This window comes from Aethalodelphis obliquidens, unplaced genomic scaffold (genome assembly GCF_003676395.1).
Source record: "Aethalodelphis obliquidens isolate GAN/ISIS:26980383/991018 unplaced genomic scaffold, ASM367639v1 scaffold35, whole genome shotgun sequence".
In the NCBI taxonomy this organism is placed as follows: domain Eukaryota; kingdom Metazoa; phylum Chordata; class Mammalia; order Artiodactyla; family Delphinidae; genus Aethalodelphis; species Aethalodelphis obliquidens.
Genome location: NW_020837979.1, coordinates 14,212,813 through 14,501,170, shown reverse-complemented (window position 1 = coordinate 14,501,170; position 288,358 = coordinate 14,212,813). Strand labels below are relative to the sequence as shown.

Sequence of the window (288,358 nt, the reverse complement as noted above, 5' to 3'; positions counted from 1 at the left end):
ATTGCCACACTAAGGTCAGTCTTTTCCTTTTTCCATACAGGTTATGGGATGGAAGGGGGGTTGGGGTAGTGCATCAAAAGTTTTAAGCAGAGAAAGGGCATGATGAAGAGTGGCATGTTTTAGGAAGAGTAGTGGGGTCCGTGTGCAGGGTAGGTTGGTGCCTGGGGCAGGGACCAGTTAGAGACTCTGGCGGAATGAGCTTGAAGTTAAAAGGACCTGAATTAGTCAGTGACAGTAGGAGCAAAAAGAAAAAATATGACTTGAGAGAAAGTCCTATTGCAAGAGAGGAAGGACTAAAGTATAATTTCAGGACAACCAGCCAGGGTGCTGGGAGGATAGCAGGTTCTTTTGGTAGTTAAGGAAGATAGGAAGGGACAGGTGGGGAAAAGATGGGGAAGAGAATAACTTTCAGCTTTTGACGTTCTGAATTTAAGGTGATGGTAGGCCATTAGGTAGAAATCAGGAGTTGAGAAATACTACACTGGGCCTCAGGAGAGAGAAATCTTGGTTAGAAAAAAGCCCCCTACATTGAAGTCTGGGGATTGGCTAGATTTCTAAGGAAGAAGGCATCTAGAGAAGGGAGGATCAGAGAGCAAAGGGAGAACCATGATTGTGATGTGACTTGGAAGCCACAGACCGTTCCTGACCACCCATCATCTGCAATAGCACTTGTCATGCAAGTATTGACTTACTCCTTTAGATACAGGCTGCTTTGAATGGGGTGAGAGGTAGAGTAGATGAGGAGGTGGGAAGGGGAGGAACTAATACTAACCAAACATTTGCTATAGTAATAGTAGTATTTATTGAGTGCTTACTATCCGAGGGGCACTGTGCTCAGCATTTCACATGTACCAACTCATTTAGTTCTCACAACTGTCCTGTGAGGTGTATATTTATTATCCCAGTGTAATGGATGAGGAAGTTGAAGCACTGAGTTCAGTACCTTGCCCAAGGTCACACAGTCTGCGATGAAGCTGGAATTCAAATCCAGGTCTGGGTTCTCAACATTAAGCTGTACTCTGTACCAGGCACTTTATAGACTGGTTCCTACAGCAGGGATCACAATTAAAAGGCTTAGTAAAATTTCAAAACAACCCAGCAGATATGTTATCCTGCTTTACAAATTAGGGATTTGAGTCTAAGTAAGAGAGGTTAGCTTATTTGTCCTAGGTCACCCAGGTAGTAAGTGGTAAAGCCAGGACTTGAACTCAGTTCTGTCAAAAACCAAAGCCCATGATCATTTTATTTCATTCAGGTCAGTAAACTTTGTGTACAGAGCTAGGTAGCAAGTACGGCTTTGCAGGCCGCGTGGTCTCGACTGCAGCTACTCTACTCTGCTGCGGTGGTATGAAAGCAGCCATAAGACTAAACATAAACAGATGAGCGTGGCTATAATCCAATAAATCTTTATTTGTGGATACTGAATTTGAATTTCATATAATTTTCAGGCATCACTGAATATTATTCTTTTTAAAATTTTCTAAACATTTTTAAATGTAAAAACTGTTCTTAGCTTGTCGGTTGGACAAAACAGGTGGTGAGCCAGATTTGGCCCATGGGCAATGGTTTGCTGACTCCTACTTTAATCCATTCATTTAATAAATATACATTGAATACTTTCTCTATGCGGAGACATTGTGTTGGGCACTGGGGATGAAAAGCAGAGGGAGTTCCAGTTCCAGCCTTCTAAGATGAGACAGGTAATTATAATACAATGTAGTATGAACTATAATAAATTTATACCTGCAAGGTATAGTGAAGGAATAGATATGGGAGGCTTCTCAGTTTTATGGATGAATTCATGAATGCATCCCAAAAGGAGTTATGTATTTGAGCTGTATCTGATGTTGGGGAAGAGTATCCCATGGAAAGAGACATGGGCAGAAAGAATTTTGCTCTGAGGGGAGGCCATAAGAAATTTAACATTATTGGAGCAGAAAGGGAGGGGCTGATGCCAGGAGATGAACCTTGTCAATAGGATAGGTTAATGGGAACGAGTTTTTAGGAAATTTTCAACCAGTATGACTTTTCTGTTCTAGAAAGAGATGCTCTGAAGGATGGATTTGCGGGGGGTGGGGCGGGGGGACGGACAGGTAAGTTACCACAAGATAAGATAATTGCTATAGTGGGTGCAAATGAGAGACCTATCTGGTGAATGGTTAGGCGTGGGGATTTTGGAATAATGAAGAGTCTAGGAAAACTCGGGGTTTGGGCTTCATTAGTTGGGCAGTGCTATTCATCAAGATGCATATCTAGGACAAAGAAGCATGCTTTAAGGGTGAAGGTGGGAAGTAGGGAAAAGAGAAGTGACTTCCATATTTAGCATGTTGGGTTTGAGGTACCTGTGGGACATCCGGGTAGAGATGACCAGGGACAGTTGAACATGTGGGTCTGGAATTCAGGAGGAATAGGTCTGGGCTAAGATAAATCCATAGTGGTAGAGTTGATTGCTCAGTGATGGTGAGAACATACAGATTAAGAAGATTGGTAGACCAATCATTCAGCCCTTGGGAAAAGTTCACGTTCAAGGAGCAGGAGGACTGGCTGAAGGGGATAGCCTGGAGAGCGGGAGAGCCAGGGGAGAGCATTGTCACTGAAACTTAGGAAGGTGACGTTCTGGAAGGAGGATATGGTTAGTATTGCCGCAGAAAGGTCAAGAAGATAAGGAGTGAAGTGTTCTTTGGCTGGGACTGTTGGAGTGAGGAAGGTTGTGGAACTTAATGAGCACCTTCAAAGGCATAGGCTGGAGCCCAGATTGCAGTGTATTCAATCCTGAAGGAACATGAGAAACTGGAAACACTTCTTAAAGATTAAGCTGTGAAGGAAAGGAGAGATGTCTGTAGCTAAAAGGTAGATACTACAGACTGATACTAAAGACTGGGAAAAGTCATTCACTCAACAAATACTGTGCCAGGTACTGGTGTTGAAACTGGGGATAGAGTAATGAAAGATAAGAGGAAGTTCTCAGCGTAGAGCTTATGTTTTAATGGGGAGGTTGGATACAGAAAAGGAACACATAATTTAATTTTGGTTACTGATACTCTGAAGAAGATAAAGCAGACTGGGGGATTAAGGATTGAATATGATGGGAGGTGAATGAGTGGTCTGTGTGTTTTTTAAAAAAAGATTGGTCAAGAAAGCCTTTCAGAGGAGGGTGACCCATCTCAAGCAGAGACTTCAAGTATACAAGCCCTGGAGTTAGAATGAAGTAGGCTATGCGAGGAACAGGGTGGCTGGAGCTGACTAGGTGAGGAGGTGGGGATAGCCTGGGCCAGATTACATGGGGCTTTACAGGTGATGGTGGGGCATTGGGGTTTAGTCCTTTTAATGTGGATCTAACAAGGACACAGGCAGGCCAGGTGGGTGAGAGGAGGGCCATTTACTGAGATGTGGAGGGGAGGAGCATTTGTGGAGGCTGGAGTCAGGAGTTCCGTTTCAGACATATTAGGTAAGAGATGTCTGTTAAATGTTCACGTGGAGACGTGTGCTGAATCAACTGGAGTTGGTTGAATGAGTGTGAACAGGTACAGGCTCAGCAATATCATTAGGTATCTTAAAGTCAAGACTTGGTGTGATTCTGCTGCCTTTCTTTCCAGTTTATTGTGGCTTGAGTCCCTGAACCTTTTAGTAGGTAAGTGTCTGTTTGGGGGGGCCTGTGAACCTGTTTTTTTCCCCCAAAGTAGCAAGAGAGAGGGAGCATAGAGGTCACAAGCCCAGTGTGTCTCCTGTGCCAGTGTTGCAGTGATATAGGTCCAGGCCAGGAGAGCTCAGTGTGGAACTTAGGCCAGTTTGGCAGCTGGATAATGAATTAGTTTATTTGAATCCTTTTCTCTCCAATAAAATCAAGAGAAGATAGAATAATAGACCTTTTGGTCCAGAAGGAAATCAACCTTTTTTTTCCCCAAATAAAATTGCAGTCTGGAAAGGCTGAGTCACACTACCTGAGATCACAGTGAGGGCTAGAATTCAGATCCTATGACTCTTATTCCAGGCTCACTTCGTACTATATATGCTGCTGGGATGAAGTTACCCAAAACTGTAGGCTCAGGGAGAGTTATTAGTTTGTAGATACTCTGAGGCTAGATTTCTTCAGTGGATAAAATTTTCTGTTCACTCAAGGTTTTTTTTTTCTGAGATGCTGACTAGTAAATTTATCCATGGGACTTTGGAGCCAGACCACCAGGGTTCAGACCCCAGCCTGGTCACTTCCTTTACAAACTGTGACCTTGGGTAAGTTGTTCACCTCTGTGTGTATCATTTCATGAGGTGGGCATAATGCTAGGGTGGTTATATTTGATGGTTATTATATATATAATGTTTAGAATAGTGCCTGGCATATGGTAAGCACTCATTGTCTGAGCCATCATCATCATTTTCATCTTGGACGTACGAAACAGTTGTCTACCATACTTCTCAGTTCTGTGCCTGTAATTTGAGTGTTAACGTTATGCAAAGTATATAAGAGAAGATATAGGAAGGTAGGGTAAGATAAGGTATATAAGGTAAGATATAGTCTCTACCTTTGAGGAATTTGCATTATAATGGAGGGAGAAGTTTTAAAAGGCTTACCTATTTGTTATAGGACAGTGAAAGCCATGAATAATCTCTTACTTTCCTAACATTCTGTGAATCTGAGTGTTCAGATGAAGGCAAAGGGACTAAGGAGAAAGAGGTTTGAGCAAGTTTTGTGGATAAGGGACTTGCCTGGGTAGAGGTGAAGCAGACATTCCAGACCAATGGGGTGGGCAGAAATGAGTATGTAATAAGAAGGCCAAGGTAGGAAAACACAATTTGTGAGAATTTGTGAACAGTGAAAAGAACAGTTTTGCTAGGGAAAAGGCCCATGAAAAATAGTAGTGATTAGGATATATTGAGGATATATCAAAACCAAGCATACCAGACTTATCTCTTTTGATTGGGCTTCTAAATTGGTATATCAAAGTATCGCCATAGACAATATCTTTCATTAAGGTGTATAAAAGACTGTCATTGTCCTCGTGGACAGGATATTAGCTCTATTAGATGATGATGTCAGAGGAGTGCATCACTGATTGAGTAGCTCAGAGTGTTGATCCGTAGATTAGTGGCAACCTAGAGTAAAGAGAGGACTAAGGAGGTGATTCTGTACCTCTTTTTTTCTGTTCTAAGATTTTTTTTTAATTGACTGAGATTAACACATTGGTAATATGTTCCCCTGTTCTATTAACCAGGTTCATCACATCAGCATTTTGCCATTTTTAAATCAATTTCCTACCCCCTTCCTTTTGGGGGGGTTTGAACATTTTTAAAGCAAATCCGAGACCTGTGTATTATTTTACCCACAAATATTTCAGTATTTATCCCGTTGATAGGGATGCACACACACGTGCACACACACGTGCCACAGTATCATTATCACACCTCACAAAATTAACAGCAATTCTCTAGTATTATATAATACCCAGTTCATCTTCAGTTTTCCCAGTAGTCTCAGAAACGTCTTTTTAAAGTTAGTTTGTTAAAATCAGGATCCAAAGAAGGTCCACATAATTACATTTGGTTGTTATGTCCTTTAAAATCTCTGTAACAGCCCCCCACCCTTAAAAATGCTATTTAGTTTTTGAAGAAACCAAATCATTTCTTTGGTATTTCTAACATTCTGGTTTGCATTTTTATGATGTCATTTTATCATATTCTTTCATTCTCTGTATTTCTTTTAAGCGGTAATCAGTTCTAGAGGGTTGATTCAGATGTTTGTTTCATAGAATATTTTATAGGTGCTGAATATTTCATAATACTTATTATATCACATTAAGAGGCCCATAATGACTGGTTGTCTTAGTGGATTCAAATGTCAGCTGTCCCTCCATTGGCAGTTACTGATGTAAGCTGCCTGGATCTGTTGTTTCATAGTGATTGCAAGATGTTGATTTTTCCATTTTTGTTTTCCCTATGTTTATTTTATTCATTGGAATTTTTCTATAAAGAACTCTGATTCACGTACTTTAAAGAAATCACTGTAATGCTCTCATAAAGGATAAATGAAATGAAATAGTGCCTTTCAGGATGTGAATGCTCAGGCATAATTAAATTAGAGGAAATAATGAAGAGGTTAGATACTTGTACCTATGTAAGACTCACTGTGAGTCAGATAGCTTCAAATGCAAATCCATACAGACATGTTGTGTTGGCAGTTCACCTTCAACAATGTTGCCATCAGTGCTGTTTCTGTTGAACAACTCTTGGTGTCAAGTTTTAAACGATTTACCCAAACAGTTACTGATGATTTCAGTGTGTGTTTAAATCTTACAAAAGATACTTAGTATCTATATGTAAAATTCAGTTAGCTTCCAAGTTCAAATAATTATAAACAGGTTTTTCTGTTTGGACCTTCGAAAGATATGTGAAAGGTAGAACAGCAGTTCTTCATTGTGTCATATTGTCCATCACATTGCAGGTTTCTTAAATCCCTGGCACTGACCTCCCAAATGCCAAGATGACACCCAAATTTCAAAATGCCCTTTCGGAAGTAATACCACACTCCTTAAAAACCACTAGTCAGGGCTTCCCTGGTGGCGCAGTGGTTGAGAGTCCGCCTGCCGATGCAGGGGACACGGGTTTGTGCCCCAGTCCGGGAAGATCCCCCATGCCGCAGAGTGGCTAGGCCCATGAGCCATGGCCGCTGAGCCTGCGCGTCCGGAGCCTGTGCTCCACAACGGGAGAGGCCACAACAGTGAGAGGCCCGCGTACTGCCAAAAAAAAAAAAAAAAAAAAAAAAACCACTAGTCAAGTGCAAATATTATTAAGACAGGAAATCAAATAACCACTATAAATAAACATTTGAAAATAGGAGGTAAAAACCACCTCTCTTGCTTCCCTGGTGGCGCAGTGGTTAAGAATCCGCCTGCCAGTGCAGGGGACACGGGTTCGAGCCCTGGTCCGAGAAGATCCCACATGCTGCGGAGCAGCTAAGCCCGTGCGCCAGAACTACTGAGCCTGTGCTGTAGAGCCCGTGAGCCACAACTGCTGTGCCCACGTGCCACAACTGCTGAAGCCCGCACGCCTAGAGCCCATGCTCCGCAACAAGAGAAGCCACCGTCATGAGGAGCCCGTGCACTGCAATGAAGAGTAGCCCCCGCTCACCACAACTAGAGAAAGCCCGCGTGTAGCAATGGAGACCCAACACAGCCAAAAATAAATAAATTTAAAACAAAACAAAAAAACCCAAACCACCTCTCTTTTTGCTAATATCACTTTATGCCTAGAAAACGTGAAACTCTTTTAAAATTATTACAATTATTGAGATAATTTAGTAAGCGGATTGGTGTATATACCTAGAGGTGAGAATTGCTAGGTCATAGGGTAAGTGAGCAACTTAATTTTCATTTAAAAATTGTTCTTGCGCTCACTTATTTTCCGCCTCGTAGAATTGCTTGTTTCTTCCTGATTGTTACCAGTCTTAAGGATATTAAACCTTTTTTATATTATAGGACTTTTTTCTGAATCGTATTTGCCTTGTATATGCTTTGGCTCCCCCAAAGACTTTTCACTTTTATTATAGACCTATCTCTGTCTTTTCTGTATGCCTTCTGGGTTTCATCCTGCCTTAAAAGGCTACTTTTTTGCCTTTTGCCATGCCCACAGTTTTTTTGTTTATTTATTTGTTTTTTAAGACAGAAAAGATAAAAAGAAATTGAGGGAGTGACTTGAAGGCATCCATATGGGGAGTAGGGAAGGTGAAAGCACCTGCTTTAGAGAGACAGGGAGGACCTGGAGGTGGGAAGTAGATCCCAGAGTAGACTGAGCGCCCAGGAGGTGAGGGACGTTTGTGAAGCAGGCAGCGAATGTGAGGGACCTTGTAGGACAATTGTTGGCCACCGATCTGTTCAGTAACTGGGGGACCACAAATTTATTTGACCTTGACTTCTAGCAAGAAATACATTTTTACAACATCCAGAAAAACACACACAATGGAAACAAAAGTTTCATGAAATGGTCCCCTGTTTGCAGTGTACTCTGATAATTTTCAGTTGTTTTCAAGAAATTCTGATTAAGATCCACTATATTAATGATTCTCAACCCAGTCAGACCTAGTGCCTCATTTATTCTTATAACAAATATTTTAAGGCTGTTGATTATCCTGAAATAAAGTTAGTAGATAGGTCATCAGGTACCTTAGATGTTACAGTGAAGTAGTCGACGGCCTGTACCTACTTACAGTAAATACCTTCGGATTCAATGTGAAATAGATAGCTAGTGGGAAGCAGCCGCATTGCACAGGGAGATCAGCTCCGTGCTTTGTGACCGCCTGGAGGGGTGGAATGGGGAGGGTGGGAGGGAGGGAGACGCAAGAGGGAAGAGATATGGGAACATATGTATATGTATAACTGATTCACTTTGTTATAAAGCAGAAACTAACACACCATTGTAAAGCAATTATACTCCAATAAAGATGTTAAAAAAAAAAAAGAAATAGGCTCAGAAGACATACCGTATAAAAATCATAGGAAAATGAAAGAGTTGAGATATATGTAGATACTAAAATAAAAACTGTTAGAATAAATAAAAACAATATATGATAAGAGGAAGAGGGAAATTTTTAAAAATGGAAAATATGATAAGAGAGGGAAGTAATTTTACTTGATGTGAGGATAACATAAGAAATTAGACTGTCAACATGGAGAAGTAAAAGTAGTATCACATACTCACCAGTGAGTTTGACCTTATTTATACCTGTGGTGTCAAAATAATTCCCTGTGAAATGACCTGGCATGAGACAAGGAAGTGATGAAGTCTCACAGAAAACCTGGAAGAAGCCATCATTAGCAACCTGCTTTCAGACTCTAGTACTTAACTACCCTGCAGGGCATATCCTTTGATGGGCAGTGGGGTGTAGAGGATGGATTAGAAAAAGAAACAGTTAACAGCCATGTGGTAAACTTGGAGAGACATTCTCAGAGTAAAAAAAGAAAGAGAAGCAGCCCCAAAATAAATAAGTTTAATAGTTACTTTTCACAACATAGATTTCTAATATCGGATAACATATAGGATGATCTTGATGTGAAATTTTTTTAATGTTAATAAAGTTTAGAAAGAACCCTCTGTTTCATAAATCCTTACTAACTTAGTGTTTAGAAATAAATCTATTCAGAGACGTCTCTGTTACATACTATTTGAAAGTTACGGCTATAAAAGCAGTCTGATAGAGGTATGCTGTACTGGAAACTCAGCTACTACAAACAGCTTGTCATCAGATTTTCTGAAATGCTAAACAGTCTTAGTCCTAAATGAAGCAAAACAGTCTTTTCTTAACTTATAGGATAGTGTCACACCTGGAAAATAAGTTAACTAAAGCGTCAGGAAATATTTTGTGTTTATGGGGAAGATGGAGTTTGGTAGTATGCTCAATTTTAAAGTTTTTTGTTTTAATTTCCTACTTGAATGTCTGGTGGGAGATTTGGAAAATCTTGTTGGGATACTGGGCAATTCTTTATTGCATTTCCAGACTCCTAGCATCTTTGGTGCCTTTCCCCCAATAAATGCCAGTAGGACCCCAATCATTGTGGTAACCAAAAAATAACCCCCATAGGCTCCCTGGGGATGGTACCTCCCAGGTGAAAGCTTCTGTGATTAAACTGATTTTACTGGGTCCTGAGCTACAGTTTGCAAAAACACTTAGGGAAGCCTCTGGGTCCTCCTGAAAACTAGTAGAAGAATGACTTGCAACATTATTGCAAATGTAAGATGGTTATTTCCCTAGTGTTGATAGGTCACTTCAGTTTGCTTTTGTTCTTTACATTCTGGCTTTCATACTCCAAGACAGATATTGATGGTCTTAATAAACTCATTTGACCTCCAATTTAGATGGCCTCATCCTCCAGTGAAACACTCAGAAGTTCTTTCAAAGGCATGTATCAGTTTGTCTAATCTCTAAACACAGCCCATGCATTGACAGAGCACTCACTACACTGTTTTGAGTGTCATTCATTGAACCATCTGCCTCCTTGTTTCTTGGTTTTTTCGGTTTTTTTTTTAATAAACTTTTTATTTTGTAGTAATTTTAGATTTACAGAAAAGTTGCAAAGATGGCAAATAGACTTCCCACGTACCCCTCACCCAGTTTCCGCAGATGTTAACATGTTAACTTGACAAGTTTGTCATAACTAAGAAACCAACATTGATGTATTGTTACTCACTAAACTATAGAGTTACTCAGATTTTTACCAGTTTTTCCCCTTATATCCCCTTCCTGTTGCAGGATGCAGTTCAAGATTCCATGTTGCATTTAGTGCTTCCTGGTTTGGACTTGAGTAGCTGCACGGAGAGCAGTGCGTTCTTTCTCTGTACTGGGTCTGTGTGGAGCCGGCACATTTTCTCCACACTGCGTGCTCTCTGTTCTTCTCATTTTGTCTCTTAGTAATTTCTCTTGACTGAGTTTCTAGATCTTTTGCCATTCTGTCAGTATGTTGTATTTGTTTCTCATTTTAAAACAAGACATCCAGAACTGAATGCAGTTCTTCACATATGGTCTGACGAGAGCAAAATGTTGTGGAAATATTACAGTTGTGTATCCCACATGACTGTTAATGTAGCCTAAGCTTGTTTGTTTATTTCCTGGCTTTTGTAAGCAACTGCATCCCATATTGGGCTAATACTGAAGCTGAATTTCTGCTTAGTTAATTCACCCAGAGTTTTTTTGTTTTGTTTGCTTGCTTGTTTTAATCACATGAATTGCTCTTTAATCCAACAGCAAGACATTATGTGAACCCCTTTAAAAGTTCATCTCGTTTGTTTTGGCACACCCATTTGCCTCTTTGAATTTCTATCCTGTCCTCCAGTGCTTTAACTGTTCCTTTTATGCAAAGCTTATAAGTATGCTTTCTGTCATTTTCTAAGACACTAATAAAAATATCGTACAGAACAGGGTCAAATACAGGACCTTACCATGGCACAAGATGGCAAGTGAAAAGAAGCTGTATAGCAAGTATGTAACTGTATGAGGAAGCTAAAAAATGTTGTCAGCATAGGCTGAAGGCCGTGATTCAGTCTTACTTATATGCTGACTGGGGTGGCGCCTAAACTAGAACTCTTGCAGAATGAGAGCAAATGAATTTTTTGGAGGACTGGTAGGTGGAGGGTCAGTTTTACCTAAGAATGGAGCCAGCTGTTATTCCTAAGACTGTCAGCTTATGCTTCATTTGACTGGATGTGCCTGAAACTTCTACTTTAAGAGTTCATGAGCCTTTCTTGAATTAGGCCTTTTTATGAATGGCATTGAAAATTTTGGAGGACTTTAGACACACTTTTTTTTTTTACTATCAAGGATTTTTTTTTTTAATATTTATTTATTTATTTTTGGCTGCATTGGGTCTTCGTTGCTACGCACGGACTTTCTCTAGTTGCAGCGAGTGGGGGCTACTCTTCATTATGGTGCGCGGGCTGCTCATTGCAGTGGCTTCTCTTGTTGCGGAGCATGGGCTCTAGGCACGCAGGCTTCAGTAGTTGTGGCACGTGGGCTTCAGTAGTTGTGGCTCGCAGGCTTTAGAACGCAGGCTCAGTAGTTGTGGCGCATGGACTTAGTTGCTCCATGGCATGTGGGATCTTCCCGGCCCAGGGCTCGAACCCGTGTCCCCTGCATTGGCAGGCGGAATCTTAACCACTGCGCCACCAGGGAAGTCCCTCAAGGATGTATTTGAATGATACTTCCTTTTCAGTAGTGCCTGTTCATGTATCATTTCCCATTTTTCTTTTTTGTTTTTCCTGTTGGTCTTTTCTTAATCTTTAAGAGCCCATTGTTTGTTGTATTTGTTGCAAATATTTCTCTCTATCTGTTGTAATTGACTTATTTTGTGGCTCTTTTGTCAATATTAAAGTTTTATACTTACCTATTATCAAATTTACATTGTGCTTCCTTGCCTCCTTTATGGTTTCAGGTTCCCTGTATTGCTTAGAAACTTCTCACACACTAAGAGGTAAAATAAAGAGATCCTCTTGTAGTTTCTTTTAAGAAGTTCATAGCTTTTTTAAAAAATCTAAACATACTTGCCATTTTTAAGATATATGCCAACCAGTCAGTCCTTTTCGTTGAGAATGGAATTTTTATGCATGTGTGAGAAATGTGTCATGCATTCAGAAATGTGCAAGATGTCTACATTCAGTAAAAAGATAATAAAACAAAGGACATTGTATCCATCTGTATTAAAACATAGGCTGTCTCCCAGACATGTCCATAACCACTATCTGGACCTTTGTCTTGATCATCCTCTTGCCTTTCTCTATAGTTTTATCCCCAGTAAATCTCTTCCTATCTAAGCAGCGTATTGTTTAGTTATGAATCGCTGAGTGACAAGCTCAGAGCTCTCTGTGTGAGGAAAGGGCAGTTTGCACCATTGGACACAAGCTCCTAGGAGAGGAGAAGCTGAACAAAGTCTGTCTTCAGCCTCCCTGGGAGTTTCCCAGAGACGCTTTGCAGAAGTCACTGGGTGAGGTCACGAGTGGACCTTGAAAGATCAGGGCCACCACAGAGCGGGGGATTTGGCTGGGCCTTCGTTTGGACCAGGGTGGATCTCCAGCCGAGATGCGGTCAGAGGACAGCCGCTCACATCCCCCGCTCTCAGGAGCAGGTCAGAGCAGAACACCTGTGGGGTGAAGCTGAACTCCCTCCTGGAGTGGAGAACAGGAACTTACTTCATCAGCCAAGTCCAGATGAGCAGCGGAGCCTGGGCCAGACGCCCTGAGCATCATTCTGTCCTCAGGTCAAAAGGAAAAAAGTATATAATTTTGTGTGTGTGTGTGTGTAGTTGATTCTTGTTGTTCTTGGTAGCTGTGTTCTATAAAGTTGCCGTGAACACTGAAGTAGCAAATACTCAACCAATGCTCCAGTAGAAATACAGGGCTACGTTCCTGTGAGCCTCTGGTCACACTTTCATCAACAGATCAATACATAACCTTGTTTTCTGTGTGTTTCTGTTGAAAGACACCTTACTTAATATACAGTTGATTCATAAACATAGAAGTCATAGCTAACAGCACTATAATTCATGACTGGACAGAGTTTATCTAACACATATTTTCTCAGCCTTGTGGTGCTTAGGAACACTAGACAGCACTTCAGCACTTCACTAGGGGCCACTTTAAACAGTGAGATCACCTACAAACAATACAGAAAGTTGAAAAACGTGACAGTACATAGACCATGAAAAGGATGCTTGTTTACAGGATGAACTGAAACAAGAAGGCAGAGCGGCCACTTGTTTGAGCTCAGCTAGGAATGTGCACATTGGTAACTCAGATGTGCATGAGTGACTTTGAAAGCACTGCAGGTATGCTATGTAAGTCTGTATGTGTATGTGTGTGTGTATATATACACACACACACACACATGTACACATACACACACACACGTACACACACAAAAAACAGGGAAAGTTAATCCAAGATGTTAGACGCCAGGATAGTAACTTGGGGTAGTTACTACCAGAAGGGGCGTAAGGGAGACTTTTGTTCTGTTAACTTGATCTGGGTGTTAGTTACGCAGGATGTGTTCACTTCCTGAAAACCAAGCTGCGTATTTATGATTTGTGTATTTTTCTAAATGGTGTTCCACTTCAGTAAATAGTGTAAAACAAACACTACTGTGGCCTCAGGATCTGGGCGGTGGCCACTCATTGTGCACGGCTTTTGAGTGTCACTGCTCTGTTGTGGACAAGTTGTTCTCAGCTACTGCATGGCTGTCATTCTGGGGGTTCCCACTTCACCATCTTCCTGCTGATTTTAGTTGCTTCTCTCTTATTTTGGATCTCCTGTTTCCTAGATTCGATCTCCCCATTATATCCTCTTCTCACTCTTCTGTAGTTTCTGGAGAAAGGGTGCACTGGGAATAATTTTGTAAGAACTTAACAAATATGAAAATATTGTTAATACTACCCTCATCCATGAATGATAACTTTGCAAAGTATATAATTTTAATTTGGAAGTTCTTTCCTTTAGAACTTTGATGACATTAGTGTATTACCTTTTGGAGTCCAGTGTTCCTGTTGAACATATCAAATTCTTGATCTTTGTGTGTGACCTCTATTTCCTTCCTCCCCTATTCCCTCTCCTGGAAGGTGGTAGAATCTCCCTTAAGCCTGCTCTTTTGAAATGTGGTTACTTGCTTTCCTTTTATCCATTTTGTTCGGTACTGTATGGGTCTTTTCAGTCTGTCAATTATATCCTCTTTTCTGGAAAGTTTTCTTGAATTATTCTGTTGATTATTTTCCTCTCCTCCATTTTCTCGCTTTCAGGGTAAAGTTTTAAGAACTCTTAGGATTTACGCTGTTAACAACTTTCATATATAACACACAGCAGTGTTAATTATCTTTGTCATGTTGTGCATTTCATCCCTAGTACTTATTTATCTTATAACTGGAAGTTTGTACCTTTTGACTGCCTCCATTCATTTCCCCTTTCCCCCACCCCCTGCCTCTGGTAACCACAAATCTGATCTCTTTTTTCTATGAGTTTGTTTGTTTTTGAAGTATAATTGACCTACAATACTGTGTTAGTTCCTGTTACACAACATAGTGACTCAATATTTCAGTACATTTCAAAATGATCACTACAGTAAGTCTAGGTACTATCTGTCACCATGCAAGGATATTACATAGCTATTCACTATATTCCCCACACTGTTTATTTCATACCTGTGACTTGTTTATTTTGCAACTGGAAGTTTGTACTTCCTGATCTCCCTCACCTATTTCTTTCCTTTCCCTACCCCCTCCCCTCTGGAAACCACCTATTTGTTCTCTGCATCCGTAGCTCTGTTTCTGTTTTGTTATGTTTGTTCATTTGTTTTTTAGATTCCACATATAAGTGAAATAATACAGTGTTTGTCTGACTTATTTCACTTAGCATAATACCCTCTAGGTCCATCCATTTGTCATACATGGCAAGATTTCGTTCTTTTTATGGCTGGGTAATATTCCATTTTATACATATGTATATATACGTATGTATGTATACATACACACACACCCCCCCCACATCTTCTTTACCTATTCATCCATTGATGAGCACTTAGGTTGCTTCCATATCCAGCCCACTGTAAATAATGCTATAGTGAACAACATAGGGGTATATATATCTTTCCTAATTAGTGTTTTCATTTTGTTCAGATAAATACCCAGGAGTGGAATTGCTGAATTGTATGGTAGTTCTATTTTTAATTTTTTGAGGAGTCGCCATAATGTTTTCCATCTCCCTGATGATTAGTGATGATGGGTGTTTTCTTCATGTGCCTGTTGGCCATCTGTATATCTTCTTTGGGAAAATATCTATTCAGGTTTTAATAGGGTTTTTGTTTTGTTTTTAATGTTGAGCTGTGTGAGGTTTTGGTATGTTTTGGATATTAACCCTTTATCGGATATATTGTTTACAGATATCTTCTCCCATTCACTTGGCAGCTTTTTCGCTTTATTGATAGCTTCCTTTGTTGTGCAGAAGCTTTTTAGTTTGGTGTAGTCTCATTTGTTTATTTTTGCATTTGTTTTGCTTGCTTCAAGAGACATATTCAAAGAAATGCTATTAAGACCAATGTCAAAGAGCTTACTGTGTTTTTTTTTTTTTTTTTTTTTGGTTGCACTGGGTCTTAGTTGCGGCAGGTGGACTCCTTAGTTGCGACTCACGGGCTCTTAGTTGTGGCTCACCTGCTCCTAAGTTGCGTCATGTGCGCTCCTTAGTTGCAGCCAGTGTGCTCCTTAGTTGCGGCACGTGTCCTCCTTAGTTGCAGCCGGTGGGCTCCTTAGTTGTGGCTCACCGGCTCCTTAGTTGTGGCATGCGAACTCTTAGTTGTGGCATGCATGTGAGATGTAGTTCCCTGACCAGGGCTCGAACCCGCATCCCCTGCATTGGAAGGCAGATTCTTAACCACTGCACCAGATGGGAAGTCCCACATTTAAGTCTTTAATCCATTTTGAATTTATTTTTGTGTGTTGCTAGAGAGTAGTCAGTTTAATTCTTTTACATGTAACTATCCAATTTTCCCAACACCATTTATTGAAGAGGCTGTCTTTTCCCCATTGTATATTCTTGCCTTTGTCATAGATTAATTGCCCATATAAGTGTGGGTTCATTTCTGGGCTCCCTGTTCTGGTCCCTTGATCTATGTGTCTGTTTTTGTGCCAGTACCATACTGTTTTGATTACTTTGTAGTATAGTCTTGATGTCAGGGTGCATGATTCCTCTGGCCTTGTTCTTCTTTCTCAGATTGTTTTGGCTATGCAGGGTAGTTTGTGTTTCCATACAAATTTTAGAGTTATTTGCTTTAGGTCTGTGGAAAATGCCAATCGTATTTTGATAGGGAATTCATTGAATCTGTAGATTGCCTTAGGTAATGTGGTCATTTTAACAATATTAACTCTTCCAATCCATGAACGTAGTATACCTTTCCATCTGTTTGTGGTGTCTTGAATTTCTTCCATCAGTGTCTTACAGTTTTCTGAGTACAGGTCTTTAAGCTCTTTAGTTAGGCTGATTCCTAGGTATTTTATTCTTTTTGATAGGATTTTAAGTGGTATTGTTTTCTTAATTTCTCTTTCTGATAGTTGTTAGTGTATAGAATATACCACAGATTTCTGTATATTAAGTTTGTGTCCTGCAACTTTACAAATTCATTGATGAGTTCTGGTAGTTTTTTGGTGGTGTCTTTAGGATTTTTTTATGTATAGTATCATGTCATCTGCAAACACTGACAGTTTTACTTCTTCCTTTCCAATTTAGAATCCTTTTATTTCTTGTCTGATTGCTGTGGCTAGACTTCCAATGCTATATTGAATAAAAGTGGTGACAGTGGGCATCCTTCTCTTGTTCCTGATCTTAGAGGAAATGCTTTCAGCTTTTCACCATTGAGTATGATGCATATGTGACCTTTATTATGTTGATGTTTGTTCCTTATATACCCACTTTGCTGAGAGTTCTTTTTTTTTTATCATAAATGGATGGTGAGTTTTGTCAAAAGCTTTTTCTGTATCTGTTGAGATGATCATACGATTTTTATTTTTCAGTTTGTTAATGTGTATCACATTGATTGATTTGTGGATATTGAACCCTCCTTGCATCCGTGGGATAAGTCCCAGTTGATCATGGTGTATGATCCTTTTAATGTATTATTGAATTAGATTGCTAGTGTTTTGTTGAGGATTTTTATATCTGTGTTCATCAATGATATTGGTGATATTGGTCTATAATTTCCTTTTTTTGTGTGATATCTTTGTCTGGTTTTGGCATCAGGATGATGCTAGGCTTGTAGAATGAGTTTGGAAGTGTTTCTTCCTCTGCAATTTTTTTGAATAGTTTGAGAAGGATAGGTGTTAATGTTTGGTAGAATTCACCTATGAAGCTGTCTGGTCCTGGACTTTTGTTTGTTGAGAATTTTTTGATTACTGATTCAATTTCATTACTGGTAATTGGTCTGTTCATATTTTCTATTTCTTCCTGATTCAGTCTTTGCAGATTATACATTTCTAGGAATTTGTCCATTTATTCTAGCTTGTCCATTTTATTGGTATATAATTGTTTGTAGTAATTCCTTATGATCCTTTGTATTTCTGTGGTGTCAGTTGTAACTTCTCCTTTTTCATTTGTGATTTTATTGATTTAGGCCCTCTCTCTTTTTTCCTTGATGAGTCTGGCTAAAGGTTTATCAATTTTGTTTATCTTTTCAAAAAAGTAGCTCTTAGTTTCATTGATCTTTTCTATTGTATTTTTAGTCTCTATTTATTTCTGCTCTCATCTTTACGATATCTTTTCTTCTACTAATTTTGGGTTTTGTTTGTTCTTCTTTTTCTAGTTCCTTTATGTGTAAGGTCACTTTCAGGATATTGAAACGTCTAGATTTGGGTTCCAGTTTTCTTCTCTTTAACGTTCTATTCTCTCTCTTTCCCTCCTGCACCTTCTCCTTCTGGAAATAATTTAGTTAAGATTTAACTCAGACTCTTCTCTTTTCAGTAATACTTGCATATTATTCTGTTGTCAACAGTGCCTTGAGTTCCCTAGGTCAGAGGCCCTCTGTTTTACCCTCTTTAAGGAATAAACTTCCTATTTCCACTTGGAGTAGAATATGTTGGAAAGGCAACTTACAAATTTAACTGCTTCTGGAAGAGTTTTTACATCTTTCATCTTTAAATGATTTCCACTCTAATCCAAGTTCCAGCAATACCTGATGCTGCCAGTCCTAGACATTTTGTTGAATGTGTACTGTAAATTGGGTGGTTTTTTTGCTTTCCCCTTTACCCATACAAGGATTCAGCTTTCTCCAACCTCCTAACTCCATTACCACTCATCCATCTGCTTCCCAGCTTCCAAAATTTTGTTGCTATTATTTATTTGTGTTGTCCCTATTCTTATGAAATTGTCTTTTTTAAATTCCAATACTAGATTTTAAGATTTTCAGAAAAGAACAAAATTAGGTCTTACCTTATTATCTGTTCTAGACCTTATCATCACAGAATTATGGTTCAGTCTTAAATGCCACTGTCCAGTGCACTGTTGTCCAATGCAATAGCCACTAGCCATGTGAGCCCTTGAAATGCAGCTGTGCAATTCAGTGTGGAACTGAATTTTTAATTTTATTTGTTTTTGTTTGTTTGTTTGTTTGTTTCTGGCTGTGTTGTGCAGCTTGCAGGATCTTAGTTCCCCGACCAAGGATCGAATCCGTGCCCCCTGCAGTGGAAGTGTGGAACCCTAACCACTGGACCACCAGGGAATTCCCTTTATTTTATTTTAATAAATTACACTTAAATAATCACATGCGTCTAGTGGCTGCCATACTGGACAGTGCAGTTCCAGTGCTGGTGAACTAGGAGTTGGAATGTAAATTCTAGTCAGCATATCTACTACATGGACGTTTTTTTCCTGTTTCCTTCTCCTTAATTTATTTCTTCATTCATATCAGTGTGGACACGTGGATTTCTGTATTATTCAGTGGGCATTATTTTTTTATTATTGATTTTGATGCTCAAATTATCCCAGATTTGGACAGTGGAAACCCCATTCAGGTTTCTTCTGTGTCCTTTTGACATGTACCCTCTTTCTGGATCATTCATTCTAGACCTTAGACATTACAGGCTCCTCACGTACTCACCCTGTCCTAACCTCTGGAATCATCCATTTCTCCAAGGAGCTCTGGTTCCTCTTAGTGGAGGATAATGGAAACCAAGATCTGGTTGCTTGGTGGGCTCATTGCTGCTGGACCAGCACTGCTTCTAGGCTCTGTAAGCTGACAAGGGATTTTTAAAGACTGATGGCTTTGGACAGCACGGATAAAGAGATATTTCTATCATTGCAAAAAGGGGAAAGATGGGGTTACTAGAATTTAGGAGTTCAGAGACTCCTACTTCCCCAGGCCCATCTCTACACAGCTGGTGCTTGGCCTTTGAGTGGATTCAGCTGGTTGGTGATGAGAATGCCAGAAGAGCTTGGTGCTAGAACCCCTCTGCTGCTGGAGGGGTGCTTTCTCTCTCCCTCTTTAACCTCCCATTGGCAGAACGTGAACCAGAAGCCAGCTGCCAAGGGAGTATGAATAACTTGAGTTTGCAAACCCTAGACCATTGTTTCTCAGCCTCAGCACCACTGACATTTTGGGCCAGGTGGCCATCCTGTGCTTTGTAGGATGTTTAGTAACAACATCCCTGGCCTCTATGCACTTGATTCCAGTATCCACCCCACCCCCAAATGTTTCCATATATAGCCAGCTATCCCCTGGGGAGGCAAAATGACCCCATTGAGGACCACCTCCTGGACCATCATTGCAGAAAAGAATAGAGAAGGGTAGACTTGGAGCTGAGAAACAGTAGTACTAACCAGCACCCTACTTTACTTTACACAACCTTGAAGTGTGAAGGAAGGGAAGAGAAATTAACATTTACGTTCCTGTTACAGCCCTGCAATATAGAGAGATTAGTATATGCTTTTTTTTTTTTTCTTTAGTTGATGAGGAAAGCAAAGACCAGTTAAGTAATTTCTTCGCAGTCAGGCAGGGTTCAAATCCTTGCTGATAAAGTTATTCGTTTACATGCTCTTGAAGTTTGTGCTTGAATTTTTAGGTTGTAGTTATTGCCATAGTCTTTTTAAGTGGGGCAACTATTCTTTTGAGTGTTGCATTTTCAAGTCATTATGGATATATTGTCAACCTGGGTGCATTTTCTGGATGGTGCCCTACTGGAGCCATGCTTAGAATAATGGCTAAAAATGTTCACAAACAGAGGGAAGAAGAAACATGAATAATATTTGTTAGGCAATTCCCTGGTGGTTCAGTGGTTAGGACGCTGTGCTCTCACTGCTGAGGGCCCGGGTTCAGTCCCTGGTCAGGGAACTAAAATCCCGTAGGCTGTGCGATGTGGCCAAAAAAATAAATTATGTTAAAGCCAATGTCTTATTTTGTTTTTTAGTTTTGGATACTTATATTTAAGTACTAGTTAACTTGATTTCCTAGAGATTTGCTTCAGACTATACAAGCACTGCCTATTTTTCTCATTTTGCCTTTATGCCTAGTCCTTTACTTCTTTCTATTCCATACTGTTGTGTGTCACTCTCAGTGGTAGAAAGACATGTCCTCTCTCAAAGGAAATCTCCCAAAGATCAACCTAATACTTTACAGTACCTTGCACCTTGCATGACTCATGATCGCCTCAGACCTAACATCCAAAGTAGGCTAGTGTGCTTTCTAAGCCAGACATAAACCGCTTTTTCTCTTCCAGTGCTAGAGCATTCTCTGTACTTTGAGTTATTCCTAGTCCTCTCCAGAGTTTTATATCTGTTGTAGGTCTCTTTGCTTTAAAATCAGTGAAGGAACTAGAGCAGACACAAACATAACGTAACAGTTGAAGGTAGGATTTTTGAAGACCTGTTAGATTTAAAATCGGTTCGCCTAGAAAAGAGGAAGGGGACTTCCCTGGTGGCGCAGTGGTTAAGAATCCGCCTGCCAATGCAGGGGACAAAGGTTCAGTCCCTGGTCCGGGAAGATCCCACATGCCGCAGAGCCTCTAAGCCTTTACGCCACAAGTACAGAGCCTGTACAGACCCAACACAGCCAAAAAAAAAAAAGAAAAGAGGAAGAAGTGACTTGATTCTTTTTTTAAATAAATTTATTTATTTATATTTGTTTATTTTTGGCTGCACTGGGTCTTCGCTGCTGTGCGCGGGCTTTCTCTAGTTGTGGTGAGTGGGGGCTACTCTTCGTTGTGGTGCGCAGGCTTCTCATTGCAGTGGCTTCTCTTGCTGCGGAGCATGGGCTCTAGGCGCATGGGCTTCAGTAGTTACGGCACACGGGCTCAGTAGTTGTGGCTCGCGGGCTGTAGAGCACAGGCTCAGTAGTTGTGGTGCACGGGTTTAGTTGCTCCGTGGCATATGTGATCTTCGCAGACCGGTGATCAAACCTGTGTCCGCTACATTGGCAGGTGGATTCTTAACCACTGCACCACCAGGGAAGTCCCAGAAGCGACTTGATTCTTGTCTTAAGCTGTGTAGTGGCTTTCTGAGAGCAGATTTAGAGTAATTGCTTTATGTGGAGGAAACATGGAACAAAGGGACGTGAAGTTGTGTTTCAGTGTTTTGAAGAGAAGGTACCTCAGGGACTGCTTGATATGAAGCGTTGTGTCAGGGTGAGGCTAATTGTGGGGCTCTGTTGTACTCTCCCAACTAGAACAGGTCATCTTATATTGCTCTTATTTGTTGGATGTGTTCCCATAGTTCTCTGCCACTTACTCTTCATACTCTCTTTTAATTGCTTGTTTACTTATCTTTATTCCCTATTAAACTTTAAACACTAAGTGGGCCTATAGGTGCTCAGAAACTTGTGTTCATTGAAGTAATGTTGTTACAGTAATTTAATACAAAATTATCTCCTAATATCCGTGCAGGACAAATCCTTTACACTATAATAGAAAGGGCTGTCATGTGCAGACTGTGAATTTATCACAAATAAATGTGCAGACATTTCTAGCTCAAATAATTATTAAATAGTATGTTTTCTGGTCCCTCCCTATTCATCTTGTGGTTTTCTTCCCCTTTCCCTAAAACAGTTGCAGAAGATCAGTTTTAAAGTGTTTAAACCATAGGCAGGATGTTCTGGGGTGGGGGGGGTGGCAAATCCCATTAAGTATGTTTCACCCTTTAGTTGTTTAAAATGACATTCTTCTCTCTCACGAATATATGTAGTCTGTCTTTCCAGGAAAGGCAAGAGGTCCCCTACTGCTCTTTGTACTGCATTGGCCAACTATGCAATGGGAAGGCATTCTAAACAGCAACTTCAGCCTGTTGTCAGTGCCCACTAGTACGCTGTCCACGTTGTCTGTGCAGTGCCTAGCGTACCCAGATTATACACTGTGCTTGGGAGAAGTCATTCTGTGAACGCTTAGCTTGAAACTCAGTGACTAGTTGATACTTCAGCAAGAATTAACAAGTACGGGATATAGAATCCATCTCTGGGGCCAAAAAACATTAGATTTATTCTATAATTTCATTAGGTCAACTATTTTACCCATTTATACCTCAGTGTAAAACCAGCCATCCTGTCAACCTTTCATGCTACTGTACAAGTTGAGATGGGATTGGGGGAGTTTTGTCTGTGTTAGGTTTTCGTGGAGTTTTTAACGAAACATTTTAAACATGTAGAAAGAAAGATTTTGCAGATATGGACGAATTTCACTTTGTACCCTTTCTTGATTCCATTCTATTTCCTTCCTTTTTCTCCCTACTTCCCAGAGGCCATCACTTCTTGGAGCTGGTGTGTATCCTTTCCGTTCACATTTCAGCATGCTTTCCACATATGTATGTGTCCATAAACTCTAATTATATTGTGTATTTTAAAATTTACATAAATGCTTCCATGTGGTTTGTATCCTTTTACAACTTGTTTTTGTGGGGACTTATATGTGATAATAGCAGTTTGTTGGAGTACGATGTTCTAGAATTTCATTATGTGATTATGTCACGTATAATAGGTTGTTGATTCCCATGTCTGAAGATGTGTGTATGCCAGATTTCCTTATGTTTGAAAAGACCAAAAAAGAAAAATAAATTATATATTTGAGTCATATTGATATTCTGCTGTGATTTGAAAGAGTGAGGCCTGACATGTTTCTTGCTTACTGAAATTTTATTTTTTTTATTTTTTAAGGTTTTTTTTTTTTGTCTTTGTTTTATTTTGGTTTTGGCTGCGTTGGGTGTTCGTTGCTGCACACGGGCCTTCTCCAGTTGCAGTGAGTGGGGGCTACTCTTTGCTACGGTGTACGGACTTCTTATTTTGGTGGCTTCTCTTGTTGCAGAGCACAGGCTTCAGTAGTTATGGTGCGTGGGCTCAGTAGTTGTGGCTCATAGGCTCAGTAGTTGTGGCACATGGGGCTTGGTTCCTCCGCGGCATGTGGGATCTTTGCAGACCAGGGGTCGAATCCGTGTCCCCTGCACTGGTAGGTAGATTGTTAACCACTGTGCCACCAGGGAAGTCCCTGAAATTTTAAATAAAAGAGATGGTGATGTTTTTAAACATTTACCAATATAGGACATGGATTTTCAAAAAGTTAAGAGAACACTACTCTAGAATAAGAACTTAACAAAATAGTGACTTTAGGTAGAGCTGTGTTTGATCAATTATCAACCTCTGGAAATATATATATATGTATATGTAAAAACACCTGCCTTGAAAGTAATTCCTCAATCTCAGGGTTTCATTTTAGAGAAGCTATGTGGTAGGTAAAATTAAAGTCTCTCACAAAATAAAGAATTAAGGGAAGAATAATAAACATGACATTAAATGTATATCTCTATGCCATAGTAAATAAAAGTTCTAAAGACATCCATTTCTGAAACAAACAAAAAACAGATTAATTGTTGTCAGATGATCTGCTTTAGTAGGTAACCCATCATCGTCATCACCGTTGGTCACTTCATGATGGTGCGCCCTAGGAGCAAGCTGCATAGTGCTTGTGGGCCTCAGTTTATTCATCTGTAAAAGAAGAACAACAGTTCAGTGACCAAGCCCTTAGCAGGTGCCTGAGGCAGCAAGGTCAGTTAAACACTAATTGGTTAGTGGAGATGATCTGAGGGAGAGTCTCCTATGTCATTTTTTTTTAACATCTTTATTGGGTTATAATTGCTGTACAATGGTGTGTTAGTTTCTGCTTTATAACAAAGTGAATCAGTTATACATATACATATGTTCCCATATCTCTTCCCTCTTGCGTCTCCCTCCCTCCCACCCTCCAGGCAGTCACAGAGCACCGAGCCGATATCCCTGTGCCATGCGGCTGCTTCCCACTAGCTATCTACCTTACGTTTGTTAGTGTATATATGTCCATGACTCTCTCTCGCCTGTGTCATTTTATACCTGTTTTAAGGGCTTTAATTTTTCAGACGGGTCCCAATAGGTTTGAAACGTAATGTATTTTTTACTAGTGTTCTCCTTTACAAGGCTCTGCAAAATGCTCATGTAATCACTAGATATTTTAATAAAAATTACCACCTTCTTTAAGGGCACTTGTCTTTTTGGGAGGGCTAGAGCTTTCTGCCCTTGCCCTGTAGGCCTGCCTGGAGGGTCTTTAAAACAGGGCAGGGCTTCTCTGGTGGCACAGTGGTTGAGTCCGCCTGCCGACGCAGGGGACATGGGTTCGTGCCCCGGTCCGGGAAGATCCCACATGCCGCGGAGCGGCTGGGCCCATGAGCCATGGCCGCTGAGCCTGCGCGTCCGGAGCCTGTGCTCCGCAACGGGAGAGGCCGCAACAGTGAGAGGCCCGTGTACCAAAAAAAAAAAAAAAAAAAAACAGGGCAGTGTTTCTGATTAGTGTGCATTGTTTATAGCAACTAAATGGAGTTGCACACATATTTGGAAATACTGAGATTTTAGTTTTGGCTTTTATATATGAAATTGTTAACACAATCTGTGGCTGATAAAAAACCTGCTTCCCAAGAACAGACCCTTCGTTTATACAGCTGGCAGCCAAGCTCTTCTGGGCTAATGTTGCCGAATGGGGGCTGATGCCTAGAAGTATTCGGCACAGCATTTTTGCTGACTTAATTTTCCTTTCTCCTACGGGAAACAAGTACCTGTTGTTCAGTCCCTTCTTTTTCCCCCCTACTTTCATCATTCAGTCATTCTTACATCAAGAGGTCTATTATAGACACACATTAATCCTTGTTTCCCTTCTCTCTTTTGAGCTCTTATCTAAATACTCTAGGAAAATGTCCCTTTCTCTTTTCATCCACTTCATTCAGCAGATACCCACTGAATTCCCACTTTGTCCCAGGCATTCCTTACACACCTCTTCTTCCTTCGTTTTATGTGTGAGTCAGAAAATAGCTCTAATCATGGCTGAGTATAATAGTAGATTGAGTAATATAGAAGCTTCTCTATTTCCAGATGAGAGGTTCTGAAAGACTATTCCTAACTAAGCTTACTCATGAGCAAGTCCATTGTTACTAAGGTAGGTTTCTGTTCGCAGGCCAGGGATGCATTTCTACGAAATAAGAGCATAGAACAGTTCTTTAAAACCAAGGAAAACAGCCAGTTGTTCCAAAATGGACCAAATTTCACTACACTAAAAACTTTTAGAAATGAATTAAACTTCCCTCTGAAAAAATGCATAAGGAACTCCTTAAATATAATGTCCAACCCCTGCCTTTCTGTCCACTTTGTTGAACAGACATGAACTAGCTTGGAATCATCCACAGCCATGAAAGAAGTTTTATCGTATTTTCCAACTACCTCATGACTTTGTTGTGAGGATTAATAAAGTAATTATGAAAATGGGCACACAATAAATAGTGATGGAAGTTGCTGCTATTACCACTGGAGTATTATAGCTCTGTGTAGCAAAGACCTTTACTCACTGCTGTATCTTGGCGCAGAATAGATAGTAGTGGAAGGATAGGTGGCTGCTCCTCATTGTTACATGTCATCAAACTTGTAGAATTCCACCTGAAAACAATAAACCGGAAGTTAGAAAGCTGAGTCCCAGTACAGAAAAGGTTGTTTTAAATGGCCGGGTAAATGTATCACAGGTTCAAGCAAGTCTGCTAAGTGTGAAGAACACACATACTACAAGATCTATTTACCAGGCTGTTCCATGTTTTCCCATAAAATTCCTCGCCATCACCCTGCCCTTGTTCTTCTGAATCGTACCCTCCCCAGGTGTATACGCTCCTTCTGATTTCTCTTTTCTCTGCCCCTGGCGTCTCTTTAACTATAGGTCTTTTCTTTTTTTTTATTTTATTTATTTTTTTAAATTTTTCTATTTCTGGCTGCGTTGGGTCTTCATTGCTGCGCGCGGGCTTTCTCCAGTTGGGGCGAGCGGGGGCTACTCTTTGTTGTGGAGCACAGGCTCTAGGCGCACAGGCTCGGTAGTTGTGGCTCACGGGCTCCAGAGCGCGGGCTCAGTAGCTGGGGCTCACGGGCTTAGTTGCTCTGCGGCATGTGGGATCTTCCTGGACGAGGGATCGAACCCCTGTCCTCTGCATTGGCAGGCGGATTCTTAACCACGGAGCCACCAGGGAAGTCCTAAAGGTCTTTTCTTTTTTTTTTTTTTTTTGCTGTACGTGGGCCTCTCACTGTTGTGGCCTCTCACTGTTGTGGCCTCTCCCGTTGCAGAGCGCAGGCTCAGCGGCCATGGCTCACGGGCCCAGCCGCTCCGCTGCATGTGGGATCTTCCCGGACCGGGGCACGAACCCGTGTCCCCTGCATCGGCAGGCGGACTCTCAACCACTGTGCCACCAGGGAAACCCATCTCCTTTTGAGTCTCTCCCTTTATCATATGGCATAGATTTTTTTTTTAATAAACATGTATAGAATTACGTGTGTATTTAATTGGGGGGGTGCAGGATTCTGCTCCTAATTCTAAAAATAATTGAGTAGGGCTTTCTTTTTTCTTTAAAAAGAAACAAACTCCTAGAGTTACTTTACCTTTGCAAGGCATGATTGATTCTATTTCCCCCAATGTTTCTTTTTTTTTTTTTTTTGCGTTACGCGGGCCTCTCATTGCCGCGGCCTCTCCCCCTGCGGAGCACAGGCTCTGGACGTGCAGGCCCAGCGGCCATGGCTCACGGGCCCAGCCACTCCGCGGCACGTGGGATCCTCCCGGACCGGGGCACGAACCCACGACCCCTGCATCGGCAGGCGGACTCTCAACCACCGCGCCACCAGGGAAGCCCCCCAATGTTTCTTTAATAGAAGGGGGGAAGCTTTCTACTCCTGATCTAGGCTCCCAGCTTGTGAAGCATTATAAAATTTGTCTTAGGTTCCAGCAATTTTGCTTCTAGAAATATCCATTGATCATCTTCTTTAATTCTGGCTACTTCTGCTGTTCACTGAATTATAGTAGTTCATTTCTTTAACTGCTTGTGTTCATCTGAGATCCTCTTCAGAAGGTTGCATGATTCTTCAACCATCTAAATGCAAAGAGCCTCTTTGGGAATTGCCCTTATCGTTGTCAAGTTATTTTAGTGGCATAGTTCTCTGTGCAGATCTTAATATTAAAATTGTTCTATAGCATGTAACACACACACATTCTTTTTTTAAAAGTCACACTTATTTAGAGATGCATAGGGCCTGAAGAGAGAATTCACTGAAGTAAAAAGAGAGCCTTCTCTCCAAATTACATGGCATCTAGAAGTCAAAATAGATTGTCAGTGGCAAAGGCTGAATAATCCCAGGGCTTCAAATTCAGGTGGATGGAGTCTCTTCCTGTTGTGTTTCTTTTCACTGTGTATCTTGACAGATAGCTTTCCCTTTGTCGACCTTCCCTTCCCACCACCTCTCTGTTCCCTACCTAAAAATTCGTTCAAATCAAAAGAAAAAGCTGTATCAACCTTTGGGTTTTTCTTTTAAAAGATACATAAATGTATATTTAATGTACACGTAATATATATATAAGTAAATAAACCTTTGTTTATTTTAGAAAATTAAGAAAGAAAAAAGACTTTACATATTATTTCGGTGGATTTTTAAACATCTGTTCCCACTAGAGGGCATTCTTTCCTTTGATTTTAGTTCATAGCTTTTATGTATTTATTTTACAGAACTGCTAAATATAAAGGTAAGTGTTGAGGGTTTGAATGTGTTCAGATATACCTATTATAGATAGGGGTTGTCAGATATACACCATTCTTTTTATGTAAGTTTCACACATGGGCGTGTCAAAATTGAGGATAAGCTGTATTTCCTAGCACTTTTGTTTGTCTTGTTAGGTGAACTTGGTCAGATGGGGAATCACAAATATCCCACCATAACTTTAAGATGTAGCTTGTGTAGATGTAGATATGGTACATATATACAATGGAATATTAGCCATAAAGAAAGAATCAAATAATGCCATTTGCAGCAACATGGATAGACCTAGAGATAATCATACTAAGCGGAGTACGTCAGAAAGAGAAAGACAAATACCATATATCACTTATATGTGGAATCTAAAATACGACACAAACGAACTTATCTACAAAATGGAAGCAGACTCACTCACAGGTACAGAGAACAGACTTGTGGTTGCCAAGAGGGTGGGGGCGGGGATGAATCAGGAGTTTGGGGTTAGCAGATGCAAACTGTTATATATAGGATGGGTAAACAACAAGGTCCTACTTGTATAGCAACAAGGTCCTACTGTATAGCACTATGTTCAATATCCTGTGATAAACCATAATGGAAAAGAATATGAAAAAGACTGCATACCTGTATAACTGAATCACTTTTCTGTACAGCAGAAATTAACACAACCTTGTAAATCAACTATACTTCAATAAAATTTTAAAAAAAAAAGATGTAGCTTGTGCTAGTTGCCATGTTACAAAGTAGTGACTGTCCGAATTTGTTTATGACAATATGGCTAAAGCTAGATTATTCAAGGATGAGCTGCGTATTTTATTATTTGGTTAACTCAGTTTTTGCAGGGTGTATATAGTATAGAGTAACTGAAACCTAACATTTTTTAAATCCAGGAGATCTCAGTGCTAACACATAGTGGTTCTCCAGCCTTGCCTCTCAAGGCGATATTTTATTTGACAATATTTGAATTCTTGTTTCTATTATAAATGATATTTTTCTATAGGAACTTTTTTTTTAACATCTTTATTGGAGTATAATTGCTTTACGATGTTGTGTTTCTGCTGTATAACAAAGTTAATTAGCTATATGTATACATATATCCCCACACCCCCTCCCTCTTGCATAGGAACTTTAGTTCTTAGCATCTTAAATATATCTTATTGTTATCTCACCAGAAGGAACTTCATTCTTCCTATCAAGGAATTGATCGTTTTACATATGCCACGTATATGTTCTGTTTCAGATTTTCCTGAGTCTCCTGGTACCAGGTAGAACATTGTTACTAACCAAGCGACTGTGCATTGAAGAGCTGGCTTGTTTCCCTGATAGGAAAGCACCTGTAGTAGACACAAAGGGAGCACATTTTGTTAGTCTGCGTTATAGAGTGAATTCTGACAGGTATACTTGGAAGAGGTTCTGTTTTGAGTGAGAAATCTGGGGTTCTTTTCAAAGCTACATGAGATTTAGTAATTTCGAGTTGGGGCAGAGGGAGACCGGGTTACTGTTGAGAAACTGTGGCAAAGCCTATGCATGCTTCTGTGCTTCTATTCAGAGACTTCGAGCTACTGTCGAGAGGTGGTATGGAATCGTCTCTAAAGTGAGATATTGACTAAAGCTTATGATGACAGATTAGAAGTATTAAATTGGCAGAGCTGTTACAATGAGAAGGAGTAGCAGGTTGTCTGGAAAATTATATGTGATAAAATATTTTTACTTCCGACTTCTTATTCATAGTACACTCTTCACCAAAACAAATACTCTATAACATACTTGCTGCTATAGATTATTATTAAAGTTACTCTTACTTATGTTGTAAGAAACCCTGCTGAGAACTTACCTAATATAATGTTTAATGGTCAGACTGAAATATATATTTGTGTTTGAAATAATGACCTTGAATCACAAAAGTTGTTAAATGTCTTTTTTGGGTGGGGGGAGAGGCACATGACTTGCAGGATCTTAGTTCCCCAACCAGGGATTGAACCCGCGCCCACAGCAGTGAAAGCACGGAGTCCTAACCACTGGACCGCCAGGGAATTCCCCAAAAACATACATTTTAGAAATGATTCCATCAAAAATAGTTAATAGGGCTTCCCTGGTGGCGCAGTGGTTGAGAGTCCGGCCTGCTGATGCAGGGGACACGGGTTCGTGCCCCGGTCCGGCAAGATCCCACATGCCGCGGAGCCTGCGCGTCCGGAGCCTGTGCTCCGCAACGGGAGAGGCCGCGGCAGTGAGAGGCCTGGGTACCGCAAAAAAAAAAAAGTTAGTAATTTTTTAAAAGAACCTCAGTTTCTTAAAGGGCTAACAGTTACTGAACTCCAGCTGGATTGTAGGTGAAGCCTGACACCACTCGACATCCTCACCCCTTAGGAGAGCATTTAGATTTAGATAGCTTCGAATTTTATCAGCCGAGTAGAACAGGCAAGGGACAGGCATCATCAGCATGTCCCTACTGAAACTGATGCAGTGTTTGGCAATATCACCATCCCCAGTCGCCTTAAGCTTTGTTCATTTATACTTGTCGGTGGGCATCCCCACCACAGAAAGAAAAGTGGGGCCCGCAGAGTAATGGTGGATGGGACATGCCGAAAAGTTAGTGTTCAAAACTGAGCTTGCCTTTCAGGCACCTCTTTAGCTCAGTTCACACTACATTTTGTTTGACAAAGTTATTGTACCCTGTTACATTAAACTTTCATTTGTGAATCTGAATAGATACCCCTTTTCAGTACCTTCAGTGCTGTGCTAAAAGCATTGTCATGCTTGGAAGCTATTTTGAATAGGCAGATTTTGAAGTATTCCATCTTTTTGCCCACCATCTTTTCAGTGAAGCTTTCTTTGTCCACACTATTTATCCTGTTTTGCTTTATTTTTCTCCATGGCACCTATCTTCCAACTTGCTTTATAACTTAGTTTGGTTGTATGCCTGTCTTCACCCACTCTTTTAGGCTATCATTCATTCTTTTTTAATTCATTCTATAATGGACGGTTGATGGCCCTTTGGGTTGTTAACAGCCTTTTTTTTTTTTTCTTTCCAGTTGCCAAAACTGCTTTGAACATTCTTTTGCATTCTTCTGGTGCTCCTGGGCAAAAGTTTCCCCAGGGAATAGATTTAAGAGTGAAATTGCAGTCACAGTAATTGTACATGTTTAACTTGACTAGAATATGAACAAAATTTGCAAAGTAGTTGTGCAGATATGTGTTCCCACTAGCAGCGTCGAAGAGTTTCTGTTGCCCCTTGTCTTCTCTAGCACTTGATATCAACAGACTTCCAAGCTTTTGCCAGATTGGTAGATGTAAAATTATAGCTCATGATGGTTTTATTTGCACTTTTTTGATGACTAATGAGATGAGAGTCTTTTCATATATTTATTGGTCAGTTGTGTTTGTTGTTCTTTGTAGTGCCCATTGAGGTCTTTGCCCATTTTTCTGTTGGATGTTGGTCATTTTTTACTGATATGTGAGAGTTCCTTAATGTATTCCTTACTTCTGTCTGTCACGTATGTTGTATTTATCACCAGTTTCTGGGCCTTGTCTCTTCTGTCACTCTAGGGTATTAAAAGTGAAGGAAAAGTCTTAATTTTAACGTGGTTGAATATATCTTTTTATGGTTTGGGCGTGTGTGTGTGTGTGTGTGTGTGTGTGTGTGTGTGTGTAAGAAATTGTTTCCTACTCTGAGCTCATAAAAATATTCCCTACATTGTCTTCAGAGATTTTTTCACTTTCCTTTCACGTTTGTCTTTAAACCATTTGGAACTGGTTCTTGTGTGTAGGATCTGTGAAAGAGATCCAATTTTATTTTCCCCATATATGGGTGATCACCTGTCCTAGTACCATTTATTGTCTACTCTCTCCTTTCCCCACTGATCTCTAGTGACCTTACTGTCATGAAACAGATTTCAACATGTGTGCATCTGTTTGGGGGCTTTCTATACTGTTCCTTTGGTCAGTTTGTCTGTCTCTATGCCAATGCCATTCTATCTTTATCACTGTAGCTTTATAGTAGCTCTTGATATGTTAAGCAAATCCCTGCATCTTGTTATTCTTCAGGAATATCTTGGCTATTCTTGACCCTTTGCAAATTGTGTAAAAATTTGAGTCAGCTTATCATGTTCCACAAAAAATTCTTTTGTGATTTTTTTTATTAGAATTGTATTGAATCCACAGATCAATTTGGGGAGAATGATATTTTATTATGTTGAACCTTCTAGTCAGTGAACCTGGTATTTTTATTTTTTTAAAGCTCTTTGTCTTTGAACACATTTTTACTAATTTACTTCATAAAGGGCTGCATATCTTTGGTTGGCTTTTTTAAATTTATTTATTTTATTTTTATTATTTTTGGTTTCGTTGGGTCTCAGTTGCGGCATGCGGGATCTTCGTTGCAGCGTGCGGGCTTCTCTCCAGTTGCAGCACGCAGGCTTAGTTTCCCCATGGCGTGTGAGATCATAGTTCCCTGACCAGGGATTGCACCTGCGTCCCCTGCATTGGTAGGTGGATTCTTGACCACTGGACCACCAGGGAAGTCCCCTTTCGTTAGCTTTATTCATAGGCACTTTTCAGAAATGCTACTACAAATGACATAACGTTTTTATTGTGGTAAAATATGCACAGCATATCATTTTAACCCTTTTTGCAGGTACAATTCAGTGGCATTAGTACATTCCCATTGTTGTGCAACTATCACCACTGTCCATCTCTAGAATTTTTTTATCATCCCAAACTGAAACCCGTTAAACAATACTCCCCGTTCTCCCTTCCACCCAGCCTCTGGTAACTAACCACTGTTCTGCTTTGGTTTGTTGGGTTTTTTTGGGGGGGGGTTGTTTTTTCTGTGAATTTGACTAATCTGAGTACCTCATATAAGTGGAATCATATATATTTTAAAAATATACCAGTGTTTGTCTTTTTTGAGTGAAGAAATCAGTGTTTCATTAAATTGGTTTTTGTATTTAGCTAACTTGCTTAAAATAGTAATTTCAGTAATGTAGCTGGGTTTCTGTATAAACAAGCATATCACATGTGAATAAAAGGCTTTCCTACTATTAATTAAACCTGCCTATTGAGTTTTAAATTTTAATTAATTTTTTGTGTACCTAGATAGTTCATTTTCAAATCTGTTGGTTGCCTCTTCAAGCTCTTCTTTATTTCTTTTAAACTGTTAAGTGTTATTTGATATTCGATTCTGTTATAAACTGTTCACCATTCTGATTCTGCTGTTTCTGCTACTTTCTGATGGTGTTTTGTTTTTTGTTGGTATTTTGTGTATGAGCTGTCATTCCTTCAAATTTTATTTCTGCCAGCTGCCTGGTGGCAGTACTAATTTAGGACCACTTTAAATTAAATTCTTGACCTGAGAACCATTTGGGAGTCTGAATTTGGGCTCTCCACTTATAAGAAGTCTGGACTGGTTTGTAGTTATAACTTTTCAGGGTTTTGTTGTTGTTGTTGTTGTTTTGTGCCTGGGGAGAGGGGGATTTCACGGGTAAGTTTTGTAATCCCCTAGGGAGGGTTTCTAGCTCACCCATATACTGAGGGTATATTAGGGTCTCAGCTTTATGAGGAGTTGCCTGTTCAGACACCCCGCCGTGGCAGACCTTGGTCTTTGCTTCCTGTGTCTGTCCTGCAATGCTGTGAAAATTTAAGCTCAGATTTTTCCAAATAGATGCCCACTTCTTGAGTGATTCCATTTAACCATTCCTCTTTCACTTGGGTTTTACCCTCTTGCTAGTTCATCAAGGCATTTAAAACGTTTCTCTGCATTTTTTGAAACATTTTAAGTTATTTCCATTAGGAATGTAAATCAGGGGAACAAATCCACCATGTAGTTGGAAATTCCTATATCATTTTACTGTGTTGTTTTTAGTCATTTTGGAAAGGAAATCTGGGATTAAATGCATATTTTTTTATTTATAAAATTGAAATGGAGAGTGGCCTTTTATGGCTGCTGATTAATGATATTTCTTTTTTTTATAGGTGTCAGCTGTGATGCATGTTTAAAAGGAAATTTTCGAGGTCGCAGATATAAGTGTTTAATTTGCTACGATTACGATCTTTGTGCATCTTGTTATGAAAGTGGTGCAACAACAACAAGGCATACAACTGACCACCCAATGCAGTGCATATTAACAAGGGTAGATTTTGGTACGTATTTAATTAAAATTTTAATGAATTATCATTTAGAACTTTGTGTGTATGTGTATGAAGAAGTAAAGGCAAAATGTTCTAAAACTGTCCCCAGTAGCGTACATGAGGCTCCAAATTCATTAAAAATAACATGAGTCTTACTTTTATATTCTAAGTAATTTTTCCTCTTATAGTTTATTTATGAAAGCCATTCAGAAATAAATACAACCGGCAAGGTATGAAACGGAAGAGTGCCTCAGTAAAGAAGGAATAAAGTTTAAACTGACCGTTCTTGCTAACAATACACAAGTCTTCTTGCTCTGGTTATCAGGAAGCAGATTATTTCTACAGTTGATTAGAAGGCACTGTCAATTCATAAGAAAAGCTTTAAATGTTTCATGCTGTAATTTCTTACTAGTCAACACTTGTTATTATCTGATTATAGCCATCCTAGTGGGTGTGAAGGTGAAGTGGTGGTATCTCACGTGGTTTTGATTTGCATTTCTCTGATGGCCAGTGATGTTGACCATCTTTTCTAGTGCTGATTAGCCATTTGTGGATCTGCTTTGGAGAAATGTCTATTCAGATCCTTTGCCCATTTTTTAATTGGGTAATGTGTCCTTTATTATTGACTTTTAATAGTTCTTTGTGTATTCTATATACAAGTTCCTTACAGATAAATGACTTGCAGAAATTTTCTCCTATTCTGTGGGTTGTCTTTTCACTTTCTTGATGGTACGCTTTGAAGCACATAAGTTTTAATTTTGATGGTGTCTAGTTTATCTGTTTCTTTCCTTTGTTGTGCTTTTAGTGTCATATCTAGGAAACCATTGCCTAATCCAAGATCATAAAGACTTAAAATTATGTTTTCGTCAAAGGGTTTTATAATTTTAGTATTTACATTTAGATCTTTGATCCATTTTGAGTTAATTTTTGTGTGTGGAATGAGGTAGAGTTCCAACTTCATTCTTTGGCATGTGAATATCCGGTTGTCCCAGCGTCATTTGTTGAAAAGACTATTTTCTACCCAATGAATTGTCTTGGCATTACTGTTGCAAATCGGTTGACCAGAGGGAAAGGGGAAATTGGGGTGTGTTGGTCAAAGAGTACAAAGTTTTGTTATGCAAGATGAATAAGTTCCAGAGATCTAATGTATAGCATGGTGACCATACTTAACGATATTGTATTGTATACTGGAAATTTTCAAAGAGGAGATCTTAAATTAAATCTTCTCAACACACACACACACACACACACACACACACAAAATGGTAACTATGTAGAGGTAATAGAGATGTTAATTAGCTTGATTGTGGTGATCTTTTCACAGTGTATACATATGTGAAAACATATTTATACCATAAATATATACAATTTTTATATGTCAAAGATAGTAAAGCTGTTAAAAAAGAAAAATCAATTGACCATAAATGTCAGTTTTAATTTCTGGACTCTCAATCTGTTCCGTTGATTTATATGCCTATATACCAGTACCACAGTGTCTCAATTATGTAGTAAGCTTTGAAATCAAAAAGTATGCGTCTTCAAGCTTTGTTCTTTTTGAAAGTTGTTTTGGGTATTCTAGATCCCTTGAATTTCATGTGAATTTTAGGATCAACTTGTCAAGTTTCTGCGAAGGAGCCAACTGGGATTTTGGTAGGAATTGTTTTGTACCTGTAGATCAGTTTGGAGAGCAATGTTATTAAGTCTGCCAACCCATGAATGCGGGGTATCTTTCTGTTTATTTAGGCTATCTTTCTGTTTATTTAAGTCATCTTTCATTTCTTTCAGCAAAATTTTGTAGCTATCAGAGGATAAGTTTCACACTTCTTTCATTAAGTGTATTCCTAAATATTTTATTCTTTTTGCTTTTGTAAATGGAATTTTTTAAAATTTTTATTTTGGATTGTCCATTGCAAATTACAGAAAAAGAATAGGTTTTTATATATAGATCTTGTATCCTGTAATGCTACTGAACTTGTTTATGAGTTCTGATAGTTTTTTAGTGGATTCGTTAGGATTTTCTATATACAGCAGGGGTCCCCACAGCTACTGGAACCGGGCCTCACAGCAGGAGATGAGCGGCGGGTGAGCAAGCGAAGCTTCACCTGTATTTACAGACAGTCCCCATCGCTCACATTACTGCCTGTCAGATCAGCGGCAGCATTAGGTTCTCATAGGAGCGGGAACCCTACTGTGAACTGCACATGCAAGGTATCTAGGTTGCACGCTCCTTATGAGAATCTAACACATCATCATCTGAGGGGAGCTGAGGCGGTGATGCCAGTGCTGGGGAGCGGCTGCAAATACAGATTACCATTAGCAGAGAGGTTTCACTGCACAGAGATCATAATAAATCAATTGCTTGCAGACTCATATCAAAACCCTATCAGTGGGCTTCCCTGGTGGTGCGGTGGTTGAGAGTCCGCCTGCCGATGCAGGGGACACGGGTTCGTGCCCCGGTCCGGGAAGATGCCGCGGAGCGGCTGGGCCCGTGAGCCATGGCCGCTGAGCCTGCGCGTCCGGAGCCTGTGCTCCGCAACGGGAGGGGCCACAACAGTGAGAGGCCCGCGTACCGCAAAAAAAAAAAAACAAAAAAACCCTGTCAGTGAGTGGCAAGTGAAACAAGCTCAGAGCTCCCACTGATTCTGCATTATGATGAGTTGTATAATTATTTCAATATATGTTACAATGTAATAATAATAGAAATAAAGTGCATAATAAATGTAATGTGCTTGAATCATCCCAAAGCCATACCCCCACCCCACCCCGCCCGCATCCATGGAAACTGGTCCCTGGTGCCAAAAAGGTTGGGGTTTGCTGATATACAGGGTCACGTCATCTGCTAATAGAGATAGTTTTACTTCTTCCTTTCCATCTCGATGCCTTTCCTTTCATTTTCTTGCCTAATTACTCTGGTTAGATCCTCCAGTAAAATATTGAATAGAAATGGCAAGAGTGGACATTCTTGTCTTGTTCCTGGTCTTAGGCGGGAGGCATCCAGTCTTCCACCAGTAAGTATGATGTTAGCTCTGGGTTTTTTGTAGATGCCCTTTATCAGGTAAGAAAGTTCTCTTCTTTTTTTTTTTATGTTTGTCTCCACCTACCCCAAATTCACTTGGCAAGTCTTATGCATATAATAAATGGTCAATATATATGTAATGGGTAAATATTTTTAAGATAGTCTTAATTTCCCTAAAAATGAATGTGCACGAATCTACCATGTAGTAAACACTTTCTTTCATTTTCTCTTCTCACAAAAACGATCATATCCTCTTAAAGTAGGTATTTGTTTCATGTTAAATAATGAGATCTTTGTAATGAAGTGACATAACATACTAAGTGTACTTTCAATTGCATTTCCTTTTGTGCTCCTATTAGAGAAAAATAGACTTATTCCTTGGCATGTGTTAATCAGGCGAACAAATTATTCCCACAGACTCTCACTAATTGGTCAGTTCTTCAGTAACCAAGTTGGGCACAGTACGTTGTGGTAGTTCCCCATTCAAGTTAGCATTTATAATAACTGAATGCTTAGGGTCCTTCCTGCTATATGAATGGTATGTTCTGTAGATAAATAGCTGCATCTAGGAGTTAGCATATTGATCATTGTCATCTGTTCTTTCCCTCTGAGCACTTGTGTTCTTGTATATGATATATCCTGCTGATTCTTTGTATTGACATTGGTGTTGCCACAGTATATACAGAGATAAAGAAAAAAATAAATTACGATAAAATTAGAACCAGATGTGAAATTAGAGATGTTTCAAAATTAAATGAAGGGATATAAAGCTGTTTGCTTGCTTTTCTCTTAAGGCTGTAGTAGCAAGTAGAGAAGGAATTTGGGAAGAGTGACATAGAGTCCTTGGGAGAATAAGGATGTTACAGAGGTAAACAGAGAGGTACCTAAGCACTCCTTGACAAAGTGAGGCTGTTGGTGGAGATTTCAGGCACCCTGGTTTTTTTTACGTTATTGTACCACATGGTTACATTTTTATATATTTTTTAAAAAACGAATAATAATTATTTCTCAATGCAGTTCCACTCTGTTTTTCAGATTTGTACTATGGTGGGGAAGCTTTCTCTGTAGAGCAGCCACAGTCTTTTACTTGTCCCTATTGTGGAAAAATGGGCTATACGGAGACATCTCTTCAAGAACATGTTACTTCTGAACATGCAGAAACATCAACAGAAGTGGTAAGTGAAGCAGCCTTGTGTCTAAATGATATGGTAAAGTATATTATTTCTAACATAAATAAAGCCATGTCACTATCATCTACCTCCTGTTAAGTGTACTGTTACTGTTTGTGTGATAACTGTTAAATTATCTTCAAACAGCAAATTTTACGCATCCTAGGAGGGAGGCTGCACGTGTACAAGATGATGCCCCCTATTTGTCCACACTAGCCTTTCTTGCGGTGTTGCTGAAAGCACAACATGGAATCTTAACCAAATTCAGGAGCCTTCAGTAAACACGTGGTGAAAAGGTTTAAAGCACCCCGACCTGCAACACATCTCTTTGCATAGTATTCTAGCTGCCTGATTGATTTCCCTTTTATAAGGAAACCTTCACAAGGAAATTTTAAAATCTTTGGTCATATACTAAGTAGAAACCCATTGTCACATCTCATTGTGATAGATCACTGACCTTCCTTGGTTTTCATCAGATCATATTTCTTGCTTCATAGGTCAGAGCTTTGAGGTCCCTAGAAGTTCCTCCTACTCTGATCTTTGCCAGTGGCCAGGGACCCAGAATAATACCCAAAGAAAATCTTGGCTTGAAAGCTTTTTGGATATTTTACTTGACACCTGAGTCAGCATATATCCAACTTCAAGAAATGATGAGTGCACCCCAAAGAGTCCCCTTCCCCCCGTTTACCATTGGTAACAGTAGATAAAGTGAGCCATGAGAGCTGGAACTGTGGGTGTGGAACTCGGAGAGTTTGGGCCCAAGCATTTGCACATTGCTTCAACTCATAAGCCCCTGAATGTACTCAAAACAAATGAACTGAAACTCAGGAGAAGTAAAGTAATAGTGTATCCAAGGACTCACAGCTAGTAAGGGGCAGAGTCAGGTGTTTGAACTCAGCCAGAGTCCCTCTGGGTTGTAGAGTCCCTACTTAACCACTGTCTTATTCTGTCTCCACTACAGCCCTGCTGTTACAGCTGTGAGAGTACAGGTTCACTGTTATCTCCACTTACACTGCTAGTTGATGTTAAAGTTGTTATAAGATTCATAGTTCAAACAGTTGGTAAATTTACATTATGTAGTTCTCAAATCAAATTTTACCGTCTGACAACTCAAAAATGCTCTCATCTTGCACCTTGGGGAACCTCAGAACACTATTGTCACATTTTACTTGTGTTCTTAATTTGTTCTTTTTATTCTACAAAGGTGATTTCGCTTCCTTTTGGAACAGTCCCAGATGACAGTGTGAAGAATGAATGCTGATTTGATTGCATCTCTGTCCTGGTTGTTGTGGGAAAGTTGGAATAATTTCTCTTTGATTTAAATTCTGTTAAGTTTGAGAATTTATTTACCTAGATATAATAAGGAGGGGTTTCCCTATTGTAAACCTGGCATTCTTAAAATCATTATTATATTAGCCAGTAGGCCCTAGTGTTCCATCACCCTTTTGGGACAGGACAATGTGTCGGTTTTCCACATCTAAAACTGGGGAATCCAGTGGAAATTCAAGTCCTCTCCATGAATGAAAAGCTAATTATTCATTTTTAAAAATGAGAGTCAACTACCAGCAGCCTTGCCTTTATTTTTTTCCAGAAAGTAAATACAATTTATTTATACTCCTTTGTACCTGATACACAGTTTGAAAATTAAATACCATCTACAAATAGTTTTATGGTCTGTCTCTCATAAGTTGTGTTCAGTTATATGCCTTCGTTTAGTTCCCCAACTTTTGGAACATAGCTCAAGGCAGCGGCCATACCATTTTTTCATATTAGTATTTGTGTAATATTTTAAGGATTTCTCTCTCCTCATGGGCTCTTAGTCTGCATGAGCACCGCATCTACCTCGCTTCCCACTCATTAGCACACCCAGACATTTCAAAGTGAAAAATAGCAAGCAGGCAAGAATCTTTGATACAAAGGTGCTTGATTCTTTGAATCATGTAGGTCGTGTCCTAGATCCGGGGCTGACATCAGCAGGTGTACCACGTGTGGAATACTGGCCAGTGTCCATGCTCAATGATTGCTGCCTGTGCCTTGCCAGGTGTTAAGTATTTTGAATGCCTCTAGGTATATATGTGAAACACATTATCAGCTCTGATGTGTTACAGTTATACGTAAATGTCCATGTGATACTATTATGTGTGCCCTCTCAACACCCTCCCCCCTGTGTTTTGCCAAGTCATGGCAATTAAAACATTTTTGAATTCTGGAGTTCAGGAGTGACTCATGTCATTTTGGAAGGTAGGGAATTAGATTCACATAATAGCTGTATCTCTGTTTCTATTCCTGTTTATATTTTTCTTCCTAAATGCTCAATTTTCTATCCTTCTTTGCCCCTGCATTTCCTGCATATCTCTCCTCTGTACCACCAGCTTGTACCTTCCTCTAGGACTTAAGGATCTCACTCCTCTAACCAGCATCCCTTTGGAACATTTAGGAGTGAGAGGATATATCCCTGCAGATATTACTGTCACCACTAGTAAGCACTTACCGATACCTGACATAGCTAGTAAGAAAGTGTACGGAAGGTTAATTTTTAAAATAACTTTGTAGTCTTTGTGTGTATATATATATTTTGTTGTTGTTGTTGTTGTTTGTTTGTTTGTTTTGGGGTTTTTTTTTGCGATACACGGGCCTCTCACTGTTGTGGCCTCTCCCGTTGCGGAGCACAGGCTCCGGACGCGCAGGCTCAGCGGCCATGGCTCACGGGCCCAGCCGCTCTGCGGCATAGGGGATCCTCCCAGACCGGGGCACGAACCCGTGTCCCCTGCATCAGCAGGCGGACTCTTCAACCACTGCGCCACCAGGGAAGCCCCTTTGTCTATATTTTTGTCTCCTTTTTCAACTTGGGACTCTAAGGCCCCAACCTAAGATTTGCCTCCTTTCTTAAGATTAATTTAAGATTGCTCAAGAGGCTTTTGATTTTGAGGATATGGAGGATCCTTCAAACTAGATATTATTAAAAACATCTGACATAGAATGCATAGTGAAGATGATTAAAAATTTTACAAGCAGATTGGGTGTAGTCTCAGGGATCTTTTTATAAACACCAAATCTGATAAGCAGTGTGATTTTGAAGTTAAGCACAAGTTCTTAAAAACCCTCATAGTTATGAAATCTGGTTGATTGGGACTAGTTTTTGGTTGCAGGAAGAATTAAGAGGGGAAGTAGCACAGTATGTAATTATCAAAATCCATCAAGCTGGTAGTAGAAGTGAGCGCTAGAGGTCAAATGGGATTGCAAACATGAAGGATTTGTTGAGGACGTGGTAAGAATGTGGAAGAAATACGGTGGGAAAGCTTTGAACATAAAAACATTAAGCATGACTCCTGAAATTTTTCTTAAATCTTACATTTGAGGTGACTTGCACTGCAGCTAATTAGAAAGCCTTCAGGGATTTTTGTTGTTGTTTTTAAATGAAATGTAGCTTTACCTCTAATTAATGATATGTAATTAATCTTTCACTTCCTTGTTTAATAAATCTCTTGCAATTTATATTAAGAACATTATGCTTTAAAAAGTAAAAGTACTTTTGTTCACCAACATTTTCTTCTCACTTCTAGAAATCTGTATTGCAGTATACTACTCCGTTCATAATTGCATCAGTTCTCTAGCATTCCCTGCTGGAAGCTTTTTGCTTTCTATTTTTCATTTGGTTTTACTCTTTGGTTTCTTTCCTCTCCAAAAAGGGGAGGTTAGGGCAATCTCCAGCTTTTAGGTTTTCATACATGTAAGTGATACAGTCCCTCCTTTTTTTTTCTCTTTTAATTGTGTTAGTTTGTTCATTTTTATTTTCCTAGGGATACATCCGTATAAGTTTCTGAACTTGGCACAAGGTTATTCATAATATCATCTTATTATATTGTCGATGTCTACACTATCTGACTCTTTCTCATTTCTTTTTTGGTTTGTTTTTTTTTACCTTTTTTCTTTTTTTAATTAATTTTTATTGGAGTATAGTTGCTTTACAGTGTTGTGTTACTTTCTACTGTACAGCAAAGTGAATCATCTTGCACCTTGGGGAACCTCAGAACACTATTGTCACATCCCTCCCTTTTTAATGAAGACCTAGATATGTTTGTAACAAATTGAGTTTAATTTTGAAATAGCATGGTTGTATTGTGTTCTATTTATACTGATTTGATAAGAAGTAAAAACCAAGAAGAAAGAATTATTTTAGAAATTTTTCACAATCTGACTATATAATTTTATTCTTATGGAGAAACATGATGACATAAAAGGACTTTTAAATTTGTTTTTAATGAGTCAGAATAATCTGTTTTAGCTGATAATTTTTTTAATATTTAGACGGTTGTTTGTCAATTAAAAGGAGCCATAGAACACAGAATAGAAATTATCATCATTGTGGCGTTTTGTGTATAAACAGATGCATTTGATACCTAAATTCAACAAGCAGGAAAATATAAGATCTAATATACTGCAAACCAAAATAATGTGACAGGTATGGTTTATACATGAGGGCTATGAAAGGTTGCATATCTTTAAATTGTGTATAGGACTTTTAAATTTTGACCATCAAAATAGTATCTGTATTTCATTGAAAGACCATTTTAATATGTAGATATATAGAGCTAACTTCCCAACACAGGTATTTCCTTATTAGGAACAATAATAGTGGAGTGAACCACAATTTTTACAAATCTTCTAATCTAATCTTGTACATTTTCTTAAATATTATAATTACCTATTTACTCTTATAATCAGGTAATCAAGAAAAGTAAGCATTTAAAAGCCAAATACACATTTTTTTTTTTAAATAGGCTTTGATTGACTGTTACTACTTGCATTCTTCTTCTTCAAAGAATGCAGTTGGATGCTGTCTGCTTTTCTGTGAACTAACAATGGTATTTTATTTAATAATAGTGGAGGAATACATAAAACTACCGTTGCTACAGGCACCCATATAGCTACTACTCATTTGCGTTTAGCTAGAGAGATTATAGAAGACCAGGATTCGGTACTTTTACCATTTGTGCTTTTCATTACTTTTGACTCAGAACACTTGCTTTTTTATAAATCACTTTTTTACTATCTTTAGTATTTAGCTATCTTTGCACATTTTTAATAATAGTTATTTTGAGCATATTTACTTGTTTAAAATCGGATAGTAATACTTTTGATTTTAAGGGTGATACAGCCATTGGTTTCCCAGTAGATTCTTGAGTTGATAGCACAGAAGGAAATGATAGGAGACACGTTGGGCATTCCAGATTGTTCTAGGATAATTCAATTTATGTGTGTGTCCTGATATTTTAAAAGATATTTCTATAAGAGATCAGTTCCTTAAGGTGATATGAAAACCAGGAGGGGAATCATTTAGAATATTATGAAAATGAGGTAATAAAAGCTTTTCCAAGAAGGTGTTGTGCCTGGTATTTCAGAGTATAGTGTTATCCTGGGTAGGGTTTTCATTGCTCTGTACTTCCCTCTGTGTTGAAGTAAACTCCTGTAGGGGAAGGTGAGTAGGCAGTTTTCAGAATGGGAAGAACACCCAGTGTGAAGGGGAGTGCTGGGTAAGAGCAGCAGGTGTAGAGACATTCACTTTGAGTTCTTTTTTTCTTTGGCCACTGGTTTGGTTTCTTCTTTGTCCTGTGAAATACTGGCTTGTCTAGTTCAGTGTCTGGACAGCTAATTTCAAGTCAGTGCATAGAAGTGGGGCCTCTTCTTGCAGGGCTTGCAGAAAGATTTGTAGGGAAGGGGGTATAAATTAAAGATGGGACCTCTCTGGCAACTATTGGAAAATTATAAGGTAGCTCAGTAGTCCTTTAAACACTTTTCAGCCTTGTCTCTTCTCCTGGTATCCCTTTCTTCCCCATCGTGCCCCTCAGGTTAAAAAAAGAAAAACTGGTTAAGAAATTATTTGAAGACGCCAGTCTCGGTCTTCATAGCTGAGGTTATTTTTTCTAGGAAATCCGACCAAACTCAGCCTCACTTGACAAACTTGTAATGCTCTTGAGGAGAGAGCATACAAAGCTTCTGTCATTGCCAGACACTCAACTCATAAACAACATAAACCCACTAACTTACGTGGAGTCATTTGTGACTTTTCACTAAAACTGTTGCTGGCTTTGGGCTCCGCCTCCCTGTGCCTGTCTCCCTGCAGCTCGCAGGTGCTTACGGACACACTATGCAACAAGAGGTGCCCGTTTCCTTTTCTTTCTCTAGGTCTACAGGGGAAATAGATAGCTTACCCCAGGATAGGTGGAAACAGTGAAGCTTACACTGCAGTTCTTCTTCTCAGTACTCGTGGATATGAGTGCTCATATTCAGAGTGAACTGTGAACAGGATAAAGAAATGCGAGCGCCCTGACCCCTTTGGAGTTATTTTTCATTGTGGCTAAATTATGTTTTTTCAAGTGTTATGAATTTCCAGCACATCAGTATACACATGTAATTTAAATCTATATCCAAGAAACATGTTTAAAACCAAAACTTTATTTATTTAGTACTCTTAAATCATATATAAAAATGTAAGGAAAACTGAAATTTTTGTATTTAACAAAAACTCCCTAACATTCTAAATGCTGCTCTTGGGAAGCAGGTGACAGTTCCAACCTCAGCATTAAAATGGGGAGAATGGAACTGAGGAGAAAAATAAATTCAATATGATGTAGCTTATACTTAATTATAAGTTAATTTGAGTGTTCCACTGCAACAGCAGAAAATTAGATTATAATCGAGTTGAACATTGTGATCACTCGGGTCTTGAAAGAACCTGTATCTGTATTGACAAAACAGATGGCTAAGGTGCATGTAGCTACAATTTAGATGGTTCTAGAGAAGGCCCAAACTGAGTTTGTTGACCATGTAGCATAGATTTTCCACTAGTGCTTTTTGTATGTCCTCAAAGCAAAACTTCACTCTGGTCTTATTTTCATTATATCTGCAGATTTTATAAGATAAACTACTTTTAATTACTCAAGAGATCCAAAAATCTGGAGTTATCAGTTAGCCTTAGCAGTTGTTAATTCAGTAGAATGTCAACTCTCTTTTTTTAGTATGAGGATTAAAATATAATGCATGTGAGGGGTTTTGTATGTCATGGCTTTAAATTATAATAGCTCCTTTGGGTCACCACCTTTCAGTAAAAGAAACTTTGTTAAAAACACCCCCATTGAATTGCAGTTGATCAGAAAATCTGCCTTACAGAACAAGCCCGTGGTATTTCTAGAGCTGAATTTGAGTTCCTCAAAAGGAGAGACACAAATTGTGCCCCAGACATGAATTGTACCTAAGTATTTACTCAGTAAATACTTAATGAATTAGTTAATCCATAGTAACAAAATTATACAGTATGGCAAATTTAACCAGTCAGAACTTTAAGTTTACCAGCTTACCTGGACTTCACAGCATAAGTCCTTTAACTTACAGAAATTAGGACACAGTTGTAAAGAGCAGCACAAGAGAAGGTATGCTTGTCACACTTCCAGAAGTTGCCCTTATCTTAAACGACACTCACAAGGCTTTACTTAAATGTTTTTATTTGAATTTATTACATAGTCTACATAAATATCGTAAAAAAGGAAGACCCCAACTTTAAAAAGAGGCTATTTTTGTAAATGTCCTTTGGACACCTGGTTTGGAGCTCAGAGCACAGTTAAGCACATAAGTTGCCAGAACACATCATGTAGTGAACTTGGGTTTCAGAGCTAGCTTGGGAAAACCTAGGTAACCTTATACGAGAAAATTAGTATAGTATCAAACAACACAGGAAAATTATTTCGCTTGAAATTATGTTCTTGTGTTATTATTGGGGAAAAACAGCACATTCACATAAGGATGAAGAAATAATCAAGAGCTTTTCTGAAGACAGTAGAGCTATGGCAGTGGGCAGGTTCTTCACTGCATTTTAATTTTGCTTCAGAACTTATAACTCTTCAGATACAAGGCTGTTACTTTTAATCTTTTCAACCACGATTAACTTCATAACTTGACTCACAGCTGTAATAAAGGAATGAGGAATGGAAAAGGGGGAAGGAGTTTTGAAGTAATGACCGGACAAAAAACAGGGAAACAAAGGAGGATGGGGGCTGCAGAAGGGCTAGGGTGTGAGAGAAAGTGTGGGTGCCTGAGCAGAAATTAACTGAGGTGTTAGCTGTGATGGAGGAAATGGGTCAGGGTGGGGCACAACATTTACTTTGCCCTCAGACGGATGACGTCAGAAGAAAGGCTGTTCTGGGTCATGCCTGGGTCAGTTATTAAGGACAGCTTAGGGAAACATTTGCTGGTCTTTCTCAAGACTTCATGTATTCCTAACTTCTCAATGTGTCTCTCCAACTATTAACCAGGAGCGTTACATCTAATATGTCAAGTGTGAAGTAGTGCTTTCCGAAGTCATCAGATTCTTGGAGTAAAGCACGATGGCTGTCAGCATAATAAATTTAAAACATGGCCTCTACCCACACAGACTTTATAGCATGTCTAAAAACCAAACTAGCTCCTTTGACACAATTGGAGAAAAACGCAAGGAGTCAGGGCTTTGTGACTTGAGGTAGGCCTTGAAAAATGGGTGTTATTTCAAAAAGTGGACAGAATGGAAGGAATGGTATTACTCGAGGGAAGAGACATGAACCAAGATGCAGTGTTAGAAAGAACACAGGAGGTGGAGAGGATGGTAAGGCATTGATTGTTGTGTGAAGTAGTGGGAAAACTGAATCAGCCAAATGAAGCCAGATAGTAGAGAACCTTTAAAGCCAGAATATTTGTCCACTTGGTTTGGTGGACAATAAAGAGAAGTGTTGCCCCTGTACAGAGGAGAGACATTTTCTCTACCGTCATGGCACCTAGGCTCTCATTTGGGAAGGGAAGGATGGTAGGGTTTGAGTGATTCTGTAGTTCTTTTGAAACGGGATGAACTTAATCATAATGATTATGTGGATGAACATGGATCAAAAAAGGGTAGAGGGGCTTCCCTGGTGGCGCAGTGGTTGAGAGTCTGCCTGCCGATGCAGGGGACGTGGGTTCGTGCCCCGGTCCGGGAAGATCCCACATGCTGCGGAGCGGCTGGGCCCGTGAGCCATGGCCGCTGAGCCTGTGCGTCCTGAGCCTGTGCTCCGCAACGGGAGAGGCCACGACAGTGAGAGGCCCGTATACCGAAAAAAAAAAAAAAAAGGGTAGCAATTACAAAGAAGCTTTTGCTGCCTGTTAATAAGACCATGATCATCAGAGAAGTGATGCCTCAGACATTTGGTATCACCAGAAAGTAACAATAGAAGATGATGTAAGGAAATCACAGCTTTGGAACATGTATTCTCAAAAGGAAAATGTTTCTCATGGGTGTAAAATTAGATCGAAGAAATAAATGAGCTTATCAGGTTTGTGATCCAGAAACCTAGTCGAGAAATGCCGATTGCCAGGGCAGTTATTTCACTTAGGGTGTTTGCTGTGAGAAGAAGCGTGGTGTCCCAGAATCTGAGTTCAAGGGCAGTTTCAAGTGGTCTGAGAAGATGATGCATCGAAGTGGATCCTCCTCATGGTGAAGAGCCTACCTCACTCCCCAGCAGCTGCTGAACGAATTTGGTGAAAGACCAGTCTCTCTATAATGCTGCAGCCTAGCTTCAGTGAAGGCCAGGTTGTATGCTGGATCGGATAGGCAGTTTTTAAAATGCGTTTTTCTGTAGCAGTGAACAAAATGGGCAAGAAGTGTATTACGAAGCCTATCCAAAAAAAGGAGGGAGAGAGAGAGAGGTAAAGAACTCACCACATCATAGGAACTTAAATTCTCCTCTCTTGTTGTTTTAAAGCACTGTACAGTAGCCAGACAGAATGCCACCTGGAGAGGGTTTTCGAGCTCAAGAAAGAAGCTGGGGGAAATCCGAACTTGCTTTAGACTGGTTGATAATTATATGGGGCGCTTTGCTTTTAGATTTCTTTTTTAATGTACGTAGCCTGTCACAGGGAAAAAGGTTTTGTAAATTCAGTAGTGACTTAGCATTTACATGTTGAATAGTAACTTCAGAAGGTATGTTCTAGACATTGGTCACACAGGTGACCACCGGTGTTAAGAATCTGTACTGACTGGTTACTCACTGGCAATCATGCACTGGGAACATGTGGAAAAATGGAAACTCCATTATGTTTTTGGCCTGGGGTCTCACCCCAGTACATGGGTAACGGCTTCCAAAGGTGCTACAGGTAAAAAGCAGGACTGACGGTGACCCTCAGTGGCAGGATGACGCAGAAGGGGAAGACTCGAGCAATAGCAAAGATTGCTAAGACTGAGAATAGCAAGGACATTTGTGAATAAGCATGTGGGGGAGGGGTAGCTAATGACAACATTTGGTGTTTCATACAACAGGGTAAGTATTATTTTTCAGTACCTTTGTATATTCAAGCAGTATTTACCAAACTTTCTAATTATAAAGTAACTGGGACCCTTGTCAAAATACAGATTCTCAAACCTAGAATCACTTTCTAGGCAGGAGTCTAGGAAACTATTTTTTTATATATATTTTTTTTATTTTATTTTTTATACAGCAGGTTCTTATTAGTTATCTGTTTTATACATATTGGTGTATACATGTCAATCCCAATCTCCCAATTCATCCCACTGCTACCACTCCCCCCCGCCGCTTTCCCCCCTTGGTGTCCATACATTTGTAGGAAACTATATTTTTAACAAATGCTCCAGATGAATTATATCCTTAGCACATTTAGGAAGCACTGACTTAAGCCAATTCAGTAAGCCTTAACGTTGACAAATTGTTGTAATTTTTTTAATTTTTTATTTTATTGAAATATAGTTGATTTACAGTGTTGTGTTGTCATAATTTTAAGCTAATGTGTTAGCTTAAAATTAACGGAATTTTCTTGTTCAGGTGATAGATACTTCTATATCATGTGGCGGTAGAAGTATGATAAATATTAATGTTGACAGGCTCATAATTTTAGGGTTAATAGCTTATCCTTTGTGTGGAATTTGCCTGTCCTGTAAAAGGTATTAGGTACCATCTCGGGGAAGTAAAGACACACTCAGAGCTAAGCTGCATTTGTGCTTCTGGGTGCAGGGTGGCGTCTGTCTCTATTCCCACCTCTTTGTTTCTCCTGCCCCACTTTGCTCTTCTTTTTCTCCCTTCCTCTTGTTCTCTCAATTATCTCTCAGAAAGTACAACCTTGATTTACCAAAGTTTTTATTCTAAAACATGAGTTAGCTTGCTAAGTATAAAATGTAAAAACTTGTAAGGTGACCGGGCCTCCAGTTCCATCAGCACTTAGTTTTCCCTTCCAGGTCTTCATCTGAATTAGCTTCATGTGGCCCCAAGTGTCACAGCATCTTCCACTTGGTTCTAATCTAGCCTCTTGATTTTTGTGTGCCAGCTGCCAAACTAGGTGGTCCTCCTACCCCAGTAGTTCCTTATCCTTGGTAATTCTTTATCCCTAGTTACTAGAGAAGTGTTTGCTTTTGTTATTTCTCTCTAAGTGAAGCAGTCTGAATACCTTCATCCTGCCTTATCCCAATAGTGAAATATAAAAGATTTTGAATTACAGAACTGAAATTAATATACAATATTGAAGGATCCTGATTTTCCTTCTATTTTACATCAAAGGTGATTTTCTAGTTTGTAGGAGATTATCAGTCCTATTAGGACATTCTTAGTATGTTTGGTACCTGTACTTTCCCATTCTGTCTTTCTTCCAGGAATGCATGTTCTCAAGGAGACTTTCCTCATCTAAGTTCACTTACATGCATCCTCACAGTACTGCAACTTCTGTAGCTATCTTTGTGCAGTTCAAGTTATAAATAGATAACCACCTTTTGGTGGTTATTTTCTCTTTGGATAAAAATCTCATACATGCAACTGGAGGTTGTTTCTGCTTCTCCAAACATTGTCAGTCTTTTTCGTTTTAGCAAATCTGGTCACAGTTCCTAAACAAGAAAGAAATCACACTGTCCTGCATTTCTCAAAGAGTTTACAATCTAGCTAGACAAGACAGAAACATGTGAAAAGTAAAATAAGTATATCAGACTCTACCCCACAGTGTCACAGCACAGGAGTGGTACAGACAGTAAAACCCAAGTTCCTGGTAAGGAGAGAGTTGATAATCTGTACACTTGTAAACAGATCCAATTGCTTTTCTCTCTGGCACCAAAAAAAAGAAAAAAAAAGTTTCTAGCATCTTCTGAAAAAACACAGGCATAGCTATCTACTTCTTTCTCTCATTTGCCTCACAAGTATGTCCCATTGTGACCTCCCTAATTCTTTTGCACAGTCTTGCTTAAGTGTTATTTTTCTTGAGCAACTTTAGGTTTTCTTGAAGATATTTCTCAGAGTCCTGAGGCAGATAATCAGGACAGCTGACTGTTTGCACATTAAGGGGAACCTAGGATCACATCAGAGTCCAGGAGCTTCTGCTTTCTAGTCATTAGAGATAGGGATTTGTGTTCGCTTAGGCTCTAGGAATCAGAGTGATTTGTTTTCCCCTCCGTATCCCGGTATTGTCCTTCCAGGTCTCGCCTTTTTCCTGCTGCCTCATCTCCAGTGCCGCTCTCCTCTCCCACTTGCTGTGAGCCGGCAGTAAGGTCAACCAGATGCCCAGTTTTACTCCAGGTGAAAGAACTTAGGCACAGGACACATGGATTGGCAAGATGAATCCTACCCTCAGCTCTCCTGTCCCTGGAGGGGCACAAGCTGAGACCTTTCGTTGTCCGGGTCCTGTGGCTCCCTTTGGTTGTGTCCTTTGCTGATATCAGACCTTTCTTCTTGGTTCTGTTCTTTCAGGTTGAAGTTCTTCATACTTCAAGGCTTGGCTACCACTCTTAGGCCATCATCTGTCCAGTTGGATTTCTGGAAGAGTAAGGGGCTTTCCCCTGAAAGTTGTGCATTCTTCCTGTCCTTCCCTCTCCTGCCTCCTATTTCACCACTTCTGTTGAAACTGCTGTTTCAGAAACCACATTCCCAACCTGTCAAGCCTCCTCTGCCTGTGGACACGCTATTTTATTTCTTCTTTCTCCTCTGTCCCTTGCCCTCAGGCCCACAGCGAAGTTGTCTTCTACTCCTTGACCTGCTCTGATCACAAGCTTTTGTCCTACCTCCCATCCTTCTGGGAAGTAAAGTTCTAAAAATGGTCTCTCATACCCACTCGCCACCTTGGAAGTCCCATTCATGAATCGATAGAGCATATTTGCATATTATCAGTAGTCATTGTCTGTCTTACCATACCACATTCAAAGTATTTAAGTCCGTGCAGTTGTGTTTTTAGTGAGAGCTTTGCTGTCTTGTTTGGCTGTTGGCCCTCAAGTCTAGCTTACTTTAGGGAAGCTTATGTCTCAGCCTTTACCAGTAAGACCGGACTTAGACATGAATGTGCACTAAATAGCACACTAAAAAACTATTTTTATGGAAACTGTGTAACTAGACCATGCAGATGAATTGGCCAGGCTGTTGGAAGTCGTTGCCAGAGCTCAGATTTGACCTGTGTGTTTAGAATTATCTGTCTGAGCCTGACAGACGTCTGCTTCGGTGGAGTCACAGCACTGATGCCTGTGGTTCTTGTTCAGCCTCCGCAGCTGTTCACTAGTTCAGGATCTGCTTTGTTTTTGCCTGGTTAAAACCTGGTCAAGGTAAAATGTATAGTAAAGTATTCATCCGGAAACATGTCTGATCAGTGTTCATCTGTAAGTAAACCTGCTTTCTTTCCTTTCATTTCAGATTTGTCCAATATGTGCGGCATTGCCTGGAGGCGATCCTAATCATGTCACGGATGACTTTGCAGCTCATCTTACACTTGAACACAGAGCCCCTAGAGATTTAATATCCTTTCGAGAGGCAACAAGGGGAACAGTTGTTTGTAACATTTATCATTTCGATGAATTTTAAGGACGGCATCCCCAAAGAGGAAAACTAACCTCCAGACTATCTTAGTTGATTTAACCTTTTCCTAAGAGTGACTCAGTGTTAAGGTGCAATTTCTTATTTCTCTTTTTCTGTGCTATGACTGTTAGATTAATCATGCTCAGCAAGTGAAAGTTCCCTTGCTCGTCATCTTTAGTTCGTTACCATCAGATTTTTTTTAAGACAATTTGACCAGGTTATAAGTCTTCAGGAGAGTGTTTTCATACGAAAGAGGAAGATGCTAATCCAAAGTAAAATCTCGTTCATTAACTATACGGAGGATGTATTTGCTTGCCACCCCTGTCCTCTGTTGCCTCACCCTGTTACAGGCTGGATGGTGGGCAAGTGTGCGTCGTGGGGCTCCCTTCCCTTTTGGAGTTTCCTTCTCCAGAGAGAGCCATTTCCTGCCCAGTCTCTGAGTAGGATAGCATAAGGTCAGGTCCAGTTCTAAATTCCTTTCCCACTTTCATTTCTGCTTCCCCTCCCAAACCAATCTCATGACAGTTCCTGGCAGTATTCCCTAATAATCTCCAAGAGATTACTGGCCCCCCAGAGTAAGTTAATTTTGTAAACTTGGTGCTTCTGGTTTCAAGTTATGAATTGTTTTTCTGAAACTATCACCTATTAACGTAGGGTTCTGTTCTTATGTAAAGGTTTTAATGTTCGCTGCAATTTGAAGCAATTCAAGAGCTAATCACAACCTTTCTCCCTGCCAGACTTCATTCTGATTCCTTTGCTTGCCTCCTGGCAATCATAATTCAAGTTTAGACTTATTTGAGGAGGAAACTGGTCTGGTGGTTTTCTTGTCGTACAGGTCCCATCCCTTGCTCACAATTTCTAATTTTCTAATTAGAAATATGGCCCTTTAGAGTTAGGGGAAGATAAGTGGAAACTAATGGAAAGAAAAAGATATCGACCCATCCTGAGAAATTAGAATATCAGCCTGGACTGAGCCAGTCTAGGACAAGTACTGAAAGAGGAACCCACTTTTCCTCTCTCCTAAATGCAGGGGACACTAAAAGCAAAATGAAGAAAATGGTGCTTGCTTGTTTTTGTTTTTTGTTTTTTCCAAGAGAATATGAAAATCCAAATAGGCCAAGAATACTTTAGCCTTAGGGTCACTTCTCATTTTGTATAAAAGAATCCTATAACGATACCCAGAGTTATGCTTGATCCATGCTTCACTCCATCTTCGTGGAGAAGCTGGGCAAATAACTTAAAACCATGCTGTTATCCTGCACTTTTTCAGCAAGTTCAAGGGCCTCTAGTGAAATTAGTATCCATTCAGTAGAATGTCCCGTATCACCTACATGCATTTTTGTAAGATTTTTATGAGTCTTTCATTACCAAGAAAAGATTAACTTATGCAAAATATAAGAATAAGAGAAGTCATGTGTTGCATATTAGATTACTAACAAGTATTATCATTAAGTTCTAGAAAGCAAAATGTTGGCATAGCCGTTTTCCTGGAAGCATAACTGATTTCTCAGGTACTTCAGGTGCTGCTGTGGTAATTTTGTTTGACATGAGGGAGTGACTTGTTTCTAAGCCTCTTAAGCACCCAAACTTCTTTTTTTTTTTAACTACTTTGATGGAACTCCTCCTAAAGTGCACTTTTTACACTTTTTAAAAGCAGAGTGTGATGATCACAACATTGCTTTCTGCAGGACCCAAGCCACTGTCATACCACCATGAAACAGTGCATTATGGTGGCGCCTGAGGGCTTCCTGGAGCCGCCACCCACCCTGTCCCCACGTGACTCCTGAACCATCAGCTGAAAAAGCTGGGAAGTCAACACAAAAATTAATCTGTATTATATAGCTGTCTGTTGGCTGCTTTGTTTCTTTTTTTTTTTAATTTTTGTTAGAGTATGCTTGATTTAGAGTGTTGTGTTAGTTTCTGCTGTACAGCAAAGTGAATCAGCTACACATATACATACATCCACTCTTTTTTAGATTCTTTTCCCATATATTGGCTGCTTTGAAAGAAGATCTCCCCTGCTACAATAGCTAGTTCACCCAGTCGCCCTCCCCACCCTCTTTGCACACTCACACTCACCTGTGTGGAGGCAACACGGTGTTGTCTTCACGAGTTTCGGCAGCTTTTCGCTCCTCAGGACCTTCTTCAGTGTAACTCACACGCAGGTGCGTAAGATGGTCGAGGCTGCTGGAACTTTGACTTCTTGAGAAATGTGCTGTTACTCTCTCTGTGTCCACCTGTACAGGAAATTCAAATCTGGTTTTCTGCTTAGCAGCAGCATTGGAAGAAAAAAAAAAAACCTGACAGATTAAAACTAATAGCCAGAAGGAGTCTTTTACTCCTGAATTTGAATTATTTATACTGTTCGGTTCTCATTACAGATGGTCATTGAGGTTTGATTAGCCTGCATATTAGCACAGTTCTCACCAAATATAAAAAATTGCTGGTTATTATTTGTGGTTACTTCGGTATGAACGTATATGGAATTCAATACTGAGTTGAGGGTAAGAGAATGTCTCACCCTGGGTGTCTGACCAGGCAGTGCCTCTCACCTCGTTTGGCAGTGTTAGGAAGGAACTTCTTCCCACCTGGAGAAACTTTTTTTTCTCTTTGAAAACACACACACATGCACAACATATACACACAGTATACACATACTCACATGTTGCTTTATATTTGAGTGTCTTTTTTTAGAGTTAATAGCCCTCATAGATATAGTTGTACCATTTGTATTCTAAATGAAATGTGCTATTTTAAAATGCTTATAATTTGGGAAATCTGCATGTCTATCTTGCAAGGACTCGAGTGATTTTTTTTTTTCTTTCTATGAAATACTTCAGTTTTTTCCTTAACTTTGGAGTTATGATGAATCGAGTGGCGTTCGACATGTACGTAGAATGTTTCACCCTGGCCGGGGATTGGGAGGTCCTCGTGCACGTAGATCAAACATGCACTTTACTAGCAGTTCTACTGGTGGACTTTCTTCTTCTCAGAGTTCATATTCTCCAAGCAATAGGGAAGCCATGGATCCTATAGCTGGTAAGTTAGTTTCACATTAATAAAGAAAATGGCTGGGGATGGTGGAGCTCCCTTTAAAAATTTTTGGTAGGATTTGTATTCTTAGTCTCTTATCACACGCCACATGTTCCTTGACAAAATTCCTCTAAATTTTATAAGTATAAAATATGTTTAAAGTAGACCACATAAAGTAGTTCATATTATTTTGGCATTTCTTTAAGTACTTAGAGGTATAAGAGAATAAGGAACAGTCAGTGTTCTATTTGTGGCCTCCAGTGAAACCCAAGAAAGTCATAGAAGATGTCAGAGTTGAAAGACCTGCAGAATTTCATGGCTCAGCCTCCACAAGCACACAGATAAGAAAATTAATTGACAGGACTAAAGGATTAAGCTCTTCTCATGGAAGAAAGTCAAGTAGGAGTGTCTTGTCCTTGCCTTGATTTGAGAACTATATTATTGTGGAACATTCGTGTTTTAATAGCTTGGGAAAATCTTACTTTAAAAAACATTTGGGAGCTTCCATGGTGGCGCAGTGGTTAAGAATCCACCTGCCGATGCAGGGGACACGGGTTCATGCCCCGGTCCGGGAGGATCCCACATGCCACAGAGCGGCTGGCCATGGTCGCTAAGCCTGCGCATCCGGAGCCTGCGCTCCGCAACGGGAGAGGCCACAGCCGTGAGAGGCCCACGCCGCAAAAAAAAAAAAAAGAACAATCCACCTGCCAATGCAGGGGACACGGGTTCGAGCCCTGGTCTGGGAAGATCCCACATGCCGCAGAGAAACTAAGCCCGTGCGCCACAACTACTGAGCCTGCGCTCTAGAGCCCGTGAGCCACAACTACTGAGCCCACGTGCCACAACTACTGAAGCCCATGCGCCTAGAGCCCGTGCTCCACAACAAGAGAAGCCACCGCAGTAAGAAGCCCACACACCACAACGAAGAGTAGCCCCTGCTCGCCACAACCAGAGAAAACCCGTGTGCAGCAACGAAAAACCAACACAGCCAAAAATAAATAAATAAATTTGTTATTTAAAAAAAAAAAAAACATTTGGGGCTTCCCTGGTGGCGCAGGGGGACACAGGTTTGAGCCCTGGTCCGGGAAGATCCCACATGCCACGGAGCAACTAAGCCCGTGTGCCGCAACTACTGACCCACAAGCCACAACCACTGAAGCCCGTGTGCCTAGAGCCCGTGCTCCACAACAAGAGAAGCCACTGTAATGAGAAGCCCACGCACCGCAGTGAGGAGTAGCCCCAGCTTGACGCAACTAGAGAAAGCCCGCGCACAACAACAAACACCCAATGCAGCCATAAATAAATAAAGAGGAAAAACTTATTTAAAAGAAACAACAACAACATTTGAACATGTAGTTCATAGCCAAGTCACCGGTCTCATGCACGGCCAACCTGGGAAGCCAGCAGCAAAACACAAGGTTTGACAGTCAAAATGTCAGAAGTCACTGTAGGCTGAGACCCTGAAAGACACAGTAAGCACTGGCAGGCAGTAAGAGTCCAGGGAGCCTGTACAAGTCCGAAATGTGTACGTACAGTGGAACGCATACCTGAAATGCAGCTGAGTATACATCCGTCATCGAAAGTAGGAACAGTGTTATTCATAAAGTCTTCCTGAAAATGTGAGGTATTCAGTGTAAAATCGTTTTTTTTAACTTTTTTTTAAATAGATTTATTTATTTATTTTTGACTGCGTTGGGTCTTCGTTGCTGTGCACGGGCTTTCTCTAGTGCGGCGAGCAGGGGCTACTCTTCGTTGAGGTGCTTGTCACCTCAAGGCTTCTCCTTTCAGTGGCTTCTCTTGTTGTCAAGCATGGGCTCTAGGTGCGCGGGCTTCAGTAGTTGTGTCACGTTGGCTTCAGTAGTTGTGGCTCGCGGGCTCTAGAGCACAGGCTCAGTAGTTGTGGTGAACGGGCTTAGTTGCTCCGCAGCATGTGGGATCTTCCCAGACCAGGCCTCAAACCCGTGTCCCCTGCATTGGCAGGCGGATTCTTAACCACTGCGCCACCAGGGAAGCCAGTGTAAAATCTTAATTTCAAATGTGCTTTGGGCATTTGGATGTGCAGTAAGCCCCAAAAAACTGAGTTTTGGGAATTTTAAAAAATACTTCTTCATCTAAAAGGATATTTACCTGCTGTCTTTGGTAGCAGGCTCTAAAAGTTAATGTGATTTCTGGGGGCAAAATTCACAGTTGAGACACTTTCTCCATTCAGTTTTTTTCTGTCAGTGAAAATTAGTTTATGTTAGTGATGGACTATATGAAAGAATGGTGTTAAGAGCCCCTGGAATAAAACAACAGTGAGCAATAAGGCAGAAATGTGCCCTGGAAACGAATTTTAATGGTGAAGAGCTTTGCCAGCCTAGTAGTGTTGAAAGGGCAATCATCAGATCCATGTAAGCCAGATAGACCCTCCACGTGGAAGAAGGCAACTACTGCACCTCACTTAGATGACAAGGCAGGGACAGAGAGCCACCTGGCTTCTGATGAGCACAGCCTTGTCCAAACAAGAGCGTCTCAATAGGCTGTACAGTCAGGAGCTAATCAGCTTCACTGGGCATCACCGGTGGTCCTCACTGCAGTGGTGTTCTGGGGCTCTCAAACAGCAGTACCAGAAGGTTCCAGAGAAAGAAGGCAGAGGCAAGTGTACAACCGTCACAGTTAGAAATGATGCAGGTCTCTTGGATTTAATTCTGAGAGTCATTCAATCATTAAATAAATGTTTGAGTGCCTACTATGTGTCAGGTGCTGTTCTAAGAACCAGGCATATCGTAAACAGTAGACTTGATCCGTGCCTTCATGGGGCTCACGTTGAGAGGGTTTTTGTTGTGTTTGGACCAGCAGATGAGCCACCTTAGCCTACTAAGATACTAAGAGAAAGTGTAACTAAATCAGCCCATTATGCAGACAACTTGAAAAACAATTTGCTATGTTTTGCTTAAGAATAATTGTATGTGAGCTCATATTCATATGTATTTGCATTTCCCATACACAACACATACACAACTCTTGCCTCTAGGAGGCATCCTAAAAGGTATTAAGCTGCAAGCTGGAACTGTATGTTGCCACAGGTTACCTTCCCGTTGACGATCATTTTTAATGTTCCTCTGGTAAAAGAATGATCTGTAGCATTTTGTTTTCCTCATATTGAAGTAGACATTAATGTCTTCATTTCCATTGGCAGAGCTTTTATCCCAGTTATCAGGAGTGAGACGTTCTGCAGGAGGACAGCTTAATTCCTCTGGCCCTTCAGCTTCTCAGTTACAACAACTGCAGATGCAGCTGCAGCTAGAACGGCAGCACGCCCAGGCAGCACGGCAACAACTGGAGACTGCACGCAACGCAACCCGACGTACTAACACAAGCAGTGTCACCACTACAATCACACAATCCACAGCAACAACCAACACAGCTAACACAGAAAGCAGTCAGCAAACTATCCAGAATTCCCAGTTTCTTTTAACAAGGTAGTTCATTTATTAATGTAACTTTGAGAAGTAGTATTTTATTAGCACCGCGCAGCCTGAGATGACCTTTTCTCTTTTGTGCTTATATGTGTTCTTAAAGACTCGGCCTTTGATCAAACCATTAAAACTCACAGATCTCTAATCAAAACTGTATATTCAGTATTTCCTTAAAAATATGAAAAATAATAGTTTATTTTAGATAAACTAGGAATGCTGATGGTCTTGTTCTGACGGTGTGTCATCATCTGATATGAATTTCTTTTCCCATGTTGCCCATAAAATGTAAACATCATATCATTACATATATGGGACATACTAGGTACATTTATTGTCATAATTAACATTGCTTTTTATTGCCAGTTTCAGTCTGCTGTGAAATATCCAGAAGTACAAGAGAAGAGTTTATAATGTGGTGGTTTTCTCCTGAGACCTTCTAAAGAAGTGGAACTTAAATGTTTGTGGTTAGCGTACACAAAATAACCATTTAAAAAAAATGGTTCACCACAGTGTAAAAAATACTTAGTACACACAGTAAATGGCTCTGCTGGATGGAGTAGAGTTCTTATTTGCTTCTGAAAACTACCATTAGCAACCAAATATGTTCCTCTGCTGAGACCTCGTAGGCATTTTATGTGACTTTTAAAAATAAAAGAATTTTAGAAAGAGCAGTAATGAGTAGGCTCAGCAGATAAAGAACCTGGACTAATTTGGACTTTTAATGGAATAGAGAGGAATATAAAGTTAAAAACTGTGACACGAAGAAGAAAATTAGTGTAATATATCAGTTATCTCCAAAAAGTAATGTGTGTGACAACTAGATGTTAGAAGAAAACACTATTTCTGTGTATATTTCTTTTATCTCATACTTTTAAACATCTCTGTTAGTACAGTGGCACATGTGTATAGTTGTAAATAACATATTGTTGATGCAGAATAAAAACTGTTTGCACATCTCTGCAAATAGGACCCCTGTCAAGAGCCCCAGCTTTTACTAGTTTGGACCTTAGGCAAGTCACTTCACTTCTCCAAACCTCAGTTTTATAATATCCCATGAGTTTTGCCGCATTAGAATGAGGATTGTTTTGAGGATGAAATGGAGTACAGGTATGTGTATGGTCTGGCTCAGTATCTGGCATGTAATAAAAGCCCAGTTAATGGTACTTATTATCATTTGGTATGGATCTAAGGAGGAAGTTTCAAGTGGAAATTTTACCTTTGTATTATCTCTGCAAAGTGAGTAACTGTGCCTGATTATCACCAGAAAATGTGGCTTCAACGTAGAGAAAGCACAGAGCCACAGATCTAGGTACCTGCCTCAGAAAGGAGCCCTACCAGTGTGTGTGTCTGCTGAGGGTTCGCTGGCCTGGGGGGTGGAATGAATGTCTTGCCCCACTGCCCTTTGGAAAATACATCTTCCCACCTTTGTTCCACTCTGGTTTTTTGTTTTTGTTTTTTGAGCTCCAGACTCAGTGAGCTTGATCTGGGACTTTTCTCTATGTAGTTATTCTAGACCAGACAGCCAGCAACCAGGGCACAGTATGGGTGGCCTCGGAGTGCTTTCCTTGGATTCTGGTTGTAGCTTCTGGAAGGCCCCCTTTCTGTCATCTGATACTGTATGTTGCATAGTACCTTGCAATTTGTAGACCACTTTCTACATCTTTCATTGTGTCATTAGATCCTGACTCATATAGTTTACCTAAGGCAATATTTCCCAAAAAATATTCCCTGGAACTTTATATATTCTAAGAAATATAAATAGTTATTTATGTTCAAGTTTTTTTCCTGATGAATAAGTTTGGGCAAACCTAACTAACAAATAGTTTATTTACTCTTGGGCGTCTCAGAACTTCAAATACATTAACATGTGTGCTGAGAATCTTCAAGGCTGGGAGAGGGCCTGCGATGTTTCCAAGGGGAAATCCTTGTCCCTGGCCACACAGCTGTCATGTGATATGTGTGGGGCTCCAGCCTCGTCTTTGGTCTCTTTGACCAGGGGCAATTCCTGTTCCTGTTGCCTTGGAACTGATGGTGGGACACAGTTTCTTTGGGATCCAAAAATGGTTGACCTTTTAGAAAGCAGTTGTGTAAGTGCCTATGTCAGATTCCAGTCTCTTGGTAATGGAGCCAACTAGTTTGGCTAACTCCGGTTTGAAGCTCCTTACAAGCTTTGCAGTTACTTCTAGATCCCAAATGAAGTTTGGCCATCAAGACATCTAGTCCTAGTACCGATTTTATCTACCCCCCTCAGGAGTGAAACATTTTCTCAGTTATTTCCTAAAAATCAAAACAGTAATACCAGAATTACATGCTCTCCGAAGGTTTGGGGGCCTCAGCCTGTATGTTTCTAGTTTGCCTGCTTGCTGTGTAGGTAGTGTTCTATGCATCCTTTCTCTTTCTAATAGGTTTGACTTTAGTTTGTTTTTCTTTTTAAGGCCTTTTCCAAAACTAGGGACGTGGAATGTACTTCACTTCTTAGCACTTTCAGAGTTTTTGATTGAGAATATGTAGCCTATTGCTCAATCTCCTGTTTCATTAGATACTCTCTTATATTCTTAATTTGGTTTTAATCATAAATGTCATCAGTCATTTCCTTTCAATGTGGATTTAATGGCTTTTATGTAGTTACCTTCCAGACCCTTTTGTGTTCTTTCAGTTCTTAAATTTAGATCTTTTGTTTTCTAAGCCATGGATCTAATCATTGAGCGGCTTTGAACTTGATGGCTGTGAGATTTTTGAGCACGTCACTTAACCTCTTCTGTTTCTTCTGCCTATAAGTTGATAATAATGAGACCTAACTCGTAGGAGTTAAAAGAGATAATCCATACAAAAAGCACTTAAAGCAGAGCCCATGGTGAGTGCCCAGTATGCCTCCTCCATTGCTACTTTGGGATGCCCCATGCCTTCCAGCGTCGGTGGGACAGCAGGGAACAGGTGCGGGGTGTAGACGAGCGTGGGCTCCAAGTGCACCTGGCTTCTCCGGGAGGAGCACCTGTCACGCATGCCTACTGAACCTCCTTTCACTGTCACCATCTTCTCCCTGTTTGTCACTTTTCTTGATCCCAGTGCTCCAACCAGTTTCCCTTTCTTTCTTTGCCACTAAAAATGTAGAGAAATAAAATTAGCACTGAAACTAAGCAGAATTTTGCATAAGTCACTTAACAGGTTAATAATAAAAATTCAGGGCCTCCCTGGTGGCGCAGTGGTTGAGAGTCCACCTGCCGATGCAGGGGACACGGGTTCGAGCCCCCGTCCGGGAGGATCCCATGTGCCGCAGAGCGGCTGATCCCGTGAGCCATGGCCGCCGGGCCTGCGCGTCCGGAGCCTGTGCTCCGCAGCGGGAGAGGCCACAACAGTGAGAGGCCCGCGTACCGCAAAAAAAAAAAAAAAAATTCAGCTCTTGACAGCCGTCCAGTCTCTGTGCAAACGAACCAGGTTTCCCAACATGACACAGGTCTCATAAGTGCCTGTTGTCAGGTGAGCATACTGGGCCGTTAAACCTTGGGTCAGACCTGTTACACAGTCCTTGGTAGAAGCGTAGGTGCGCACATGCTCGTGCGTGCGTGTGTGTGAGTGTGTGTGTTTGCCCTCTCAGTCTTCTGGACATATCTTCATTTCAGGAAGAATTAGATGGAAATAATAGAGAAAAGCCAAGAGAACTTTTAGGATTTTTTTCGGTTGACTATTCTAATCACTGCAGATTTTGTTTTTGTGACCAGGGTTGCTACTTTTCCTCTTTTTACTACCCACTGGTAAAATTTTGGTTGGGGAAATCACTACTTCCCCAAGTATCTAATCTGGTAGAAATTTTGTTTTCCTTAGGAAATTTTTCACCACAGTTTTCTCTAAAGGGAGTATGAGAAGTGTAAATGTATTTTTTCTCACTGAATCTAATTAAAGCATAGACTTGCACCTCGGGGTAACAGTATTGCTGTTACAAGTGTGGGGAATTCGTCTCAACATAATTAACGAGGTAAATTAGAGCAAGGTGTTCCATTAATACGTCTCAGATTCTGAGTTTTGCCGCCTGTGAAGCTTGTACAGAGTAGGACATTGTAGAAGTTGACCACGACATTGTTCATTGACTCTTTACCAATAAGCTCTTTTCTTTTTAATTTACACAGGTTGAATGATCCTAAAATGTCTGAAACAGAGCGCCAGTCCATGGAAAGTGAGCGCGCAGACCGCAGCCTGTTTGTCCAAGAGCTCCTTCTGTCCACTTTAGTTCGTGAAGAGAGCTCGTCCTCAGACGAGGATGAACGGGGGGAGATGGCAGATTTTGGTGCTATGGGCTGTGTAGATATTATGCCTTTAGATGTTGCTTTAGAAAACCTAAATTTAAAAGAGAGTAATAAAGGAAATGAGCCTCCACCACCTCCTCTTTGATGACATCCCAATTCGCAGACAATGTCCTCTGTGCTGTATTTGCCAATGAAAGTGGACAACAGCTATCTTGGGTTTGTTTGGTGATTGTAATTTCAGGTCTGTCACTCTGTTACATTGTGTACATTCAACAGGAAGAGAGAAGATATATATGATAATCATTTCCACTTAACTAATTTTTACTTCTAGCAGGTAAATGTAGGTAGCAGTGCAGGGGTGATCTCTGCTTCCTGTACCTTGACATGCAAAAGGCTCTCCTAATACTCCACATTCAAACTGAAGAGGAAAATTGAAATCTCTAATGAAGCTGCTGTGTGTATTTATGAATATTAATGAATAAAAACTGCTTGGATGGTTTACCTTAACTACTGCATGAGGTTTTTTGCAGCGTGCATGAGTTTTAGTGACCTTGTTATTTAAAAAACTTAAATACAAGGAGTAAAACTTAAAAATAAAAGCCCAAAGCTTTCCCAAACATTATTCAATGGTTACGCAGCAAAAGGGTTACTTGACAAAGTAGCTTTTGAATAATGTCTGCCTGAATCACCTTTCTTTGTGTGCCTCTACGCACAAGCCAGCTCTGCAGTGGAACCTGGGGTCGTAGCCGGTGTCGCGCTCCGCCCTGTGTGACTGTCCTGTCGCCCTGTTAGTCATCTTACCGTGTGGAGCTCAGCCTGTCTAACTCATCCATAGAAGACACACCAGTACAGCTACTGTGGGAATCTGCTGCAGGCGTCTGTGTGCCCTGAAAACAAATCCTGTTCTACTTGTTTAAACTTTTTACTTTCTGTGGTTGTTTAAATTTTTTTTCAATTGTTAAATATGTTTTATTCAGGTGTAGATGAATTTCATTTATTCACTGTTCAACAAAGTTAACCTGAATTATGTTGTCTTTGTTTTTGAAAATCTCACATTCTCAATCATACTTTGCATTATTTATGTATTTGCTTCATAGTTTGCTGAGACAGATCAGTATCAGGGGAGCTTTGAGGATTTGCCTTCCCAGAATTTGTCAATATATTACAACCAAATTCTTAATGCTGACTTCAGCACCTTTTATTTATTGGGTTTTTTTCAGCATAAAAAGCAAAGCCTTTTAATTGAATCATGCCACCTATATGCCTATATTATTAATCCTATGCGTAAAAAAAAAAAATGTACAACTCTTTTGGGTTTGTTTTGGGGTTTGGAGGGGCCGGGATATTTTTTATTTTCTGTTTCAGTTTTTGTGCATAGACTTTTCACAATAGCTCCAAGGCAGGGACAGTGGGTTTGGGGTTGGGGGGCAGTTTTTGGAATGTAAATTTAGGACTTTTAAAAAAGGTGCGCACAGCTTCTGATAAATTTATAACTAGACTTAACCTAATCATGTCTTGTTCCAGTGCTCTCTCCTCTGAGCCCTTTCCTCCGTCTCCCCTCTTCCGCTGTAGTCCTTTCCTTCCCCGTCTGTGTTTCTCTGTTTCTTCAACACAAGCATACAGACTCAAGCACCCTCCGGTGTTTTCCCGAGAACTGTGAAGTCCATGCTCATCCAGATGTATCCAAAAAAGATGTCACCCCACATTTCTAAAAAACTGTTGCTTCTCCTTCTCTGAAACTTCAAACTCCAACGATTTCCAAGTATCCTAGCTTTGTTTTCTTTAGTTTCTGTGATGGAAAATGTTTTAAAGGAAAATTTTACACCAGGCTTCTGGTTATGCTAGAAGTCCAGTCCAGTAGGATTTTTTTTTTTTTTTTCAGTTGGTTGTTGAGACGTTTCAAAAACCAGTTTTCAAGCTGTGGTCTTTTCACACACATCTTCTGCACATACGTCACACATTTCAATAAAGCATTTTCAAGACTGTTGACCACTTGGATTTCTTTGGTGTTGGTGAATTAGCCTAACCATCATTCAGAGATTGTATATCTCTAATCTAGTCTTTTGGTTTGTCTGTGGTTTTGGGGGGGGGGGGGGGGGTTTTGTTTGTTTGTTTCATGCTAGACTTGAAGGTCCTGATTTTGTGTGAACGCATTACTTCGGATGTGAGAGATAGAAATTGCCAATTCTTTGCTTTCCCTTTACTGCACACGTTCTGGGAAAATGTAAGATCCTTCCTTTTTTAACGTGGTTTGAGGGAACAGCTGTAAGTCCAGTCAGGGCAGTTTTATTGAGATGATCAGTTTGACACTTCAGAAGACCTAAAGGTTTATAAGATTCCATCTCAGAATACTGTATATTAATCATTTTTTACCAGATATTTTACAAATACCTCACCTCATCCTGTATGTAATCAATAATAATGTATTAGGGTAGAAAGACACAGATTATCAATATAAAAAATATATTTAAGCCCTTCAAATTCTTGTGTCCTTTTTCTTTAGTTTCTGAATTAACATCATATTACTGGGATTATTGAATAAAAATAATTGCAAAGACGGTGATGTAGAGGAGGAGAATCACTATACCATTGTTTATTTTGGCTACAGCTTCACCTTTCTAAGGACCAGACCCTGAGTTTTGAGAGGTTTTTGTTTTGTTGAGTTTTGAGTGTCTAGGCTGTACGTTTGTAAGTGTTCTGCAGTGCTTCTCTTCACTTACTGCGTGGAAATAATTTAAATCTGCTCAAGGTGTTCTGGAAGAAGTTTAATGTCATGACTCACAGAGAAACCACCCCCCACCCCACCCAAAAAAAAAAAAAAGCTAGTGAAGGGGAAGACCTACAGGGAAAGTTTGAAACTGTATTTGTTTCTATTTCTGTATAATTTATGGACTAGAATATGCTGTGTCTTAAGAATCCCAAAGTATCAGTAATTCCTGCTAAACTGTAACTGTGTAGGGGTTTGTGGGCTTCCCACTCCTGGATAGTTAATCATGGAGAACAATGGAATTTTGGAATTTCAAATAGTAGAACCTACCGCATGACTTTCGCAGATTGTTTTTCGTTCCTTTAGTTTTCTAAAATACTTCCGCTCTTTTGAACAAATAGAAATGCCTGTGCTTTTATGGCCATTGTCATAAGATACAGTTTCTGTGATTGGCTACAGTGAAATATTTGGATTTGTATTTAGATTGTATTGGTCTTTGTTTTCTTTTTTAACCCACAGAGTTGGAGCTTAGGTTTGTTATGCAGTAGATTATTTCATTTATAGACTCAGGCAATAGAAGAGCAGGTCCTCCCCCTGTGACCCACAAAGAAATGTAGTTTAGGATAGCGGATTACGTCATTAGAATAACAGAAGCAACACAAAAATCCATCCATCCCATTCAATTTGAATTTCGATAACGTACAAAGAGATTTTATAATACTAAGCCTGTTGTATTTTTTCTGGTCTGTGGGCCACAGTTAAAAACAAAAAACAGGTAAGGAGTTTAAAGAGTTCTCTTGACGGCCCCTCACAGCAAGTATTCCATTTCCCTTGTGTATTTTACTCCATGGCTCTTGGGAGGAAAGGTGGTCAAGAGGAAAGATAGTGGAAGGAGGTGCTCGGTGAAGAGGGCTCTTCTGAATGAGGTCCCTGCCACTGAAGGTGTCTGGTAAAGAATAGGAAAGTCTCCTGTAACTGGAGTCTGATGATCAGTACAGCCCTGTGAAACAGCAGTGTGTAACAAACTATCCAAGTGGGTGCTAAAAGCTCTTTAACGCATGTATCAGTTTTGTAGCAAAGAGCCCCACATCAGTGTTCATATATGTGAGCCGTTTCTCCCTTATTTGCAGGCACAGTTTTGGAGGCACATGCAAAATTGATTTCATGTGCAGGAATAAGTAAAATGCCATGTATGAAATTTTCCCAGAACTATATGCTGAAGTTGTGATGTCTGGCACAAAGGTCTTGCTTTTCCATGCTTATGTTATCTATTTTGTGGGGGGGGGGGCCATGCTGCAGAGCTCATGGGATCTTAGTTCCCCAAATAGGGACTGAACCTGAGCCCTGGCAGTGAAAGTGCCAAGTCCTAACCACTGGACCGCCAGGGAATTTGCAGACTTTTCTGGTCATTTGTGACAATGTTGTGAAATTCTGTGGCTTTAAACATGGCCTTAATCTGAATAAGTTCATCACAGTATTACAAAGCCAAATTTAGGTTACTTTGTTTTTCAGAATAGTGTAGAAATGCAATTCCTATGCCATCAGCTTCAACCATGCTCAAGAAATGCTTTGTCTTTGTTTCTGACTAGTACTCTTGGTTCTAGTTTTCAACCCATCTCTGTCAAATAATTGTTCTGTAAATAAATACATGAGCTTGGGAAGTTCCTGATTTAAGGAACCCTGCAGCAAGCCTTGCTAACGTGGTTAGCAGGTTCAAGTATGAAAGATTATTCATCTCTCAGAGAGGCTGGCCCAGAACCTCAAATCCACATGACATTTTAGCCAGTTGCTATCAGGTGGGTAGTGCCTTGACTGGCCTCCTCAAATTACAAAGCGTGATGCTCCCCTCAAGTTCTCAGGTTTTACAAAGTCAGTTGAACTTTACAGCAACTAGTAAAAGAGATGGTTCAATCAAAAAGAAACCCTTCAGCATGACTCTGTGTCCCTGATAGCTGTCCTTGGTGTGCAGACTGTGCACGGATGGATGTGCGCATGTGACCTGAAACCCTGCGGGCCACACGTGCGCACACTGTCCTGAGGCTGCTCTCCTCAGACCTAGACCGATGAGTTTTAGAGTCTGAGGTCTTCACTGATACTTTAGGAACCACCAAGAACCTAGTCTGTACCTTGTTTCCTTTGTAGACAGTGGGTGTGGCCCCACTGTCTCCATAAACCACCATCACCCCTGATCTCTCATTCATGTATACTTTTTGAGCTCTCAGTAGGTACAGAGCTTTAGTCCAAGCCTAAGCATTGCTTACAGCTTGTGGTTTTCACAGACGTTCCCCCCATAAGAGAATTCATCAGAAATGACTCCTAGAAGAGCCTTTCACCCTCACCCAATTGGGAGTGTTTTCAAAGGTCACCAAGCCTGTTGCCTTTGGTAGATAGGGTGACCGGTCTGATCTGGTTGAGAGAGCTACTTCTTTAAATCTTGCTGTCAGACTGGAGTGCCCATGTTTAGCATCCTGCCTTACACATAAAACAGCAATCCGAATTTGATGTTTTAGCAAAGCCGGCACAAAAACAGTTGGGACATCCTATTCCGTAAGCTGCATGAGGTCCCAGTTCTCTCCTTTTAGATCTTCTGACCACACCCTGTATAAAAGGTTTAAACACTTGAGGTAGAAGTAACAATATTCTTAAGGTAAGATTTTGTAATACTCCTACATCAGCAAGTGCGCCAGACCAGCTAGGAAGCAGGCCTCGGCCACGGTCTCTACCGGCTGAAGATTTCATGGATTACATCCTGCATAAGGTGCTCTGCCTAGTCTGGAATGCCTTAATTCTGTCTGTGAGAGCCTCTCATGACAAGACACTGGTTTCACCAATTAAAAAAACCCATCTTTGCATATGCAGCGTCCTAATCAAAATCTGCTGCCTTGCAAAAGAGCTTGTCACTGGAGTGCAAGCAGATTGGATGGCAGCCACCTTGTTCACTGACCAGTCTGATTTAAAGCTTACCTTGAAAAATATCCCACCGACAGTACAGCAGTATTTTTAAGTGAATTACATCGTAACAGGCGCCCAGACTAATTGACACTGAATCCTTACCTGGATTATCTTTTATAACATCATCACTTAGCCACCCAGTTTATCTGTGTGGTCTGATTTGAATATATTTTGGGGTACATATATAAACAAACTGTGTTATACAAGTCACTGTCCATTTCATTCATGTGGGGCGTCAGTGGCTCTGTTGATTACCTCTTTAAGTAATGCTCAACAGACGCTGTGGTACCAGTGTCTTAGCTGTTCTACAGGGAATTTTCTATAGTTTTAAATGCCCCATGAATAGCTTCTTCCTCTTGTCCCTCTCTGCTTCCTCTATTTCCTCTGTCTTCCATCTGTGTGTGTGTTTCGTTAGTGCTTCTGGTGACATGTAGAAGTTTTAGCTCCGTTTGCCTACAGAATTTTCAGGACCCACCCAGGTTACCCTGAGACCCATTGCTGACGGCACTTGGGATGAACACGAAGACTGCTGAGCCGGAGAGGTGAAGGTGTGGCCTCTGCTCAGTCCAGACAAGGACTTCGGAATACTTACCCTACTCACAGCCTCACAGGACAAGCAAGACTACAGAGAGGGAATTGGGAAGGAGCCCCCGGAACTTCGTAAGCACAACATGAGTCCTACCCACCCCCAGGACCTGAGAGGGGACAAAGCTTGATCCTCATCAATTTTTTTTTTCCCTCTTCAGAGTCCCTGTTAGCTTTTTGTCATAAAATGTTTGGCATCTCCCTGAACAAGAGCCTTTCACTTTAGCCTAGGGCTCTAAGGGTTGAGATGAATGAGCCTGGAGTGGTCTCTAGGAGGGAAGATGGAGTGTATCTTTTTTTTTTTTTTTTTTGCGGTACGCGGGCCTCTCACTGTGTGGCGTCTCCCGTTGCGGAGCACAGGCTCCGGACGCGCAGGCTCAGCGGCCGCGGCTCACGGGCCCAGCCGCTCCATATGGGATCTTCCCAGACCGGGGCACGAACCCGTGTGCCCTGCATCGGCAGGCAGATTCCCAACCACTGCACCACCAGGGAAGCCCCGGAGTGTATCTTTTAAAAGTAATTTTAGTATATTTCAACAAGGCTTTCAATTCTTTGTAGTGTTTTTTTCCCCAGGTTCTCACCATTCTTTGGTTACAGAGCACCAAACAGGTCCATCTGATTAAACCAAAACCCACCATGTAGACTTTCAGGTGCTTGTCCAGTGGCCCTGGTGCCAGACATTTTAATCACACTGCCCTATTTCAAATTGTCTTCCAGGCAGCCAAGGATTGGCTAAGATTTCTTAAAGAAGGCAACAAAGGTTGCTTTTCACAATTTATTATGCTGTTATAAGTTAGATATGGTTACAGGGCATTTCACCTAGAATTTAGGGCAGTATTTGATGAAGAATTTGGAAAATGCTCAGCTTTTATATGTTTATGAATTCTGTAACTGCCATAACAGATGGTAGTCAGGAGAAAGAATGGAATAAGATTGGTGAGGAGAAGTGTTGGAAAGATTACAATGAATGGTAAGAATGGATATGAATGTTGAGCATTAGAAATTAGGGTTCAGCTTATCACCTGAAGGTTCCCTCTCCCACCTTAAAAGTACCCAAATATGCCTGGACTAGTAGACAAGTCCTCACGTCCCAGGCAATAGTTGGCCAAGAGTCTGAAACTTGCAGGATTCCCTGGATTACTGATTCGCTCACCCCCAGGGAGGGGGAGGGAAGATGATGGTGTTCCTTGATCAAAGGTTAGAATTTGAAGTTCACAGCACAGATTAAAAGATGCGTGCTTTCGAATGAAGAGCGGTGGATGGGGTTTGAAATCCAGTTGAGTTAAAGGTGAAATTTTGGGAAAAACCTGGAGAATGGATCTCCGGGATTAAAGTTCAGGGTTGGAAAGGTTCGATCGCCGTCTGAATGCAGGGGTTCCCCGGAAACACTCCTGACAGGTGAACATCCACCCAGAACAGGAAGAAGATAAAGTGCAGTGGGTACAAGCACAGACCTGGGTTTCAGTCCCGGATCTACCACTTACTAGATGTGTGATCTTGGTTGAGATAATTAACCTTAATTAAACAGTTTGCATATTTCCTCACTATTAAGTGAAACTAATAATAGTATTAAATAAAGTGCTCAATCAGTGCCTGGTACAAAGTAACCATTTCAACAAATGGTAGGTGGTAGATCAGATGGCAGAGAACAGCACAAGATTCGCCTGGGAGCAAACTCCAGACGGCGCAGGCTTCTACAAAGGCAGTGCATTGATTCAGTTAGCCTGCCCTCCTTCCAACACTTCTAAGAGAATCTGGCAACCATCTCCATGAGGCTCAGTGACCTACTAAACAACCACGAAAACTCAAGATTCTTTATCTGAAAAGATCAGGGGGAGGGACGTATCACCCCAGGTCAGGTGACCGCAGGTCTAAAGAATAGAGATGGACCGAGGCCCTACTGAGGACCCTGCCACCTTTCCATTCACTCAATTTGTTGAGCCCTCCTACGTGCCAGGCACTGTTCAGGCACTCGGGTTCTACAGGGAGCAAAGCAGAGCTTGTCCCCAGCACAGTGAATAACAGTCTGCTTTCTTTTCAGTTGCTTAGGGCAAAATCTGTTGGGGTCATTTCTACTCTTTTCCTTTCACTTCACATCCATTTAATCAGCAAACTCCGTTGGCTTTAATTCCACAACTTGTCCAGGAACGGACCCTTCCTCACCATCTCCACGGCTGCCCGGGCCCAGATCTCCGCCATCTCCCGCCAGGACCATCGCCGTGGTCTCCTGACCAGCGTCCCTGTCTCCTTGGGGTCTGTGCTCAACGCAGCAGCTGGGCCATCTTGTTAGAACCCAAGGAAGATGTGGTCATCACATGCCTCAAATCCTTCCAGTGACTCTCTTCTCTCTCAGGGTGAAGGCCAGACTTCTCATCTTGGCCCCAGGGCCCTGCAGGATGCAATTCTTGTGACTTTTCTGTGCTCATCCCCTGCTACTCTCTTTATTCCCCCACCCCAGCCCCGCTGGCCACCTCACTGTCCTCGGGCTCAGCACAGCTTCGGGACTGTTGCCTTCGCAGTTCCCTTTTCTTGGAAGGTCCACATTCCCTCACCTCCTCCTCCTTGTTAGTGAGGCCTTCCCTGACCTTTCAGTTAAAAACAGTGATCCACATATACACTACCAGACGTAAAGTAGATAGCTAGAGGGAAGCAGCCGCATAGCACAGGGAGATCAGATCGGTGCTCTGTGACCACCTAGAGCGGTAGGATAGGGAGGGAGGGAGGGAGGGAGACGCAAGAGGGAAGAGATATGGGAACATATGTATATGTATAACTGATTCACTTTGTTATAAAGCAGAAACTAACACACCATTGTAAAGCAATTATACTCCAATAAAGATGTTAAAAAAAAAAAAAAAAACAGTGATCCCACCCACCCAGACTTCCCCAGTCCCTTTCCCTGTTTCAGTGTTTCCCCAACACTCCTATCATCATCTGACTCCCCCTCACACACACATACATACACACACGTACACACACACATATTCATATAAACACACATGCAAACATACACACATTCATACACACAGACACATATTCATATAAACACATACATAAACACGTACATACACATATATAAACACATGCATACACATATGCACATACACATATGCACATACATAAACACACACACACATGAATCCCAACTTTCTATGATTCACCACTATTTTCCTATGTCTACAACCATGTTTTTGGCAATAGTAGGTGCTCCATGAATATTTATGGATGAAAGGATGACTATTGTGGGCCAGGTTCTGTTAAGAGTGGTTTTTATGATTTTAAAAGTACACACCAATATAAAATACTCAGCTGCTGTGGAAAAGAGCTTGGCAGTTCCCAAAAGAATTAAGCATAGAGTTACCATATGACCCAACAATGCCACTCCTAGGTATATACCCAAGAGAATTAAAAACATTTGTTCACATATACACTACCAAATGTAAAATAGATAGCTAGTGGGAAGCAGCCGCATAGCACAGGGAGATCAGCTCGGTGCTTTGTGACCACCTAGAGGGGTGGGATGGGGAGGGTGGGTGGGAGGTGCAGGAGGGAGGCGATATGGGGATGTATGTGTGTGTATAGCTGATTCACTTTGTTTTAGAGCAGAGACTAGCACACCACTGTAAAGCAATTATACTCCAATAAAGATGTTAAAAAATAAAAATAAAAGTAAAACTCAAAAATAAATAAATAAATACAACTCTAATTAACATAATTTTTTAAAAAAGATGTGTCACATATATACAATGAAATATTACTCAGCCATAAAAAGAGATGAAATTGAGTTATTTGCACACATTTTAAATCAACTATGCTCCAATAAAATTTTTTTTTAAAACCTGAAAAAAATAAAGCAGTAACATGTAGACAATAAAAAAATTGTGCCAATAAATTTCAAGTTTAAAAAATCAATTTTTAAAATGAGTTGGCATTATAATTATTTCAATAAAAAATCTGATCTTGAGTGTAAAATTGTAAATGTTAAAATGTTCTCTTAAAGCATATTTGCCATTTTCTAATATACTCTAACTTTACTTCTCTAAGCCTTATTATATTATCACATTAGTTCTTAGTTCTATAAAAAAATTTAAATGTTATAACCTTTCTTACTTAAAGCCAGAACCAAAAATAAAATTATTTTTAGAAAATCACAGAAAGTTTTATTGCCCAAAGATACTTTTGAGAAAGTTAAATGCAGTTCAAAGCAAGAATCTATAAATAAAATTACATCCTCTCTTGGCTAAAGTGTTCACAACTGTAGACATAGTATAGTTTTAACTTTTTGCATTCAATAGACATTATCCATTAATCCCAATGAAATATATTTTCCCTCTGGGTTTTGGTAGTTCCAAGCAGAATCTTTAAGAAAACAGAATTTAATCTGCTGTTTTGTGGTCTTATACTGTTTCAGCAGAGCTGGGCTTGAGGTCAATTGATGTGGCAGATATCAGAGGAACTAATTTTCTACTATCAGAAAAAAATATTCGTCTATTCTTATCCAGATTGTATCCTGATGTTCTCTTCAACCAGTATCTATTCTCTGGCTCCCAGTACATCCTATAGAACCATAGCTAAATCTGGGCTTCTGAACTCTTAACATTTTTAAGAACTAATTATGAGTAAGGGAAAAAATAAACTACATATCTGTGTATTAAAAAAAAATTTTGTTCACACAAAAATTCATACATGAGTGTTCATAGCAGCATTACTCATAATAGCAAAAAAGGGGAAACAACCCAAATGTCCTTCAAGTGATGAATGGGTAAACAAAATATAATACATCCATGCAGTGTAATATCATTTGGCCATAAAGAGGAATAAAGTTCTGACACACACGACAACTTGGATGGGCCTTGAAAACATTAAGGTAAATGAAAGAAGCCAGACACAAAAGGCCACATACTGTATGATTCCATTTAAATGAAATGACCGGAATAGGCAAATCCAAAGTGGCTTAGTGGTCACCAGGGGCTGGGGGGACGGGAGAGTGACAGCGAGTGGGTACAGGGTTTCTTTTTGAAGAAAATGTTCAAAATTAGATAGTGGTAATGGTTGCACAATTCTGTGAGTATACTAAAACACTGAATTGTATACTTGAAGATGGTACATTTTATGTGAACTTTACCTAAAAAATATATACCTGTGTTAGATATTTTTAATATCTAATTCACCATCTTACAGGTGATGAAACTAAGTTCAGGGCAGCGGCTCTGCCCTGGTGCCGGCAGCCGCAGTCCGACCTGGGTCTTGCTGGACGGCCCTGCAGTAACTCGGGGCAACAGCTGGTGAGCAGCCTAGGGAGCTGCTGCCCTGAGGCCCTTTCTTACCTGTCTCTCTGCCATTCAGAAGCCTGCTGCGAGGCCACGTCTGCTCCATGCCCTAGTTTCCACCTGTCTCCCTATCTTCCACAAGGATACCCCTGTGTCTGTCCATACAACTGCTTGGCTAGAGCACCCCACTGCCCCTGCCATCTGTCCCCCAGACTTCTGGCTCAGGGTCATCCTATAAGGATGCAAGTTGCTGACACCACGCTGATTTTGCTTTTGCTGCCTGTGTGTGTAACACCCGGTCTGAATCCACGTGGGCTCAATATCTCCTTGCAGCCCAACCTGTGGACGAGTGGCCGGCCAGCCTGGCAGCTGAAGCGGTGATCCTCACTGCCCTGTCGGCCACCACACTGCTGCTTTGGGAATGCTTAACACTAAGAGGCAGGGATGAAATAAATTTCCCCAGGTCCTACCACTGCTGGAGCCAAGATCCTGGCCAGGTGGTCTGAGTTGAATCAGACAAAGCAAACTTCATCTGGCATGATATCTGATGTGACAGTACATTTAAATAAGGACATTTCTAGAAAATATAAAGTGATTTGTTCTTTTGTTTTTAAATAGTGTAGATTTTTATTTTGTATTTAAAAAATTTTTTTAGGGCTTCCCTGGTGGCGCAGTGGTTAAGAATCCGCCTGCCGAGGCAGGGGACATGGGTTTGAGCCCTGGTCTGGGAAGGTCCCACATGCCACAGAGCAATGAAGCCCATGCGCCACAACTACTGAGCCTGTGCTCCAGAGCCCGCGAGCCACAACTACTGAGCCCATGTGCCACAACTACTGAAGCCCACGTTCCTAGAGACCATGCTCCACAACAAGAGAAGCCACTGCAAGGAGAAGCCCATGCACATCAACAAAGACCCAACACAGCCAATAATAAAAATTAATTAATTAATTAAAAAAAATTTTTTTAACAGAAGGAAAATCAAACACAAGTTTAATAATATGTATACATGGAAGGGGCCCAGGAAAACTGAGTAACTCGCCAAAATGGCCCCAAACCCCCCGCCTTGAATACCATCTTCTGCTAAAGACAAGAGAGGAGGTGGGGGTGTGATTCATTCTTCTCTGACCTCCTCGAAATTTCTTCCTTAATCTTTATCACAACAAATTAAGAGTCAACTCAGAAAAGTCTCTCTGGGACAGTTAGACAGTCATCCTTAGGAAAATTTGGGGTAGGACACTTAAAGCCACTTAATAACTTAGAAAAACACTGGCCTAGGAATACACATACATATCTTTCTCCAAATTAGAAATTAAAGTGGTAGCTTTCATGCTATATTTGAATATTGCCTCCAACATTGCCCCTGCAGTTTCCAAAGGCTGGAGGTCATCACCCATTAGGAACATTGAGGTCATGGCATGTCACCTAGGCCTTCAATTGCCACCCTGACCTTCCAGCTGCCTCTTCTGTCCTCGAGATGGACAAGGTTGGCTAATTCCTGTGAAGTAGAGGCAGCAGATCCTGAGAAGTTTCTGCTTGTTTGTGGTCGAAGGGATCACTTCAGCAGTGACGGAAGGGATGGAGGTGGTGGCAGGGTACCCATTCTTGATCTTCGAGGCTGGCGATCAGCGATCATGAACGGGCTCCATGTTGACAAGGAGGCAGGGAGGCCCGGGAAGTGCCAGATAGGGAATGAAGCCCAGCGTTGGGTGAGTTCCTTCCCTCCAAGCCTGACTCCCCTGCTCTGAGACCCGGACACTAATAGCTTCCTCCCAGACCAGCTGTGTCAATGAGCAGATGTCATGTCTGTGAAATCACCTGGCAGTCTTACACCGAGAAGACTCCAACCACGGGTCCAGGGAGGAGAGGCTGGGGACCAATCCATATTTCCATGACCCCAGCCATGGAGAAGCCTGTCCTTCCAGCTTTAAGAGCAGGAGGGCATTGCCTGGTGAGAGACCTCTGAACAGACTGTCTCAGTATCAGGGATCTGGGCCAAGCTGCCCATCATCTCAGCAACTTTTAACCTTTTATTCAACTGTGGTCCGAGTCAAGCCAGCAAGAACCAAGCTGAGCATTTTTCAAAGAGCCTTGAAAGGGGGGTGGCCTTGTATTGACTACGGATTCTGAACATTTGCAGGTGACTTGGACCTCACACGTTGCAGCAAAGATGCCTCCCTATTTAGAGAGAAAGGAACTAAGCTTGCTGGTACCGTAGCTAATGTTTATTGGACCCTTAGTTTGATCCAGGAATTTAGTTGTAGTATTTCACCCTTTCATTTAATTCACTATCATTACCCCATTTTAGAAAGGACCTAACCGAGACCCAGAAGTGTTAAGTAACCTGCCCGGGGTCACGCTGGCGGGCGGGGGTGTGCCTCCCAGCAGGGTGAGGTTGGAGGGTCTCCATGGCAGGGACAGAATCTGGAAAGCCTGCCAGCGTTCAAGAACAAACAAGGATGAAGTTCAGGATGTGGCCACCTGGGGGCAGTGCATCAACACCAAATGGAAAGGCAACCCCCCCTGCCCAACCCTCTTGGAGGCCTCCAAGGGGTCCCTTTTAACACTTATAGGTTTCCAGAGCAGTAGTGGGAATTGGGTAAAAGTGTAGTGTTTCCTCCTCTGCAAGGGCTCACTCAACAATGGGCCAGGCAAGACTACAAAGCAATAGAGAACAGGTAGCAGCACTTACCTACCTGAAGCCAGGGGCTTGCAATTATCACAGCAAGCAGCAAGGTTGAAGTGGCAGCCGACGACAGGTCAGAGCAGAAGGGAGTTATGGAGATGGTGATAGAAACATCTTGGCATAACCACAGGCAAAACAGTTGCTTAGCCAGCAAGAGAGCTACTCAAATTGAACCATCAAAAGAAATCAATGATGGGACTTCTCTGGCGGTCCTGTGGTTGAGGATCCGCACTTCCACTGCTTCGATCCCTAGTCAGGGAACAGAGATCCCGCATGCGCTGTGGTGTGGCCAAAAAGTGAGAAAAAAAAGAAATCAAGGATGATGATGATGATGATGATGAAGCCACACCCCCTTGCCTATTTCTACACTGAGCCAGTTTTCCAGCCCAGAATCCATTGACTAAAGAAGAGGCTGGCAGGAATTCCCTGGTGGTCCAGTGGTTAGGACTCGGCGCTTTCACTGCTGTGGCCCGGGTTCAATCCCTGGTGGGGGAACTAAGATCCTGAAAGCCGCTCAGCATGGCCAAAAGATAAAAGGAAAAAATAAATAAATAAATAAGAGGCTGGAACTCCAGGAGGAAGGACCCGGTGACACATGGCAATTGAACATGGTAATGATTCCGTCTGGCCTTCTCCCAAATGGGACCTATGGCTAATAACTTGGGTAATTGAGCCTCAGGAAATATGTAAACATTTGGAGGATATTTGCCCACAGACTCCCAGTTGACTTTGATAACCTGAGACCCAAAGAGTAATCATGGCCCCTTGTTAGGACAGGAGCATGTAGGGCAAGGGAGTAAATGGCATTAAATAGAGTTCTACCCAATGTTCAGTTTGCAGTAGGTCCACTGAGGTTTGTACTACCCCCGTGGTCATTTCCCTTGTCCCCAGTGTGTGTTAGAAATAGACATACTTGATACTTGACTTAATCTCTAGAGTTCCTTTTTTTTTTTTTTTGCGGTACACGGGCCTCTCACTGCTGTGGCCTCTCTTGTTGTGGAGCACAGGCTCCCGACGCGCAGGCTCAGCGGCCATAGATCACGGGCCCAGCCGCCCTGCGGCATGTGGGATCCTCCCAGACCGGGGCACGAACCCGTGTCCCCTGCATCGGCAGGCGGCCCCCCAACCACCGCACCACCAGGGAAGCCCTAGAGTTCTTTTAATTATAGTGATTTGAAGGCATATAATGGTATCTCAATGTGGTTTTCTTTTTTGTTTTGGAGGGGTTTTTTTGTTGGTTTTTGGGGGGTTTTTTGGCTGCATCAGGTCTTATTTGCAGCACGCGGAACCTTCGTTGTGGTGCACGGGGCTCTTCGTTGCGGCACGCGGGCTTCTCTCTAGTTGAGGCACACAAGCTCAGTAGTTGTGGCGCACGGGGTTAGTTGCCCCGAGGCATGTGGGATCTTAGTTCCCTGACCAGGGATCAAACCAGTGTCCCCTGCATTGCAAGGCGGATTCTTTACCACTGGACCACCAGGGAAGTCCCTCAATGTGTTTTTTTGTTTGTTTGATTTTTGGTTTTTTTTGCGGTACGCGGGCCTCTCACCGCTGTGGCCTCTCCCGTTGCGGAGCACGGGCTCCGGACGCGCAGGCTCAGCGGCCATGGCTCACGGGCCCAGCCGCTCCACGGCATGTGGGATCTTCCCGGACCGGGGCACGAACCCGTGTCCCCCGCCTCGGCAGGTGGACTCTCAACCACTGCGCCACCAGGGAAACCCCTCAATGTGGTTTTAATTTACTCTTCTAAGTTGACTAATGATACTCAGCGTCTTTCATTTGCATATTAGACATTCGTATATCTTCTTGGGTGAAATGTCTGTTTTGCCCATTTGGCTTGTTTTTCTTCTTACTGAGTTCAGTTCCTTATATATTCTGGAAACAAGTCCTTACCACATATATGCTGTGTAAATAATTTCTCCAAGTCTGTGGTTTATATTTTCATTTTCTTAGTAGTGTCTTTCACAGAGTGAAGGTTTTTATTTTGATGATGTATCATTTTTATTGATTTTTAAATTCACATAACATTAAAATTAACCATTTTAATTGTTTTCCACAGCAGCTGCACCATTTTACATTTGCAGCAACAATGCACAGGGTTCTAATTTCTCCACATTCTCACCAACACTTGTTATTTCCCATTAAAAAAATAGCCATCCTAATTAATGTGAAGTGGTATCTCGTTGTGGGTTTGGTTTACATTTCCCTAACGACTAGTAATATTGAATATCTTTTCATGTGCTTACTGGCCAGCTGTATATCTTTTTGGAGAGATGTCTGGTTAAGCCCTTTGCCCACTTTTAAACTGGGTTGATTTTTTTATTGTTGAATTGTAGGAGTTCTTTATATCTTTTGGATATTAATCCCCTATGAAGTGTATGATTTACAAATATTTTTCCTCATTCTGTGGGTTGTCTTGATAGTGTCCTTTGATACACAAAAGTTTTTAATGTTGTCTTTATAATCCGTTTGACTTGATTTAAAAAAATAAGGCATGAAGTTAAATGAAGTTCATTGTTTTTACATATGGATGTAGAATTATTTCAATATCATCTGTTGGAAATATTATCCTTCCTCCATTGAACAAATGTCAAAAATCAAATCTCCATTTTTCTGTGGACCAATATCTGGATTCTCTATCCTATTTCACTGATCTGTGTATCTAAATGTTCACCAATAGCACATTGTCTGGGTTACTTTAACTTTAAAATGGGTACTATAATTCCTTCCCTTTCATTCCTCTTTTTCAAGATTGTGCTAGCTATTTTTTGCCTTTATTTATTAACTTTAGAATATCTTGTCTAGGTCTATAAAAAAATTCTGCTGGGATTTTTTTGTTGGATTGAGTTTAATGAATTTAGGGAGAATTATTATCTTTATTATGTTAAGTCTGCCAATTCACGAACATGATATGCCTCTCTGTTTATTTAGTTCTTTGATGACTTTCATTAGAGTGTTGTAGTTTTCAGCATACAAATCCTGTACGTATATTAGGTTATACCTATTTTATGTTTTTAGTACTATAAATGTATTAATTTATAATACTAGTATTTAGTATTATAAATGACTGTTTTTTTAACTTGGGTTTCCACTTGTACATTTGCTAGCATATAGAAATATGGTTTCTTTTTGTGTGTTGGCCTTGTATCCTGTGACCTTGCTAAATTCACTTATTAGCTCAAGGATTTTCTTTTTTTTAATTTTTATTTATTTATTTATTTTTGGCTGTGTTGGGTCTTTGTTGCTGAGCGCAGGCTTTCTCTAGTTGTGTCTAGCGGGGGCTACTCTTCGTTGCGGTGCATGGGCTTCTCATTGCAGAGGCTTCTCTTGTTTCAGAGCACAGGCTCTAGGCACATGAACTTCAGTAGTTGTGGCACGTGGGCTCAGTAGTTGTGGCTCGTGGGCTCTAGAGCACAGGCTCAGTAGTTGTGGCGCACTGGCTTAGTTACTCCGCAGCATGTGGGATCTTCCCGGACCAGGGCTCGAACCCATGTCCCCTGTGTTGGCAGGCGGATTCTTAACCACTGTGCCACCAGGGAAGTCCCAGTTCAAGGATTTTCTTTTCTGGACACCTTGGGATTTTCTATATAGACAATCATGTCATCTGACAATAGAAACAGTTTTATTTCTCCTTTTTTCAATCTCTATGTCTTTTCTTTTTAAAGCTGTTTTTACTCATAAAACTTCTGACACCAAATGCGTGAGTTTTTCCCACATCAACAGTCAGCTCTGACACCAACTGGGTGTCCTACAATTCAAGTCAATTCTGACACTAACTACCCGAAGTTAGCACAGACTCCACAGGTTAAGGGCTCAGTCCCACAAGATTGTCCTCCTCCTCCATCCCAGCCACAGATGACAGTCACAAGTCCCAGCGTGCCACCTGTACTTCTCACAAACCAGCTATCAATCGGGGGTTTCCATGACCACCTTATGAGGTTCAGATTTTGCTAGAATGGCTCACAGGACTCAGGAAGACACTTCACTTATTGTTATCAATGTATTATAAAGGATACAACTCAGGAACAGCCAAATGGAAGAGCTGCATAGGGCAAGGAATGGTGGAAGGGTGTTAGAGCTCGCCTGCCTTCTCCGGGTATACCACCTTCCTAGCACCTCGATGTTCTCATCAACCTGGAAGCTCTCTGAACGCCTTCATTTTGGGGTTTTATGGCGATTTTGTGATGTAGGCACGATTGATTGAAACATTGGCTGTGGTGATTAACTCAATCTCCAGCCCCTTTTTCTTCCCCAGATACACTGGGGAGATAGAGCTGAAAGTTCCAACCCCCAATCATGCCTTTGTCTTTCTGTGACCAGCGCCTGCCCATCCCCCAACCCCAAAGCCATCTAGGGGCTGTTGAGAGTTGCCTCATGAGAACAAAAGATGTTGCTGTCTCTCCTACCAGGAAATTCCCTGGAATCTGGGAACTCTGTGTCAGGAACCAGGGACAAAGACCAAATACAGATTTCTCACTGTAACCTTTGTAACCTGACTTCCACCTTGCGGACGCCCTCTGGCTCTCTGACTTACAGGGAAAGGCAGCTGCCGTATTGTGAGCTGCACTGTGGAGAGGTCCCTGCGGCAAAGAACTACGGTAGGCCTCTAGCCAACAGCCAGTGGAAACCTGAGACCTTCAGGACAATAGCCTGGAAACAGCTATTTGAGAGAGTTTGGAAGCAGATCTTTCAGGCAGAGCCAAATATTGATGGAATCCTCAAGTTCAAGTTCATCTCCGTCTCCGTAGCAGCAGGGTGGGGCTGAGAGAGGATGATGACAGAGCTTAGCCCTCAGGAGGGAACCACAGGCTTCACTGGCAGGGAGGGGTGGTCTTCACACCCAGCAAGGTAGGGAGGCTGGGGGAGGCTGGGACCTGGTCCTAGACCATGCCCCCTGGTAAGGGGTCAGCACACTGGGTGGGCTAAAGACCTGGCGTGGTGCTGTTGGAGGACCAAGCAGTGGCAGTCAAGGTTTGGGACGACAGTCCCAAGGTGGCCCCCGAGGGACAGGGAGGGGATTCGGTGACCCTGGGAAGTCAGATGGGAGGGCAGCTAGGGGAGGATGGCCTGTCCACAGACCCTGATGGTCTGCAGGGTGGCGCTCACAGGCAAAGGATAGAGGTGGCCAAAGGCACACAGGACCTGTGGGGCCCAAGGGTTGGGCTGTGGCCTGAGCCAATAGCTTGGAGTAGTAACCGGAACTAGCACCAATTCGGACCCCTGGACCCTGGGGAGACGGGCCCCCAAGTGGGTCGGGAGAGCCAGGAGCAGGGGCTGAGGTGGGAGTCATTGGACCCTATGACTCGCCTGCCTTTCACTGGCAGCTGAGCTGAATTTTAAATTTTTATTTAACAAATATTTATTTAGGACATACTGTGCATCAGTAAGAACTTTTAAGTGTTTTTGTTTGTTTGTTTGTTTTTGCTGCGCTGCGCAGCCTGTGGGATCTTAGTTCCCTGACCAAGGATCGAACCCAGGTCCTCAGCAGTGAAAGTGTGGAGTCCTAACCACTGGACTGCCAGGGAGTTCCCAGGATTTTATACACATTAACTCATTTAATCTTCACCACAACCCTCTGAGGAAGGAATGATTATTAATTTCCACTTCATACATGAGAATTCTGAAGCACAAAGAGATAAAGTATTTTGCCCAAATTCACCCAGGAAAAGGATTCAAATACTGTCAGTCAGCCTCCAGAGTCCTTGCTCTTGATCACCAGGAGAGAAAATAATGATCTTCCTAATTGGAGGTGTCTGTTGTTCTTCCTGAGTTTGAAAGTAACAAAAGAAAAGAGACATAAAAATATTTGAACAGGGCTTCCCTGGTGGCGCAGTGGTTGAGAGTCCACCTGCCAATGCAGGGGGCACGGGTTCATGCCCCAGTCTGGGAGGATCCCACATGCCGCGGAGCGGCTGGGCCTGTGAGCCATGGCCGCTGAGCCTGCGCGTCCAGAGCCTGTGCTCCGCAACGGGAGAGGCCACAGCAGTGAGAGGCCTGCGTACTGCAAAAAAAAAAATTTGAACCATATAAAGGGTATAAACAGAAAAGGAAAATTAGCCCATGTTTGGACATAGTCATGTCTACAGCTAGTTTTTAACACTATGTATCAGATCTTTGGAGATGAAATTAGCAAATCAAAACGATGACAGCCAGGCTCAGGATGGCGCAAGACTGAGAAATTGGGGAAGGAGAGGATTTGGATGGGGAGGAAGAAGAGTTGGGAGTGGTACAGAGTAGCTTTTGGGGCCTCTAGGATGGAAGGCAGTGAAGGGCATGTGCCAGGGGGTCTGAGGAGACCCACAGGCCCCGGGATGGGAAGCTTTGGCACTTATGAATATTCCAGGCCAGCTGCTGGACCTTCAGGAGCACAGCCACCCTTGGCAGTGGACATAGGTGGGTCTTGAGCTGGCAGGATGCAGAAGACATCCAGCCCAGGAGGACTGACCCCTCTCTCCATACTCCGAGTCCATTGATGGGTCTGGGGTTGGCAGGGGAGAGCAAGGTCTCCTGGATCCCCCATCCAGCTTCCCTTAACAAGCCCCATAGGAGCTCTAGCTGTCAATCACCCCAGCCCCCAGCCCAACCTTCATCTTAGGGAAGAGGCTGACGAGCAGAGATGCCAGGCCTAGCAGCAGCAGGTCTGACCAGGAGGGTGGTGACGGAAGATTGGCAACGTTGCAGAAGGGCCAGTGACTCCCCCCAGTCCAGGGGATGAGGATCCTGGGCTCCACGGACAGTCAGGGCCCCTGAACAATCAGATTGTTTTCTTTTCGTGAGATTTCCAAGAAGGCCTAGACTTCTTTCCTCTTCAGGATCCCTGCTGAACGTAAAGCTTGCAGGCCTAGGACAGATCAGGTGGTGCTCTCACGAAATGAGCAAAGAGAACCTGGGAAGAGGCATGAAGCCGTCAGCTGAGTGGCTGGAGGAGAAGCAGAGCCGAGCAGGGTCTCCAGAGCCGCCTGGAGAGATGCGTGGTCTGCTCGGTCTTTGCCCTTCTCGGGGAACCTGCTGCTGTGGGGCCGTGCATTGAACCACGACATCCTGGTCCATAGTGGCTGGCTTCAGCGCTGTTGGTTTCAAGAAGACTTAAGGGGTCCAGCAGCCCACATTCAAGGAGAGAGGATTACATGAGACATGAATACTCAGAGGCAGGGAATATTGAGGTCCCTCTTAGAAGCGGCCAACCACAGCCCACCTTCTGGCCCTCAAGGATTCAGGTCCCTATCACACGCAAGATACCTTCTCTCATTCCCAAGGTCCCCCAAAGTCTCCTCCCATCACAGCATCAGCTCAAAGTCCAGAATTTCATTATCTAAATCAGGTCCAGCTGTGGATGAAGCGGCTCAGGTGCGGTTCACTGTCTTGAATATGGTTCCTCTCTGTGGATTTCTGAAACTGAAGAGGTGAGTTATTTGAAACCCTCCGCCGCTCCCCCGCCACGCAGTGGTGGGACAGACACGGGATAACTGCTGTAGACATTCTTGTTCAAAAATGAGAAAAGGAAATTGTTGGTCCACAAAAATTCTGAAATCCAACTAGCTAGAGCTTGCAAGTTTGTTGATTAGTTTTCAAGGCCTGGGAATAATTCTCTATGACTTTTGGCTGTTCTCTGTAGGCTCCTGTTTCTGCCTCTGAGCCCACCCTTCCTCTATTGTGATGGGTAGTGCATGTTTGCACCTGAATAGTTTACTGAGTCTGCTTCCTTTTAGCAAAAACTTTGGAGGTCCTGCAGCCTTTTATCATTTTGTACATCCCTGTCTCTTTCAGCCCCAAGTCAGTAGTCCTTCTGCTTACATAGTTTTCTTAAAAACTTTGTGGGTCTTCTTTGCATCTCACTGGGGTTCATTCCATTCAATAAAAATTATTCCCAGAGGTCTGTTTAAGATTAGTCCTTCTCTACCTTGGGCTCGTGCTGGGAGACAGTGCTCTTAAATGTCCTAGAGATTCTATTGTTTGATTAGAGAGTATCTGAGAGGGACACACTTAACCTCTTGAAAAGGCTTTTTTTTTGTTTGTTTGTTTTTTGCGGTATGCGGGACTCTCACTGTTGTGGCCTCTCCCATTGCAGAGCACAGGCTCCGGACATGCAGGCCCAGCGGCCATGGCTCACGGGCCCAGCCGCTCCATGGCATGTGGGATCTTCCCGGACTGGGGCACGAACCCGCATCCCCTGCATCGGCAGGCGGACTCCCAACCACTGCGCCACCAGGGAAGCCCTTGAAAAGGCTTTTTATGTGACTGAATAATACTCTGATTCTTTAAATCTTTCTGAGGTCTGCACAACAGGTTGCATAGTCATACCCTTGCCTTTACTGCCAGACCATGTGTTTCTGGGAGTGCTCAGAAGTCATTTCTCAACTTCAGCGTAGTTTGCCATTAGAGAGACTGAGAACTTTCAAAACCATCAAGTCCTGGCTCTTTTTTTTTTTTTTTTTTTTTTTTGCTTTTCTTTTTTTTTGGCTACGCCATGAGGCATGCGGGATCTTAGTTCCCTGACCAGGAATCAGGGATCAGGGATCAAACCCGTGCAGTGGAAGCGTGGAATCTTAACCACTGGACCACCAGGGAAGTCCCTTCATTTTTCTAAAATTGAAGTATAGCTGATTTACAATATTTTGTTAGTTTCAGGTATACAGCAAAGTGATTCAGTTTTACATATATGTATATATTTTTTTCAGATTCTTTTCCATTATAGGTTATTACAGGATATTGACTGTAGTTCCCTGTGCTATACAGTAGGTCCTTGTTGTTTATCTATTTTACATATAGTAGCGTGTATCTGGCTCCTTTTTGTTTAAAGTCCTTCGTTTGATTTATCCTTCTTCTCTTGCGTTCTACTAGAGCAGCAAGAAGAAACCGGGAGGCGCCTTCTGCATCTTGCTTGGACAGCTCCTCAGCCAGATCACCAAGCTCATTAGGCACACGTTCCACCTTCCACATAATTGCAGATGACAGTATCACAAAGCTTTCTGCCATTATGTAACAACTCCTGGCCTCTCTTTTTCTCTAGTTTCTAATAATATTTTCCTCATTTCCTTTTGAACCTTCACTGGCAGCCTCCTCGAACTCCAGATTTCTATTCACAGTCTGTTCAAGGCAATTTAGGCTTTTTCTAACACACTCCGCAAAATCTTTCCAGCCTTTGCTCACCACTAGTTTCCAAAGCCGCCCACATACATTTAGGTATTTGTGATGGCAGCCCCCCCTTTCCAGATACCAAAATCTGCGTTAGTTATCTGTTGCTACGTAACAAATCACCCCAAAGCTTGGTGGCTTAAAACCAACATTTATTACTGCATAGTTTTGGTGGGTCAGGAACCTAAGCGTTGCTTAGCTGAGTTCCCTGGATCAGGGTCCATCGCGGGGTCCAATCAAAATGTTAGTAGGGTTATGGTCTCATCTGAAGGCTTGACTAAAGGAAGATCCCGTTCCAATCTTACCCACATAGCTGTTGATAGGATTCAGTTCCTCAGAACATCAGTTCATCTCTGGCTGTTGACTGACAGTCAGCCTCAGTTCCATGTCAAGTGGGCCCCTCCACAGGACAATTCAAGCAAGACGGAAGCCACATTCTTTTATAGTCTAAGCTGGGAAGAGACCTTCCATCACATTTGCCACGTCCTTTGTCAGAATCAGGTGACTGTGTCTCATCTACGTTCAATGGGAGGTTATTATACAAAGATATAAATACCGGGAGGTGAGTATCACCGGGGGCTATTTCAGAAGCTGCCTACTAAATAAGCATTCTTAAAATTCTCTTCTTCCATGGATTTGTAAACTCCCCTCTGCAGCCTTCAGAGATGTTGGTGGACCTCAGCTGTCTGCTTTTCTCACACCACACCTTCTCCCTCACTGAACTCAATCGCATTACTACTGGTGACTCTGGGGTTCGCTCCATTAGAAGGACTCAGAGGTACCAATATGGCTCGATGACAAGGCAAGACTGATAAAAAGATACAAAGAATAATAGGGTGAATAGACATGTATTCATCACGCAGTTTAAGAAATAAAACAATACTAGTTCAGTTGGAGCTCTTGGTTCCCCTCCCCATTTATGGCCCTACCCTTCTTTTTAGAAGCGACTGCTGTTCTGCGTTTGGTGTTGATCGCTATTCTGTATTTCTTCATATTCTTGCTATGTACGTATGCATTACATAAGTCATGTTTACTGTTGTTTTGCATGTTTTAGCCTTTATGCAAACATAATCATATTATGTGTATTTTTCTGCAACTTGCTTTTTTGCTCATATTATGTTTGGAAGATTTATTCATATTAATACATGTAGCTCTGGTTTGTTCCTTTTCATTGCTTCATAGTATTCCAGTGCATAAATAGACCATAATGTATGCTCTTAAATGAACATTGTTTCCAATGAGTTCTCTTATAAACAGTGCATGATAGATGTTGTTATACTTGTATATTAGGACATGTGTGGAAGAGTTTCTCTAGAGTATATACCAGGAGTAGAATGTAGGAAATGTGCAACTTATGTTTTTCTAGATAATAACAACTAGCTCTCCAAAATGGTTGTCCCAATTTATGCTTCAACCACTAATGCATAAGGGTTTAATTTGCCCAAGTCCTCAACACTTGAAGTGTCAGGTATTAAAGCATTTGTCATTCTGATAGATGTGAAATGGAATCTAATTCTGCTGCCAGCCCTGTGGTGGGCTAGAAATTCTTAGATGACCTCCCACAAAAACCAAAAACCATTGTTTGTACTGTTTTCCTGGGTTTGCAAGAAATAGAGAGAAACCTTCAAAGGGGAAAATTCCTGAAAGGCAGAGTTGCCTGGACAGTAAATGCTGACAGAAGCCCTGCAGACAGGAGATTGAGCCTTGGACCAGCAGCAAAAGAGGTGTGTGGGGAGCTGGGCCTGAAATTTTAATGGGAGTAGAATTGCTGGGTATGAAACTCTATGTTGAAATTTTTATTGAACTATAATTACAATATTATATTAGTTTCAGGTGTACAGCATAGTGATTCAGTATTTTTACAGATTATACTCCATTAAAAGTTATTACGAGATAATAGCTATAATTCCCTGTGCTGTACAATATATCCTTGTTTCTTATTCTATGTTGAAATTTTTGATGAACAGCCAGACTGCTTTCCAAAATAACTACATTATTTTACATCCCACCAACAATATGTAAGGGTTTTGGTTACTCCACATCCTTGCTGACACTTGTTCTTGTCCATCTATTTGATTATTGCCGTCCTAGTGGATGTGAAGTGGTCTGTCATTGTGGGTTTTTTGTTTGTTTGTTTGTTTTTGTTTTTGTTTGTTTTTTTGCGGTACGCTGTCCTCTCACTGTTGTGGCCTCTCCCGTTGCCGAGCACAGGCTCCGGACGCGCAGGCCCAGCGGCCATGGCTCACGGGCGCAGCCGCTCGGCGGAATGTGGGATCTTCCCGGACCGGGGCACGAACTCGTGTCCCCTGCATCGGCAGGCGGACTCTCAACCACTGTGCCACCAGGGAAGCCCTGTCATTGTGGTTTTAATTTTCATTTCCCTCGTGATTAATGATGCTGAACATCATTTCATGTGCTTATTTGAAATGATCTCTTTGAAGTGCTAAGAGGAAAATAGATGTCAATCTGAAACTGTGTACCTTGCAAAGCTACCTCTCACGACTAAGGAAGAAATGGACAGTTTCAGGAAAACAAAAAAGGGGAGAGTTGTATATCATGGACCTATACAAAAGGAACTTCTGTAAGATGCTGTCTTAGATCAGAAACCCTTAGAACAGAGCCTGTGATGGGGTCCTTGTACAAATGATTCATTGAGGTAGCGCTCTCAGGAGAAGTCTATAAGGAAGTGAGAGAGCAAGTTAGGGCAGGAGAGGCAGAGAGAGTTTCAGCTGAATCTAGCATCCGACTAATCCCACGGGAAGCTCTGGAGTACAGGTAGTCCTTCAGAGTTCTCCCACTTTGATATTTGGTTGATGTCCCCCAACCCCCAGAAATTGGCAGTTCGTCATTGACTGTGCCTCCTCAGGGGGGAATAATTCTCCAGGCCCCTCCAGGTAAGGTTGCTCCTCTTGGCTAAAGGTAATTCTCCAGGGCAAGACGCAGCTGTGGGCTTTTGGCAACCAACACTCACAGCAGCCAGGGGAGGTTGCACCAACCCAGGGAGATCTGAGTGGGGCGCTGACAGTGTTCACGGCTATACTTCATGAAGGAAAATGACCTGAGATGCAAAAAGAACTGGAGAGCTAAGAAACTTATAAATATATAGGAAATCTGAACAAGTACTCTCTATTACAATTAATCATCATCATCATCATGCCTAATTTCTAGGGTTAAAAACCACAAAACTACAATCCTGGACAAATAAACAAGATCCTTAGATGATTTCAGAAGGAATGTTAAGATAGTAACTTTAGGCTTTCTTTTGTAACATTTTTTTTATTGAAGTATAGTTGATTTACAATGTTATGTTAGTTTCAGGTGTACAACAAAGTGATTCAGATATATATATAGATAGATATAGATATAGATTCTTTTTCAGATTCTTTTCCATTATAGGTTATTATAAGATATTGAGTATAGCTCCCTGTGCTACTTTAGGCTTTAAGTGTGCCTGTTAAACTTTCACGTGTAGCTACTAAAAGAATTTTTAAAGTGTATATAACTTCTCTACTAGCAGAAGGACAAACTAGAATAAGAAAACAAAAAAATTTAAAAGTCATTGTTCTAAAGAGACAAAAAAGGGAAAAAAATGAAACAGTATCTTATTGTGCTTTTAATTTCGATCTCCCTGAATTTTAATGAGAAATGTTTCATATATTTGTGAGCCATTCACAGATTCCTGCTTCTATTTTCTTGCCCATTATTCTTTTGGATTCAAGTTCCACCCCACCCCACCCCCCCCACCCCACCCCCGCCATCTTATGTATCTGTAGGAGTTCTTTATATAGTTACCCTACAAACCTTTTCATGCGTATATGTGCTGTGAATATCTTCTTCCCTTCTGAAATTCAAGCAAGCAATAATGCTATTGGGTCAGACATTTTTGGAATTACCTTTGGAGGTTATGGGAGTTTTTTTTTAAAAATCAAAGTAATATACATACATAGTTTTAAAAGTCAAACAATGGCTAAAAGTCTGCACTAAAATCACTAGCCTGGGCTTCCCTGGTGGCGCAGTGGTTGAGAGTCCGCCTGCCGATGCAGGGGACGTGGGTTCGTGCCCCGGTCCGGGAAGATCCCACATGCCGCAGAGCGGCTGGGCCCGTGAGCCATGGCCGCTGAGCCTGCGCATCCGGAGCCTGTGCTCCGCAACGGGAGAGGCCACAACAGTGAGAGGCCCGCGTACCACAATAAAAAAAAAAAAAAAAAAAAAAAAAAACACACAAAAAAATCACTAGCCTGCTGGTTCCCCCCTTCTCTCCCTTTTTTCCCCTCTCCAACTCCCTAGAAGCAATCACTTTCAATTGTTTTCATTTTTTGTTAGCATGTACCTCTATAGTTTTAAATAACATGCATGCTCTGTCATCTCTTAATAATCAGTCTTATTCATTACTCATTCACTATTCACTGACATCCCATTGTGGCAGAAAGGGACTTTAGCTCTCTCAAACCCACCCTCCCCTGAATTCCTCTACCCTTTTAATATATCACCATTTTTTGGTGAAATCGATAATCAGGTTTTCCATTATTATGCCTCTGAAATACTGTTCACAGCTAAGCCAGGTAGAGTATTAAGATTACATTTCCTTTCTAACATAACAGTTTGTGTTTGCCTTCTCTGAATCTCTGGCCACGTCTTCCCCTGCATTCCTACAGCTCTATACAATGCCTCTTAGCACAATTTTCCACAGGGTCGAATGTATCCCGTCCATTGTTTTCACAGAGACCTCTATCCCAGAGATCTCTGTTCTCTGTCCTCCAGTCTGAACTGGCTGGTTTCTAGGTGTGATGCACCGTAGCTTTCTGAGAAGGGACACATTCTTTTGTGTGATTATTTGCTGGCTGGTCCATTTTTTACTGTGAACATCTGAAAAATGTCTTCGTTTCATGGACACTTCATTGATAGTTGGGCTAGGCATGGGATGAGTTCTTGGGTTAAAAACTTTGCCGCTCAGAATTTTGTAGGTGTAACTCCATCGCCTTGGAGTTGCACTTGGAGTCCATCTTTCAGTGTTGTCACTCCTTGATAAAATGAAAGACTGTCGTATTCTAACTTAATGAATGTAATATCTTATCTTTCTAAGGCTATTAATTACAATTTCTTTGAGATGTTCTTCTGCTCTGCCATCTTGAACTCAGAAGTCTTCTGTCCCACAATTAAAATTAAATTGTAAATAGGTGTATAGGTTGTTATTCAGCCTCAGGTCACCACCGTGGAGGAGCTTGAAATGATCCTCAAACTTTCGTGTCCATCACAATCCCCTGAGGAGTTTCTTAAAACTGCAGTCACTCCCTCCCACACCCAGATGTGCTGATACAGTGGGTCTGGGGCAGGGCTCAGGAATGCAGGCCCTCAAGGCGTTTGCATCTGAGAGACTCCCCTTGGAAGGGGTCCTGCCTCCAGGTGTCATGGGAATGAAGTCAAATTATAGTTCTGGCTCCATCTTAGACCTGCAATTCACTTCACCTTTGTGGGCCTCAGTGTCCTGGTCCTCAAAGCACAGATAACGTCTGCCTGCCTTCCTCATCCTGTGTTATGTGGACCAATAGAGATGATGTCTCAGAAAATCGTTGTAAACCACCTGGCCCTCTCAAGATGTAAGGGAGGGCTGTGACGATTCGTGCTGCATGACCAGCTGCGGAGTGTGTTCAAGTCTTACCACGGGCCATGTGATATCACGAGGCCCAGCATCTCAGATGATAAGATGTAGAGTTTGGACTCAGCGGTTCTCAACCTCGTCTGACCATCAGACTCACCTGCTGATGACAGGGGCCACCTCCGGAGATTCTGATCTAATAGGCCTGGAGTGGGGCCCGAGCATCCGTGTGTTTTAAGACGCTTCCTTCCTGATTCCTATGTGCAGCCTAGGCTGAACCACAGGCTAGGTGATCTGGAAGGCCTCTGTCAATTCTAAAAATAATCCAGGGCCTGCTGGGGCTTGCCAGGCCAGAGATGCAGATGGTGGTACCGGATGGGCTGGGGCTACCACAGCAGTTCTTGGCTCTCCCATCTCTGCTCAACTCCAGCAGGACCCTCTCCCCTACCAGCCAGGCCCTCAATTTGCCGTGGCCAGAGCAGCTCAAGCTGTAAGGGGTCACAGCTGTGCACCTGGCAGGCGGCCCTGAGACACAGTTCCACGCAGCTTTTGAGCCGAGAGGCAGGCAGCTGCGGGGTCACGGGATGGGGATGTCAGCTGTCTGGGGGGCCAGCTTGGTGCTGAAGTGTTTGCAGACCTTGGGGAGTGAGGGGTTACAGCTGGGGGGTGCTGCATTTTTACAAAAGGTTTTAGAAAGTCTTTTCACTTCATTAACGTGACACATGATCATTATTTCAAAAACGTCAAAAATGCATAACAAGGTAAGAGAAAAAGGAAAACCAAAAATCACAGATAAAAGTCACACATAATACTACCATCCAACAATAATCTCTGTTAACATTTTGGAATATTTCCAGGGTCACGTTCATGTCATGACCCTGACAGAGATGCGTTTATTCCACAGCCGTCAAAAGCTGAGCCTCGCAGGGATTACCTCGTGAGATCGTCACAGGACTCGGCAGGTAAGTACTCCTGTGACTCCTGTTCTTACAGGTAATGAAATGAGCAAGACACCTACCCAGGGTGCCCCAATCGGTCTGGCTCCAACACCCTACTACTCACTCCCGACCACCGATAAAGCAGACGCAGGGCACGTTAAAGGTATCCTTCAAAAGAGAAAGTTCTGTGTCCTCTTTTCCCTTAATATCTCCTGGCATTTTACCCCAAATCATTGAAATGCTTCTTTAGTTTACGGGTAATCAGAGAAAAGCAAATCAAAGGAAAATACCATTTTTCACATAGCGCATTGACAACACTTTAACATACTACACACATGCGTATGTTCAAATACCTTGATTCAGTAATCCCGTTTCTAGGAACCTCTCTTAGGGAAATAGAGAAACAGTGGAAGGTTTTGTTACGAAAGCATTCATTGCAACATTATCTAGAGCTGTAAAAAATGCTGTGGAAAATCACTTAAATGTATACCGTGCAGGCTATTACTTCAGAAAATTATGCCAGCACTAAAAATCACATTAGAAAGTGTATTTACTGGCACGTGAAAATATTTCCAGCATATGTAAAGCAAAAAAAGTATGATCCCAATTTGTAAAGTTTGCAAATATGAATTAAACAAAAGTCCAGTTCCCCCTAAAATTAAAAGGGGGCCACAGAGCCTCTCCAGACATGCAGGGTATGTTTAGGGTGGGCTGAATTCAGGTACCGGTTTATGGCATACTCAAAATTCCCTTTGTGGGTGTGAGGGTCTGACAGACAGTGCAGTGATAGGCAGCTAGACAAGTTCAAGGAGAGACCTGTGTGAGGGCCAGAAGGAACCTGCCCAAGTAAAATCCTGAGTCAGGGCAAAAAAAACCCTGGTTTCAGACATGTGCCCCAAAGCCACAGTGCCAAGGACAGAGCCTCGGGGTTGCAAGTGCCACTTTGCAAACAAGTTGCTCCTCCCACGGGTAACCGTGAGGTGCGGCTCCCTGGTGACTGGCAAAAGGCTGTATTTGTGCAGTTATGGTTAATGACACCCCTGAGCAATGCTGGACAGGCCAGGGTTTGCAAATATGCTCTCGGAACAGCCAAGAAGAATGGATCAATGTTACCAATTGTATTTCCGAGTGGGGGGATTGACCAATAATTTTATATTTTTGATATCTCTGTATTTTCTACATTTTTAAAATATTGAACACATATTAGTCTTATAAAATTCTGCTTAAGAAAAATTTCAAATATACCAAAAGTAAAGAGATGACTAAAATGAATCTTCATGTGTCCATCGCTCAGCTTCAACTATTCTCAATATTCTGCCAATCTTATTTCATCTACGCATACCCCAACTTTGTTTTTTTTGGAGTACTTTGTTTTATTTTATTTCATGTTTTGGCCACGCCTCGTGGCTTGTGGGATCTTAGATCCTCAGTTGAACCCGGGCCACAGTAGTGAAAGCACCGAGTCTTAACCACTGGACTGTCATGGAATTCCCTTTCTGGAGTATTTTACAGCAAATTCCATTGTTCCATCTCAGGCCAGTGGAAGCCCCTTCTGGTTGTCTCCTGTGCCCTTTTGAAATGGCTCCATTAGTCTTTGACAGTTTCTGTGCTTTCTGACACAATAAGATGTCCCTGCTTATGACAGACTTTTAAAGATGGTCATAAGTTCCTCCCATCCCTGTATGCATGCCCTTTTGTATACGACTTTGCAGCTTCTCCCATCAAGAGGTGGAATCCATTCTCCTCCCTTTGGAGATGGGCTTGCATCTGACTTGCTTTGTCACTGGGACATTATTGAAAGTGCACAGAGTACCGAGTTCATTTGACTGAGTCCATCCTCAGTTTTGACAGAAAATAAGGGAGACCCCTAACAAAGCATGAACTCTGTATTATATGGCGCGGAGGATGGTAAGCTAACATGTCAGCCCCAATCTGTATTTGTTATCTACTGCTGCATACAAATTGCTCCAGAATTTACAGCCGACATTTATCATGGCACAGTTCTGTGGGTCAAGAATTTGGGAGAAGCTTAGGTAAGTGGTTCTGGCTCAGGATCTCCCATGAGGTTGCATTCAAGATGTCAGCTGGGGTTTCAGTCATCTAAAGGCTTGACAGGGGCTGGAAGATCCACCTCCACGATGGTTCCCTCGCGTGACTATTGCCAGAAGACCTTGATTCTTCATCATGTGGGACTCTTCACAGGGCTGCTTGAGTGTCCTAACAACACGGCTGCTAGCTTCTCCCAGAGTGTATGATCCAAAGGAGAGAGCGAGGAGGAAGCCACAATGCCTTGTGGGTCCAAATCTTGAACGTCACACACTGTCACTTCTGCCACATGATATTCATTAAGTGAATCACTAAAAATAACTCATACTTAAGGAGAAGGCAAGGAGGCTTCACCTTTTGAAGGGAAAAGTATCAAAAAATGTGTGGATGTCTTATAAGACACAATATTCTCCCACTCAAATTTCCTTCCCCAACTACTCCTTACATACTGCTCTCTTACTCGTAGGGCAAATAAGCCTTACCAGTTTAACAGAATACAAAAGGGAAGATTTCATTCTGAAAAAGGAATTGTTAGTGCTGCAACTTAGCTGTCCACCCCTGTCATTTTGCAGTTGTTGTAAATATTGCAAAATGTGTATTGTGTGTGTTAAAAGTGATGTATGTTGTGATGCACTCAGTATTTTTTCAGTTTTTTTGTGTAGGTATTTAATATGTCCCTCCAGTTATATTACATATTGTGTTAGCACTAGCATTTGTGGTTTACAAACATGTCTGACAGTCTCTAAATGGTAATGTTTGAAGATGCAGTGTGAAAAAGAAAAGGAGGATTCTGGCCTAGGTTTAAAACAGTTTTGATTAAGTTAATGGTGAAGGTTTTCAGTCTTCCAAGTTATTTCAATGTACTAAAGGACAATAGATATAAAAAGCTCATCTTTATAATGAAATATATTTATGAATGGGTTTTACATGGGCCAGTAATTTGAGGTGTTCTGTTCCTTTGTGCACTGTCTGCAGTGAACAACTTACACATTCAGCAAAGGCTCTCTCTTAGTCCATCTGGGCAGCTGTAACAGACTGTCATAAACCAGGTGGCTTACAAACAGCAGAAATTCACTTCTTACCATTCTGGAGGCTGGGAAGTTCAAGATCAAGGCACTAGCAGATTCAGTGAGACCCATTTCCTGGTTCGTAGAGCTGTCTTTTCACTGTGTGGAAGTGAAGGGGCACGGGAAGGGTCTCTTTTATAAGAGCACTAATCTCATGCATGAGGGCCCTACCTTCATGATCTAATCACCTCCCAAAGGCCCCACATCCAAATACCATCACATTGGGTGTTATGTTAGGATTTAACATACGAATTGTGAGGGGACACAAAATATTAGTCTATAGCAGGTTCCAAAATTGAAAGGCACTTTACAAATAACAGCTATTTGACAAGTAAAGGGGCTAATTATTGTAAATGGCTACTGGAATCTCTAAACAGAGTCAAGTTTTCATTAAAAAAAAATTATAAACAAGTGAAAAAGCTCCAAAAGCAGGAGCTTGTTGCCTAGGAATAAAAAGGTCATACGGTTGGTGAGAATCTAATAATACCAGATGTAAGATGGGAGTTGACTGAGCTCTAAAGCAAGGTACAGTGTGAGAAGATGGAAAAATTCTGTTCCCCCAAAATACAATAAGGCAGTGTGCTGATGACAGTCACATGATGCCAAAGACGTTTTATGTAACACACTAAAATCAACAACATCTCTATCCAGGCTGGTGAGTCAACAGACTTCACCAGTAAATATCACCCCTTAACATTTGTGATATTTGTAAATAATGGAATAATGGAATAATGGAATTCAAGACAACTTTTTCTGCTGCAAAGAGCTGCTACGTAATTCGTTAACAGGATATAACAACTATAAACACATATATGGCTAACAAAGAGCTCCAAAATATGTGAAGCAAAAAATGACAGAATTGAAAAGAGATATAGATGATTCTAAAGTAATAGTTGGATATTTCAGTACTCAATTTTCAATAATGGTTAGAACAAGTAGACAGAAGATCAACAAAGAAATAGAGGATTTGAATAGCACTATAAACCAGTTGGACTTAGCAGACATCTACAGAACACTCCACCCAATAACAAATGAATAGAACTTCTCCAATGCACATGGAACATTCTCAAGATAGACTATACGCTAGCCCATAAAACAAACCTCAATAAATGTAAAAGTGTGGAAATACAAAGTCTGTTCTCCAACCACAATGAAATTAGAAATCAAAAACAGAAAGAAATTTGGGACCCTCACAAATATGTGAAAATTGAACAACACAGTCCTAAATAACAATTGGGTCAAGGATAAAATGAAGAGGAAAATCAGAAAATATTTTTAAATGAATGAAAACAAAGCCACAGCAAACTAAGACTTGTGAGATACAGTGAAAGCTGTGCATAGAGAGAAATTTATAGCTATAAATGCCTATATTAAAAAGTAGAAAGATCTCAAATGAATAACTTAATCTTCCACCTTACACACTAGTAAGAGAAGTGCATACTAAATCCAAAGCAAATTAAGGAAGAAATTAGCAAATATAAGAATGGAGATAAATGAAATACAGAATTAAAAAAATAAAGAAAATCAACACAAAGTTATTTTTTTGAAAAGATCAACAAAATTGACAAACATTTAGCTAGATGACCAAGAAAAAAAAAGAGAAGACTCAAATTACCAAGATCAGGAATGAAAGAGGGGACATTACTAACAATCTTACAGAAATAAAAAGAATTAGAAAAGTACAGGTAATTATATTCCGACAAACTGTAAACCAAGATGAAATGAACAAATTCCTGGATAGACACAAACTGCCAAAATGAACTCAAAAGAAATAGAAAATCTGAATAAACATATAACAAGTGAAGAGGTTGAATCAGTAACTTAAAAATTTCCAACACAGAAACGCCCAGAATCAAATGGTTTCACTATTGAATTCTACCAAGTGTTTGAAGAATTAACACTGACCTTTCTCAAACTCATCCCAAAAAATAGAAGAGAAGGAATACTTCCTAACTCATTCTACAAGGCCAAAATTACCCTGATACCAAAGCTAGAAAAAGACATCACAAGAAAAGAAAACTTCAGACCAATATCCCCCTATGAATATAGACACAAGGATCCATAATAAAACACTAGCAAACCAAATACAGCAATATAAAAAGGTTTATACACATCGACCAGTGGGATTTATCCCAGGAGTGCAAGGTTGGTTCAACAAATGAAAATCAGCTAATATAATACACCATATCAATAAAATAAAGGACAAAGGCCATATGATCATCTGAATAGATTCAGGAAAAGCATCTGACAAAACCCAACACACTTTCATGATGAAAACACTTTAAAAACTAGGAATAGACAGGAATCTTCTCAACCTGATAAAGGCCATCTATAAAAACCCCACAGTTAATATCATACTTAATGGTGAAAAACTAGATGCTTTCCCCCTAAAATCAGGAACAACACAAGAATGTTCACTCTCAACAACTGCATTCAACATTGTACTCGAGGTTCTAACCAGGGCAGTTAGGCAAGAAAATGCAATAAAAGGCAACCAGATGAAAAGAAAGATATAAACTTTCTTGATTAGAAGATCTTGCATATAAAAAATCCTAAGGAATTCACTTTAAAAACTATGAAAACTAATAAAAAGTTTAGTAAGGTTGCAGGATACAAGATTGACATGTAAAAATCAATGCATTTCTATATATTTGTGATGAACAATCTGAAAATAAAATTAAGAAACCATTCCATTTTCAATAGTATCAAAAAGAATGAAGTCCTGGGAATACAGTTAACAAAAGCGTAGAGTTCATACTCTGAAAACTACAAAACATTGTTGAAAGAAACTAAAGAGAGCTAAATAAAGGGAAAGACATCTCCGTGATCATGGATCAGAAGACTTAATATTATTAAGATGACAATATTCCCCCAATTGATCTACAGATGAAATGCAATCCCTATCAAAATCCCAGCTGACTTTTTTGTAGAAACTGACAAGCTGATTCTAAAGTTCATTTGGAATTGACAGAGACCCAAAATAGTAACAACAATCTTGAAAAAGGAGAACAAAGTTGGAAGACCTATACTTCCTGATTTCAAAATTTACTACAAAGCAAAAGTCATCAAGACAGAGTAGTACTGGCATAAGGATAGACATATTGATCAATGGAATAGAATTGAGAGTTCAGAAATAAAACCATTTGTCTACAGTCAACTGATTTTTGACAAAGGCACCAAGATCATTCAATGGAGAAAGAATTGTTTTGTCAACAAATGATGCTGGGACAACTGGATAACTACACGAAAAGAAAAATGAAGTTGATATCTTACCTCACACCATATACAAAAATTAACTCAAAAGGATCAAAAAGCTCTCTAATATGAGAGCTAAAACTATTAAAGTCTTAGAAGGAAACATAGGGGTAGATATTTATTACCTTGGGTTTGGCAATGTGTTCTTAGATATGGTACTAAAAGCACAAGCAACAAAAGAAAAAATAGATTAATCTCCATCCAAATTTAAAATTTTTGTTCTTCAAAAAACACTACCCAGGGCTTCCCTGGTGGCACAGTGGTTGAGAGTCTGCCTGCCGATGCAGGGGACACGGGTTCGTGCCCCGTTCGGGGAAGATCCCACATGCCGCAGAGCGGCTGGGCCCGTGAGCCATGGCCGCTGAGCCTGCGCGTCCAGAGCCTGTGCTCCGCAGCGGGAGAGGCCACAGCAGGGAGAGGCCCGCGTACCGCAAAAAAAAAAAAAAAAAACACTATCCAGAGAATGAAAAGACAACCCACAGAATGGAGAAAATATCTGCAAATCATATATCTAATAAGGGATTTGGGGGACTTCCCTGGTGGTCCAATGGTTAAGACTCTGCGTTCCCAATGCACGGGGTGTGGGTTCGATCCGTGGTCGGGGAACTAAGATCCCACATGCCACACAGCATGGCCATAAAAAAAATATATATATATATATATATATTAAGGGATTTTTATCTAGAACAAATAAAGAATTCTTACAACTCAACTCAATAATAAAATACAAATAATCCAATTTAAAAATGGGCAAAGAACAACAATGTGAAAGTATTTAACACTACTGAACTGTACACTTAAAACTGTTACAATGTTAAGTTTTACGTGTATTATACAACAATTAAAAAACATTTTAAATAGGCAAAGTTTCTGAATAGATATTTCTCCAAGGAAGATATAGAAATGGCCAATAAGCACATGAAAAGATGCTACACATCATTAGTCATCAGGGAAATGCAAATAAAAACTACAGTGAGGGCTTCCCTGGTGGCACAGTGGTTGGGAGTCCGCCTGCCGATGCAGGCGACACAGGTTCATGCCCCGGTCCGCGAAGATCCCACGTGGCGCGGAGCGGCTGGGCCTGTGAGCCATGGCCACTGAGCCTGTGCATCCGGAGCCTGTGCTCTGCAACGGGAGAGGCCACAACAGTGAGAGGCCCGCGTACCGCAAAAAAAAAAACAAAACAAAAAACTACAGTGAGATACCCTTTCACACCCACTAATATGGCTGTAATCAAGAAGACAGATAATAAGTGTTGGTGAGGATGTGGAGAAATTGTAACCCTCATATACTTCTGGGGGTGATATAAAATGGTACAGCCACTATGGAAAACAGACTGGCACTCCCTCAAATGACTAAACATAAAGTTAACGTATGTAAACTTAAAGTGGAAACGTATGTAAACTTAACAAAAGTTAATTCCACTCCTAGGTGGAAGAGAATTAAAATCATATGTCCACATAAAAACTTGTACATGGTAATTCCCTGGCGGTCCAGTGGTTAGTACTCCGCGATTTCACTGTCGAGGGCCCTGTTCAATCCCTGGTCAGGGAACTAAGATCCTGCAAGCCACGTGGCCAAAAAACAAAACAAAACAATAATGACAACAACAAAAAAACTTGTACATGAATGTTTATAGCATCATTACTCATAATAGGAAAAAGTAGAAAAATCCAAATGTCTATCAACTCACAAATCTATAAACAAAATGTGGTATATCTATATTATGCAATATTATTAAGCCATCAGATGGAATGAAGTACTGACATACGCTACAATGTGAATGAACTAAGTGAAAGAAGCCAGTCACAAAAGGCCACACAGTAAATAACTCCATTTAAGAGGTTAGTGGTTGCATTGGGCTGGAGTGGATGGGAGACTGAGGGTCACAGCTAAAGGGTATGGGATTTCTTTCTGAGTTGATGAAAATATTCTAAAATTGACTGTGGTGATAGTTACTCATATCTGTGACTATACTAAAGACCACTGAATTGTACACTTGCAATGGGTGAATTGCATGGTATGTGAATCACATCTCAATAAAACTGTTTACAATTTTGTGAAAAGGAAAGAAATCAATTAATTTCCAAAAAGTTAAGCTTAGCTTACTTATTTTTTTTTTCAAGAGAGTTTGGCTACAAAGTCATTTTTTTATTTTAGTGGGGAAAAAACACACACATAACACATACCATACCTCATTATCATCTTGTATAGTTGAAATTTGAAGTAAGACTTTAGATCTTTTTGAATAATGTAAAATAGTCATGTTGGACTTTTTAATTTAATGATTTTTTGGCTGTGCTGTGCAGCTCACGGGATCTTAGTTCCCCAGCCAGGGATTGAACCGAGGCCTTCAGCAGTGAAAGCGAGGTGTCCTAACCACTGGACCACCAGGAAATGAAGGCTGAAATTTCCTTTACCTACACTAGTGACTTGCATTGGAGTTGAGATCCTTTGTGACTGGAGAAACCACAAAAAAAGAGTGTGCTAATAAGTTGAGCAAAATGCACACTCCACAGGGGGAAAAAAATTCTCTACTCGAAAGGGCACTGTCAATTATTATTGGATGATTATATCTACATTTTACAAATCATGCTAATGTATCATGAGCTGTAGGTACAATTTTTATGTAAGGTTCCCTGGAACCCAAAAATAATTTTAAGAGTTCCTTTGGAGTAAAAAGATTGGGAGAGACTGCTCTATAGGTAACCATTTATGCTTTCATTTTTTTCTTTATGAAACTATCAGCAGATACATTTACGTATTCATATTTCCACAGCTTTCTTACCCAAAGGACAGCATACTGTGCACTATTATGTACCTTGTTTTTTCTCATTTAGCAATATATCCTGGAATCACTGCATAGAGGTAGGTAGTATCTTAAGCAGCTTGGGCTGCCATAACAAAATACTATAGACTGGGTGGCTTATACAACAGAAATTAATTTTCTCACAGTTCTGGAGGCTGGGAGTTTAAGATCAAGATGCCAGCATGGTGAGTTTCTGGTGAGAGTTCACTTCCTGGCTTGTAGATGGCTGCCTGATCACTGTCTCCTCACAAGGCAGGGAGAGTAAGCCCTTCTGTATCTCTTCTTAGAAGGGCACTAATCCCATCAAGAGGGCCACACCCTCATGACCTCTTGTAAACCTAATTAACAAAAGGCTCCATCTCCAAATATCATCACGTTGTGGGTTATGGCTTCAACATAAGAAGGTTGAGGGAACACAATTCAGACTATAGCAACGGGGATTCTTATCATTGCTTTTTACACCTGTATAGTATTCCATTGCACAGATATAATATTCAACCAGTCCTTATTGATAGTCCTTAAGATACACTCTTTTTTTTTTTTTAAAGGATCTTTTTTTTTTTAGACGTTGGGGGTAGGAGTTTATTTATTTATTTATTTATTTTTGCTGTGTTGGGTATTCATTTCTGTGCGAGGGCTTTCTCTAGTTGTGGCGAGCGGGGGCCACTCTTCATCGCGGTGCGTGGGCCTCTCACTATCACAGCCTCTCTTGTTGCGGAGCACAGGCTCCAGACGTGCAGGTTCAGTAGTTGTGGCTCGTGGGCCTAGTTGCTCTGCGGCATGTGGAATTTTCCCAGACCAGGGCTCGAACCCATGTCCCCTGCATTAGCAGGCAGATTCTCAACCACTGCGCCACCAGGGAAGCCCCAGATACACTCCTTTTTATCACAAATAGTGCTGCAATGAACTCCTTGTTTGTATGTCATTCATAGTTTTACCTGTGACTCTTTGTGATAAATTCCTAGAAGTAGGATTGCTAAATCAAAGGGTAAATGCATATTTAATTTTGCTAGATATTGCCAGGTTGCCTTCCATAAAGATTGTATCACTTTGCATTCCGTGAGTAATGTACGAGAGAGCCTAACTCCCTACATCTCACCATCACAGTATGCTGTCAACTTTTGGATTTTGCCAATCTTAGGGGAGAAATATTATCTCAGGAAAAGGGAGAAATATTATCTCAGGGTAATTTTAATAAACACTTCCCTTATTATGAAAAAGATTGTACATCTTTGCCATTTGCATTTCTTTGTCTACTTTTTTTGTATATTTTTCTCATTTTAAAAATCGGGGGGTGGGCTTCCCTGGTGGCGTAGTGGTTGAGAGTCCGCCTGCTGTGGCAGGGGACACGGGTTCGTGCCCCAGTCCGGGAAGATCCCACATGCCGCGGAGCGGCTGGTCCCGCGAGCCGTGGCCGCTGAGCCTGCGCGTCCGGAGCCTGTGCTCCGCAATGGGAGAGGCCACAACAGTGAGAGGCCCGCGTACCGCAAAAAAAAAAAAACAAAACAGGAGGACTTCCCTGCTGGTGCAGTGGTTAAGAATCCACCTGCCAATGCAGGGGATGGGTTCCAGCCCTGGTCTAGGAAGATCTCACGTGCCACAGAGCAACTAAGCCCATGCGCCACAACTACTGAGCCTGCACTCTAGAGCCCGTGCTCTGCAACAAAAGAAGCCACCACAATGAGAAGCCTGCGCACCACAACGAAAAGTAGCCCCCTGCCTAGAGCAACTAGAGAAAAGCCCCTGCACAAAAACAAAGACCCAACACAGCCAAAAAGAAATTAATTTTTTAAAAATTAAATAAAAAATCAGGAGCACTTCATACATTAGGAGTATTAGCCTTTTGTGATACAAGCTGTAATATCTTTTCTCCATTTGTCAGTTTGTCTTTTGAAAATTTATGGTATCCTCTTTCTCTCTGTCTCTTAATTTATCTTCCACAAAGCATATTTATATCTTTATGGTTAAAGTTATCAATCTTTTCTTCTATTTCTTCTGATTTGTGAAATTATTAATGTTTTCCCCATTCCCAGGCTATAAAGAAATGCACTCAGGTTTTCTTCTAGTATTTATGTATTTTCATTTTTCACATTTAGATCTTTTACTCATTCATCATTTATTTTGGTATATTAAAAGCATGAATCTCATGTTACCTTTTTCTATATGGTCTCAACATCATTTGTTAAAAGTTTGTCTTTTCCCCACTGATTTGAGATACAACCTTTTCTTGTATGCCAAATTTCCTTTTGCACCTAGGTCCATTTCTGGATTTCTATTCAATTCCATTGGTCTATCTGTTCATGTGTCACTTCTATGCTGTTTTAGTTATAAAAACTCCATAAGGTTTTAATGTCTTTGAGGGCTAGACTCTCCACTTTTCCCTTAAGGAATTTTACTAGCAAATCTTGCTTGTTTATTCTTCCTTTTTGGAAGAATAGACTTTTTATAAAAATTTTGTTCAACCCTACAAAACAAACAATCAAAATCTGATGATAATTTCCATTGACAGCATGACTAATATATCACTAAACTTAGGGAGAATTGACGTCTTTACAGCACTGAGTCTTCCAATCCAAGAACATGATACATCTCTCTATTTGTTCCAGTTCATTTTTGTGTCTTTCATGCATGTTTCATAGTTTTTACTCACAGAGGTTTTGCACATTTCTTTTAGATCTACAACAGATATTTTATTCTATTTTTGCTATTTTATTGTTTTGTTTGTTTTTTGTCTGCACCAGGCAGCATGCGGAAACTTAGTTCCCCGACCAGGAATGGAACCCGTGCCCCCTGCATTGGGACCACAGAGTCTTAACCACTGGACCACCAGGGAAGTCCCTATTTTTGCTATTTTAAATGTATATTCTCATTATATCTTCTAGTTGCTTAGTGTCTGTATATATGAAGGCTATTGATTTCTACATGTTAATTTTATATCATGATACTTTACTAAATTTTTTTTACCATTTGTGATAGTTTTTCCTTCAACCCTTTTGGGTGTTCCAACTAAACAATTATCTGCAAAGAGAGATAGGGTTGTTGTTTGTTTGCTTGTTGCTGCAAAACATTATTGTTTCCATTTGGTCTAAGGCTTGAGAGAATGTTCCAGGGTGGTTAAAAAGCTGCCTAGTGGCTACAGAGACAGGCTCAGGCTGAAGCTCTGACATCAGGTGGGGAGCAGAGGGATCCCTCAGAGGCTGCTGGGCTCTGGTGGCTCCTGGTCCTGCTTCAGGGTGAGCCTTTCCAAGAGATACTCTCCCAGCTCAGACTAGGGGCTGGACAGCCTGCAGAACTTAGTCAGGTGGTGGTCCAACTTCTTGATGAGTTTCACTTGTTTATCTAGGAAGTGGCTCTCCAGGAGGTCACAGAGATGGGGGTGGGGATTGTACAGGCAGAGCTCAGGGCATGCAGATCCCAAAAAGCCTCCAGGGCCACAGAGGCTTCCATGGTGTCCAGGGTTTTACACCGCTCATCCCGAGACAGCTTCTGCAGGTCCTGGGAGAAGGTGCGGCCACTGTGCTGGTTTTCCATCTTCAAGAGACATGAGGAACGCTGGCACTTCTCCTGGGCCTCCTTCCCTCAGAGCCACATCCTCATGGTCAGAATAGAAGCCCAGAAAGAAGTGGGTGTAGGAGGCCAGCAGATGCAGGTTGACCAGGCAGTTGACAATGGCCTCCGTCTAAGTGCAATAATCCTGATGAATCTTGGGGCTCCTTGTTGGTGGGCAATAAGGAGCTAACCTCTGCGTTGGCTGGTCCCAGAGTCAGGGGATGGCCAAGAAGATGGTCCTGGAGGTTGTGGCTGGAGAGGAGGTTGGAGGGTGGTCAGAGGTTGGAGTCCTAGGTCTCTTCCCTCCAAACACTTGAAACAAGGGACAGATCCACAGGTCCACTGGGCATGCTGCTAAACAGAGGTCATTTTTATCTCTTCCTTTTCAATTATATTTCTTATCTAATATGCTTTCCCTTGTAAAATATGTGTTGGCTAACACTGCCAAAATGATGTTAAACCATAATGGAGATAGTAACACTATTCCTAACTTCAATATTTCTACATTAAGTAAGATACAATGCTAACTATTGGGTAGTATATAAAATCAGGTTTGAATTGTGTCAGGTGCCTTTTTACATTATCTTGTGGGTTCCCCTGAAAACAAACAAAAGATTTTGTACAAATAGTTTTGGGGAAAGACAATCCCAGGGAATAAGAGGGAGTGAAACAGAGAAACAGGGAAAGCCAGTACACGGATGCATTAACAAATTGGCCACCATTATAGGTAACTAGTGCTTGATTCTGTGGGACCATCTGAGAAGCCATATGATATATTCTGAAGCGTTTACCGGGTCATGAAAGAGAGAAGCTTTTATCCATTGGCTTTTATCCCCCATTGACCAAGATACCTCACACTTCAGGGTTGCACATGCATGAATGCTGAGGTTTCTGCAGGCATCCCATGGTACCATGTCACAAAAGCCCTGGAGCAGACAATAATATTTATCTCACAGTTTCTATGGGTCAGGGATGCAGGAGTAACTTAGCTGGGTGGTTCTGACTCAGGATCTCTCACATGGTTGCAGTCAGGATATCCACAGATCCTGCAATCATATGAAGTCTTAATTAGGGTTGGAAGATTCACTTTCAAGATGACTCATTCATGGCTGTTGGCAGGAAGCCTCAGTTCCTTATCACATGTGCCTTTCCGTTAGTTGCTTGCATGTCTGCTCACAACATGACCACTAACTTCCCTGAGAACAAGTGATCCACAAGGAAAGAGAAACTAAGCTCCACCTCTTGAAGTAAAAAATATGAAAGAATTTGTGGACATATTTTTATTTATTTACTTATTTATTTATTTGGCTGCACCGCACGGCATGTGGGATCTTGGTTCCCCAACCAGGGATCAAACCCCTGCATTGGGAACACAAAGTCTTAAACACTGGACCACCAGGGAAGTCCCTCTAGACATATTTTAAAGTCAGCACACCATCATAATATAGTCCAAATAGATCAGGACTATCTGAACATCCTGAAGAATGTCACATTGGTCCATTATGTCAATAACATCATGTTTATTGGAGCACATTAGCAAGAAGTGGGAAGTATGTTGGTGCCTTTATAAAATACATGCTCTGCAGAGAACGGGAGATAAATCCTAGGAAGAATTTGGGGCCCACCACATCAATTAAGTGTTTAAGGATCTGTCGAGAAAGAAGCACAATACTTGGTAGCTTCTTTGCGTTCTGGAGATAGTATGTTTCATCCTGGGGAAACCTGCTCTGACCTATTTATTGGATCACAGGGAGGGCTGACAACTTTTAGTGGGGCCCAGAGCAAGAAAAGCCTCTGCAACTGGTTCACGTAACATTACAAGCAACCCTGCCACGTGGGCCATGCGATAGAGGAGATTGTGACAGTAGGGGTTTCTATAGTGAAAAAAAAAGACATGTAAGGAGTATATGGCAAACCCAAGACAACTATATGCCACTGGATAAACAGCTCCTGGTGTGCTCCTGGGCCACGATAGAGATGGAACATGCGGCTATGGGACATCAGGTGACCACAGAGCCGGAACTGCCTATCATGAGCTGGTTTCTGTGAGACCTACCAAGTTACAAGACTGAGTGAGCCCAGCAACAATCCGTTATAAATTGCAGTATTACATAGCAGGTAGGGCCAGAGGCCAAAGCAAGCTACACAAGCAAGTGGCCTAGACCACTAGGTCATCCTCCACTGTCGTACTGATGCGTCTTCCTAGAACTACTCGCTCATGGAAGAGGCAAAATTCCAAGGTTGATTCCTGGGTGAACTGCCTTGATATCTGGTGTAAAAGCCAAAAGTGGGCCGCTGATACGGAACAGTCTCACTCAGCAGTGACCCAGGAAGAGTGCTGAGGGGACATCCTCCCAATGGTCAGAGTTTTGGGTGGCACATCCGGTCATCTACTTTGTGTAGAAAGAGAAGTGGCCCAGGGTAAAAATACATACAGACTTAACAGCAATGGCAACTAGATCAAGGACCTGAAAGGAAAAAGACTGGAAGACTGTAGACAGGAGGTACTGGAGGTAGGTAGATGAAGAGTCTGCAAACATTTTCTGTAAAGGGTCAGAACAAGTATCTTAAACTTACTGACCGTATGGTTACCAATGCCACTCTTCCACTGTGCTGTTGTGGAAAAGCAGCCATAGATGACATGGAAATAAATGAGCATGGTTTTGTTCCCATAAACCTTTACTTATTTATTTTTATTTATTTTTTTAACATCTTTATTGGAGTATAATTGCTTTACCTTGTTGTCTTAGTTTCTGCTTTATAACAAAGCGAATCAGCTATACATATACATATGTCCCCGTATCTCCTCCCTCTTGCATCTCCCTCCCATCCTCCCTATCCCACCCCTCTAGGTGGACACAAAGCACCGAGCTGATCTTCCTGTGCTATGCGGCTGCTTCCCACTAGCTATCTATTTTACATTTGGTAGTGTATATAGGTCCATGCCACTCTCTCACTTCGTCTCAGCTTACCCTTCCCCCTCCCCACGTCCTCAAGTCCATTCTCTACATCTGCGTCTTTATTCCTGTCCTGCCCCTAGGTTCTTCACAACCTTTTTTTTTTTTTTTTAGATTCCATATATATGTGTTAGCATATGGTATTTCTTTTTCTCTTTCTGACTTACTTCACTCTGTATGACAGACTCTAGGTCCATCCACCTCACTACAAATAACTCAATTTCATTTCTTTTTATGGCTGAGTAATATTCCATTGTATATATGTGCCACATCTTTAAACCTTTATTTATAAAACTGGCAGTGGGTGGATTTAGTTTGCCAACTCCTGGTACTGATGGACCTAAGGAAGTAGGCAAAAGTGTGACTGTCTTTGTACTACATTTCAATGACCACATGAGAACATCTATGCACAGAAGAGCCATCAGACAGAACAACTCAGTCAGGTGATGTCAGCCAGCCTCTGTTTTCACCCATCCAAGTGCTGGCACAATCATCTCAGGAATGGAATAGGCATTGTGGAAGGATTGGTGGCTATTAATTAGCCCAAAAGCATGAGCTCCCACCCACCATAGCATTACTGCTATGCAATACCCAATCTGCCAGCAGAGGCCAATACTGGGTCCCCAATATAGCGCCGTTCTTCAAGGAGACCAACCAGCCACTTGGAGCCAAGCTGACTATTGCACCCCTCTGGGAGGAGCATTGCTTCATCTTGACTGGAATTAACATATGTTCTAGATATAGTCTTGCTTTTCTGCCTGCAGTGGCTTCGGAAGCACCCTATCTGATGACTTAAGAGTGATCTACCAGTAAGGAATTCTGCATAACATCACCTCTGATCAAGAAACCTAACTTACAGCAAGGGAGGTGTGGCAATCACCATATGACAATGGGATCCACTGATCTCATGCCACACATACCACAGCACTCAGAAGTTTCTGGACTACTAAAGTGATGGACTAGCTTTTGGAAGGAATAGCTGAGGTACTAGCTTAGAGATGATACTCAACAATAATGGGACATCATCTTCCAGGATGTAGTATATACCCTAAATCAGTGTTCATTATATAGTCTTGTATCCACAATAGACAGACTACATGAGTTTGGAAACCAAGAAATGTAAGTGGGAGTGGCCTTACCTACTGTCACTCTCATTGGCCCACCTGGGGGATTTGAGCTTCCCATCCCTTCAATTTTAAGTTCCAGAGATCCAGGTTCCCAGAGGGGATTGCTTCCACCGGAGGACATAGTAAGTGTTCCCTACGCTACTGCCCATCATCTTGGGCTCCTTGTGCCAAGAAATCAGCAAAAAAGGAAAGGAATAACCATACTGTCAGGAGTAATTAAATGTTTGTGATCATCAGAAGGAGATGGGGTTGTTGTTACTCAGTGGAGGTGGGGAGGAATGCATTTTGCACCCAAGTGATTGATTCACTGAGAAATCTCTTGGTATTCCCTGCTCAATATTTATGATAAATGGACAGGGAAGCAGCCAAAGTCCAAGAAAAGTATGGTGACAATGGGCTCAAACTACCCAGTAATGAGGGTCTAGGCCACCCATCAGATAAGCCATCTAGATTGAAGATGAAAGAAATCTTGAATTGGAGACTAGAAGGTGGCTAGACTAGAGATCGTGGCTTGAGACCAGCTGAAACAGTGAGGGCTATAGATTGTCCCACTAACCTTTCTCCCAAAAGTCTTCCCAGGAAAGAAGATTATTCAGAACCCTGGAGCTGTTCCCAGATAGAGCGAACTGACTATACAAAGATAGCAGATCCAAGTGGTGCAAGGGATAGACTGTAGTGAATGCTGTGGTGTGCCACACAAAGTTCCCTCTTTAGGACTGAGAGACTCATTTCCTCAGCTGCCAGGAGTATCGGCTGCCAATGGCTCACAGCTGAATCTTTCTTAGAAATTGCTCTGGGCTAAAGAGAGCTGTCTTGCCCTACTCTGGTGGCAGCCCATATTCAATGACTACTCAATGTTTAAGAGTGCAAAGTCTGCCCCTTGCCTCATTTGGGGGCAAGTCTAAAGGAACATTCTAGCTCTAGGGCTCCAGATCTAGGCATCCGCTGAGTCCTCTGTTGCAACTACTTGGCAGTTCAACTTTTCCATCTAATTCAACCCTGCCTCCCTCCCTAACGTACCGACGTTGCTCCTAAGATCATTCCCTAACACACCTGCACATAAATCTTCTCAGAATCCGTTTCCTGAGAGCCTAACCTAAGACTGCTCTTGTTGCTCTCACTCTCCCAGTCTCCCTTGCAGTTGTGATACAGGATATACAACCCAGGCTTTGACAGACAGACATGTTCACTTTGGAACTGAAATGAAGTTGAAGGCAAAGTAAAGGCAACTACAGAAAACCAAAAACTTTGAGAATTTATTGCCAGCAGACCTCCTCTGGGAGAAACAAAGGGAATTTCTTTTTCGTTTTTTAAACTAATATTTATTGAATGCTTACTGTATAACTGGTATGGTGCTAAGCTTTATTAAATGTTTATGTCATTTAATCATTACCATGACTTTATTCTGTGGGAACTTTTTTTTGGCCGCACTGCCCAGCTTGTGGGATCTTAGTTCCCCGACCAGGGATTGAACCTGGCCCCAGGAGTGAAAGCACTGAGTACTAACCACTGGACCACTAGGGAATTCCCCAAAGGGAGATTCTTCAGGCAGAAGAAGAATGATCCCAAGTAAGAGCACGATAAAATAGGAAGTAATGAAAGGCATCAGCATAGGTAAGTATATGGGTAAATAAGTAGAAATGACTACTGATGTTTGAAACAATAACCTAATATTTGGTGTGGTTTAAAATATATGTAGAGGGCTTCCCTGGTGGCGCAGTGGTTGAGAGTCCTCCTGCCGATGCAGGGGACACGGGTTCGTGCCCCGGTCCGGGAGGATCCCACATGCCGCGGAGCGGCTAAGCCCGTGAGCCATGGCCGCTGAGTCTGCGCGTCCGGAGCCTGTGCTCCACAACGGGAGAGGCCACAGCGGTGAGAGGCCCGTGTACCACAAAAAAAATTAAAAAATAAAAATTAAAAATAAAATATATGTAGAATTAAAATACATGACTGCAATAGCACAAAAAGCAGACAGAAGATAATGGAATTAAGCTGTACTAGGGTTAGCTGAGACATGGTAAAAGTACTAATTTAAGGTATACTCTAGTAATTCAGGGATGTGTGTTGTCATCTCTAGGATGACATTCACAGAATCATTAAAGCATGTATTACTAACAAAGTAATGAACCATAAAGGAGAAAAATATTAAAGAACAAAGAGAAAACAAATGCTTTAAGATGATAGATCAAAATCAAATGTATTCGTACTTTTATTAAATGTATATTATCTAAATACTCCAAATTTAGAGAATTCCCTGGTGGTCCAGTGGTTAGGACTCTGCACTTTCACTACTGAGGGTTTGGATTCAATCCCTGGTTGGGGAACTAAGATCCCACAAGCCACTCGGTGTGGCCAAAAACAAAAACAAATTTAAAGATAAAATTCTTAGATTGTATTTTTAAAAAGTAACTATAGGGACTTCCCTGGTGGCACAGTGGTTGGGAATCCGCCTACCAATGAAGGGGACACGGGTTCCAGCCCTGGTCCGGGCAGATCCCATGTGCCACGGAGCAACTAAGCCCGTGCGCCACAACTACTGAGCCTGTGCACCACAACTACTGAAGCCCAAGCCCTAGAGCCCATGCTCCACAACAAGAGAAGCCACCGCAATGAGAAGCCCACGCACCAAAATGAAGAGTAGCCCCTGTTCACCACAACTAGAGAAAGCGTGAGCGCAGCAACGGAGACCTAAAACAGCCAAAAATAAATTAATTAAATATTTTTTTTAAAAAAGTAACTCTATGCTTCTTACAAAAGCTACACCTGTAACATGAGGATACAGTGTGTTGAAAGTAGAAGGATAAAAGAAGGTAAAGGTGAAAACACTGACCTAAAGAAAGCTGCTTCATCTATAGTAATATTAGACAAAGCAAACTTTAAAAAATAATATTACTAGAAATATGAGAGACATTTCATAATTAAAAAGAGAAAGATATAATAATTCAAATTTGTATTTGCCTGATAACATAGCTTCAGAATCTATGCAGGAAAAAAACATAACTAAAAGGAGAAATTGACAAAAACTACAAACATAGCTGGCAATTTTAACATATCTCTTCCTCTAAGTGATAGAACAAGGCACACAAAATCAACAAGGATACAAAAGACTTGAACAATGCAATTCACAAACTTGACATACATAGAATATTGCACCAACAACTGCAGAATCTCTGTGCTTTTAAGTGCACATGCAAATTTCAAAGAACTGTCATGCAGAGTATGTTCTTTGACCACAGCAGATATAAGTTAAAAAACAACTTAAAAAAGGAAAAAGAAAATTTGAAAATCTCCAAATGTTTGGAAATTAGGTGATTTTTAAAAAATATTTATTTATTTAGGCTGTGCCAGGTCTTAGTTGCTGCACGCGGGATCTTTAGTTGCAGCATGCGGACTTCTTAGTTGGGGCATGCGAACTTCTCAGTTGCAGCATTCGAACTCTTAGTTGCAGCATCTAGTTCCTCAACCGGGGATCAAACGCGGTCCCCCTACATTGGGATCACGGAGTCTTACCCACTGGGCCACCAGGTAAGTCCCCTAGATAGGGGTCCCCAACCCCTGGGCTGTGGACTGTTAGCGGTCCGCAGCCTGTGCGGCACTGGTCTGCACAGCAGGAGGTGAGCGGTGGGCGAGTGAGCGAAGCTTCATCTGCCGCTCCCCATCGCCTGAACAATTCCGCACCCCCCACCCTCCACCCCCACCCCGTGGAAAAACTGTCTTCCATGAAACCAGTCCCTGGTGCCAAAAAGGTTGGGGACCACTGCCCTAGGTGATATACTTTTCAAGAGAGAAGGTATATCATAGTAGTGAAAGGGGAACATCAGATATTAAACATATTGACATTTAAAAAGTAAGAGGATATTTTGAAGAACTCTGCCAATAAGTTTGAAAATTTAGATGAATGGACAGATTCCTTGAAAAACTATGAAAACTGACATAATAAGAGCTGAAAAATCTGAATAGTTTATTTATTTATATTTATTTTTTGACCACACTGCATGGCTTGTGGGATCTTAGTTTCCCGACTAGGGATCAAACCCAGGCCCACAGGCAGTGAAAGCGCCGAGTCCTAACCTCTGGGCTGCCAGGGAAGTCCCTGAATAGTTCTATTATTATTAAAGGAGTAGAACCCATAATTTCAAAATTTCCCACAATACAAACTCCAAGCCCATGTGGCTTCACTGATCAGTTCTTTCAGACTTTTAAGGAAAAAATAATACAATTTGGGGGATTGTGTTCCCCCAAAAAGATCTGTTGTTGTTCTAACCCCTCGTATCCCAAAGTGTGACTTCGTTTGGAAATAGGGTCATTGCAGATGTAATTAGTTATAGATGAGATCACATTGGAGTAGGATGAGCCCCTAATCCAGTATGACTTGAGTCTTTATAAGAAGACAGCCATGTGAAGACACAGAGAATGCCATGTGAAGATGAGGGCAGAGATTAGATTGGTGTGTCTACAAGATAAGGAACAACAAGGATTGCTGGCCATCACCAGAAGCTAGGGGAGAAATGTATATTAGTTAGGGTTCTCCAAAGAAACAGAATCAATAGGAATACAAATAGATATAGACATAGATAAATTGTTAGATCAATCGATCTATCTCTAGATAAATAGATACAGAGAGAGAGAAAAAGAGAGATGTATTATGAGGAATTGGTTCTAGTGATTATCGAGGCTAAGACCCACCCTCTACCATCTATAAGCTAGAGACCCAGGAAAGCTAGTGGTATAATTCCAATCCAAGTCTGAAGGCCTGAGGACCAGGGGAGCTGATGGTATAAACACCAGTCCAAGGGCCGGAGAACGCCAATATTCTAGCTGAACAGGCAGGCTGGATGGGACCGAATCCTCCTGTCCCCTGATTTTTGATCTATTCAGACCCTCAATGGATTGGATGATGCCCACCCACATTAGGAAGTGAAATCTGCTTTACTGAGTCCACCAATTCAAATGCAAATCTCATCCAGAAGTACCCTCACGGACACACCCAGAAATAATATTTTATCTGGGCACCCTGTGGTCCAGTCACGCTGACACAAAATTCACCATCAGACCCAGAGAACAGACTCTCTCTCAGAGCCCTTAGAAGGAGCTAACTCTGCTGACACCTTAATTTTGGACTTCCAGCCTCCAGACCTGTGAAAGAATACATTTCTGTTGTTTTAATCCACCCAGTTTGTGGCACTTTGTTAGGGCAGCCCTAGGATACTAATATACAATCTTATATAAACTATTCCATTGAATAGAGAAAGCAGGAATAATTACCAACTCATTTTATAACACAAGCTCAATATAACACAAGCTTAATATAACAAAAATCAATTGTATTTCTACATACCAGCAATAAATAATGAGAAAATGAAATAAAAGATACAATTTAGATAGTATTAAAATATAGAAAATACCTAGCAATAAGTTGAACAAAAGATATGCACGTTTCTACATAGAAAACTAAAAATTATCACCCACAGAAATTAAAGAAAACCTCAATTAATATGAAAAAGTAAAAATTTTCTGGTTTCATCAATGGGAAGACTTAATATTATAGGATATTAATTCTTTCCAAATTGATCAACAGATTCAGTATACAAAGCCAATAAAAAAATTCCAGCAGATCTTTTTTGTGGAAATTAACATGCTGATTCTAAAATTTATATGTGTATTAATCATGTTTTTTATTTTCTATATTTCATGCCGTTTTCATATCTCGGGGGCCTCGCTAATCCAGGAGAGACTGCCCTCCCAAGGCAAGCTAATTCCTAGAGATAGCAAATGACCCTCCTACGAATGAGCCTTTCATGTCCAAATCAAACAATGCAACACCCATACCCCCACAGCCACCATCTTTACTAGGCTCTCACCGGGCTCTTCTACTCTAGGCCAATACTTCCTTGCCCTAATGATCCCAGAGCCAGGTACCAGGTAACTCAAGACAGAGTCTATACACCAAAGCTTGCTGAAATTATTCAAGCAAGCCAGTCCCAAACCTGCTTAGCCTGCTTACCCTGCCTCTCCTCTTCTTTCCCATGAAAACCACAAAAAAGATTCTTGCCCATGCTTTCTCCCTGTTCCTTCTGCCTCCTAATGAACCCTGGTGTTTCTCCATGTGGCCCTGGGTAGGCTGGCATGTCCCACCCTCTTGGGACTGTGAGTAACAAACTATCTTTTCAAAGGAAGCCATCTCCTGATCTGTTGGCCTCACTATACATCAGTAATAATAATAAAACCTACATTATAAAACAATATGGCATTTAAAAGGCCAAAAATAGCATAGATGATCTTGAAGAACAGTCAAAGGACTTTCACTAACAGATTTCAATACTTGTTACACATCTATAATGTGTCATGGGTGCCAGTTTAGGCAGATAGACTAAGGGAAAAATCTAGAGACAGACCCACACTTACACTTATGATAAAGGTGCCACTGCAATGAAAGGGGAAAGGATGGCATTGGCAACCATACATATGGAGGGGAGGACCATGACCTCTAATTCAAGCCATACACAAAGATATATTTCAGATTGATTATAGATCTGAACTTAATGTAAAACAATATAGTTTCTAGGACATAACAGAGAATATATTCATGACTTCGGTGTGAGCAAAGATTTCTTAAACAGGACCCAAAAGCACTAAGATAAAGGGAAAGAATGATAAAGCGGACTATATTACACTTAAGATTTCTATTCCTCACATGACATCATTAGCAGAGTAAAAAGGCAAGCCACAGGCTAGAAGAAAATATTTGTATTAGACATGTCTGACAAGATCCTCATATCCAGAATATATAAAGAACTCATACAAATCCATAAGAAAAAAACAGGCAACCCAAGAGAAAGATAGGCAAAAGTCTTGAACAGTTACTTCATAAAAGAAAATATCCAAATAACTGAGAAGCATATGAAAAGGTAGTCAACAAAATTAGTCTTTGGGGAAATATAAATTAAAATCATAATGAGTTACTAATATACACCAACCAGAATGGCTAAAGCTATTAAAATATATACTGACAAGACCAGGTATGGACAAGAATGTGGAGGAATGGAACTATTGTATACTATTAGTGGAAGTGTAAATTGGTGTATGACCATTTTGGAAAATTCATTGGCAAAATCTAACAAAGCTGAACAAATGCCTATCCCAAGATAAAGCAATTACACTCCTAGGACTCAATGGAAGTGAGTATCCAACAATGTAGAGAACAATGCTCATAGCAGCATCATTTGGCCAAAAAATGTGAAAATACTCAAACATCCATCAACAAAACAATGGGTACAGAAATTGTGGTGTGTTTATATGACATAATCTATACAGCAACTCAAAAAAGAAAAGAAAAACTACGGCTACGTGCAATAACACGGATGAATCTCACAGAAATAAGGTTATGCAAAAGAAGATAAAAATACTGTATGATTCCTCTTATATGAAGTTCAAAAACAGGCAAAACTAGTCTATGGTGATATGTATCAGAATCGGGACTACTTTTAGGGAAAGGTAAAGACTGAGAAGAGCATGAAGATTGTTCTTAACGTTCTAAATCTTCTTCTTGGTGGGGGTTACACAGACGTGTTCCATTTGTGAAAATTCATTCAGCTGTGCACTTACTTTTTTGCAGTTTTGTGCATGTATGTTTAACTTCAATAAAAATTTACTTAATAAAAATCTTCCCTCCTTACCAATAACCCCAAAGCCCCTCCTGGTTTTCTTTAAGTCGGTGACGTATAGTTCTCTCAGTCATCCTTGGCTTAGAACCCGAGTCACCCTAGAAGATCCCCCTTTCCTCAGTATGCAAGACCTTTTTTTTTTTGCGGTACGCGGGCCTCTCGCTGTTGTGGCCTCTCCCGTTGCGGAGCACAGGCTCCGGACGCGCAGGCTCAGCGGCCACGGCTCACGGGCCCAGCCGCTCCGTGGCGTGTGGGATCTTCCCGGACCGGGGCACGAACTCGTGTCCCCTGCATCGGCAGGCGGACTCTCAACCACTGCGCCACCAGGGAAGCCCAATATGCAAGTTCTTTTGACCTTTCCTTATAAATTTTCTTAGAGCCCCAGATCCCTCCCCTCAATCCATTCTCACTGGCCCACCCTAGTTCAGATCAAGCCGAAACAATTACATTAACCCCTTAACTAGTCCCCTCTCTCTACTCACCCCTGGCCAATCTATTGTGCAATGTCCACTCAGTATAAGAGTTGGCTCTAGAGGCGGCACACACATACATGAAAATATGATTCACAGTTCAATATATATCAGTAAATGCCAAATTAGTGATAACAGACAAAGGGACAAGAGTTGAGAGAAACCATAGTAGATGTTGAATAAATTCTCCCCCACTACAACATAAGTTCCATGAGGACAGCGGTGTTTGGTTTTGTTTGCTTGTTTGTTTTTTTAATTGTAGTATAGTTGATTTACAATGTCGTGTTATTTCAGGTGTACAGCACAGTGATTCAGATATAGATATAGATTCTTTTTCAGATTCTTTTCCCTTATAGGTTATTACAAAATATTGAGTATAGTTCCTTGTGCTATACAGTAGGTCCTTGTTGGTTATCTATTTTATATATAGTAGGGTGTACATGTTAATTCCAACTTCCTAATTTATCCCTCCTCCCAAGTATTTGGTTTTGCTTTATTTTGTCCATTGCTGTTTCCAGTGCCTCCTAGCACAATACCCGACACATAGTAGGTGAACAATAATTTGTTGCATTCAAACTAACGTATAAATTAGTGACTGAATAATGGCCATTACTATTATTTCCACCATTCTATAACACCTCAGGACTTCCTCTAAGATGTGAGTTCATTTATACGTTTGCTCATTAATTCAACGTCTATTGATGGAGTGCTACATACGCACAGGATATGATTTATGCCCCAGGGAATTTGTAACCTATCAAGTAGGTAAAACAAGGACAGCTGTGACTACTGTGGTAGTGCCCAGGCACAGCATCAGCTGACTCTCATTCTTTTTTTTAAATTATTGACTTCTAGTTGATTTACAATGTTAGTTTCAGGTGTAGAGCAAAGTGATTCATACGGGCATATGTGTGTGTATATATATATATATATATATATATATATATATTCTTTTTCAGATTCTTTTTCATTGTTATTATAAGATATTGAATATAGTTCCCTGTGCTATACAGTAGGCCCTTGTTGTTTATCTATTTTATATATAGTAGTGTGTATACGTTAATCCCAAACTCCTAATTTATCCCTCCCCCCTCTTCCCTCTTTGGTAATCATAAGTTTGTTTTCTGTGAGCTGACCTTCATTCTTATCTTCCTCTGCCCCATCTAGTTCAACTGCAGATCCCAGGGAGACCTGCTGGCCTTCACGCCATGTTAAATAAAATATATAAAAATCATGTTAAATAAAATGATTTTTTTTTAATTATTATTTTTTTGGCTGTGTTGGGTCTTCGTTGCTGCACGCAGCCTTTCTCTAGTTGCGGTGAGCGGGGGCTGCTCTTTGTTGCTGTGGGCGGGCTTCCCATTGCAGCGGCTTCTCTTGTTGCAGAGCACAGGCTCTAGGCATGTGGGCTTCAGTAGTTGTGGCACGCGGGCTCAGTAGTTGTGGTTCACGGGCTCTCGAGCGCAGGCTGAGTAGTTGTGGCACATGGGCATCGTTGCCCCGCAGCACGTGGGATCTTCCCGGACCAGGGATCAAACCCGTGTCCCCTGCATTGGCAGGCGGATTCTTAACCACTGTGCCACCAGGGAAGTCCCAAATAAAATGATTTTATTTAACATTTCCCTATTTGGGGACCTTGAGGTTATTTCTAGCTTTTCACTGTGATAACGACACTTCTACAGGCTTCCTAGTGTACCTTGTTATTTCCTTAGTATAAAATCCTAGAAGCACAGAGGTGAGTCAAAGGGTTTACACTTTTTAAAAATTTTCATAGGTATTGCCAAACTTCCCTTCAGAAATGTTACACAAGAGTATGCCCAGCAGCTGTATGTTTCTCAGCACAAGGGCCAAAGCTGGGTGTTGCTATTCTTTTCTACCTTTGCCAATCTGATAGATGAAAAATGGTATCTCTGTGCTGTTTCAATTTGTATTTCTTCGAGGTTGATGGGTATGGTAGGTTGATAATGGCTCACTCCCAAAGATCAGTGTACTAATCACTGGAACCTGTGAATATTACCTTATAAGGAAATGGGGTCTTTGCAGGTGTGATTATAAGGAAATGGGGTCTTTGCAGGTGTGATTAAGTTAATGATCTTGATGGGGAGATTATCCAGGATGATCTGGGTGGGCCCTAAATGACATCACAGCGTCCTTCCTTGTAAGAAGGAGGCAGAGAGATTTGACAAAGACAAACGAGAAGGCCATGTGACCACAGAGGCAGAAACGAGTGATGAGATCGCAAGAATGCCGGCAGCTACCAGAAGCTGGAAGAGGCAAGAAGTATATTCTCCCTGGAGCCTCAGAGGGAACATGGCCCTGCCAACACCTTGATTTTGATTTAGTGAAACTCATTTCGGACTTCCGGCCTCGAGAACAGTGAGAGAATACATTCCTGGTGTTTTAAGGCACAGTTTGCAGTGATGTGTTACAGCAAAACCATGGGAGGCTAATACGATAGGTTTTTCACATGTTTATGGACCACATGAAAAAATCCTTCTGACTTTCAAAAACTTGTAAAAATGAAATATCATGCAATAACATGAACAGTATAATTCTATTTTCGTGAAAGTAAACCTGAATATTTGTATATGTGTTTACAGGTGTACACAACTGCCTAAGATGTCTGGGAGGATGTACATCAAACTAGTAACAGTGATTAACTGGAGGGAGGTGTGGGAAGGAGGTGGGGGGAAGAGAAACTTTTAGTTTTTTCTCAAGATGCATCTCTGTTGTTTGAAGTTTTATGAAACTATATTCATGTACTAATTGTGTGAAAATATAGATAAGTCACATCTGCTTGCTGTAAACAATAAAATATGTAGAAAGTAGAAAACAAAACTGTCCCTCTCCTCTCAATTATCCCCCTTCCCAGAAATATTTGATAATAATTTGGCGTGCGTCTTCTCAGGCTTTCTTTCCATGAAAAAGTAAACACAGGTATGTCATTTTTAGAGAACAAAAAAGAAGAGTGAGTACCATATACATTTTCACTTAAGGGTGTTTCTCCAAAATCATTTTAGGATCCTTACGTGCAGGGGCCTCATTCTCCTGGGCTAGTTGTTGCACAGACTCTCACCGTAAGAAAGTCCCAGAACTCTTTTTTTCACCAACCTCCCTGCTGCTTTGAACTTTCTTGTATCTGTGAATTTGACCATACGTATACACATCGCTGGTAAAACTCCTCTGCAAGTCGCGTTTAAAATAGTTTTAAGTACTCCCATTCTGCCTTCCAGTCTGGTTTTAAAACGGACGCTCCCACCAGTAGTTCCCCACTATGGAGGACACAAGATCCACTTTTTCAAACTTTCCTGAACTGGGTGGAGAGATGATATTTTAACGTTATCACAGGAGGCATTTCTTTAAGCATGAGGCTGGTCGGGCATTTTTCATACGTTCATTGGCTCTCGAGGCAGCTTCGTGAACGCTTCAAAGGTCACTGGGCAGACAATCTTCCTTCTCAACGAACCAAATCCGAATTCTTTCTGAAACCAAGACCGTGAGTTATTCGATTAAGGACCTAGTCCGGAGCTATGGGGAGAAGGTGATCTTTGGGATTTCAGCTTGGGTGACTCTGGACACCTGAACAAAGTCGAAAACCTGAACTGGGGCGGGGGGCGCGTTGGAACCCCACAGGAAAGAGGAGCGGGAGGCCGCCCGGCATATTCCGGGGTGCCATATATTTCCCCAATCCTGTGCCCTACGCAGCCGGCGAGGGCGACCAGGCAGGGAGGGACCCAGCGCTGCGAGGTCTCCAGGCACCGAGAGTGTCCCCGGCCGGTCTGTGGGTCCGAAGCTTTCCCGCAGGGGGCAGTGCCGCCCGCCGGCGCGCGGATCCGGTGGGAGGGTGTGGAGCCGGTGCGGAGTTCTGGGGGCTCTCGGGAAGAAAGTTAGGGGATGCCTAGGGGTGGGGGCGGGACCCGAGCGGTCGGCCGGAGGGTGGGGACAGGGCCGCGGGGGTGCAGGGTAGGGCGCGGGGAGGGGGTCTGGGCGAGTCTGGGCGCGAGGGCGGTGCAAGCTGCGGGGAGGCGCAGCCCCGGAAGGTGTGAGCGAGCGGCAGGCGAGTGTGAATGCGAGTGTGTGCGCGCCGGAGCTCTCCGGGTTCTGCGAGGCGCGCGGGTGTCAGCTTGCAGCAGGGCTCCTCCCTCCGGCCCCCCTGGCCCGCGCGCCGGTCCCTCCTCCCTTTCCCCGCTCGCCCCTCCCCGGCGGGCCAGGCGCTGGGACACCCCGGCGGAGCAGGCGGCGGCGGCAGCGAGTTGGGGAGCCCCGGGCTCCGCGCTGCCGGTGGGGCCCGAGCCGAGCCGCCCCCGCCCCGGCCCGGCCGCGCCGGCCCAGCTTGCCTCCGGGCCACGCCCTGTCAAACTTTGTTGCTGCGGCCGCCGCGGCGGCGAGCGGAGCGGGCCGGCCAGCGGGAGGGAGGGAGGGGCGGGCGCCGGGCCGGGCGCGGGCGGCGAGGGGCTCCGAGAGCGGCGGCCCCGGCCCGCGGCCCCACCATGCCCCAGCTCGGCGGCGGCGGCGGCGGCGGGGGAGGCGCCGGCGGCGGCGGCTCGGGCGCCGGGGCGGCCGGCGGAGGGGATGACCTCGGGGCCAACGACGAGCTGATCCCCTTCCAGGACGAGGGGGGCGAGGAGCAGGAGCCGAGCAGCGACAGCGCCTCGGCGCAGCGGGACCTGGACGAAGTCAAGTCGTCCCTGGTTAACGAGTCGGAGAACCAGAGCAGCAGCTCGGACTCGGAGGTGAGGAGGCTTCCGCGGCCGCCCCGGGGGACCCCAGCCCCGCGCTCGCTCACCCGCCTTCGCCTTTGTGTCTCCTCCGTAGGCGGAGAGGCGTCCGCAGCCCGCCCGGGACGCTTTCCAGAAGCCGCGGGACTATTTTGCCGAAGGTAAGTGCCGGCCCCGGCAGCCCCCACTCCCGGCCCCGCGGCGCTCGGGGCTTCATCTCCGGCCGATCTCGGTACCCCTTACCCCCGTGGCCGTGCCCCTGCCCCTGCTCTCCGCCCCTGTCGGCCTCAGCAGTCCTGGGGCGCGCGTGGGGGGCGCTCTGGTCTCCGGTCCCCACTCCGGGTCCCCAGCCGCGGCGCTGTCCCGGGGACCCCGACCTTACCCCCTCCTTGGTCTTGCCCGCAGTGAGAAGGCCCCAGGACGGCGCGTTCTTTAAGGGTCCCCCCTACCCTGGGTACCCGTTCCTGATGATACCGGACCTGAGCAGCCCGTACCTCCCCAACGGACCCCTGTCTCCGGGAGGAGCGCGCACGGTGAGTGCCCGTCCCGCTGCGCCGGGGCGGGTGGGCGGCCGGGGCCCGCGAGATGCGCCCCCGGGCTCGGCGACAGGGTGGGGGATGGGGGATGGGGCCGTCCCGTGAGGATCCTGGGCAGAACTTGCTTACGGGGTTGAACTACTCTGGCGGTCGAGGGTTAGGCTGCTCTAGGCAGTGCCTGCATGAAAGGAAAGTGCCTTTACATGCTCCCCTTTTGCTGGGGAGCGGCTTTGGGGTCCACTTCTGGGGTCCTCCTTGGTCTCCAGAATTCTTTGCCCGCACTAAAGGGAAACTTGGATTTGTGCCGGTTGGGCGGGTGTGTGTGTGTGTGTGTGTGTGGGGTCTCGCTTCCTTCCTGGAAATCGGTCAGCTTTCCCTGGCAGTTGGGCAGTGGGGCCGGGGGAGCAGGGTTGGCGACGCTGCCCCACGACTCCAGTTTCGCTGGGCGGCTGTGAGTTCGTTCCTAAGAAACCCAGTATTCGTGGCGGGTTATTCACACACACTCCTCCCCACCCCCAGCCCTCGCGCGGGGGCCTCAACTTTTCTGTAGAGCTCGGGATTTTAAACTCGCCGAGATGATTTCGAGGGCGAATCGAGGCATTCTTCAAGTTGAGGAACTTGGCTTTTTCGCCCTTTGTTGCCGGCTTTTCTCATTTAAAGCGAGCGCTGCGACACTTTAAACCTGTTAATGGGCGCGCATTGTGTGCTGCGCGCTGGCATTTAGAGCCGTGATTAAGCAAATTGACCGGGCCCCAGACGACGTGCAAATGAGGGCGGATTCCTTCGCCCCCTCCCTGGCTCTAACTCCCGCCCCCCGCGTCGCGAGGGGCACAGCCCGGGGCTGGCCAGGCTTTTTTGTCCCCTGAGTTGCCACCCCACCCGAGGGCCCGCTGCCCAGGTGCTAGGTCCGATGGCAGATCTTGAGTGAACACCTGCCTACTATGCGCCAGGCTCTTGCGCGCTGCTGCTTGGGCGCCTGCACGCCGTAGTGGTTCACTTTGCTCCCTGCCCGGTTTCCCAGTGCCCGCCAGTTCGTGCTGTTGTTGATTCGGGGTGGAAGGTGTTTGGCGCCTTAAGAGCTGACCCGACAAACTCACTTTATGCTCAAGTTGTCCTTAAATAATAATCATAGTTAAAGGGCTGCCTGAGAAACGCTGGTGCTGAATGGACCATCCCTGCCGTCATGGTACAGTGGTCGGTGGAGAGTGGAGACATCTGCCGCCGGTTCAGTGGGGCCGCTCTGCCGGCCGGTTGGGGTGTGGGAGTGGAGGTTGGGGACTCTGGCCAACCGAGAGCAGAGTGGAGCCGCACAGCCCTCTCCTTTCAAGCAGGGAAGACCCTGCACCTTTGGCCCTGCCTTGTTGCATCCTGGGAACTCCCGAATGTAAGTCCTGAATATGAGCTGGATGCGGGCATCTGGCTGTTGCTTTTTCTCATTCATGTTAAAAGAAAAATGTGTGAGTAAAAGTTGAGCAAAACAAACTGCAGTAACGTCGTTCAGGTTTTCACAGATTCTCTTCCGTGTCCGCAGATGTGGCTCAGTTCTGAAAGTTTTAGTAGGGTTTCTGTACGTGTGTGTGTGAAAAGGTAGGTCACTACACTATCAGAGTCCCTTTTCTCCATTTTACCTTTAGTTGTCTGGGAAAAGGAGTTTGGCATTTCTGTGAGTCAGCACCGATCCATGTCCTGGTGCAGGTAAAGTCGCCAGAAATGTTCCAAATATGACTAATTCTTTCACTCAAGCTAGCTATTCCTTTCCCCTTTCTCACCAGGGCATTTTGATTCTTCCTCTTTGAATGGTGACGACTGCCAGTCTTCATATGCTGCTCTTCCCCTCCCCCTCAGGAGCCCAAATGGGACAGATTTTGTTTGTGTCAGTCCCCTACTTTCTTTTACCATCTTCTACCACCCTTCCTTCTTTCTACCATCTTACATGTACTTTTGACTAAGAGCTTCCAAAGGCTGCTTCTTTTTGGTACTGGCTATTCCTGATTACTGCATCCAGGCCTGCATGGGATTTTTGGAGCCCTCCTTGAGGAAGCCAGCCTTTCCCCTCTGCATGCTTTTGACTGTCCCTGCTCATTCCTGCAGTTGTTCCCTGCCTGAGCCCATGTCACTGTCCTCCTTTTTGAGCCTCCAAGAACACTCACCCTCTCCCTGTTGATCCTTCATACGGGACCTAGTATGTCCTGCCTCACTCTCCTGTTTCCATCTTGCCTCCCTGATGAATTGCCCTTGCAGAAAAGTAAGTTCAATGCCCCCATTGTTTCTGTGCCCCTTATGTGTCTGTCATGGTATTTTGACCTGCCTGGTTACAAAGTTTACTGAAGTTTCCTGCCGTTAGATCAGCTCAGTAGAACCTGCTAATTTGACTCTATCCTTGGGCGTCAATGACTGTTAGGAAAGCAAGGGAGGAAACACTTAAGCACTTGATTGTCTGGACTGTAGGACTGAGATGATGCTTTTCCTTTGGATGATTATATTAATGTGATTAATGATTATATTAATGTGATACTGTAGGCAAACTATAGGTGCAGACAGTGGGCCTCTGTAGGGGTCCCTGCCTGGTAAAAGGAATGTATTGATAGAGAGATATGGGGGGGGAGAAGGGGGAGGAAGGTGGCTGAAGGGTGAGGGGGGTGGTGGATTCTATGATCTGGTCTCTCTTTTAGCAGCCTAAGTCTTTTTTGGTTTCGCATCTAAGTTTCACAACCTTAGTCCTTGCTGCTCTAAGGCCTATAAGTGGTATAAAATTGGGTGACCTTAGTTCTCTTACACCCTAACACTTTCTGGAAATACCAGGCCAGAGGCAAACGTGAGGTTTGGCTGGAGCGTTCTCAGGGTATTAATTGACCCTAGGAATAGTATTAATTGACTCTAGGAATAGCAGCAGGGCTCCAGCACCCTCACCCACTGGCAAAATTCCTTCTGGGACAACTGGGGGCCGGCCAGTCCTCCAGTCTGGCCATCTCCTCCCTGTTCATTACCTTTGCCCTCCACTCTGCTTTGGCTGGGAGGCTGGGAAGGGGCCTCTTCCTGAGGCTCTTTAGAGAAGAGGTCCCCTTAACCCGGGGTGTGTGCCAAGCCTCTGAGCCGTGATTCATTCTCATCTGGAGCTCTGGGGACCCTGTGGCCTGTGAGGAGAGGAATAACGGCCACAAGTCACTTTTCACTCCTTCCAGTGGTCACACGAAATTATACATTCATTCATGAAAAGGCTTCACCAGTTCACTAAACCACCTTGGTGCTGTTGACTAGAATTTGGTTAGGAAAATGTAAGTCAGCACAGAAGAAAGCAGATGTCAAAAATAGTTGGACTAATCAGAGCCACAAAGAAAATGCAGCTTGTGGTTCAGCGAGTGAGCAGCAAAGTGACAGGCGTTCGACCGTGACCACAGTGTGCGTGCTAATGACATTTTGGAAAAGAGCACTTCCAGGTAGGGTTGCTGAGGAAATCTATAGTTTGGGGTCCAGTGTATACATTTTAGAGCTGCCTTTGTGCAGCTCAAGCACCAAGTTATTCATAGATTTCTCAGACCATCACAACTCAGATTTCTGTAGGAAATTACTCTGTCCTCCAAACAAGTCCTTCGCATCCCACTGCTTCCCATGGGCAGTCCTGCTGATATCCTGGGTGCTCCTGTTTCCTTCCTGACACAAAGGAGTCCAAGCAGAAATCTTTGTGTACGTATAGAGACGTCTTCTGGTTTTTAGGAGTTGTATGTAAAAGCCAAGTATTGATAAAACCTCTTCTTTTGGAAGATCGGTATAAACATGCTGCTTTTGGGAAAGTTCTTTTAAGCCATTTCATCTAAATATAACTTCTGTTCTATTTTTCTCTAAATATAACTCAGGGTTTAATGAGGGCTTTTCACATGGAATGAGCATTTACGAGGGCCTTGCCTGCGTTGCTGAAGTTTTGGCACTTAGATTTCTGGGGTGACAATTGATGACAAACTCTGTGGAGGGACTCAAACCCTGTCAGTCCTTTTTCTTTGGGTGGGTGGATCTGACAGAGAATACCTGCTTGCTCTTGTTACAATTTTGGAGAGGTTTAGGTTGGTCTCATTCTTTAGTGATCTTACTTCTGGGGAATCTTGAAAAAGTAGGCCAGCACATGTACACACACACACACACACGCACACACACACACACACACAACCTTCAATACAGAGTGTTCCAGCCTTTACAGTGATGTGTAAAGTTACCCCAAAAAATTGTGGCATAAAAAGGAATTTAAATGATTAACTCATTGGAAAATGCATAATGTAAAGATCCTATATTTCAACTTAAGAGTCCATTTTTACTTGCTAAAACTGGGGAAATTCAGATTGGCATCCTTAAGATAAAAGTCATAACGCGGGCTTCCCTGGTGGTGCAGTGGTTGAGAGTCCGCCTGCCGATGCAGGGGACGCGGTTTCGTGCCCCGGTCCGGGAGGATCCCACGTGCCGCGGAGCGGCTGGGCCCGTGAGCCATGGCCGCTGAGCCTGCGCGTCCAGAGCCTGTGCTCCGCAACGGGAGAGGCCACAGCAGTGGGAGGCCCGCGTACCGCAAAAAAAAAAAAAAAAAGTCATAACGCCTTGACTTCCTCTGATATTTATTGTAGGCCTATCATGGGCAATGACTAAGGGACTGTGGGAGTTAGGCTGAATTAGACCCAGCTTTGCCCTGAAGGACCTAAAAATCGAGTTAGGAAGAAGTGATGTTAGTACCAACCACTATAACAGGAAGTCCACGTTAAGAGTCAATAAAATTCAGAGAAGAATTTTCAGAATAAAAAGAAAAATTGTCTTGGGCTGGCATGGTCAAGGAGGGCAGGTAAAGGAAGTTGTTTTAGACTAGTCCCTGAAACTCATCACTCTTTAATTCAAAGTAATTTTTGTTAACTATAAAAAAATTTGAACAGTACAAAGGTATTTAGAGTGAAAAGCGGAAGTCCTGCACGTACATCTGAAGGTAGAAGCCAGCACAGGGAGAGCAAAGGCATGGAGTGGGGTAGAAGTTCAGGGCCATTTGGGATAATGCAAGTTTTTCCATTTGCCTGGAAGGGTAAGGGGCCAGACCTTGAATGCCAGTGAAGGAATCTGGCCTTATTCAAGAAGTAGCAGAGTGCCATCCAAAGTTCTGCTGGGAAATAATGTGACTCGTACTTGTGCTTAAAAGGATAATAGTGATTGTGGGGAGAGGACCTGGGAGGAGCTAGAATGCTTGGGAGACTCGCAGGAGGCCAGGGGCGAGGTGAAAGGGGCTTAAGAGTATCTGAATGGAAAGGAAGGGTAGCATGAGGGAGACTGGCAGGGTTGCTTGAGTTTGCATGGGAAGAGGTGGTGGATTGGATGGAAGGGAGGGAGGGAGGGAGAAAGGGGCTGATGTCGCAGTCAACTCCTGGTGTCTGAGCCTGGGAGACGGGGTGTGACTTCTGGCAAGTGGGGCCCTGGCCCTCCATCTTTGCCTCCCCAGTGCTGGACAGATGCTTATGAACTGTTGTAGCAATAACAGCCCACGCGGTCTGTCAGAGGGTCTCACTTAGAGGAACTGCTCCGTCTCGTTGGAGAGGCACTGGGTTTGAGGGGATATTGAGGGAATAGTTGAAGCTTCAGCAACAGGATGATGCAAGGGAGCAGGAGAAGAAAGGAAGGGGTGCTCAGAGCAGAGAAGTCACTGAGGGAGGATGGAAAGGGGTCTCTGCCGAGGTGGGAGGAGAGCTTAGGGACTGCGACTGCACGGAAGCTGGAGGGGAGGGAAGGGGGCGGGTGCTCCTTAATGTCAGATGCCACAGAGAGAGGGGAGAAGAGGACTGAGGACTCAAAAGGAGCTTTGGGAATTCACTAATCAGGAAGTAATTGGTGCCTGCAGAGAGCAGTATTCCAGGCAAGTGATGATGAGAACGGTAGGTAGGCAGAGATGCTAGCCTCAGGCTTCTTCGTCGGGTGTCGAGGTGCTGTAACCAGGACTGGTCCTGCCGTGTGGCCCGTCCCTCACTCCTCAGCCAGAACCCACACCAGACTCCCACACATGCGAGCAGCCTCCTGCCTTACACATTTCACTTTCTATCTCCCGTAACCTGGAAGGTGCTGGAAAACCAGACTCTGGGCAACCCATTTAAGAAGATGGGCTGTGGCAAAGAGAGGGATGGGAAGGGCTGCAGGCTCCGGAGACAGTCCATGTAGGATGCTGGAGTGGGAGCTTGTTTGTACTAGCGGTAGGGTAGGGTGGAGGGTAAATGGGGAGGAAGAGGAGGAAGAGATGAGATTGAGAGCTTCCAGACGAAGGCAGTGTTCTTCCCTAATAGATGGAGATGCTCCGTGGCTCCACCCACCAACAGTAGGTATTGTTCTCTCGGCTCTGCGGGTGAGCCCAAGCGGGTGAGCCCAAGCGTTGAAGAAGGGGATGTAGAAAAAAAACGCAGAGGTGGAGTTGCAGAAATCGAGGGGGAGTGCATTGGTTGTCTAGATGACTTTGGGATTATCAGTGAAAACCAAGAGCAAGTTGGCTGGGGTTTTGTTGGCAGTAGGGAGACCACAGGCCCTTCCTCTGTACCCAGTTACAAAGCCAAACTTGTTGGGAACCTTTTAGCTACATGTGAATAATGAGATGTTTGTGCATTGATTGAAAGATATGACACACTTGGGAAATTTTTCCTCTTTTTATTGTCTAGAGCTGGCTGACTTTGAAGGGGGATAGAGGTGAGGATCAAAACACAGCTCATTTTCAGTCAGGGACAGATGTTGGCATGTGTTAAGTTATTGGGGATGGGAAAGGACTGGGAAAAAAAAGCATGTAGAGAATTGCCCCATATTGGCTAATCTAATAATGTATTTTTAGAGGAGGTTTTTATAAGTCCCATGTGTTACTGTTCTCTCCCAAACTGGATTGGATTTAGGGAGCAGTGAAATAATTGCAGTTTCCAAAACCTTGGCATTTGGGAATGAAGGGACATGGGGGGAGTGAAGGGGGCTTGCCTTTTCCTCTATACTGTGTGTGCCGCCCAGGGAACAACTCTGGGGCACTGGGCAGCTCCTTTCTGAGATGCTGAGTTATCCCTCGATCGCCAGGTAGCTTTAAGGTTCTAAAGGTTTTAGGTTCAGAATCCTAAGTCTTTCCTTTTCATTATGTGTACAGCCTACAGATTTTCATGGGAAAATGACCTTTTAGTTTACAAATACATTTCAAAGTTTGAAAATTAAATCATAAGGATGTTTTCCTGAACATGACCCTTTTCATGAGATTTTGTGGAAGTAGTAAGGGACGATAACTCCAGTCACCTGGAGCTCTCAGGACAGGCAATGAAGTCACACATACACTTTCAAACTGTTACAGCAGTTTAGAAATCTGTTCCATTCAAGAGGAGGAACAAGACTGCAAGTGTTCACCCCAATTGTGGAAAATAAGTGTAAACAAAAAATTCACAAAAGAAACTACGAACGCCTACTACTTATGTGAAACTATGTTCAGCCTCCCAGGTAGTCAGAAATGTTCATAAAGATAAGCACTATTTTTTGGCCACCAAATTAACAAAGGTTTTGTCTTACTGAGACTGTTCAGTGCTGGCAAATGTACGGTGAACTGGGTGCTCTTAGTTGCTGTTCCTGAAGGGTGTTGACAGCCCACTGCATTGGGAAAGCACTTGGCAATGCTTGCTAAAACCTTAACATTTGTCATTGCTTCTGACCTAAGGAAGTAGATACTTGCTATTCCCATTTTGCTGCTGGGCAGACCGACTGGTAGAGGTCAAGTATCTTGTTCAGGGTCACGCAACTAGTCATCGACAGCACAGAGATTTTAACTTGGTTGTCAGTGCCAAGGCTGGGTCTTCCCATTTCACCCTTGTGGCTTTCCACGCATGCCTGATGTCACTAGCTCCTCCCCCTCTTGGGAGAAGGGCAGCTGACCTTTGTCTCCCAGTTCAGAAATCCTGACGTGAGTTACCAGTCAGGGTGGAGGGCAGGTAGATTTGTTCCAACTTTACAAATCGGACCTGGGAAGGTACCTTCCCAAATAAACAGTTGTGTAAGTGAGTGAGCGGCTTTGGTTGAAGTTCTTCGTCCAGTGCTATCTGTGCTCTACAGGCATCAAATAACCTTTAGGTGGCGGCCCCAGGAATTTCACCGCCACGTTACCTTCCTTCAGAGAAAAAGTGGTTGTCTGTTAACAGAGACATGAACTTTTCTGAACTGGGGGACTGTTTTTTCCTGTTGAGATCAGTGAGGTTGGAAGAATACACAAGTGTGTCTTTGGGGTGGAAGGAGGTGGGAGGGGCAGGCTTGCTCGCTACCCCTGCAATTTGGATTACAACGTAGTTTGGTTGACAGACCAAGCTCTGGTGAACCAAGTATGCAAATATTATTTCCTTATTGTGCGTTTTATAAAACATTTTATAAATTGGTTGCTTTTGTTAAAGTTCTTTATAAGTTAAAAATAAGTCCCAATCACCTGTAACTCTGAGTAAATTGACTGTTAAAGAAATAAATACTAGATTTTTACAGAGAATTGCAGAGAATGTGTTAGTCCCCACCACCACCCCTTTTCTCTGTGTGTGTGTGTGTGTGTGTGTAAGATGGTTTGAAATTAGGAATCAGGTAATTTGATACCTTTTTATTCACTTACCAAATTTATCTTCCAGGTGGTCTCTTTCTGAAAACAGTAGCATGGTGGAAAGAGTAATAAGGGGCTTCCAAGTCTGGTTAATAGAAGTTGGGGAGGCGCTGGGGGTCCTATCTAAGCCCTCTTGGAGATCTGTGTATTACAAGGCATTAATCTTGGCGAGATAAATGTCTTATATACTTCATAACGTGGATGGGGCTGTTATTTGTAGGAATATCTATAGAAAGTGTGTTGTGTGGAAAAACAAAGATGTAAATATGAGATAGTAACTGTGATTAAGAAATAGATGGATCTGATGATAAGGAAGAAAAGCAAAAGAAGTAGGAATGAGCAGTATGAAAAGTTAAGTTTGTGATTGACATGTACACACTACTGTATTTAAAATAAATAACCAACAAGAAAAAAAAAGAAAAGAAAAGCTGATCAATTTACAAGTCCAGATTTGTTGGCAGTAGTGATTTCTGATATTTTTAGGACTATACTGTTTCCGTAAATTCCAAAGATTATATACCAGAGTCACTAGAGTCAGCTGGATTTATAAGACATACCTTCTAGGAGTGCATTGGGGGTTTCTCCCTGAGTTTCTTGTGCAGGGGACTCCACATGGGTACCCTGCAGCCCTCCGAGCTGGAAGGGACCATCCAGCTCACGCCAGTGGTGAGAAACACAAGCTCAGGGAGATCGTAGGCTTGCCCAAGATCAATTATGAGTGATGGAAACAGGACTAGAGCTCAGCTGCACCCCCTGGAGCTTTACCCTCTCCACTACTCAGGGAGATCGACAGCAACCCTGGCAGAAAGCCATGCTATGGAGAAAATGCATCTCAAAGTATTTCTTTATTAAACTAGAACACCTGACCCATGATAAATGATTCATAGACATTTGTTGAATGTCGACAGCATGAATATTTAAACATCAATATTTAAAAAAAACAGCCTTGTAGGCACCTGCAGTGGTCCAGGGTGCTGTATCACACCATTTACAACTGTTACCACATCTGATAGTACCACCTCTGTTTTATCCACGAGGAAGCTGAGCCTGAGAGAGTAAGCGAGGGTTCCAGAGACACCTCTCCAGAAGGTCGTAAAGCCATCGTTCCAATCACAATGCTGCAATTTCCCCTCTACTGAAAGTGGACGGCCAAATTAATGTGAAAATGCCATTTGGAGCAAGATAACAAAGAAATGGTGTGTGAACAAAAAGTGACTAATGAGTAACATCTCTGCATTCATTCTTTTCAGTGGCCTTCCCAGCCCTTTAATAGGAGGAACTTGTAGTCACTGCTTCTGCCTGGGGTAGACTCAGAGCCTTAATGGTTGGTGTCTTCATAGTTTCAGAGATGGTATTTGTTGCGATCTTAATCTTCCTTTGCTTTTCTGTGCTGTGCAGCTCCATGTAATCTATGTTTTTCCCCTTCAGTTTCCCTTGTGTTTTCCTCTGACATCTTGAGGTACTAAACTTGGATCTTAGATACCACAATATGCAATATTGGTATATGCATCTGTTGACTTGGTCTACTGCCTACTTCCACTCCTGACCAGCCCCACTTGCTTGTACATGTGTGAATATTAGTTTGTATGTAAATTAGATACAGTCATTGCTTATTAATCATATCATCTATTTAAACATTTCCAGACGGGATACATAGAGGAGAGGTATAGCGGGAGTCTTAGAGATTCGTGAGATGAAAACACTTCGTACTTCTACTTTACAACATAAGCGTTTCTGTTAATAAAATGATTGTCGGGGAGAGAGACATTGGTCTGAAGCTTTGGAGTGGGAAAGAGATCATCCTCATGGGCATGTTCCCGGGCCTCCTAAGGAAAGTTAATGCAGGAAGAGGAGGGGATGGTGAGAAAGTCCAGAGATGGGGAGAACACCTTAGTAAGCTGCTCCTTTGAGCTTGCACCAAAAGAGAGGAGAGAGGAATGGTGGAGAGAAGCCCGAGGCTTGAGGGGTAGAAAAGCATACTCCACTGACCAGCGATATTTGTGGCTAAGGGGTCTGGGACTAGGAGTTGGCCACAGTCAGGCCTTGGACCCTAGCCCAGCCATGGTCTGCCTGTGTACCCCTGTGCCCTAGGGCCCTCTTAGGCAAAATGGGGATAGTGGTAGTGTTTGAGGGTCACTGAATTACATTTTGGCTGAATGGACTGTGTTTTAAAACCAGGATTTTTCCAAGGCTAAAACTAAATATCATAGGATGAATCTTTGAGATATAGAAAGAAATCAGAAATGTCATCAAAATAATTTACAGTATTATTACAACTTGATTAAGATGTTTAGTGACCCAAAAAATTTTTTAAACACATTTTTAAAAATAAATTTATTTATTTACCTTTGGCTGCATCGGGTCTTCGTTGCTGCATGGCCTTTCTCTAGTTGTGGGGAGCGGGGGTCTCTCTTTGCTGCCGTGCACGGGCTTCTCATTGTGGTGGCTTCTCGTTGCGGAGCACGGGCTCTAGGCGCATGGGCTTCAGTAGTTGTGTCATGTGGGCTCAGTAGTTGTGGTTCATCGGCTCTAGAGCGCAGGCTTAGTAGTTGGGGTGCACGGGCTTAGTTGCTCTTCGGCATGTGGGATCTCCCCGGAAAAAGGCTTGAACCTGTGTCGCCTGCATTGGCAGGTGGTTTCTTAACCACTGTGCCACCAGGGAAGCCCTCAAATGTCTTTTGAAGTAAAAAAAAAAAAAAACATTAAAAAATTTTGCTGGGGCTGGGGGGTGTCTGGAATGGCCCCAAGACCTGTGTTATACTTAGTTGTCATGTATCTTTAGTCTCCCTCAGTCTAGAACAGTTTTCTTTTTTTTAAGATTTATTTATACATTTTATATTTTATTATTGCTGCTTTGGGTCTTTGTTGCTGCACACGGGCTTCCTCTAGTTGCGGCGAGCGGGGGCTACTCTTCGTTGCAGTGTGTGGGCTTCACATCGTGGTGGCTTCTCTTGTTGCAGAGCACAGGCTCTAGGCGCGCGGGCTTCAGTAGTTGTAGCACACGGGCTTCAGTAGTTGTGGCTCGCAGGCTCTAGGGCACAGGCTCAGTAGTTGTGGCGCACGGGCTTAGTTGCTCCGCGGCACATGGGATCTTCCCGGACCAGGGCTTGAACCCGTGTCCCCTGCATTGGCAGGCGGATTCTTAACCACTGCGCCACCAGGGAAGTCGTAGAACAGTTTTGTTTCGTTTTTTTTTTGCGGTAGGTGGGCCTCTCACTGTTGTGGCCTCTCCCGCTGCGGAGCATAGGCTCCTGACGCGCAGGCTCAGCGGCCATGGCTCACGAGCGCAGCAGCTCCGCGGCCTGTGGGATCTTCCCGGACCGGGGCACGAACCCGTGTCCCCTGTATCGGCAGGCGGACTCTCAACCACTGCGCCACCAGGGAAGCCCCAGCACAGTTTTTTGATCTGTCTCTTGTGTTGACTTTTTAAGAATACAAGCCATTTATTTTGTAAGACCTTGAACTTTTTTTTTTTTAATGATGTTTCTTCAAGTAGATTCAGGTTGTTTATTTTGAGCTACAAAACTGCATAATTGATGCAGCATTGATGTCTTTTTCAATGCTTCTCCTAAGCGGTGCCGTCTGTTTTTCCCCATTATACGTGGTGTTAATTTTGATCACTTGGTTAAAAGTTGGTCTATCAGATTTCTCCAAGAGAGTTACTATTTTTCCTTTTTGTAATTAATAAGTGTCTTATGGGGAGATACTTTGAGACTATGTAGATATCCCGTTTCTCATCAAACTTTCGCCTGCTGGTTTTAGCATCTACTGATGTATTTTGCCAGAAACAGTTATCACTGTGGTAGTGGCCAGACTGGTGGTCAGATATTTTTGTTTTATTTATTTATTTTTGCATTTTTTTAGTTGAAGTATAGTTGCTATACAATATTATGTAAGCTACAGGTGTACAGCATACCAATTCACAATTTTTAGAGGTTATACTCCATTTATACTTATTATAAAATATTGGCTATACTCCCTGTGTTGTATAATATATCCTTGTAGTTTATTTTATACACAGTGTTTTGTACCTCTTAATTCCCTACCCCTATATTGCCCCTCCCCCTTTCCCTTTCCCTGCTGGTAACCACTAGTTTGTTCTCTATATCTGAGAGTTTGCTTCTTTGTTATATTCACTAGTTTGCTGTATGTTTTAGATTCCACATATAAGTGATATCATACAGTATTTGTCTTTCTCTGACTTATTTCACTTAACAATAATGCCCTTCAAGTCCATCCATGTTTCTGCAAATGGCAAAATTTTGTTTTTCTTTATGGCTGAGTAATATTTTGTGTGTGTGTGTGTGTGTGTTGGTCACATTTTTAAAGTTTGACATTTTAACACAGGAACAATTTCTCAGCTCTATGAGTTGCTAGATTATTTCTGTTCTCTATAGCATATTTGTGAATACTGAATAAGATGAAGGAACAAGATATTTTTGGTCCTTTTTAAAAGATAATAGTTTGTTCTTCACAGTTTTTGTGGCAGCATCAATCAATGATTAATCAAGAAATTACGGTACATGATTTTGAAATCTTGTGAAATATTGAGGTCGCAGAGTTTACATTCTGTTCTGTGTTCTTCATAGGATGTAAAGAACTTCCTAGTTAGGATTTTTAGGTTTTTATCTGATTACTGGAGTTTCTCACTGTCTGTCTGGATTTGGTTAAATGCAATCCCAGGGTTTCTTTAAACATGTTTTTCTGTCCCCTGTAGTTCTTGAAAATCATTAGCTGGATTTAGATTCTTGATCAAGCTTCAAGGTTCTCTCTCTCTTCTTTAATTTATTATTTTATTTTTTATCTTTTTGGTTCTGTAAATTGACTTTTATAGACTTTATTTTACTTTTTAACTTATTTTTGCAAGACTCAGTCATAGATGTTGTCCTTACACTGTGAGACACTTAAGGTCTGGTTGTCTCTCTGTGATATTAACAGCCACTGAAGATCATCACCCACATCCATTGCTTCCTGAGCAGTTTCAAAATGGCGATAGTCTATGTGTATCATTACTTCTTCATCTATCAGCTGTAATTTTTTTTTTTTTTTTTTTGCGGTATGCGGGCCTCTCCCGTTGCGGAGCACAGGCTCCGGACGCGCAGGCTCAGTGGCCATGGCTCACGGGCCCAGCCGCTCTGCGGCATGTGGGATCTTCCCAGACGGCGGCACGGACCCGCGTCCCCTGCATCGGCAGGCGGACTCTCAACCGCTGCGCCACCAGGGAAGCCCTGTAATATTTTTTAAAAGAGAAACTACCCCTCGGGACTTCCACGGTGGTCCAGTGGCTAAGACTCTGCCCTTCCAATGCAGGGGGCCCAGGTTTGGTCCCTGGTCAGGGAACTAGATTCCACATGTCACAACTAAGTGTTTGAATGCCGCAACTAAAGATCCTATGTGCCACAACTAAGACCTGGCACAGCCAAATAAATAAATAAATATTAAAAAAAGAAAGAAACTACCCCTCATCAACTATTAGTTACCTTAGATCAGAGGTCAGCAAACTGAGGTCCACAGGCTAAATCCAACCCAATATTTATTTTTGTAATTAAAGTTTTATTGAAACAGCCATGCCCATTCGTTTGCATATTGTCAGTGGCTGCTTTTGCACTGCAAGGGCTGAATTGAGTAGTTGTCAGTGAGGCCATAATTGGCCCACAGAGCTGAAAAGATCTGGCCCTTGACAGAAACAGTTTACTGACCCCTGCTCTAGATGATGTGGAAAAAGCAATTTAAATATTTGATTCTTTCCCCAGTTTTCAGTTGGTTTCCAATTACCCTGCAAAGGTGACCACTGAAGTTATTTCTTACAATATCGTTACAAATTCATAGACTTAAACCTATTTGGTATGTAGTTCAGTCGATTTACAATTATTATCTTTATTGAAACTCAGATTGCCCCATCTTTAGCCAGTGGGAGCCTCATCAAGATGGCTCCTGAGTCTTTCTGTGTACGCAGTCCTAGTGGTCTTGTGGTCTTTGATGCTTCCCTGATGACTGGTGTGGTTCCAAGTTCATCTTGTGGATTCCCTGCTGCAGACCTGGAACCAGCCACTTCTAGGAGCTCTGCTTCCTTTCAGTGTAATACGTTGTTTATAGACCATAGTCAGAATGCGAAGGGTGCGTGTATATATAGGTCCTAAAGGTTTATTCCGTTTAATGTATGAGCATACCAGGCAATCAGTAGAATTTAAAAGTAGAATATAATATGCATGTTGTAATTTTAAAACAATCACATTTTTGTTCTAAAAGTATGTAATGTGCTCTATTTTTAATGTACTTTTAGTCTTAATAATGTTAATTAATCCTCCGATTTATTTAGTAATTGTAGTTGTATATTAGAATTGTTTTCTATGAAATTAACATCTTTCATGCTTATATTTTATTCTTTCAATAAAATATATACATATCTGCTTCTGCCAACTGCTAGCATTTCAACGGATAAAGCTCATAAGATTTCCACTCAGATTACCTGTGGAATGCTTCCGTGTTTTTGAAAGGGCACGTTCAGGTAATGACAGCAAAGCCAAACATGCTTCCTTTACTTCTTTCTCACATTGTGACACTAATTAGATGGATATGTGGGTCACCTCTGTGACCACGTGACCATCCATCATGCAGAAGCTCAGGCCTTCTGAAGACCGAAGCCACAGCTGAACAACACATTTACATTGAATGCTGAGGCCGAGGCCATATTTTTTATATTCCTGGGACCTACTTCATGGTTGCAAAGATAAAAGTTGTACAGGGGCACAAAGAACAAGGCCTGGTCCATAGTAAGGACTTCGTTAAGGTAAACTCATCATCAGCTTTGGTGGTCCTGGGTTTTCAGGCCTCCCTAGCCCCTGGGAAATGTAGTCTCTAGTCTCTATATGGTACCATTCCCTGGGCAAGCGCTTATGTTCAGTTTTGGATTGCTGGTTTTCTAGAATCCGTATTCTTAGCAATCCTGGCTGTCATATTTCCCTTTCGATTACCATTGCCCCAGCACAGTGCCTTGTACACAAAATCTGTACTGTGTGGATATTGGTTTAATTGCATTTCTCTCTTTTTAATATATCGTATATAATAAAATAAACAGCAAAAACCTGTCTTCCTCCTGGACATCTTTAGACTAACAAGGGAAATCATTTTTCACTTCTGAGACCTTTCAGGGCGTAATCTTTGATACATTGACCTTTGGTGGGTTGATCATTTTAATTTTAATTTTTATCAAGATTTTCTCAGTTTTTTCCAGTATTCAGGCTGTACATTCTTTTAAAAATGAAGCAGATTTCTGTGCTGGAGACAGAGTGCCCACTGGTGTGTATCTGTGGACAGTCAGCCCTTCATCTGTGATGCTGGGAGTATGTTAGCAGTTGTGGAAGCCATATGTTTTTAGGCCTTTGCCAAGGAAAATACTTTAAAATTACATTAGCAACTCCAAGGTATTTTGGCTGTTCTGAATGGACACATGATAGTTTTCCAATTACATAAACTAGAGCTTTTGTTTTCTGCTGAACTTTCTTATAGGCTATGGGAACAATAGTGCCTCTATCAGCATTTCCCAGAGTAACATCCAGGGGATGTTAAGAGTTAGTCCTATTGCTTCATTTCTGCAAGGCTTCTGGGGCCTTTAACATGCCAGTGTGCACTGCGAATCTCTTAGAGAGGAGTGTATTACGCAGGATTCCTTGGGCTTATTTGATCAAGGCTTTCCTTGTGCTTGGAATACTACCCTCCACCTGGCGTCCCCCACCCCGTGTATAAGTCTCACTGCATACTCCCTGGCTCCCAGCCTTAGATGTGGCCCTGCTGCAAATGCTCAGCTCCCTGTACTTGACCATGTTTCTTTGCTGGTAAATATGTGGCTTAACAATGACCTGATACACACTTGTCTTCTCTGAAGCCTACCCTCACTGAAGAAGTCGGGGAGTGGGTCCGTTCTGTTCTCTATGGGAATCTCAGCATCAGGCATTTAGAATGGCCCTCCATAAGTATTTGTTGGATGAGTGAAGGGATGTAGACCCCTTTATTTCTGAGTAGCATCTTGCGGAACCAGAGCTCTGCCAAACCCACTTTGGGAACCATAGCTCAGTCTTCATTTTCAGTGTGAATAACTAGAGTTCTGTAGACCTTCATAATGCTACTGAATGTACGCAGTGCATCCAACTAGCAGGGAACTGTCAATACATTTAAAGATGAGGCTCACAGGTGGCCAACAAACACATGCAAAGATGCTCAACATCACTAATTATTAGAGAAATGCAAATCAAAACTACAGTGAGGTATCACCTCACACCAGTCAGAATGGCCATCATCAAAAATCTACAGACAGTAAATGCTGGAGAGGGTGTGGAGAAAAGGGAACCCTCTTGCACTGTTGTTGGGAATGTAAATTGATAACAGCCACTATGGAGATTCCTTAAAAAACTAAAAACAGAACTACCATATGACCCAGCAGTCCTGCTCCCGGGCATATACCCAGAGAAAACCGTAATTCGAAAATATACATGCACCCCAGTGTTCATTGCAGCACTGTTTACAATAGCCAGCTCATGGAAGCAACCTAAATGTCCATCAACAGAGGAATGGGTAAAGAAGACGTGGTACGTATATACAATGGAATATTACTCAGCCATAAAAAGGAACGAAAATTGGGTCATTTGTAGAGACATGGTTGGACATAGAGACTGTCATACAGAGGGAAGTAAGTCAGAAAGAGAAAAACAAATATCGTATCTTAATGCATATATGTGGAATCTGAAAAAATTAGTATAGATGATCTTATTTACAAAGCAGAAATAGAGACACAGACGTAGAGAACAAACGTATGGATACCAAGGGGGAAGAGAGGGTGGTGGGATGAATTGGGAGATTGGGATTGACATATATACACTATTGATACTATGTATAAAATAGATAACTAATGTATAGCACAGGGAACTCTACTCAGTGCTCTGTAGTGACCTAAATGAGAAGGAAATCCAAAAAAGAGGGAGATATATGTGTTTGTGTAGCTGATTGACTTTGCTGTACAGTATAAACTAACACAATATTGTAAAGCAACTATACTCCAATAAAAATAAATAAATAAATATGAGGTTCAGTGCTTGAAATAACTTGACTCAGTGGCACATGGTGAATCAGGTGGGATTGGAACCTTCTTTTCCTGATACCTGTCCCTGGGCCCAGTACCCACAGGCCGCCTGCAAGTCCCCTCTCATGTTGTTAGTTACATAAATGGGAGAGACTGGTGGGGGAAGGAGAAATCAGATGCCCCTTTGTGTACTCATTAATGCAGGTAGAACAAAAGGCCCAGCTTGGTTTTCAAGTTCAAGTTTGGCTCACATGTGGTCCTCAGTGAAGATTATGATCTCGGATAAATTAAAAACAAATGTTACAGAAGTCGTGATGAGGTAGAAACGGAGTTCGGGATTCTCGTTTTTAAACACTGGGGTAAGCAGAGACCCCTCTTTAAAGCAGACATTCACCTCCCCCTCTTCCACTCTACCTCTCTGCCTATCATTATGATTACTGTTCATTTTCACTTAAATTAGCAAGGCGGGTAGGTGTGTACATGTGGTCTCACGTCAGTGTCCTCGAGTTGGTTCACCAAGCCCCTCGCTTTTCTGAACCAGGCAGACAGACGTTTAGTCAAATCCGCTGACGCATCCAGTGAAAAGGGAATTGCACATTAGGCAAAAACGCCTCCTTCCTTGGGCAAGACCCCCAGCAGCCTGCTGCCCCAGGCGGCTCCTTTTCCTCAAGCATGCTCAAGGCCAGCGTGCGAGGAGGGAGCACACAGGGTCCCCCTGTATCTTCTCCCCCAGGCTGAGCTCCCGAGCACATTCTGGACTGGAGCTGGGAAGTCCTGGGGCCCGGCGAGTTTACGCGCTAAATGGGGCTCTGGTATGTCTAAGCCAAATTAAGTCTGCGGGCAGCCTTTACAAGCACAGTGACTGCTTTACAGATGTAAAGAAGCTCAAAAGTACTGTGTATGTTCGTAGCCTCAATCCCTGTAAAGTTTCCACGAGCACATTGCAACGGCTCTGTACACGGAAATTTAGTTCCTCTGTTCTCACCCTGCTTACCTCTTCACTCTGTCAAAGCACGTGTCATATTAATGTGTGTGTGTGTGTGTGTGTGTGTGTGTGTGTGTACACATGACTAGTTCTCAACCGGGGGCAATTTTGTCCCCCAGGGCTCACTTGACAATGTCTGGAGACATTTTTGGTTGTTACGATTTGGTGGGAGAGGGATACTACTAGCATCTCATGGGTAGGTAGAGGACAAGGATGCTGCTAAATATTTTAAAAGGCATGGGGTAGTCCCTCACAACACAAAATTATCTTGTCCCAAATGTTCATAGTGCTAAGGTTGAAAAACACTGGTGTACAAACACATCATACATGAACAAAACCATGCGCATGTGTGTGTTCACATGCACATATGAATACATGCACACACGTGATTATATGTATACATACACATATGTGCACGTACGTATATGTCTATGCACACACACATACTTTTTTTTTTTTTTTTGGCGGTACGCGGGCCTCTCACTGTTGTGGGCTCTCCCATTGCGGAGCGCAGGCTCAGCGGCCATGGCTCACGGGCCCAGCCGCTCTGCGGCACGTGGGATCTTCCCGGACCGGGGCACGAACCCGTGTCCCCTGCATCGGCAGGCGGACTCTCAACCACTGCGCCACCAGGGAAGCCCCACATACTTTTTTTTAAGAAGGGACATTAGAGATACTGGTTGGATTTTAGTTACAGTTGAAGAAACTGGGTCCCGGAGAAGCAAAGAGTTACTCACCTCACAGAGCCAGTGAGAAACATAGCAGGGGAAATCCCTGGTGGTTCAGTGGTTAGGACTCCGTGACTTCACTGCCGTGGACACAGGTTCCATCCCTGGTTGAGGAACTAAGATCCTGCAAGCCACGAGGCTGGGCCAAAAAAAAAAGAGAGAGAGAGAGAGAAACATAGCAGGACTGGTACCTGAATTTCTCTTCGTTCTGAACAGTACTTTTTGCAGAGGTAACAGTCTCCTTCTTTGAGTGTTCTGTGTCCCAGAGGAATATTGTATACATTAACTCATTTAACCCTCAGAATGACCCTGCAGGTGGGGACTGTGGTTATTCCTGCTTTACTCTGGAGGAAATCAAGCCTCAGAGAGGTCAAGATGCTTACCTGAGGCCACTCAGCCATGCAGGGGCAGGGACTGGTATAGAGATCACATTTGCCCGGCTCTTCCCACCTGGTACCACCTCCCACTGGGCCACGCGGAGGCTCGTGTGAGCTTGAGGGACGTGGCCTGTACAGAGGAGATGCTGAGCGGGGTGACCCGTGGGGCTCTGTCCAGCGGTTGTATTCTGAGGCTCCAGCTTGGAAATGGTTCGTAATGCCTGAGTGCTGTCTCTGAGAAGCCCTGAGCTATGGAACCCACAGAAGTTTAGGTCCCACAGCCCACTGCCTGGTCCGCAGCACTGGGTTGGAGGCCTCTGGGGGGAGAGCAGGAGTGATGGTGGCAAATCGGTCTGCATGGACCCAAGGAGCTGGGTGGGGCAGGACTGGAGAGGCCCCGATGGGTCTCCTGCCTTCCCCTCCTCTCTCCCTCCTTCCCTGCTCAAGGGAGGCCTGGGGGTTACTAGGAGGTGAGGGGCAGTTGGTGGTAATTACTCACCGTTTGCGCAGACGGTGGGCACGGCTTGGTGCCTTCTGGGATAGAGAGAGGCTGGGGGACTCTGTCAGAATGTTGTGTGGAGGACCGAGAGGAAAGCAGGCGTTCTGTGGGAAGGAAGAAGGTTCAGAGTCACCTCCTAGGGAGGTCACTTCAGATCCTCAAGTATCCAAAGTATAAACGAGGCACCAGCCGCACTGCCTTTCAAGCTCTGGCTGTGTGGGCAGCAGCTAGAGAGCTGGCGGCCACGACATCTGCCCAGCGGCTCCCTCAGCCTGTCCCCAGGATCTGACCAGTGAGTGTGCGTTTTGCTGCTTTGTCCCCTCTGGCATGGGTGCTCTAGAACGTAGGCAGTCCATTGCCCTCTGTCTGGGACCTCTCTGTCCTTCTGGGTTTGGTGTCTAAGAGACCATCTACAGACTCCATGTGAAGCTGAAACCCATCCAGCGCTCCAGGGTCCGAACTTTCCCGAGGGCTGTCTCAGCACTTTTTAGATGTGTTTTGTTGTGGGAAGATAAGAACCTGTGTACAAATAATGTCTTCCCTAACCCTGTGCTGAGAGAGGTTTGAGGACAGAGAGAAAGCCCACATTGCAAGTCCTGAGGAAAAATCATTGCGTTGGAATTGTATAGGTCAGGCTGGAGTAGTTTGGAGAGATGATAAAGTTTCCTGTCTCCTTGCGGGGAAAAAAAACACTCTGGGGTTTTCTGCTCTCGATGTTTCTTTCATTCGCATGTCCTTCTTTAATGAAATGGTATGGTGCCTCTCTGTAAGCGGATATGTGAGCAGAGCAGCATGCTAATTTCTCTCTCAGTCAGGCCTGCGGTGAGACCTGGTTCTTTGGAGATGGTCCCAAACCAAATAGCCACAGCTCACCTGCCGAAGGGCCTCCTGGCACCGGAACCCCCGCCATGCCTTTCTGTCTCTCCTTGGAAGGTGGCCCTCCACCCTAACAAAGATCTCTGTTATGGAAGGACCTCGCCTTTCAATCTCCGTCTCTGGTACAAATTGTCTTCCCTCGGGCGAGTTTCTGTCTCCGAGGCGGCTGTGAGGATGCAGAAGCACAGTCGGGCTTTGTGGTGGAGGAGGGCTTTGCAGCGCCCTGGAAGGTGGGATTCAGCCTTGTATACGTGAGTAGCAGCAGGCTGTCTCTTCGGGAAAAGGGGATTCCTGGAACGAGAGAGAGGCTGGTGCCCGAGACCAGAAACCCTTCCTGGTGTTTCTGCAGCCTCTGCAGCTTCTTCTGGCCTCATGGTCCTTTCGAATGGCCTATAAGGCAGCCCTGGAGCCTGTTCTCCTGGAGCAGCTCTGATTCCCTGAGCTCCTGCACCAACCACTGACCCTCCGGACCCTGGTCTGCACCTCTTTTGTGGTCCAAAGAGCCACGCCTTGCCCCTCGTGGGGCTCGGCCGCTGGGGGTTTCTCAGGAAGCAGTGGGCAGACGCCCGCCCCGCTTTGGCTTTCCCTCACTCTTTACGTCGCCGTCATTGTCTGTGTGCAGAGATTCTGCAGTGATGGTCTCTGCACAAAGAGCCCTGGAGGCCAAGAAGGGTACAGGTAGCTGCCTGCACTTCCGAGATCCTGTGGGGTATGAAGGGAGTCAGGTTTGGCTGTTCCTACTGCTTTCCACATCAGGGCCTGTCCTCTGACTAGTTTTGGGGCTGGGCCCTTTGCCATCAGAGAAGGGAGAGCCCTGAGGAAATTAAAGATCTTATTCAGGCTTTCTTGGCCCAAGGCCTGTGGAAACCTTGATGAAAGGGATGCTTAGGGAGAAGTGGGACATCTGGCTACCCTCCAAGGCCCCTCACAGCAGGCCTGGGCCTGGCCCAGGTATCCTGCCGGCCATGCTGCTCTGGCAGCCTCCTCCTGCCACGTCGGCCAGTTTTGCTTCTGCCCCTCAAAGTCCTTCTTTGCTTACTTTCTCCATCGGCTGCTTATGGGGGCCAGCTTCCTCCCAGAGCATCTCTGGTGCTTCCCTCGTGTCGCGGCTCACTCCTCCCTAGGTGCTCTGAGTGATGGTCGCTTGGTTTCTGGGGTTTGGAGCCTGCTTGCCGTCCCAAGGAGAGCTTTGCTGAGTTATTCACACGTGCCCCGATGGACCCGGGGACACCGCCACATGAGGGAGGAAAGGTGTTACTTGCCATGTCCGATCTCTAGCCAACACTTTTCTCCCCTACCTAGAGTCTGTGTTGTTGATTTTTTTTCTTTTTCATATTAAAAAATAATAACAGTTCTACACGTTTTAACACATATAGATTCATGTAAATAGACTTGTGTAATTCCACCACTACAGTTCCAAACCCCTAAAAACTATGTGCCGCAACCCCTCTGTAGTCATGCTCTCCCACCCACCTCTTTTCCCGGCCACCACTGCTCTGTCTTCCGACGTGCTCCCCAAAGATCTGTGGTCCATGTTAACTGTATCTTCCCATAAATTTCACTGGTACCTACAGCCGCAAGATAAGAGCATGAAAATGAAGTCCACTCTTCGGAAAGCCTTCCACCTTCCTTTGCTTTTGCACTTTATCATGACTGTGCTGAGCCCTGACACCTACTGAGCACTTCTGCAATACGGACAAGTCAGCATTTAACCCGGCCCTCTTCCTTCCCACCTTCAGCCGTGCCTGCGCGTCAGCATTTTTTATCTATTGCATCCCGGTTTTCCTGCTCATCGTAAAAACACCTCCCTTAGCCCAGTGCTTCAAAATTATGTGTAATAGGAAGAAACAGACGAAGTCTAAGTTTAAAAGAATGCTGTCTGTAACAATAACCCTCAGCTGGAGATTGCCAAGGGAGAAAGAGTTGGAAAAAAGTGCACAGGAAACTCTTGACTGTGGCTTTGAGCCCATCTTTTATTTTTGAAGTCTTGGTACATCTTTTTTTTTTTTTTTTTTTTAAAGTTAAGAGGATTAATTTTATTCTAGAACATCATTTGTAAGTCATTTGTAGCAAGAACCCACAAATCATTCCTGTTTAATTGGAGTAAGACAGGGTGTGGTTGTCAAGGTCGGTCTGGGCTCCCCAAGCCCGTGTGGAAGAATTAGGGCCACAGATGTGTTCTGTCAGCTCACAGACATATGAATGCCCTTCCTGGGCTGGCTTTGGGGGACTTGCCAGTATCCTTCTAGCTAAGGATTTACCAACCACCTTGCCCTCAGAAAAAACTTCTACTTCCCCTGCCCGTATCCTTCTGAGTACTGTGACAGCTTTGACTCACAGAGAGGTTTTTCTCATTTAATTAAGTGTTGACTCCAGAGTCTCCAGGATAAGTTGCAGTTGCCCAGTTTCCTGGTAAGTTTTCAGGTTCTCTGGTGGTTTGGAAGCGTGAACGAGCTCGGGATATTTTTTAGGGTAAATAAAGTGTGTAAAATGTGATTTGGGTGCTTGGTTTTCGGTGCCAGGACGTGAAGTGATTGGCCCTTGTCAGAGGGGAACAGAGGACAGTCTGAAGGCTGTAGTTTTCTTTAAGGTGGGTTCTGAGCTGTGAGTGAGGGGAGATGTGCCCAGGTGCGGGGGGGCTGGTTTCCTGAGCTCCAGGCTCTCCCTTTGGCCCAGGCCTTGCCCGCCTACCTCCTGGGATGTCTGCCTCCAGGGATTGGATGGTTGACTGTGCAGAGAGGGGACGACTTCCGTGTGCAGAGAATGAATACACCCCTGTTGTCGTGGTCTTTGTGGGGAGCCAGGTTAACGTGTGAAGCACGTGGGACAGACAGCAGGTCCCGATTTGTACCCTTGTGCAGATTCAGCCTGTGTGAAAAGGTGAGAACGATGTTCCACACTGTGGGCTGAGGGTTTGTGGTGATTCACTTGGGCAGAGGCGGGTTGCACTCCGGGTCAGCCCCTTGGCCAGGTTGGTGCCAGGACCCTGGCCTGAGAGCAGGAGCCAGAGCTGGAGGGGCACTGGGCCTGGCCAGGTCCTTACAGGGAGAACTCAGGCTCCTGGGTCAGCCTCCCGGGTGGGAGCCAGGGGAGCAGTCCCACGTGGGAGACCGAGGCCGAGGGTCTAACTAGGCAGACTCAGCAAGGCAAGCCAGTGGTGGACCCACAGGCCTGGGGGACTGCCCTCAGAAACAGGTTTGGAGATCAGAGCCGTGAGTGCCCATAAGATTGAGAATTACTGACCCATCAGAATTCCAGGGAACTGTGGTTTTTCTGAATGTTCACGTGCTTAACCCCTGTGCCCAGAATCTCTAGATTATGGGGTCCTGGAACATGTATTATTAAGAGCTCCCTTTTAGGGGCTTCCCTGGTGGAGCAGTGGTTGAGAGCCCGCCTGCCAATGCAGGGGACGCGGGTTCGTGCCCCGGTCCGGGAAGATCCCACATGCCTTGGAGCATCTGGGCCCGTGAGCCATGGCCGCTGAGCCTGCGCGTCTGGAGCCTGTGCTCCACAACGGGAGGGGCCACAACAGTGAGAGGCCCGCGTACCGCAAAAAAAAAAGAGCTTCCTTTTAAATGTTGTTGCACAGCTCATGTTGAGACCCCCTGCCTCGGGCAGCAGTGGGGTCCGGAGGCTGCTCTGTGGGTACAGACAGAAGCCGGGCCCAGGTGGACAGTGAGATAACAACAAAGTGGGGAGTGCCTTACCCAAACCAGGCCACCCCTTCTTAAATCCCTGATTCACAGAGCAGCGGTCCTCACGCTTTCTTGGTCTCTGCAGATGTATCATCTCCTCTGTTTCTAGCTGAACAGTATGGTTTCAGCCCAGCATGGATCAAGCCTTCCCGTGCTCTTTTGTCCTCGTGGAAGACACTCTTGTTTCTCCTGTAAGATCGTCTCCGAGGTCACCTTCTGTTGCTTTGGGGGTGGTGTCTTGATCCCCTGCTCCCTGTATGCACCCCAGCCGGGGTACTTCTCACTTTAACAGCTGTCTGCTTGTTTCTGGTATGAGACTGGGCTTCTGGAGGTCTAAGTCTCGGTTTCTGGTTCATCTTTGAGTTCCTGGCACGTTAAGAGCTTCGTAACCAAAGCTTATGGAATTAATGTTTTCACGAAATGGCAAAAGGCATTTTAAACTCCCTCCCCTCTTTGCCACCGTCCCCCTGTTCATCAGCATTACTCATCCGCTCACACCCAGCAAAGGCGGCTGTAGCTGAGCCTGAGAAACCAGCCCCAGGCGGCCCCCAGCACGCTCCTGAGAACCACTAAGATAAACACAGAACGCACTCCACTCTCGCCGAACTCCGAGAGGGAAAGGCCTTCAAAGGTCATAGGGTCCAGAGGCTCTCGACCCGGGCTGCACATTAGAATCATCTGGGGAGCTTTTAGCAAATGCTCGTGCCCAGCACCCACCCCTAGAGATTTTGGTTCAGCTGGTCTGGGGTGGGACCCGTGCTTGGGTGGAATTTCCTTAAAGCTCACTGAATGTTTGAACGAAAGGATTAAAAAGGTCACTGAGCGAGTTGATGGCTCCCCAAAAGCCCATAGGCTGGTGGTAAATTCGCCAACAGTGACCGCTGGATTCCCCAGGCCCCTCCATCATCCAGTCCTGTCATTCTTGATGACAGACTCGGCCTTGATCATTCCTCCTGCCCAGGGACCAGAAGCCAACTCGGAACAGAATCTAATTTCAAACTGATGAGTGGCACGTAAGAAGACGGGGTATGATGGGCTCTGAATTATGGCCTCCTTTTTTCAAGCCATATATTTGAGTCTGAATATTAATTTGCTAGGGCTGCTGTCACAGAGTGCCACAAACTGGTTGGCTTAAACAACAGAAATTTATTGTGTCACAGTTCTGGAGACTAGAAGTGTGACAAGGTGTGAGCAAGGTTGGTTCCTTCTGAGTCTGTGAGGGAAGGATCTGTCCCAGGCTTCTCTCCTTGGCTTCTAGATGCTGTCTTCTCCCTGTGTCTCTTCACATCTTCTTCCCTCTGTGTGTGTCTGTGTCTAAATTTCCCTCCTTTAGAAGGATACCAGTCATATTGGATTAGGACCCACTCCAGCGACCTCATGTTAAATTGATTCCCTCTGGGAATATCCTGTCTCTAAATAAAGTCATATTCTGAGGTTCTGGGAGTTAGGACTTCAACATATCTTTTGGAGGGACATCCCACTCAACCTGTAACTACTCTCCAAGCTTTCCACCTTAGCTGCAGCTTTTAATGGGTAGAGCCAATAGTATAGTTTTTTCTTTACATCTGTTCCCACCCTCAGATTGCTCAGAGCACAAAGCCTAGGGCTGGTTGCTTCTCAACATTCAGCACTAACTTGTCAAGGGACTGACATCTGGTCCCCTGGTTCTGCGTACACTTGGAGGATAAAGGTTTACATTCAGGCTCCCCCAGAGATGGACATATTTCCTGATAGCGGCAGGAGCAGCTGAGAGGCTGGAAGGAGAGGTGAGCTACGAGGGGTGGGCCTCCTTGTCCCAGGTAAAGGCTGGAGTCAGGTGCTGGTGTAAAACGTCAGTCTGAGTGGGTGCGTGAAAACTCTCTGGATGGAGGGCCTGTGTTGCTGGTGGTACTTCCTTGGAATGTACATACGTTATCATTGGTGAGTGGTGAGGGAGTCGTGAGGGTATAGACAGGAAGCGTGTTTCATGGCTTTGCAGGTCACACATCAGCTGCTCGCTCCTGAGGTTCCTGTTTCGGATTTTTAATTTTTTTTAATTTTAAAAAAATTTTATTGAAGTATAGTTTATTTACAGTGTGATTCAGTTATATATATGTGTATATGTGTTCTTTTTCAAATTCTTTTCCGTTATAGGTTATTATAAGATATTGAATATAGTTTCCTGTGCTGTGCAGTAGGTCCTGGTTGTTCATCTGTTTTATATATAGTAGTGTGTATCTGTTAATTCCAAACTCCTAATTTATCCCTCTCCCCACCCCATTCCCGGCCAATGTCAATGTCAATGTCAATGGATATTGACACTGGTACATTGCTGTTAACTAGATTACAGACTTTATTCAGTTGTCACCATTTTTAACATACCCTCATGGGTGTGTGTGTGTGTGTGTCTGTGTGTGTCTGTGTGTGTGTGTGTGTGTGTGCGCGCACGCATGCGTTTGTGCACTTCTATGAAGTTTGATCCCATGTAGAGATTTATGTAACTACCCCAACAATCACTATACAGAACACGTTTTTGAAACTTGGTTGTGAGGCACATAGCCTAGTGAATTACTTGTCAGTTGTTCCATTACCCGGAGCACTGTCCATCAGCCTCAGGGCTGGAGGTAGGGATTTGACTTGTCCAGAGGCCTCCTAGCACTTGGACTCCAGTGCTAGGTGTGGTCGCCATTTACAAGGTCCATTCTGGACCTGGAGCCCCACAGCAGGAGTCTTGGCCGGCAGAAGTGCTCGCACTCTGTAGGCCCAGCACCCTGTGTCCAGGGCCTGGGATCAGAGTGTTCCTCTGGGCTGGGTAGAAGGAGTAAATCAAGAGAGAGGCAGGGAATGAGGGCAGCAGCCAGCTCCCTGGGGTTCAGGGCCTCAGGGGATGAGGGGCCAGGTGGAGACTAGAGAGATGCCTGGGCAGACGCGGTGCGGGTTGTAGGGGAAAGTCATAGCTTGGTGAGCATGGGGGTGCCCAGGGGGTATCCTTCCATGAGCCCCTGAACGGACTGTGCTGAGTACTTCCTCTGCTGGGCATGACTTCTAGATGGAGGATGGGAATGTTAGCTGCATTGCTGCCATTGCTGTCGGGAGGTCATGGTAGAAGAGAAGATACTTGAGACAAATTCCAGAGCACACTCAAAACAAAGGTGGTAACTTTTTCCCCAAGCCAGTCATGTGTTTATTTTATCTTTGGCCCTTCCCAGTTATAGGACATCTGATTCAGTGGAACACTCCATTCTCCAACCACGCAGCGTAACAGTGCTCACTGTGTCTGGGTGTATGGTTTCAGCTAGCCATTTGGGGATATTGGCGCACATGTGTCTATTTTATGTTTTGTTTGCTGATTTTTCCAGTTTCTTTGGTTAAGGTTTTCAGCCAAGTACTTAACCTTTATGGTCAAGAGATGGCATCCTGCTCCATCCCTGCAGACACAACCCCCGCTGGGTGATTCCAGCATCACGGGGCTGCCTGATGGTAAGAACTAGTACGTGGGGCTAGACCACCTCCTGAGAGCAGGTGCTGGGACGCTAGACGGAAGATGCCGAGAAGGAGAGGGAAGGCTGGTTCAGACAGTCAGGCCCCACACAGGCCCTGAGGGGGCTCCGGGAACCCAGGTGGAGGTGGGACCAGCATAGTGCCAGGGAACTGGGCGGGGGGGCCTCGGTGCTGCCAGCCTAAACACCAGCTGCTGACTGGCAAAGCTGGGGTTTAGACGGAACCCGGGAGTTGCAGCCCCATGCAGGTTGTCAGAGGAAGGCCTCAAATGCATGTGGAAATACAATCTTTAAAACCAAACGTAGGGCAGGAGACCAAGGTTGCTACCATCCCAGGAAGGAAATCTGATTGAGATGATGTCCCGCCTCCATTGCCTTCATTCAGCTCACCTGCCCAATATTATCAGTTCCATCTTCCAAAACACCATCATCTTGTACCTTCATTTCTAGGAAAGCAGCAATTGCTCCCTTTCCCTTCCACGTCTGACCTCACCCCATGGGGTCAACCTTACTTCTAACCAGTCCTGTCATTCAACAGTCTCTGAACCCCGCCCCTTCCCCACACTTAGGGTGTCTCTGCTTCCCTTCTAGACTCCATCCTGTAACATTCTGTCCCTTTTGTAACAACACTGGCTTTGATGAGCTGAACTCCAGGTTAGCCCGCTGTCATATTCTCTCCTATGTACCTCACAATCAAACACAATTGGTTTGTGATATAATGGTATTTTTATTGTCAACTTCTGTATGTTACTTATGTCTGTGTGATTAGTGAATAAGACAGAGCATACTGTGTTGTTCCCTAGTTGTTGCCATGTGTAGGCCTTGTCTCCTAACTAGGGGGAGGGCAGGGAGCCTGTGCTATATGTTTTGTCCACCTTGGGCACCCCGTGTGGCCATGTACATGTTCCATCAGTGGTTTGCTGAGCAATGGATACAGCCGTTCCCCATCATGAAGTGCCTGAGAGCTCTGGTCTGGGTCCTTATTCTTCAGCCTTTAACAAAGCAAACTGGGATTTATAACCATTGGCTCCCTGTCTTAGTAGTCATTAGCCTGGAATGCTAGCGGCTGGCAATCCGGATACTTTAAGGAGTGGTTAGGTTTTATTTGAGTGTGAGATAGTCAGCTGAACTCCTTTTGAGGTAACCGTGAAAGATCAGAATTGGACAAAAGAACAATATTTTCTTGGAGTTAAAAGTTGATGTAGCTGAAACCTGCTTTCTTCAAACTCAAGTCTAGAGCATGACAAGGTAGACTTGAAAGATAAGAATTTCAGAGGGAGGGAGATGAGATCCCAAGGGCCAACAATTTGCTAACTCTCTGGAATGGCTCCCTCTGCCCAGTGCGTGGCGATGTCCACACCGCCTTCCCTTCGGTGTGGAGAGAGGAGCTGATGTTCTGCTGCGTCATCTTAGGGTTGGGGCGGAGGCCATGTGTTCCCTACGTGGGCTTCATTTTCAGAAGCATCAAGTCTAGCATTTTTAACAAAGTAAGCAATCTCTGATGATAGAATGAAGTCAGTTTGTTGCGGTGGAAGTCATACATAGTTATCCAAAGGACAGGGGAGTTCCCTAATGGTCCAGTGGTTAGGACTCTGCGCTTTCACTGCCGGCGTCCGGGTTCAGTCCATAGTCAGGGAACTAACATCCTGCAAGCCATGCGGTGCAGCCAGAAAAAAAAGAAAAGAAAAGAAAAAGGAAATCGAGTCATATAGAGAATTGAGATATTAAAAACACTGAGGAGCAAATAACTCTGCTCCTGGTCTGGAGTGCTGGTTGTTCCAGCTACCACCAAATTCTGTTCTAAAAACACGCCGGAATGGCCAATTATAGCCAGCAGCTCCTCCTTGGTTACTTTGCCACCACCTTCCTGTTGCTGTTCAGACTTCCCTGATCATGAACGGAGAGAGTTCTCTCTGATTCTTCTTACCTCTCTGTCTGCTAACTGGAGCAGACAGATCTTAGTACTGCACATCTCAAGAAAGAAACATGGCGCCTGGGAAACTCACCTGGAGCGGAGTTTCGAAAATTAGTTTTTCCTGTCTGCCCAGGAAGCCAGCGCACAGTAGGTGTGCCCATCTCGTTCCCTGACAGGACCCTCAACAGGAGGACATGCAGGCGACCTGTGGACAGAGAATTCCCTGGGGTTTTCCTGTCCAGGAGCATTTCGGAAAATGCACACCTTGAAGTTAGTTTTGTTTCCATTTGCTGAAAGAATAGTGAGGCAGTTGGGTTTTCAGACTTTTGGGGGGAAGGATTGTGTCAGGGTGATGTGGGGCAGGGGGTGGGGAGCTGGGATTCTGTTTTAAAATGCAGCTGCCTGGACTTTGCCCCTGGATGTTCTGATTCAGATAGGCCGGGACTGGGCATCTGGAGGACTCCTAGGGTGATTGTGACGACAGGGACACCCGGAAGCCTTGGGGTGTGTGCTCCCGACTCACAGGGCCTGACGGTAGACTTGAATGAGAAGCTATGTCTCCTTTAGGAACCATCACTGCTTCTGTCGTGGGTCACTATCGTCAGTGCAGGCCTCACCGTATGAAAACTGCCCTTCTTACAGTTCAGAGATAGTCGATGATCAGCAATTCCCTATGACTGGCCTGAGAGAAAGGCCACAAAATGAGGCCCACCTGGGCTTGGAGCCGAGCATCTCCCGTCTGCTGGCCTCCAAGCTTTGGCCAAGTCATTTGGCCTTTCCGGGTCTCTGTTTTATCACCTGTAGGATGGGGATTGTAACGTCACCTTTGCCAGGTTATTGTAAAGGGTAGAGACCACGCATGCCGAGGGTCTCTGGCACACAGTCGCTCTGTTTTTAACCTCTTGGGATAACTTTCCCCACTTCTTGCTCTGAAACACATCCTCTACTACTGCTTGGGTGCTGGTGGTACCCTGGGGAGACCATTGGTTAGTCTCCTCTGCTCCCGTGTGTTCTCCTGGACTGTCCAACGAGGTGGGTCACGCCATCCCGCAAGGCCTGTCGGAAATGTCTCCTGATGTCGCCTGCAGAAGGCAGATTCCAGTTACGTCTCCACCACAAGTGCCCCTGTGGTGCTTTCTACCCCAAGTCATGCTCAGCTGACTGTCCAGCTTGGTGTACCCAACAGCGTTGTATGACACGCACCAGGAAATGATGTTGAGGTAACAGTGAGGTGATAGTCAGTCCTTCTCTCACTCCAGGTAGAAGCCGGCATTCTTCCTACCTGAGCTGACCTCCCGTGACCCCTCTGGCTCCGCCCCTGCACAGACCTTGCTCCATCCATACTTCTCGTTCCCCTCTGGGCTCTCTCTTGTCTCAGGCCCTTTCCACTTGCTCTATGCCCCCTTCACCTAGAATATTCTTCCCTATAACTGCATGGCTCACTCCCCTCCCCCCTTCTTTAGTTTAATTGTCACCTCCTTGGTTTCCTGGCCGCCCTGTTTCAAACCGCAGCCCTCTTGCTCCCCCTCCGCAGGTTTATTTCACTCCATGACACTCGCCACCACCATCTGTCACCGTCCCTCTCCTCTCACTAGCATGTCAGCCCCACAGGGGCTCATCTGCTGCTGTATCTTGGCACCAGAGCAGTGCTGAGCGCACAGTAGGTGCCCAATAAACAGTTTTCAATAAATGAATAAGTGGTCACAGTATTTTAAAAGATCCAAATTTGCCTCCTTTCCCCACACAAACCTTGCTTCCAGAGAAAAATTAAACTCATCTAATAAGCCTTCCTTTCCAAAGGAAAACGAAGACAGCAGGGTGATAGCCCCAGCTCTTTCTACTCAGTGTCAGCAGAGGGGCCTCATCCAGATGCCTGACTGAGACGATTCACTCTGAGCATCCGCACTAGCAGGGACCTGCACTGAGATGCTGAGATGCGGGGAGATGAGACATCCTGACAGCGAGCACTGGGGGCCCAAGACAGAAACCCAAAAAGAGCACCCTGCGGGGATAAATTTATTTGTTTATTTTTGGCTGCGTTGGGTCTTCGTTGCTGCGCGCGGGCTTTGTCTATTTGAGGTGAGCGGGGGCTGCTCTTCCCTGTGGTGCGTGGGCTCCTCATTGCAGTGGCTTCCCTTGTTGCGGAGCACAAGCTCCAGGTGCACGGGCTTCAGCAGTTGCAGCACGCGGGCTCAGTAGTTGTGGATTGCGGACTTAGTTGCCCCGGGCATGTGGGATCTTCCTGTACCCAGGGCCCAAACCCGTGTCCCCTGCATTGGCAGGTGGATTCTTAACCACTGCGCCACCAGGGAAGTCCCGTGGTTTTTAGTATATTCACAGAGTTGTGCAGCCATCACTGCTACTTAAATTTGGGACCTTTTTCACCACCCCATAAGCAGTCACTCTCCATTCTCCCTTCCACCCAACCCTTGGCAAATGTCTTCCTCTATGTTCTGGAAGTTTCATATAAATGGAATCATGCAATGTATGATCTGTTGTATCTTGCTGCTTTAATTTCGCCTAATGTCCTTAAGGTTCATCTGTGTTGTAGCACGCAACCGCACTTTATTCCTTTTTATGGCTGAATAATATTCCATTGTATGGATGTGTCATGTTTGGTTTATCCATTCCTCCATTGATGAGCACGTGGACTCTTTCTCCCTTTTGGCTACCGCTGAACCATGCTGAAATGTCATGAAAGGCTTGATGCTAATGGGGTTTCCTTGCCCCTAAATTGGAGGTGGTGTGGCCCACCTCCCAGGCGGGTGTGAGCATCTGCAAAGCTGTAGACATCTCATCTAGCTGGTTTGTTGTCCACCCTGAAAGTGGACCTTTCTCGCTTCTGTGGCTTTTCTGTGCTGGTGTATGATGTGTGAGATGATCAAAGTGTTCCTCTTCTTGGACCTGTGAGTCAGATTTGAACTCAGTATCCCCCCCCACCCCTCCCTCCAATCTCCACTCCTGCCCACCTGGTTTCTCCACAGTCAGCTCCGAGGGCAGCCAGCCCTCCCCAGCTGTGCCCTCCCCAGCTGTGCCCTCAGCTGTACCCCACCCAGATGTGCCCTCCCCTGCTGGGCATCCTGGACATCTTCCACAGCCCCTGCAGGTGCCTGTGAAACCCGCCTCTCCTCCTCAGGACCATTATACTGAGCCAGCTCTGCGGGCCTTTTTGACATTACTACCTCAAACTGTTACCTATGTTTAAGTGTATGTTTTCGTGTTACTACGTATGGTTTTTTTTCCTTTGATGTTGTCTTGCCTCATGGCCTCAACCAAACCAAACTGCAACACGGCCAGACAGTGTCTCGGAATGTCCTGTCCCCGGGCCCCCCAGGTGCAGCTCACAGCGAGTTCACTGAATGCTGGCTGCTTGGGTGTCTGGGAGTTTCGAGCCCTTTGCCGTGTAACTGGAGAGGATGGAAGGGTGAGTGGAGGCACCTGTTCAGCTGTACAATGGTCTTGGAGGGGGGATCAGGTTTAAATCATTGCGAATCCTGTTTTAACCTCCCATTGTTGATTCCTGCAAGTGCGTGGCTGAACTAGCTGAAAAGTAACCCGAATTTTGGTCAAAACTTTGAACCACGGGTTTTTGTGGCGACCAAGCCCATCTGTGTAAATTCTACAGGACAGCAACTGCTGCCCGGCCACCGTTTGGCAGGACCTTTGATAACTCGCGTTCCCTTCTCTGCTGGCCACAGACTTGGGCATTTAGTTAGGCTTGGGGGGCAGGGGGTGACTTGCGATAACCGCCTCCATAACAACGAGGCCCGCCCGTTCTTTGTCCACTCCCATTCTGTTCTCCAGATGGATCAGGTAATCCACATTAGCAGGTAACTTAGTTTTTTTTCACTACCTCTCTGTTGCCTGCGTTCATTGTCTGCTGAGATAATAGTGAACAGAGAAAGAAGAAAGTTAAAATAGGAAGCTGGGAAGGGCAGGAAGAGAATCTGCAGGCCCGGTAAACAAAAGTTGGCTGTAACACGAGCCAGCATGTGGAAGTGTGACCAAGTACTCCTGACTATCTGGGCGCAGACCCTGTGCGCTTTCATTTTGGTTGGCTCATCTCCCGTCTCTCTGTTACCAAGCATGTTTAGGTCAGCTTTTTTTGGGAGCGGGGAGGTGGGGAGCTGTTGTTTCTTGAGAAAAGGAAAGATCATCAGATGGATCTCTTAAAATCAGAGTTAGAGACTGGACAGCTAGATGGGGCAGTTCCAATGAAAACAGACTTCCTTCTGATGAAATATTTACCAGCTTTTGCAGGAAGCCGTCTCCTCTTTGCCATGGTGAGAGGCACTGAACCTTTCCCCCTCATGGCAGGGGTGTAAAATGATATCTGTCGGGTGTACTGGGTTCGATAAAAAGGCCGGAGCCAACCAATTTGCCTCAGTTGCCTCGGACATATCCTAGCCCACTGTGAGGCCAAGAAGCACCAACTGATCAGAAGCTCTGGTGCATCGGTCCAGGCCCTGGGAGATCTGGGTTTAGGGCTCTGATCCTCCTTAGACTGTGTGTTTACCTTGAAGCAGACAGTGATGAGATCTGAGATGTGGAGGTCCCTGAGCCCACCCGTTCCTGCAGGTAGATGATTATTCAGTACCTTCCTCCCCACACATCTGCGTGATCAGGAGACGAGGGTTTGGCAGGTACTTCCGCTGTTGGACAGCTCCGTTTCCAGGGGAATATCTTCCTTGTATTCAGCTATTATCTTCTCCATTCCTCACTCTAGAGTCCCCCAGGGTAGGTCTCACCCTCCTCTGTATCCCCGGCTATTGGGCCATGGTGTCTCAGGGTAACTGGTCCTCACGTGGGCTGTGCCCTTCTCATCCCTCACCATCCTGTCAGATATGGTTTTCTGCAAGTTATCTGTTCCAAAGGAAGATCAGCGGATCCTGGAAGCCTGATATGGGGTGTGTGTGTGTGTGTGTGTGTGTGTGTGTGTGTGTGTGTGTGTGTGGTATGGGGTGTGTGTGTGTGGTATGGGGTGTGTGTGTGTGTTTGTGGTCAGTATATACCACATTATAGAAGAAGGGAAAAGGATGATAATCCCGTCACCTAACAAACCTGTTTTCATTTGAGTATTTCCTTTGTCTTTAGTCTGATGAATCCAATTATATAGTTATAATCAGAGTACAATATCCAAAGTTTTGAGGGTTTCTTCGTTCACTGTGCAATCATTTCCCCCACAGTTCTTCTAGGCATCGTAAGACAAAGACTAAAGAACACAAATATTTTGTGGCTCCCGTGAGCATTGGGATGGGTGCACCTCGTTCAGTGGAACAGGTACAGCATCGTGACAGTGACTAGAAAAGCAGATCAATGATGTTGTGGGCCCCTGCCCCTGAGAGGAAGCAGGGGACCTTGAGGGGAGGGGAAGGAATGCGGCGTGGGGTAGGATCATGTTCTGGGCTCCCAGGAGCATCTCCATACATAGGACAGTGAGCTCTTTAGAGAGGAAAGGAGTAAGTTTTGGAACTGTCTTAACCTTTTAGAAGAGGAAAGAAAACAGTGCCCTTTTTACATACTTTTCCGAATTTCCTGTGTTTCATGGTAGCTGGTTACTGTTTTGGCTTCCTTTCATGGTAGTAAACACAGTCTGTTTTGTTTAGCAATTTCCTTCCCCCTCAAATACCATCCCTGATCAATTCTACCTTTCCCTGAGTCATATGTTCACAAGTCTCTTTGCTTCATCTCTCTCTCCCCTTAATTCCTGTATTGAGCCCCTGCTGTGCACTCAGGGTTCCAGAAGGGGCCGTGGTGGGTGTTGAGGAAGAAGGGGCAGCCTTGTAGCAGAGTGGTAGGTGCTGGAATCCCCGCATCCAGATGCTTCCACCCACCTTCCCAGGGGCTCGCTCTCTTGAGGCTCAAAACTCTGACATTTAATGAGCTCTTCCTAGATAGTGATTTGTCCATTTTATAGATAGGGAAATCGAAGCTGAGTTAGTCGCTAACGTTGGGTCGGCGTGGACTCACCGAAGCCCTGGCTCGGCTGCAGTTGCCACCTGTCCCGTCTGAGCTTTGAGAGCCACAGACAAAGGCGGTCAGGGCTGCATTTTTAAACACCGTTGTCTTGAGTGTCTCAAATAAGGGGTCACTGTGGAGGTTCAACCAGCCCTGCTGGGGTCTGTTGTGAGTGAGTGGAGCTTGGGTGGAGGAGACAGACAAGAAGAGGGTGGATAGAAGGAGATATAGGGGCTGGTTAACACAAGATGAGAGAGAGTGGCCACCCACAGGGTAAGGAAAGGGTCCTGGCAGGCTGAGCTGTTGTTACTCAGACACCCGTTGAGCTGCCTTCCCTCCAAAGCCATCTGTGTCCTACAGGCATTGTCTTCTTCTGCTCTGTAGCAGCAAAAAGAGAGTAAGTTGCCTTTACCGCCATGTTAAAAAAATCAATAGAGCCACTCACCTTGAACTCAGAATGATGTTGACCTTTCGAATGAAATTGGGAACGCCTGGAGTTTGTTTCCTACCAGTTGGGCACAGAACAGTTTCTGCTTTTCCTTGGAATGAAACACAGCTCGAGTGCTAGAGTACAGGTTCTCCAGTGCATCAGCACTGCCTGCTGGTTAGCTCATTGCTGGGCACCGCCCCAGAGATTCTGACTCAGTAGGTCGGGGGTGGGGCCCTGAGAACTGGCATTTCTAACGAGGTCTCCCGAGATGCTCGTGCTGCCACGGCTGGGACCTAACTCCAAGAACCTCTGTACTAGCGCACATCTCAGATTTGGGCCTCTGCTCCCATCTTCACCCCCGCCCCCCAAGACCCAACACAGTAGGTGTGGTAGAGAGCCACTGGCTAAAAGAGAATTCATTTTCTTGCAGAGTAGTCAGGAGAGTTTGGCTGAGTCCCGGAGCTGCCCCCTGGCCCGGCCGCCAGCCCCCTTCGTCCCTCCCCTGAGGCTGAGCCCCTCCATGTACATGCCACCCCGTGCAGAGGCTAGAATAGGGCTGAGTGAGCTGGTGCAGAGAGGGCCTCGCTGCGATGTTGCTTTAGCTCCTCTTGGCACGTGAAATTTGACGAGCGAAGCGTTTTCCGTGGTAAGTGCATAAAAAAGATTTATCCTTTCGTGAAAGAAAGAAATACAACATTTCTCTTGAGTCATAACTGTTGTTAGATGCTGAATGAGGGAAGATGGTTAATGCTCTGTTCTTCTAGACAATTTTCTCTGACTTTCTTTGGCTCTCAGAGGATCTCTGGAGTTAATTTTTAATGGCTTCGCGTGTGTGCAGGAGTCTCCCTCTCCTGTGAAGGATGTCTCTGGTCAGGACGCAGCTCAGCAAGGCCCCGGAACGGCTCCAAATGGGCCAGGAGGGGCACAGGGGCACCAACTGGGGAGAGAGTCAGGAGACCTCCTTTGGGTCGGGGGAGGGCGGCAAGAGAGAAGATGGAGGGCTGGGAATCTGGTGTTGAGCCCCGAGGCTTCCGGTCAGCAGAGTAGCGCTCTTTTTGGTTGACTTTCGGGCCACAACGTGTAAGCCATGGGCCTCTCTGCCGGTAGGGTGTCCACTTGCCTGGCGCTCAGCCATCTCGGCCTCATGGCCAAACCCAGCTTGTTACCATCCCCTCTCAAGTGTACTTGGAACTCCCATCCCGGCGAGTCTTCTGTTGTCCACATCGCCTTGCCCCTTGGTCCTCACAACAATGACTCCCCGACCCCCCGGGTCCCGATTTGTGTCCGTGCCCTCGGCCACCTCCTTAGGTTGCTGTCGCACCTTGCCTAGACTGTTGCAGTAGTTTGCAGCCAGCCTCCGCTTTCTCCCCCTTCCCACCACTACCATATTGCCATCCTAGAACCTGCTGAGCCCAGGCTGCTCCCCGCTCCTCCTGGAGTGCAAAACCCCTGATGGCTTCCCGTGGCCCATGAGAAAGATCCCGTTTCCTTGCCATCAGAGTTTTCCTATTTGGCCCATCCTGTCCGGCCAGAGTAAGAGCATGGATGCCGGTGAGGGTCTTGACAATCCCGATAGCTTCTGGCTGTTTCAGCCGTTGAAAGGAGTGTGTTTGACAAGTTGATGGCTTGCCAGAGGACAGCCTCCAGCAAGAGGATTTGCTGCTCTGACCCACGTATGAAGGAGAAGGAGAACGCCGGTGAAGTGGGAGGGAGAGACCATGTCATGGAGCAGTGGAGAAAGCCGGGGAGAAGGGCCCAGTCGTAAAGACCAGGTTTCTCCGAGCCTGGCTAAGAAAGGCCCCCTTCCGTGCAGACCACCCTCGTTGGGAAGACAGCTGGAGAGGCCTGGGTTCTGCTGGTGTTCATCGTGGAGCCCCCCAGAGCATTCTGAGATGCTGACCCTTACAGGGCAGGCCCAGACCACTGATAGCCACCTCTGCTGGATGAGGTTCCCAAATGAGTTGAGGCCTGAAAAACTTTGCTGAAGACAATAAATGGGCTTTTTAGTTTTGTTCTAAGTAGAAATTCAGCGTTCCTGATGCTTGGCATCCGTTATGTCATTTTGACAGAGAACACAGGAGCTTCCGCAAATCTATCTCACCTTTGTAAAGGAGGGAAACGGACACTAACACAGAGGGAACGCGGTCTGGTCTGGGTCTGGGAGGACTGTTGAAGGGACCGCCAGAGCGTTCTCTTGCCCCATCAGATCACCTGGGGGAAATATTGAGTCAAGGCCGTGACTCAGACTTTAAAAGGGTCTTAGACGACTGGAGGTTGCCTGTGGAGGGGTGGTCAGGGTGCCATGGGTCCTAAACTTTATCAGAGGAGAAGATGCTTTGCTGAGCTCCGGAGGGGAGGAAGAGAGGGAGGGGACAAGGGCTGGGCCTCGGAGTTGAAGGGTGTCACAGTGTGCAAACTTGGCTCTTGGTAAGGGAGACCAACCCACAAATCAGACTGTCCAAAGGTGGACTAATGGCCCAGCATCAATAATAATAACAGCTTATGTTTATGGGATGTTTTACAGTTTGCAAAGCATTTGCATGAGCGGTGGTAAGCCCTCCTTCTCTGGAGGGATTCAAGTTCAGGAAGGGATGTCGTTGAGCAGATTCAGGCCCTTCTGAGTTAGATGGATCCAGACGGGTGTTTTCCAAATGTGTATTAGAATTATGTGGGGTGCTGACAGGTATAGAGAACAAACCAGCGGTTACCCGTGGGGAGAGGGAAAGAGGGGGGCAAGATAAGGCTGGGGGTTGAGATACAAACTATTATGTATAAAATAAACAAGCTACAGTGATATATTGTACAATACCGAGAATAGAGCCAATATTTTGTAATAACTGTAAATGGAGTATAACCTTTAAAAATTGTGAATCACTTTGTTGTACACCTGAAACTTATAAAATATTATACAGCAACTACGCCTCAAAACATTTCACTGTGGAAAAGGAAAAGAATTATGTGGGATGCTTTAAAAATATTCAGTACCTTGGGGCTTGCTCAGACCTGCTGGCTCAGCATCTTTCAGGGAGGGACCCAGGAGTCTGTATTGGGCTAAGGCAACCAGTGTGCCCAACAGCCCTGGGAGAACGTCCACCACACACAGCAGGGACCCCTGCCTGTCATGTTCATCACGGTGCCTGCCACACGGCAGGAGCATGACAAATGTTTGCTGAGTCCGTGTGCTGACATTTGTCTATGTAATTGCCCTGATCTCTCCTACGGCCTTTTCACCACGTCATCTACCATGTGGGTGCCCCAGACTCCTTACCACTCTTTGAACAAACACACCACATACATCAGCTCTGCCCAGGCTTTGCTCACCCTGTGTCCTCAGCCTGGATAGATCCTCTGCTTATTCTGCTACAGAAGTCCCACGTTTTTGTTGCGCGCTCCATGCTAGATGCCACTAAGCCGTCCAGCCAGCCCGTCACCTGCGCTCCCCTTTCAACGAGTCTTCCTTGAAACCCTCTCCACTGGGTCCACTTAAAAGAGAGAAGTCCTTTGGGCTGCTCTCAGACTGCAGCATTCTTGAGCATCTAGGTGCCCTCCCTGATGTTGCTCAGTGAAGAATATTTGCAGGCTCAAAACTATCTATATGGGGGCTTCCCTGGTGGCGCAGTGGTTGAGAGTCCGCCTGCCGATGCAGGGGACACGGGTTCGTGCCCCGGTCTGGGAAGATCCCACATGCGGCGGAGAGGCTGGGCCCGTGAGCCATGGCCGCTGAGCCTGTGCGTCCGGAGCCTGCGCTCCGCAACGGGAGAGGCCACAACAGTGAGAGGCCCGCGTACCACCAAAAAAAAAAAAAAAAATCTATATGAATATATATATACATACTTATTTCGACATCTGCAAAATTGAACTGGGTTGACTTAAATTTAATGTTTGATTAAATGACTTCTAGATGTAAGGACATCCTTGCCAGCTTAGTCAGTTGCTACTTAGCGCCTAGGTTCGGGATCAAAAGGATTGAGCTCCGCCCAGCATTATAATTGTGGAGTTTTCCAGATGCTCTTCCACAGAGGTCATAGGTTCTAGAGGGTTCTGTAGTCATGAGCTCCCCCTTGGCCTTTATCTTCTGGCTCACAGTGGTCTCTGCTCTTTGCCTTGCATATTCTTCAGAGGTTAGTGACCTCCTGAAGTGAGGCTTGAGGAAATAATAACCATAATAAGAGTAAGAGCTGGTCCCTGAGGAGCACTTCCTATGCACCAGGCGCCGGTCCAAGTGTCTGTATTTATTCCCTCATGCAATCTCTGTAGCAGCCCTAGGAGGTTAGTGTTACAGGTGGGGAAACTGAGGAGCTTTGAGGCTTCGTGATTTGCTCAACGCCGTGCAACCAGCAAACAACAAGCAGTTAGCAGTCTGCCCGTTTGCTTGCAGGTCTGAAGCACGCGAATCCCATCCCCAGCCCCAGCCCCAGCTTGCTAAGGCTTCTCACAGCCCTCCCCCTTCCGCAGGCATGCGGAGTAGCTGCTGCTTAACTGGGGCAGTCAACTGTTTCTCCGGACGGAAGAAGAGCAGAGGAGGATGGTGGTTTCAGGTTTCATAAATTTCTGAGGCATCCTGCCCTGTGGTCCTGCCTGGCTGGGGGCTTCTTTTGGTGGGGGCGTGGGGGGGGGCAAGACTTGCAAAAGAGAGAGGTACAGGGAGCAGAGGGCACCTGAGAGAGGGTTGGATCACCCAGTAAGCAGACCTGCCTAACAGGAGTGGCCAGCATGCATTTGGGGTGGGGGAGGGTGGAGGGAACGCATTCCTTGTCCAGTTTGGTGTGTGGCCAAAAACCTAAGTGTAAGTAAGTAAGCCACATCCTTTAAAATTGCCCAGGGAAAGTCCCTGCTTTGGAAGGTAGAGGACGGATGGGAGGCTCGCAGAGGTATGTGTGCTTCTGTACTGGGCCTGGGAAATAAATAGCTCATAGAAAAAAAGAATAGATGGCAGGGAGAGAGTTCAGTATAGCAAGGCCGACCTCAGGCAGCTGAGGTTCTTTTATCTGATTGAATTATCATAGGGGAGCAAGAGTCCAGCTGGAGGAGAAACCCAGCAAAGAAGCCTCGTCTGTGTCTCTATCTTTTTTTTAAATTAATTTATTTAATTTGTTTATTTTTGGCTGCACCGTGTCTTCGTGGCTGTGCGTGGGCTTTTTCTAGTTGCGGCAAGCGGGGACTACTCTTGGTTGCGGTGTACGGTCTTCTCATTGCAGCGGCTTCTCTTGTTGCGGAGCACGGGCTTTAGGCGTGCGGGCTCAACAGTTGTGGCTCGCGGGCTCTAGAGCGCAGGCTCAGTAGTTGTGGCGCACGGGCTCAGTTGCTCCGCAGCATGTGGGATCTTCCCGGACCAGGGCTCAAACCCGCATCCCCTGCATTGGCAGGCGGATTCTTAACCACTGCGCCACCAGGGAAGCCCTGTGTCTCTGTATCTTACATCTAGGTTCATTGGTCCGGCGGGTATATGTACAACATGGTCAGGGTGCTCACGTGGGGTTTCCGTTCTCCCCAGATCTCACTCATCAGTCATGAAGCAGGCGTTTGGTGTGTGCCAGCGTGATATGAGTGCTCTGGTCCAGTGCCACGTCTAGGGGTACGTGGGAGGCATGCAAAACACAACCCCCATCCTCAAGAACTGAGTTTTAACGGGAAGACACAGAGCTTTGTATAAAGCAGTTAAACAGCGTGGGTGGGCTCGGTGACGTCGAAGGCCACACTGAGAGTGTCAGACATAGAGGCTTCTAAGGACACTGGAGAAGGAGGAGCCAGCAGATCTGCGGACAAGGCAGGATGTGGGGGAGACCTCGAGGAATAAGTGGGATTTCACCTGGAGCCGACAGGGAAAGATGGCAAGGAGAGACCAGTCCTCACAACTCAAATCGCGTGTCACGGATGGAAAGACGGCCATCCAGGCCTCTCCGGACAGCCTGGGACCCGGTTTGTTCTGCAGCCACAGCTGCTGGCCTGGCAGGGGCCGCAGGCACAGGGCCCCTGATATCCTCTGTGAATTCGGGCCCAGATGCGGGCTCTGGACGCCCTTAACGGACAAGCAGGCAGGTGCCGGCCCAGGGTGCCGTGCAGCCTGTGGCGGGCAGGAGGGCTGCAGGGCGGCAGGAATGTGTTAACACCAGCAGCTGGCTGCTATCTGATCCTGGCCCCGCGGCGACTTCCGCTTCCCCCATTGTTAACATACCAACCAGACTGTGAATGAATGAATGAGTGGGTAGAAAGGATTCCTGTGTGGGCTCTCACAGCCGAGGTAAAATAACCCCAGTCTCCTGGCCGCCAGCCTTTGGCATTGGGAAACCCCAGGTGGGACATGACCCTAATGAGTAGACGGACCTGAAGCCCGGGATTGTTATTGTTTTAATTGGGACGCGAAAACTCCCCAAATGGCTTAACACAATACAGGTTTATTCCTATTCCCGCAAGCCCAGATCTTTCCATCTAAGAGCTCCGCCATCTTCTGGAGCAGTGGTTTCCCACTTGGAGTGTGTATCGAATCACCCGAGGGCTTATTAAAACACAGATTGCTGAGCCCCACTCCCCCGGTGGTGGGCCTGAGAATTTGCATTTCGAACAAGTTCCAGCTGCTGCCGCTGCTGGTCCAGGGACCACACTTCACAAACCACCATCCCAGGGCTTCTTCATTCCCCACTGAAGCTTCTGCATCCAGCCAGGAGCCGGGGGATGAGAGGGGGCAGAAGTCAGTCACGGTGGCTGCACTCCAAGAGAGCCTGAGAAATAGAGTCATCTTGTGGGCCCAGGAGGAAGATAAGATAGCATTGTCTATGCCACAATCAGAAAGGGCAGCCCAGATCCTGATCGCACTGCTGTCTGCCTGGAAGGCTAGATTTCAAAATGCATGTGTGGAGCAAGTCGACCAAGATTTGCCTTTACTCACCACGGCACCAGGGCCTTTCAAGAAGGCGGAAAGGACCTTCGTGGAGCTCCTTATTGAACGTCTAACTGGTCCCACCATGTGAGTCATTTGAGACTCAGGTTCCTGTGCCGGATGGTCCTTGCCATCCCCGGTCCATCCTTTACAGCTCAGGCCTAAGGAAGAAAGCTGCAAACCGTAGCCGAATTGTACACGGTGGGCTTTGTTTTGGACATTCGCAGTTCCTTCTCGGTATTTGTCTTCATTTTTGTGGCCCGATGACTCTCGGAGCCTGTAACGCTGCTTGCTTGTATAGGGCAGGAGGTGTTTTTTAGTCAGAATCTTAGCCATGGTGAGTAGGCATGTCATTTAGTTCAGGCCTGATTTGGGGTAGAATCAAAGAGTGAATCAGCAGGTGTTGCGTGCCTGTCTGTGCCGGAGGATTCAAGAGAACACGGCTCCAGGCCATCCTCAATGACCTTATCTAGTTGTAGAGGCCAGAGCAACCCAAATACAGGCATTCCTCATTTTATTGCACTTTGCAGGTACTGTGGGGTTGTTTTCTTTTTTAAATAACAGCTTTATTGGAACATAATTCACATATCATAAAATTCCCCCATTTTAAAGTATACAATTCAGTGATTTTTTTCCCCCCTAGGATTGTAATACATTTTTTTTCCCAGTTATACATATACATGGATCTATTCTTCTTCAAATTCTTTTCCCATTTAGGTTGTGACATAATGTTGAGTAAAGTTCCCTATGCTATACAGTAGGGCCTTGTTGGTTATCTACTTTAAATATAGCCGTGTGTACATGTCAATCCCAAACTCCCTAACTATCCCTTTCCACCACCATTCCCCACCCCGGTAACCATAGTTCGTTCTCTAAGTCTGTGAGTCTGTTTCTATTTTGTAAATAAGTTCATTTGTATCATGTTCATTTTGGTAATTCTCACAGTATTTCAGACTTTTTCATTATTATTATACCTGTTCTGGTGATCTGTGATCAGTGATCTTTGATGTTACTACTGTTAATTATTTTGGGGCACCAGGAACCGTGCTCATAATGAGACGGCAAAGTTAGTCAACAAATGTGTGTGTTCTGACTGCTCCACCAACTGGTTGTTCCCCCCATCTCTCTCCCTCTCCTCGGGCCTTCCTGTTCCCCGAGACACAACAGTTTTGAAATTAGGCCAGTTAATAACCCTACAATGGCCTCAAAGTGTTCAAGTGGAAAAAGGAGTCGCACATCTCTCACTTTAAATCAAAAGCTAGAAATGATGAAGCTTAGTGAGGAAGGTGTGTCCAAAGCTGAGGTAGGCTGGAAAGTAGGCCTCTTGGACCAAACAGTTAGCCGAGTTGTGAATGCAAAGGAAAAGTTCTTGAAGGAAATTAAAACTGCTACTCCAGTGAACACATGAATGATAAGAAAGTGAAACAGCCTTATTGCTGATGTGAAGTAAGTTTCAGTGGTCTGCATAGAAGATCAAACCAGCCACAGTATTCCTAATCCAGAGCAAGGCCCTAACTCTCTTCAATGCTGTGAAGATGGAGAGAGGTGAGGGAGCTGCAGAAGAGAAGTTTGAAACTAGCAGAGGTTGGTTCATGAGGTTTGAGGAAAGAAGCCATCTCTGTAACATAAAAGTGCAAGGTGAAGCAGCAAGCACTGATACAGAAGCTTCAGCAAGTTATCCAGTAGATCTAGCTGAGATATTGATAATTAATGAAAGTGCCTACACTAAACAGCAGATTTTCAACAGACAGAACAGCCTTCTATTGGAAGAAGATGCCATCTAGGCCTTTTCATAGCTAAAGAGGAGAAGTCAATGCCTGGCTTCAGAGCTTCGAAGGACATTCTTACTCTCCTGTTAGGGGCTAATGCAGCTGCTGACTTTAAGTTGAAGCCAGTGCTTATTTACCATTCCAAAAATCCTTGGGCCCTTAAGAATTATGCTGAATCTCTTCTGCCTCTGCTCTATAAATGGAACAGCAGAGCCTAGATGACAGCGTATCTGTTGGCAACATGGTTTACTGAATATTTTAAGCCCACTGTTGAAACCTAGTGCTTTGAAAAGAAAGATTCCTTTCAAAATATTACTGCTCATTGACAATGCACCTAGTCACCCAAGAGCTCTGATGGAGATGTACAGGGAGATTAATGTTGTGTTCATGCCTGCTGACACATCCATTCTGCAGCCCATGGATCAAGGAGTCATTCCAACTTTCAAGTCTTCTTTTTTAAGAAATACGTTTCGTAAGGCTATAGCTGCCATAGATAGTGATTCCCCTGATGGACCTGGGCAAAGTAAATTGAAAACCTTCTGGAAAGGATTCACCATTCTAAATGCCAGAAAGAACGCTCGTGATTCATGGGAAGAGGTCAGAATATCAGCAGGAACAGAAGAAGTTGATTCTAACTCTCATGGTTGATTTTGAGGGGTTCAGGACATCAGTGGAGGAGCTAACTGCAGATGTGGTGAAAATAGCAAGAGAACTAAAATTAGACGTGGAGCCTGAAGACGTGAATGAATTGTTGCAATCTCATGAAAAACCTTGAATGGATGAGGAGTTGCTTCTCATGGATGAGCAAAGAAAGTGGCTTCTTCAGATGGAATCTACTCCTGGTGAAGACGCTGTGAAGATTGTTGAAATGACAGCAAAGGATTTAGAATATTACGTAAACTTGGTTGATGAAGCAGCGGCAGGGTTGGAGAGGATTGACTCTGATTTTGAAAGAAGTTCTACTGTGGGTAGAATGCTATCAAACAGCATTGCATGCTACAGAGAAATCATTCGTGAAAGGAAGTGTCAATCAATGTGGCAGACTTCACTGTTGTCTTATTTTAAGAAATTGCTACAGCCATCCCAACCTTCAGCTACCACCACCCTGATCAGTCAGCGGCCCCCAACATGGAGGCAGAGAGCCTCCACCAGCAAAAAGATGATGATCTGATGAAGGCTCAGATGACAGCCTTTTTTAGCAATAAATAGAGCATTTTTAAATTGGGGGGAGGGTACATGATGCTGTTGCACACTTCATGGACTACAGTATAGTGTAAACAACTTCTGTACGCACTGGGAAACCAAACAGTTCGTGTGACTCGGCTTTATTACAATATTCGATTTATTGCAGTGGTCTAGAACCAAACCCAGAAGATCTCTGAGGTCTGCCGGTGAAACAAGGGAAGGCTCAGTGAGGGCTGTGTGTGTCCAGTGGTCAGATCAGAGAGTCCAGCTCAAGGCAGAGAATGGCCCCAGCAGCTCAGTCCTGCTCAACCCACTTCTGGAGTTTCTGGCTCAGTTCTGGGAGCTGCAGTGTCAGCAGGCCTTAGACAAACAGATGATGGGGAGGGGTCTGCGGGAGGCCCTGGCCTGGGGAGGATGGAAGGTGATGTGGCAGGTTGGCCGTCACGAGCTGTGAAAAGTTGGGCTGTAGTTGTAGGAGCAAAGCTGACGAAGGGTGCAGTTGGGGGGTTGGGGAGAGCTGGAGCTACGTGGGAGCTAGACAGAGTGAGGGGGATCTTTGACTCGGGGTGTGGAAGGAGAACTTTCACACCATTGTGGCAGTTCGAAAGCACAGCGCACTACTGCGCACCCGAACTGTTCACGTGGAGTGGGTCAGATTCCACATTCAGACGATGTCTTGGGGAGAGAAATTGGACTAGAAGAAAAGCGAGATGTCTCTGGAGGCTAGAAATCTGGAAAGACCGTTTTTGTGGAGCTGGTCTTCAGGCAAGCTATGAAGGTCAGGCAGAATCTGGGTGGATAGAAGAAAGGGAGGGTTTCACAATATATATATACATGCATCAAATCATCACGTTGTACACCTTAAACTTACATAGTATGTCTACTGTATCTCAATATGTATCTCAAAATGAGGAGGGAAGGCCTTCCAGTCAGCAGATGGGCATTGAGGGTGGGCCAATGCCCTCCCAAAGGAGAGGGGCCCGAGGAATGGGCCAAGCAGGCCTTGACAGCAGGGAAGGGGGTGGCTGGACCAGGCCTGGCAGAGCCAGTGTTCTGGAAAGTGGAATCCAGCTGAGGATTGTGGGATCTTCCAGGGTAAAGGTGACCTGGAGGTGGTTTTAGAAGTTTGGTGGCGAATGTCCGGATTGGGTTTTGGTGGAGAATATAAGGGACAGTGGTTGAATTTAAGAGCCAGCTTATGGGGAAAAGGTCTGTGGACTCTCGCGTTGAGTCCTCCCTTCTGATCCCCACAGCACCTCTGCAAGGCAGAGTCTCTCAGCATCTCAGAGAGGTCAAGGGCCTGCCCCCAGGTGTCACAGTCAAGTTGAGTGACGGGTCTGCCTGTGTCTCAGTTTCCTGACTTCACATCTGGAGTTTGTTCCAGCTTTCAGCATCCTTCACAGCCCTGAAGAATTTCACATTCCTTAAGAATGCCCCTGCCTGGGCAGAGACTAAGAGATGCCTGGGAAATCAGCCTTAGGCAAGTGCGCTCTAGGATAGTAAGTGAAATCGTGAGGGCCAGGCCTGCGCATTGACTCGTGAATCCGTGTCACAGCGTTTTACAGGCACAGAAGGGCTAACTAGGTTGCCTGGCCCCGAGCAGAAGCCAGGTGCCAGAGCCCTCACTCTTAACCTCGGGGCAGCCGGGGCCCTCACAGAAGCTAGCTTGGCCCAGAGTGGCCTCAGCTCTGGAGGGGGTTGTCCTGTCTGTGCTTGTGCGTCTTCTCCGGAGGCTGCCTTGAGGGAGAGCATGACTGTGTCTCAGCCTGAGGTGCCACCTGCACTAAGGTTGTGGCGGCTCATGGCCTATGGTGGGCTTTTGTGACCAGCTGGTGGAAAGGAAGAGCAGCGGAACTGGAGGCCCTCGTTGCACATCGTTTGTTGAGGCCCTGCTTCCTGGTCTGTTTTCGTGTTCTGCTGCCTCATTTTAACTTGAGGGTCATATCCTCTGAGCAGCCTGGCCAGGAGATGAGCGTTTACCTGCCAGTCAGGAGAGAATACAGGGGAAATGGTTTCAGGGCCCAGAGTGGCAGGTTAAAGCCCAGGGCTTGCTGCAAGCGACTGTGGCTCCTCCTTGCCCTCAGGGGGCGCCATTGAGACCTGATGCCTCCTCTCTGAACGTTCTTCCCACATGGATGGGATAAGCAAGCGATGGCCCCTTATAGATCTCATGGACCACACTTCCTGTTTTTCTTTTGTTTTTTTGTTTGTTTGTTTTGCGGTACGCGAGCCTCTCACTGTTGTGGCCTCTCCCGTTGCAGAGCACAGGCTCCGGACGCGCAGGCTCAGCGGCCATGGCCCACAGGCCCAGCCGCTCCGCGGCATGTGGGATCCTCCCGGACCAGGGCACGAACCCGTGTCCCCTGCATCGGCAGGCGGACTCTCAACCACTGCGCCACCAGGGGAGCCCTTACTGTTGTTTTTATATGCGTATTCCCCAGATTATATGACATAAATTTATCGTTTGGTAAATATGATTTCATGACCCTATGACTTTTATGGTGCCTCCTGAATTAGCATAGGTGAAAATTTTGTTTCAACAGAGTTTTAGAGTTAAAAGCATTTAATTAATGGAAGTTGGTGATATGCTCACTGGATCTGTGACTAGAATTCTTCAAGAACGAGTTCCTCAAGAGGCATTTGCCTAAGTAGTTCCATTAAATATCTATATAAAGAAATAATAAAGTCGGGAAGGAAAATACTAGATGGGTAATAAATGCATCTTCCATACCATTATCTTGCTTGGAATATAAATTCTTTGTTTTGTGTCAGAGTCGTGCTATACTAATCAGGGAACATCAACAAGCCCTCATCCTCTTATACCTATATATACACACTATCCTTTTCTTTGCATATACATTGGTGGTTAGCTCATATGGATCTCTGCTCTTGTTGGGTGGGTGTAGTTTGGTGAAAACCCATCATCACCACCACCGCCGCCAATGATGCCAAACCAGATAGAGATTTTGGAGGAACTGACCTTGGTGTTGTCAAGCAGGTGGAACTTGTAAGAATGTTATTATTTTCCTCTGACTCCTTTTCATGCTGCTCTATTCTCCAAGCACCTAGTGCCTTTTTCATTTCAATTCCTTTTAGAGGCTCCTCTTAGCTGTCAGCTGGAGAGTTCTTGATATCTGATTCACCCCAAGATTTAAAGCTCATATCTTATCTCCCAAAGGAATTTTGTGGATGAGCCTCTAAGCCAAAGGTATGACTGTCTAATAGTGGAATTTCAGTCATTTGGAACAAACCAGAGGAGAAGATGTAGTGAGAGGCACTTCCTGGTGTTCTGTGAATAACTGAGCTCAGATATCTCCATATTTCCTGCTTTTTGCTAAAAGTTTAATAGTTTATGTTTTACATTTAAGGCTGATCCATTTTGAGTTACTTTTTGTATAGGTATGGAATTGAAGTTGATATTTTTTTTCATGTGGATGTCCAGTTGCTCTAGCATCGTTTGTTGAAAAGGCTACACCTTCACTATTGAATTCATTGCACAGCATAAAAAAATCACCTGGGCATATTTGTGTGGCACTAACTGTGAGTTCTCTGTTCTGTTCCATTGATCTGTGTGTCTAGACTTCAACCAGTACCACACTGTCACAATTACTGGAGTTATATAGTAATCCTTAACATTGAGAAGAGGAATAACTTTATTCTTTTTCAAAATTATTTGGGCTCTTTTAGGGCCTTTCACTTAGGTTTACAAAAAAACTTATACATGAATAGTTATAGCACCATTGTTCGAAATAAGCACAAACTGGAAGCTACTCAGATGTTCTTCAGTGGTGAATGTTTGAACAAACCGTGGTACATCTACACATACATGGAACACGACTCAGCAATAAAAGGAACAAATGATCAATACGTGCAACAAGGTGGATGAACTTCAAGGAAATTACACTGTGTGAAAAAGCCAATCTCTAAAAACTACATACTGTACTATTCTGTTTATATAACATTCTTTTTTTTTTTTTTTTTGCGGTACGCGGGCCTCTCACTGTTGTGGCCTCTCCCGTTGCGGAGCACAGGCTCTGGACGCGCAGGCTAAGCAGCCATGGCTCACGGGCCCAGCCGCTCCGCGGCATGTGGGATCTTCCCGGACCGGGGCACGAACCCGCACCCCCTGCATTGGCAGGCGGACTCTCAACCACTGCGCCACCAGGGAAGCCCTATGTAACATTCTTGAAATAACAAAATTACAGAGATGGGGAGCAGCTTAGTGGTTGTCAGGGGTTAGGGTTGGGGTAGGTGATCGGTGTCCCTATTAAGGGGTAGCATGAGGGAGTCTTGTGGGATGGTACAGTTTAGTATCTTGCTTGGTTACACAAAGTTGCATGGACACACACACACACACACACACACACACACACAAGAGTGCTTGTAAAACTGGTAAAATCTGAATAAGCTCTCTGGATTGTGCGAATGTCAGTATCCTGGTTCTCATAGTGTACTACAGTTATTTATGCCAGACGTTCACATTGTGGGAGGCTGGGAGAAGAGGGCATGGAACCTCCCTATTCATTTCATTTCAATTTCCTGTGAATCTGTAATTATTTCAAAATAAAAAGTTAAAAAAACACACAACAGTATTAAAATCTGTTCATGTCGCATCAATAATGGCAAACCAATAAAAATATGGATGTGTGGTTGCCTCTGCAAGAGGAGGGCAAAAGGGCTTCTTGTGGTCCCGTAACATTTTATTTCTTTAAAAAAAAAAACCCAGGGGGGTCTTCCCTGGTGGCACAGTGGTTAAGAATCTGCCTGCCAATGCAAGGGACACGGCTTCGAGCCCTGGCCCGGGAAGATCCCACATGCTGCAGAGCGGCTAAGCCCGTGTGCCACAACTACTGAGCCTGAGCTCTAGAGCCCACAAGCCACAACTACTGAGCACACGAGCCACAACTACTGAAGCCTGCGCGCCTAGAGCTCGTGCTCCACAACAAGAGAAGCCATGACAATGAGAAGCCCGCGCACCACAACGAAGAGTAGCCCCTGCTCGCCGCAACCAGGGAAAGCCTGCGCACGGCACCAAAGACCCAACACAGCCAAAAATGAATAAATAAATTTATTTATTTTAAAAACCCAAAAAACAAAAACACCCAGGGGACTTCCCTGGCAGTCCAGTGGTTAAGACTCTGCACGTCCACTGCAGGGGGCACGGGTTTGATCCCTGGTCAGGAAACTAAGATCCCACATGCTGCGTGGTGTGGCCAAAAATAAAAATTAAAGAACATATATAAAAATATAAAAAAATATGTTCACATGTATTTTTTTTAAATAAATTTATTTCATTTATTTATTTATGGCTGCGTTGGGTCTTCATTGCTGTGCGCGGGCTTTCTCTAGTTGCGGCGAGCGGGGGCTACTCTTCATTGTGGTGCGCAGGCTTCTCATTGCAGTGGCTTCTCTTGCTGCAGAGCATTGGCTCTAGGCGCGTGGGCTTCAGTAGTTGTGGCTCGCGAGCTCTTGAGCGCAGGCTCAGTAGTTGTGGCGCACGGGCTTAGTTGCTCCGCGGCATGTGGGATCTTCCCGGACCAGGGCTCGAACCCGTGTCCCCTGCATTGGCAGGCGGATTCTTAACCACTGTGCCACCAGGGAAGCCCCTGTTCACATGTATTTAAAAAAACAAAACAGTACCTGAAGCAGATATGACAAAATGTTAATATTTGTGAATTTGGGATGATGGGTTTGTTAGTGTTGTCATGTTTTCTCTGTCCTTTTTTAAAAAAATATGTCTGAATTATTCCATTATTTAAAAAATAAAATAAATGTAAACAAAACTAATAATTATGCCAGGGTGCATGTCTGTCTCCATGTTATCTTGATCTGTTCACTGAATTGGTCTGAACATTTAATGTTTCCTTACTAAAACTACTTAGTCCCAGACTTCTCCCTTCTTCCTGTGAATTACTAACTCTGGGTCAGGAAGCCTAGGAACGCAATCCATCTTTGTTATTATGACAAGCTAATTTAATTTTAATTGCTCATTATAGAATTGCATTATGAGGAGGAACTATCTTTAATTATCTTTGGGGGGGGTTGTTTCTGAAGTAATGTGATCTGGGGAGCTGAGAATCATCCTTTCCCAAGTAGCCACCTGACAATGAGCTTAAAATATTTGTGTACAACCGTGTAAATAGACTTCTCTGCCCCTCTGACTGGCAGGGCCTGCCCTCCCCTTGAAGCAATTAAAAGAATTCCAGGTGGGTGGTTCTCCCCTGCCTGGTCCTATTTAAAAATACAAGTGTCATTTCCGAGATTTTTTTTTTTTTTCCCCTGGAAAACACCGAGTGACACAAGAATGGGACCATGTCTCTCCAGTCCTCATTTAAATATTGGCCGTGTCCTTTCGAGATCATTTTTCTTGGGGACATGTTCAACAATCTCAGGTCAGCCAGAGTCCTCGAGGGTCACCGTGGGTGTCAGGAATGCAGCCTTAACCAAGGTACACGGCAGGCGCGAGGAGGCGCCCTACAGCCCCCCTGGCCCAGAGCCCCATCTCACTGGTAAAGAAAAGCCTCCTGTGTTTATTTGTTGTTTGTTGGATTTTCATTTCTGCCTTCAGCGATCGCTGCCTTCTCTGCGTAGTGCCGTCCTCTGCTGCCGTCGAGGTGGGGTGGTGGTGGTATGCGGTTGGCGCCCAGAGGATGCCATTGAAAACGCAGAGACGTCTTCACACTGCTCTTTGTGGTGTGACGGCTTCCCTTCCCGTGGGCAAACCACTGGGGAGCCCTCCCGGCTGCCCAGTGGCTTTTGTGTGTGTGCAGCTTTCAGCTCCTGTCCATCAGCCTGAATGGGCCCATTCAAGGGCATTCATGCGCCTCAGAGACCCCGGCCGCCTGGACACAATCAGCTGAGAAGGGCGCCGTGGGCCCCGCACATGAGAACGCACCGGCTCAGCCTGCCACCAGGAGCCCCCGATTGTTCAGCGGAGCCCGGGGCCCAGGACTGAGCCCAGAGGGGTGATGCTGGACAGCCATTCGGGGCTCATTCATTCTGTGCGCTTGGGAGCTGTGGTAGCGAGGGGGAGGAATACCTTGCCACAAAGGAGGAATGTGCAAGCTCGGGCCTGCTTGAGCTTATCTCTGGCTCTGACCTTCAGCCTTTATCTTTGTGTACCACCCGTCTGATCCCCTGCTTAAGAATGGAGACCTTGCCATTTTTTATCGTCACAGCCCTACATACCGGAGGCCCTCAATAAATGCTTGAAGAGTGAACTGAGGCTGTGCTCCTTCCGTTGAGGCCCAGGGCACACTGATGCTGGAGATGTGCACTGCTGTTCCCTGACGAGGCTTCAGGGTGCTCTGCCCTTGGGGTGCGGGCAGCCTACTGGAAGAACTGGGCTCACCTGATGTTTGGAAGGACAGGAGATTTGAGACCCTGAAGGGACAAAGGACATTTTCAAGGTGGGACGTGGCCGTGGAGAAGGGCCCTTTGGCTGCTAGGGACCTGCATCTGGAATTTGAAAGGCTGTGCAGGGAGTGGCCCGAGGCCTCTGCAGAGGTCAGCCTCAGGCCCTTTGCAGGAAGGGGCAGTTCCTTGGGCTGACTTGGAAGAGGTTAGGGGTAAACGTGGATTTGGGAGCTTGGACTTAATCGACTCCCCGTGGCTTGTGCCGTTTGGCAGCCGACACTGTCAACACCTCTGGCCGTCAGCTCCAGCTCGTGCTCTCCCCGAGGCTCAGGCACCCTAGGACCAGGCTGAGAACATGGGGGGAATGAAAAGGACCGGCCAAAATGCCAAGGAGCCTTAGTGTTCCCCAGCTTTACAAAACTGTTTGGTGAAAACTGCAAAGAGTTGCAGTAGTAGGCAAAGAAACAGTAGCATCTTCTATTTACTGGGAATTTACTGGGCTAAGTGCTTTGTATATAATACTTCATTTGATTTAAGCTGTAACGCCGTTGTGTACGCACCCACACGTTTGTAAAATATATACATGTATGCATTGTAAGTGCTTTAAGTATTTTAAGATGATTATTCCCATTTACAGAAGGAATAACTGAGGCTCAGAAATAGTAAGTGGCTTCCCAAGGTGAGTGTCAGAGCTTCAGTGGAAACAAGAGCTCAGGCTCTTAGCGGTGAAGGTGTTGGCTGCTGTAAACATTACTCGGGTGCAGTGAACCAAGTTATTGTCATAATTTTTACCTCCATTTTAAGTGCTAATCAAAAAGGAAGAAAAGGAAACACGCACTTTTATTGGGACCACGACATTCAAAAAGTAGACATCTTAAGAAGAATTAAGAGCCTCACAATTTAGTTGGGGAAACGCAGCACATAAACATAGAAACACTTTCCAAACTGCCAGCAGCCAGAGTGGTGGATGCATCTGTGCTGAGGACGGGAAGCGAAGAGCTTTCCCATGTGTCACGTAACCTGGGGAGGTGGTCACGGACCCACTGGCGCAAATGCATGGGCTTTTTTCCTGAGGAAGGAGTAGATTAGCTCCGTGGCTAATGGAAGGATGTGGATTCGCTTACCATGATGCCAGCTTTAAAACATCTGGCCCCGACAGCTTGTCCTGAAAGGCGCAGGCACTCCATGAGTTCTCACAGACCTGGGTCGCGGGCCAGCTCAGCCTGGGGCGGGTCACGGAACCTGGCTGTGAAAAGGGATCCCTCCTACAAGTTTGTCAGCATCGGAGGCCTAGTGTGTGCTCATTGCTCTAATACTTAGTGCATTAGAAGGTGCTTTCTTCATTGGATGTGGCCAACTTCCCATGAAAGGACGAGGCTTCATATTCAGCTCCATAGGGAAAAAGCTCTTCATACGAAGGGGACAAAATTCAACTTCAGGCCACCAAGAGAAATCGCCTTGCAGCATAGAACTTGGTGTAGTTTTGTTTCCACTGTGGTCCCAGAATTCGTTTCCTCTCTTCCTGTGCTGCATCTGACCAGAGTGTTCCAGCGCCATGGCCTGGTGGCCTCTGCAGCCTTGGTGGTCTCTATTCAGAGATTCTGCTTCCCTCTAATCTAGGGGACTTATTTCAGGCTAGAGAAGATTGGTCAGATTGCGAATGGCAAGGTGTGTTTTCTTCCCTCCTCATTTCTGAGTTTAAGCATTGAAAGACCTTGAGCAAAAGACCTTGCCCTTAACCCCTAGAAACTCAGTTTCTTCATCTGCAAAATGGGGATAACAGTGGAAACGGTGGGGCTTAGGTGAGATCATGCACGTAAAACAGGTACAGCGCTGACACCTAGTAATAGCTCAATAAAATTAGCTTTTCTCTTTTCCGTTGAATGAATATCTCCTTGCCTGGGGAAGCCCTGGCTGATCGCCTTTGATATACAGAGCAGTCACTAAAGGCTTCTCTGTCCTTTTATCCTGTCATGGGTGAGGGAGGGTGGAGCCCAGAGAGGAAAGTGACATGTCCAAGCTGGCCAGTCCGGTCTGAGCATTGTTCAGGTTGGACTGGATCCTGGACCATGGGTTTGTTCTCTCTTCCTTTTTTATTTTCTTGCTCTAAAGGACATTATTGGGACAATTGGCAACATTTGAATAAAGTCTGTAGATTGGACGATAGTATTGTATCAATGTTAATTTCATGATTAAATAATTAACGTGGTAATGTAAGAAAATGACTTTTTGAGGAAATGTACACTGAAGTATTTAGAGGTAAAGGGGTATCTTGTGTGCGACTTAGTCTCAAGTGGCTCAGACAAAAACGCCGTATAAAGACAGAGAAGAGGATAAATGGAATGTTAACATTTAGGGTATTTAGGTGGAGGGAGTTGTTTTTGTTTTTGTTTTACCATTCTTGCAACTTTTCTGTAGGTCTGAAATTATTTCAAAATAAAAAAGTTAAAAATAACCCTCTTGTGGTCAGGGCTCATGTAAAGTAATAGCGCTTGGGTGTCAGAGTTAACTGCAGAATAGACTCGTGATCAAGGCATTGTTTCTAGAAACAGTCGCCCTGGTGGGGGTGTTTGTGGGAAAGGATGCGGGTGGGGCACCCAGGACCGTGGCCCTCGGGAGCTGGGGGATGAAGACCATCTGAGGGGCGAGAGAAGAGGGTGAATAAACTGAGAAGGAGAGAAACGGTCTCTGAACGTGGGATCTTTCCACCAAAAAAAAGGAGGGACTACCCTCAGAAATGATGCGGGCAGAGACTAGGAGACAACAAGGCTGCCAGGAGAAATAGCTCTGATTTGGGCCCTGGAGAGTGAAAATCATGAGAGAACAAGGCAGGGTGGGTGGATGGGGCTGTGGGATGGATAAGTCAGAAGGTCCTGTGAGGATGGCTGGGACCACATGCTGCTCGAAGACCGTCAAGCTTCAGGAGTGTGTGCAGAACACGGGCTCCCCAGGTGCCCTGGAGCCCAGGGTAAACAGCTTGTGTGAGTCACACAACTAGTGGTGTGTGCCCCATCATAGTAGATACCCCAGGAGGGGGTTATCACAGGAGAACCAGCAGAAAAACACTGGCATGAGACTTGGGGCTGAATCCTCAAGTCCTTGGCTAGTGGCAGCAGGAAGCCGCCACAGCAGCAGTGCACACACCCTGGTTCAAGTTTAATCCCTCCAAATGCCGCTTTATCTGAAAGTAGCACATGGATGGCTCTTGTTACGAAAGATTCAAACCAAACAGAGGCAATGCGTCACAGGCCTCCTTCAGCGGCACCCACCTCCCCAGTCCGATCCCAGAGGTAAGGGGTGTGGACAGTTTGTCTCCCTACAGCTCCTTTTTCAAAATACTTGCAGTATCCTGTTTGCATGGCCGTGGGATTGTGGGCTCTGGCGGCAGACCTCCTGTGTTCACAAACCCCCTCCACTACCTCCAAGCTTTGTAACTCTGGGCAAGTTACTTACCCCCTTTTCTGTGCCTCCATTTCCCTATTTTAAAAATCTGAATAACAGACAGGGTTGTTGTAAAGACTAAATGAGTTGGTACATGAGAAGAGCTTGAAACAGTGCCTGGCACATAGTTCGGTGCCCAGGAAATATTAGCTATTGTTATCTATTGACATACAAGGACCTATGTCTTTGAGTTAAAAACCAGAGTCCTACTCTGAATATTTTTATCAGTAGGGTTCGTAGTTACAAGCAATAGGTGTCAACTGCCTGATATCAGCAGAAAAGGAATTTCTTTAAGGGACATCAGGGTGCTTCCCAGACTTGCTGGGAAGGCTGTGGACTGAAACTGTGGAAACTAGGTAGCAGCCGACCCCATGGCCACAGTTATTGCCACAAAACCGGAATGGCGAGGACACTGCCACAGTTGATTGGCAGCCTTCAGAGTGAGAGGTGGATCCTGCCTCCTACCAGGACTCATAAGGGTGGCAGAGATTGCTAAATGGGGGAAGGGAGTTTAGATGCCAGGGGGCCAAATGTCTCCCTGAATAGTATGTTATTCATTCATTCACGTCAGCGTCCGCAGAGACAGATCTTCTTGTTCTTTTTCGTGGTCGTGTAGTATTCCCAAGATGACCCTTGGCTCACTGGACCACTCACTCCCCTGGTGACAAACTTCTAAGTTGTTTATGCCTTTTGCCCCTATTGCAACATGCCCCGCTGAACATCCTTGTACATATGTGCCATTTCTGTCAGGTAGATGCTTTGAAATGGAAAAGTATAAATGTATTCATTATTTTTCAAGTTAACATTTCTTATATTCTGTGGACATTGAAAGACATTGTGAATATAAATAAACAGTATTTTAAGCAGGTTTTTAAAATTGTGGTAAGGGCTTCCCTGGTGGCGCGGTGGTTGAGAGTCCGCCTGCCGATGCAGGGAACACGGGTTCGTGCCCTGGTCCGGGAAGATCCCACATGCCGCGGAGCAGCTGGGCCTGTGAGCCATGGCCACTGACCTGCGCGTCCGGAGCCTGTGCTCCGCTGCGGGAGAGGCCACAACAGCGAGAGGCCCGCGTACCGCAAAAAAAATAAATTAAAAATAAATAAATAAATAAAATTGTGGTAACATACCCATCACATAAAAATTACCATCTTAACCATTCTTTTTTTTTTTTTCATCTTAACCACTCTTAAGCGCACAGTTCAGTTAAGTGTATTCATATTGTTACTCGACCATCACCACCATCCACCTCCAGGACTTCATCTTCCCACACTGAAATTCCACACCCATTATACAGTAACTCCCCAGCCCCCTTCCCCAAGGCACCTGCTTTCCTACCTTGTGTCTCTATGAATCTGGCTGCTAAACATTTTTATAGTTTTTTCACAGAAGTCATCTGCACAGGAATGATGGTTGAAGGGCTCAGAGATATTTCTGATGGGGACCTTGAGCGTTTTTAAAGACGGTGGGAGGGAGGACTGAAGACACCACCAATGGTAACATCTCATAGTTTTCTAGCACATCCCTTGGGCCTGGCATTCTGCCAGCGCTCTGCGGGCAGTGGTTGTCACCCCAGCTGTAAGTTAAAATCACCTGGGAACTGTGACGTTAGGACGCCCAGGCCAGGCCAGGTGGTGAGACTCAGGCATCAGGACGTTACAAGGCTCCAGGTGATTCCAATGTGTAGGCAAGGTCAAGAACCACTGCTTCTAGAGGACAGCTGCATTTCATCACCACCCCGCCTGGAATAGGCATTATGATTATTCCTAATCGACAGATAGGAAACCAAGTCACAGTGAATGAGGCATTCTCACCACCCAGCACACACCCCTAACTGCAGTGATCTCACTGCTGCCTTCCCGGATGACAGGGTGGTGGGGAGAAAAAAGCCCCTCCATGGAGGAGGCCGCCGCCTTTTCCTCAGCCCCTCGTGTTCCCCGGCCTCACCGGCCTGCCTTCAGATTGTCCAAACGTAGCTGTCCCGGGGAGTCACGCTTGGGGTTTGAAGCAGCGTGTGATTATGTACGTATCTGTTTTGATTTCCCAGCTGCTGGCACTCAGTAGGCATTTGCTAAATAAGAGATGAACGAATGGGAATAAAGCAGCAATGAACAGGAGCACATGCACAGGTGGAAAGTCGAGAACTAGTTCCCCTCTCTTGACGGCGGTGAAGAGTAAGAACACACATACCAGTGGTGAATATTTCAGGTGCGCGGTAGGGGCTTGGACCAGCTAGACGCGATCCTGCTCAGAGTGGGGTTAACTTCCGAAAATGGAGACAAGCAGGACTAGAATTGTAGCTCTCAAGCCCACCTTCGAAATCACCTGGGGAGCTTAGGAGCCAGCACTGGCCGGTCCCCGCCCCCAGACTCAGATTGAATCAGGTCTTTGGTGGGAAGTGAGGCTGAGGGACAGGGATTGGAAGGTCAGAGGGGCCAGGGGTGAGACGCCACAGCAGGAGCTGGTGCTGGGACCTCACAGGAGGCTGGATTGAGACCATCCCGGCTTGCACAAGCAGTAACATCGGTCAGACCAAGAGCCCTGCAGGGTCATCGGTTGGTTCAAATTCTTCGCTATGGGTCTGGTGCTTTGAGAGCTGCTCAGACGTTGGACTTGATTTTTTTTTTTTTCATTCTCTTTTTACAAGTAACCAAAATAAAACATGCCTGATGGAATATCCCACATTTCAACGTACTGGAGACCACGGGTGCACTGATGGAGGTTCCGGGGCGGGGGGGTGCTCAGGCTCATGTTGGGACAGGTGAGACCCCTGCTACTTTCTGTCTGTATTGGAATTTCTTGTAAATGTGGTATTGGTTAGGAAGCTTGTAGTCCATCACCGGAGTTGTTCAGTGTTCAGGCACACACAGTCTGCTCTCTGGCCGTTATCCAGACACTCACACATGCCGTCAGTGAGGTTGGCTTGTGTGTCTTCGCGGCTCAGTGGCCAGTTCACTAATGTGTGATGTGTCGCCTTGAGGAACTGTCTCCTGATGGATGGTTTCAGGCTTACTGCACGTTTGGGGTGCATCTTGCTTGATTTTTATGTGTGTGATAAGGACACGAGGAGTTGCTCAGTAGTGCGGGAAGCCAGCGTTCCCTGGTGGTCCAGGGTGTGGAGCCGGGGCGTGAGTCTCAGCTCTGCCATGTGCCGCCTGTGTGGTCTTGGGCAAGTCACCTAATCTCTCTGTGCCTCATTTTCTTCATTTTTAAAATGAGGAGGGAATTCCCTGGCAGTCCACTGGTTAGGACTCAGTACTCTCACTACCAGGGCCCCTGGTCAGGGAACTAAGATCCCACAAGCTGCTCAGCGCACCCCACCCCCTCAAATGAGGATAATAGTAATGGTATTACAAGGCTTAAATAAGTAAAAAAGTAAGTGCTTAGAACAGTGTCTGGCAGGGCTTCCCTGGTGGCGTGGTGGTTAAGAATCTGCCCGCCAATGCAGGGGACACAGGTTCGAGCCCTGGTCTGGGAAGATCCCACATGCCGTGGAGCAACTAAGCCCGTGTGCCACAACTACTGAGCCTGCGCTCTAGAGCCCACGAGCCACAACTACTGAGCCCACGTGCCACAACTTCTGAAGCCCGCGTGCCGCAACTTCTGAAGCCTGCGTGCCGCAACTTCTGAAGCCCTCGCACCTAGAGCCCGTGCTCCGCAACAAGAGAAGCCACCGCAAGGAGAAGCTCGCGCACCGCAACAGAGTAGACCCCGCTCACTGCAACTAGAGAAAGCCTGCGCTCAGCAACGAAGATCCATTGCAGCCAATAAATAAATAAAATAAGAACAGTGTCTGACAAATAATAACTATCACATAAGAATTTTCTGTTGTTGTTTCTAATATTATTATTATTATTATTTTTTTTTTTTTTTCGGTACACGGGCCTCTCACTGTTGCGGCCTCTCCCGTTGCGGAGCACAGGCTCCGGATGCGCAGGCTCAGCGGCCATGGCTCACGGGCCCAGCCGCTCCACGGTATGTGGGATCTTCCCAGACCGGGGCACGAACCCGTGTCCCCTGCATCGGCAGGCGGACTCCCAACCACTGCGCCACCAGGGAAGCCCTCTAATATTATTATTTTAACGACTCTTGGAAACAAAAATTTTCTACCACTGTTTCAAGATTTGGATCCATTGAACCTCATGCATTCTCAACCAGAAAGGTATTGTCCCCAAGGAGGTGAAGAAAATCTAGCTGTGGGGATGGTACATGACCCTCCAAAGGGTCACTGTACATAAACAGATGCCCAGTGACTCATGGAAGAGGGGAGGGCACAGTGAGGCAAAAATGCCTTCCAAGGCGCGGGGATGGTGGGGGCAGGTAAGAAAGGAAGAAAGGCCGAGAAACACTCTGTTAACTAAAGACTATTTTAAGATCCAAAGCCAGCCTCCTAAAAAGCCTGTTAGCATTTGCTACCACTTATCTGTGGAAATCAAGATTTTTCTCAACGCTTTGCAGTTAAAAACAAGAATCAGAAATAAATTACTAGGTGATGTGGCGGATAGAAGACAGCTCTCAACCATATAACCGTGGATGTCAGGACACAGCAGAGCACCTTTGTCCTTCCCACTGAGTTATCTGGTTTTCACGTCAGGGATTTGCGTGCTCCTTAACCCAAACGTTTCCTCCCCTGCGGGTTTGAGCAGCCTCCCAGTTGTGCCGCCTGGGTGGGTGACAGGTAGCAAGCGGAGCCCGCAACGGGGCAGGGGGTCCCTCCCTCTGGCTCTTGTGGAGGTGGCTGCTTGGGCAAGCAGAGCTGGGGACCTCTGCCCAGAGCACTGGCGGAGTCACAGGCGTAGAGAGGGGCACGCAGTAGTCCTGGGTCTTTGCAAGGCTGTCTGCAGGACTCCACGTTCAGTGCGAGGAAAGACAAAGACCTTCTTTATAGGAACAAAGGTGGGTGGCGGGACTGAAGCCCCCAGATGGTGTACAAGCCTGAAAACCCAATCAGGTTGACCAACAACCTTAGGTTACAGTCATGTGGCATCTCCCTGACTCCTGAATTTCCCGTTTAGGGTTTTATTAGCTTTTAGTCAAAGGTGACATTGTGAAGAAACCCAGATTAGAATTCAACTTACAAAACAGCTGAGTGAGAGAGGAAGCAGGTTGGAAGGGCCAGGGAACTGCATAGAAAATCATCGAGAGGTTCCTCAACAAAATCAGAACCCAGACAGCCCCTGTGTGTGTGCGTGTTCCTTTCAAGTGTAGGAGAGGTGGAGGCGGCCCCCTTGTTCCTGCTCTCAGGGGCCTGCTGAGTCCTCGGATTGGGGAAGAATTTCCCACAGGGCGGGGCTGCATGGGTGCCCGGAGCGCCTCCCACAGATAGGCTAATGGACAACACGCACTGGCTGTGATGTTGCCAATTGGAAACAGCTTTGGGGCTCCAAAACGAACGTGGAGACTAATGCAGACCTGACATGGGTTTCACCAGCTTATGGGAAAATAATGAAAATCAGACAAGCAGTGTTCTAGGTAGCTGAGCACTTGGGGGTGGCTTACCTGAGGGTGAGGAGGTGAAATAGCCTCATCTTCCCAGCCTTGTAAGAAAAACTGCTTGTTGTCGGGGGAGGGAGAGGGGTAGCTCCCTTTTACCAAATCCAAAGGTGAAGTTGGTGGACTTGAGCCTTTGCAGTGTTCCCAGACGGAGGCTCCTTCCAGCCTTTCTGTTTCCTGTGCCAGCAACACCTGTGCCGAGTGGATGTTCCTGAACAGTTCAATGGCAGTAGCTAGAAGCAAGTTATGTTCCCAAGGACTCAACTGTAATTTGATCCCCACCCCAGCTCACTATGGTGACCTCAGTGTGTGTCTTAGCCATTTTGTACTTCAGATTCTCTGTCTGTAAAATGGCAACCTACAGATCTTTTTTTTTTTTTTTTTAATGTGGAAGAGACAATAAAACAAAATCCCAGTTCTAACAACCAGAAACTTCGAGCCGTTTAAATTTTTGTTTGTCTCTTGTTTATGAGAAAGGATAAAATAACAGATATCTAAACCAACACCAGGGACTCTTTTGAAAGCTCAGATTCTAGGGCAGCCAGTTCTCAGTTCTGTCTGCACATTAGAATTAACTGGGGAGCTTTTGAAAAACACTAGTCCCCAGGTCCCACCCCAGATCAATTAAAGCACAGCCTCTGGGAAGGAGGTCCAAGCATCTGTGTTTTTAAAAGTTCCCTGGGTGAGACTAATGGGCGGCGGGGATTGGGGACCATTGTTTGGGGTATGCCAGTTGGATGTAAAGATTCAGGCTTATTTCCAGAAATATTGTACAGATAACCTTTTTCTTTCATTCCTTTAATGGCTTGAAAATAAATCCTGTTTATTTTATTGAGCTATAATTTACATACCATAACATTCACCCTTTTATTAGAGCAAACAATTCCATGGTTTTAGTGTGTTCACAGAATTGTGCAACCATTACCACTATCTAATTCCAGGCCATTTTCATCACTCCAGAAAGAAACCCTAAGCCGTTAGTAGTCACATTCTCTTATCTCCTCCCTCTAACCTCTGGCAACCACTCGCCTACTTTCTGTCTCCCTGGAGCAGCCTATTCCAGACCTTCTGTATAAATGGAATCATATACCATGTGGCCTTATGTAATTGGCTTCTTTCACTTAGCATAATGTTTTCAAGGTTTATTCAGTATTGCAGTGTGAATCGGTATACGTTCCTTTTTTATGGCCGAATAATATTCCACTGGAGGAATATACATTTTGTTTATCCATTCATCAGTTGATGGGCATTTGGATTGTTTCCACTTTTTGGCTACTAACAAACAGTATTATGAATACTTATATTTGTGCATAATTTTTTGTGTGTATGTTTTTAATTATCTTGGGTGTATACCTAGGAGTGGAATTGCTGGGTCACATGATAACTCTCTGTTTAAACATTTGAGAAACTGCCCATCTGTCTTCCATTGTGGGTCCACCATTTTACATTGCCACCAGCAGTGTATGAGGATTCTAATTTCTCTACATCCTGGCCAACACTTGTTATTGCCTGTCCTTTTGATTGTAGCCATCTTAGTGGGTGTGAGATGGTATCTCATTATGGTTTTGATTTGCATTTTCCTCATGGCTAATGCTGTTCAGCATCTTTTTATTGGCCATTGGCATGTCTTTAGAGACATGTCTGTTCAAATCTTTGATCTTTAATAATTGGGTTGTTTGTCTTTTTATTGTTGAGTTATAAGAGTTCTTATGTATGCTGGATACTACATCCTTATTAGGCATATGATTTGCAAATATTTTCTCCCATTCTCTGGGTCGTCATTTCATTTTCTTGATAGTATCCTTTGAGGCACAGAAGTTTTGAACGTTGATGATTTAGTTTTTCTTTTGTCATTTGTGCTTTGTATGTAATATCTATTTAAAAAACCATTGCCTAGGGGCTTCCCTTGTGGCTCAGTGGTTAAGAATCCACCTGCCAACATGGGGGACATGGGTTCAATCCCTGGTCCAGGAAGATCCCACATGCCGCGGAGCAACTAAGCCCGTGCAACCGCAACTACTGAGCCCGCGTGCCTAGAGCCTGTGCTCCACAGCAAGAGAAGCCACCGCAATGAGGAGCCCGCACAACGAAGAGTAGCCCCCGCTCGCTGCAACTAGAGAAAGCCCACGTGCAGCAACAAAGACCCAACACAGCCAAAAATAAATAAATAAATTTATTTTTAAAAAATGAAACAAAAAAACAACCATTGCCTAATCCTAGGTCATGAAAATTTATGCCTGTGCTCTCTTCTAAGAGTTTTGTAGTTTTAGCTCTTACATTTGAGGTCTTCAGTCAATTTTGAGTTAATTTTTCTATATTGTAGGGGGTAGGTTTTATCACCCCCAAAAGTTAGGGGTACAGCTTCCTTCTGTGCAAGGTAGTTTGATAATCTTAGTATGATAGAGCAGGCCATGGGATTTGGGGGCTCCAGCCTCCTTACTGTAACGGTGAGGAACTTGAGGTACTGAGTTATATCAGTGGAGGGGCAAATAGTAACCCTAGGATCCAATAGAAATCTAAAGTCCTTCCTGACTTGTGAAAGGTTAGAGTATATTCTCCATGTTCCGTGAATTTTAATAGCATTTCTAACATTTGAAAGCTAGCACTTCTTTCTGAGGTACCGTGTGCACCTTGACACCAGATTAACTAAAATGACTGGAACACTGCATCATCCCTACCACAGATGAGATGCCAACTCAGTATCATGTGTTTAAAGATACTAATTCTTGAGTAGTTAGACAGTCAAGAGTAACTGAAATGCAAGTTCGGATTATGGATACATCAGACGCAAACTAAATGGGAAAGTATATCATGAAAGAAAAGTAATTCCAAGTGGATTAAAATGTTAGGAGGCGAAAAAATTAAAAGGCACTTTAAAAAGTTTTGCGAAAGATGTTAAAGCATCCTGTAAAACCGCAGCAAGTGATAACGATGTGCTGATAGACCGAAAGAGCAGAAGAAAGAACTCAAACAGGCTCCAGCACATATAGAGGAAGGGGTGACTTGGAAGGGGGAGTCAGGTCCCTAACCTCATGCTGAATTCAAGTATATCAACTGGATTAAAGATTTTGTTTCATCATTCTTTCTGAATGTAAGAGAAGAATGTATGCTAATGGTAGTAGAACATTCAAACAATGCAAGTGAAATGAAGTTATATCTTGACCTCTCCTTTCTCTCACCCTGCCTCACTTACACGCCACACTCTTAGCTGTTTGGTGTGTGTCCTCCCGGACTGGTTTGAACGTGTACATACCGTTGTCCCTCTGTATCTGCAGGAGGTTAGTTCCAGGATACCCCGTCATGGATACCAAAGTCCGAGGATACTCAAGTCCCTTATATAAAATGGCATACAGGCATACCTCATTTTATTGTGCATTTGCTGTATTGCACTTTGCAGATTTTTTTACAAATCGCGTTTTTTTTTTTACAAATGGAAGGATTGTGGCAACCCTGCATTGAGCAAGTCTCTTGGCGCCATTTTTCCAACAGCATTTGTTCACTTTGTGAACAGATGTGTTTCAGTGTCACATTTTGGTAATTCTAGCAAGCTTGCAAACTTTCTCATTAATATTTGTCATGGTGGTCTGTGATCAGTGATCTCTGATGTTGCTGTTGCAACAGGATTACAACCCACTGAAGGCTCTGACGGTTAGCAATTTTAGCAATAAAGTATTTTTAAATTAAGGTATATACATTGTTTTTTAGACATAATGCTATTTCACACTTACTAGACAACAATATAGTGTAAACATGGCTTTTATATGCATCGGGAAACCAAAACATTCACGTGACTTGCTTTATTGTGATATTTCCTTTATTTATTGAAAGGGTCTGGAACCGAACCGCAATATCACCAAGGCATGCCTGTATTTGCACGTAACCTATGTGCATCCTCCCCTATACTTCAAATCACCTCTAGATTACTTGTAATACCTACTACAATGTAAACGCTATATAAATAGCGTTTGCCAGTTTGTGGCAAATTCAAGTTTTGCTCTTTGGGGACTTTCTGGAATTACTTTTTTCCCCAGAATATTTTTGATTCACAGTTGGTTGAATCCATAGATGTGGAACTCAAGGATATGGAAGGCCAACTGTACATGTATTATTTGTATTATTATTTTGTACTATGTATTAGTATTTTGTAATACTACTATGTATTATTTTGTATATTTTTTAACACAGAGAGGATCATATTATTCATACTCAGTCATGTGTGTGTGTGTGTGTGTGTGTGTGTGTGTGTGTGTGTGTTTCCACTTACTGTATCTCAGAGACCTTTCCAGATCAGTACATAGGGGTCAACCTCATTCTTCTTAGCTGCTTTGTTGCATTCCACAGTAAAGATGACCTTGAAACCATTCCCATGTTGATAAACATTCAAAAAAACCCTTATACATGTCTCTGCGTGCCCACAAGTTAGTCTTTCTCTAGAATAGATTACTAATAGCAGATTTACGGGTCTAATGGTATGTGTGCATTTTAAATTTTAATAAATTAGGCCAAAATGCCATCTGTTAGAAAAAGGCTTTCTGTAAATGGACATGCGAATAGAAATTACACTTCCATTAACAGTATGGCAATGACTTTCCATATTCTCAACAACTGTTTAAATTTAAACTAATTCAATGGGCAGAATTTGTGCCTCATTTTTTTGGTTTTCTTTATAACAAAGAAAAAAAATCTTCAACTTTTGCATAGAGAAATACCTGGGAATGAATGGGATTGGGAGAACTTTTCATTTTCTAAATTTGAGTCATGTTTCATGTTTTAAAATAATAAATAAAAATTTTAAATATATATATATGTGTATATATTGCTTTTGTAAATTGAAAAACGATGAAGATATTTTTTTAAACAATATCAAACAACTCCCCCGCCCTTAAATAAGGTAGTTTACTGTCCCCATTTCCGTCTCAGTATAGAGCTGGCCTTAGAGCTGAGGGCAGCAGGAAAGTTGTGTATTAAAAGCCCTTTGTTTTCGTGCAACAAAGATACCACACATCTGTAGGACCAATTGGCAACCAAAGGTTGAGTATTTCGAGTCTTTGAAATGATGGATTTCTGTCCAGATAGATTGTTGTGAGCCTCTGCACCCTGGGGCGATGGATATATTCATAGAAGAGTTTGGGGGCAGCAGACAGGAGTGTGTCAACTCACGTCCTTTTTTTTTTTTTTTTTTTTTTTTGGCTGTGTTGGGTCTTTGTTGAGGTGTGCAGGATCTTTCATTATGGCGCGGGCTCTTCGTTGTGGCACGAGGGCTTCAGAGCACATGGGCTCTGTAGTTTGCAGCACGCTGACTCTCGTCGAGGTGCGCCAGCTCAGTAGTTGTGGCGCACGGGCTTAGTTGCCCCACAGCACGTGGGATCTTTGTTCCCCGACCAGGTTGAACCCACGTCCCCTGCATTGGAAGGCGGATTCTTTACCACTGGACCACCAGAGAAGGCCCTCAACTCACGCCCTGTATCCCAGTTTTTTTCATATAATAATTTCCAAGTGGTTTTCCCAACCCCAATGGGTTTTAAAAACAGTGGACATTATGTAAAAGTTAAATGTTACCACTTTAGTTGGATCCTGGGATTGATAAATTGTCAAGGACTCACCTACTTGGATGTTTTCTTTTCTTGGTATGATGTCCACAGTCGACCTCTTACTACTGACAAAGGAAGACAGTTCCAAGTGAATGTACAGCCGCCTGGGGAGCATTAACTCCCTCCTGTTTGGCTCTTGGACCCTGGCCAGAGGGTCTTGGGGCAGAGGCCGTGGTGGAAAATGAGGGCATGTGGCCCAAGGGTGACTTCTTTGTTGGGATTGCATCCAGCTTGTGGGAAAGTTGGTGGCCTTTCTCCCGCCCATGCCACCCTGACTTGCCTTGTTGGTGGCCCTTTGATCACTGAGACCTTTTGTATTGATATTAGTTTTTGACCAGACAGGTTGCATTCCTCCCTGGCCCTATGGGGCTCTATGACCACAGAATGTGTCAGTGGGTTAGTGGTTTTGTGCCAAGTTAAGATTCAGATAGACACTTAAGATGACAATGCAAAAGCTACATGAACAGTCATGGTTCTGTTTGCATTTTAGGGACAAAACAGTAATCCCTGCCGCTTACTGATGGACTGCCAAGTTCCAGGCTTCAAAATGGGTGCTCTTCATAAGTCATCATTTCATTTAATTTTCTGGAAAATCAGTTCCAGAGCCTGAAGTCCTACAGCTAGCATGAGGCAGACACCGAACTGAGAACAGGATTCGTGCTAAACCAGACCAGGCAGAGTCTTTAAACTGAGGCTCTTTCATCTCTTTAAGCTTGTTTGAAGGCTCTTTTCTGGGCCAGGCACTAATGTTGGTGCTGGGAATCCAGAGTTAATGCCTCCCTTCAAGGAGCTCATAGTTCAGTGATGAAGAGATCCTCTTTCATTTTGTGCAACATAAAATTATTGCATGTATTGTTATTTTAAGAGGAGAAAAGAAACCCCAGGAAACAAAAAAAATTATATTTTACTCTAGTAAAAAGGAAAATCCAGTCCTCTAAGGATTTGCCTTTAAGACTGTGCACCTTAAATCCAGTCCCCTGAACCTGAATGTGGACTCCGCTCTCCAGCCAGAAACATCATTCTGCACGACAGTGTGCAGGGGTGGTATTCTGTCACCAGAAAATGTTTAGCTACATTTATTCCTCACTCCAAGGTTTTCTCAAACATTTAAGAAGCATCTTCATCGATGCAGAAACAAATGAGGATTTCAACGCATAGTTTAATAATTAATATTAGTACTCTTTTATAATCGGTGTGACAGACGTTTCAAGCCGTCTGTTCCCTGCTTTTATAAATCTTGTAAACAAAGTCGACGTTTGGGACTTCCCTGGTGGTCCAGGGGTTAGGACTCTGCGCTCCCAGTGCAGGGGGCCCCGGTTCGATCACTGGTCGGGGAACTATATCCTGCATGTCGCAACTAAGACCCTGCGGAACCAAATAAATAAATAAATATTTTAAAAAAGAAAAAGAAAAAAATAGTTGTTTAAAAAAGACAGAGTCGTTGCCTGCTTGTCACGGATCCAGTTCCAGGTGGCCGCCTGCCTGTCTGCCAGATGTGGTCGTTTTCTTGTTCTTTATGCCACTTTCTCGCTCATTCACATCCACCAAGCTCTTCCCACCCTGGATCTTCCTGAGTGCTTCCCATTCACCCCACTCTTCATCTGGGTAACCCCCTCAGTCTCCAGGGCTCAGCTTCAGTGTCCCTTTCTTTGGAGAACTTTCCTGATCCCCTAAACGTAAATAGGTCCTGCCCTTTTTGTTCTCCTAGCACCTTGCCCATCCTTTGCAGGCACTTATCTCAAACATAGCTTTGTATTTTGTATACACACCTCTGCCTGGTATCTTTCTCTCCAAGAGCAAAAACCACATCTGTCTCACGTCTGTCTCTCTCCCATTACACAACGTGGTGTCTAGATTGTGGTTGGCATTTACTAAATGATGGGGAGATATTTGGGTGGGTGGGTGGACTGATGGGCAGACGGATGAGGTCCTTCACTGGGTACACTGACCTGGCAGGCGCTTTCAAGGTACTGGTCATATAGCAGGGAAGAAAATGGCAGCTTTCAAGTTGCTCACCTTCTGGTTGGGGAAAGAGACAGTGAACAATTACACAGGGTCAGGTATTGATGCGGAAAATAAAGCAGAGAAAGAAACGGAGAGAGTAAAGATCGGGATGCTGTTGTATGATGGTGTCAGGAAAGGCCTCACAGATGGGACGTTTGAGCAGAGACCTGAAGGAAGTGAGGGGGCGAGAGCCATATCTAATTCATGGTAGAAAAGCTCAATTCTTACCATTACATATTTTCCGAGTGATTTCTAGATGTGTGTTTATCTTGTCACACACGCAGTTTTAGTTTTTCCACACATCTGGAGCCAAATACAGCTGGCCTTCCGTATCCGTGGGTTTCGAATCACAGGTTTGACCAACTGCAGGTTGAAAATATCCAGGGGGAAGAAATTCTAGAAAGCTCCAAAAAGCAAAACCTGAATTTGCCACACAGTGACAACTGTTTACATAGCATTTACACTGTATTAGGTGTTACAGTTAATCTAGAGATGATTTAAAGTGTACGGGAGGATGTGCCTAGGTTATATGCAAATATGACACCGTTTCATACAGGGGGGATTGAGTATCCATGGACTTGGGTCCTGGAACGAATCCCCTGTGGATACCGAGGGAGGACTGAACACCAAGTCCAGTGGAGGGAGAGCCTCTGGAATGCTAGGAACTCCCTTTTTCTGTGGAAGGGACAATTCCAGGAAGAAAAAAAAAAGATGTTTATAGGCCACATTTTTGCTGTCTTCAGTTCATTTTTTATTATCTTGAGGAAGTGATGGATTATAAAAAACGGAATTTTTTTCTTCTTCCCCATGGGAGTCAATATGAAATTAATACGAAAAAGTTAAGGGTTATTTGTCAAAATATTCTGGGCTTGGGAGGTTCAGCCCCATTTGTGTGTCATTGATTTCTTTTTCCTCCTTTTACAGGAGTCATTGAAAAACAGGGTCAAGTATTTCTCTTAATCTAAAAGTGCCACAGGGTGAACAGGTAAAGAGGGTGGTTTAGTTAGGAGAGTTTTCTCCAAGTGGGACAGATGAATGTGTGTTCCCAAGCCACCCAGGAGAAGGACCTGGGACGTGAATAAGGAAGTACATCCCCAGGCAGCAGCGCAAAGGAGGAGGGTGACTGAGGACCCCAGTGTAGGGCCCACAAGAGCACAGAAACCCATGGAACATCTTCTCCTTCCTTTGCTTGAGGCTGTGACCAGAGGTGCGTGTGAAGCCAGTGGCACTTGAATGAGACGAGAGCTTAGTTGGATGTGCTGTAGCCCCACCCATCCTCCATAGTTGGGGGTGAGGGCCGCAATGCCAGGAGTTGCTGGCCAGCCTGCTTCTTTTCCTGTGGTCTGCTCATTGCCTGTGCTCCCAGAGGGAGCTGCTCGAACCCTGAATGTCCAGGTGGGCCTCTTGGGTCAGAGGAGGGAGTAGAGAACTACGGGGAGGATGCTCAGGGGCTTCAAACCCGCAGAACCCTCAGGACAGTGATTCTCAAAGTGTGGTCCACGGACCTCTGCTTCAGAATCTTCCCGGCTGCTTGTTGAAATGCAGGTTCCTGGGTCATCCCAAGGAGCAGAAGGTGCAGCATTGAGACTGAAGGCTGACACAGGGAGTGGGTGATGGGAAGAAACACCTTTGCACGGAAACCTACCGCTGCAGGTATTGCATTTCCAAATTGTGAGATGATTTTCCCCCCACCCAAATGTGACCGATACGTCCAGTCCTGGGGAGTCTAGCAGACCTGGGGTGGTTGCAGACGGGGAAATCAGTGAGTTTGGTGTTTTTGTTTTGGATGCACTGTGCAGTGTGCGGGATGTTAGTTCCCCGACCAGGGATCGAACCCGTGCCCCCTACAGTGGAAGCACGGAGGCTTAACCACTGGACCAGCAGGGAGGTCCCAGTGAGATTGCTAATGAGTTAGGAAACGGTTTATCTTCTTTGAAGGGATCTCCCATTTGAGACATAGGTGTCTCTTGGTAAGAAAAAAGGCATTTCGATCTCCGTGTACCTAAAATCCTGGAGAAGGAGAGGATCTAGAAGGACCTGTCCTAGGTTGTGTCCCTGGGGACAGGACAGCAGTACTTCTTGGGTCCCAGCCCTGTGTCAGGCTCTGTGGGGGACACTCCCCGCGATAGGACCACTGCTGGGTCCTTCTAGTGACTTCAGCTCTGCCTCTCCCCTGCCTCCCGAGAGGTCCCCCTTCCTGCCTAATCCCTGCTCCACACACACTGAGTGTCCCCATCTCCATTCCAGCTTCTCCCAGGAGCTGCCTGCCCTGATGGGGAGGCCTTGGACCTCGCACAGCCGCAGCCTCTCCCTGAGCCCTGTGGTTTCTCCCCTTGGCAGGCATCTCTAGCGGTGCCTCCCGGTCATTGCCGGGTAGGCGAGATGGACAGGCTTTCTTGTTTGTGTAAACAACAAATGTGAAGAGCTAGGAAGGAGAGAGGGGTTGCACTGACACAGTAGCCGAGACAATAAAGATTGGAAAAGAAGAGGTAGAACGATCACTGTTTGCTGAGTGAAACCCACCATAAATAATGAGACACAGCCATGACTCATCCAGAGGAGGAAGAGTTTTCAGTAGACCATCGAAGGGAGCATCAGATGACCGCAGAGGGCTGGGTTCGTCCAGGCTGTTCCCAGCACTTTAACCTTGTCTGTTAGGGGCTGTTCCTTCCATGGGGGTGTGACAAAGGTGGCATGGCCCTGAGAGCTCTAAGAATTGAGGTTTCCAGGGGTCCGAGTGCTTTATTATTTACCGAGAGCCTCTCAAACATAAACATGACATTACATTACGTAAACATAAACATGAATTAAGGAATTGATTTCCCTTCCTGGAACCACAAGAGATAGGGCATATCAACAGTTATTTACAACTTTCATGAGCTGGAAAGAGCATGCGTGGGGCTGCCATCAGTGCCCGTGCCTTTAGGTAAGAGACTCAGTGCCTCTGAACCCTTCACGATCTGCCTTTGTTTAAAAAGAATAAGCTAGGTCAGTATTATCGACCCAGCAGGTGAGGATTGCGTGAGCTGATACATGGAAGGGTCTAGAACAGCTTTGGCATGTAGTAGCGTTTCTGTAAAGGTAAGTCTCTCCCCTCTTCTTCCCAGGAGGGCAAGATGCTGTGGAGGATTTCGTAAAACATGACGATTTCTAAGACCTGCTCTCTGTCCTCACTTAGCTTGTAAATTAGGGAAGAAGGGCTGTCTGAAACCACAGACACTGAAATCAGGATCCCAGACCTGGAAGGAGAGATCCCACAGGGCTGTGCCTGTTCAGGTGTAGGATGCGTTGTTCACAGCAGGCACAGAACTGCCCACTGGCCCAGTTCTGTGTCAGACATGATTTGGGGCTAGAACAGTGATTTTACAAAGTTTGAAAATGTCATGTAAAAATTCAGACTTCCAGCTTCTCTTGAAAAATCAGCGCCATAGCAAGGCTGGGCCTGCCTGGTAACGGTCGGTGGCCCCCCTCTGATGGGCCATGCCCACCCCTCCAGCAGAGCCATGTTGTGTCGGGGCTGAGAGCAGGGCTAGATTCGACCCTGGCCATACCACTTAGCCAGGGCCCCACCCTGGCCCCATGGCATGACCGTGAGCATGACCTCTCTCGAGGTCTGGGCAGCGGCAGTACCTACCTCATAGGAAGCACCAGATCATTATTATTGTGGCTTCTGGTTTTTTCTTTTCGGCTGCGAGGCTTGTGGGATCTTAGCTCCCCGACCAGGGATTGAACCCACGCCCCCCTGCTTTGGAAGCGTGGCGTCTTAACCACTGGACCACCAGGGAAGTCACTGTGGCTTCTGTTATTATCAGGACTACTCTCTGCCTGGCTTTGGGAAGCGTTCACGTGTTTGACCTGTGGTTCCGAGGAAGGAAGGCTCATTGCAGTCTGGGGTCTTGATGTTTTTTCCGAGGAGTTCCCTTTTGAACTGAGTCTGAACTGGGAGAGAGAGGAGAGGATGCTGGGCAGGGGAACAGCAAGAGTAAAAGCTTGGAGGTAGGAGCGTGCATGCTACTTTAAGTGGCTGCAAACACATACAGCTGTCCTGCCATCGCCGCTGGGAGTTTTCTCACCTGCTTCCGTGTGCCTTGCACAAGGTTTGGAGCTAGGTGCACCTCCGTACCTTCAACCCCTGGGGAAGGATGTGCTCACTCACAGGTTGGGCGTGGGCACTCCTCCTCTGGACCACACCCCCTGCTGCTCAGCCTGTTGTGCTCAGGGTCACTGTTGGGGTCCCAAGAGAGGCATGGGAAAGGTCAGAAGACTCTCCCGTATCAGTTACTGAATTAGAAAATAGACCGGCATTTAGAAACCCCCAGGACTAGAACAGGACAAAACTCATCTCCCAGGACAAGAGAATCTGTTTGATTCCAGGAGGAGTCCTGGAAGTTGGTGAGGTAGGTGGTGAAGCAGAAGAGAGGTGTACGGGCCGAAACTGGGGAGCCCAGGAAATCCCTTGAATGTGAAATTCCCTGCGTGCGGGGGGCCAGGGGTGTGGGGATGGGCCCCAGCCCCTTTTTGGACCCGAGCGGCAGTGAGGGAAGACTGCATCGGGCTTCAAAATGCTGAACTTGGGAGTGGCCTGCGTCTATGTCAATTTTAAGTTCTGGAATTTTCTAGCAGTCCTCATCACAGATACTCAGACATACGGCCTACAAGTCAAGCATATGCTATAAGGGAATCCCCTGGTGGTCCAGCGGTTAGAACTCCGCGCTTTCACTGCTGGGGGCCCAGGTTCCATCCCTGGTCAGGGAACTAAGATCCCGCAAGCCGTGCGGTGTGGCCAAAAAAAAAAAAAAAAAAAAAAGAATATACTATAATTCCATATTTCCATCTCTCCAATTGTTTCTTGCATCTAGAAGTTATACCCAGAAATATCCTTTGTGGCATCCCATGCCCCGCGGTTTTATTTGGAAGGTAGGCCACTGTATTTAGGTGTCAGCCATAAACGCTAGGATGAGAGCATGAATTCTGAAGGATCTGCCACTTCCGGCTGGTAGCATTAGATCCTTTGGAAGTATCCTGTGTCGTAATATGACAACAGATTGAGAATTTTCAAACGCTCATGGAAACAAACAGGTGCTCAGAGCAGCTAAAAATAACCACCCTGGGAAGTGAAATTGGGGCAGTGCCAAGGAGTTAAGGTGAGCAGCTCTGCGCTTCAGGAAGACGGTGGGGAGAAAGCCAAGAAAAGAAAATCCTGCCCCTCCCAGCTCTTTGCTTAGGATCCCTTCCTGTTGTGCTGGCCTTTTTGCATCATCTCCACGGAAACTTCTTGCAACTCCACCCCCCACCCCCACCCCGCATAGCTTTCCTGCCCAGGTTTCTAAGTGAAAGTCCCAACCCTACAGGGGGCCCATGTGCGTGGATGGCAAGTGGGCGGCCTCCTCTTTCCACAGTGGGTGGTGAGAGGTGTGAGGGACAGCCTGAACTGGAGGGCACTCAGAGCCCAGACCATCCTTCCCCCCCCAGCCACATCCTCCCTGGCCTCCTGCACTTCCTGAGGAGTGAAAGATGGTGGTTGTCAGCGGGTGAAGGATGAAGGTGACAAGTGGTGTAAACACAGCTTGTTACTACCAGATTCAGTTACCAGCAGTGCTCGAAGACAAATGGCCAGGGGCTTGTCCACCCCTTGAGGACAGGGCGTCTTAGACACCACGAACAGGGTCCTGGGAAGAGGAGTTCCAAGTGTCATGGAATTGTCTTGCACAGCTGGTATAGCAGACAGGACTAGTTGTGTAATGTCGGGTTTTCGTTGTTGGTAGTTTTGAATTGGGAGCCCGGGTTTGACCCTGAGAATAACCCAAACTGTGAAAAAGACATGTCTTTACACCAGAGACACACTGTGTGATTCCACGTGCTCAAAAACAAGCAAAGCTATCTATGGTGATAAAGGTTAGAATAGTGGCTGCCTTGTGGGGGGGGGTGCAGAAGAATATTGGCTGGGAGGGGACATGTGAGAAACTTCTAGAATGGGTTCTAGAATGTTCCATATCTTGATCTGGCGGTGGTGACACAGGTTTGTCCGTATGTAAACATTCATTGAGCTGCACATTTAAGATGTGTGCATATCACTGCATGTATCTCTTAATAAGTTAAAAAATTAAGACGTGCATGGAAAGGAGGCCTGGGAAGGGAAACGCCTTGGCAATATTTGAATAGCCTCCCTTTTACCACACTTGGAGTTTGCTGTTCCATGGCCCCAGGTCCTAATAGTTCGACTTGGTTCAGTCCAGAAATTTAAAACGCCGGCCACTTTGGAGGAATAAAAGAATGACAAGTCTCTTCCAAGTTTGACAGTCAAGAGAGTCATTTGGGAACTGCCAGCCCCTCACCCTGAATCACGGTCTCCACCCGTCCACAATTTAATGAGGGTATTGGGGCATCAGCTGCAGGCTGACCCAGCTTTGAGTTGCTACTCTGCTTCTTACCAGCGCTGGAGCCTTCTAGAAACATGTTGCCCCTCTCTGAGGCTCAGTTTCTTGGTTTGTAAATGGGCTGATCTCCTTAGTGTTCTTCGATGAGGGAGGACCTAGAAAGTACTCACGGGGTGCTCAGTACTTCACAAGTGATAATGAATATTAATGCTGCTGCTTCAGCAAATTGTGCAAAGTTCCAGGGAGCTCCGGGAGCCACGGTGCTCACCAGTGAGAGCGCCGGGCACCTCTGCAGTGGTTCTCACGAACAGTTCCCACACGACCCAGCTTTTCATACAGTTGGGCCAGCTACAGGGTGCAGAGGCCCCCTCTGGCTTGGCAGGATTCTCTGGCTGGAGCCTCTGCCGGTTCTCAGAGGAGGAGTGGGGTTGAGCTGGACAGCAGTGTACCCACGTTGAAGCAGCTGTGGTGAACATCTGGCTCTGATTATGTGGCTGGGAATGGCCGGGGGTGGGAGCTCCGTGATTTATAGATTGCTCCTCTGGCTGTAAATCCCATATGTAATTGTGACTTCTCTGTCCCTAATTGTTTGCAGAGAAGAGAGGAGCTCCATGGCTTACAATCCCTGGCAGGGCCGGAGGCTGCTGGGGGGTGAGGTTTGTTGCTAGGACACCACCGTCTTTGTTTTGGTCCCTGCTCAGCAGTGTTTTTAAGGCCCTGTATACATTTCTCTGTATTGTTAATGTAATTTGTTCAGGCAGTGAACAGCCAAGTTCAGCCCAAGGAATCCGATACTCATAACAGAAACACCAGAGGCCAGGTTTTTGTGGTCAAATTAGGGTTTTGAGGCCTAGGACGAGAATGAACCATTTGAGCTGGGCCAGGGGGACAATCTGCCTTTCTCTCCTGTGCTAACACTGGCCGGGGTTCAGCTTCCTTGCGGAGCTTGGCTTGGGGGGCTCCGAGTCCCTCACATCCAGCGCTGTGTTAGGTGGGGAGTAGGGCTTCCTTCTCTGAGAAAAGGAATGCAGACTTTATCCGGAAGGGATGAAAGGAGACTAACAAAGTATGGGCAAGTTTGGGCCCTCTCTGCCCAGCCTTCCCCTCACCCTGGCTCCAGGTACCTTTAATCTCCGCCCGCCCCCGCCCCTGAATTACTTGACTGGTGCGGAAATCATAGCTGGGATCTGCTGAGCAGGTATGTGACTGTGCAAAATGCAATTGGCCCGTTTCCGCTGCCTCTGAAGACCTGACAGCCCACTTGCCATCTGGGAACCGCACGTCCTGCTGTGCTTGGAGTTTTCGGAAACGATGGATTCCAAACAACTTTCAGTGAGTGGTTAGTGATGTTCACTTAGTGCATTTTACCCACTTCACTTTGCCTCAGAAAATAAAGCAAATCAAAACAAACATACCAGCCCACAAACATCTTCCATGCTTTCTACTGCTTTGCAAATGTATACATGTTGTGAAATTAATCAGCCCAATATTATCAACCCCCTCCCTTCCCGCCTGCCTTAGAAGAATGCCTGGTGTGCACGCATCCATCCATGCATTTAACAATTACGGAACACCTTCTGGGGTTGCCAAGTAGAATCCGACAGGGTCCCAGCCCGTGGGAGCTTGTGATGCAGGGAGACAAACAGGAAAACCAGTCCTTACAGAACCGATAAAGTAGACTAAAACATCACCTGGAGCAGCTCAGGCTCGGAGGAGTGAGGGGAGGCCCTGGCAAGGAGGTGTGTGAGCAGAGCACTGCAGGAGAACACAAAGCATCCATTCTAGTAATAGCCGGGGTCCCACTGGCTTGCTTTCATTCCAGTGACTCCCAGGAAGGGGAGACAGTTGCCTTCTTCTTACTGATCCTGTTGTCTGTAGAATGCTGGGGATTCACCAGAAGTCTTCAGAGGCTAACCATCTTCATTCAGTAGGTGAATGGCATGACTCGTGGTGTAGACGTCTCCTGCCCTGACTCCTTCCAGACACTGACATCATCTTAGAACAGGCTGATGCGTTAGGGGCCTGTTCACTCAGCAGTAAATGTTCGTAAATGACTGGACCAGATCAGCCAGCGAACTGCCTATTCTTGATCGTAATTGACTTCTGTACACCTCTCCCCCCAGTAGCCTGTACTACAATTAAATAGCACCAATCAGTTTATATTCAAACAGTTGTTTTCTTGTTTGTCTCCTCCATTAGATCATGAATTCCCTAGGATCAGATATGGTGTTCTTCTCTCCCCATGCCTAGAAGAGTACCCGAGAGGTGTTCACTGTGTATTTATGGGGTAAAAAATTTCATGTATATATGTCTTTTATCCCTTAAGAAATTTGGTTTTCCAGACAATAAATGCTTGCTTTTCAAAACGCTAAAAGTAACTTTAGCCATTTTTGATGGGAATATTCTCAAATGCATCCTACCCTTTTCTAACTTCTTAAATAATGAAGGTAGAATCTTTTTTTGTTTTGTTTTTGATGACCCAGGATCAGCTCTGCGAACTCCAGTTTTGGCTAGGACCAAAGTAAAATGAATTTTTCAAAGGCTTTTATGTAGAACCATTAAATGTTTGAGTTGAAAGAACAAAAATTTTAAGCCATCTAGTTGATCTCCTTTTATAGACCAGGAAAATGAGCTGGAACCACCAGCCGGATCTGACTCTCAGCTGAGTGTATTTCCCATCATCCCACGCCTTCTGTCCATCTCTTCTTCTTCCGCCCTGTCCCCTCCTGAGTAACTGAAGTGAGGCTGCTTCCTTTCGCCTGCAGTTAAGCAACTCAGGCTGGAGGGCTGCACACCTTTCTGTTAAAGGGAGATGGTAAGCTTTCTGACCTCTGTCTTGTCCATTTCTTACTAGCTCCCAGAGTAGAGAGTTTATACTACTTATTTAGATACTATACATCTACTGATTTCAAACATCTATATTCAAATCAAGAACTAGGAACTATTTAATTAAAATAGGCCCTTGTTCCACTGAAAAAACTCGTCATATTGTCCTTTACTAGCGTTCTTGCTCTTTAATCTGTAGGCGGGGCCCCTGGACCTTTGTCCAGGATTTTACTGACTTAATTTAGGAACACCGCTTGGTTGCTGGATGGCCTGATCACCTGCAGATTAAAGGGGCAGCTGACCGGGGCTTCCCTGGTGGCGCGGTGGTTGAGAATCTGCCTGCTAATGCAGGGGACATGGGTTCGAGCCCTGGTCTGGGAGGATCCCACATGCCGCGGAGCAACTGGGCCCGTGAGCCACAACTGCTGAGCCTGCGCGTCTGGAGCCTGTGCTCCGCAACAAGAGAGGTCGCGATAGTGAGAGGCCCGCGCACCGCGATGAAGAGTGGCCCCCTCTCGCCGCAATTAGAGAAAGCCCTCGCACAGAAACGAAGACCCAACACAGCAAAAATAAGTAAATTAATTAATAACTCCTACCCCCAGCATCTTTAAAAAAAAAAAAAGTGGCAGCTGACCATGTAGGTAAGGGGAAAGACATGAAGTAATACTGCAGGAAGGTGCTTTGTAACGGAGGGTCATGATGGTGACATAGAATGTTCAGAAGAGGTTAAATGTGTTCTACTTTGCGTTTAAAAGAAGAAGCAGGGTCAGGGAAATGCTAATTAAAATAAAGAGATGGCAGAAATTAAAGTCTGAGAGTACAGGTGTTGGCAAGGATATTGGTTAGTAAATGATTCTTAAATTAGTATAATACTTCGAGGAGTGATTTGGCACTATCTAGTAAAATTAAAGATGCCCATATCTCATGACCCAGCAGATCTCCTACACATGGCACAAGGGACATGACCAAGAATAATCATTGCTGCACTGTATGCAGTAGTACAAACTGGAACAGTGTATGGTAGCCATCGATATATTAAATGCAGTCATATGGTAGAATACAGTGAGTTAACCAGATATATGAGTGTTAACATGAATAGATTCCAGAAGTCTAATGTTGATGGGGAAAAACAAGCTGCTAAAGGATACCTAAGATGTAGTGCCATTTATATGAAGGTTTAAAACTCTCAAGAGAGTGTGATTACATAGGAGAGTGTCCTGGTGCTTTAGGGTAAGGTGTCACGATGTCTACATATTACTTTCAAAAGGCTCAGCAAAATGAAAGTGTGTGTGTGTGTGTGTGTGTGTGCGCGCGTGCACATGTATAGGGAGGGAGGTAAACATAAAGCATGTTTGGGAACGTGTTAATGATGATTAACCTGGTTGAAGGGCAAATGGGTTTTCATTGTTCTTCTCCTACAGTTTTCCTGTAAATTTGGAGTTTTTCTAAATAAAAAGTTGGGTAAAACACCCAAATTGAGTCCGTAAATTGTGAAAATATATATGTAATGAGTGTAGAAATATGCAGAGGCATGATAAACAGCACGTTTGGACAATAGTTACTTCTGGGGAGGGTGGGGAAATGGATGGCTGAGATTGGGTACTCTAGCTGTGTATCAATAACACTTTGTTTCTTTTTTTTTTTTTTAAGTCGGGAGAGCTCTGAGATCACTATGGGAAAATGTTAAATTATTCAGTATGGGTAATGGGTCCATTAGTACTTGCAATTATTTTCTCTACTTTTAAAAATATGGATAATATTATTATTTATAGGTAGTTGGTTCTATAACTAAAAGTAACATTTTTTTAAAATTTTATTTATTATTTATTTTTGCTGTGTTGCGTCTTCGTTTCTGTGCGAGGGCTTCCTCTAGTTGCAGCAAGCGGGGGCCACTCTTCATCACGATGCGCGGGCCTCTCACTATCGCGGCCTCTCTTGTTGTGGAGCACAGGCTCCAGACGCGCAGGCTCAGTAGTTGTGGCTCACGGGCCTAGTTGCTCCGCGGCATGTGGGATCCTCCCAGACCAGGGCTCAAACCCGTGTCCCCTGCATTGGCAGGCAGATTCTCAACCACTGCGCCACCAGGGAAGTAACATTTTTTTTAACTACAGAGAAGTAGGTAAATGATTTAGATTTATTGATTTATTTAAAAAGTTAGGGTCGTACTTGGAGGGACTGCATTTCAAGTGGCGGGATGGGGGGACAAATCAGTGTCCGTTTACATGTAGGGACCTTATGCTGGGGAAGGGCAGCCAGAGCCAGTGTGCAGTCCAGCCTGCCTCCTAGGGGGCCTTGAAGGAAGGTTGGGGAGCAGTGGGTTGGGGTCCCCTTCAGGATACACATCTTGACTTGAGGTCCCTGAGGAGTGCAGAATGGTTTGAATTTAGTGAGAGTGAGCCATGAAGGAGAGGCTGACGTGGGCTGCCAAGGCCACAGAAATCTTAGAAATTAGGACCTTATTTTAAAGGAAACTGAGGAGCTTTTGGAAAAAGTGTGATATAATGCCAAGTCTGTTTAAATTTTAAGAAAAAAAAGAATAAGAAGAAGGGGGAAGAAGGGGGAGAGGGTAAGGAAGAGGATGGAAGGAAGGATTAGAAAGGTATGAACATGTGCGTGTTTGTTTATATATGGCTGTACGTTCTCGAAAGGAGATGGGGAAGATCCACCCCAGACGGTGGGCGAGCACATACAAGGGGAATATTTCCTTGTGTTAACTGAGCTACTCGAAGAGAGAGAGAAGCATGCTTATGAAAGAAAATTTGGAGATTGGGGGAAGATTTTGTTTTAATGTCCCTGAGTCCTGTCATCCAAATATAACCATTTAAATATGTTGGTCCGGTTTCTGCCAGACCTTTCTTCTGGTGTGTAAATTATGCACTTGCTTCTCTTTTCAAACACCAGTGTCTTCGTGCTGAGGTAGAATTTGGTGGCTTGCTTTTTTCACGTCATATTTTATCACGAGCTTTGTCTCCAATTGACACACTTAACCATTCCCCTTATTTTTAGAAACTCAGATTTTTCTGGTATTTTACTCTTACAAACAAGCGTCCAGTGCATGTCTTTTGTGTGTAAAGATTTTTATAAATTTAGGATTATGACCCTAGTGTTGATTCCCAGACTGGGCTCATGGAGTGAAAGCTTAGAAGCGTTTTGAAGCTCTTCATCATGTTGCCAGATTTCCTTACAGTGGACTCAACCAGTTTATACCTGGGGCTACTGTAAAGTACCCATTTCTCCTACACCCCTCCGTGGTACTCCTATTCTGTGGGACAGAATCAGTCGTATTACAAGTCCTTTGTAAAACAAACAAAAAAAATGTAATAGCTTCAAGTTGTTGCCGTTTTTACTGGTTTTCCCAGGCCGTACATCCTATACAGTCGACTTGATTGTGTGGCCAGAAAAAAAGCCTGAGGGGGCGGGTGGATATCACCTTTTAATTTGCTGTTAGGAGCAAATGTCTTAAACTTTCCAAACTTTCCAAAACTTAGTCTAAGCTTGGATAGATCCCTTGCCTTTTGAAATCTTGGTTCTATCAGGATTAATGCTCTGTTTTGGGGGGAAGAGCATATAAATGTTCCCCAACACATTATAGGGTGTATTGAAAATCCTTTGAAACACACAAGTTGAATCCAGTAAATCATCTTAAGAGATGTGTCCAAGCATAATTTTGGCTCTTATTGGTAGAAAACGTATTTTAAGATGGAAAAAATAATCATTATGAAGCATAGAGAGCTCTCAACCATTTCTTTGGAAATACATCTTGATAACAGCAACTGTTCATCATAATACAAAACAGAAAGAGGATTAATTTGCTGAGGCAGAAGAAGTCCCGCCAGTTCCTAAAAGCTCTAAATAGTTTCTTGGAGATTTTTACAGTGTTTAGGCCTCAGGGAAAACCAAAGCTTCACCTCCAGGTTTGGTAGCAAACAAACGCCGCTTCTCAGGCGCTAAGCTTCCATTGCTTCTCTGGTAATAAGCTTCGTGCACATTTGCTAGGAAGCTGGACAGCTTGTCAGCAGTTACTGTCGATACAATGCAGGAAGGACACTTGCTGATGGACGGGGTGGATAAGCCGTCAGGAGGAATGCCCCTGCCGTGAGCTCTGCCGGTTGCCCGCCCTTGGGAAATGGGGTGTCTAGATGCCCTGGACTGCAAGGTTGCATCCCCGACCCAGCCACACGTGACACCTCTCCTCCGCTGTCTGCTGCTTCCTCCCAGCAGCCTGGTTTGCATTTCTTCGAGTTGGAACGGGGCTTTTCCATTCCTCACTTGCTCTCGGAGACCTGAGGATCACTTTGCATCTGAGAATAATTCATCATGGGCTGAGATCAGAGGGCTATCTGGTGCAACAATTTGTTGTCTGGTCTCTGCCTGGACACCTGCAGTGATAGGGGCGGAGCAGAGCCAGCGGAATTCCTCCTTGTCCACGTGACAGCCTTTCACATTCAGAAGACAGACGTCTGTTGTCTTCTCTTCACTGACTCCCTCCAGACAACATAGTTTTGAATGTCCCTGGGCAGCCGCTCTGCTCTGGACCAGAACACCATTCCCTGGGCACTGGGGAGGAGCATCAGACAGTGAAGCAGCCTCCTTTCTGGGGCACCACAGGGCAGGATTGACTCCGCCAAAGTTATTGTCATATGTGTAGCTGTCAGTTCAGCCATAATTGCCCTTCCACGCCCTTCCTATGCTTAGCAGTGGAATATCTGTGAGTGTAGGGCTTTATCTCTGTGAACCTCTGTCTTCATGGGTTTATCCCATTTTTCCAATAGGGTAGGGGTTATACGTGCAGACCCTCGGGTCAGGGTAGATTCAGATCCCACCCTGGGCTAGTCTGATAGCTTCCTTGTGCCTCAGTTTTCCCACCTGTAAAATGGGACAAACAGCTCCCACCTCCGATGATCGTTGTGAAGATGAAGTGAGTTTTAATGTTAGTAAACAGCACCTGGATGTTGTTTAAGGCAATGGAAATGTTCGCCCTGTTGAGATGCTTTAGGGTCTTCACTGTGTTCCCTCCAGCTCTGCCCAGGGAACCTCCCGGATCAGCAGCCTGCATGGCACACAGGTCTGGGCTGAGTAGCTCCGGGCTAGAGAGTTAAGGCTCCCATATCATTCATTCTGGCCTCTGTATGCCTCTGTCTTCTCTTTTGGGGGTTTATTTTATGTGGTGTTTTTTGTTTTTTGCTTTATGTGTGTTTGGTTTTGTAATTGTTATTTTATTTTATTACCTTTTTATTTATTTATTTTTGGCTGCGTTGGGTCTTCGTTGCTGTGCATGGGCTTTCTCTAGTTGCAGCGAGCGGGGGCTACTCTTCATTGCGGTGCACGGGCTTCTCATTGCGGTGGCTTCTCTTGTTGTGCAGCACGGGCTCTAGGCGCACGGGCTTCAGTAGTTGCAGCGCACGGGCTCAGTAGCTGTGGCTCATGGGCTGTAGAGCGCAGGCTCAGTAGTTGTGGCACATGGGCTTAGCTGCTCCACGGCATGTGGGATCTTCCCGGACCAGGGCTCGAACCCATGTCCCCTGCATTGGCAGGCAGATTTTTAACCACTGCGCCACCAGGGAAGCCCTGTGATTGTTATTTTAAATCTCTCTCAGCACACTTCCTAATACTCAGCTTGACTAAATGATCTGTGTAAATCTTCCATGTATTTCTTTTTCTTTTCTTTTTAAATTTTTACTGGCGTATAGTTGATTTACAGTGTTGTGTTAGTTTCAGGTGTATAGCAAAGTGAGTCAGTTATACATATACATATGGCCACTCTATTTTTTTTTAAGATTCTTTTCCCATATGGGCCATTACAGAGAATCGAGTAGAGTTCCCTGTGCTATACAGCAGGTTCTTTTCCATGTATTTCTTCTCCTTTTCTCTCTCATCAGAGTTTCTTCTCTGAGCTCCTACCTCAGATTTACTCATTACTCAACAAATACTGACTATACATATTGTTGTACGCGTGTGGGTGCCATGTTGTCCTGGCCACTGGGGCCACCGCCGTGATATGAGTGTCCTGGTGAAGATGCCATTCCAGGGATCTGGGTAGACATGTGTATGTCTCATCTTCTAAGGCTGGCCGATCTCTGTGAGGTCACAGTGACCCTCTGCACGAAGACCTTGAATTTGTTCACCCCAGTTCAGCATACGGGCACTAACCCACTTGAGACCATAACTATTTTCATCCTCTTTCCATTATTTTCTCTTCATCCTCTTTCCATTATTTTCTCTCCTACTTATTAAGGAATGTCTCCTCCACTATTATTGTTTTCTTCCCAAATCATACTCAGGAAGAGCAAGACCTCAAAAAACAGAAACAGATATGCTTCAGTTCTTGAATATATTCCTCTTTACCTTCACCTTGTTGGAGATAACAGCAACCGGAATTATAAAGAGTATGTTGCACTTAGATCTTGGCAGGTCTAATTTAGGAGAACAGAGCAGATTCTTTATTGTTTTATCCTGGCCTGGAGAGTCAGTATACTGTTTCCTTACTTGTTCTCTAAAAGACTTAATTCAGAGATTTTTTTTTTAACATAGTATAAAATTCACTGTTTGTGGAGTTCTATGGATTTTGACAAACTGTACCACCAAAGTCACAGTATAGAACAAGAACACCACCAGATTCCCCTGGGCATCCCCTTGCAGTCGACCCCTGCCCTGTAATCACTCCCAAATCCTGGGAACCACTGATCTGGTCTCCATCCCTATGGTTTTGCCTTTTCCAGAATGACATATGAGGGGATTCGTGTAGCGTGTAGCCTTCTGAGTCTGGCTTCATTCGCTTAGTAGAATGCATTTGAGATTTATTCTTGTCACTGCCTGCATCGGTGTTTCCTTTTCATTACTAAGTAGTATTCCATTATATGGATAAGCCGGTACTTGCGGATCCATTCACCTGTCAAAAGACATTTGGATTGTTTCCAGATTTGGATGGTTATATATAAAGCATTCATCTAAAGTTTTTGTGTGAGAGAATAATTTTTTTCATAGGGCTTTTTATTTAGTCATTTTACTTTTCACCTCTATTGTTCCACTCTTACTGAAAGGCTGTGGGAGTTTTGGTGGAATCTACGTCTGATAAATTACAGATGGCTGTGCATTTTGTGAAGGAATGCTGCCCCCATTCTTTCAGAAAAAAAAAAACCCGGGATTTCAAGAATTTCCAAACAAATGCCAAGGATTTCTCACCTCTGAGAGGTACTGGATTTGAACCACATCTATCCACTGGGATTTATTTTATGCTCGAAGTCGATCACCTACTTAAATTTTCCTTCTTTGCCTTTGGGTTGATATCTTTCTAAATCACAAAAATACAGCGATGCTGAGCAAATGAAGAAGATGCTAAAGGTCTGGGAATCTCAGAACGAGGGTTTATCCTCAACTTTGGACACGTGGGAAGAAAAGTGAGGTGAGCAGTAGTGCATGAACACTGGCATTATCCCAGTACAAGGGACGGGTGTTGGGAATGGGATCAGGCATGGAGATTTAACTTGTTTCTGAAGGACATTCCCAAATCCTGCTCTGGGATAATTCCCCAACTACCATTTAATCAGCTCCATTAAACCCTGCCCTGTCTAGTGCACTGTGCTCCAGACACAGCTCTCCTGGGCTCTCAGTAATAGCTCAATTGTGTGTAAGTGGCTGTGAAGAGGCTCTGTGTGCTGGATGAATAGGCCCCATCTCCATGGAAACCAGCTCTGGCTGAGGGGCTGACCTTTGACCCACTTGTTGCCACCATACTGTTAACCACTGGTGCCTCTTGGGTGGAGAAAGAAAGCAAGGAAATGGCTGTCAAAGTTGTTTTCATTTTCCCTTAGTTTAGGCCTGGGTCCACACTAAGTTGAAATAACACACCAATATTAATCCAAAGAACTTAGATATTATGAGTTTAATTTAATTACAGGTTCTGTCTGTCTTCCCTTGTTCTCCCCCAGGCATTTTCCTTATCCTACAAAGCAGAACTCAGCCCTGGGGACAGGATTGGTTTGCCATTCCCGCTATGGAGATGCCCGGGAGTGTAGTTCCTAAGGGGCAGACCCATGTCCCTGGAGTCACTGTGGTGTGACCGTGGGCCCATTCCCTCATCTGTACACAGAACTGATGCATTACCTGTAACCCAGAACCTCGTGAAGGTCAGTGAGAAGAAGTGTACCTGTGAGGCTCTCCACTAGCCTGGACATTAGGATCTCAAGTGCAAGGGTAAATCATCACCGTTTTGGCGATGATAAAAAAACTTGGCCACAGGACCACCTTGCAGATCGGCCAGGATGGCTTGAGCAACCCTATAGTGATTCCACAGCTTGTGCCCTGTCTGTATCAGCAAGTATTTTGGTCCCCGTGGCACTCTGAGTACAAGTAGATTTTTTTTTTTTCAGGCTCCATCCTCTGCTCTGAGCTGACTTGGGTTGTCATGGTTGTCCTGGACCCCATGAAGACATCACAGACAGAATCAGGCCTGTCATCCTCAGGTTCCCCTGCAGAGGGGCCCCTGGCTGGGGTCAGACTCCCGGGGCTCCTCTCCTAGGTGTGTAGCGGAGGCTTCTGGATGGGATAGTGTAAATGTGCTGCTTTGTCCCTGAAGCCCAGAGTGTAAAAGTGAATATTTCAAGAAAAAGCTGATTTGTCAGGTTTCTGGCTGGGGCCATCCCATCAGACAAGTTAGGTCATCCCTTGAAAAGGAATCTTTTTATTCCATGAGTGGAGGAGGAAACTGACCTTTGGTTCCTGCAGTACTAAGACCTGGGATGGGGTAGGGGAGGTTGTATGTATTTATTCCTCCGAGAATGTGTCAGGCCGGGGGAAGTGGGAACACAGGAGGTAGTAACAAGAGCCCCAGACTAGTTCCTTGGAGAAAGTTAGTCAGAATGCAAAGTAAGAATCCTTCTTCAGAGACAGAAGTCTCAAAAGTTCCATGGCTTTCCAGGAATTACAGGAATTGTATTCTTCAGACCTCAAGTCACTATCTTGAGTTTTTTTTATTTGTACTTTGATCTCATGTAATCCACATTAGTGTGGGAGACCTCCATTACTACAGAGGTTAATGGGGGTTGCTTTCGAGATGTGTCTCATTTGAGTTTCCCGCCTGGCCTGGAGTATGGTCAAGGAGGTAATCATCTGGGGCACCTCTTAGGATTGGAGCGGTCCAAAATACTTTCCAGGCCTTTAGTTAGTTAGTTTACTTCTAAGATATTTGGACAGCTCGTCTAGTGGGGACTTTTTCTGTTTTCCTGCAACTTGGTCGAGGCTTGGATTCTATGATACTCAAGCAACGATGCCCACTGCGATTGTCCCTGGCCGGACCCCTGGTCACCTGGAGGTCTACGGTGTGCCTACCTTTCCGTCGCTTATTTTATGGGACTCAGATGGTGCAGAACAGCTGCTCGGGTCTTGGGCCGCGGAAAGGCGGCCTGCGTGGGCGTCCACGAGATCATTTACTGTAAGCGGTTCAGCACGCTTTTCCAATCCCCAGAAAGAGCCATTATCAGTGGACGGACTATTTACGGGAGACTGGGCTGGAGTAGCAGTTCCATTGCCCCAGGTTGTGGGGAGCCGGAAATATACATATATTATCCCTGGGTTTGGGGAGGGGAGAAATGAGCGTCCCCTTCATTCTGCAGCTGTGTAAACAGTCCAGGGGGAGAGGGGCGAGCTGCGGATAATGGGGGAGGAGGGAGGGTGCCCGATCGAGGGGCCTCCCTGGGGGCCCTGGGAGGACTCTGAGCCAGGTGGGGGAGGGGCGGATAAGAATGTGAGGCATAAGGAGGGGGAGTTACGGAGACTCTGGGCTTTTCGCATACAGAGGACACAAGTAGGGGTGATGCGAAGTGATGAAAAGCCTAAGTGGTCTGGGCCTACTTGACCAAAAGAGAAGGAGCGAGAGGAAAGTGATTGGGGAAGAAGGTGATGGGGGAAGGCCAGATGGAGGGGGCGTGGCAGATGACAGGCTCTTTGCCTTCGGGGTCAACGTCTGGAAGGGCTCTCCTTCTCGACTCAGTCGCTTGTTCCAGCAGCCAATGATTACTGGGTTCCTGCCGTATACCGAGAACAGTTCTGCGCAGTGGCAGCGGGCAGGGGGTGGAGATTCCTTTGTAGGACATTGGCCCTATTCACAGAGAGTCCATAAGCCTGTGGGGAAGAAAGGCCAGCACACAAATGACCCCCCTCCTGGCCCTTTGTGTCCTGCAAGGGGGTGTCGGAGGAGAAGGGGCGGAGGCAGCGGGAGCACGGACGGTGGTCGGAGGGTTAGCGCCTTGGCTGGGGCCAGGTACTGGGGGAAGGGCTGGAGCAGAAAGGCTAGAAACAGGGAGGAGCAGGGCTTTGGAGCCAAGTCTGGGTCTGAACCTCAGCCCTCACTAGGCACTGTCTGATCTGGACTCTTCCATGGCCTCTGACATGCAGATGATGGCAGCTCCCAGGGTGGGGGATTAAACGCAGTATTTTACCAAGTGTGTTGAACGTATACATAGTAGGAACTCGGCCATCATGCACTGCCACGGGCTACTACTCACTCCTACTTCATTCAGCGCTAATTTATGGGTTGCCTTCTAGGGCCAGTCCCTGTTCTAGGATCTGAGACAGGCTGGCTTTCTGCCCTCAGGGGCATCACCTTCTACTGGGGTAGACAGATAAAACACCACCAGTAATGATGTGCTGGGCAGAGAACTAAAACAAGGCGGCATGTAGGGTTGGAGGAGCTCCTTCAGATTGGTGGACAGGAGGGCTGTTGAGATATCGAAGTTGAGGTGATGAGGGTGACAGGGAGATCCAGGTGAGGGTGTACTGTTGAAAAGGCCACGGGGTGGGAAGTGGGAGACGGAATCAGAGAGGAGGGCAGAGGCCAGACCAAAGTGTAGCGATTGGATTTTACTCCGTGTGCAGAGGAATTGATTGAAGGATTTTAAGTAGGGGGGTGTGACTTCATCATCAATATAAATTTCAAAATAATTCTCCAGCTACTGTGTCAAAAAGGGATGGAAGGAAGGGACAGGAGTTGGGTCCATAGCGGGTGCCTAGTTTGGAGGTGCGTGCACCTCACCTCCTTTGCTGGATCCAGCCACCAGGCTGAGGTCCCCCTGCCACCCCTGTGCAGGCCCCTCCCCAGGCAGATGGTCAGGGCCCGCCCTCTCCGGGTTCCTCGTACCCTCTTCCCACTGCTGCTGTGAGGGTTGGAGCACTGCCCTGCCTTGGACGTAGACAGGCGGCATCCTTCCCCTCCTTCCTGGGCACAGTGCAGACCATTTCCTATCTGTGTGCGAGGCCCTCCCCAATTCCTCAAGCCCTGGGAAACTCTATGCCTCCCAAACGCAGTAGGAACAACAGATCTAGCCCAGGTTTGCCCCTGGTCCGGTGGATGACTTTGCACCAAGCCCTCTAGGGCAACACTGCTCAGTCAAAATGTAATGTGAGCCCTAGGGGTAATTTTAAAATTTCTAGTAACCACATTTAAGAAAAAGTTAAAAAGGGACTTCCCTGGTGGTCCAGTGGTTAAGACTCCGTGTTTCCACTGCAGGGGACACGGGTTCGATCCCTGGTTGGGGAGGTTCGGCATGCTGTGTGATGCGGCCAAAAAAAAAAAAAAAAAAGAATTAAAAGGAAACAAGTCAATTAATTTTAATGATGTATTTTATTTAACCCAATTTATCAACAATATTATCATTTCAACATAAAAAGTTATTCCCAAGGTGCTTTATGTTCTTCCATATTGAGTTTTTGGCATGTGTTTTACACGTGCTGCACCATCATTCCATGTGCGCTGAAGCCACTTGTGGCCAGTGGCCACCGCACTGCATGGGTGGCTCTGGGAGCCTCCCTTTCCTCTTCTGCACAATGGAGATGAGTCCCTCCCTCACGAGGCAGCGGTGAATACAAAGGAGAGGAAGCCTGAGGACTGCAGTGGAGGTTTAGGATCTTAATAAACTAAGCTATCATCCCAGAAGGTGTGGATGGGAAAACCGGAGTGCGACTAAGAGGGTTGATGTGGGAATTTCCCTCCTGATTCTAACAGTCACCATTTTATAAGCAAGAGATAGCAGAAACGCGCACAGACAATTAAAACGATAAATTGCCTAAAATAGTGCATATACTTATGGACTAAATTACGTGGGGACAGAATTTAGTGTCTGACTGAAATTTGAAAAGGTAATCTTTCAGCAAAAGGAAAAAAGAGAGAGAAAAATGTATTTCTTTTCCCTAAACCATGGTATCGGTAAACATGTGTGATGCTTTTTGTTAACTTGTATTTTAATGGAAATATTAAAGCTGTGGCTTTTGTTTTTGTTTTTAAGGAAATAGAGAAAGGAAGGAAGCTGGAGGGTTTAAATTCGTTATGCTAGCTTTGGATTCTGCAGAATCAGGAAATCAGAAAGTACAAGTTCTCAGAGCAGTGACATTTAACTTGTTGGGAAGGGCACACCCAAGGTCACCCATTTAAAGGGTTTGTCTTCCTTTTCAACATTTTTCACAGAATGTCTTTTGGAGCTCAGCATTTTTTTGGTTTTTCTTTTTCAGTGTGGGAACAGAGTTCGAACGCTAGGGTTTTCTCACTTGACTCTGCGAGTGCCCTGTCCTCAGTGCTTCCTGCATGATAGCACTCAGTGGAAGTTTGTTGACTGACGCATAGATCGTGCCTTAAGGATGGGGAAGCAGTAGGGAAGGTGTTCTTCCCATTCTTTGGCTTGGGGGACTGCATGTGTTTTTAAACAGTCCTTGTTTGTGTGAGATAATTCAGGCCCCAAGTATATTTTTATTTTATTGGCTCCCTTAGAAACATTAAAAAAAAGAAGTTAAATACAGCCACTGTTTATTTTAACTAAACTCTCCTAAGATTTAGAAGCTGGACAGCTACGTAGGTCTAGGAATAGTTTCTATTTCCCCATAAATATTCCTTTCAGGTTTCTTTTCGCTTTCTTTCTTTTTTATGGCCAGGGAAGTTTTTTAATTACCCAGATTCTAAAAACATGTAGCTTGAAGAAACTGATGAGAACGTCTTCCACTATCTGGATCACTTCAAACCAAACCAAACATTTACCTGCAGGACCCCAGAGGGAGGGAGACTTAGATGTCCTCCAGCAGGTCTTTTCCTTTTTAAAATATTTATTTATTTATTTTTATTTTATTTTATTTTTTTGGCCGCGCCGCAAGGTGTGTGGGGTCTTTGTTCCCCGACCAGGGATCGAACCTGTGTCCCCTGCAGTGGAAGCGTGGAGTCTTACCCACTGGACCATAGGGAAGTCCCCCCAACAGCTCTTTTCCATCTCTGACACTTATGATCCCATAGTTCTTCCGTAGGCACCTTGAGGTTTGGAAACCTCATGGCTGCTGGCTTCCCTGGGGCATTCCTGCTACCCCCATACTGCCAGCTGCCAGCTGCCAGCTGCCAACATAGAACCCATGTCACATAAAGCGCAAGTCCAGGAAAATGCCAACAGCCGGCCAGATCCACACTTGTCCATTTGTGAACACATAAGAATTTCGTTCCCTTCTGTTCCTGCAGGATGCCTGAAAGAATGGTCCTACACTTGGTCCTTGAGGTTTTGTCAGCTTAACTTTCTCCTCCAAGCCTGACCACACTATTATAACAATACAAACCCCAACCCCGTGTCTCTGGACCTCAGAAGCTGCACTCAGCTCTGTCCTCCTTCTTGAATGGGCTCCATGTCACAGTTTGTGGATAGTAAGCGTGAAGCCTCGTCCCCGGGCTGTTTGCTTCCTGCCATTTCTCCTCTTGGAAAATCTCTCGTTTTCTGTCTCCTGCAACAACTCTCCCCCAACACCTCTATCTCCCTCTTTCTCAGCCTCCCTATTCTTAGAAGCAGCTATTTTGTCTCGGACTTCCCTGGTATGCTGCTGCACTTTTTTTTTTTTTTAAAGCTCTTGAATGAAAGGGCATGTTTTTCTTTCTCCACTTAGATGACAGACCTTTCAAGGTAAAGCCTCCTACAGTTCTTCCAGACCTCGGTGCGGCCGAGTATCAGCACACAGTAGTTATTCGAAACTAAGTAACTTGAGTTGGCTTCTAGTTGAACCTCATGTATCTTGGTCAACGTGGGCAAAATGGTACGCATTCAGCTCCAGTAAAATTGGCATACTATTGCAAAAGAACTCATTCTATAAATCAGGATGGCTACTCCTTGGGAGCAGGAAGTGCTTGAGATCCCCTTGCTCTCTCTTCGTGTTTTGATGGAGGGGACATTGAGGCCAGCTATCACCCAGAGGTGGGTACAGAAGACTGAGCGTTTGTAGCTCATTGCCAGGAATAGTGAAGCTGAATGGAGGCTTTTCAGTAGCTCACGTGGGGCTTCCACGCTTCGTTTTGAGTTCCTCAAGGGCCATTTTGTATCCTGCGATGAGGCGTTTGGGACACAGGGTCCACCTCTGCACCAGATTTGAGTAGAAAGGGATGAAGGGGGCAAGCGTGGGCACTGTACTCGGGGACGCTGTGCTTACGCGTTATTCACAGGGACTCAGTTGTCTGAGTAGAGAGATATAACCCATTTCTCCTGTGAAACCATTGTCTGTGTCTAAACGGAAGAGGTGTGGGAAGCGTAGCAAGGAAAGGAAGGGAGCCAGACCAAGGGGAGCTGGCAGGGGTGTGGGGTGGGGAAAGGAGAGCTCCCTGGCCAAAGAGGCAGGATTCTTGTTCCATGAAATGTGAGGCAGTTTGGTTCACCCATTCATTCCGGAGATACACGTTGAGCCACCCCCTCTACGTGCCCTGCGCCAGGTGAGCCCAATATACATGTTAGGACGCACAGGGTGCACAGTCCCCGTTCTCAGGGAGGGACAGGCCAGCGGAGTTGGCCTTCAGAGACAGACCCCATCCCCTGCCAGTCATGGACCACAGTGGGAACAGCACCCCTAGAGGTGCGAGATGCCATGGGCAGAGGGTTCTGCGTCCAGCCCCAGGGAAAGAACTAACGGGGACAAGGCAAACTTGTGGCGTCCCAGCCCCTCAGGGAGGGTTCAGGGCAAAACTGCCAGTTCGTTTGTTCATTCACTCGCTTAACAACTATTTATTGAAGGCCTCACTGGGGGGTGACTTTTCAGTAAAGACTGAAGGTGGGGGACTTCGCTGGCGGTCCAGTGGTTAAGAGCCTGCCTTCCAATGCAGGGGACATGGGTTCGATTTCTGGTCGGGGAACTAAGATCCCACGTGCCATGGGGCAACTAAACCCGTGCGCCACAGTTACTGAGTCCGTGTGCTCTAGAGCCTGTGTGCCACAAGTAGAGAGACGCCTGCACACTGCAATGAAAGATCCCGCATGCCGCAACTAAGACCCAACACAGCCAAATAAATAAATTTTTTAAAATAAATAAAGGGGAAACGGCAGAATTTGTTGATAAGGGTATAAGAAGAAGAAAAGAGTCAGGGGTATCTCCTAAATGACAGGAAGGATGGAAGGGCCGTTAACTGAAATGGGAAAGACTGTGGGACGAGCAGATATGGGGAGGAAATCGCCCGGAGCTCCGTTTAGGACGTGTTGCCTATGAGCTGCTGTTGGGACATCCAGTGAGAATACTGGTGGGCAGTAGGGTAATTGATTTCAGGGAAAAGGTCTGGGTTGGAGAGAGAGACCTTAGAATCATTGGCACACTGCTGGTACCCAGACAGGAGATCCCTGGGGGATGAGGGCTGAGAAGAAGGTGAAGGGCTGATCCCTGGCACTGCAGCTTTCACAGCAAGAATTGACAAGGGAAACTGAGGAGAGCAGCCGAAGAGCTAGGAGAGCCTGGAGGGTCCGGGGTCCCTGAGCCAAGGAAGGGAGTATGTGAAGGAAGAGGGAGGGATCACGAGTCAGATGCTGCTCAAGGGCCAGATAAAGGTAAAGGTTGAGCTAATGGAGGTCACCACTGTCCTCAAAAACGTGGTTGCCATGGAGTTCCCAAGGTGGACATGGCACTCTGCTGGAGAGCGGGACAGACTCCAGGATGGGGCATCAAGGCAGATGCTGGGGCAAAGGAGGCTCCTCTCCAAAATGCCAGGCGTGCCTGGCCACCGTGGAGCCTCGGGAGGGAGAGTCCCTGGAATCTGCGCTGAACTCCCTGATCTGGGAAGACTGGCGTCATCGGTGGGTCAGTGTTGGGTTCCCACAATGCAAAGGACCGAAGCTGCCTGTGTCCCAGGACTGGCTCAGGAGCATGGGATCTAGGGGACTCCTGGGAATCGAGGGCCTCGGTCACCACTCCCTCTGCCGTCGTAGATAGAGTGAGTCGCTGAAGAGGCTTCCGGCTGGACACAGCGCAAACAAGGAGCCCCGGATGGGCGGCCAGAAACCACAATGGGAAATCTTGGAGCTCCAGGATCAGGTCCGGGGGGCCTCTTTAAAGTGAACCAGCGACTGTCATACAAAGGGGTTTGTCAGAGGGACTCTGATAGACGGCAGCCATGCCCCTCGGGGGCAGAGCGGCGCTGGCCCTGGTTCTCGAGTGACCGGCCAGCCTTGCTTCCCCAGGAAGGTCTCCATCTGAGAGGCAGCCGGGCATTCCTTCTGACCAGTGGCTCAGGGCAGGACCATCCCCGCTGTTGACTTGATGCAGTGGTGTTATTTGTGCTGCCAGTAGTCAGGGAGGCTGGCCTGGCTCTGGCCTCCAGAGAGCTTAAGTCTCACGGTAGAAGAAAATGGGTGATGGGCTTCTCAACACAAGTGAGTGGGGTGGAGTTCCAGCTTCCAATTACTCATAAGCTTCTCAGGCTTAGAGGAACCTTAAGCTGCCCTCGGAGGAAACTCAATTAGATCAAAACTGGATTTAATTGCTTAATGAATTCTAAATGTGCTGAAATTTAAAGGCAAGCTTGTCTGGGGGCCTGGGAGGGTGAGGTACTATGAGGAGTGTCACATGCCTTTTCTGACATTGAAGAACAGAGCTCACCCCCAACACTCCCAGCCTCGCCCACGGATGTTCCAGATTATGTCATAGGTGCTCGGGTTCCTGGCTGATTGACACACCTAAGGACTCACATCCATTGTCTCATTTGCTCCTCAGAATAGTTCTAAGAATTAAGTGCAGCTGCTGTAATCATTCCTATTTCATAGGCGATGAGCTGAGGCTTATCGAGGTAATGGACTTGCCCCCGGCAGGGCCACACTTTCCACCCGGTTCTCCTGATTTCCACATCTGGCCATCGCCTGACAGGGCAGAGGGAAGAGGAAAGGAAGTAGCCCCTCCGACAAGTGTATTCACGGATATTGCCACTGGCATTTATTAAGAACAGATGGGCCAAAGCTTCAGCAGAGTTGCAATCCTAAGGACTCCTCAGCATTTAACTCTCAAGACATTTTTTTTTTCCTTATCTCATGAAATCATGCCGTCTAGTCGTGATCTGATACATGCACCCCAAGGAGGGTTTGACCCACATCTGCTTGGTGTATGGGGATGAAAAACAACCTTCCTTCTTCCAGACTGTAGGATCTGTAGGACCAGAGCGTTGGCCCGTGGCTGTTGTCACCATAGGCCTTGGCTATCCACCATTCTCTGTAAACAGCTTTCAATGAGATATATGCCATTTGAGTGGGAGGGTTTTGTAGTTATTTCCTTCATAACTGAGACAATTAACCGGCTATGCTCTTACCAAGTTCTGTTTAATTGCCCCACTGGGTTTACATCCAGACAGGAGGCCCCTTCTGTCTTTTTTTTTTCTTTTTAAATATTTATTTATTTGGGTGCACCGGGTCTTAGTTGTAGCACGCAGGATTTTAGTTGTGGCATGTGGGATCTGACTTGCAGCATGCGGGATCTAGTTCCCTGACCAGGGATGGAACCCGGGCCCCCTGCACTGGGAGCATGGAGTCTTAACCAGTGGACCACCAGGGAAGTCCCAGGAGGCCCCTACTGTCTTTCTGAGATTTGACATTTGAGCAAGTACACATGCTGTGAGTGGTTCAGTAGACTCCATATTGAACTTGATAGACTGATACAGTAAACAGAGCCTCCCAGGACCTTGTTTCCCCAAAGATGGCCAACTTCGGACCCTACCTGTTGTTATTATAGTATGTTATGTATTACATATATATCATAGTATAAGTCGTATATGACTGTAGTATAGCAGTATGACCACTAGTATTAGTAGCCTCTCCCTCCTACACACCCACATTCATTCTTACACATCCTATTTCAGAAGATTTATCTTCTTAAAGGCTTGTTTTACACTGAAGACAAGTCTAGGAGGCCAGAAAGCAACAGCTAAGCTAGAACCTAGTCCTAGAATTCCGGTGCCTTATTAGAAGAAATCTCTTCCAATTAGACCATTTTTCTTTCTGTGCCAAGGCGGGTATTTTGAGAAATCTGATCAAATCTATTCAGATTTTTGGACTTAACTTACAAAACTTAAACAAATGGATTTTTGGGGGGCACTTTCAGGATTCGCATAAAATCAAATAACATCCAGTCTCCTTTTCAGGCAGCTAAAGTTGAGTTTTAGGCAAAATCGTGAGGGGCTGGAAATGGGCTTCAGATGGTGAGGCTCTTCGTGAATGCTATGGCTCTGTAGAATGAAGTGTTAATGTTGCAGCTGGATTCTATTCCTTTGTGAACATGCAAATTAACAATCTTCAGTGGCTCCCTCTGCCTGCATACTTATATTCCAGTCTCCAAATGTGTTATTTGTTATTAAAATCACCATATTTATGTGCGGGGGTTTGCGGTGACTTCCCCAGATGCACTGACCCTAATTGTAACCATACAGGTTATTCAAACATACTTGGATATTTCCAAAAAGAAGAGACTCTAGGCCAGCATGCACTGTTAGTCGAGTGTAATGCAGAAGTGTGAGGGCGCCTTGTGGGCTGCGTTCGGTTCTGTTCGGCTCCAAGAAGGTATCTTCCAATCTTGATTAAACAAATGTGTAATTGACCTGGAACCTTCCAGGTGACCTATTTTTAAATCAGTAGTCGTAATATCGTTACAGATCTTTAGGCTTTCCTGATGTTTGCTTTTTGTGAGCAGAACATCTAGGGAGGCTGCTGACTGGCCCTCTGCAGTATGGAGGACAGGTGTTCCCCAAATGTGACTTTGGGGGATCTGCGGCGTTTAATAACAGCTGCATGGTTATCTGGTGGTTGCCTTTTCAGCCTTGCCCATGCGTGGGAATCACCTGAGGAGCTTGTTGATTTCATGCAGCTTCTGCTCCCACAGGTCTGAGGTGGTGCCTGAGACTCTGCATTTCCAACATAATGCAGGTGGTGGTGATGATGCTGGTCTGAGGAGCACACTTGGAGGAGCAAGGCTCTAGAGCCAAGTAAACGCGACCCCGTTTCCAAACTCGAGGGGGCCAGGCCCCCAGAAGGCCGTTTCTATCGGCCCTAGATTCTCCTGGCCTCTCCCCTCTAGCGCATACACATTTACATTTGCAGAGGAGAAAATCAGGAACATCTGACAACATTTGTTTAATGTTGATTGCTGTGGGGCCCTTTGGGAGTTGGGAGAAAGAAGAGCATCTCAGCCAGCCGCCAGTCCCCACCCCAGAACCATCGAGATGGTGAGCATCGTGCTTGTATTTTTCCAAAAATGTGCATGATCATGGCGGATCCACCCATTTGGCTTTACAATCCCAGAGGCCGCTCAGCCAGAAGGGAACGATTGGTCCAGAATAAACCCACCCAGGGTGGCAGTCCGTTCTTTACTGCTCTGTTTAGACCTGGCCTGAGGATTGACATTTCCTTTTACTGTCTCAAGCGAGAGCTCTCCTGGGCTTCTTCCAGCAGCCCACATCTCCTCCCAAACTCTGCAATCCTGCGGCTGCTCCATAAATAGTTGTTGACTGACTTGACTCATTCCCTAGGCAAAAAAAAAAAAAAAAAAACCGCAAGGCAGGAGGAAGGAGGGAAAGGCGGGAGTGGATTTGGTTTTCTGTCTCTCCTTAGTGTCCTAAGGAAAGGCCCAGCCTACTGTCTGATTGTTTGCAGGATATAGCTATTTTCTTATAGCTCTCTTACGAAGTAGCATTAAGAAATGTGATTTTTGTTATTCGCTAATTGCAGTTTCTTTCTTTGGATGCTTTAAAGGCAGAAAGCATTTCCCTCCAGAATTTCCTACCGGGAACCCAGCAGGAAAACCAGCTGCCGCCACCACCATGACTGCTTGGGAAATATGGCCCCTTGCTGTCCAGTGCTGATACGGGCCCTGTTTCTTGCAGTTACCCTTACAGGGGTGAGCAGAGACCTTCGGGGTGTTTGCTCTGGCGACCCCCAGGTTCTGCATGCTTTAAGGCTTGGGTTTTCCCCCCGGTTGTTCAGCTGTGAGAATCCAAGGACGTGTTTGTTCTCTCCTAATTGCATACTGTGCCTCTCTTCCTTTTCTCTCCTCCAGAATTGGAAGAGGTTTCCCTGGCTTGACAAAGTGAGCCAGGAGCAGGGGGCTTTGTGACCAGGGGGCTTTGTGACAAGGGGCCTGTTGTATTGCAAACACCCCGTCTTCTCAGGCTGGCCTGAACTGTCACTCCAGTGCCTTTCCTGGGGTCTCTGGAGCCTTCCTCAGAACTTACATAATCTTTGTCACTTCCAAGAACCCTTCCTGGCACAAGGCCTCCATAAAATCATTCGCTTTTGAGTCTGAGCTCTGGTGGAGCCTTTCTCTGAGTTTTTTGCACCTGGGTGACACTCAGGCCTTTTCACGGGACAGTAGAAAACCCCTGGGCTCCAGGGGTGAGGAAGAGGCTCAGTTTCCAAATCTGTGAAAAGGAAAAGATAAGATAGTGGTTCTGGATCCACACTGTTGTCTTAAGGATTAAGTGAGTTTGCATATGCAGAGACTTAGGGCAGTGCTGGACACAGTAACTTAACTGTTATTATTGTGGTTTTCGTGTGGCGTTTGCATTGCTTTTTTTCTATAGTACGAGCTTATTCAACTCATCTTTGGGTTCCAGTGTCTAATGTAGTAGATTGTATGCTCAATAAATGTTTCTTTTAAATGAATGATGGGAGGGATGAGTTACAAGCGTGATATCCTGGTAGATGTTTAACAACTGGCTCTGGGGGTGGAGGGTGCCCTGATTTGTAGTGTTTGTCATTTTCCATGGTGTAAAAACTCCCACCATGACCGATTTCAAGCTACCAATGTGGTGACAGTGAACACTGGGTTTGGAAGAGATGCTGATAGTCCAGGGCCAGCTGGCTCTCCTGCACTGCTGGGAGGCGTCTGTGATAGACAGAAACCATAAGGCTGCGGCCATCCCTGGCCTCTCCCCCTACCACACATAGGAATTGGTAATTTGGCCTTTTTATTTATTTGTCTGTTTGTTTTTATTTTTGCCTGCGCTGGGTCTTAGTGCAGCATGCGGGATCTTTAGTTGCGGCATGCGGACTCTTAGTTGTGGCATTCATGCGGGATCTAGCTCCCCGACCAGGGATCGAACCCGGGCCCCCTGCATCGGGAGCGCGGAGTCTTACCCAGTGGACCACCAGGGAAGTCCCAATTTGGCCTTTTTAAAAAACACTCAATGAGAAGATCTTAAACATAGCCTAGTTCAAAAGTGGGATTTTTAGGGGGAATTTCCCTGGCAGTCCAGTGGTTAAGACTCTGCGCTTCCACTGCAGGGGGCACGGGTTCAATCCATGATCGGGGAACTAAGATCTCGCATGCTGCGTGGCTCGGCCAAAAAAAAAGAAAAAAAAAAGTGAGATTTTTAATAAGCATTTGCAAACTTCATATTACACTACTTTGTGTTTTGTGTATGTTCAAAGCCCCCAGGTTGTGCCGTCCTCTCTGAAGGAAGCCCTGCTTGCAGGGAATTCAGCACATCTGGGGGACAGATAAATAACCTTTGACAGACCTTTCAGAGCCACTTAGAAAAGGGAAAGCAGAAAATAGAGACCCTGGAGGACACTTAATGTTCAGTCTGCGCAGCAAAAAAGGTGGTAAAGGAGTAATTAGCAGGTTTCTAAATAGCAGCTAAGAGTTAGGGGCCAAATGTGGAGAGCATAGCCTGAGGCCACCATAGCGGGAGAGAGCTCCACCAGCCCCTGTGTCCGGAGTGAAACAGATGTTAGTACCAAGGTCCTACTTTGTATTTAGGAGGTTTGTATGGTTTGTTTGTTTTGGGGCTTGGGTCTAATTGAACAATTTAGGAGTAGAAAGAAAAATTAAGCAATTTCTCATGCTGTCTGAATAATGTGTTGGAATAACCAAGAAGAGGTTAGTGTCACAAGTGGGTAGGTCATGGCCCCGCTTAATGACCCATATCTGGATAGGATTATTGTCTAGAGTGATGACCAGCTTTCATTCTCATCACACACAAAGAGAAGGCTTAGGGGGAAGAAATAAAAAGCCCCGGCCTTTTATTGTGCACAGCATATAGTGTAAACAGTGGGTGCTTAATACTTGTTTGTTTCAGTAAAGGCTTTTTCTAGAAGCTGTGCCCAGCGAGGGGTGGGACCTGCCTGAGGTCACACTGCTAATGGGGCAGCGTTGACCAAACCCAAGTCTCTGGCCTCCGCCTGATGCCCTTTACTTCTCTCAGCACCTGGTAAGGGACCCGCTGGACATAAGAGGCACTGGGGGAGAGGACTGGACAACAGCTTCATGTTAGATGCCCCCTCTTCTTCTCTAGCATCACTCTGGCAAGTCTCTGCTTCTTGATTGTTCCCCGTGACTGACATCTATGTCTGCTTGCCCCTGAAACTCGCGGACAGTTTCCCATTCTAGTTCAGATTGCAGTTAAGAGACATTCTAGGGGCTTCCCTGGTGGCGCAGTGGTTGAGAGTCCGCCTGCCGATGCAGGGGACGTGGGTTCGTGCCCCGGTCCGGGAAGATCCCACATGCCGCGGAGCGGCTGGGCCCGTGAGCCATGGCCGCTGAGCCTGCGCGTCCGGAGCCTGTGGTCCGAAACGCAAGAGGCCACAACAGTGAGAGGCCCGCGTACTGCAAAGAAAAAAAAAAAGAGACATTCTAGATGCTTCCCTGCTGGACATGCTGTGTCTCTGGGGTGTGTGTGTGTGTGGTGGGGAGACGGGAGTGACAAGAGGGTGGGAAGGAGGTAGTGTGACAGAAAGGACTAAAAGAGTGACTGATCACCCAAGGAAACGGGGAGCCCTGGGTTGGTCTCCCCTCCAGCCCTGCCCCCAACAGGTTTCACCTGCACCTCTGGTTTCCAGTGGTTCTAAGCTGAGAAACACTTGCTCTCTTCTCTTGAAGCCATAGCCATGGGCCTGAATTGGCCGCCATAGGGACTGCCCCCTGCACAGTTGCAGGACTTCTAGAGAATTCACAGACCTGGTTACAGGCAGTTACATCCTTGTCATAACATGCAGACAGCTCTCCAGGCAGGCTGCACAAAATGGGTGTGCACTCTGTCTTCTTGCTCTTATACCTGCTCCAAGCCTCAGTGGGACCCCTTGGCATGACTCCTCTAAAAGAGGTGCCTGCCCAGCACTGCTCTTCCCTGCGGGTTTGGGGAGTCCCTGGCTCCAGGGAGGGAACGGCCGAGCAAACCATGAGCGTATGTGTGTAATGAAGCAACTGTCTGCTCCAGCCCATTTCTGAGGAAGAGCTCCAGAAGTGTCTACACACAAACAGTGTCATCTGAATAAGCCGTGGTTCTGAAGCAGCCTGCACCGCAAGCTCCCCCAGGACCCTGGGCCTCTGCCTCCCCAGCCCTGCCTGGGGAGCCCTACCCCATCCCTACTCCGCCGCTAGTATCCAGCTCCACGGGCCGGCTTTCCTCGGAGCTAGTCCTGTCCCTCTTGGGGCCCAAAAGGGCAAGCTGAAACTTCTCGAGCTCAATAGATGACAGCTCAAACAAACGAAAGTACTTACTGATTTTAAAAACCTCAGAAAACCGAAAAACTGCATCTTTGTTGCCTACTGCAGGAAATTAAGCCTGGGGAAAACAGCACAGCAGTTTCTCAGAAAGCCTAAAATTAGACCAACACCACCCCAAAAGAGATGGTCCTGTCCAACCAAAGTGTGTCACAACCTGGGAGAAGGTGGCCCCTGACCTTATGACAAAACAAGGTGTAATATAGGGAGAGCAATGAGACTGTTGAACGATGCATTCTGAGCCTTTGTTACGTTGAATATAAACTTTAGGGATCCGTACCTTTTTTTTTTTTTTTTTTTTTTGGCCCCGCCATGCGGCATGTGGGATCTTAGTTCCCCGACCAGGGATTGAACCCGTGCCCCCTGCAGTGGAAGTGGGGAGTCTTAACCACTGGACTGCCAGGGAAGTCCCTAGGGATTCATGCTTCTGAAAAAGAATCAGGGGCCTCTGAAACTACAGAGGTTTAGGATCCTACTCATTGTGTGGCTGACATGTTTACTATCTGATTTTTTAAAAACAGTGTTGGTCATTTTCATGAAGAATTTGGCACCAGGGCAGAAGTGCAATTCCTGTTTCACCGTTGTTCCTAAGGACAGAAACAGCACCTGCTTACGGTGGGAGGGAGGTCTGGTTTGTGCTGCCACTGGACCCACCTGGTCATGGGGTCCGTGCTTTGTCCTGTGTTGGCTGGTTCATGCTGGAAAATCAGTGCAACAAATAACCACCAGCCTCCTACTGACTGCAAGCATTGGGTTGAGCATCGCGGGAGGTTTAAAGATGAGTAAGACGGTGACCTTGGACTTCCTATCTGCCCATCCATCAGGACAACAAGACTAGTAGCTGAACTGACCTCAAGGCAGAGAAAGGTCAGTGTCTCAAGAGAATGATATGCTTTGGAGCCTCAGAGAAGGAGAGGTGCAAGACCAACCTGCCCACCTTAAAAAAATCCCATTTCTTATTATCGTTATAGGAGCCAGACCCTATGCTTGCTAAACTTGAACTCCGTTACCTCAGCACAACCTGACGAACTGAATTATACTAATTATACTAATACCTTTTTAACAAGTGGGAACTGAGGCTCAGAAAGGGTAACTTTAGACCAATTCATAAGGGGTGCAGTCAGGATGTAATCCTAGCGCAGCCAGACCCTGCGATGGTCTGTGACCTTGCGGGGGGGCAGGGAATGGCAGCAGGATCCCTGGGGTCTTTAGAACAGCCTCTTGCTGTTCAGCGCCCGCCAGAGGGCTCATCTCCTGGAGCCAGGTAGAAGGGCAGAAAGCCCTGTGGAGCACCGGGCGGCCAGGTGAGCGCTTTATTTGAGGCTGCTCTTACATCATCTCGTTTGTGATAATCATTTGTAGACTTGTTACCACTGCAAACCGTAAGCAGCAATGACCATGAAGTGATTCCCCTAGCAGTACTCAGGGGCCCGGGCAGCACTGCCTGGAAACATGGTTGATTCGGTCTCAGGGTGGATGTCGGTGTGGATTAGGCAGGCTTCTGAATTAAAAAACCTTTCTAACGGAGCACAGGTTTATTGCATGTGAACTTCGCCGGGAACTTGGGCCAGGCTGGCAAAGGGCTCATGGAGCGAGGGTCTGCATGCGTCTGTTGCAAGTCAGTGGAGCCCCCGCCTGCATCTGGGGAGCTCGAAAGTTGTTTCACAGCCTTTTAAATATCCCCCGTTGCAGTCTTGTTTGCAATTAATTTGTACTATCTGTAAAGAAAGGGTTTGCCCAGTAAAGGTAACTCTGGCACCCTGACCCACCCTAATGAGTTTTGCCTGTGTAAACCCTATTAATTGTGGCTGTTGCTTTTTTTTTTTTGCGGTACGCGGGCCTCTCACTGTTGTGGCCTCTCCCGTTGCGGAGCACAGGCTCCGGACACGCAGGCTCAGCGGCCATGGCTCACGGGTCCAGCCGCTCCGCGGCATGTGGGATCCTCCCGGACCGGGGCACGAACCCGTGTCCCCTGCATCGGCAGGCGGACTCTCAACCACTGCGCCACCAGGGAAGCCCGTGGCAGTTGCTTTTTAACTGTCCTTAAATTTCTCGTACGTGCACTGCCCCAGGGTTTCTGTTTCTGTTGGGGCTGTATTCGCACCCCAACCCCCAAAAGTCTCACCAATCTGCACGCCGCCCTCACCCACCCCCTGTCTGGTATTAGTACTATGAACGGGATGAAGGTCAGAAAAATGGTCTCGTTGGCCTAGACCAGGAGCCACGGGCATGTGAGGAAAACAGGAGCGGAAACCCAATGGTTTTTCTCAAGAGGGCCAGGAACTTCCAGGTCAGGAGAAGAGAGACTTTAGATTGTCGTGGGGTCATCTCCATGTAGGGAAGGACTCCAGCAGCGCTGTGCACAGCTGGGACAACTGCTCTGGGTGTGGTGGCAGTCTTAGTGCCTCGGACCCAAAGCGTGGTCCTCAGACAAGCATCCCTCAGGAGCTCGTTAGAAACGGAGCATCTCAGGCCCCACCCCAGACCTGTTGCCCCAGAATCTGCATTTAATGAGATCCCAGGCTAATTCCTGTGAACAGAGGCACTGCTTCAGGACAGGGTTGCATTAGAATCGCCTGGAGTAGAATTTTTGAATACTAAGCACAGGCCTTTATCTTGCAGCCGGAGCTGAGAAGCCACTAGCCTGGAACATTTAAGAACCATTTCTACACCTAATACTCTGCTTCTCTCCCCTCTCCCTCCCCTCCCCTCCTGCCTCTTTTCCAAGTTCACGCAGGTGTGCGTACCTGCACACGAGAGTAAGAAGATGGCATCGACGTGGCGTAATGTCTACTGGTTGCCTCTGTCGGGGCTTAGTGAGAGAACAGGCAACCTTCCCTGAGAGCCTTGGGTCAGGGGTCAGAGTCTCCAGCTTCCTGCTGCTGTATCCCCTGAGAATCCAATTTTGCCAGGAGAGAGGAGAAAAGCTAAACCTGGTGGGCTCCCCATCCCAGCGCTTTGGTCCCTGGTCCCTGCAGGACTCTCCTGGGAGCTGGGGGTTCCTTACAGGCCTGAACTCAGTCATCACAAGGCCAGCACATTCAGATCGGACTGAGTGGGGGTAGCTCCCCGTTAGGACCTTGTTATGGGAGCACAGCCAGCCCTCAGGAGCCCCACCCCATGTGGGCAGTGGTTACTGTGCAGTGATTGACTGGGCCTGGGGCCCCCGGAGCCTTTGTCTGAGCCCTTGTCTGAGCCCCTTGCATCCCTCCCCGGAGGCCATTGTCTGGGTTGGAGGGCGTTAATCCACAGCCCCTGAGAAGCTGCCTGGCAAATGGAAGGTTAATGTGCAAACAGCAGGGAGCGTTGTCAGTGTGTGTGAAGCTGGACACCAAGTGGAAGGGAAATAGTTAAACCTCCTATTCACGGTCCCAGAGAGGAGGGAGGGGTAGCCTCGGGAGCAGGCCTGGGCCTTGTGCTAATCTGGCTGGAATGTAACCAGTTCGGGCAGTTTCTGGCTTAGACGTGCCTCCACCTCTCAGGGGCTGGCGTCCCCCGCAGTCCCCTCTACCTTGTGTAGGCCCAGCAGCCCAGGCCCCCGGGGGCCGCTCTTTGTTCGCAGCAGCCAAGCTTCAGAGGGGTCCTGGTTAGACTACTTTAAGACAGGAGGATGGGGAGAGGTCCCTGCAGCCCTCACCGCCCCCCGACACCGCAGGAAGGAGCTCGGGGAGGCAGCTGTGCTCTCCTCAGTGGGGGAATCACAGGCTCTCTGTTGCAGGAATTGCATGGGGGGTGGGGTGGGCAGAAGAGAATGTTGTAGGAGAAAGACCCCAAACCTGTTTGGCCAGGCTGCTTTGCTGCCTGAAGGCCTGGGAATGCTGAGAGGGAAGCCCCTGCTTCCGGACACACTGAATTATAACAGTGGGGCCTTGTGTGTGGAGGGGAATGCTGTGAGGCGGTGGCCAGAGGGGGGTCAGCTTACAAGGAGAATGTGTTTGTGTGCTCACTTCTGCAATTTACAATCAAATTTTTTTTTTTTTAATTGTGGACTTGGGCAAATCACCTAACCTCCCCCACCCCCAATTTCCTCATCTTTATTTATTTATTTATTTTCCAGATTTTTTCTCTTTTTTGATGTGGACCATTTTTAAAGTCTTTCTTGAGTTTGTTACAGTATTGCTTCCGGTTTGTTTGTTTTTTTAAAACATTTATTTATTTATGGCTGCGTTGGGTCTTCGTTGCTGCATGCGGGCTTTCTCTAGTTGCAGTGAGGGGGGCTACTCCTCATTGCGGTGGTGGGCTGCTCATTGCAGTGGCTTCTCTTGTTGCGGAGCATGGGCTCTAGGCGCGTGGGCTTCAGTAGTTGTGGCACGTGGGCTCCGTAGCTGTGGCTTGTGGGTTCTAGAGCGCAGGCTCAGTAGTCGTGGCACACGGGCTTAGTTGCTCCGCGGCATGTGGGATCTTCCCAGACCAGGGCTTGAACCCGTGTCCCGTGCATTGGCAGGCGGATTCTTAACCACTGCGCCACCAGGGAAGCCCTTGCTTCTGTTTTTTATGTTTTGGTTTTTTGGCCGCGAGGCATGTGGGATCTTAGCTCCCCAACCAGGGATCAAACCCGCACCCCCTGCATTGGACGGCAAAGTCTTAACCACTGGACCACCAGGGAAGTCCCTACAATCAACTTTTAAAACATTCTCTATCTTGGTCTGGGTGATGCTTACATAATATTGTACATATTAAAAATACATCGAGCTACACAGGTTTCAGGCACTTCCCTATATAAAATGTATACCTCCGTTTAAAAAGCTTTTATTTTTGAAAAAAGAAAGAAAGAAAGAAATCCTCCTTCCCAACCTGCAAGGCTTTGCCTGGCTGGCACAGCTGCAGGGAAGCGGGGGACAAGGTTTCTGGGCCCAGCACGTGGGCATCCAAGCGCCCGGAGTACTGTGGATGTCTGAGCTCCCACACCGACATTTGCAGACAGAATGAAGTTTGCAGAGCAGCCAGATTCTGGGGCTTCCCCACCGCAGCCCGCCACTTTGCTCTCAGGATTTGGAGAACACATCAAAGCAGCAATTTTAGGAAGAACTCCCAGGGGCCTCCTTGGACTAAGTCACCTTCCCAGCTCACAGAGGGCCACGGAGATGGCTCTGGACAAGACATGCGTACCGGGCAGCCCTGGCCACCTGCTGGCCCCAGGTGGCTTCCCCCACCCCTGGGGAGCCTGTGCCCAGTGCACAGAGGGGATGATGGTCCACCAGGCAGAACCCTAGATTCTTCTTCTGCGCTGCCCACCAGCAGATCCACACTGGGAGGATTCCCCCGTAATGAATTTCATGGTTCCTTCTGTCTCTGATTCCATGATTCAGGATCGGGAAATGGTTTTCCTCTGTATTTTTAGGCCACGAGACTCAGTCTAGCATTCGAATCTTGGCTCCTCCACCCCTAGCTGTGTGGCCTTGGTGAAATTACAGTCTCTCTAATCTCAGCCTCCTCATATGTGAAAAGGGAATAAAAACAATACTGAACTCGTAGGCTTGTGAGAGGATTAGGTGGAAACCAATGTTGTTGTATTCATTATCTGGGATAAAGGTTAGCCTCTAACATCATCGTAACCAAAACCACAGGACACTGTGCCTCCGCGGCTCGCAAATCACATTCTTCCCTATATTCAGTGTCCCCCTTAGGCTGAGCAGGAGGGGCCCCTGCCTTGGGCCCCCCACTTCAGGGGGCCCGCTCTGCCGCTAGCGTCCCTTGTCTTCCCCACAGTGTAGAGCACCCGTGGGCCCAGGAGCTAGGGGGTGTTCTGAGTCCAGGGCCTGCTCCAGTCTCTTCCTTAGGTCCCTCCTCCTAGGTGTGCCCTGAGTATGGTGTGCACACCCCTACACTGGGGGGGCCAGGGGACTGCTTGCTTGCCTGGGACTGAGGTGTCTGGGTGTTCCCCTGTGTGGTCCTGAAACCTTATGGTACAGGATGGAACTGGGGGTAGACGAGAAAGGAGGGGCCCTGGGTCAGGCTCTTCCACCACCACATTCTGGTCCAGGACTCAGAAGTCTAGGAATTCTAAATTTGAACCTATAGCCTTTTCGTCACAGTTAGGAAGGCATATTTGTCAAGGCAGGAGGATAGGATATATTTAACAGTTTGTTAGCTTGAGTTTTAAGTTTTAAATATGTCAGCACGTGGGCTTTCCTCTAGCCTCTTGTCATGGGCCCTGCAGGTCTTGGGGGTGGGTCTGCCTGGGTGCCCCCTTTTCCCTAGTCACAGCCTCTGAGGCCCCCTCCATAGTTGTCTTTAAGAAAATGTTGTCCCAGATCCTTTCCATTCAGAACCTTTGCATATTTATTAATACACTAGTTCTGGAATAGAGCCCCCCGCCCCCCCACGTATTGTCCAAGTGGCAACCCAGACTCTCCATTCTTCAACGTCTAGGTCAAATCCCACCTCTTTGCCTGCACTACCCCCTCACATCTATCACTCAGGGCACGAGGCCTGTCTTCCCTATTGGGCCGAGGCCATCCCAAGCCCCAGTCTTTCTGTCCCCACATCACCGCACAGAGCGCTTGAGCCCGGTAGGTGCGCAGCAAGTATTTGTGGAATGAGAGGTGAGCTCGCTGCAGACTAATTAGTGTTCCGTGGACCTGTGTTGATTTTCTCAAACTGCTGTGTCAGTCAGGTCCTCCCACCCCATGTAAACATATTCAGACCCTAAAGAAAATCAGGCAACCAACCTTTAACAAGCCCAGTCAACCCAACCCTCGTTTTTATTATCTTTGGGGTGGGTTTGCTTGGGAATTTGTATCTGTAGAAAATCTTAGCGTTCGCTGCTGTAAGGCAAATTTTTTGCATTCATTTATTCTGTCAGTGGTTTGGCTCTATAAAGCAGAGGGCCCGCCTGAGGGAGAATTGTGAAAGAATCCGAGTTTGTCTTTGGTGGTAGGAATTAAACAGCTTCTCCAGGCCTTGCCCTCAAACTTCAGCCCAGTTTACTATTGAAAATCGTGTCTCAAGGGGTAAGGAGAGCCGTGGGATAATGGAGCCTGAACATTTTTGAGATATAGCCATTTCGTTGTCTTTCTTCCCTCGGAGAATAGTCTTTTGGGAAAAACTTGGATGGAGACCTTTAGAACCACACAATTTTTTAAGTTGAATTCAAGCCTCAAGTCATGGCTTGATTCATTTTTTTCCTGAACAATGGACAATAAATGCTGGTGGAGAGCTGTGAAATGCCGGGAAGAGAAGGGAGGGCGGGTTGGCTGGGCGTTCCTGGGCATAGGCCAGGTCACCAGACATCGTGCACGTGTGAGGGAGGGGCTTCAGAGAGGGATGGGGCACCCCCAGCAGACCTCCCGGGGCCTGCCCCAAACTACAGGATTATCTGGCTTCTCCATTTCCTGGACTGAAGCACCTGAAACTAAGACATCCCCAGGAATCCCCTGGTGGTCCGGTGGTTAGGACTCCGCTCTCTCACCGCCGAGGACCTAGATTCGACCCCAGGTCGGGGAACTCAGATCCCATGTGCCGTGCAGCCAAAAAAAAAAAAAAGACGTCCCTGGGGACAAGCCTTGCAAACTCACCCTTATTTACTAAGGCAAACACTGCTCTGTCCACAGTGTTACAGTGACATCAACAAGAAGAAACGATGCTGGTGGCTAATGGCTACTGAGTGCTTACAAGGCACTAGCACTTGACGTGCATTCCCTCATTTAATCCTCAATACAGCCGTGTGCAGTAGGCGGTGTTACCACCCTTGTGTTACAGGTAGGGAGGCCAGAATTTAAACTGAAGAGAGAATCCATGTTTCTGATTCATCATGTAAAGAAACGTCGTATGTGACGGGCCTGGCCATTTGTCAACACCTGTTGAAAGATGTGTCAGTGGTCACTTGACAAAGATGTGTTGAATATCACGCTGTGACCTGTACCATAGTTAGAGGTACGTCTACGTGGTGAAACCCCAAAGTAGCCGTCCTCAACTGTAGGATGTAGAAGTAGTTCTGTTGGGATTTGAGGCTTTCATTACAATTACTAAGCATTTGCTCACCCTCGATCATCGTATCTTCTCGTGACAAGCCCTATATACGTCTTCTGAGTTCCTTCTTGCCCATAACCTTTCTGCCATTTCTAATTAGTATCTTCGTGGTTTACAGTACTGTGTAGTGGACCGTGTACTCAAGAGCATTGTTATAGTTCTTGACTACTTAAGGGATTATTGCTGGTGTGTGTGTATTTGTGTGTGTGGGTGTATTCCAAAGCTGTAACATTTACTTTTAATAATATTAGGAGAATTATTTAATCCCACCATAAAAGTTAACTAGAATACCCGAAGGCCCACAAGCCTGTACGTGAAGGCGTTTGGTTTCTACTGAGATGCAGGCCACACCTCTGGATTCCCACTCCCGTGGCCACTGTCTATGCAGCATTAAAGGGAAGGACATTTTCAGTGGGTTTGGGATTATGAAGCACGTGAGCTCGGGCCCACGGACACCTCCCTGACCGCGTGGAGAGGACGTTGTGAAGTGGGCGCCGTCTCTGATTCCACCAGCACCCACGTGTCTTGACAGAGTTTGTAAGGACAGGAAGATATGCATTAGCTGTGACCAAAAGCCAACCTAAGCGATCAGGGCAAGTAGAAGTAGGTGTTGTCGTAGCTACAAAGAATATGCTGTGAGCCCGGGGCCTCCTCTCCGGAGGAAATCTGTGGGTGCCCTGGAGCCTCTGACAATCCAAGTGAAGGAAGGGAGAAAGTGGTCTGCAGGCCTCAGGGAAGAAACTGTGCCTCAAGTGCGCTACAGGTGTGCGTGGTACAGGTGTGCGCGGTACAGGTGTGCGCAGTACAGGTGTGGGTCGTTCAGGCAGTCTCATCAAGGACTTGTTAGAGATCCAGGTTTGAAGACTCCCGGAGAGAGTACTGCCAAAAGAGAATGAGAATAAACTGCAGAAGAACGAGCCATTATACCCATGGGGGTACCCGGCAACCTTAGGGTCTCTTGGGAACCCCAAAAGCAATTCGAGAGCAAGGGTAAGGGTTGTGGTCCCTGGAGCTGATGCCTCATACTGCCTTCTAGCAGGTTCCCTTGGGATTATGACTCAGGGACCGAGGGAGTATTACTCCTGAGGGTGGGGAACTGGAGAATAATGCTGGGTATTCGTTACTGCTGTGGCTTCAAATATACCCTGTCCTCACCCCAAACTTGGAATTCCAGAAATAACAGGAGGCCACTAGCAAGCCTGTCTGCCCTGGAACAAGGGTCTCAGTTGCTCTGTCTCATGTACCTTGTGATGGCTACACATCCTCTGGATGCAACTGGGGGGCGCTGAGGTCCCTCAGGAGCGCCTTGGTCCAGCCCCTGGCAAAGCATGGCAGGTTATTGCCCAAAGCACGGGGCCATGACAGTGAAGCACTCGGAGAACAGAGTAAGGCGGGGTGGCTAGAGCATGGGTGGACGTTGTTGCTGGAGGTTGGGGGCAGGTGTCTGGCAGTGGGAAGGGTGGGCTAGGGTCTCGATGCCCATGGAGCAGGCAGGTTTTATTCTGCAAGCAACACAGAGCCACCAGAGCTCTCGGCAAGGCAGTGAGGCAATCAGTAGCATGACGGATGGGCTGGCCCGAGGAAGGGCCACAGGCAGGAGGTCAGTTGGCAGTCTTTGCAGAGGTCCAGGGCAGTGAGGAGGAGAACAGAGCAAAGGGAATGATTTGAGAGACCGTCCAGAGTTAGAAGGACAGGACTTGGTCCTCCATCAGATGTAAGCCTGAGGGAAGGAGCAAAGACTGTCCCCAGGTTTGTAAAGTAGTCAGTGACCTTGCGTCCTGGTTCATATCTGTTGTCTGATGTGTTAGGGTTCTCCAGAGAAACAGAACCAAGAGAGTGTGAGTGAGTGTGTGTGTGTGTGTGTGTGTGTGTGTGTGTGTGTACACAAGTATAGAGGCTGGCAAGTCCCAAGAACTGCAGGGAGAATCAACAGACTGGAGACCCAGGAGAGTCGATGGTTTAATTTCAGTCTGAGACCAAAGACCTGAGAACCATGAGTGCCAATGATGTAGTTTCCATCTGAAGGCTGACAGGCTCAAGGCCCAGGAAGAGCTGATGTTTCTGTCTGAGTCCAAAGGCAGAAAAAAAGCTGATGTCCCAGTTCAAAGGTCATCAGGCAGGAAACATTCTCTCGTTCAGGAGAAGGAAGGTCAGCCTGTTTGTGCTACTCAAGCCTTTAACTGGTTGGACAGGGGCCCACCTACCTTACAGAGGGTGATCTGCTTCACTCAATCTACCGATTCAAATGTAATCATCTCATCCCCAAAACACCCTCACAGAAACGCACAGAATAATGCTGACCGAATATCTGGGCACTCCGCCGTCCGGTCAAGTTGACCTCTAAACTAACCATCACACCTGGATTAACTGTTAAAATGTTCCCCTTTGCTTTAAAAAGAGCTCTGGTGTGCAGGACGTTAGGAAACTGCATCAGGGCTGAGTTTCGCTGAGTCTGTGTGGGATCAAGCTGCCTGTGTCAAGATGCAGAGGAGGCTGCTGGGAATGAGAAGTGAGGTTGGGGCAGCCACAGGTCGTGCCCACCACTGGGTCCTGACCAGCCTGCAGGTGGACGGGCTTACGCAGGGAGGAGGATTGAGAACACAGCCTTCGAGGGGTAGACCCGACACTAAGGGCAAGTGGAGAACCAGCCGAAAGGGGGGTCCCAGAAGCTGAGGGCCTTCTTAGGGAGGAGAGCTGGAAGGTGACATTGAATTTGTAGTTAGAGGGTCAGCAGTAACCTTCCAGGAACAGTGTCAGTGACATGGAAGCCAGATGGCAGTGGGATGAGGCATTGGGAGCAGAAGGGACAACGTTGGGTGTTTTGGGGGTTTTATGAAAAGACTATTATATATATACAATTTTTTCGTTTTTGGCCATGTCCCACGGCTTGTGGGATCTTAGTTCCCCAACCAGGGATTGAACCTGGGCCCATGGCAGTGAAAGCACCGAGTCCTAACCACTGGACCGCCAGGGAATTCCCCCAAAGACTATAAAATAAGGGAGAGATGGCAGCAGCACAGGGGCCCACCCGGTCGTGGGATGCTGGCCAACTGCTCTGATTTTCCTTCTTTGGGGAGAAAAATGGAAATTGAGAAGGAAGAAATTAATGACCCATTCAAACCATGACTTTGAGTTTAATGCAGCATGTATTTGAGTATCCCTGGCCTCAAGGAATTAATAAGGTAGTGTGGACATCTACGAACGTAACGTAGAAAATAGAGGTGGATCAGATAGAGTTTGGCCAGTGACTTACCAAAAGCGTTCAGATGAGCCACACTTAGCCAGTCTGGCTCTGTGTGCATCACGGATCCCGGGACGTGGAGATGGAATCGTCACTCATTTCAAGGATCGCCTTTCAGAGTCAGTGGATGGGAACCAGGGCCTCAGGAAGGAAGTGGCAGAAATGTGGAATCTTGGGGTCATCGGATGCGGGCCCTGAACAAGGCCTGATCACCTCCCAGCCCCACTCCCCAAACAGCTGCCTGTGAAAGTTCAGTTCCGTAAGCAGCCTCATGCCCAGGCTATGCGTAGAGTAGGTGTGCTCCTGGGTCACTTGGGAAATGACATGAGATTCAAGAAATATTTTTAGGACTTCCGTGCTCTGAAATGTATCCCCCTTCCCCAACCTAACTAGCCTAGCCCAGATGCTTGAAATTCCATAAAGACCAAGCCCTGGATTTGGTTGGAGAGGTAGGGGAATGCGCTGCGGCCCCTCTCCCAACCCAGAAATAAGACCTGTCTTGTGCTGACGCCAGTAGGAATGTTAAAGGGATACTGGTTGTGATGGTGAATTTGCCGAGTGACGTCAGCCGGAATCACGGTGCAGGCATTTCCTGTCTCACCTCCTGATGGTTAATTTGTGAGACTCTGCAAAGGATGCTTTCAGGTTGTGGATTCTCCATATTTCCCAGACGCTTCCACTTTGAACTTTATCCATATAATGGTTTCTCTGTAATAAAGATAGTGTTCTGAGTAAGCATTTAGGCAGGGGCGGGACATGGGACCTGGCATACAATAAGAAACACTTAAAAATGTTTAAAGGGTAAGTGGGTGAATGCTTGCTCCGGGGGATAAGGAGAGTGTCAAAGGGACAGGATCAGATCCACGGAGGTCATCTTTGAACGAGAAGCCCAGTGGGTAGAAACTGCGGAAAGTTCTTAGGGGGAAGGGGTTCTTAGCAGCTGAAGAAAGCTCTTGAGTGTACTTTAGCATCACCCGGGGAGCTTTAAAAAAGAAATAAGGATACTCTAGTCCTACCCTAGAACGTGATAGGGAGGGGAGACAGGAATCAGTGTTTTCAAGCTCCTCCAGGCAGGTCCCAGGGAGGTCTGAGCTCCTGTAGGGCTGGGTTATCTCCACAGCCCTTCCCCTCTGGTCGAAATGGTACCCAAATTTGCCCCCTTTGGGGCACCCATCAGTGTTCAGTTGGGAAAGGAAAACAGCTGGAGGAAGCGTGTCAAAGGGCACTGCCTGTGGAGTGGGGCTGAGTGCAGCTGGTGGTCACTGCTGGCCCAGCGCATCTTCCCCAGAGACAAGTAGAGATTCTCGAGGGGCTGATATCACCCCTTTTCAGGCCCTAGTGGTGACGGTGGGGGGGAGCTGTCAGGGGCAGGACACCACTCGAGGAAAAATAGCCCTTAGAAATTCAGAAATGAGAGACTAGAGATTTGAATATAGACTTTACTGATTTTTTCCCCCCCCGATCAGTTTTATCTGTCTTTAAAACTTCTAATTAAAAAGCAATTCCCGGGCTTCCCTGGTGGCGCAATGGTTGAGAGTCCGCCTGCCGATGCAGGGGACGCGGGTTCGTGCCCCGGTCCGGGAGGATCCCACATGCCGCGGAGCGGCTGGGCCCGTGAGCCATGGCCGCTGAGCCTGCGCGTCGGGAGCCTGTGCTCCGCCAACAGGAGACGCCACAACAGTGAGAGGCCCGTGTACCGCAAAAAAAAAAAAAAAGCGATCCCAGTGCCTATATTTGTTTTTATACTTTAAAAGCAATATATGTGTAGCCAAAAGAAGAAAATTAAAACACCCATAATCTTGTCATCCAGAGATAAGTTCAGCTCACCTCCTGATGTGTACCCTTCCAGACCTCTCTTCAAAACATACATGAAGACTTTTTTTCAAAAGTGGGATGCTATACATGTTTGGTATCCTGCTTTTTCATTTTAACAGTATACACACTTTTCCACGTCTATAACTATTCACCTACTTCATAAGTTAGGATATCATATTTGTAGCATAAGGTACTGAATATCTTTCAGCTATTATATAAACAGCTCTTCAGTGAGCATTGTTGAGCTATATTTTGCTCACATCCTTAATTATTTCCTTAGGATACATTCCTAGGGGTGGTAAGCCTTTGGAAGACTTGATACATACCTGCAAATTGCACAAGAAAGCTTTACTAATTTACTTTCTCACCAACAGGGTATGAAAAAGTGCCCATGGTAACTAAAGAGGGGGAAAGCCTTAGCCAATATGACAGACTGAAAGTATTTAGCTCATTACTGAGTTCATGACTTCTTTACCTGAAATTCTGCATACAAATGGAAGTGGAGCCCAGAGATTTCCCTTAACTGTTTGGGTAAGTACCTAGACCAAAGGATCTTGACTGCCTCTGGGATTTTGAGGCCTTTCCCTGATGTGGTTTTCAGTACACATGGCATCTATCCTGATCCAAAGTCTTTGTTCAGGCTAGTCCTTGGCCTGGCCTGCTCCCAATGTGTGCATGGGAACCACCAGGGGGCAGTGTGGAGCTATGGCCACACTCAAAAAGTCTTCTGGATTCTCCAAAACAAAATCTTGAATAATACAATCATTCCTTTGTTGTGTGTTATATGACTTCTGCTGATTGGCATTCATAATATTGCTTTGCTTAGAGTAATATTTCATCCCCTTCCAATTATTTTTATATTTTCCCCTGTAAGTTATATGTTGGTTGAAAAAAATAACTTGATCATACTAGCTCTTCTGCAACTGGGCGCCAGGATGCCTAGGTGGTTCTAATCCCAGCTCTGCCAGTGGCCTGAGTGCCCTTATCTGAGAAATGCCAGGATGGACTGGAGGAGTGGTGTGGTTTATTTCTCTTCCAACACTAGTATAATGAAAGAGTTAAGAGTGTGGCCTCTGGGATGAACAGGGCTTGGGCAAGTTACTTAACCTCTCTGTTCTATTCCTCTGTTAAATGGGGACAATAATAGCATCAATTTATAAGGCTACGGGACTTCCCTGGCAGTCTAGCAGTTAAGACTCCGTGCTTCCATTGCATGGGGCATGGGTTCGATCCCTGGTCGGGGAACTAAGATCCCGCATGCCACATGGCGCAGCAAAAAAAAAAAAAACCTTTATAAGGCTATGAGGATTAAATGAAATAACACATGGAAATACAATAGTTTGGTACAGTGCTTGGTACAAGGTAACTGATCAATAAATGTAATTTTTTTATTATTAAATTTATTTATTTTTGGCTGCCTTGGGTCTTCGTTGCTGCGAGCGGGCTTTCTCTAGTTGCGGCGAGCATGGGCTACTCTTCATTGCAGTGCGTGGGCTTATTGCAGTGGCTTCTCTTGTTGCAGAGCATGGGCTCTAGGCGCATGGGCTCAGTAGTTGTGGCTCGTGGGCTCTAGAGTGCAGGCTCAGTAGTTGTGGCGCACGGGCTTAGCTGCTCCGCGGCATATGGGATCTTCCCGGGCCAGGGCTCGAACCCGTGTCCCCGGCATCGGCAGGCGGATTTTTAACCACTGCGCCACCAGGGAAGTCCCAGTAAATGTTATCTTTAAAGACATCTGTTTACTCTTCTACGCAGACGGTTTGCTATCCTTGGCTTCTGCGCCTGCGCCTTTTTTTACCTGCTTACCTAAATGGTAATACCAGACAGAATATGAATTCCAGAAATGCTGTGTTCCACAGTAGTGCTGAGCATCACAAGCCTGGTGTCACCATCCCCCCCCACCACCAGCCCTACAGAAGAGATACCAGGTTATTTTTTGTGATCAATATATAAACTATATGGTGAAATGTTAAAATAGTTGGAAGCAGATATATCAGTGAATTTTTTTATTTGATCAGTCTTATTGTATTAAGTAAATGGAGTCTTTATCGGCTGGTAGACCACCCACTACCAGTAGATGGTCCCACTGGCTTTATCCACTGCCTGCCCAGAAGGCTGTGGTTATCACTGCTCTTGCCCTAGGCCAGCAAGGGTAGGGTCTCTGGTAACAACCGCAGGAGCATAGCCACTGATTGCCTTTGACCTTTAGATGCATTTCCACCTAGAACTGGCTGGGAAGCAACACCTAGAGGGTAGAAGCACTTGTGTCTCTGATTCTGTTGACTCTGAAACACCCTGCCGTAGTCGTCAAGCAGCTCTCAGATGATGTGCCGTGCCAAGGGCTGTGGCAACCCGAGGCACGAGTAAGTGGTTCCTGAGCCCAAGAAGCTCCAGGGGAGATGAGGGGGGATCCGCGAGCCTGGCTCTGAGCAGGGAAGTCAGTGGGGCAGCAGGATGTGTGCATGACTTGCAGGAGGAACTAGGAAGCCATTGCAAGGTCAGGGGTGGTAGAGATGAAAAAAATACCAGGGCAGCCCATGGACAGGACATAGCCAGCAGTGAGGGAGAGGGTGGAGGGAAAGATTTCTGAGGTTCTGACCCGGGAGTGCACAAGAGGATGGTGTGTCTGGGTGAGAAGCATTTGGGAATAGTGGTGTGTCTTGGGACATGCTGACTTTGGGGTTATGTCTGCAGACCTCTCCCAGTTCCTAGGGATGCCGCCTGTGATTTGCTGTAGCCTCTGGTTGACCATACTAAACACGTGCTTCCACAGCAGTGTTCCTCAAATGTCCCTTATGTACATAATCTTCGCCGCATAGCACCTATGGCATCTACTTAACAGTTTTCTTTGAATTGACTCACTTTATTTCTACTTTTTAAACTTTATTGAAAGCAACAGTGTCCAAGAAAGTAGTTTTCCATGTATATATGTACACACACACACATATATATATATAGGCTAATGCCTACTAAAGTATTCATTTTAATACTAAAAATAGATGTTATTTAATAGAATTGAGATGGGAATTGGGAATGAGGTGCAATACCCTTTCATGAAGTGAGGAGGGGACTTCTCTGGCGGTCCAGTGGTTAAAACTCCATGCTTCCACTGCTGGGGGCACAGGTTCGATCCCTGGTCAGGGAAGTAAGATCCTGCATGCCACATGGAGTGGCCAAAAAGAAAAAAGAAATTTAAACATTAAATAAATAAATTTTTTAAATGAAGTGAGGAGGAGGCATGAGCTTGGTGTGATAATGCATGTAAAGTGTCAACATACAATATACCCACCATAAACATTACTTTCTTAGCCCTTCCACTATCCTATCCTAATTTCCTGCAGCCTCACTTCCATATGAATGTAGAATCTTTTCTGGTCCCTCTGCGTGACTAACCCACTCGCGCACACAGATTTGCATACACAGCAGCATCGGATGCAGGAACCTGGACTTTGGGCTCCGTTATCAGGAGTGACAGCCCTGTGTAGAGATGGCTAGTGTGGCCTCATTCTCAGCATCCTGTCTCGCCGGTGGGGTCCCAGATCTCTCCTAGAGCTGCCCACCTATTGAGGGACCTCCTCAGACATTTCCCATTTCCTGGTGCCCAGGAGTTGTTGACTTTGGCCACTGCTGGGCCTGTGGGAGCCACGGAGAGGGCTTCTGGAGTGAGGCCCTCGGAGCTCCATGCACTGGGAGGCAGCTCCAGGCCGCCCGGCTGTTCTTTTGTGTTGTGTACTTTACTGGCCCCAGATAAGTGCTTCCTGTTGCCCATTGATTATCCACAGATCCTGCTTCCTTTCTCCTCAATACCTGGGATGCCTTCCAGCTTCTCCTCCCACAGGGGAAATCCATAAACTTCAGAATTCCCAGGCCTGCTTTTGGTCAATGGGCTTTGCAGTCATTACAGGTTTTGCTATCCAGTCACATTCTCTATGGCTCCTTCCCCTCTGTCTAGGAACGTAGCTCCTCATGTGCCAGCCGGGAGGGAAATGTTCCTGAGGCCTGGTCTCACCTCCTTTTCGCCAGCCGGAGTATCTGTATCTGCTTCAGGCTTAAATCAGAATGAACAGCCTACACCTCACAGATCAATCTTAGCCAACTATTAGTGGCTGCCTGGTGTACTGGGTTGAGAATTCTGAGGTCTTAACCCAACATTAATTGGGAGAAGCGCCTGACCTATTAGCAGTGTCTGCCATGGGTCCACCAGGGGAGTGTGGCAGCACCCATGCCCGGTATTTGCGATCCCAAGATTCCAGGATGAAATTGAAGCTTCTAGAAGACAGAGAGCATGCCCTCGTACCCTCTCAGTCATACCATAAAAGTCCAACGCCCCATATTCCCGTGCCAGCTGGACCATCAACTAGTTCATGACCTTGTGTAAATCCAAGAGCTTCCAGCAGGCTCAGTTTCCCCATCTTTAAAATGAGGATGATAATATCTGCTTTATCCATATTTAGGGGTCAGTAAGATCCAATGAGGTAATTAAAGTGCTTTCAAAAGTCAATGACTACAGGGACTTCCCTGGTGGTCCAGTGGGTAAGACTCTGCATTCCCAATGCAGGGGGCCCGGGTTCGATCCCCGGTCGGGAAACTAGATCCCACATGCCACAACTAAGAGTCCGCATGCCGCAACTAAGAAGTCTGCCTGCTGTAACTAAGACCCAGCGTAGCCGTAATTAATTAATTTTTTTTTTTTAAAGAAACTAAATGACTACAGAAGTGTATTCTCCCTGTGTGACCCACCCAGCTCAGATGCCACCTCCTCTGTGACGTCTTCCGGTCTTTCCACGAGAATCCCGCCCATTTCAATCCCTCTCTTCTCTGAACCTGTCATCTGCTGACTTACATTCCAGTTGTTTATATGGCTTTTAAAAAACCTCCCCTGTGGCATATCGTGCATATAAATCACCACCCGATAGAGGAGTTACCCATTAAACGTTTATGGGGTGTTCTGTACAGAGCTTTCCCTGCCTCTTGGTCAGTTTTATAAGTCTAAGTAGGCAGTTCTGTAAGAATGCGAAGCCACCTGATAGCTTTAAATAGGGTAGTCTTGTGTTTTAGAAAGATGTTTCTGGAAGCCAGTAAAGGGCGGACGGGAAGAGATGGGGAGAGAGACAGAAGCAGTGGTGACACTGTGGAAGAAGACTGGGACCCCTTCCTCTCCATTCACCACGCCGTTCTTTGATATGGACAACAGACATTTCGTCAATCTGAGGCCTGATGACCTGCAGCCCACCCCCGCCCCCTTCGAACTGGGTTGCTCCCCGCAAGTGCCTCCGGGATAGCGTGGAGCAGACACTGAACAGGAGCCAGGAGACCAGCTGCAGGTGCTGCAGCGGCCCAGCTGTGAAGAGGGAGGACCTGAATCCCTAGAATCTAGAAAGATGCCCAGGGTCCGTGGAACTTGGTGGCCCACAGGAGGTAGGGGAGGCAGCTGAAGACATTAAGGTGGTAGATTTTGAGGTTTCTTCTTGGGAAAACTGAAGGCACAGGTTGGGGGGATGAAAACAATTAACCTAGGGTTGCTGTTATTTTAATAGCTTTGCTTACTGTTGCGGTAGTGTGCTATACAGTTATTGTAAAAATTTCAAATGAATAAGAAAAGGGCAAAGAAGAAAGTAAGAGAATTGCCCCAAATGCTAAAACCCAGTGAGAACATCTTGGCGGCTGTCCTCCCGGGTTCCGCCATAACTGGCTTTTCTCACTGAAGAGTTGGTCCGAGACATTTATGCAGGTCAATAAATGGAGACCAACCAGAGGCCACACAGAACCTGGAACCACAGGAGCCAAGGCGGGAGAGGGCTTCCGGGCAGGAAATGTGTTTCCCCAGAGATGCCTATAGGATTTGGCAGGTAAAAGGCCAGTTGCCTTTATTTTCTTTCTCGAGTCATCAAGGGCCTTGCAGTCACAGAGACGGGCGGGACGGTGGTGGGAAGTGGAAGCAGCAGTGATTTCCTGGGCTCCCCTCTCCCTCCGCTTGCTAGCATGCCCCAGAGACCGTGCCCTCGGCTCCTATCACATCTGCCCTTTTTCTGCCCGAGTGAAGGTCAAATGCAGTAGAGGCTACACAGTCCTCTGTAATTATGAGGAACCCCAGCGACCCCTCTCACTCACTCTCACCCTTTCCCTGCCGCCCCCATAGACTGTAAGCCCTTTTGGCTACACATCTTTTTTCTGTTCTTCAACCCAGTACCTATACTTGTGACAATTCCCAGCCTCACTTACAACAAGAGAGATGTGAATTGAAACTACAGTGAGCTATGGTTTTTCACCTGCCCATCTGGTAAAGATCGTTAAGTTGAATAACACGGTGTGGGCAAGGGCTCGGGGAGATGAGCTCTCTCGTGTGTTGCTGGTAGCGAACAGTTTAGACTGGGAGGTCTTCGGTCATCCTTCTCAAAAAGCTAAAAGTACATACCTTTGACCTAGCCGTCCCCTCACAACTGGAGATGGGTCCTACAATTATACTCAGACATGAGCAAAGTCTGGGAAGCACCTGTACGTCTACAGTTACGGGACTCGTTAGTAGATTATGGTACCTCCATGCTGCAGTCACTGTGAGGCCGTTAGCAGAATGAGGCAGCTCCCTATGTACTGGTGTGGGGTCAGCTCTAGGTGCACACGTGGTGCAAGGGCAGAGGCCACAGCGGGGCCAGGACAGGTGATCGTACGTGATAGCAGGGGTGTACCGTCCGTATACGCCAGACGTGGCCACGACAAGGCTGGAGCCAGAGGGCAGAGGAGGACTGGTCAGGCAGGGGTCCACCCAGGGAAGGAGGCCCCGGCATCCAAGGCCAGTTCCCGTGAAGAAGCTTCTCTCTGGTGTGTCCATTGTCGGGCAGTGAGCACAGAAACTACCTGGGCCCAGCAGACCCAAGTTCAAAGCCACTGCAAGAGGCTACATAGGACTCAGGAGGCCTGTAGCTCTAGGCTTGGAAAATGAAGGATCCAAAAGCAGTTTGTTTAACTTTGACTTTGCTGGAAAGCCCAGGTCTCTGCCCCAGAAGTCCCTTCACCACAGAGCAGCTGTACCCAGAGCTCTGGGGGCAGAGGTCCCCTGCTCCTTCTGAAAGGAGCACACAGCGGCCAGGAAGACATGCTCGGCCAAGTGTCCAGCTCTCCCTCAAGACCACACGTGTCAGCCTCCAGCCATCTGTGAACACAGCCAGCAGTCCCAGCAAGTCGGGGCAGATCTGAGATCCCCTCAGCTCCCGCCTACAGTCATTGGTGTTGCCCCAGCCAGTTATAAGCATCTCTTCCCAACACTGCCATCGGCGGCTCACTGCGGGAGCTTGCAATCGGCCACGGTGGGAATATTTACACCATGAATCCCAGCAAATGCTGCAAAGCAGGGCCTATCGTTTTGTTTTTGTTTAGGGAGCCAGCTGTTAAACGTTTACCCACACAGGGCCTCTCCCCACGAAGCACCCAGATGAGTGAAGAGCCAAACCCTGTTAATAGCTGTCCCTGGGGAAAGTGCAGGTAGTGCTTCCTGAGCGAGAATAACTAAGTCTTAGTGACTAAACACGCATTTGCCGAGAGCTTGCCGCGCGCCCAGCTCTTGGTCCTCTCCGAGCGATCACCCCTCTAAATAAAAAACCCGTGATTCAGGGCTTCCCTGGTGGCACAGTGGTTGAGAGTCCGCCTGCCGATGCAGGGGATGCGGGTTCGTGCCCCGGTCCCGGAAGATCCCACATGCCACGGAGCGGCTGGGCCCGTGAGCCATGGCCGCTGAGCCTGCGTGTCCAGAGCCTGTGCTCCGCAGCGGGAGAGGCCACAACAGTGAGAGGCCCGCGTACCGCCAAAAAAAAAAAAACCCTTTATGTTCATGTTACAGGTGAGAAAGCAGAGGCTCTGAAAGGTCAGGTAATGTCCTCAGGTACACAGGTCGGAAGTGGGGATCAGCTAGGACTCCTGGTTCTGTATCCGTTGAGCACCTCAACCCAGGCTCCACTCCCAGGCGTCCACTGTGCTTTAGACAAACAGCTGCATTTGATTTTTCTTCCATAGGAGGCTGGCTGGTCCAGGTCCTGGCCTTCAGGCTGATTAAGTAAAATAGCCCCATTTTAAAGGTGAGATGATCTAGTCCAGAGAAGTTAGGAAGAGCCTGGAACCCTGCTGTGTCACCTCTGTGCTGTGTCTTCCACTACTTAGAAATTGGCCTCTGGGGGGGAGCCAATTTTAAAAACAACCCTTTCATCAAATCTGGTAGGCAAAATGGCAAGATTCTCTGAATTGGGAGGGGAAGAGAGTGGTTTGAGGCCATCCAGGAAAGAAGGGGAATTATTGGGGAGGAAGGGGAGGAGATGGGTGTTTATGGGGAAACTGAAACCCAGCCATCCCACTCTTGTTGTTTTCTTTCTTTTTCTTTCTTTCTTTTTTTTTTTTTTTTTTGGCTGTATCATGCAGCATGTGGGATCTTGGTTCCCGGACCAGGGATGGAACCCGCGCCCCCAGCAGTGGAAGCACGGAGTCTTAACCACTGGACCACCAGGGAAGTCCCCAGCCCAGTCTTATTTTTGAGTTTACTCTTCAGTCATGGAATAATCTTGGAGCCCCTCTGCTGCCAGTGCACAGAGGGGCTCCAAAAATATTTGTTGACTACGTTGCTGTGACAGGTGCTAGACAAACAAAAGTCACTTCATTGGTTTAAAACACTACCGAACTGTGGTTCTAAATAACTTTTCCAAGGAGAATTGTGTCTGTTGTATTAAATTGCATAGTCACTTATAGTGCTTTGTGGATTTATTATTTGCAACAACTCACCTATCAACAAAGCCTCAAGAAGGAACCCAGGCAACTTCCGTGATGGTCCAGTGGTTAAGACTCCGTGCTGCCAATGCAGGGGGCCCGGCTTCAATCCCTGGTCAGGGAACTAGATTTCACATGCCGCAACTAAGACCCAGCACAGCCAATAAATACATAAATAAATATTCTTAAAAAGAAGAAGAAAAAGGGACCCGGCCTTCTACACTTGAGCAAAACAAAGAAGGTGATTATACTCGGGGGTCAGTGCCATTCATAAAACTAAGCAAAGGCAGAAACTACTCATCTTTAGAAAAAGGAAATAAGGGATAAGGGTGTAAACCTTATTTTTTATGCTTTTGCTCCTGGAATTGTGTCTAATTCATCGTTCAGGAACCATTTCTTCTAATACTTTCATTTTATCTTCCTCAGTGACTTCTGAAAACTAAACGTTGTTCCCACTTGGGAAAGCTGTTCTGTCTCCTCACTGATGAGTTCATTACTCAATGTTGGTACGTTTTCAAAGTTAGATCAACTTATTGTCCATTTTGATAGAAGATAGAGGACTTTAAGAAGCCTCTAGGAACAGGCAGGGTTGGGTATCATAGGCTCCAGGCTGCATTTACAAATTCTCGGCAATACTAAGCCAACCGAAGTGAGAACCAATCGCTTAAGAGTGAAAGGGGCTCCATTATGTGTGTCTCATTGTCTCTAAAGGATTCAGGAAGAGGCTGGATGACCCATGTTACAGATGTGGAAGCTGGGGCTTATGAGACTGATAACATGCTTAAGCTCAAGGTGGGACAGGGTCTGGAGGCATCATGAATGTTGGCTTCTGGGCAAGGAATTGAGGATGCGGACGTGACCGTTGAGGAACTGACGGTTCAAAAGACAGGCAGAATTTGCAAACGGATAACAACAGCAGCATACTGAGTGCCATGGGAACACCAAGCGCAGCTGGGGCCCAGAGGTGAGTGTGGCTGGCCGTTGTGTGCAGCTGGAGAAGCCTTGTCAGGGAAGGTGACCTTGGTGCAAGGAGGGGATAGAGTTTCCCACGAGTAGAGGATACACCAGGCCAAGAACCAGTCGAGCAATATGGCACAGAGTGCATTAAGAACTTTAGTGCAGGGACCTCCCTGGTGGCACAGTGGTTAAGAGTCCGCCTGCCAGTGCAGGGGACACGGGTTCGAGCCCTGGTCGGGAAGAACCCACATGCCACGGAGCAACTAAAGCCCGTGTGCCACAACTACTGAGCCTGCGCTCTAGAGCCCACGAGCCACAACTGCTGGAGCACGTGCGCCTAGAGCCTGTGCTCTGCAACGAGAGAAGCCACCGCAATGAGAAGCCCGGGCACCGCGACGAAGACCCAACGCAGCCAAAAATTAATTAATTAAAAAAAAAAAGAAACGAACTTTAGTGCAGCTGGTGTGAGGGGGTGTGGGGATGGTGAGGGTTGGAGCCAGAAGGATAAGTTGGCCCTAGATTGCTGGTGAGTATCCCCTGACCCAGCAACCAACCAGGAAAGGATTTTCAGTAGGGAAGAGATCTGGTAGGTTGGTTTTTAGAAGTCTGAACTCTGGTAGGGTCTGGGAAACCACTGCAATTGTCCCAAAGAACAATTTCATCCCCGATTGTGGCAGAATGGAAAGTAAGGAAAAACTGGTAGACTGTTCACATTTTTCATTTATAATATGATTCTTGATGTTAAAGATCATCTTTAAAAGGAAGCGGAGAGCATTTTGCACGACGTCCTCGTCACTGTGGGGTGGACGGCCATCTGCCTGTGGGCTTGGGTTTCTAGCCTGTGCTCCTGGGTGGCTGCCGCACCATATCATCTCCTGGGAGGGAATCCTGGGAAGGCCTTTTCTCTATTCATGGGGTCCCAGAAATCTCCATTCACCACTGGCAGCCAGAGAGGCAGGAAAGGCTGGTCACCTAAAGTGGGTAAGCTTCTGCTCTGAAGCACAAAAACCACAAGACGGGAAAGGTAGAGAAAGGGGCCCTTTCTGTGTGCACCAGGCCTGTCCCTCCCGCCAAGGAGAAGCAGAAGGGATTCTGTGGAGTGGGGTCTTCTCACCTGGGCATCTTTTGGAGCTGACTTGCTTCCTGACTTCTGGCTGCAGGGCACCCCCCTCCGGGAACACTGCGATTGAGTCTGTGACATGAGGCTTTGCTTCCTCTCTTGCCCGGGCCCTGCTTAAAGGGTTTTCTGTGAGAACGTGTGAGTGGGGAGAACGTGGGCGTTCCCAAGAGTCCTGGAGACTCCCGTCTCCACCAAAGCAAGCTTGGAACTGGGGGGCCTGGCTGGGGGAGGGGCCGTTCCTACCTTCTGGGAGGCGGAGGGTTAATCTCCAGAGCTCATTGGCAGTTCTGCCTCTGGACAGGGCATGCTGGGATTTCCTCCCAGCTGTTTTACATCATGAAGATTTGTATGTTGGGGAAATTCCAGGGCACAGCTGCAATTAATCTGCTGCACAGTCTCCAAGCTAAGCGGGATTCTGTGGGCCCAGTGCCCCACCTCCCTGCAAGAAGAGGGCTCTGGCTCTCCAGTGAGAGACGCTGCAGAGGGACCCTTCCCTAGGCCCAAGTTGAGCGGCAACAGCCCACCTGACCAAGGGATAACCCCAAGGAGGGTACTGGAGAGGAGCCCAAGAGGCCAAAAGGGACCCAGAACATTAAGAGAAAGAGCAGCGGGCTTCCCTGGTGGCGCAGTGGTTGGGAGTCCGCCTGCCGATGCAGGGGGCGCAGGTTCGTGCCCCGGTCCGGGAGGATCCCACATGCCGCGGAGCGGCTGAGCCTGCGCGTCCGGAGCCTGTGCTCTGCAGCGGGAGGGGCCACGGCAGTGAGAGGCCCGCGTACCGCAAAAAAAAAAAAAGAGAGAGAGAGAGCAAGCGGCACCCGTATACATGATAAAGCCCAAATAACACTGATAGCAACGCGTGATACAGACAGCACCAAAAAAAGAAAACTTGTTGACTCTTCGGAATGTAGAAGTATGAATCTTAAGACACTCATGTTTAGCATTCCACAGTATATACAAGAACGAACAAGCCATCGTGACTGAATAGGGTTTACCTGGAGAATACAAGGGTGCTTCAGTGTAAGAAAATCTATTACTTATGTATCCATCCCATGTCTGAGGCAAATTAGAGAAACCACCATTTTGGTGGATTCTGAGAGAATTCAGCAACTGTCCCAGGGAAAGCGATTTAAAAATAGGAACAGGGGCTTCCCTGGTGGTGCAGTGGTTGAGAGTCCGCCTGCCGATGCAGGGGGCGTGGGTTCGTGCCCCGGTCCGGGAGGATCCCGCGTGCCACGGAGCGGCTGGGCCCGTAAGCCATGGCCGCTGAGCCTGCGCGTCCGGAGCCTGTGCTCTGCAACGGGATAGGCCACAACAGTGAGAGGCCCGCGTACCGCAAAAAAAAATAAAAATAAAAAAAAAAATAAGGAACAGAATCATCCTTCCTTAACAAGGTAAACACAGGTTCTAAACCACAGCCTCACTGTACTTAACTGTGAACCACAATAGCAGAACTTCCCATATATATGTATGACTGAATCACTGTGCTCTACACTTGGAACTAACATGACATTGTAAATGAACTATAAAAAAAAGTGGAAGGGACTTCCCCAGTGGTTCAGTGGTTAAGACTCCGAGCTTCCATTGCAGGGGACATGGGTTTGATCCCTGGTCGGGGAAATAAGATCCCACGTGCCACGCGGCGTCGCCAAAAAAAAGCACTTCCCCAAGTGCATTCCACGGAACTCCGGTCCCACAAAAAGAGTTTCCCAGATTCAGTAAGATTGGTAAACTGCCTGTCTGGCCTGTCTCAGAGAGTCACCGCACACAACAGCATGTTCAGTAGCATTTGTAAATTGAGGGTTAACAGTCCTCACCATTTGGGTTTGGTTTTTTCTTTCTGTTTTTTGAGAATCAGAAGAGAGCGCTTATCCCATAAGTGGTGGCTCCTGCTGTTGCTTGGCCGTCAGTGCATTGATGCCACACGGGTCCCATGCGTTCCATCATGGTGCGCATCCCCCAGGAGGGAGGCGCTGAAGTCTGGCCATGATAGACTGGTCAGGAGCCAGTTGTGGCCAGTTGGATGGAGCCTAGCCTGGGCTTGGAGAAGCCAGCAGTTTTAATTTGCCCACATGCCATTACTGTGCAGGGAATCTAGGCTTAGCCACACATCTCTTAATCCACAGGAACATGCTCCCCACCAATGAGTGATTAGCCCTGTGGGGCTGGCCGCACATGAGCATTACAGCCAAGAGAGATTTATTTCAGCTGATTGTTGGGCTGAGCCTGACCTAGGAATTCAGAACTGCACAGCCACCTCCAGATTTCTGGGAAGGAGGTTGGGAAGGGTTATAAGCGGTGTTGCTACCTCTTTCTGCCCCAACTCATGGTTCTGAGAAGCTCAGCTGTCCCTTTAGAATGCTCCTTTCCTCAGCATTACAATCCAGAGGCCTTCCATGACTAAGCTACAGGGACTCCAAGTCTTACAGGTCTTCTCCCATCCCCTACTCCCACCACTGGTTTCAGAATCTTAAAAAAAGCAGAAAAGTGGAAAGGGGGAAGTGACAGCCCTCCACTTCCCTACGACTCGGAATGAAGCCCTGTCTGAACACAGGCACACACCCCCAGCCCCCGTCATCGACTGGAGCAGGAAGGATCCTGGGAAGACACACACTATTCCCAGGACCACCTCTCCACGCCTGTCTTATCTGTAAGGAGCCAGACTTCAGCAGTGGACGGGGCTAAAAATTTTCACCCACCCTCCAAGCCTCCAGGTTTCATTAAAATTAATGAGTGAGAGTGGCCCCTATGTAGAGAAAAGGGAACCCTCCTAGGCTGTTGGTAGAAATATACATTGGTACAGCCACTATGGGAAACAGTATGGAGGTTCCTTAAAAAAAAAAAAAAACTAAAATTAGAGGTACCATATGATCTAGCAATCCCAGTCCTGGGCATGTATCTGGAGAAAACTGTAATTTGAAAAGATACATGCACCCCTATGTTCATAGCAGCACTATTTACAATAGCCAAGACATGGAAGCAATCTAAAGGTACATTGACAGATGAATGGATAAAGAGGATGTGGTACATATATACAATGGAATATTACTCAGCCATAAAAAGAAAAGAATGAAGTAATGCCATTTGCAGCAACATGGATGGACCTGGAGATTATCATACTAAGTGAAGTGAGTCAGACAGAGAAAGACAAATACATGACATCACTTACATGTGGAAATCTAAAATATGATACAAATGAACTTATTTACAAAACAGAAACAGACTCACAGACATAGGAAACAAATTTATGGTTACCAAAGGGGAAATGGGGTGGGAGAGGGAGAGGGCTAACTTAAGAGTTTGGGATTAGCAGATACAAACTACTGTATATAAAATAGATAAACAAGGTCCTACTGTATAGCACAGGGAACTATATTCAATATCTTGTAATAACCTATAAAGAAAAAGAATATACATATACATGTATAACTAAATCACTTCGCTGTGCACCAGAAACTGACATTGTAAGTCAACTATACTTCAATTTTTAAAAAAAGAGTGGCCCTTAAGGGGAGAAGAGGCTACTGTGGTTTCCTCCCATCAGAAGCCCAGACGTCTTGGGGGGTACGTAACCACCAAGCACATGATAGACAATCATAAATAGTAGCTACTACTAAAAACCCTTATTATGCGTGTGTGTATGTGTTTATATGTATGTTTGTACATTGATCGCCCCAGTACCAAGGCATGTGGACCCTCATGCATCTTAGAGTATAGTGGGTACCAGCTCCTCAACCACTAGAGCAGTGGTTCTCACTGGGGAGGCAGTTTTGCCCCTCCAGGAGATATTTAGCAAAGTCTGGAGACATCTTTGCTAATCACAACTGGGCCGGAGAGTGGGAGCTACTGGCAGGGATTCTAGGAGGTAAAGCCAGGTATGCTGGCAAACATCCTAAGATGCACAGGACAGCCCCACGACAAAGAATTCTCTAGCCCAAAATGTCAATAGCGCCACGGTTGAGAAACTCGGTGCAGGCACCCTACAAGCCTGCTATGTCTAACAGCCCATAAGGTCAGCGGGTAGTATTCTTAAAGACACAAAACTGCAGCACTGGCCCAAACCAGGATTCAGATCGATTTCTCTGGGCCACCCTGACGTGGTCTAAGAAACATTCCCGGTAAGCACCAAGAGTGAAGAAGTGTTCAGTGTGGACCTTTGTGACTCTAAATAGGGAATCAGATGCTGATAGAGTTGATGGATTTTAGGAACACTTCTTTTGTGCTTCACGTGGCGAGGGGTAAATTTGGAACGCTTCTCTTTAGCACCTGATACTGCTTGTAGAGAAATGAGTGTGATGGTTAGCACTCGAGGGTGAGTAAGCTCCAGCCACCTCAAGTGTCCCTACAGGAGAACATGGCCGTGTATGTATTCATCCAGCTTCTGGGTGGCCAGCCCTGTGCGAGACAGAAAAGGAGAGAGAAAAGGCCATCAGAGCAAAGGCTGTGGGGGGCCGTGGAATATTCAAGAGGACAGTGTTATGAAAAGCTTTATGACTCGTGTTGTGGTGAAGAGTGTGGGATTGGAAGTCAAGAGACCTCAGCTCCAACTCCTCATAACGTGGGCAAGTCATTCACCTTGAAGTTACCTCCATTAGCTCGTCGGAAAATCAGGACAGTCACCGTGACTTGTCGTAGCAGGGATGCTGTGGAGGTTAAACTGGTTTACGTGTGTAAGTCTGCTTTGAAAACTGCCACCGTAGCACAAATGTTGTTGTTCACTGAGGAAATGAGTTTAACTCACTAGACCGATGTTTGTCCAGTGCTATTAACTTGCCAAAGGCTTTTAAATTGCGGTTAGTTCATCTAGGAAGTGTAGGCTCCTGGGAAGGGAAATAGGTGAGTGAGGGTGTGAAGGAAGGAAGCAGATAGGATCAGCAAAGCACAGGGATAGAGATGACATTCGGTTGGGGGGAGGGGCAGGGCACCAGAGGGTCCCGAGTGGAGCAGTCTTTATTCATTCCCACCTCCCATGGCCAGGCATCCCTGGCCCATCCCAGCTGCTCTTTCTGCCACTCGCGGGCCCTTGGCAGTTGTGTCCTTGGGTTATTATTCCCGCCTGTGGATACCTTTTGGAAAGCCCAGCCCCTGCCCTCTCAGTCAATTTTTGTGGTTGATGGAGAGGAAAGGGGCACTGCCCATCCTCCTTTCCTGACCTGTGCTCAGAGCTCAAGGCCAAATCATGATTTTCTCCCCCTCCCCTGAAATTGAATGACCAGAGCAAGGGATGATTCAAAGACTTCTTTCTGTCTCCTTGGGAAACTCTTCCTGGAGCCACCACGTTCTATTAGAGCTCGAATTTTCAAAGTGGCCTCAAGAATTCTGCAAAGAGGCTGCATGGCTGGTCTGCTGCCCAGAAGCACCATATCAGTGTTGACACTCGGACAACATGTGTATTTTGCTCCTGGCAAAGACTAATGGTTTGCTTATGAAAATAATAGCTTCCATTTATCAAATGTCTTCCACGTGCACAGCACTGTGTTCAATACCAGACATTGTCCCTAATCCTTCTAACAACGTGTAAAGTTAGTGATAATCGCCTTGCTTTATGGATGAAGTAACTGAGGCTCAGAGTTGTTGAGACACTTACCCAGGGTCACGCAGCATAATCGGCAGAGTGAGAACCTGAACCTGTGAACTCTCAACTCCAGAACCCGTCACTGCCTCTCCACCCATTCTCTCCCAGACTCTTGCCCAACACTCTGCCATGCTGGGGTTGAGGAGAGGCTTTTCGTTTAAAGACAGTGTGTGTGCGTGTCGGGGATTTATTGTTTGGTTTGGTTTTTTTGCAGTAATACATGGGAGAGGGTAGGGTACTGGAAAATCTTTTCAAGATCGAGAAACACTACAACGAAGTAAAGGTCCACATCTTGAATATGCACAGATATTAGTCGTGACCCTGGAAGTGTCAGGCAGATGGTTTTTATTCATTCATTCACCAGATAGTTCTGGAGAGGCTGTTTATTTCCTGGGGAGTGTTGTGTGTGCTGCTGTAAGAGATGGAGATGAACAGGCAGGATCACCATCTGGGAGCCCTGGGTCCCTTGATGCGCCTTGCTTGTCCCACCGCTAAAGACCCTCACCAATAGGGTCTTTGAATACTTTGGTCAGTTGTGCTGTCGTGTTTTTACCCCAGAATGACGGAGGGGCTGGTGGCAGTAGTGGTTGTCAAATGTATGCTCTACACTCTTCTGATCTCTGGCCATTGACACAGTAAGGAGCGTGCAGGTAAAATAAGCCACGGTCGTACCCCCACACCACAGAGCGCCTCCCTGCTCACTTGGGGTGCACGAGAGGCCCCCGCTCACCAGCTGCATTCTTTTCTGTCCCCTGTGCAGTACCTGCAGATGAAATGGCCCCTCCTCGATGTCCCCGCCAGCGCCACGGTCAAGGATACCAGGTCACCGTCCCCAGCACACTTGGTAAGTCCGTTTCTCCTTAAAGCATGGAAGGGACACTCGCTGTCTTGTCCCATGTCCCTGCCTCCACCTTCCCGCAGTTCTAGCAAGTATTGCCCCAAGTGTGTGAGCCGAACGAGTCAGGGGCACAGCAGTTAGGGTGTTGCCCGTGCACGCCCCCATCACTGCCACCTCGGCACGCGCTCATACCACCCAGGATGTTGTGCGATCGGAAACGCCAGCGCTGCCCCTGGCTGGTGACCCCCGTCCTCCCCTGCCGCCCCTCCACCTGAGCAGCGGCGTTCTCCATTCTCTCCTTTCTCTCCCGCTGGAGCTCGGTCAGCAGCCCCCGATTCTCCTGCAGAGCTGCATGGCGACACTTGAAGAGGCTCTTCTATAAAGGATGTTAGAGAAAAGAATTAAATTAAAACATAGGCAAACAAAAATCCCGAGGGGCAACTGAGGCCTTCCTGCCAAGGTCCGAGGCAACACAGCCACAAAGGAAGGTCTGGAGTGTCCCGGGAGGAAGAGAAATGGGATCTGACAGGTCTCCTCACCTGGGCTTGCAACAGACTGAAATCGTTAGGACAGGAGATGTTCCCAGCCGGGACCCTGCACCTCCTTTTCCTGGACTTTCTTAAGAGCTTGGGGCAACCCACGTGCCCCACAAGCTAACTGATGTTGTCCCCTGTGCAGTGGATCTCAGAAACACAGAGGGTTCAGTTAGAAGGAACCCCAGCTGGTGTGACTCATCCATTTTACAGACAGGGAGACCTGGGAATACATGATGCTTCTAAAACTTTATTAGGGCAAATTTCAGTGGTTCCCTTCAGCCACACTGGGTTGTTTTCAAGCAAATCCAGACATAGTATTTCATCTCCTTCAGGACGTTGTAAGATATCCTCATAGCCCTTTTTCGTTAAAAGCTTAGAGCCTAGTTGAGGAGAAGGAAGGTATACATAGAGAGATACATAATGGCACAGTGAGCCCGTATGATTTCCAGGAATCGTGAGACCAGCTTACAGTGGCAGAGCCCTTGGTAGTTCACAAAGCAATGTCATGTGTAGTTCTGAGGTGACCGTCACAGCCATCCACTGGGGAGACACGTGGGGATTGCTGTTTCACAATCTCTAGGAGAAACCAGCGAGCAACAGGGCCAGCCGTCCTGTGCAGGCTGCCCTGAGATGTCTGTGGCCAGTCACCAAGTCCTGAGTAGCCTGTAGGGCCTGTGGCCCTCCAGATTCCAGGACAGCTTGGGATGGCCGAGTGCGAGGTACAGGCGCCCTCTAGTGGTCAGTCATTGTGGAGGACATGGCATCCCAACCCCCACCCCCACCCCCCAACAAAGTTGGCTTGTCCCCTCCCAGCACAGCTGTCTCTGTTTCAAATCTTTGCTCGCACCCCACCCATCCTGTGGCATCCCCCAGCCAGTATCCTTCACATACTGTCTTCGTATCTTCTAAAATCTTCATTTACATTGAGAGGAAGTGAATTCTCTTTAAAATTAACACACGGACTCTTTGAGTTTCCCATCCTCCCTGTTGCAGAGCAATCCAGCTCTGAAAAATGAAATAAAAAGCCTGTGTATGGCCCTCCACCTCCTGTGATGCATCATCTTATTTCCCTTCTAACGTTCACCGCCCAACTTCACGCAAGAGCTAGACCTTCCACCTCCATCCCCGATCCATTTGCCATCTGATACCTAGTCTAGTCATTTGCCCAACTTTTTCTCAACCCTCTGCTTCCTATAATTCTTTCACTGGCTCCGGGAGACTGTATTAATAGACATTATCAAGGGTTTTTTTGCCCTCTCTAAGCTTCCATTTTCTTTCTGGATTCTTTTTCTTAAATAAATCAGCTACTCATCCTCACTTATTATCTCATTGTAAGTGGCATGAAAATATATGAAATCCCTAAGCTCTTAACAAGGTTCTCTACCCATAGTTCCCACTGCCAGGCAAACCTACAGCCACTGCAGATGTGTGTTATACGGATATGATCTCAGGACTGCGGTGGAGCAGGGGCTCATGTTTTGTCTGAGAGTGGAAAACCGGGAACAGTGGATACATTACATGGTAGACAGCAAAATGGATACTTTTCTAGTAAGTTGTATATTATTATACTCTGCACTCTAATATAGATAAACAGACCTCAAAAACTTAAAGAACATTCATGGGAGAAAACCTTAACATTTACTTGAAATTCTGTAGACTGGGAGAAGACCGCCGTTCTCCATTTTCAAGTCAGGGCTTCTCATTCTAACTTCTGAGAGACACGTGTGTATGTGTATGTAGGAGCCAGACCTGAGATGCCTGTGTGTTGGAGGTTGTTTAATAAAGTGGGCTTGAATCCCACCTCCACCTCTTCCTACTTGTGCAGCTGCAGGAAATTACCTCATCTCTCTTTGCCTTGGTTTCCTCATCTATAAAACAGGAATTAGAAGAGGACTTGACCTCAGCGTTGTGTGAAAATGAGGCCACGCATTGTAATGAGTTTAGAATTGTAACTTGCACAGAATAAGACTCAGTGGTGGCTAGCTTGCTACTATCACCACCACCACCACTAGCACTGCTTTGATGAAGAGAGGGAAAGAACAATTAAAATACTGTTCATTTAGCAGACTAAGAGGTGATGAAGGCTCGAATTATTAGGTGCCAGATCAAACAGACACACTGCAAAGGTAACGGAGGTAATAAGCCTGGAGAATTTAGCATCTGCTCTCTCAAGGATATGATTTAACTGGTCTGGGGTGGGGCTGGTATCTTAGTTTTCTAAGCTCCCTGGAAGATTCTAAGGGGCAGCCAGAATTGAGAATCTGATATTCCCTCAGCCCATATCAGAGGCAAAAGGGAAGGAGGGGCCAGAGACCATCCCAGTTTATTAGATGCCGGATTCTGTAGGCTGCAGGCGTAAGCAGAGAAGCAGGTTACCGGAAGTAGTCGGAGGTTTGGATGCTGGCTTTTTTTTTTTTTTTTTTTGCGGTACGCGGGCCTGTCGCTGTTGTGGCCTCTCCCGTTGCGGAGCACAGGCTCCGGACGTGCAGGCTCAGCGGCCATGGCTCACGGGCCCAGCCGCTCCGCGGCATGTGGGATCTTCCCGGACCGGGGCACGAACCCGTGTCCTCTGCATCGGCAGGCGGACTCTCAACCACTGCGCCACCAGGGAAGCCCAGCTGGCTTTTTTTATTAGAAAAATGAAAACACTGGATTATGGAATTCCTTTTGGAATCATAAGCAAAATATTTTGAGATGAGTTTGGCCCTGGGAGAAGGGCAAATGGAGGAAACAGCCTGCATACTTGGAGAGATGCAGTGAGTCATGTCGAAGCTGCCTGTCAGGGATATGTGTATAAATAAGCCGTAACTGGGCCAGGGTGGGGATGGAATTACGTGTTATTACCACTTGAATTTTTATGTCTTTGAAACAAGCTCTAAAAACTAAGTATCCTTGAGTGTAGACTGTTACCCTGATCCCTCACCGTGGCCCACGTGCCTGCTCCGTGTCATTCCCTCCACCCTCTCCCCGGAACGCTGTGCCCAACCACACAAAACAAACATACGCGCTTCCAGAGTATAACCAACCCAAAGATAGGACTCTCAACTCTTTTGTTCACGTCTGTTTACCTAGCACCTGTCATGCCTGGCACAGCATAGGTACTCAGGAAGCATTTGTGAATGGATGGAAAATCAGTGATCTGGGGAAAGGTAGATGCCCACTTTTGAACCCCTCTCTGCCTCTGAGTCCAATTCCTCTTCTCGTTCAGGATTTTTAATAAAATCTTTTTTTTTTTTTTAATTTTTTGACCACACTGTATGGCATGTGGGGTCTTAGTTCCCCGACCAAGGATCGAACCTGCACCCCCTGTGTTGGAAGCATGGAGTCTTAACTACTGAACCATCAGGGAAGTCCCTAATTAAATCGTTTTTGAAACCAGAAAAGTAATGCATGTGTGTGTAGAACACTTGGGAAAATGCAAAAGTACGCAGAAAAAGACCTGTAATCCCACAACCCACAAGCATTTTATTTCAGTCTCTTGTCTGTGTGTGTGCACACCTGTAACTTGCTTTCTAGATGATGACTGAATACTTCTTTTAACCATAGTGAACACCCTGTTTTAGCACTAAGCTTTGGGCCACACTCAGAAGCAAGGCGCAGAGCTTTGCATCCAATGGCTAATGGAAGGCAGGGCCTGGAAGCCCTCCTAAAGGGTGACTGTCTCACTGCTCCAAAGAAGTAGCTGAGCTGAGAGCTGAGAAGCCTGACTTTGCTCAGCATGCCAGTTCTCAATTAAAAACATTCATCGAAGTTTCCCTTTTTAAATTGTATAGTTTCTCCATCTTATAAATATACCTGTGAAGACCCCAAAACTCATCACATAGCCCGTTGCTGCTCCTTTCTGCCTCCAGTGCTGATTTCGATTCCTACTACACAGTATTCACTTTTTATTTGGATATAAGTTTAAACTTTCAGAAAAATTGCAAGAATAATACAATGAACTCCCATATACTTTTTATCTAGATTCAGAGATTTTTGCCCCATCCCTTGCCCACCCTCCACTCCCTCCCTCTCCCTCTCTCTCTCTCTCTCTCTCTCTCTCACACACACACACACAGACACATGCAGTATATATGAGTTTTTCTTAACAATTTGCCAGTAAGTTGGAAACATTTACCCCTAATACCCCTTTACCCCTAAATACTTCAGATGTATTTCTTAAGAAGAAAGACAGTATCTTACAATGACCACAGCACAGTTATCAAAATCAAGAAATTAACATTTCATATTACCTAACCCACAATATATATTCAGATTTCAGTAAATGTCCCAGTAGTGTCTGTTAAGCTGTATGTGTTTCTTGGTCCACAGTTCAACCCAGGATCACAGGTTACATTTCGTTGCCAGTCCTCTAGTCTCCCTTAATCTCGCAGAGTTCCTTAGCCTTTCTCTTTCCTGACCTTGACATCTTTGGAGAAGTACAGACCAGCTATTTTGTAGAATGTCCCTCCATTTGGGTTTCTCTGAGGTTTCCTCATGGTTAGATTCAGGTTGTGCTTTTTTGGCAAGAACACCACCACACTGATGTGCACCTCTCCGTGCATCACGTCGGGAGTCCGATGTCCATTTGTTCTTATTTATTTATTGTCCATTTGTCCCAAAGTTGGTGATGCTGGCTTTGATCGTTTGATTAAGGTGGTGTCTGACATGTGTTTCCTCTGTGAGGTTATTCTTTCCCTTTGTAATTAATAAGTGCTCTGTAGGGAGAGGCTTTGAAGTTACCTAAATGCCCTGTTTCTCATCAAACTTGCACCCATGATTCATGGCAGGCATTGAAGATTATCGACCTCCATCATTCCTTTATTAGTTTCTGCTACTGAGATTTAGCTTTTGGGAAACCTTACTTGTGTCTCCCAGCTCATTACTCTTAGTGAAGAGCAGAATGGACATCGTGGCAAGTCAAGTCTGTGCACTGATGACACAGATGAAAAAGATGATGATAGAGGACAGAAGCTAAAAACCAGTCTACAAATAGTGTTCCTGAAGAAGAGACCACACAACCAATAAAAACGGCAGTGGGCAATAAGAAAGTGAAACTGGGCTTTAAAAACAAAAACTAGGGGGCTTCCCTGGTGGCGCAGTGGTCAAGAGTCTGCCTGCCGATGCAGGGGACACGGGTTCCTGCCCCGGTCCAGGAAGATCCCACATGCCGCGGAGCGGCTGGGCCTGTGAGCCATGGCCGCTGAGCCTGCGTGTCCGGAGCCTGTGCTCCGCAACGGGAGAGGCCACAGCAGTGAGAGGCCCGCGTACCATAAAAAAAAAAAAAAAAAAAACAACTAGGGACTTCCCTGGCAGTCCAGTGGTTAAGACTCGGTGCTTCCACTGCAGGGGGCATGGATTCCATCCCTGGTCGGGGAACTAAGGTCCCACATGCTGCGCGGCATGTCCAAAAAATAAAAAAACAGGTAAATAAATAAAAACCCTCAAGCGTATAGCTTGAAAGCACTCACCTGAATTCTACAAAGTAAATGAAAGTTGACATTTACCTAGACATGTCCTTGCAACAGTCTGAACTGTAAGGGTTTAATTTGTTTTTTTTCCCCTACAAGCATCTATGCAGGAAGGAAAAGGCCAGTGTCAAAGGAACAAAAATAAAGGTAAACTCAGGATTCTCTTTTGCTGCCTTTAATGCCAGCAAACAGTAGAAGAGGGAGAGTCTTGATAAGGAAAGATTTATACCAAGAATTTTGTGCCCAGTCCAATTTGCAAAGACCTCAGAAATGTACCACTGCTTCCAAGAAGGACCTAAAGCACCTTCTAATTCCTTGCAGCGTTTTCTCTCTGCTGCTGCCCTACAGAGACCCTGGTTTATCTTCACATCTTTCAGAGCCTTCAGCTTACTGCTTGCTGCCTGTGAGGAGCTCAGAGAATATTTGTTAGTACGTTAATATAGACTCTCATCCTGTCATTTTCTTCTCTGCGCTCCAGTCCACTGGCTTCCTCAAACACAGGGAGCATCCTGCCCACCTCGGAGCCAATGCGCTGGGTGCCTTCTGCCAAAACGCCCTTCCCTCTCACGCCCACACATCTCACTCCACTGCCTTCGTGTATTCATTCAGAAGTCATTTTCTCATTGAGGCCTTCCCTGGTCAGCGTGTGTAACTTATAAGCCACGCCTGCCTCGCTTCTTATCTGCCGTCCCTGACTTTATTTTTCTCCTTAACATTTATCACTATCTAATATGTTAGTTATTTATTTATTTGGCTTATTGTCTGTCTGTCTGTCCAATTAGAATGTACCTAATGCAAGGATAGGTATTTTTGTCTAAAAAGACAAGATTCTCTAGTGCGTTCACGAGACCTAGAACTGTGCCTGGCACATAGTTGATGCAGCATAAATACCTGTGATCCGTATTTTCTGCAGGGCCAATTAGATCAGCAATCCAGCCATGTCGTCAGAGACCCAGGTTCTTTCCGCCTCTGCTTGTTGGCCTCCAGCCCTTTGACTGCCCAACTCGGTCCCTGCTGTGTAGACAGTCTCCACAAACATCTACCCAATAAATAAAAGGGTGAATTTCCATTTCTCTCAAATTCTGTATAGCAGATGTATGTTCAAATTTCCTTTCTTTAATAGGATACGATGACAGAATTGGCAAAGAGCTTACATTTCGCCTTTAAAGTAGTATTTGTTAGAGAGTGGTGTGTGTGTGCACACAGAGAGAATTGGGAGTTTTTTCCCTCAACTTTAATTAAGTTCCTGTTTGCCCCTGCTTATATTATAAATCCACCGCTATGACTGGACTGGTATTCTAGGAACAAACCAGTTTCCTTTATCCCCCAAGTCCTGCGTTTGAGCGCATAATCACTTGAAAAAACAGTTCTGGCCCGCTAAAAGAGAAGGTTTTCTCAATCACTAAACAAACGATTGATTGTGGATAGAGCATTTTTTTTAATTAATTTATTTTTTATTTTTGGCTGTGTTGGGTCTTCGTTTCTGTGCAAGGGCTTTCTCTAGTTGCGGCAAGCGGGGGCCACTCTTCATCGCGGTGCGCGGGCCTCTCACTGTCGCGGCCTCTCTTGTTGCGGAGCACAGGCTCCAGGTGCGCAGGCTCAGTAGTTGTGGCTCACGGGCCCAGTTGCTCCGCGGCATGTGGGATCTTCCTAGACCAGGGCTCGAACCCGTGTCCCTTGCATTGGCAGGCGGATTCTCAACCACTGTGCCACCAGGGAAGCCCCGAGCATATTTCTTAAACATATAAAGTCAGGTACAGTTAGCAACCCGGTGCACCTCTGAGGATCTTTTCTGGGCAGCCTGTTGGGTGGTCTGTGTCTGCTTTGTAGGTGATCCCACAGAATTAAGGCTCCTCTTTGCCTGATCTAAAAAACGTTATCCTTCTTATCGCTGAAATTCAGATCAGGAAGAAAAGGAGGTAGTGAATTAACACTCGGGGCAAGTGGCTTTGTGAAGGCCTCAAGCCAGTTACTGAGAGAAGCAGGTGGTGGAGAGTGGCAGGGCCTCACGGAAGGACGGTTTGTGGAAAGGTGGCTGGTCCATCTGTGGTGGTGCGTGGGCTTTACTTAGAACTTGGAAGAAAGTCATGAACAGTAGAAGAGAGGATGAATTGCTTCCTCAGGACCAGGAGTTTCAGGGAGAACTTTGGCTTGGACCAACCCTAGAAACAGACCAAAACAGACAAGAAACACTTGAGCTGGGAAAGGGGTGGGTCTGCGTGATGGGCTGGAAGGATTCAGGTCCGAGGTGGCTCTGAGATGCTCTTCTTTGGATAAAACTGGACTCGGCTACCTTGCCCAGGGAACACCTGTACTCTGGGTTGGGCGTGCTCTTTGCACTGCAGAGCAAGCTGTCCACTGAGAGGTGTGTGTTGGTTCTCAACATTCCTGCCCTTGGCCCGGGTTTATGCTTTGGACATCCTGCCCCTGGGGACAGCGAAGGAGCAAAAAGCGGGAACTTTTCTTGGGAGGGTAGCCTCCTAGGAGAGCTTTGCCTGAGTCAGCCCTAAAGGGAGTGATTTTTGCTAATCAGTCCCAGAGGCCTCATCTTCCCAGGCTGACCAAGGAAAAGTCTACCTTCCTTTTTCTTTCTGAGAACCCACCACCTTCCGGTCCATTTTCTGGAAAATGACGCCACCTAATGGGATCCAATACTAATGACTCACGGAGCGTTAAAGTGAGGAGACCTGCATTTTAAATATAACTCACATATTTCTGCTTTGTACTTGACTCTCCACCCATTCGGTGCTGTTTGCCAGTTTCTTTGTTTTTTTCTTTTTAAAAATTTTATTGCAAAATTCTCCAACCATATACAAAACCAGACAGTACAAAGAAATCCCATGTACCCATCTCCTAGCCTTAACAACCGTCAGTATTTTGCTGTGTTTATTTCATCTATCTTCCCAACACCCCTTCCCTTGTTTTTTCTTTTATTTTTTTTTTGAATTTTATTTTATTTTTTTATACAGCAGGTTCTTATTAGTTATCCATTTTATACACATCAGTGTATACATGTCAATCCCAATCTCCCAATTCATCACACCACCACCACCACCCCCTGCCGCTTTCCCCCGTTGGTGTCCATACATTTGTTCTCTACATCTGTGTCTCAATTTCTGCCCCGCAAACCAGTTCACCTGTACCATATTTCTAGGTTCCACATATATGCATTAATATACGATATTTGCTTTTCTATTTCTGACTTACATCACTCTGTATGACAGTCACTAGGTCCATCCACGTCTCTACAAATGACCCAATTTCATTCCTTTTTATGGCTGAATAATATTCCATTTTATGTATGTACCACATCTTCTTTATCCATTCGTCTGTCAATGGGCATAGAGCTTGCTTGCATGACCTGGCTCTTGTAAATAGTGCTGTAATGAACATTGGGGTGCATGTGTCTTTTTGAATTATGGTTTTCTCTGGGTATATGCCCAGTAGTGGGATTGCTGGATCATATGGTAATTCTATTTTTAGTTTTTTAAGGAACCTCTGTACTGTTCTCCATACTGGCTGTATCAATTTACATTCCCACCAACAGTGAAAGAGGGTTCCCTTTTCTCCATACCCTGTCCAGCATTTGTTGTGTGTAGATTTTCTGATGATGCCCATTCTAACTGGTGTGAGGTGATACCTCACTGTAGTTTTGATTTGCATTTCTCTAATAATTAGTGATCTTGAGCAGCTTTTCACGTGCTTCTTAGCCATCTGTATGTCTTCTTTGCAGAAATATCTATTGGGGTCTTTTGCCCATTTTTGGATTGGGTTGTTTGTTTTTTTACTATTGAGCTGTGTGAGCTGTTTATATATTTTGGAGATTAATCCTTTGTCCATTGATTCGTTTGCAAATATTTTCTCCCATTCTGAAGGTTGTCTTTTCGTCTTGTTTGTAGTTTGCTTTGCAAAAGCTTTTAAGTTTCATTAGGTTCCATTTGTTTGTCTTTGTTTTTATTTACATTACTCTAGGAGGTGGATCAAAAAAGATCTTGCTGTGATATATGTCGTAGAGTGTTCTTCCTATGTTTTCCTCTAAGAGTTTTATAGTGTCAGGTCTTACATTTAGGTCTCTAATCCATTTTGAGTTTCTTTTTGTGTATGGTGTTAGGGTGTGTTCTAATTTCATTCTTTTACATGTAGCTGTCCAGTTTTCCCAGCACCACTTCTTGAAGAGACTGTCTTTTCTCCATTGTGTATCCTTGCCTCCTTTGTCATACATTAGTTGACCATAGGTGCGTGGGTTTACCTCTGGGCTTTCTATCCTGTTCCATTGATCTATATTTCTGTTCTTGTGCCAGTACCATATTGTCTTGATTACTATAGCTTTGTAGTGTAGTCTGAAGTCAGGGAGTCCGATTCCTCCAGCTCCATTTTTTTTCCCTCAAGACTGCTTTGGCTATTCAGGGTCTTTTGTGCCGCCATACAAATTTTAAGATTTTTTTGTTCTAGTTCTGTAAAAAATGCCATTGGTAATTTCATAGGGATTGCATTGAATCTGTAGATCGCTTTGGGTAGTATAGTCATTTTCACAATATTGATTCTTCCAATCCAAGAACATGGTACATCTCTCCATCTGTTTGTATCATCTTTAATTTTTTTCATCAGTGTCTCATGGTTTTCTGCATACAGGTCTTTTGTCTCCCTAGGTAGGTTTATTCCTAGGTATTTTATTCCTTTTGTTGCAGTTGTGAATGGGAGTGTTTCTTTAATTTCTCTTTCAGATTTTTCATCATTAGTGTACAGGAATGCAAGAGATTTCTGTGCATTCATTTTGTATCCTGCAACTTTACCAAATTCATTGATTAGCTCTAGTAGTTTTCTGGTGGTATCTTCAGGATTCTGTACGTGTAGTATCATGTCATCTGCAAACAGTGACAGTTTTACTCCTTCTTTTCCAATTTGTATTCCTTTCCTTTCTTTTTCTTCTCTGATTGCCATGGCTAGGACTTCCAAAACTATGTTGAATAATAGTGGCGAGACTGGACATCCTTTTCTTGTTCGTGATCTTAGAGGAAATGCTTTCAGTTTTTCACCAGTGAGAATGATGTTTGCTGTAGGTATGTCATATATGGCCTTTATTATGGTGAGGTAGGTTCCCTCTGTGCCCACTTTCTGGAGAGTTTTTTTATCATAAATGGGTGTTGAATTTTGTCCAAAGCTTTTTCTGTGTCTATTGAGATGATCATATGGTTTTTCTTCTTCAATTTATTAATATGGTGTATCACATGATTGATTTGCCTGTATTGAAGAATCCTTGCATCCCTGGGATAAATCCCACTTGATCATGGTGTATGAAACCTTTTAATGTGTTGTTGGATTCTGTTTGCTAGTATTTTGTTGAGGATTTTTGCATCTATATTCAACAGTGATATTGGTCTGTAATTTTCTTTTTTTATAGTATCTTTGTCTGGTTTTGGTATCGGGGTGATGGTGGCCTCATAGAGTGAGTTTGGGAGTGTTCCTTCCTCTGCATTTTTTAGAAGAGTTTGAGAAAGAGGGGTGTTAGCTCTTCTCTAAATGTTTGATAGAATTCACCTGTGAAGCCATCTGGTCCTGGACTTTTGTTTGTTGGAAGATTTTTAATCACAGTTTCAATTTCATTACTTACGATTGGTCTGTTCATATTTTCTATTTCTTCCTGGTTCAGTCTTGGAAGGTTATACCTTTCTAAGAATTGGTCCATTTCTTCCAGGTTCCATTTTACTGGCATAGAGTTGCTTGTAATAGTGTCTTATGATGCTTTGTATTTCTGTGGTGTCTATAACTTCTCTTTTTTCATTTCTAATTTTATTGATTTGAGTCCTCTCCCTCTTTTTCTTCATGAGTCTGGCTAATGGTTTATCAGTCTTGTTTATCTTCTTGAAGAACCAGCTTTTAGTTTTATTGATCTTTGCCATTGTTTTCTTTGTTTCTATTTCATTTATTTCTCCTCTGATCTTTATGATTTCTTTCCTTCTGCTAACTTTGGGTTTTGTCTGTTCTTCTTTCTCTAGTTCCTTTAGGTGTAAGGTTAGATTGTTTATTTGAGGTTTTTCTTGTTTCTTTTTTTTTTTTTTTTCTTGTTTCTTGAGGTAGGCTTGTATTGCTATAAACTTCCCTCTTAGAACTGCTTTTGCTGCATCCCATAGGTTTTGGATCATTGTGTTTTCATTGTCATTTGTCTCTAGGTATTTTTTGAGTTCCTCTTTGATTTCTTCAGTGATCTCTTGGTTATTTAGTAACATATGTTTAGCCTCCATGTGTTGGTGTTTTTTACATTTTTTTCCCTATAATTGATTGCTGATCTCATAGCATTGTGGTCATAAAAGATGCTTGATATGATTTCAGTTTTCTTAAATTTACTGAGGCTTGTTTTGTGACCCAAGATGTGATCTATCCTGGAGAATGTTCCGTGCGCACTTGAGAAGAAAGTAATCTGCTGTTTGGGGATGGAATGTCCTATAAATATCAACTAAATCTATCTGGTCTACTGTGTCATTTAAAGCTTCTGTTTCTTTATTAATTTTCTGTTTGGATGATCTGTCCATTGGTGTAAGTGAGGTGTTAAAGTGCCCCACTGTTATTGTGTTTCTGTCAATTTCCTCTTTTAGAGCTGTTAGCTGTTGCCTTATGTATTGAGGTGCTCCTATGTTGGGTGCATATATATTTATAATTGTTCTCTCTTCTTCTTGGATTGATCCCTTGATCATTATGTAGTGTCCTTCCTTGTCTCTTGTAACATTATTTTAAAGTCTATTTTATCTGCTATGAGTATTGCTACTCCAGCTTTCTTTAGATGTCCATTAGCTTGGGATATCTTTTTCCATCCCCTCACTTTCAGTCTGTATGTGTCCCTAGGTCTGAAGTGGGTTTCTTGTAGACAGCTTATATATGGGTCTTGTTTTAGTATCCATTCAGCCAGCCTGTGTCTTTTGGTTGGAGCATTTAATCCATTCACGTTTAAGGTAATTATCCATATGTATGTTCCTGTTACCATTTTCTTAATTGTTTGGGGTTTGTTTTCGTAGGTCCTTTTCTTCTCTTGTGTTTCCCACTTAGAGAAGTTCCTTTAGCATTTGTTGTAGAGCTAGTTTGGTGGTGCTGAATTCTCTTAGCTTTTGCTTGTCTGTAAAGCTTTTGATTTCTCCATCAAATCTGAATGAGATCCTTGCCGGGTAGAGTAATCTTGGTTGTAGATTCTTCCCTCTCATCACTTTAAGTATATCATGCCACTCCCTTCTGGCTTGTAGAGTTTCTGCTGAGAAATCAGCTGTTAACCTTATGGGAGTTCCCTTGTATGTTATTTGTCATTTTTCCCTTGCTGCTTTCAATAATTTTTCTTTGTCCTTAATTTTTGCCAATTTGATTACTATGTGTCTCAGCGTGTTTCTCCTTGGGTTTATCCTGTATGGGATTCTCTGCACTTCCTGGACTTGGGTGGCTATTTCCTTTCCCATGTTAGGGAAGTTTTCAACTATAGTCTCTTCAAATATTTTCTCAGGTCCTTTCTCTCTTCTCCTTCTGGGACCCCTATAATGCAAATGCTGTTGCGTTTATTGTTGTCCCAGAGGTCTCTTAGGCTGTTTTCGTTTCTTTTCATTCTTTTTTCTTTATTCTGTTCCACAGCAGTGAATTCCACCATTCTGTCTTCCGGGTCACTTATCCGTTCTTCAGCCTCAGTTTTCTGCTATTGATTCCTTCTAGTGTATTTTTTACTTCATTTATTATATTGTTCATCTCTGTTTCTTTGTTCTTTAATTCTTCTAGGTCTTTGTTAAGCATTTCTTGCATCTTCTCTATCTTTGCCTCCATTCTTTTTCCGAGGTCCTGGATCATCTTCACTATCATTATTCTGAATTCTTTTTCTGGAAGGTTGCCTATCTCCACTTCATTTAGTTGTTTCTCTGGGGTTTTATCTTGTTTCTTCATCTGGTACATAGCCCTCTCTCTGCCTTTTCATCTTGTCTATCTTTGTGTGAATGTGGTTTTTCTTCCACAGGCTGCAGGATTGTAGTTCTTCTTGCTTCTGCTGTCTGCCCTCTGGTGGATGAGGCTATCGAAGAGGGCTGTACATGTTTCCTGATGGGAGGGACTGGTGGTGGGTAGAACTGGGTGTTGCTCTGGTGGGCAGAGCTCAGTGAAACTTTAATCTGCTTGTCTGCTGATGGGTGGGGCTGAGTTTCCTCCCTGTTGGTTGTTTGACCTGAGGCGACCCAGCACTGGAGCCTACAGGCTCTTTGGTGAGGCTAATGGCAGACTCCAGGAGGGCTTATGTGAAGGAGTACTTCCCAGAACTTCTGCTGCCAGTGTCCTTGTTCCCACGGTGAGCCACAGCCACCCCCCGCCTCTGCAGGAGACCCTCCAACACTAGCAGGTAGGTCTGGTTCAGTCTCCTGTGGGGTCACTGCTCCTTCCCCGGGTCCCGATGCGCACACTACTTTGTGTGTGCCCTCCAAGAGTGGAGTCTCTATTTCCCCCAGTCCTGTCCAAGTCCTGCAATCAAATCCCTCTAGCCTTCAAAGTCTGATTCTCTAGGAATTCCTCCTCCCGTTGCCGGACTTCCAGGTTGGGAAGCCTGACGTGGGGCTCAGAACCTTCACTCCAGTGGGTGGACTTCTATGGTATAAATGTTCTCTAGTTTGTGAGTCACCCACCCAGCACTTATGGGATTTGATTTTATTGTGATTGTGCCCCTCCTACCGTCTCATTGTGACTTCTACTTTGTCTTTGGATGTGGGTTATCTTTTTTGGTGAGTTCCAGTGTCTTCCTGTCGATGATTGTTCATCAGTTAGTTGTGATTCCTGTGCTCTCGCAAGAGGGAGTGAGCACATGTCCTTCTACTCCACCATCTTGAACCCGAGCCTTCCAGACCTTTAGTCCTGTTTGTCAGTTTCTGATGAAGCCAAACTCAAGAGCACATGGCCAGTCATGTGCTAATAATACTATTAAGTATTTTAAGATGGCTCTATGTACATATATCCAATCATCACATAGTACACATTAAATATATAACAATCTTATTTGTCAGTTATACCTCAATAAAGCTGAAATTTTAAATTAAAAAAAAAGATAGCTATAAATGATATAAATGAAAAACAGATGTACAAGAAGTCTAAATGAATGGAGATATGCCAAAATGATAATAGTGACTGGGTTAGGCTAGTGTGATTCTGGAGTTTTTTTGGCTTTTGTGTGTGTGTGTGTGTGTGTGTGATTGTGTTTTCTAAATGTTTTATAATATAGTTTGTATTTCTTTCTTAGGAAATTTGTGTTCATCGTAAGTATAGTTTTAAGTAGGTAATAATTAAATTGGGAAATACAGAAAGGGAAATAAGAAGAACAAAACCACCCGTAGTCCCACCACTCAAATATACTTACTGTTTACTTGGTGTGCTTCTAGTCTTTTTGTTTGTTTGTTTTTTCTTCCACTGTGCTGCACTGCTGGTGGGATGAGATCTTAGTTCCCCAACCAGGGATTGAACCCCAGCCCATGGTAGTGAAGCACTGAGTCCTAACCACTGGACCACCAGGGAACTGCCTCTAGTCTTTTTTTTAGAATCATAGAATGTATGTGTTTTTTAAAAATTGTAATCATTTTGTGTAATTCTTTTTATCATTTACTGTCACTTTAGTAATAATTCTATTCCTTTTTTGATACTAAAAATCACCCTTTGGACAAAGCTGTTTCCGGGAAACCTCAGTGCATCATTGAGTTGCATCAGGATCCTAGAAATCTGACCTTAAAATAATTTTTTTATACTCTTATTTGTGTGGTATGTTCATGTACGTGGAGACCTCTTCAAAAGCCAGTGAGGGAACAGGTGAAAACAGTAAGAAGAAAAGAATTTTAGAATTTATTGTGCAACGTCAAATGAGCCCACTAAGGGTGGTCATAGGAAATTGTTCAAGGTGAGGTACCAGCAGGGTCCAGCCGTGTGCCAGCGCCACCTAGTGGTTTTGCTTATGAACCATCTGCATCCTTGGTCTCACTTCTGTGAGTCTGAGAGCTGGGCCCCTGGGTTCTAGGCCTTGCTCCAGGACTCTGCCTCTCATCTCTGCTTAGCCTACTGAAAATGGAGCAAGATTACTGTCAGCACACGAGCGCCTAGGAGATGTACATATAGTTGCTTGCATGATGAGTACCCAAGGGGCACTGAGTAAAAGGCTGAAGGGCTCAGGAATCTATGAAACGAAACATTCAACTGGGAAGACAGAAGTTTGGAAATCTGGCCCGTGAGATGCCACCAAATTATCATCCTGTTTACGAATCTCTTTTTTAATAAATCTCTTCTCCACTTGTAACTCATTTACCTTATTATCCGAAAAAATGTGTGTCCGTCCTTTCTCTGACAGATGTTTTGATTAGGCTCTTGAGGTGCCAGGAAGTGCAAGAGAAGACACCCTGGTTTGTTAGAGCCGTTAAGGGCTGATAGGAATCCAGTTCTACCACTTACTGGCCCTGTGGCTCAGGCTAAGTCACTTAATCTTTCCCCACTCAGTTTCCTCATTCCTCAAATGAAGATAATCATAGCTTTTTTGCTAGGTTATAATAAGGCCGATAGCCATTTTTATAATAAAAATCTTTATTGTTAAGTCAGATTATGTCAAGACAATTAAAAATTAATTCTGTTTAGTAATTCCAGGACACACAGGTTTTTCCGTTTTTTCACGTTTCTGAAGCAGGATATGTTGGTGACATGCCAGTGTTTTTGCTTTCTTAACAGTTATGTAAAATGTACTCCTTACACTCTCTGGTATTGTAAATGAAATGTGATAATTAGGTCAGCAGAGTGTTTGAGACTCTCCAGGGAGAACTGTTTTAAGTGCTCTTGGTTGGTATCTGTAAACCCTGAACATGACAACTGGTTATATGAGGTCTGATGGTGACAGTTCCCTCACTGCTCTGTTACCAGTCTCAGATGTGAACCTATGAGCTACCCTTTCTAGGAAGTTCATTTGGAAGGCGTATGTTGAGGGACTTCCCTGGCGGTCCAGTGGTTAAGACTGCACTTCTGTTACCGGGGTCATGGGTTTGATCCCTGGTCGGGGAACTAAGATCCCTCATGCTGCACGAGGCAGCCAAAAAGAAGAAAAAAAAAAAAACTGAAAAGGAAAGCGTGTGTTCTAAAGTCACTGAGATTACATAGAGCACGGTTCATAATTCAGCAGCCTGTAGCATTTAGCACCACACAGTACACATGAAGTGAGTAATGGTGGGCTGTTTTGAAGAGGGTACGTAGGAGGGTGGATGTAATCCCTTCTCTAATTCTGTTGGTTCTTTCTCTGCTGTATAGACCGCAATAGGTTTTACAGGCATATCTTGTTGTATTGTACTTTACTGTGCTTCGCAGATATTACATTTTTTATGAATTGAAGGTTTATAGCAATCTTGCATCCAGCAAGTCTGTCGGCATCATTTTTCCAACAGCCTTTACTCACTTTGCGTCTCTGGGTCACATTTCAGTAATTCTCGCAATATTTCAAATTTATTCATTATTATTATAATTGTTATGCTGACCTGTGATCACTGATCTTTGATGTCACTATTGCAAAAAGATTACAACTCACTGAAGGCTCAGATGATAGCACCTTTTGACGAAGTATTTTTAATTAGGGTATGTGCATATTTTTTTAGACATAATGCCATTGCACACTTAACAGACTACAGTGCAGTGTAAACATAACTTTTATACGCACTGGGAGGGACTTCCCTGCCGGTCCAGTGGTTAAGACTCTGCTCTTCCACTGTAGGGGGTGCAGATTCCATCCCTGGTCAGGGAACTAAGATCCCACATGCCGTGCAGCACAGCCAAAAAAAGAAAAAATTTCTTTTTAAAAAAAAAAACAGATGTATGCACCGGGAAACCAAAAAGTGTGTGTGATTTGCTTTACTGCAAATAAAGCAGTAAACGGAACCTGCGGTAGCTCTGAGGTCTGCCCGTACTCTCCACCTCCTTGGCAACTGTCCCTAGTCTTTTTCTCTCTGTCTTTCAGTCTAATAAAGTTCCTGTTGTTCAGCACCCGCACCACATGCATCCGTTGACGCCCCTCATCACCTACAGCAACGACCACTTCTCCCCCGGCTCCCCTCCCACGCACCTCTCCCCAGAGATCGATCCAAAGACAGGTGAGTCAGGGCCTGCTCAGGCTGGACCAGCTCCACAGCTCCAGTGAGGGCGGGCTTTTCTTCTCGGGGAGTATTTCAGCCCTGGAATCGGACAGACCTGGGTGCAAACCATGTCTCCAGCTCTCAGTCGTCTCTAACCCTGCCCACTAAGTTTAGCCCTTTCAGTTCGCTCCTCAGTGCCTTGCGTGTCCCTTCTGCATCCCTGGGTCATTGTGAGGATGAAAGGAGATTAAATGAGATGATGCACAGGGCCTGGCTCCACAGCATTTGGCGTTGCTCTGCCACTGCTGCTTCTATGTTAGAATGTCTTAAAACTTTAAGATTGGAATGACCTGGAAGGGGAAAAAAAAATCTCCTTTCTCATTGACTTTGAAGTCTAGCCGGCTGCAGGCTGCGCCTCCTTAAACCAAAACCTAGGCCCCAAACTGATCATATAGAAGTAAACAGTCTAGCCAGACATAAGTATAGCTATAAAGCAGTAGACTGAGTTGGCTTCTTGTTTTTAACTTGCTCACCCAAACTCCATCCCAGAGGGAGCCAGAGTCTTCATAGAATTCCCATGGCGTTTCCATGGGTCAAAGCATTTTTGGAGCTTCTCTTGAGACATCAAGCTACTACGAGTTACAGATAATAAGGAGGACAAATGTGGAACAGAGATCCAAAGTTTATCTTTCCATGAATGAGGCAGCTTTTCTAGCTGATGACTCTGGGGATATCTTGGGTCTCTCAGTCCAAAATTTCCTGCCTGTGTCTTGGACGACGCCTGTATGAGCAGCTGGAAGTTACTGGTGACAGAGGGCAGGGATAATAAAAGAAAGGGCCTTCCAAGCTCCAGGGCACCTGGGAATATAGGGCAAGGAACCTCCTGTTTGATATTATTTTAAGGTGTTAATGTAGGGCCAAGGAATTGTCTGACACATCTCTCTTTGGAAGCAGGAATCCCCCGGCCCCCTCACCCATCTGAGCTGTCTCCGTATTACCCACTGTCTCCCGGAGCTGTCGGGCAAATCCCCCATCCCCTCGGCTGGCTCGTCCCACAGTAAGGAAACTTACAGCCTTTCTTACCCTCCCTCCTTCCTTATGCTGAGTTCTAACTTCTGTACCTCCAGCCGGTCCTGGTGGTCTGTATACAGACGCCCCCCCCCTTCCCCCACATAGAGCCCTCTCACCAAAGCCCAGGACTCAGACCTCCCTGCTCTCCCCAGGGCAGTGTCCCCCCAACTCTTCCTTCCTACTTCCTGCCTTTACTTATCATCCTTTCTTCCCAACCGCCTCTCCTTCCCTGTCCTGAACAGTCCCATTTTAGCCAATTTGCTAACCAGATTTCCTTGCTCCTGGCCCTTATAGGCAAGGACAGCCCATGTACTCCCTTCCTCCCGGCGGCTTCCGGCACCCCTACCCTGCGCTCGCCATGAATGCCTCAATGTCCAGGTGAGTCCTGGGACTGGAGCTGTGAGCAGGAAGTGGCAGTGCAGGGAATGGTTGTCTACCAGCATCCCTGCCATTTCTGACCGTTACACAGCTTTCTCTTGGCAGTAAGCGAGGAGGCAGGTGCTCACCTTTCCTCCTTCCTCTCTGATAAGGTGGGGATGGAGACCATAGGCTCAGCCCACTCTTGCCCCATCTCTCTAAGAGAAGCATTTCAAAGCCCTCACACTCAACCCTCCTGCACGTCCCCTCACAGGCTGGGCTGGGCTTTGTGGCACTGAAGCATTTTGAGTACATCACTCTGAAGCTGGGAGATTAATTGTTCCTGCAATGATGTCAGGAGAGGGGAACAGCGAAAGGGGATTTCTGTCTCAGTAGCCGATCTACCTGACAGTGGTACCGCCAATGACAAAAGAAGTGCAGCCCACAGCCTGAGCCCTTCTTTCCCCCCTGTGTACTCTGGCCTCAGACCCGCTGCCTCTTCTTTTGTGTTTTTCATCCTACCTGCTTTTAGCACCAGATATAGGAAACCTGCATGCTTGTGGGGGAAGGGAGGTTTGTTGGGTGTTTCCCAAACCGGTTCTGTCGAGGTCAGTGCATGGCCTTCCGTTGCTCCAACACTGCCCCAGCAGAGGTGTTTACACGCCTCCGCCATCAAGACTGGGGTCCCGCCACATCCTCTGTGGGTGACAAGCATTCTGCCTGAATCCCTCGTTGTCTTTGTTTCCATCTGGTACATAGCCTGGTTTCCAGTCGGTTCTCCCCTCACATGGTGGCTCCGGCCCATCCTGGTCTGCCCACCTCAGGGATCCCCCACCCCGCTATCGTCTCCCCCATCGTCAAGCAGGAACCGACGCCCCCCAGCCTGAGCCCGGCCGTGATCGCGTGAGTAACAGGCAGCCTGATGGGGGGTGGCCAGTCTCTGAGCAGCGAGTACCATTGGTTGCTTTCTTGGGGACATACAGCTGGCAGCCCGGCAGCTTCCTCAACTACACCCTCTCCCTTGGGAACTGTTCCCTTTGACCCCTGGAGTTCCCATCCTCTCAGAGACACCGTGCATCTCTTCTCCCATTAAGGAAGGTTTTACAACCAGGACTTTGAGGCTGAAAGAGAACCTGAGAGAGCTTTTAGCTTCCTTCTCCCCCTCCCACCCCGCCCCCCATACACTCGAAAATTGTAAGGCCCCAGAAAGGAGAATATTCTCAAGGTCACATGGCTGACCGGTGGCAGAGCTGCGCCCAGCACCAAGGCCTGTGCTTTGTCCACTGTGCCATAAAGACAGTAGGAAAGCCAAAGTCGGTGCCTCGTAGCCGAGGAGACCTCCTCTCTCCGTTTCTGCCTAAAGTGCCCTGCCCCCTCCTCTTTCTCACCTGGGCCAGTGCGTCCCAGCTCTCACCACCACCCTCTGTTCCATTGTCAGGAAGTTGTCCTTTCCTGGAATATGGCCGGAGGTCTGTCAGAGGCTAGGAGCTAGGTGCTCAGGCTCTGAAAGCAACCCCGGGCAACTTACATTATTGTCCAAGCAACAGCATCTCCCCTCCCCAGAGGCAGACAGCCCTTAGCCTCCTCGAGGGATGACAGCTGATACCAGCTAACCTACAGCCTTATGACTTCCCAGGAAATCACCTGTCACAGTGAAAAAAGAGGAAGAAAAGAAACCCCACGTGAAGAAGCCTCTTAATGCCTTCATGTTATATATGAAGGAGATGAGGGCCAAGGTGGTGGCCGAGTGCACCCTGAAGGAAAGTGCAGCCATTAACCAGATCCTGGGGAGAAAGGTAAGGCCTGCCCTTATGCTCCAGGCTGTGCGGCTCAGCGTCCCCCACGCTCACCGCTCTGTCGTTGCTGGTCCTCTCTCCCGCAGTGGCACAACCTGTCCCGAGAAGAACAGGCCAAGTACTATGAACTGGCCCGGAAGGAGCGGCAGCTTCATTCGCAGCTCTACCCGACCTGGTCAGCCCGAGACAACTACGTACGTGCCCATCAGACACCAGGAGCAGCCTCTGCACGAGGAAGAGGGGCAAAGGAAGCTGACTCCATTGATAGAGGACCCTGTCAACGGAGTCAGCTTCCAGGGAGGCCAGGGAGAAGTCTGTATTTCTCTAGAAATAAGGAAGACGTTTTAGTTCTCGGGAGGGCAACAAGGCCATGGTTTGGTATCCTGGGGACAGAATCAAATTTGTGCCTGTCCCATTGGAAGTGGACTCAGCCTTTAATTCCATAATTCAGGGTGCAGTGTGAGCTGTGTGCTAGCTCTGTGGTCAGTGTCTCTAGCCAAGGGTTGCCAGCCTGGGGCTCAGAGACCGATGCGTAAGCCGCTGCCTGCGTTTCTGATGACTCCCTGAAACTGGGAAGGTTTTTGTATGTATATTGTTACTTGCTTTTTTTGTGCCAAAAGGCTGCATAGCTACGTTAGTTTTTTGGGGTTTATTTGGGGTTTTTTCCCAATTGAACCCACGCCCTCGGCAGTGAAAGCACAGAGTCCCTAACCACTGGACAGCTGGGGAATTCCCAGCTGCATTAGATTTTCAGTGAGACCTGGGACCCCTCAGAAAAGATCAGGAACCTTACACGGTTCTAGGAAGAGAAATGGAAAAATCAGCCTGAAGGGCAGGAAAAGAATGAGGCCTTCCAAGAAAGCCAGGCCACCGGAGCTGGAGGGAAGGGATCCAGTGGGGGAGGGAAGCAGTGTTCCAGGAAGGCTCACTGTGCCACCTGGTGAGGCTGCTGCGGGGAGTGTGATCTGGGTGCCCAGTGCAGGAAGTATCCTGTCTCCCCGCTTCATAGCTGGGAGTCCCCCAGAAAAGCCGGTTATTCTGTGCCTGGTTACCTCTTCCTTTGACTGTATCTTTCAGGGTAAGAAAAAGAAGAGGAAGCGAGAAAAGCAGCTGTCCCAGACCCAGTCCCAGCAGCAAGTCCAGGAGGCAGACGGTGAGTGGACAGGAGGGCCCTGCATCTGTACTTCCTTTTCCCTGTCCCAGCTACACCCGCCGGTACTTTGTACCCGGGACTCTGACGGACACGGTGACAATGCCGTATGATAGCTGCCATGTTCAAGGCCTTATGTACACTTAGGGGGCTGTTATTATTATCCCCTTTTTGGAGATGATCTGTTAAGAGGCTCGAAGAAGTGAAGGGATTTTTCCAGTCACTCTGCTTGTTAAATGGTCCGGCACTTTGTCACTTGGAAGGCTCTTTCCAATTCAGTTGAGTTGTGTCTTATTTGAGGTTAGGTTCTAAAATCAGTGCATAAGGTAAAAACTGAATGTCACTGAAATGATCCTTGAAATTCCCTTAGGAAGGCAGCCCATTAGGGATGGACATATCACCTATCCGTGAATCCAATAGAATCAGGTTTTCTTCCAATGTTTGTTTGGTCGAATAACAGAAATAATTGTTCACTTGGATTGGGGGTGCCCCCTTTGTGCCACAAATATATACTGTATCTTTTTACAGCAGAATCACACCCAGCAGAGAGATGCTCACACGGTGACCAGTATTTCAGTCAAGCCTCCCATCTCATGCTCACTCCAGGACAAGTGCAGAACTTGTTAGTTCCATCTGTAGTGCTTTTTTTAGGCGGGGGGGAGGGGGGAGCTGCACCACCCAGCTTGTGGGATCTTAGTTCCCTGACCAGGGATCAAACCCAGGGCCACAGCAGTGAAAGCGCCAAGTCCTGACCCCTGGACTGCCAGGGAAGTCCCCTAAAGTGCTTTTTATCACCCTGCTTTTCTTTTCATCTCCTTTCCTACCTTTCTAATATCTGTATAATTTGCATATTCATCTCCATAGGAGTCCATGTAAGTTAACTATGTATATGATGCAAAATCCACTGTATACCACGTTGCTTAGCAGGTGCTGTACTATCTCTGACAGCACCATAAACCAAAGATCTTAAAGCAAATTGAGTGGAGATCCATCCCCAGAATGATGAGATTTCAGCAGGAAGATGAAGATGTGATAGGCTGAGCTACTTTCCTTCCAGGCAGGTTCTGAATGAGTCGTTGGCGTTTGGGCATTGCCCCTTGTCTGTGCTCTAGGTGTCTTGAAAGCCACAGCCATCACTTCAGGTTCTCACTTCCCTCCCTGTACGCATTCTTGTTTCCGGAGTTGATGTGTGCAGCTGGGCTTCCTCGGCAACCTCCGCCTCCCACCGCGCTCCTAGCTGCTAACTCTTCCGTGTGGTTTTTTTATTTCCCCTAGGTGCTCTGGCCTCCAAAAGCAAGAAGCCATGTGTCCAGTACCTGCCCCCTGAGAAGCCCTGTGACAGTCCTGCCTCCTCCCACGGCAGCATGCTGGACTCGCCGGCCACACCCTCCACGGCCTTGGCCTCCCCAGCTGCCCCGGCCGCCACCCACTCAGAGCAAGCCCAGCCCCTCTCCCTCACCACCAAGCCAGAGACCCGGGCCCAGCTGGCTCTCCACTCGGCTACCTTCCTGTCAGCGAAGGCTGCCGCCACCTCCTCTGGCCAGATGGGCAGCCAGCCCCCCGTCCTGTCCCGGCCCCTCCCCCTGGGGTCCGTGCCCACAGCTCTGCTGACGTCCCCCCCTTCCTTCCCAGCCACTCTCCATGCCCACCAGGCCCTCCCCGTGCTCCAGGCCCAGCCTCTTTCCTTGGTCACCAAGTCTGCCCACTAAGCTGCCCACTCACCTATGCAGGCTGTCACGTGACTCATCGAGTAGTAATGATGCAGAAGAAGAAGAAGAAAAAAAAAAGGAAACTTTATTGGTCAATATTTGACCACTCTGGACTGTTCTGTAAAGTGACTGGTAACAGCAGCACTTTACATTTTGTAGATGTAACCAGTAGCTGATCTTAAGGCTTTTTTAAAAAACAAAACAAAACAAAACAAAAATCTTTAAAAAACAAGAACTGAAAAGTAGTGTGTTATTCTTCCTGTATGTGCAGCGGTGGATGGACCTGGGCAGAAGGCACCTCTGTCTCTACCTCCTGGACTCTCTGCCCTCCTGCCTCTTCCCATCACCCCCCAGCATCCCAGCTTCCCCCACCCAGCCTGCATGTTGGCCATTGCTGCCATTTCTAGCCCGCAGCCTCTTCATCTACATCCCATTCCTGGACATTCCCTTTTACCTGGCCCACATTTTTCTCCTTTGCTCAGCTCCGTGGGTTCTTGCCTTCACCTTTGTCCTCTGCCCAGTGTAAGGCTGTCACCATGTGAGAAGACACCTCGGCCTCGTTTGTCTCCACCAGCATCCCTTTTCCCTCAGTGGCCCTAATGCCCCAGTCTCCAGCTTTTGGTGGGGGAGGAGGTCTTCTGCAGTGGTTCTTCCCCGCATTCAAAGGGATTCAAGGTGCCTGCCACTTCCTCAGTGAAGAAGCCTGTGTACCACCCCCTTACCAGTCGAGATGTCCCCTCACAGCCCCAGAGTGGCAGACAGGACCTGGCTCCGAGGTCTGGCTCCTGTCACCCAGGTCCGTGCCAGCGCAATCTGCCGAAGCTCTGAAGACCCTCCTCCCTCCCCCATCACCTCACATGCTTCTTCTGTGTGTATTTCTTTTCATTTTTATGGGGTTTTTTGGAGCAATTTAAACTCCCAGTTGTTTATTTTCACAAAAGAAAATAAAATTGCAGTTGCAAGACCTTTTCTGAGTATTTTAGTCCTTTTCTTGAATCAAGCCCCCTTCTTCACACCAAGCCCTGTGTGAGATTTTTGCAGACATGCAAAGGAGGAATGCTGCTTATTGAAAGGGGATATAAATCATGCCTGACACGACTAGAAAAATTCAACCCAGTTTCCAGCCTCGAATGTACACAGACCGCTCAGTATAGATAACTGAGATACAAAGGGATGAATCTTTTTATTTTCGTTTGTCTTGTAATTGCCAAGATAGGAGAGGTATCCTTGGATTGCTTTGCATGTATCTAGCACTGCAATTAATTTTTGTTGTTGTTATGGTGTTATTGAGGTATAATTCACATAACATACAATTCACCCATTTAAAGTGTACAATTTGGGACTCCCCTGGTGGTGCAGTGGTTAAGAATCCGCCTGCTAAGGCAGGGGACGCGGGTTCAGTCCCTGGTCCAGGAAGATCCCATATGTTGCGGAGCAACTAAGCCCATGCGCCACAACTACTGAGCGCGCGTGCCACAACTACTGAAGCCCGCGCTGCTAGAGACCGTGCTCCACAACAAGAGAAGCCACTGCAGTGAGAAGCGTGCGCACCACAACAAAGAGCAGCCCCCGGCTCACCGCAGCTAGAGAAAGCCTGCGTGCAGCAACGAAGACCCAGCGCAGACAAAAAAAAAAAAAAAGCACAACACATGAAGTGTACAATGGTTTTGACTGTGTTCAAAGTTGTGTACCCATCATCACACTGGACTTCAGAACATTTTCATTACTTCAAAAAGAATCCCGGGGCTTCCCTGGTGGCGCAGTGGTTGAGAGTCCGCCTGCCGATGCAGGGGACGCGGGTTTGTGCCCCGGTCCGGGAAGATCCCACATGCCGCGGAGCGGCTGCGCCCGTGGCCCATGGCCCGCTGAGCCTGCGCGTCCGAAGCCTATGCTCTGCGGCGGGAGAGCCACTGCAGTGAGAGGCCCGCGTACCGCAAAAAAAAAAAAAGAATCCCCGTACCCTTTAGAACTTACCCTCCACTTCCTCCTTCTCACACCCCCATCCCCACCTCCAGCCCTAAACAACCATGAAGCTCCTTTTTTTTTTACATCTTTATTGGAGTGTAATTGCTTTACAATGTTGTGTTAGTTTCTGCTGTAAAACAAAGTGAATCAGCTATACATATACATATATCCCCATATCTCTTCCCTCTGGCGTCTCCACCCTCCCACCCTCCCTATCCCACCCCTCTAGGTGGTCACAAAGCACCCAGCTGATCTCCCTGTGCTATGCAGCTGCTTCCCACTAGCTATCTATTTTGGTAGTGTATATATGTCAGTGCTACTCTCTCACTTCGTCCCAGCTTACCCTTCCCCCTCCCCGTGTCCTCAAGTCCATTTTCTACGTCCATGAATCTACTTTTTATCTCTGGCTTTGTCTGTTCTGGACATTTCGTTTAAATGGAATCATACACTATGTGGTCCTTTCTCCCTGACTTCTTTCAACAGAGTATTCTCAAGATTCATCCATGTTGTAACCTGTATCGGCACATCATTCCCTTTTTTTTATTTTTTATGATGGTAAAATAGATAAATAACAAAATTCACCACTTTAACCATTTTTAGGTGTACAATTCAGTGGCTTTAATTACCTTCACAGTGTTGTGCAACCATCACCACTGTTTCCAAAACGTTTCATCACCCCAGAGTCTCTATAACCATTAAGCAATAACTCCCTCATTCCCCTCCCTTCAGCTCCTAGTAACCTCTAATCTACTTTCTCTTTCAATGAATTTGCCTATTCTAAATATTCCATATAAATGGAATCATAAGACATTTGTCCTTTTGTGCCTGGCTTATTTAACTTAGCATGTTTTCAAGGTGCATTCATGTTGTATCAGAATTTCATTTTTTGCCCCGGACGCGCAGGTTCAGCGGCCATGGCTCACGGGCCCAGCCGCTCCGCGGCATGTGGTATCTTCCCGGACCGGGGCACGAACCCGTGTCCCATGCATCGGCAGGCGGACTCTCAACCACTGCGCCACCAGGGAAGTCCCTAGGATTTCATTTTTTTTAAGCCTTGTCTTCCTTTACCTTTTTTTGAGTACTTGCCAGATTTTTTTACCCTACTCAGACATACAGCTTTTTAAATTGTGGTAAATATAAAAAATATAAAATATATATATTATATATATAATATAATATATATATAAGTGGACAATCTAGTGGCATTAAGTACATTCACAATGTTGTGCAACCGTAACCACTAACAACTTCCAGAACCATTTCATCATCCCAAACAGAAACTCCAAACCTATTAAATATTAACTCCCCATTCCTCCCTCCCCCCAGACTTTAAGAACCTGCAATCTACTTTATAGCTTTATAAATGTGCCTATTTTAGGTACCTCATATAAGTAGAATACAGTACTTGTCCCTTCATGTCTGGCTTATTTCACTTAGCATAATGTTTTCAAGGTTCATCCATATTGTAGCTTGTATTGATATCAGAACTTCATTCCTTTTTATGGCTCAATAATAGTCCATTGTATGTATAAACTACATTTTGTTTATTCATCTATTGATGAACACATGGGTTGTTTCCACACTTTGGCTATTGTGAATAATGTTGCTGTGAACTTTCACATACAAATATAACGTTTGGGGCTTCCCTGGTGGCGCAGTGGTTGAGGGTCCGCCTGCCGATGCAGGGGACGCGGGTTCGTGTCCCGGTCCGGGAAGATCCCACATGCCGCGGAGCGGCTGGGCCTGTGAGCCATGGCCGCTGAGCCTGCGCGTCCGGAGCCTGTGCTCTGCAACGGGAGAGGCCACAACAGTGAGAGGCCCGCGTACAGAAAAAAAAAAAAATATATATATATATATATAAAACGTTTGAGTCCCTGTTTTCAATTCTTCGGGATTTATATGTAGAAGTAGGATTGCTGAGTCATATTGGTAATTCTATGTTTAACATTTTGAGGAATTTGCTAAACTCTTTTTCATAGCAGCTGCAACATTTTACATTCCAATCAGCAATGTTTGAGGGCTCCAATTTCTCCACATCCTCACCAACATATTATTTTCTTTTTTTTAATACAGTTTTGAAAGGTTACACTCTATTTACAGTTATTACAAAATACTAGCTATATTCCCCATGTTGTACATTATATCTTTTAGCCTATCTTACACCCAGTAGTTTGTACCACCCACTCTCCCACTGGTAACCACTAGTTTGTTCTCTATATCTGTGAGTCTGCTTTTTTTGTTATATTCACTAGTTTGTTGTATTTTTTAGATTCCACATATAAGTGATGTCATTCAGTATTTGTCTTTATCTGTCTGACTTATTTCACTTAGCATAATGCCCTCCAAGTCCATCCACGTTGCTGCAAAAGACAAAATTTTGTGGGTTTTTTTATGTCTGAGTAGTTTTCCACCGTATATATACACCACATCTTCTTTACCCACTCATCTGTTGATGGGCATTCAGGTTGCTTTCATATCTTGGCGATTGTAAATAATGCTGCTATGAACATTGGGGTGCATGTGTCTTTTTGAATTAGCATTTATGTTTTTTTTCAGATATATAGCCGGGAATGGAATTGCTGGGTCAATATGGTAGTTCTATTTTTAGTTTTTTGGGTTTTTTTTGCGGTATGTGGGCCTCTCACTGTTGTGGCCTCTCCCGTTGCGGAGCACAGGCTCCGGACGTGCAGGCTCAACGGCCATGGCTCACGGGCCCAGCCGCTCTGCGGCATGTGGGATCTTCCCGGACCGGGGCACGAACCCGTGTCCCTTGCATCGGCAGGCGGACTCTCAACCACTGCGCCACCAGGGAAGCCCTATTTTTAGTTTTTTGAGAAGCCTCCATACTGTTTTCCACAGTGGCTGCACAGATTTACGTTCCTACCAACAGTGTACAAGGGTTCCCTTTCCTCCACAGCCTCACCAACATTTGTTATTCGTGTGGTTTTTGATGATAGCCATTATGGCAGGTGTGAGGTCATATCTCATTGTGGTTTTGATTTGCACTTCCCTGATGCATTTTCCTATTTTCTGTTTTTTTATCATAGCCATCCTAGTAGGTGTGGAGTGTGTCTCACTGTGATTTTGATTTGCATTTACCCAACTAATACTAATGATGTTGAACAACCATTCACATGTTTATTAGCCAGTTATCCCAGCACCATTTGTTGAAAAGACTAATCTTTCCCCCGTTGAACAGTCAGCACCCTTGTCAAAAATCAACTGACCATAAACATATAGGTTTATTTCCTGACCCTCAATTCTATTCCATTCATCCATATATCTTTATGCCTGTACCACACTGTCCTAATTACTGTAATTTTGTAATAAGTTTTAAAATTGGGAAATGAGAGTCGTCTGATTTTGTTCGACTTTTTCAAACCTGTATTGGCTATTCTGGGTCTCTTTCATTTTCGTATAAATTTTAGTATCAGCTTGTCAATTTCTGCAAAGATACCACCTGGGATTTTTATAGGGATTGTGTTGGTAGATCAATTTGAGGAGCATAGACATTCTAACAATTATGTCTTCCAATCCATGAATATGGGATGTATTTCCATTTATTTAGGGCTTCTTTAGTTTTTTTAAAATAATACTTTATTGTTTCAGAGTGTACGTTTTGCATTTTTTTTGTTAAATTTATTCTTAAATTTTATTTTATTATTTTTGATACTACTGTAAACGGAATTTTTCTTAATTTCATTTTTAGATTGTCTGTTGCAAGTGTATAGAAATATAATTGATTTTTATATATTGATCTCACATCTTACATCCTTGCTGAACTCGTCCTAATAAATTTTTAGAAAATCCTCAGGATTATCTTTATACAAGATCATGTTATCTGAAAACAGAGATAGTTTTACTTCTTCCTTTTCAATCTGGATGCTTCTTATTTTGTTTTCTTGCTGAATTGTCTTGGCTACTTACAGTAAGAAGTTGAGTAGAAGTGGTGGGAGCAGACATGGTTCCTTATCTCAGGAGGAAAGCATCTAGTCTTTTACCATTAACTATAATGTTAGTTGTGAGGTTTCTGTACATGCCCCCTTCAGGTTGAGGAAGTTCCCTTCTTTTCCAAATTTGTTGAGTATTTTTATCACGAAGAAGTACAAGGAAATTTAAGATTTATTCAAGTTGCACCCTACCATTCCCTTAAACCAAAATTGGTGTGAGTTAGGAGTTAGCGCTAAAATCTGCCTTCTCTACTCCTATTCTAGGTAGAAGCACTTCCTGGAGAAAAACCACACACCTGAAATAGGTGCCACAGTAGATTTGTGCCTCACATAAGCCAGGCCTATAGCCTATATCCAGTCTGTTGGTATTACCTCCCAAATTTATCTTGAGTCCAACCACTTCCCTCCATTCTCACTGTCCCTATACTAGTCCTACTAGGACTATTGCAACAGCCTCCTACCTGATTAACTTCTAAATCCACTCTTCTCTCCCCACCACCCCAAGAGTAGATTCTTCACCCTAAGACCAGACTAATCTTCAAAAATTCCCAACTCTGGGGACTTCCCTGGTGGCACAGTGGTTAAGAATCCGCCTGCCAATGCAGGGGACATGGGTTTGAGCCCTGGTCTGGGAGTATCCCACATGCCGCAAAGCAACTAAGCCCCTGCGCCACAACTACTGAGCCTGTGCTCTAGAGCCCACGAGCCACAGCTACTGAAACCCACGTGCTCTAGGGCCCACCTGCCACAACTACTGAGCCCGCATGCCACAGCTACTGAAGCCCGCGCGCCAAGAGCCCATGCTCCACAACAAGAGAAGCCACTGCAATGAGAAGCCCGCACACCGCGACGAAGAGTAGCCCCTGCTCGCTACAACTAGAGAAAGCCCACAGCAACAAAGACCCAACGCAGCCAAAATAAATAAATAAACAATTCCCTACTCTATCTTTTCCCTACTTAAACAGCTGTAATGGATTCTCGTTCATGTTAAGATAAAATATAAAACCCTGGACATAGCCCACAAACTCTGCATGATTTGGACCCTTATTTTCTCTCCTGGCTAATAATATGGACACAAGATCAGGCTTAATAATTTGCCATTCCCCTACGTACATGCACAGACACAAGCGCACACAAACACGCACACGAGTGCACCAAGCCAATATCCTTTTTTTAAAATTGAAATATGGTTCATGGACAATATTGTTAGTTTCAGGTATACTACATAGTGATTTGACATTTGCATACATTACAAAATACATCACAATAAGTCTAGTAACCATTTGTCCTAAGCCAAATCCTTTAATGCTAGTCAAGTATTTATTTAGGGGAGGTGGAGAGAATTTTAGAAACATTCATTTACCAGTTCACTTCCTTAAGCCAGAGTCACAGTTCTGAACTAATTTGTAAAAGATTTCTCACTTCTCTCTGATTCTTATTCTCTCCTTAGTAATGAGGGTGTGTGTGAGAGATTTTCTTACAACAGAGAAACATTGAGAAGCATATTAAAGGGTTTTTTAAAGATTATTTTTATTTATTTTAATTTTATTAGTTTTAGTTTTGGCCGCGCCCCTTGGCTTGTGGAATCTTAGTTCCCCAACCAGGGATCGAACCCCAGCCACGGTAGTGAAAGCACAGAGTCCTAACCACTGGACTAAAAGGTTTTAAAATAGCAAAACAAAGTACTTTTTCCTGAAAACTATATTTACATCATATACTAGTCCTTAAAATTCTTCAGAAATTCACCTGACTAGAACTGCA

The 288,358-nt window shown here is 45.1% G+C and overlaps 2 protein-coding genes and 2 long non-coding RNA genes across 4 annotated transcripts in view; 3 read left to right on the top strand and 1 right to left on the bottom strand.

Moving 5' to 3' along the window:
- LOC113632192 (uncharacterized) overlaps window positions 1-23,198 on the top strand; it is a 33,488-nt gene extending 10,290 nt beyond the window's left edge. The window contains exon 4 of the long non-coding RNA XR_003437721.1: window positions 22,723-23,198. This is a non-coding gene — a long non-coding RNA (uncharacterized LOC113632192). The remainder of the gene's footprint in view (window positions 1-22,722) is intronic.
- The window catches only part of KCMF1 (potassium channel modulatory factor 1), a 76,020-nt gene extending 11,107 nt beyond the window's left edge, over window positions 1-64,913 (top strand). Inside the window, exons 2-7 of the mRNA XM_027129209.1 lie at window positions 34,022-34,189; window positions 38,229-38,368; window positions 52,033-52,134; window positions 55,059-55,233; window positions 58,406-58,688; window positions 62,810-64,913. Coding sequence (XP_026985010.1) covers window positions 34,022-34,189; window positions 38,229-38,368; window positions 52,033-52,134; window positions 55,059-55,233; window positions 58,406-58,688; window positions 62,810-63,071 — 1,130 coding nt within the window. The 3' untranslated portion in view covers window positions 63,072-64,913. The remainder of the gene's footprint in view (window positions 1-34,021; window positions 34,190-38,228; window positions 38,369-52,032; window positions 52,135-55,058; window positions 55,234-58,405; window positions 58,689-62,809) is intronic.
- A 56,960-nt stretch (window positions 64,914-121,873) lies between these two features.
- TCF7L1 (transcription factor 7 like 1) lies at window positions 121,874-280,734 on the top strand. The gene is made up of 12 exons (XM_027129208.1): window positions 121,874-122,466; window positions 122,549-122,612; window positions 122,857-122,984; window positions 256,444-256,527; window positions 274,485-274,617; window positions 275,554-275,656; window positions 275,965-276,048; window positions 276,787-276,930; window positions 277,664-277,823; window positions 277,910-278,017; window positions 278,901-278,976; window positions 280,249-280,734. The coding sequence occupies exons 1-12, from the start codon at window positions 122,224-122,226 to the stop codon at window positions 280,680-280,682; spliced, it is 1,761 nt and encodes a 586-aa protein (XP_026985009.1). The 5' UTR covers window positions 121,874-122,223; the 3' UTR covers window positions 280,683-280,734.
- LOC113632190 (uncharacterized) lies at window positions 249,694-250,809 on the bottom strand. The gene is made up of 2 exons (XR_003437720.1): window positions 250,106-250,809; window positions 249,694-249,985 (listed from the first exon to the last, which is right to left on the bottom strand). It is a non-coding gene; the product is annotated as an uncharacterized LOC113632190 (long non-coding RNA).
- Window positions 280,735-288,358: the final 7,624 nt, after the last annotated feature.

Coding starts and splice junctions, on each gene's coding strand:
- TCF7L1 (XM_027129208.1), top strand. CDS start 122,224: ATGCCCCAGCTCGGCGGCGGCGGCGGCGGCGGGGGAGGCGCCGGCGGC. Junction 122,467..122,548: donor GCAGCAGCTCGGACTCGGAG/GTGAGGAGGCTT, acceptor TCTCCTCCGTAG/GCGGAGAGGCGTCCGCAGCC. Junction 274,618..275,553: donor AGAGATCGATCCAAAGACAG/GTGAGTCAGGGC, acceptor CTTTGGAAGCAG/GAATCCCCCGGCCCCCTCAC.